The 245,621-nt window shown below is 42.5% G+C and overlaps 1 protein-coding gene across 1 annotated transcript; it reads right to left on the bottom strand.

Moving 5' to 3' along the window:
- Nucleotides 1–85,149: 85,149 nt before the first annotated feature.
- Nucleotides 85,150–245,303, bottom strand: LOC126339739 (inter-alpha-trypsin inhibitor heavy chain H6-like). The gene is made up of 17 exons (XM_050001658.1): nt 245,110–245,303; nt 216,312–216,478; nt 196,050–196,160; nt 193,623–193,761; nt 182,315–182,429; nt 176,615–176,775; nt 166,485–166,688; nt 161,236–161,383; nt 158,422–158,813; nt 147,418–147,696; nt 140,816–140,921; nt 132,676–132,783; nt 121,397–121,426; nt 108,271–108,312; nt 99,099–99,211; nt 91,783–91,922; nt 85,150–85,511 (listed from the first exon to the last, which is right to left on the bottom strand). The coding sequence occupies exons 1-17, from the start codon at nt 245,209–245,211 to the stop codon at nt 85,460–85,462; spliced, it is 2,409 nt and encodes an 802-aa protein (XP_049857615.1). The 5' UTR covers nt 245,212–245,303; the 3' UTR covers nt 85,150–85,459.
- Between the last annotated feature and the right edge of the window lie 318 nt (nt 245,304–245,621).

The following is a 245,621-nucleotide window of genomic DNA, read 5'->3' as shown; positions in this document are numbered from 1 at the left end:
ATAAGGCTTTGGCCTTTTTTAACATGGTTTTGGAAAGCAGTGCACACACGGAACCACTACGGGTAAGTTTGATGAATGCGTAACATGACCACTATCACATATTGACGTAAAACCAAATGTTGCTTGTTGTTTAAGAAATTTCCCTCTGATACTCATTTGCAATAGGAAATCCACTGAAGGTGGTCAAACTCGGTGTGCCATATTTAAGAAGCCGAAAATTACACAGGGTGAAAAGTATTTAAACCTACAAACCTTGGGAGGTTGTAGGGGACATCAAAACAAATATTTTTCCCTAATGTCATTTTTTCTATGAGGAGTATTTAAACCGGTAGAGGAAGATTTCTCTGGCGGCAAATTAGGTAAACCAACGAACACTTTTCCATTTTTTTATGACCAAGAGACAACACATTAATACAACCCAGTTTCAATTACAGTAGATTTTCAAAAACACTTCCATCGACTTGTGAACAAAGGTTACACCGTTCGGTCTGACACGGGCGAAAACCCCAGGAGTATCCTGAATTGTTCCTCCTGCTACTACTATCCGGGCAACCAGATCCCCTTCTTATGCAACAGGAGTTGCTTAAGCAAGGTGGTGCATCTCTCCCCAGACAAAAAAGTCCAGAGGGGACATATCTGGCGATCGAGCAGGCTGTGGTACAGGACCACCTCTGCTAACCCGCGTTTCTGGGAACCGTCGGTCGAGGAATCGACGCACATGACGACTGAAATGTGCCGGCGCCCTGTCATGTTGGAACCACATGCGTTTTCTTGTAGGGAACGGGACGTCTTCGAGCAATTCTGGCAAATGCTCTGGCCAGAAAATTGTAATAGAGTCTGACATTTAATTGCCTAGGTAGCAGATACGACCCAATTAAACAGTCCCCAACAACACCGACCCACATATTGACAATGAACCGCACTTGATGAGCGCTAGTACCTGTGGCATGTGGGTTATCCTCTCTCCCAACAAGCGAATTGTGCATGTTGAAGACTCCATCACGTTGCTTCATCGGTAAACAACAGAGAGGATGGAAATGTAGGATGCATTTCACACTGTTCCAGGTACCACTGTGAAAACTGTGCTCTGGGTGGATAATCAATTGGTTACAGGTTGGCCGGCCGCGGTGGTCTCGCGGTTCTAGGCGCGCAGTCCGGAACCGTGGGACTGCTACGGTCGCAGGTTCGAATCCTGCCTCGGGCATGGATGTGTGTGATGTCCTTAGGTTAGTTAGGTTTAAGTAGTTCTAAGTTCTAGGGGACTGATGACCACAGCAGTTGAGTCCCATAGTGCTCAGAGCCATTTGAACCATTTTGGTTACAGGTTGTGTACGCGATGTAAGTGAAATGGACGTAACAATTGCTCTGGAAGGATTGTTCTTACATTCGTCTGATTCGTCCCTATGTTACTTGCAATTGCACGAGTGTTGATTGAAGGAACCCGATCCACATGCTGCAAGGCAGCTTCCTCAAACTGCAGCGTTCTTACCGTGGGACCCTGTCCAGGTAATCTGCTAAATGACCCGCTCTCACGCAGACGTTGGTATACAGCAGTAAAGGTCGTATGATGCGGCATACGGAGATTAGGGTATTGTTGTTGATAAACCCTCTGTGCAGCTCGTCCGTTGCGGTGCGCTACGTAGTACGCACCAACCATATCAGTATACTCACTCCAGGTGTATCGCTCCATTAGTAAACAGAGACGATGCAGTACTACACTGGTTGACAGCAGTTACCTATAACTGAAGAGCTTAATACGCCCCCTAACAGCTGAAGATCGTAATAGGGCCTCTAACAAGTGAAGAGCGTAATACGGCCTCCACCGGTTTAAATAATCCTCATAGGAAAAAATGACATTAGGGAAAGGTATTTGTTCTGATGCCCCCTAAAACCTCCCAGAGTTTGTCGATTTAAATAATTTTCACTCTGTAGATTTGACTTCCTAGTCATAAAGCGAATATTGGTTACCATCTCTCTTATCAGTCAGTTCTCTTATCTTAGTAAAATCTACGAGTTACAGCTTCTGTAGTGTTATGAATATTCCATGAACCTTAGGGATTGCGCCGCGATGACATCGACTTTTTGCCACAATATTTTGGCTGAGTGCTTTTCAGCCATCTTCATGTGAGTGTTTGACACTGGAGATAGCTGGTGAACCTGTATAAAAAAATTAACGCGGTGGCACATAAGTTATCGTCTCATGAGTGCTCTATATTGAACATAGCGCCCTCTTCGAATGTTGCTCCGTATGTAGTACGTAGGAGCATCCCTGTCGAAATGCGAGTCTACGAATTCATATGACAAATTAATACAATAAAATATTTTCTTCCTGGAAACATTAGCGATGTCATCGTGTCCCACGCTTTATCCAACTGAAAGCAGCCGCCGCGATAAATAAGAACCTCCGCCGAACGTAGTTCTACATATTCCTTAAATAATATAATCCTAGAAGGATGTAGTCGGGACCAGGACTTACTTGGTAGAACAAGCAAATTACCGTCTTGCGGATACAAAATGCTCGACTGTGGCTGACTTACTAGGCTGTGAAAAGAGAATATGGAGATCAAGTTCAACTCATATTTCACGTACTGCGTGTGTGGTCTGACCAATGTAGGCTTTGCCACACTGTAATGCTATCCTCACCTCGTCCTTCTGTTACCCCAGATCATCCTTTACCGAACCTAGAAGAGCTCTGTCTTCGCTGGTGGACAAATGATTCCCTAGGGTTCTGGCTAACGAAATGTAGCCGTTATATCTGAGGAAAGTTCTGGACTTAAACAGCTCCTTTTCCTCTTGATTTTGTGAATGGTCTTGTTTCTGCTTTCATAAAGCTGTGCTGATCTGTTACGGAAAATATCCACTATCCTTGAGCAACATTTTAGATGTTCCATTTCCTTTCAAAGGCCGTGTCTGTCGAACACACCAATTATGCGATGCACCAACGTTCGAAAGACATCCAAAATGTGTGTATATAGACGCGTGCAAGTACAGCTCCTTGTGTATGAGCTTATGGTAAACGTAATTGTCTAATGAAGCATCCTAATTCTGACTCATCATGACGTCCAGAAACATCAGACATCCGTTCTTCTGCACTTCCGTTGTAAACTGCATATTCTTGTGAACTGTCCTGAGATACTACAAAAATCATCTACATATCACCAGAACACTTTTGGTTTATGTTTCGTAGAACTCAGTGCTCTCTCCTCAGAGTCTTCGATAAAACTGTTTACTGTCAGACGAGAGAGAGGACTATCCGTGAGAACACTTCATTTGTTCAGAGAACTCACTGTTAAATAAAAGGCAAGTTGAGAGAAGGGCAGGATGAAATAGCGTTGTTCTATCAGGTTTGAAGTAACAGCCGATGAGTGACAAGCAGTACATAAGAGAGACTCCAGTGACGAGTTAGAGGACCCCGAAACTTACTAACAAGACCGATTCACTGAGTCGTAGTGATCTCAGTCTATTACTAAAATTCGAAGAGTTGTCAATGTGATGAGATCATTCCTCCACAAACTGTCACAGTAACGAAGCATAAGATCTAGCTAAGTAACACGTCGATGTGCCGAGAGTCTGTGGTCAGAGATAATGGATATTCTCCACTTCAGATGAGCACAGCTCTAAAGAGGAAGATACACGACCACTCATTCGATGAAGAGGAGAAGGTGCTGTTCATGTCCAAGGCTTTCCTTCCTTATGACGGCCATATTTCGGCGAAGTTAGTAAGACCCCCGAGAAAATACTATGTTAATGCAATGTTCTGGCCCCCTGCAATGCCCTCCGATCTTCCCGGTTCGGTAAAGGATCGTTATCCCAGTGAGGCAAATCGTAAATTGGTTACACCACAGACACAATACGCGAAAGGTGTGTTGAACATGATAGCTACAATCGCTTTTTACAGACCAGCCATAGCCAAGCAATGTATCTCCACAGGACATTGATTGGATTACTCTGCCACAGAAATCCTAGTCCCCACGATTTGCTTCTAGAGCTATATAACTTAAGGATTCAGTAGAAATACCCTCAGCAGAAGTTCTTATCAAGACATGGGACCCAATAATTTCTTTATCATCTTCAGGAAGAAAACATTGTAAGCCTAGTGAGATGTCTAGCGACACTTAATTTTATTAATTTGAAATGTGAATCTGAGATCTGTGCATTTTCGTGCATACAGCACCGCCATTACGTAGCACCCGCGCGCCGTAGATGGAGCAACATTCAGAGTGGGCGCTGAATGCGACAGAGGGCGCTCATGCGACGATTACCCATGCGACACCGCGCCAGTTGTTTACATAAACTTAGCGAAGTGCACCAGCAACCTCCGCTGCCAAACAATTTCCTGTGTATAGCTGGATAGTTGTCACCCAAAATATCTTGGCGAATGAGTGAACTCTTATTGGCTAGAAAGCGGTGTAAATTTGAGCTCAATATTCATATTTCTCTGTACGACTACACTTCACAAGTCAAACTTACAGACGTTGTGAGGACAAATCAATGTATTGCCGTGCTATAGACGTTTAAAACAGTTGTGAATGGCGAAAAACACGTTGGCAAACACCAGATTTATTTTTAATCTTTATGCTGAGAACAAAACTGAAGATTTAACATCGGAGAAAAAAGAAAACAGTACGCATTCACAAAGGTGCTACTATTGAAATTTGTGGTATAAATGACAGTATCTTTTCAATGCAGACTCAGAAGCTTCAATGTTGTACTCCACGAAGGGACCGTCCAGTTTACTACATGACATATTATTGTTTTTCGCAGATGACGCACATACAGCGCCAGGAAGGATAGCAAATAGCAAAATATTACTTATAATGCATATGCAATACAATAGGAGGCATAGAAGATTAAATTTGTAGGTGAACTGGAGATACGCAGAGTGTGAAATTTAGTAAACAAAGCTGCCACCTATAGCAGCAAAAAAGGTCTTTTACACGGTTAGGCACCGAGTCCAACTAAATTTAGATGACACATACGAATATATCATTCCATCCTGCTTCAATTGTTATCAGACTTCATCAATAGTAGAGGCAGGAGAGTGGAGGAGTGCCAGTCTTTCGACAACGCATGACCAGCTGTTTGAAACAGGCGAGAAACGTGCAAAAGTCGAACACCCTTTGTCACGAGGTAGCTGCAGACAGCACGGGCAAGATGCGATCACGCGTCATCCTGTCAAAAGATAACGTCACAGAGATCGCTAAGAAAGAGCACAGCCACCGACCTTAACACGTCAGAAAACGGCTGCAGTCTATGTTATGAGCTACGTGAAGCAGATCCGAAGGTTCTGCATATTACCACGCAACGTACTACAGCACGTCTGACGGTGACGAGCACAATATGCAAACGGTAGTTCTTCTCGGAGTCTTCGGATACAGATAGATACATGGTAATGATGTTGAGCGCAGAACCGGTGCGAGTCTGAGAAGACGTTGTGGTGTCACTTGTGTATCTAGTATTGTCACTATGTGCACCACCGTCGGTGATCTCTCCCTGCTAACGTGTCAAGAGAAGTCAGAAGATTTATCTCCTTGGAAACATCCCATGGAGCTCCAAAAGTCATCGCACTCTCCGTGTGGAGTATTTTCTTGCTGCAAACAAGTCCACACACTGACTCGATGTACGTAATGCCGCTGTACGAACGAGCGAACAAGTCTATCCTGTCGGGCCGGGGGCTTCTGATGTCTTGCACGGCCCTTCTGTACCAGTCGACTCCATCATCACGGTAGTGGGATCGCGACCGAGGCGACAGGCAAGATCACGGTCCCACAAACTGTAGTCTCGACATGCTGGACCATTTTGCTGTCTAATTCCGACACTTTCTGCTAGGCGTTTTCTTTCGTACAGGAAGAAAAGGGAATCTGCTCAAGACAAATAACATTTAAATGCGATCTCTGTAAGAGAAAGCCGAGCGGTTCTAGGCTCTTCAGTCCGGAACCGCGCTTCTGCTACGGTTGCAGGTTCGATCCTGCCTCGGGCATATGGATGTCTGTGATGTACTTAGGTTAGTTAGGTTTAAGTAGTTCTAAATCTAGGGGACTGATGACCTCATATGTTAAGTCCCATAGTGCTTATAGCCATTTGAACCATTTGTAAGAGAAATCCGCTGCAGAATCCTTCCTTATCTACAGCGTGACTCTTACCTACTTCGTGCAGTTGTGATTAAATGGTAATCATCTGCGTATGGAAGCATGTAGTTCACTTGATATCGACTTGAAGTTTCTTTCTCGCCTCCTTCGTGGTGCTGCAATGTTAACGGATAGCAGTGTACAATATAGTAACAGTTAATCCATCCAGTTAATAAAACACATCTTCATCTTACGCGAGAGTGGAGACAAGACTGGTGCTGCGACCAATCAGCACATAAGGCAACTCAGACAGTCAGTCATTTATTATGGGAGTAGACAAGAGACATTGTGGTATCGATAGCTACGATGTCACGGCATAGGTGCAAGTTCTTAAGTTGGCACTACGACAGACACCGACGAAAGTGCCCTCTAGCCGTCGCTGTTGAGATCTACGAGCTCCGCTGCAGATTCAGCCCATTTGATCAAGAGCAGACGCCCGGGGCACTTCGCTTGCTATTGAGACTAAGTACTACTTACGACGGGTCTAAGGCTTCGCACCTCAGTACAAATTTATGTTTACAGTTAATATTGTGATATAGTAAAATCATTTCCAAGAGCAGTACCGAGAGATTTTCACCTTTTCCTGCTGCTACTCACTTCCTACATTGGGCCTACCCTTTACGTTACTGGAGCAGACCCCCGCGCCGCCTTCCAGGTGGGATATAAAGACACATTTCGAAATGTATCTATAAGTCTTTCTGTATGCAAGATGGCTGACGGACTTCGACTATTGATTATACACTGTAAAATTAAGAACGCTCTCAGCTGTCTATATTTTGAATGTAATTTATTAATGCGAGCAGTTTCAGTATTTCACTATGTCATCTTCAGGCCCCCTGGCCAAAGTGTAGTAGCTAATCCAACCTCGTGCGCAGTCGAAAAGAACAGATCGCGTTGCTGAGACGAGAAGCCCAAGGAGACTGGCCCCTATTTCTCGTTGAAATGAGGTTGGATTAGCTACTGCACGTAGTCAGGGAGCCTGGGGGCGGTTAAAAAAATGGTTCAAATGGCTCTGAGCACTATGGGACTTAACATCTTAGGTCATCAGTCCCCTAGAACTCAGAACTACTTAAACCTGACTAACCTAAGAACATCACACAACACCCAGCCATCACGAGGCAGAGAAAATCCCTGAACCCGCCGGGAATCGAACCCGGGAACCCGGGCGTGGGAAGCGAGAACGCTACCGCACGACCACGAGGATGCGGGCTGCCTGGGGACGGCACATAGTGAAACGTGGTAACTGGTCGCACAAATAAGTTAAATTATTTATTTATTATTTATTTATTTCCAAATTATAGACAAGTTACCTGATATTTTAAAACATGTCGTACATCTTACAAATTTCGTATTGCATCTTTTTACAGTTTTCTTTTCTTCTGTTTTATCTACAAAATTTACAAAGAATGATACTTCTCAAAATAACAATAATTTAATGTTGAAATATAAATAAATTTCGTTGTTTTTTAAGAAGAATATAAAAAGATGATAGAATTGAAGAGAGGTTTGTCAGTACGTTCACCGAATGTGACTGACGGTGACCGAGCGAGGTGGCGCAGTGGTTAGACACTGGACTCGTATTCGGGAGGACGACGGTTCAATCCCGCGTCCGGCCATCCTGATTTAGGTTTTCCGTGACTTCCCTAAATCACGCCAGGCGGATGCCGGGATGGTTTCTCAGAAAGGGCACGGCCGCCCTCCTTCCCCATCCTTCCCTAATCCGATGAGACCGATGACCTCGCTGTGTGGTCTGCTTCCCCAAAAACAACAACTGGCGGTGAATACCTCGGAATGGTTTCTTCGTGTCGTTGACCGCCAGTCACACACACACACGTGATTATTAGTGGAGAAATAGTATTGCTTATCCTAGTTATGACCAATCCCATGTATTAACTTTAGGTGCCCATCCGTGCACAGCACATGGTGATTTCTTGGCTAGATCGTCAGCACGTTATGCTTATTTACTGTCACATCTCGGCTTCCTCCTCTTGTTCCTTCTCATTGTCACTGTTTTCGCTGTCTCTGTGGATACCGCTGTCCGCCCTCTCGAGATTGTTGTTACTTTGAACATAGGCATGTCTGTTATGTCGCGTCAGCATATACTCTTCATGTGTTGTTTTTGAAATACTGTTTGTCAGTACGTTTAATAGTGCTCATTGTGTATATATCTATGTCTGCATCTGTTTGGTGTATGTGTATTGTTCGCATGTTGCCCGCAGAAAAAGACAGTGTGTTCTGGGGAAGCTTCTTCCCCGCATGTGCATGTAGGTGTCTGCCTCAGACCACGTGGTTTAAGTGCATTACATTCAATATACAGGCATCTGAAGATGTTCTTAATTTTACACTGTATATCTGGCAGGCGTCGTTAGCTCTCATTTGGTGGCGAATAGCAGCTGCCTCACCGACGTCGTGTACACGTTGAGGTACAGGCAGTCCTCGGCACCGGACACGCCCTCCGGCATCACCTGCAGGCAGTCGCTGCCTTCCTCCAGGGCGTCCCTCTCGCCCTCCCAGCCGGGGTGCGGTTGCGGCGGCTGCAAGCAAACACAACTCAGTAACAGGTGGAGATTTTAATCTAGCATCCATTCACTGGGAAAATTACACGTTTATCACAGGGGGCAGAAGCAAAGATTCGTGTGAAGTTATTCTAGGAGCGCTCTCAACATGCAACCTTGAGCAATTGGATAGAAAACCAACTCGAGATGGGAAACATATTAGATATCTTGCCGACAAACAGGCCTGATCTTTTTGAGAAAGTTAATCTAGAAGAAGGTGGTAGCGACCATAATGTCGTTGTGGCTTCTATGTCACAGGAAGTTGAAAAAAAAACAGCGTACTGTTTTCTTGTTTAGGAAAGCAAATAAAAGTGTCATTAATGAATATCTTCATAGCCAGCTCTAAGCATTCACCGCGAGACACAAAGATATTGAGCATCTTTGGTCGGAATTTAAAGGTATTGTGCACCATGTGCTAGAGAAGTGTGTGCACAGCAAAAGTATAGGGGAGGGAAAGGATCCACCTTGGTACAACAAACATATTAGGAGGTTGCTGAGAAACCAGAGAATTTCGCACAGTCGATTTAAAGTAGTTACTGTCCCGCTGACAATCAGAAATTATGTGAAATGAAAGCAGCTGTCAGAAAGACAATGTGAGACTCTTTTAACGAATTTGAAAGCAATATTTTATCTCCAGGTTCTAAAAATAACCCCAAAAATAGTTTGGTCGTACGTAAAATGTACGAGCGCTACAAATAATTCAATAACTTCTCTTGCTGACAGTATGGGTAATGTAACAGATGATGATAAACAGAAGGCCGACATTCTAAACCTAGCTTTCAAAAACTCGTTTACGATAGAGCACTGCAGCACCATTCCCCCTTTCAGTTATCGAACAAACGAAAGGATGGCTGACATAATGTTTAGCGTATTTGGTATTGTAAAACAGTTAAGATCCTGAGACGCCAGAAAGACATCTGGCCCAGACGGTATCCCCGTAAGATTTTATGGCGACTATGCTACAAATGTAGCTCCATTCTTATCCGTCATCTATCAGAAATCATTGAAACGGCGGAAAATTCCACGGGACTGGAAGAAGGCCCAGGTAATAGCAATCTATAAAAAGGGTAGAAAATAGGATGCACATAATTACCGGCAAATTTCACTGACATCGATTTGTCTAGAATCATGGAATATGTATTGTGTTCAGACATAATGACCTTTCTAGACTCTGAGAAGCTCATCTGCAGAAACCAGCACGGTTTTAGGAAACTGCGGTCATGCGAGACACAGCTGGTCATCTTTGTGCGTGATATAAAACAGGCTCTAGATACAGGCTCCCAGGTTGATGCCATATTTCTCGACTATCGAAAGGCTGAGTTCTTCACTGTCGCTTGCTCCAAAAAGTGCGCGCTTAGGGTCTATGCGATGACATATGCGGTTGGATAGAAAGTTTTCTAACAGACAGGGAGCAGTATGTTGTCCTGAACGGGGTAACTTCAACAGAAACAAGAGTAACTTCAGGCCTGCCCCAGGGCAGCGTAATAGGTCCTCTGCTTTTTTCGATTTACATAAACGGTCTGGTTTATGGTATTGACAGCGGCCTTAGACTGTTTGCCGATGATGCTGTAGTCTATAGGAAAGTATTATCACACGGAAGTTATGAACAAATCAACGAGGATTTGCAGAAAATCAATGCGTGGTATAATGGCTGACAGATATCTCTCAATATTAGTAAGTGTAACCTGCTGCGTATCACAAGGCGAAAATCCCCATTAATGTATGAGTGCAAAATAAATGATCAGTCTTTGGAAGCGGTATCATCCGTCAAGTATCTTGGTGTGACTATTCGAAATGATCTCAAATGGAATGATCAAATTACACAAGTAACGGGTAAGACGAACTCTAAATTGCGGTTTATTGATAGAATCCTGAAGCGATGCAGTCCTTCAACAAAGGAAGTAGCTTACAATACGTTAGTTCGTACAGTCTTAGAGTATTGTTCGTCTGAAAGGGACCCTTACCAGTTGGGTGACCGCCCCCGGTAGCTGAGTGTTCAGCGCGACAGATTGTCAATCCTAAGAACCCGGGTTCGATCCCCGGCTGGGTCTGAGATTTTCTCCGCTCAGGGACTGGCTGTTGTATAGTCCTAAACATCATGATTTTATCCCCATCGACGTGCAAGTCGCCGAAGTGGTGTCAAATCGAAAGACTTGCACCAGGCGAGCGGTCTGCCCGACGGGAGGCCCTCGTCACACGCCACTATTATACCAGTTAGGTCTGATGCAAGATATTATAAGGTTCAAAGAAGAGCGGCAAGATTCGGGACTGGTACATTTAGCCATCGCAAGAGCGTTACAAATCTCTTAGAAAGTTTGAAGTGGGACACACTTGCAGAGTGATCATCATTCAAAGATAAGGGGAATAAGACCTCGTACTGAGGCGTTCAGACAGTCGTTTTCCTCGCGCGATCCGCGAGTGAAACAAAAAGGGGGGGGGGGGGGGGATATTACTTAGGCGCGAATTTTGCCTTCCGCCACACACCGTTGGTGTAGATATGTAGGTGTAGATATTGTATGTCCATCCTTTTGACAGGAGTTCTTTGGGACGACAGCCGTTTACTATTGTGACAAAAAGGAGTAAAACACCTACAGCTGTCCTTATGATTTTATTTTATTTTATTGCAATCAGTTTCAACTCTTCAATGCGCCATCTTCAGGCCCATATGCGTAAAACAATAACGATAGCATTATCAACTTATCAATCAAGTTAGATAGAAACAGATTAAAAACAGAATGTGAAACAATGGCTAGACATTATTGTATTCAACCAAGAACATTTATTTGAACCATTATTATTCTAGGAATATTGGAGCAATTTATACCAAACATTTGATAGAACGAACAGATACATCCATTGTCACTTATCTAAAATATACCATAACGAATTTCCACCCAATACATAGTACAATTACACTATCTATTAAAGACTTTTTAAAAAAAATCTATTCATGATTTTTATTGGCCAGTTGGATATACATTATCTGCAAAAGCTTGATATAATCTACTGTAAGACACAATAACTGTAGAAGTTGTTACATGGAAGGAAACAATACCTTACAAACAAGTAAATAGAAGGAACATGACCTATGTGTCATGTTAAAGTATAAAATGCTTAGTTGTACGCAGATGAGGGGCATATGCTATGTCATATCCATAAAATGAATGTCCATGGCGTGTTATAAAACCGAATGTAAGACCCATCTTAGATCATAGCATCTGTAGAACGTATGAAAGATGCCCACAACAGTTTCCTAGGGGGCCTCTTTCATGAGTTTTACTTAAGTTATGTTTCAGTGGAACAGTGGTAGCTTAAAGTTCCTGATCACCAGTCATTTCGCCAATGTCCTCGATCACATTCCTAACGTCTTTGGAGATATTTCATGTTATGAGGGCATGTGAGTCTGTCGACAGTGATCCGTGCGTCTGATGGGGACGCCAAACTTTGCGGCCCCCTTGGAGATACTCGAGAGGAGAGGGCTATGTTCCAGCACCAGGGTTCATCTTCTACCACCTCCCCCCCCCCCCTCCCTGTTCTTCTTCACCGTAACAACCAAACACTACCACTCACAACACTCATCGACCCGACACATGTGCACACTTGACATTACGTAGCATATGAGGAAGGCAACGCCAAACCACCTCCACTAAGCCCTTGCATAAGGCGACACTGCAGTATCCCTGTATCTTCTCTCCATTACGTTCATCCGCTAAAGGACTTTATATCTGCGTAAATGAAGCAGTGTACAGCAGGCACGGCAACAAAGTAATACGTTGTTAAGAGAGGCATTTTTGATAGATAGTAACGGCTACTAGGCTCAGTGAACTGTGAATACCTCTACGTCTATCTCAATTTTTTTAGAGTACTCTCAATGTCAACTCTCAAAAGAATACCTTAAAACTGTATTGGAAGAGAATTTGAGTTGAGATGTGGCCTATACCACCTGTGTGACGCTGCTGATATCAATTTTTTGCACTCGCGAACTTGAAGCAAACTGCCTGACTGGAATATCGAGTATGGTATTGCAGCCAAATGCAATTATTATAAGTGAAATACCTCCTTTTACACGTGCGAACGCACAGTAAATTGAAACATGTCACGTGCTTGAGTAGTGCTGTACATCTTGTTTAGGTAAACCAATGGTGAAATCTGAGCCTAATTTCTTAACTGTAAACTTATTGAAAAGTTTTCATTTAAAATGCATTTACACTACCTGTGACGATATTTCACGATGAAATCAGTACAGACTCGTAACGAAATACTGATTGTCAGCTCGTAAATGGCTCGTATGCGGGCCGGTGGAGAATGAAACGTTTTGGTTCTATTACTGTGTACATCCAGTTTTCGCTACTACATGGTCCAGTAACATTAATCTGACCATCACATTTGCTCGTCTTTAACAAGCAATAAACGCTCACAAACGAAATGCGGCATCACTATCACAGGAGGATACATAAAGCAAGTCCGGGGGGACACGGAGAACAGTGCAGGCACTGTCGTAATGCGGAAATGGAGCGATTAATCTGGCATTCAACAGGGCTTGAATATTGGCTTTCGGGCCAAGGGGAGAAGCGTTTCCTAAACGAGTATTTACGTAAACTGTTTGCGTTTCATTGTGGTTAATATATACCGTGCATGGAAGAATGGCGCTATTCAAAACCATCGCCGAGGCAACTGTGGTGCATTGTGGGCCGTAGATGACAGGGACGAACAATAACTGTAGAGATATATACTGGCGAATAGACGTGCTACTGTTGAGCAACTGACCGACCAGGTGAATCAAGGATCTGCCAATAGTGTCTCCTCAATCATCGTTCAGCGAACGTTGCTGCGTGTGAGCCTCTATCATGCACCCATGCTGACTGCTAGTCATCGGAGAGGAAGGTTGGAATTTGCACGCCAATTCTGCGACTAAACATTCCATTGCGTGGCGACCGGTGGCCTTTTCAGATGGGTCTCGTTTTATGCGCCATAAGACAAACGGCTGCTTGGCGTGTACGGCGTGAAAACTATAAAAACAAAGGGGTCCAGGCCGGAGGAGGGAGCATAGTGGTTTGGCGAATGTACCCGTAGTATTTCCTCATAATCTCGTCATTATAGAAGGCCCAGTGGATTAACACAAGTGTGCACTTATCCTTGATGACCATGTTCACCCCGACACGCAGTTTTGTTTTTCAGTGGCACGATGGAACTTATCAGCAGTATAATGAAACGTGTCACGCAACTTTTCAATTTACGTGCCCAAGTCTAAGAGCTTAAGAGTTAGACTATTGACCCTTAAAATTGCTGCACCACGAAGATGACGTGCTACAGACGTGAAATTTAACCGACAGGTAGATGATCCTGTCATATGCAAATGGTTAGCTTTTCAGAGCATTCACACAAGGCTGGCGCCGGTTGCGATATCTACAACGTGCTGACATGAGGGAGTTTCCAACCGATTTCTCATACACAAACAGCAGTTGACAGGCTGTTAGCAGAATATGTAATCGGTGGGTTCAGGAAGGTAATACGGAACACCGTGCTAAATCCCATCGGCCTCGTATCACTAGCAGTCGACATGACAGGCATCTTATCCGCATGGCTGTAACGGATCGTGCAGCCACGTCTGGATCCCTGAGTCAACAGATGGGGACGTTTGCGAGACAACAACCTTCAGCACGAACAGTTCGATGACGTTTGCAGCAGCATGGACTATGAGCTCGGAGACCATGGCTGTGGTTACCCTTGACGCTACATCACAGACAGGAGGGCCTGCGATGGTGTACTCAACGACGAACCTGGGTGCACGAATGGCAAAACGTCATTTTTTCGGATGATTCCAGGTTGTGTTTACAGCATCATGATGGTCGTATCCGTGTTTCGGGAAATCGCGCTGAACACACATTGGAAGCGTGTATTCGTCATCGTCATACTGGCGTTACACCCGGCGTGGTGGTATGGAGTGCCATTGGTTACACATCTCGGTCACCGCTTGTTCGCATTGACGGCACTTTGAACAGTGGACGTTACATTTCAGATGCGTTACGACCCGTGGCTCTACCCTTCATTCGATCGCTGCGAAACCCTACATTTTAGCAGGATAATGTACGACCGCATGTTGCGGGTCCTGTACGTGCCTTTCTGGATACAGAAAATGTTCGACTGCTGCCCTAGCCAGCACATTCTCCAGATCTCTCACCAATTGAAAACGTCTGGTCAATGGTGGCCGAGCAACTGGCTCGTCACAATACGCCAGTCACTACTCTTGATTGACTGTGATATCCATGGGCAGCTGTACCTGTACGCGCCATGCAAGCTCTATTTGACTAAATGCCCAGGCGTATCAAGGCCATTATTACGGTCAGAGGTGGTTGTTCTGGGTACTAATTTCTCAGCATCTATGCAATAAAGTCGCGTTAAAATGTAATCACATAACAGTTCTAGTGTAATATATTTCTCCAATGAATACCCGTTTATCATCTGCATTTCTTCTTTGTGTATCAGTTTTAATAGCCAGTAGTGTAGTTTACCGTACTCCCCTAGCTACCAACCGAGTCTCCCTCGGGCATGGATGAGTGTACGTTGTCCTTAGCGTAAGTTAGTTTAACCTTTGGCAACTGTCCATGATGGTGGAGTGAGCATGTCTCTATCCCTGTCTGCACCTTCGAGAGCCACACTGAATTTCTTCCTGAGCATCTCGCGCTCTAACTGGTGGTTATTTGGGCTTTTGACACTGGCTGGAGCTTATAATTATGATATAAGCAGTATAAACACAAAAAGAAACTGAAATATACTTTATTTTCCTGTTCATCAGTTTGAAGTACACAGATACGCGGCAGTACACGCAGCACACTGTGTGTTCGTAGCGTTCTTACCTTGAAACGCAGCTCACCGAGCGGAGGCGCTGCGAAAGGAACACCCGAGAAGCGGTAGTAAGCTGTGCCGTTCACTGTAGTGGCGGCCACTCCCCGGAGCGTGCCGTCGTTGGTCTCCACTGTGACGTACTGACCCGCCTGCAAAGAGACACACAAAAAAAAAACAACTGCCCCCCAAGTGATGTCACCGCCTTTAACATTGTTAATGACCTCGATTCTGCAAGGAAGAGTCTCTGCGAATTTCTTCTGGTATGCCATCTACGGCTGAAACCACTCATAACGAATAATTCCGTAGAACAGGGGTTACCAAAAGCTTGTTTTTGTGAGGGAGTACTCGCGCCTGATGCTTTATGAATGGTTACAATGTCTGTCTCTGTACAGTGCCTGAATCTTCAAGTTACAAAGTACAACGTAATGTAACACTGTATAAACACATACACTGTAACCTTACATGATGCACCGACGACTCGACGGATTGAAACGAGATAAAATATTTGTCTCACCCAGCGCAGGAGTCGGTAATGCGCTAGCGTAATGATTATAAACACACGGTAGGTTGGATCGGTCCTGGAGGCGTACCCGGATAGCAGAAGTGGTTAAGGCGAACGCTCTCGATGAGCTGGAAATGTGGGTTCGAATCGAAGGGTGGCACAAATTTTCTTGTGTCGCAAACGGCTGACGAGATTGGAGATTCCTGAAATGTGAATCCATTTCGTAATGCGAACGTGAAAGGATTCGTAAACGTAAAATGTCGACGATCTGATCGTGTACAACTGGTTTTAATGCATAAAAGAAAGCTCAAAGATTAGGGACAAGAAGACAAAAAAATCAAGTGAATCTTCTGGTCGGACGAGTTACAAAACTACAGCTGTTTTAGTGAGGTCCTTGTGACATTTTGACGGATGATTCCGTAACCATACATGGAAAACGTAGTCAGCAAGATACAGCTGACGGCTTTCACGGTTAGCTCGCGACCCTCTGTAAAGACCTTGATGCATTATATTCAGCGCTGAATGGAAGGATATAGGAATAAACTAGAAGAGAAGTTGGAAGCAGGGAGAAACACAGGGAAAGAAGATAATGTGGAAACTAAATGGGAGTCGTTGAAAACTGCCATTAGCGTAGCTGCAGAAGAGACACTGGGGAGAGAACAACGCAAAAGGGTGGTTAAGTGGTTCGATGAGGAATGCTTAACGGTAATACACGAGAGAAATGAATCGAGGCGGAGAATGTTGCAAAGGAACACGAGGTTAGTGGCAGAAGAATACAAAGAAAAGAGGAAAAGAGCGGATAAGCTTTGTAGGGTAAAGAAAAGGCAGCATGAAAGGGGAAGGCTAGAGCAGCTGGACGAAATGGGAGACAATAAAGAAATCAGAAGGTTCTATGAAAGAACAAGAGATTTGAAGAAAGGGTTCCAACCTCGAGCAGTTTTTTTATGAGGATAAGGACGCAAATCTAATTGGAGATAAAAGCAAAGTCGTAGAAATGCGGCAAAAGTATTTTACCGAACTGCTTGACCTCCCGCAGAAGGAGGGGATAAAGAAGAAGTAACCGTGATTGAGAATGAAAGGGAACAGGATTCAGAGTTGGAATCAGAATTGGATGTAGAGGATCGGGAAGAGGAAGTAGTACCAGAGCTAGAGGAAGTGAAGAATGCTATCAAGAGCCTAAAAAATAATTAAGCAGCAGGAGAAGACGGCATAGAGGCCAAATTATTAAAATATGGGGGAAAGAAAATAGAGGAGGTAATCCATGAATTGATAAAGGAAATATGGATAAAGGCGGTGATTCCTAAGGATTTTAACATGGGAATGTGCCCGTTACATAAAAAAGGTAACAAGTGATAATGTAGTAACTATCGTGGAATCACTCCCTTGGACGTAACATATAAGATATTGAGTAAAATTTTAGCCTCCAGACTTGTAGATAGAAGGGACATTGGGGAACTATCAGGCTGGATTTAGGAGGAACAGATCCACGATGAATCAGATACTTTTATTAAGACAAGTCTTAGAGAAGTTTTATGAGTATGACAAGCAACTACATCAGTCGTACATTGATTTTAAGCAAGCGTACAACAGCCCACATAGGAAGAAAATTATACAGATCATGAAAGAATTTAGAATCCCACTACAACTGGTCAATTTAACGGAAATGACAATGAAAGCAACAGTGTGTAAAGTAAGGCTGGAGCAAGAACTGTCTGGTGAATTCCAAGTACAGAGACGGCTACGCCAAGGAGATTTGATCTCTACAATGTTATTTAATTTAGTTTTAGAAATGATGGTGCGGCAAATGCCGATAAACCCAGGAGGAACAATACTTAATCCGCAAGTTCAAGTGGTAAAATATGCGGATGACGTAGCATTAATGGCAAAGACTGTAAGGGAACTGTAGGGGAACTACGATACGTTAGAGGAAGCAGCAAGAGAAGTAGGTTTAGAAGTAAACATAAACAAAACAGAAAATATGGTGATGGAGAGCCCAATATAAACGGTCAAAAGAATTTAATAGTAATGAACGGAAAAGAATATGAAAGAATGTAAACATTTAAATATTTAGGTTCTGTAACAAATGAGGACAATAAAAAATCAGTAGAAATTCAAGAAAGGATAGCGAGTGGAAATCGTTGCTATTTTGCCGTGCAGAGCCTATTTAATTCCAGGAATGTTAGTAGGAATACAAAAATGAAAATATACACGACCGTATTAAGACCTATTGCAATATATGGATCAAATGGCTGAATATTGACACTAAAGGAGGAGAACTGGATATTGAGATGGAAAGAAAACCACTGAGAAGAATTTTTGGAGCAGTGGGAGAGGAAGATGGCTGGAGAGTAAGAACAAACGTCGAACTTCAAACACTTTTTGGACAGATTAATATTGTTTTTAAAATCAAGCAGGGAAGAATAAGATGGGCAGGGCATGTACAGATAATGCCAGAAACTCAGAGTGTCAGGAAAGTTTTTATGGAAAACCTGACGGGAGAAGGAGAAGAGGTAGACCCAGGAAGAGGTGGCTGGGTGACGTGGAAGAAGATCTAAAGGCGATGGGAATAAGAAATTGGAGAAGGAAGGCGATGGACAGAGATGAATGGAGGCACGTGATAGAGGATACCAAGGTTCTTCAAGGACTGTAGAGCCAACCAAGAAGAAGAAGGTGATGGAAGTGTGGATGTTACGGTCACTTTTGCCAAAGGCATAAAAAGTGTTTTTCCGTCTCCTAGACTTAGAAACAGTGAAGAATGCCGCACCTGGGTGTGACAATATTAGTAGCGTTCAAGAAACATAGAAAATACACTTTTGTAGTGAAATTTTTATTTTCTGAGTCTACAGACTGAGTGCCAGTCACGGTCGTAAATAAATCAGGATCTATGTGGCAGATGGATGAGAAAAGAATACCCAATGAAATCAGTCGTCTTCTCTGCAAGTTTCACAAGGAACATCTATGATTAAAGAATGTTTATCTGAAAAATGTAGTGAGTACTGTTGTTTGTTTGAGTGGTCGTACAAAAATGCCACCAAATCGTCACCAGTTTGAAAGCTTTCTTAAAGACAGTCATTACGGAAGACTGCCTGTTTACATCATCACAAGGCATTTGACCGAGTCATTACAGTTCCTTGATACAGGTGATCGAAGCGACCGCTCTCAACGATGATGCGTGTCAGGTACTATCCAGTCCTTTTACTTGTTCTCAGGCATTATCGTGGTGAAAGGACAACATAGTCCCCATATTACAATCCTACGGGCCTTACAACAGGGGAGCCCCTTCTCCATTTTACTTTTTGCCTTGTTACTAGAACCTCTCTTTCTCTGCATTGCTGTTCAATATGCGGCCGGAAGATACTGGAAGAAAAGTTTTCAGTGCGAGCAAACGCGGATGATGTTTCTGTTTTGCTACGGTACGTCGATGACACATTGTCGCTCAAGGACAGTTGGATTTCTTTTATTCTCTCTCTGTGCCCGCATTAATGAACGGAAATGCACCCTATTACCATTTAGGGGTTTTCATCAAGCTGTCATTCTATGAGCAACGGAGATTTCTCGCCACATATCGTTGAGGATTACCATGGGTCACTGCCCTATGAAAATGGCTGCCCTTAGTTGGCGAGAGATTACAAATCGAAGAAGCACTTTGCGAACACGAACGCCGCTCCCTTAACCTTCTTCACAAATTACGAATCTTAGACTCCTACATTTTCACTGAACTGTATTAACTGTGTTATGTTATTATTGTGGTGGGGCTTCCTGACAGCGTAGTACAGTGTTCGGACTTCGATAGCTAAGTAAGGCTTCAGTATTGTTTATACGGCGTAAGGTCTTCACGTGTTCTCGAGCAACTCATTCCATTATATCTCGCTTATTTACGTGCCTTAGATCGGCCAGTCTGCCTTCCCTGAAGATGTTTTCCCAATCAACTCTAAATTGTAGAACATACGTGAATTTTGTGCTATAATAAGTTTTCTACAAGCCAACATTTTAACAGTGACATGGCTGATCATCAGATCTTTGATTTCCTCTTGGGAAGTAAAATCATCTCCCACCCAGTTGAAACTGCGCCATTGATATGCTGGAAAACAGTGTGGTTTCACGTTAGTTTTCCTGTCCCCCGATGAAAGTCACCTCATCATGATACATGTCATCAACCGGATACAGTACAACACAGTGTTGTCTTTCTGACGAGAATACTGACACTGGATTCGCCGACGACTGGCTTTCCTTACCTTATCAACTGAAGCTGGTTCCTCTATTGAACCTTTTCTCTCCACGAAGTTTTACGTTGTCCCTCGGATTAAGAATAGTATGATCGTATCGCTCCTCAGACACCACTCCCACTATACGGTCGGGTGACAACAATCCTGACTCCAGTGTTATTCACCGATAGATGGTGGACACGCACTGACAGAGGCTTCCAAGTTATCGTGCTTTATTTGCGAGTACTTTGCACCTTGTCTGTAATCGTCAAGGTATTGGGTAGATTGGGTAGTTTTTGTTTCCTCGCCCCCTTGCTCTGAAGTCTTCGCTCATTGCCTTCTTCCTAAAGAAAAAATTTGTTTTCTTTGCTTCTCGGAATTTTTTATTTTTGTATATCAAGTTTTATTCAAAAATTAAAAGACCAGGCCAGTACCATGTGACGAACAGTGATGATGGGTGAGGCCAGGTCTCCGAGTTCGACCCCTGCGCATATTGTCTTCTCCCAGACTGAAGTTGACTATGACCGTTCTTTCCTGACGGTGCAAGCATTTTATGTTATAGAGAAAAAGCAATAAAACGTGTGTGTGGAAACTGAAACGTCAGGTAATCGAATCCCACTCCGAAAGCGAGGTTTTTAGTTTTTGTTTTTCATAGCATTGAGAAAACCGTTAAGGGACATTTGAAAGGAGCTGAAGGTTGTGGTTTCGAATCTGATTTGATGATATGAAATTTTTATTTGTAGTTCGTTATCAAAGTAATTTCGATAAAGACTTACAAACGAAAAATATCAAAGCTCCTAACAAAATTCCAATCCACAACCTGCTGCACATGATCAGTATGGCTTTTCCAATACAGTACCCTAGAAAACTATGGAGTAGTATTATGTTTAAGGAAATAGCATATTACGGCATATTCCGATAGTTTCAAAACGGTACCTCATCCCTGGTTACTCCTCCTTGCTAGCCAACAGCCATAAACGGGGAAAAATATTGATAATGACTGGGCAATAAATATATCTGTTTCTCAAGTCGTTCATGTAAGAACAAAATAATCAAGAACAAAAAGCAACGATAATTATTCATAGTAGCAGCTCGAAGTGACGTCTATCAACCTGAAGGCACGCATAGCAACACTGCGATGTAGTCTGCAAATTTTCCGAAATCAAAAGTTTTCATGATTTCAGTAAAAGCTTACCCTCTCAAGAAATTCTTTGACGGAGTCTACTTGAGCCACGCAGACAATTTTCTGCACATACCGCCACAACGAATAACTAGAGTAAGGTCTGACGAACGAGCTGGCCAGGGAACTGCACCACCTCGGCCAATCCACCTCCTAGGATACAGAGCATCTGAATGATCCCATTCCGGAAGTTCGTCGGTGCACCATCATATTGGTTCGATATTACCTGACGGATGCTAGAGGATCGTCTTGTAAATACAACGAAATGGAGTTTACATGGAACGGTAAATACGTTCACCAGTTTTAACAGGAAGGAAGTGGGACGATACCCAACAAACAGTCGCCTACGATACCTGCCCGGACATTCACGCCAAAATTATCCTAAAAACATCACATTCGTGTCACGTGTATTTTCGTCGTTCCAAAATGAGCCGTTTTACATCCTGTTTTTACTGTACTACCACATCGTTAAGTTAATTTCAGTTGCTTGTGTCACTTAGTTGCCGCCTTGCCTTCCCGTGAGCGGCAGCAGCCGCGCTTATTGATATAAGCCCTGGCGTATTATTTTTGCTGACTGCTATCACTTCCCGGTTGTCATGTATTCGGGGTTAGTTCGGATCTGCCAGTGAGTTGAGAGGCGGCAGAAGTTCAGTCAGCGCGCGGCAGCAGCGAGGTCCAGACCGCTATGACTCGCCCGACGGTTGCCGACACACATAATTGGAGTGGGGAAGACTCTGGTTGGTCGTCGGTCCGTCGTCGTGCCGGTCGACGTGTATTTGGCGGCGATCGCTTATGGGTCGGCTGTGTGTGATTCGTCCCTGTTATTGTATAGCCACCGCCGTTAGCGTTGTCTCGTTCTTTGTGCATGTGTTCGTGAAACTGTGTGTACTTTGTGTGGTTTTGACTGACAAATTACTTTAAATGTTGTCGGCGTACTGGCTCTGAGGAGTCGATCGGTTGGTGTGGATCAACCATGGAATCTCCACGCGGCACCGTGGGCTGGACCCGCTGGCGGTCTCTACGCAGTGTCGGAGTGTGTGGGAGCTGTTTCGATTGCTACGAGGTTAGTGGCTCACCGACCCAGGACACCGAAGTTGAGTGGTGATAATTACCGAAGCCAGCCTGGTCAGACTGTGCCGTTGGTTTTGATGGTTGGCTGTTGGGGGTATTCCCGTGAGCAACAGCGAGTGTTCGAGTTGGCGAAAGTTTGGAAATCATCCGGTGGAGTCCAACTGCACCAGCGGAAGTTTCTGCATTGTGGCCATTAACGTTCCGGTTACCTGCTCTGGCCTCTGACGTAAAATAAAGGCAGTGTGCTTTCCTAGCCGTGTTATCGCTGTCCAACACGTGTGTGTAGTTTTGACAGCTTATGCATACTTGGCTGTGGGCGGCTACGCCTTTTATGTTTTGGCTTTCGAGTTCCTTGTGTCCTGGTCGGATGGAAAGCAAGTCGTCTTGTCGGTGGGTCCGTTTACTGTCTCTTGGTTGGGTTGCCAGCGGATCGGATATAGTTGTGCCGACTACCGGTCTCCCCTAAGCAAACGTTGATATTTCAAGTACAGACCGACCGACAGCTGGAGGCTTCTGAGCGGCACTGGCTGTATTGACTTTTCTTATTGTTGTTTGATTGTGTGTTTTAATTACTCATAGCCGATGGTTTGAATATGTATGCTTTTAGTTCAGGTTTAAATAATGGGCCTTCAGCTGTTTCAAAATTGAAAGTTTCTTACATGTCAAGTCTTGCATTGTTTTGGCCTTCAGCCTCATTTAAAATATTTTTTTGTGGATAAAGATTTGGGCCTTCTGCCTTTTGAAAATTCATTATAGTTGTGTTTTTCAATCAGGGGCTTTCAGCCATATTGAAATTAAAATTCCTTACTTGTTAAGTCTTAGATTGTTTGCGGCCTTCAGCCTCATTTAAAACATTTTTGCATATAGCTTTCGAAAATTTATTGTAGTTGTGCTTTTCAATCATGGGCTTTCAGCTGTTTTAAAAGTAAAATTCCTTATTGTTAACTCTTAGACTGTCTGGGTCTTCAGCCTCCTTTTTTTTAAAAAAAAAAACAATTATTTAAGGATAAAGCTTTTGGCCTTCTGCCTTTGAAATTTATTGTAGTTGTCTTTTTAAATCATGGACCTTCAGCAGTTTTAAAATTAAAATTCCTTACTTGACAAATCTTAGATTTTTTGGGCCTACAGCCTCATTTGAAATGTTATTTAAGGATAAAACCTTGCGCTTCCTGCCTTTTGAAAATTTATTGGAGTTGTGTTTTAAATCATGGGCTTCCCGCCGTTTTAAAAATTAAAGTGGTTGTTCCCCTTAAGCCATAAGATTGTGTGACATATTCAGTCGATAGTTAAGCTCGGAAATTTGCGCTGTAATGTTTGGGCAATTAAATAAAGTTACGAGTATATGTGTTCGAGTGTTACTGATAACCGCTCATTTTTGGACCCTTTCCACAATTCCAACTACCAGTTCTGTCCTGCGGATTTAACCAGGCGTTTCACGAAAGTGGCTGTTTCAAGAGCTGATTGACCCTTTTCTGGTGAAACATCCCTCGTCTATCAACAGTACCAGCGTTTCGATGCAATGATCCGAGTACCACAGGGAATACTGATTCCGAGAACGGTTGTTCTCCTCCCAAATCTTACACTTTCTGTAAGTAGTACTGAAACAGGTTTTCGTCTTTCGAACCCTGTAGCGACAAACGAACGGATATATTTTACCATTTTTAGTTTTCACGAATAATTTCAGTACATTCGAATAACTGTAACTAGTTCCGACGAATTACCTGTGGCGCCCTTGAAATGTTAGTACAATTTGCAGGAACCATGTAAATAACGTTTTATTCGAAATCATCAGTCGCACATAACATTGTCGTCCAGTGTCTACTTTGTTTATAACAAAATTTCCCGTCTCCATTAATTGTCTATCAACCGCTACAAGCGTATTCGCACATAGAATAAAGCAGTTCGGAAATCAAGTGTCGTAAACTGTGCGGATCTTCAGTACGTTTGGACCCGTAGGGCCGTACGCTGAATGCATATCGGTGTATAATTTATAAGTCACTTAGTCGCTGAGTGCATCCACTTTCCGAATGGAAGGTGTATTCGCCGAAGGAATATCGATGACGCCTATCTCCATTGTTGACCAAATCTATCCTCTTTCCCGGTACATTCGTAGTTAACGGGACACTTCCGACAATGATCGACAGCATCAATGTAATTTACGAAGATGATCGATTGACTAGCGGATAAAAGTCTAATACACAAGTTGAAAGCAATAATATCATTTGCTCTCGTAGTGTACATGGCAGCGGACGAAGCTCTTCAGTAGTTGCCTCGGGTTCGATTCCTATTATCGTCAGTTGTTCCATTTTTGTATTGATCTTTTGTTAGTTTTGAGGAGGCCAAACGAAGAGCACATTTGGCAATACGGCCTCTGGCACATCGCTTGAATTTGCGCGTGCAACGATCCGACTGGCTAACTTCAGTACGAGATAACTCGGAAACTGCGCAATGTAGCACAACCTTCTTTGCACCACCCTTACAAGCTTTTCAAACGTTTCTAGCCAAGCTGTATTTTCTTATTCCATTTTGAAAGTATAGCATTAAAATTATGTGTACTACAGTATTTTTCTGAAATTACGAACACCACCTTGGAAAAGTAGGGTTTTTCCAACTGTTAAAAAAATGTTCCAAGTTACAATGTGGAAATGTACCTATGAACAAATATTCTAATTAAATTTAAATGGAGAAGATCTTTTCAAAACTGTACTCAGTAGTCTATGTGTTACCCTATTAATCTACTACACACGATTAATCACCAAGTGAAATCAAATTAAGAAGACGTGTTATAAAAAACCAGCAACAATTTAAAAATATTTTAAAGTAGAAACTATTGCCTACCAACGTAAAAACTCGTTTTTCAAGACAGATACGAAAGGAGTTCAGTTCATTTGCAGATGCACAAGGTTGAAACGTAGGACATAAGCAACAGGGAAACATGATAATTAATTCCTAGAGATCCGCTTCAGTTGTACTAATATGTATTTAAACCACGATCAGTTTAGAGATTTTAAAATCCCTTCTTAAGGTGAACGTAATTACAGTATTTGGTAACACGCAACATGCGGTGGGGCCAGTCAGTGCAGAATTTCCAATCACTGAATGTTGGCGGAAACTGTCCGCCGCTAGCCAGCGGCACGCTACGAACGCCAACCACTACAAAACCTCGAAAGTGGTCCTGGTTTAAATAAATATTAATACAGCTGAAGCGAATTTCTCTAAATTAATTACCACGCGTTTCATTGTAAAGAGACCTTCCGTTTCGAGGTACAAAATGGTACGCGGATGATGAAGTATAGCTTAAACGTTCACAGATTAAGTAACTAGATTTAAAAACATACTGAATTTTACTCATCATAAAACCCTGAAACTGAAGAGTTAACAAATCATCAAAATAGGTTTAATATATTACGCAGCACTTAAATATACAGCACTCGCAATATTTACTGACGCTGCACAAATCTCAGTCTCGTGTCGCACAACAACGAAAAGAGTAGAAATTGCAGGTAACTGCTTATGCCAGATATCTGCTAGTTAGTGACATGGGTCACTTAGGAAATGTGCATACGGTGTACTCACCACGTAGGCCGTGAGGCTGGCCAACAACAAAGCCAGAAGTGCCATGTCCTCTAAAGGTAGGTGAATTGAAGCTCAGTAGGGGACCGCTGCTCTTTACAAATAAATACTTGCCACTATCTCAGAGGGGTACTTCAGTCTATTTGCAGTGGTGATGGCTCACCGATAACTGAAGAAGTAGAAGTAACACTGAATAAACTGACAAGTGTTAGATACGACAGGGGAATACCTATAATGTCTGGCGCTTCCGAAAACCCACTCAGCTGTTTATCGTCCCTGCATTACGATAAAACGTGAGATGAGTCTCGAATGCGCACACTTTTGCACCTCTTGACAATTTATGATATGCTGTGTTTAAGTGTGTCTGTGGAACCTCTCGCCCTGTAGAATAAACGGCATAAAGTGGAGCACTAAATAGGATCCAGAAATGAATAGTCCCTCTCTTCGATCTTAATAGCAGACTGTTTGCTGTCAACTGCCGACTTAGTTTAAGGAAGCACCTGATTGGTATACCAGACACAGATGTGACTCTACTAAACGATTAACAGCATATCACTGATTTAAATGTAACTTTTTCATTTCTGCTTCTTTGTGACGCCATGTTAACTGTTGTAGTAACATTTCATTTGTCTTCTATTTTTTCATATCATTGTGTTGACTATTAGAATCTTTGTAGAGTGATTTGGATTATTTTTATTCGTCAGTCGTAACACCAAGAGATTTGAAGTTGCCAATGTATCGGTTAAAAACCAAAATACCGAATTATCTTTTTATACGGAGATGTAAAATGTGCGCATTTGATAATGGTCTCACGTTTTATCGTAATGGAGGTACGATAAACAGCGCAGTGGGTTTTCGCAAGAGCCAGAAATTATAGGCATTCCCCTATCATATCCACCACTTGTCGTTGTATCCAGTGTTACTACTACTACTACAACTGATACTACTTCTCCTTCTTCAGATCCTATTCTGCATTAAAAACTATATTCGTCAAGGTTTTTAATGCGAATCTCAAAATTAACCGTTTACAAAATATTTACACTGAAGCTCCAAAGAAACTGATATAGCCACGCATATTAAAGAACAGAGGGATGTAAACAGACAAAGTACGGCACTGCAATAGGCAACGCCAAGTGTTTGGCGCAGTTGTTAGTTTGGTTCCTGCCGCTACAATGGCAGGTTATCAAGATTTAAGAGAATTTGAACGTGGTGTTTTAGTCGGCGCACGACCGATGGGACACAGCATCTCCGAGGTAGTGATGAAGTGAGAATTTTCCCGTACCTCCATTTCACGAGTGCACCGTGAATATCAGGAATCCGGTAAAACATCAGATCTCCGCCATCGGTGCGCCTGGAAAAAGATCCTGCAAGAACAGGACCAACGATGACTGAAGAGAATGTTTCAACGTGATAGAAGTGCAACCCTTCCGAAAATTTCTGCAAATTTCAATGCTGGGCCATTCACAAGTGTCAGTGTGCAAACCATTCAACGAAACATCATCAAGGGCTTTCGGAGCTGAAGGTCCACCCATGTATCCTAGATGACTGCACGACACAAAGCTTTACACTTCACCTGTGTCCATTAATACCGACACTGGACTGTTGATGACTGGAAACATGTCGCCTGGTAGGATAAGTCTCGTTTCAAATTGTATCGAGCGGATGGACGTGTACGAGTATGGAGACAACCTCATGATTCCATGGATCCTGCATGTCAACAGATGACTCTTGATGGTGGAGGTTCTGTAATAGTGTTGGACCCTGGTATGTCCAGATACGCCTCTGACAGGTGACACATAATTAAGCACCCTGTCTGATCATCTGCATCCATTCATGTCCATTGTACATTCCGACGGACTGGAGCAATTCCAAAAGGATAATGCGACACCCCATATGTTCAGAACTTCTACGGAGTGTCTCCAGGAATACTCGTCTGAGTTTAAATACTTCCGTTGGCCACCAAACTCACCAGACCTGAACATTATTGAGTATCTCTGAGATGCCTTGTAACGTCTTCAGAAGAGACCTCCATCCCCTCGTTCTCTTACGCATTTATGGACAGCCCTGCAGGATTCCTGGTGTCATTTCCCTTCAGTACTACTTCAGACATTTCCACGTCGTGTTGCGACACTTGGCGTTCTCGCGGGGCCCTACACGATATTAGGCACATATAACAGTTTCTTTGGTTCTTCAGTGTATAAGACCAGTGCCTTCATATGCCCCAGAAACTTGGCCATTATCAAAAGATACTAGAAAGCCTTTAACAGAAAGGGATTCCGATAATCATTGACCCAACCTGTGAATGAGAAATATGGAGGAGATGTATAATAATTAACAGTCCACTATACACACCAGTGCTCAAAACGTAACGGGGAAAGTAACTTTCCACTGCGAAATAAGACAGATCGACGAAGCTTGGGCCATACTTAGAAAAAAACTGTCAAATAAGATATCTCAAAGAGATATTCATTGAAACAAGGAGAAGTGACGCTTTTATTGAAAGACAGTAAGTACTCCGAAGTCACGCCTCATAATCCTGGCCATAAGAATCAAAAGGTATTCGAATGGTAGATCTCATAAAGAGAAAAGTACTTTGAAGAATCATTATCACAACTTGCGAAGGACGAAGATGGAGTAGGAGGATGGTAAAAAAGTAAACAGTGTACGAGACACACTGTGCGAACAAAAATATGGAAACATCAAAAACACAACACAATACAAGCCTAATGCTGTGTATGAAAACCGTTTACATTCAAAAGAGCTTCCACTTCTCTCGGAATGGTTTTCAAGGGAAACGTTTACCGTTATTCCTGGAAAATAGTTCCGAGTTCATATAACGACGACGGATGTGGATAACGGTCACTCACCCTTCCCTCAAAAGTAGACCACAGAATGTTAATTTCATACGGTGACCGTGGTGGCCAGGGGATATGCGATAATTCTGGCTCGAGCTCACAAAACTGGCTCTCGACAATGCGAACTGTGAGAACAGTGTCCCTGTCATCCTAGAACACAGCTTCAGAATTGGGGAACAAATACTGTGCAACGCGCTGGACCTCGTCAGCCAAAGCGGGCACATAATCCTTGGCAGTAACGCCACCTCGCAGATTATCCATGGAGCCCATGGAGTCCCACAACTTGGCTGTCCAGACCATTACCGAATCCCCGCAATGTTTCACTCTTGGGATGCAAACTCAGCCAGAAGTTAGAAACAGCGTGAAACAAAATTCATTCTACCAAATGACTTTCTTCCAATGCTCGAAAGTATAAGTTTTATGGATTCTGCACCACTTTTACCAGTTACGGGAATTTGCATCTTTGATGCGTGGTTTCAGAATTGTAATTTTCCCTGATATTCCCTGCTTGCGAAGCTCCCTTCATGTTTCGGTACTGAGTAGGTTTGCGAGGCGAGTGCGACATTCAGTTCTACAGTGACTTGTGCGGCTGTTGTTCTCATATTTTTCATCACAATCCTCTTTACTGACCGACAGTCGTCGCCACTCGGCACACAGAGTCGTCCGCGTCGTGACTTACCAGTTGATGTTTTACCGCTTTGCCGGATTAGGGTATATTATCTGATAATTTTCGGAATTTTACACCTGTCATGTATTACGTATTTTCTCATAATCCCAAAGACTGTGCGTTCCACAAAAGTTGTTAGCAGTATTTTCTTCGTTTATCATGATCTCTAACGCAGATTCCTCCGAAATTAAAGTAAAATTTTCACCATATGAAATTTTCACGCTACAGCTGATTGTGCGCTGATATGAAACTTCCTGGCAGATTAAAATTGTGTACCTTATCGAGACTTGGACTCGGGACCTTTGCCTTTCACTGGGACATGCTGTACCAACTGAACTACCCAAGCACGACACACGTCCTCCGCCAGTACCTCGTGTCCTACCTTCACAGAAGCTCTCCTGCGACCCTTGCAGGACTAGCACTCCTGGAAGAAAGGATATTGCGGAGACATAGCTACCCTCTGTAATAAAAAACTGAGTAAACGGATCAACGAACGACCTGAACGAATGTCGTCGGACGTCCGCCACGAACAAATTCAATGAACAATTTAGAACAAAATAATATATAAAAAAGAAAGTTAGTAGAGCTCGTGCCCGCGAAAGGTAAAGGTCCCGAGTTCGAGTCTCGGTACGGCACAAAGTTTTAATGTGCCAGGAAGTTTAAAAATTTCCTCCGTTTCCCACTCATTTACAGGTATCCGAAAATTTACGACCGTGACAAAGACAATATATATTCTTTGCATTTGTCGTCAGTTTGTACGTTTTTTTTTTTTTAAATTTGTAACTCGGATATGTAATGAATGTAACATCAGCAATCCAACGTTCAAGTAGCCTCACGGAATGAATGAATTTTATTTCAGGTTTTTATCTCGTGAGAACACAAAGTTACCTTTATTGTTCATAACTTCAGCTCTTAAGACGAACTTGTCGTCTACATGTAAAAGAAGTTAAAAGGAAATGACCATCCTTAGGTTTTATTCTTAAAAAATAGTTGCCTCAAGTAGAATGGAGTGTTGTGCCTGAAGAACAGTGTACTTACGAACACAAGATGTTTGCTTGTTGGCGTTTCAGTCTAGCGATTGATTTTAGAATCACGTGGAGTAGTCTCTCGCATTTCTTACTTCTTTGGGAGACATGAGGCTGTGTTTTGCGGTGTGTTCGTAAATCTTAAGAGTTATACTTATTTAAATGTTGCATAATCTATTAAAGGGATTTGTTACAGAGTTCTACTGTGAGAAAAATTATGTATATTTTTCGAACTAGTAACATAACTTGTGGATGGTTCAATCATATTTCGTCGATCGTGCACTATTCTGTACTTGAAACAGAAGGCCTTTTACCATGCAACATGTGATACTTGCAAATGAACTAAGTTTATTAGCCGGCCGGAGTGGCCGTGCGGTTCTAGGCGCTACAGTCTGGAGCCGAGCAACCGCTACTTGCCTTGGGCATGGATGTGTGTGATGTCCTTAGGTTAGTTAGGTTTAATTAGTTCTAAGTTCTAGGCGACTGATGACCTCAGAAGTTAAGTCGCATAGTGAACCATTTGAACTAAGATTATGCAGTGTGTTAACAATTTCCCCTGTCTTGAAATGGATATAAGGATTTCTGGCTGATAGGTTCTATTTCAAGATTTTATAACTTTTATCTGGTTTTTGACAATACTGCTTCATAATTTCACTTACTGATTATTATTGCATACTAGATCTGATAATGAAACACACAGACAATTAAATATGATATTGCCAAGATTTTCTCGATTACAATAGCTTTCTTCGGATAGAAAATTTGTTCTAGATACAGGACCATGTTGCACCTTGGAACGGTTTACGTCGTTTGGTAAAACCTTACTTTTCCTGAGTGAATTTTGTATTCGTAATTTTCAGAAAAATACTGCATCACCAATGAAGTGAATGCTGCTGTTTCAAAATGAAGTAAGAAAATACGTTAAACATCTTTTGTAGGGCTGGTAATAGGCAAAATTTTGTCACTACTATCCTCTCCCGAGGATGCCATCTCCTCTCCAGGAAACTTTTACCATTCGTTATTAGACCCGTCCCCAAATCAAAAAGTCTAAGGTTGTGTCTCCCACTGAAACTTAGGCTCAGTTAATGAAATATCCTCCACCTGTTGGGGAATCCTACTGCGTTCCTTGTCGGTGAGAGGGGGTGGGAGGGGATGGGAAGGGAGGATGAAAGCAATGGGGGAGGAAGAAAACGCAAAAAATAGCAGGGGTAGGGTCTGTTAACTGTCGGCAGTTCGAACGTACCCCCCTGAGGGAAAGGGGTAAGGATCGTCACCGTGTACTTTCAGTATTTAGGCCGTGAAATATAATTCGACATGATGGAGAGACTGTTCTGGCAGCTATTGATGGAGCATGGCTCAAGCAGTTGCTCACGTTGCAATAAATGTGTACCTGCCATCGAAGGTCTGAGGTCACACTTCGACCATTCAAGATATTGGCAGAAAAGTTTGAGAACACCGAACCTGCTCACGGTATATCAACGAAGCATTTTTGCAGCATTGTTGCCAGAAGCGTTTGTACCCTCTTGGTTCTAAGTCGAGTGGAAGGTTTGGCCCGAAATATGAAATTCTATTACAAGCTAGGTGGCGACTTCCTAGAATTGCGCCATTGGGCTGATAACTGTAGTGTCCTCCTAAATGTAGGGTTGCCATATGTTCTGCATAACAGGGATTATTCCGGATGTGGGTGGTGTAAATAATGTCCCATCTGGTTGAGTAGAAGTCTCGCATATTTAAAAAATGATACGTTCACAGAGATATTAAGGAAATGCAATTTAAACTCCTGCCCGATCTCTCCAAACTTCTATTAATTTGAAAGGTCGAGACTCAAAAATTATCGATTACTGTTGGTCTAAATTCTAAACGTTCATCTCCAGAAGTAGAAGTACCTTGATGGAACAGTCATCACAGATATAACATTGGCATTTCACATTAAAAGCTTTACACATTAAAACTATGCCAAATATGTCTGTGTTACTTACTTCGACAGCGTACCATATTTAATTGCTAATGTTCATTTGTCCCAGTCTTGTGGAAAAGAAATGTGGTATCCATACCTAAATGGCTCATAGGTACATTATGTATTAAAGGGTGCTACACAGGCGGCTATGTTTGCGGTGCATACAAGCGCTTTTATTTTATCATTTTTTATCCGACAGTCTATTGAGTACAGATAATGATTTCCTTCCTTACGCCTTCCCAGATCGAACATGTGATTCGTATGTAGCGATCTCGTCATCGACAGAAACTCAACCCCAGTTTCTCTAGTGGTGCTAATAAAGGTTTCTTTGAAACGCAGTCAGATGCTTTCTAAAAGCATCTGGCCCCATATGAAACTATTATTTAGACTTATATCTTGGTTCTGTAATTTCATTCACTGGTTGCAAATAGTCAATTGTGTTAGGTTAACTTCTAAGACTAATTTTTTTCTGTCTTCGCTGAAAAGTTTATCTTTTCTTTGCGGTTGGTTACAATTTTAGTGAATGCTTGTACATCATGAAGAAGGTGCTGATAGTTCCACAATTATCTGTCTCTCGTCTTGCCATGAGTAAAGCGTTCAATGAATTACAAACAAAATTCTTTATACTGGCTTGACAGAAAATCCTAAGAAGTTTTGGTCTTGTGTTAAATCATTGAAGCTATCTACCCAGACGCTCTGTGACCATAATTGCAGTGGAACGGACTACACATAAAAGGCCGAAATACTAAACGTCTTATTCCAAACCTGTTTCACAGAGGTAGTTCGCGTTTTAGTGCGTCTTTTAATTCTTCACACGAACAACAAAATGGCTGATATCGAAACAAGTGACCATGAGAGAGAAACACTAATGAATCCGCTGAACAGAGGGAAGGCCACTGCACCTGACGGAATCACAATACGATTCTAGGCAATGCAAAGGAACTTCTCTCTCCGCTTACAAGTTATGTCTTTTCTTTGCGGTTGGTGATAATTTTAGTGAAAGGTTGTACATCATGAAGAGGGTACTGATAGGTCCATAATTTTCTGTCTCTTGTCTTGCCATGAGAAAAGAGTCGCTGGAATTCCAAACTGAAATTATTTCTACTGACTTGATAGATAACAGTAAGAAGTTTTGGCCTTGACAACTGCCGGCCGTGGTGGCTGTGCGGTTCTTGGCGCTACAGTCTGAAACCGCGTGACCGCTACGGTCGCAGGTTCGAATCCTGCCTCGAGCATGGATGTGTGTGATGTCCTTAGTTTAGATAGGTTTACGTAGTTCTAAGTTCTAGGGGACTGATGACCGTAGACGTTAAGTCCCATAGTGCTCAGAGCCATTTCAACTATTTTGAACCTTGACAACTCCACCTATTTCCCAAAAGGATTTCTATTATTGCAATGTGTAAAAGGTGATGGGTAGGAATTACTAACTCACATCTGTGTATCTTTTCTTTTTCTTTGTGTAGAAAAAGAAAAAAATTAGAAAAGTTCAGAATGTAAACTAATTTGCTAAGTGAATGCGTAATGACTCGTTCCACATCATTACGATCTATCATGCAAAATGATCCATGGAACATGTTGCTACCTAACTAACTAACTTGCCCCTTTTATAGCAGCGTTGTACCGTAGGTATTTCGAGGAGCGAAGTGTTCCTGATGATAGGAATAAGGCACAGGTCATTCCCGTTTTCAAGAAGGCTCATCGAACACATGCACAACAGTGCAAACCTATTTCTCTCGCTTTGGTCACTTACAGAATTTTGGAACATGCTTTATGCTCGTGTATTGTGACATTTCTGAAGACCTAAAACCTCCTCTGTAGGAACAAATACGAGTTCTGAAAAAGGTCTTGTGAAACCCAACTCGCTCTGTTCGCCCACGAGACACAGATTCAGGCGCCCAGGTAGATGCGATGTTCCTTGCCTGCCGGAAGGCATTCATAAAGTTCCGCACTGTTGTCTAATGAACAAAATACCAGAGCACGGACTACCAGACCAACTGCGTGATTAGATGGAAGAGTTTCTAGCAAGCAGAACACAGCACATCATTCTGAATGGAGAGAAGCCTTCAGACGTAAAAGTAACTTCGGGCGTGTATCCAGAGCACTATTATTTTTCACAGTACATGTAAACGACCTAGTACATAACGTAGAAAAATTGCATGAGGCTTTTCGCGCCTGGTACTGCTGTGTTTGGAGATGTCGGAACGCTAGAAAATTGTCGCGAAGTGCAGCAAGACATGCGGAGAATTAATGCTTGGTGCGGAGCGTGGTAATCGACCATCAACATAAGTTCAACGTATGGAGGATACATAGAAAGAAATACCCGGCATGGTATGATTACACAATTGTAGAACACTCAACTTTAGCTTTTATTTCCAAAAATATTTGGGAGGTTGCCTAAGGAACGATTTGAAATGGAAAGATCGCGTAAAAATGATCACGAGTAACGCAGATGCCAGACTGAGGTTCACTGGAGGAATCCTCGGGAATATATAGGACGTTAACAAAGGAAGGTGCCTACAGAACATTCGTTCCGTCAATACTTGAATATTGCTCGTCAGTACGGGGTCCGCACTAGATATGAGTGATGGAGGAAACAGAAAAAAATCCAAAGAAAATCAATGCGCTTCGTTACAGGTTTATTTGGTAAGCAGGTAAGTCCACGAAGGTAAAATTAGAGTTTTGAGCCCAAACGGAGGCTCAACGGCAATCCTTCTTCCCGCGGAGTATTCCCGACTGGAGCGGGGAAGTAGAGAAGCGATAGTGGTAGGCAAAGTACCCTCCTGCACACACCTCAAGGTTTTTGCGAAGTATAGATGTAGATGTAGACGTTTCTTCTTTCCAGCAAAGTAGAGTAATAATAGCAAACTGGAGTTTCGGAAGAATTCATTCCCGTACAGACATTCCGTAAATAGTGTTACAAGTTTCTTTTGAATCAGACCTTCGGCGAATTTGTTGACTTTTAATGAAACACCGCATTTTGCTGCTCCCCTTCGTTTCATCACACCTTGAATGGCTTCGTACACCACAGTGTCGCTACCTCCGCAGTGCTATTTGCTTCAGTGCTTGCCATTTGTGTTCCTGAATCTTCTCTTGAACTGCAGAAACATTTGAAGATGTCTTGGAATGCTTGTACAACTTTCTCGTTAATCCTAGTTCTTTCACCGGTTGCTATCTTTACTGGTGAAGACTGGTGTCTATCTAGCAATTTCTACTTTTTCTATCCTCTTGTAGCTTCTAATTGTCCCCGTTATCATATTTTCACTTTCCAAATAGTGAAATGTGGCTACTGAACCGTTTCAAATACACTCCTGGAAATTGAAATAAGAACACCGTGAATTCATTGTCCCAGGAAGGGGAAACTTTATTGACACATTCCTGAGGTCAGATACATCACATTATCACACTGACAGAACCACAGGCACATAGACACAGGCAACAGAGCATCCACAATGTCGGCACTAGTACAGTGTATATACATCTTTCGCAGCAATGCAGGCTGCTATTCTCCCATGGAGACGATCGTAGAGATGCTGGATGTAGTCCTGTGGAACGGCTTGCCATGCCATTTCCACCTGGCGCCTCAGTTGGACCAGCGTTCGTGCTGGACGTGCAGACCGCGTGAGACGACGCTTCATCCAGTCCCAAACATGCTCAATGGGGGACAGATCCAGAGATCTTGCTGGCCAGGGTAGTTGACTTACACCTTCTAGAGCACGTTGGGTGGTACGGGATACATGCGGACGTGCATTGTCCTGTTGGAACAGCAAGTTCCCTTGCCGGTATAGGAATGGTAGAACGATGGGTTCGATGACGGTTTGGATATACCGTGCATATTCAGTGTCCCCTCAACGATCACCAGAGGTGTACGGCCAGTGTAGGAGATCGCTCCCCACACCACGATGCCGGGTGTTGGCCCTGTGTGCCTCGGTAGTATGCAGTCCTGATTGTGGCGCTCACCTCCACGGCGCCAAACACGCATACGACCATCATTGGCACCAAGGCAGAAGCGACTCTCATCGCTGAAGACGACACGTCTCCATTCGTCCCTCCATTCACGCCTGTCGCGACACCACTGGAGGCGGGCTGCACGATGTTGGGGCGTGAGCGGAAGACGGCCTAACGGTGTGAGGGACCGTAGCCCAGCTTCATGGAGACGGTTGCGAATGGTCCTCGCCGATACCCCAGGATCAACAGTGTCCCTAATTTGCTGGGAAGTGGCGGTGCGGTCTCTTACGGCACTGCGTAGGATCCTACGGTCTTGGCGTGCATACGTGCGTCGCTGCGGTCTGGTCCCAGGTCGACGGGCACGTGCATCTTCCGCCGACCACTGTCGACAACATCGATGTACTGTGGAGACCTCACGCCCCACGTGTTGAGCAATTTGGCGGTACGTCCACCCGGCCTCCCGCATGCCCACTATACGCCCTCGCTCAAAGTCCGTCAGCTGCACATACGGTTCACGTCCACGCTGTCGCGGCATGCTACCAGTGTTAAAGACTGCGATGGAGCTCTGTATGCCACGGCAAACTGGCTGACACTGACGGCGGCGGTGCACAAATGCTGCGCAGCTAGCGCCATTCGACGGCCAACACCTTTGGTTCCTGGTGTGTCCGCTGTGCCGTGCGTGTGATCATTGCTTGTACAGCCCTCTCGCAGTGTCCAGAGCAAGTATGGTGGGTCTGACACACCGGTGTCAATGTGTTCTTTTTTCCATTTCCATTAGTGTAGATTGACCAAATGTATCGTCTGCTCGTCATACAGCCTGTCATGCTAAATTCTTGCCTTGGCTAGACTGCGATAAAGTCTCCTGGAAGAAAGATGGCACACGTTAGATCTTCCTTTAGTCATTACTCTAAATGGCAGAATTGGTGGGAGCATCGTTCTTTCAAATGTTAATGAAACCTTCTCCAAATCCCTAAAGAGAACGTCACTTTATGCGTAACAAAGTGGTGCATTATGTGAGTGAGATGACAAAACGCTGAACACAGAACGTGAGAATTATTGGTGTGTTCAAATTTTAAGGAAGACTTCTCCGCAACACATGAAAGAGACTGTTACTTTGGAAGTGAGAAAGAAGTGCTTGCGTGAGGGAGACACCAAAACGGGCAACTGCAAACGAGAGAACCATAGACGTGTTCAAATTTTATCCAAAACATCTCTCCACCACTTGATAAAGACAGTCAGTTTTCGACGCACGACGGAAAAGGGCAGAAAAACGTGTAACCTCAAATGGCCCATGACTGGAGTGTTCTTCATCCAATGGAACTCACCCCTCTCTGCCTATGACAGACTGCCAGTTTGAAAGTAACGAAGACGGCCAACGGGCGAGAGACAGAGGGACGAAGTCGTAAGACACGGTATCGTTGGATGTTTTTAAAATCCGATTAGCTTTTAGCCTCTCAGCTTGGATGTGAGACCAGTATTCGAGAGTAGGTGCGCAGACGATACATTCAAGCGTACAAACAGTTTCAGAGAAAGAAGGAAAATTACGACATGGGGAAAAGAGTGTGATTGGTTACCTTCGAATTCGTTACATTTTTATTTTCCCTACTCATAAGGACCGCAGAATGACAATTGCTCTTGTGCTTTCGGGGCGGTGACAGATGGTGAGAAGTGAACACTGGGCAGTGCCTGATTGCTGGCGGTAAGTGTGCCGTCGCGATTGTGCGAAATCTCCTGCTGTTCTTGGGAGGATCAAATTTACGCCATGTTCTCTTATGGTATCTCGACTCAGTCAAGTCAGATAAACGCTTGGGGTCACCAATATGTGTCGTAATAACTTTGGAGTCAACAAAAGTATCACTGGTTTTCTGATGTTCTGCAGTTCATAATGTTTTCTCACTCTGTCCCCACTGTTCGAAACAGTGCACAGTAGATACCTGAGAAGCATGTTTTTGGGTGCGTCTGATAGGTATATGAGAGAATAATATTTTTCCCATTTTATAGGTAACGATTTTCTGTTTCCCCTTCCTTCGAATGTATTTCTGATCTCTTTATATAGTCATTGTGTTAGGGGACTATTCTATCCCGTATAACGTTTTTGATAATCATTGTTTGTGATCTCAAAGCAGCCACAAGTCGCATGTAACTTTATTCTGTATTTTTACATATTCCCTCAACCGATACGAGCATCTTCAGGAATTACGTAGCCGCGGGCCACATGTCACGAATATCGAGCTGTTTGTAGCGCCGTTGTAATACATAAAATGCAGTCTCCGTTTTATATATCATGACGGCGCTATGCCCTGCCCGATATTTGTAACGTGTGGCCCTCGGATGCATAATTTCTGAAGACAGTCATACTGGTAAAATGAAACATGTAAAAGTAAAGGAAAGAGTTACATGCGATTTGTGTGTGCTCTACAATTTTAATTTCCAACGGTAGCTGTTCCCGTGCAGGTAAATGCTTATACTCGGTAAGTTTGTGATCCTATCTTGATATTGTTATTGAGCGCTCCACTAGTTGATCGTGTCTTCAGAAATAAATATCATTTGTAATTCAAGCAAATCTCCCTTCAATAATTCTGAGGCAAAACGCCAATCTGCTCCAAGCCACCTCCCACTACCTGCTTGTTAGGTCACATTTCCATTGTACCACGTTCAATATATGGACTGATGTTTCACAGCTCATCCTGATTCCTAAGGTGGCAGGCAACGAACAATACTGGTGAATGCAGAAGCACAACATATCATTTAGCCTACCCACTAGAAACTACTTCAGACATGGAAGGTATTTGACAGGCATACTTTCAGTTATTTCTCCCTACCTGGATGTGTAGTAATTAAATAGAGTTAAGCCTTCAACAGTTAAGTTTAATTCAGTATATTCTATCACGTTGCTGTCTTTCGCTGAAACTCTCGCTTTCTTTTTAATGCTTGCCTCTAAAATAGACAGAATGATATACTTTTCGTTTCATAGATGCATACTGAGGCGATTGTCAAATATGTAGAACCCGTCATAAAACATATACATGCTTACAAAAAATGTAGTGTAATCTTCGTTTCACTAATAATATGTGAAATGGCCCTCAGATACCTACTCCATCTAAGATCTCGTCTATTCTAGGAAGAGGATACACATTATTAATTGAGATCTCTTTCAGGTGCCTATAATCGGCTACAATTCGCCATTTCTGTTTCCCACTATCATCCATTTTCTTAGGAGTCATCAATAATGGGAAATTCTATGCACCATTTGCTTGGAACTATAATATCGCCCTTCAAAATTTTATCACGTTCCTCTTGCAAGACCTATTTTTGCGCCTGCGGTACTCTGTAGGGTCTTCAACATACTATTCGCATTTCTGCTTCCAGTATTAATTTAATTTCATGTTTTTTAAAGCCTGTATACGTTAATTTATCTCCTGGCAAGTTGAAAATATCATTATTCTCGTGCATAATTCTAAAATGGCATTCCTTTCTTCGCTATTTAAATGTTCAACCCTCAGGTATTCCTTTAACTTACTAGCCCATGACATCGCTTCAGGCTTTTCTCTCTTCACTTTCCATACCTTATACACCTCTTCAGGTGGCACTTTCTCTGTCACTAATACCGGACACTTCATAGATATCCTCTCATCCGTTGTGTTTAGAACACTTCTTACACAAGTGCCCTCCTGAACTCGTACCAGCGCTTCTGGTACATAAACTCCAGGATTTATTTCCTATTTAGGAATAATCACCTCTGATTTATTCCTTGCATTGACTTCGATTGTAAGACCTCTCTTCTCTAGAACCCATTACTATTCTTTGCCCCTTTTGTTTCGCTCTTGCGATTTTCTGTCATTACTGTGCCACGGCACCAACTGTAACCGTATTTTCGCACTGATTCGCAGTTTTTCTGCCATCGAACCGGCACCACCAACGTTCGACCTACCTTTTTCTTCTCTCGCGGCTCCAACCGCATCTGAGCTGTTGACTCTCCATTTCGCAGATTCTGCTGCCATCGAACTGGCCCCAACAACATTCGACGTGTCTACTGCGGCTCCAACCGCTATCGAACCAGCTCCAACTGCGTTCTTTACATGTTTATTTTGTTTCTCAGTACCAACGGCAAACGAACATTTACACTTTTGCTTGGCGGCTCCAACCGCCTTCTCACTACAATGGCTACGGCTCCGACCGTGTTTTCTCGGTTTCGTAGCTCTGACCGCAACCGAACAAGTACATCCCTCTTCCGCGGCTCCTACCGCACCACCATTATAACTGTTTCTACAGGCTTCCCTCCCAGCAGACTGATGTTCCCATGCCGTTCTTAACTCATTTCGCCTCCCACGAATCCACACACAATTTGCTCCACAATTTATCACAGAATTCTGTCTTGTTAGGAAATCTCTCCCTAGCAGACCTTCAAACAGCAGATCTACCTCTGTCCCTGTAACATGAACTGTATGTTTTACTAGCAGATCCCTTGCAATCTGCAATTCCAACTCTATTGAACCTTCAGTCTTTGCTACGGTATTAGCGATACCGTCTCTTGGGTTACATTTCCCAATGTTCATAAACTTCTCTTTTTTACCAAACTTATTTGTGCCCCACTATCTATTAAAAACTTCATTGGATTTCTTTTTCCTTTGGTGCACCCTATCTCTATAAAATCGTTTCTATTTGTGCAGTCTACTATAAACACCTTAGTGGATGTGGCGCAGTGCGACTGCCTTATTGCGCTTCCTCCTAGTTTATCGGCGCCTTTTTTTTTCCTTTCATCAACCATGGGCATTTGTTTCACTGTCTTGCGCAATGGCTGCTGTGGTTGCATGTAAAACATATTACATCACTTGAATCTGTACATGGTGCTTTGTGCCCTGACAAATTACACTCAATTCACCTGTGTTGGACACTCTATTTCTGTACAATGTCCCTTAAGTTCTCTTCTTATCTCCGCTAGCCTGTCCGTCCTTTCCTGTTCCTAGTTCGCTGGTCTGTCTGTATTTTTTCTCTCTTCCCGACGCTTTCTATCCAAGTCTTTTTGAAAACTCGTACACGTCTGTGTGCACGACAGTCTTTCGCCACGTGCCCTGGCTTTACACAATTACAACACGACATTTAGCATTGTCCATCCTTGTTGTTCTAACCATACTTTTAGTGTTCGGTTTCTCTTTAGCCATTGCTATCTCGCAGCAACGTCAACGGCTTCAGAGAGTGTTACGGACTCTCCTCTACCCTCACTACTGTTTTGAATCTGTCGTCATAGAGTCCCTGTATGAACACTGCTCATCCCAATTTCAGCACTAGCGCAATACTCCCAGCCAATTCAGCATCTATCATCACACCTCGGATGGATTCTCTAAAATGATGTTGTAAAACGTCAGTAGGTGAACCCCACTGTGCAATGCTTTCACTTCTTTCCTGACGACTTGCAAACAGTTTACAAGCATATTTATCCAACGTGCGTTTACAAGCGTAATTTTCAACAAGTATAGCACGTACATCGGACCAAGTGGTTGTCAAATCTCTAAATAATAACTTGCTTCTTGCACCCACTATGTGCTCCTTGACAAACATCAGTAACACACCGTGCTGTTTAGGGGCCACTAACTCAAACGCACTATCACAGTTGTCTAGAAAATCGTTCAGCTGAAATTTATTACCATCGAAAGGCTGAGGCAACAACTTTAACGCATTACTCAAGCTAATGAGTTAACTGACTGGTAATAATTGCGTAACATTATTATTGGTTGATTCTGCCTGCCCTGACTACGGCATTTTCTACAAACAAGATTTGTCTTACCTTATTACGTGTCTAATGTGGTCTGAGCTGATTCGTGCACTATTTCTTGTCGCTCTCGTCGGCTCGCAGTCATGCCTTCTTTGCTGCCTACCTTGCTCGGCAGCCACGCGCCTCGTTATCTGCTTCCAGCAGCTGACGGGTCTCTGCAGCCCTCCCAAAGACCGATAACACACCCTCCCTCTCTGAAGCGGCGTACTGTTTACGCCTCGCCGTCGTCCGCTTCCCGCATACCGAATCCACGCCGTGGCGGACCTTCCTAGCCTGTCAAAGTCTTCTTCTTCATTCTTCTTTCTTCGCCTCAGTACGCCTGGAAAGGCGTGCTGTTTACGCCTGCCGGCCGGAGTGGCCGAGCGGTTCTAGGTGCTGCAGTCTGGAACCGCGAGACCGCTACGGTCGCAGGTTCGAATCCTGCCTCGGGATTGGATGTGTGTGTTGTTCTTAGGTTATTTAGGTTTAAGTAGTTCTAAGTTCTAGGGGACTGATGACCTCAGAAGTTAAGTCCCATAGTGCTAAGAGCCATTTGAACCATCTGTTTATGCCTATTCGTCAAATCCGTGGCCTGGCTAATCCTGGTACTGTGTGAAAGAACAGTAAGGCTAAGGCTTCCACAAAAAGCCAACACCTGTTAGAAGGGATGCCTGATTTGTGCCAACCCCACACCTGGCACCAAAGGAAGTGGATCATCATCTGTCGCGTCTGTAGTTTCTTGAAGCGGATCAGGATGGAAGCTAGACGCTAAATCCAATGATGAGGTGGCTCGTCCAACTCTAAGTCCTGGTGCTGGAAAACAAGCTGGAAATTCTTTCCAGATATGGGAACTCGGTGGGATTAGGAACGTATACTACTGATGAAATAACTGAGATGAAACACGAGGCAGGATAGGAACACCGTCGAGCCCTAAGAGGCACCAACACATTGAATGTAAGTTGGGAAGTCCTGCGTGTACCAAGTGCAGCTAAGTGCTACAAGAAACTAAGTCCCGTCCCAACGGCAGAGTAACTCAGCTCCAGCGTCTGAGGCAACTGTCGAAGGAATCTCTAGCAGCACCAGTGGCCCTGCTCGTCTGATGCAATCTCCCGCGATCATGCACGTCTCCCGTGTCCTGTCGTCGTTCAAGAACATTTTGTCGTTGCTGGTCATGTAGCTCCAGCGTCCCTTGTCACAAAAACGCCATCTCTTCTGCTTCCCAGCACCCTGACTGACGTTAGGTTGCGTTCCTACATATTCATATTATGCAATCTTCTGCATTTCTACTCACATCTGCGACCCATTTGCGACACAGCTTCGTATGTGCGATTGCTACGACTATTGCGTTGCCTCGAGTTGAAACTTCTCGTTTCCTGAAGCGCCGTAACAAGACGAGAAAACATCCGTTGGGAAGGTGGGTTCTTCTCAAGATATTGCTCTCTGTACAGTTCCGCTGCCTGCGTAGCATTTCGCCTACCTTCAACAACAACAGCAACAATAAAAGAAACGTTATGTCGATGCAGTTCGTACGAAGGACAGCCTTTACTGTATACCTAATCTGCACAACAGTATTTAAAAAGACTAAATTGCTGTACTAAAATTTACCCATACATTTCCCGTGGATGAGTAGCATTTCTACCTACTATTCGTTGGTGTACGTTATGCTTACACAACTCTGCAACTGACGATGGTAGAAGGAATGTCGGGGGGTGTGAATTCTACTTCTGTTTACATGTGTCTTCTCTCAACGTCAGCACGTGGATGTGTTCCGTTATCCCAAGTACCTGCACTAAGCACTGAGAGCGTCAACGTCAATAATGTCTTATGTAATTAATAACTTTGTATTTCAGTGAATGGTACACACTGATACATTTTTGAATAGGTCTTTAGGAGAGGAAAAGAACTACCGAATAAAATATACGGGGTTCCACTTCAAAAAGTCATACCGCTGTTCATATCCTTGTAAAAAACAAAGTTAATCATGCTGATTGGTGGCTCCCTGACGGCTAAAAAACATTTGCTTGAAACATTTTGTAATTTGCATCTGGACAAAGTTATTTAGGGTGGCAAGATAAATGGGGACCCTGTATACTACTGAAATTTTTGGGATATGTATTTAAAATAATTATTGAATCTGTTGTAAGACTTCACTGAAAACAATAAATACTTTTTCAGAATTTTAATATAAACGTAAACTGAATAGAGTACAATATGTTCAAGAGCTGGGCATAAAGTACCCCTGCCCTACTTGGTACTGCGAGGGATAAGGAATCAATACACTCCTTGCGATAAGAACTGCAACACCGCGAAGGTTATTAACTATACATGTTGACTATATAACTTAGATATCAAACATATTTTATTTATTGTGCATGTACAGTATATTAGGAACAATACAAAATTAAGTTTGTAATTGATTTAGGGGCGTAAAGGATGGAAAATTTAGTACACACAGCTACCATATCTTGCAGTAAAAATGGATGTAACTAGGCTGGGCATCAAGTCGAACTGAGCTTGGATAGGAAATACAGGTGCGTCATACCAAGCTGCTTCACCTCTATGCCATAGTTTGTCATATTGTATGGCGAGAAGTGGTGTGTCAGTCTTTCGTCAATCTATGACTATGTTCAGTAGGTGAGACATCTGGAGAATGTGCTGACAGGACCAACAGTCGCACACGCTGTGTATTTAGGTACGGCAGGCATCGGGGGCAACATGTGATCTTGCGTAACGATGTTAACAGATAACGTCCCAGGGTCTTCGAATAGAATCAACAATCACTGACTTTAACACCGTTGTCACGTCCTTTGAACCGGAACTGTGCCGAGTGGCAGCCCATACCATCATTTCTGGTGCTGGGCCTGTATGCCGATGACGAGTGCGGCGTGGCAAAGTTGTTGGAGCCCAACACACAGATACGTCATCCTTACGCTGTGCATAACACCGACTCGTGTCTAAGAAAACGTCGTGGTGCCTCCCCTGTGTCCAGTGTTAACTAGAGCTCACCACTGCCGAAGCTCCTCTCTTCGGCCGCGCAAAGAGAGTGTGCAACAACTTTCGCCATGATGAAAGCTAGTGGTCCCCCAGAGCTGAGCTCACAGTCCATGGGCGCACTTGTCTTGCTGCAACGCCACTTCCTGATTCGCGGTGTATGACGTGACTCTACGAACCCGCTCGGGCGGGCAAACAATATCTCTCCTCACCTGTGCTAGTCGCGTGAAGCAAATGATAGCCTGCATAGACTTTTGTGTGCCATTCGTGAACCCCTCGGTTCAATATTCAAATTTCAGTAGTGGGATCCCGGCCAACGATAGCAGCAGCATCGCGGGTGATAAACACCATTCTCGATAAGTCGTGATCCTGCCGATAACGGAATGAGACACGTTCTTCTTAAATCTCCTTCTTCTTACACCTCCTTCAAAAGTCCGTCTCTTGAATAACTCAAGGATTATTTTAAAAAATCTTTAAACTCTAAAACTGGAAATGGAAAAAAGAACACATTGACACCGGTGTGTCAGACCCACCATACTTGCTCCGGACACTGCGAGAGGGCTGTACAAGCAATGATCACACGCACGGCACAGCGGACACACCAGGAACCGCGGTGTTGGCCGTCGAATGGCGCTAGCTGCGCAGCATTTGTGCACCGCCGCCGTCAGTGTCAGCCAGTTTGCCGTGGCATACGGAGCTCCATCGCAGTCTTTAACACTGGTAGCATGCCGCGACAGCGTGGACGTGAGCCGTATGTGCAGTTGACGGACTTTGAGCGAGGGCGTATAGTGGACATGCGGGAGGCCGGGTGGACGTACCGCCGAATTGCTCAACACGTGGGGCGTGAGGTCTCCACAGTACATCGATGTTGTCGACAGTGGTCGGCGGAAGGTGCAAGTGCCCGTCGATCTGGGACCGGACCGCAGCGACGCACGGATGCACGCCAAGACCGTAGGATCCTACGCAGTGCCGTAGGGGACCGCACAGCCACTTCCCAGCAAATTAGGGACACTGTTGATCCTGGGGTATCGGCAAGGACCATTCGCAACCGTCTCCATGAAGCTGGGCTACGGTCCCGCACACCGTTAGGCCGTCTTCCGCTCACGCCCCAACATCGTGCAGCCCGCCTCCAGTGGTGTCGCGACAGGCGTGAATGGAGGGACGAATGGAGACGTGTCGTCTTCAGCGAAAAGAGTCGCTCCTGCCTTGGCGCCAATGATGGTCGTATGCGTGTTTGGCGCCGTGCATGTGAGCGCCACAATCAGGACTGCATACGACCGAGGCACACAGGGCCAACACCCGGCATCATAGTGTGGGGACCGATCTCCTACACTGGCCGCACACCTCTGGTGATCGTTGAGGGGACACTGAATATGCACGGTATATCCAAACCGTCATCGAACCCATCGTTCTACCATTCCTAGACCGGTAAGGGAACTTGCTGTTCTAACAGGACAATGCACGTCCGCATGTATCCCGTGCCACCCAACGTGCTCTAGAAGGTGTAAGTCAACTACCGTGGCCAGCAAGATCTCCGGATCTGTCCCCCATTGAGCATGTTTGGGACTGGATGAAGCGTCGTCTCACGCGGTCTGCACGTCAAGCACGAACGCTGGTCCAACTGAGGCGCCAGGTGGAAATGGCATGGCAAGCCGTTCCACGGGACTACATCCAGCATCTCTACGATCGTCTCCATGGGAGAATAACAGCCTGCATTGCTGCGAAAGGTGCATATACACTGTACTAGTGCCGACATTGTGCATGCTCTGTTGCCTGTGTCTATGTGCCTGTGATTCTGTCAGTGTGATCATGTGATGTATCTGACCCCAGGAATGTGTCAATAAAGTTTCCCCTTCCTGGAACAATGAATTCACGGTGTTCTTATTTCAATTTCCAGGAGTATATATATATATATATATATATATATATATATATATATATATATATATATATATATATATATATATATATACTGTGCAGAAAAATAAGCTAACAATTACGTCACACAGTTAAAAGACACATTTTATTATGGATGCTAGTTTACAAATAATGTTCAAGCAATATTCAAGCCTATAACAAAATTAAATTCCGATCAATCTTGGTTACAGGAGAACGGGTGCAAGCAGGACCCACACGAACATAATAGCAACAGCGGCAACCCTCAAGCACGTAACATAATGTACACTTTAAAACCATCAGCTTTTCTGATGAGGAGACAGCTTGTAACACCATAGTACAAAGCCCTTAAATAAAACCTATCCTATTCTCGAGCCAGCGTTATTAATCAAAACAAGTTACTAATAGATAAAACCATTAAGAGAGAGATCTGAAAGTAATAAAAAGAGTGTAATTAAAATGATACAAGAAAGATACCAGCAGTATTGTTTAAACGTTTACAGGAATGCCCGTGCAACAGCAACCAGCTTACGCACGATCACAAAATGTTTGAACATGATCTAAGTCGTGAGAATCTATTTCTCCAGCTAGATATTAAAAAGGAAAGCAGACATTTAATGAAAGAGCTGTAAACGGAGAAAAACCTCTAAACAAAATTAATCACGCTAAACTTAATACAGTTGGTTGTACTATATAAAAAACTGCCACAAGATGCGCCGCTAAAATGTTCCTGGAAAGGGAAAAAGTCACACTTTTAATTCTATAAGACTACAGTTGTAGATGCTCTCTGTGAATCATCGAACCACGAAAAATAGGTTAAATGACGCCAGCAAACTGGTTACCCACCCATCACGAAGGCATGGCGAAACCGAAACATATGACTAACCTCCTGTGCACCGTGTCTGTCTTCAGGCTGACTCTAGTACAGAATAGCACGGAGAGAAAGCAGAACTAACTAGGCGCAATTCAATGTTTGCTTGCGACAGCGCCACAAGCTCTAAGCCGGCAGGCGAACATCAGCTATGTAAACCACATCACAAGATGTCAACGCAAGTGCACCAGCAGAACAGATAACAAACAGCACCCGAATGCGGCTTCTGCGTGTCAATGCTTCTACGTAATCTTTCCTTATATTCTCAATATATAAGGTTTAATCTCCTACCTGATTTTTGTGGTTGCACTCAAATACTGACCGTTGGCATATTCAAGCAAGTTGCACGATTGATGCCAGTTTGAACGGACGAGGTGTCGCAGTAACTTGCAAACAGAACTCACATTCGGGATGCCGGCGGTTCAAATCCGCCTCCGACATTCTGCATTTAAATTTTCAGTGATTACTCTAAATCACTTCAAGCAAATACCGGGATTGCTCCTGTGAAAGGTCGCATCTGATTTCCTTCCACATTCTTAATAAAAGCTGTCCGATCTTGTGCTGGATCTCGTATGACATACACGCCTGGAAATTGAAATAAGAACACCGTGAATTCATTGTCCCAGGAAGGGGAAACTTTATTGACACATTCCTGGGGTCAGATACATCACATGATCACATGATCACACGGACAGAACCGCAGGCACATAGACACAGGCAACAGAGCATGCACAATGTCGACACTAGTACAGTGTATATCCACCTTTCGCAGCAATGCAGGCTGCTATTCTCCCATAGAGACGATCGTAGAGATGCTGGATGTAGGTCCTGTGGAACGGCTTGCCATGCCATTTCCACCTGGCGCCTCAGTTGGACCAGCGTTCGTGCTGGACGTGCAGACCGCGTGAGACGACGCTTCATCCAGTCCCAAACATGCTCAATGGGGGACAGATCCGGAGATCTTGCTGGTCAGGGTAGTTGACTTACACCTTCTAGAGCACGTTGGGTGGCACGGGATACATGCGGACGTGCATTGTCCTGTTGGAACAGCAAGTTCCCTTGCCGGTCTAGGAATGGTAGAACGATGGGTTCGATGACGGTTTGGATGTACCGTGCACTATTCAGTGTCCCCTCGACGATCACCAGAGGTGTACGGCCAGTGTGGGAGATCGCTCCCCACACCATGATGCCGGGTGTTGGCCCTGTGTGCCTCAGTCGTATGCAGTCCTGATTGTGGCGCTCACATGCACGGCGCCAAACACGCATACGACCATCATTGGCGCCAAGGCAGAAGCGACTCTCATCGCTGAAGACGACACGTCTCCATTCGTCCCTCCATTCACGCCTGTCGCGACACCACTGGAGGCGGGCTGCACGATGTTGGGGCGTGAGCGGAAGACGGCCTAACGGTGTGAGGGACCGTAGCCCAGCTTCATGGAGACGGTTGCGAATGGTCCTTGCCGATACCCCAGGATCAACAGTGTCCCTAATTTGCTGGGAAGTGGCTGTGCGGTCCCCTACGGCACTGCGTAGGATCCTACGGTCTTGGCGTGCATCCGTGCGTCGCTGCGGTCCGGTCCCAGATCGACGGGCACTTGCACCTTCCGCCGACCACTGGCGACAACATCGATGTACTGTGGAGACCTCACGCCCCACGTGTTGAGCAATTCGGCGGTACGTCCACCCGGCCTCCCGCATGTCCACTATACGCCCTCGCTCAAAGTCCGTCAACTGCACATACGGTTCACGTCCACGCTGTCGCGGCATGCTACCAGTGTTAAAGACTGCGATGGAGCTCCGTATGCCACGGCAAACTGGCTGACACTGACGGCGGCGGTGCACAAATGCTGCGCAGCTAGCGCCATTCGACGGCCAACACCGCGGTTCCTGGTGTGTCCGCTGTGCCGTGCGTGTGATCATTGCTTGTACAGCCCTCTCGCAGTGTCCGGAGCAAGTATGGTGGGTCTGACACACCGGTGTCAATGTGTTCTTTTTTCCATTTCCAAGAGTGTAGTTGTCGACAGAAAACTTAACCTTCCTTCCTTCATACTATTCTGTCTTTTGTTGCACTCAGTTTTCATGGTATTGCATGTTTTAATGGTCACTGATGTTTCTTGGTAATCAACAGTTGGTGCCTGATGGCTCTCGATCTTCTACCATAACGTAGTCCATCAACATGAGGTAGCAAATATGAGGTAGCCAAGGAGGTGAAACATTACTTCTACTATGCCAAGACTGCTTGGTAGCTACAACAGGAAAAAACAATTAATTAGCAGGAGTACAAAATAGGACAGTATTTATTATTTGACTGTGCTGTAGTCCATGATCTGTTGGTTGACCATTATAGAAGACGCGACTTGACTAAGTATCTGTAGAATGACATAATTTACAAGTCACAAATCTTGCGGTGACGAATTAACTTCTTGTAATGTTGAATGTCGAATCTGGTGAATTTGAAGACTGACTTGGAACGGAGCTACAAAGACTTGATGGAAGCAATGACTGAGCTGCAGACGATGACAAACTTCAGCGCTGGCTGACTACTGAGCGAGGCTATGAACTGTAGACTGGCAGAAATGCACTATTCTCCTGCTGCACATGAAGTGTCCTAGCGGCGCCTCACGGCGAGCATAAGTACTGCGACCGGCTGTGTACTCTTTGGCTAACACAGCCGATCTTCTGTTCCGTTTACCGAGAGAATAGCATCTGGCGGATCGGTCTCTCAGGCGGTGGTGTGGTCGTATTACTAACGACACACTTCTTTCTACAATGCTGAGAGGGATGATCTTGTATTCACCGTACAAACAATTCGTATTACGATATTTTGGACTCTGAAAACCTTAGCACGGTTTGATAGGTTACCCTCAAAAATGGCCCTATTTGGCATTATGGAATGAAAGTAAGCGAAGGATCTCATATTTTTTATTGTTATGTCTCCTGTATCTTAAAATATCTATATTGCGTATAAAGATTAGTTTGGGTGACTCAGGAGTTTCGTGGTTAATCCCACCAATTGAACTTATCAAGTTGTAATCTCAAGAATTTAACAGTGTCCGCTTTTTTTATGTACTTGGAATCATATATTTTACAAATTCTCGGAGGAAATCAGGCACAAGTTGAGAAATTCATATACTGTACCTTTTCAAAGTTTAATGATTAAGAATTTTCTAGGAACCTTTCACTAAAGCCCATGAAATTTTATATACCCTCTCTCTAAAACTAAATTTATTACTTATTACAATATTTCTGTCATCTGCAAACAACACAAATTGAGCATCTGATTATCATATTGAGGAACGTTTATTGATATACATAAGAAGAAGTCGTCCATCTCTTTAGCTGCGTGGTCAGCGAAGCGGATGGCTAAGCGAAGGGTCCATTTTCGATTCGCAGCCGGGTCGGAGATTTTCTCCGCTTGGGAGCTGGGTGTAAGGTCATAAATGGAATTACACTGTTGAGATGGCTGAATCGGTTCATCTCGAAAGCCACCAAAATGAAATAAAAAGGCCTTATAATGACGTTAGAAAAGTTTGGGGTAGCGATATCCACATATATAGCTGGCGGTAGTATCGCACACACGTGGTATAAAAGGGCAGTGCATTGGTGGAGCTGTCATATGCACTTAGGTGATTCACGTGCAATGATTTCCGACGTGATTATGACTGCACGGAAATTAATAGACTGAGCGGGGAAGCTGGGAGAATGGCACAACCCATTTTGTAAATCGTTAGGGAATTCAATATTCCGAGAACGACTCTGTCAAGAGTATGCCGAGAATACCACATTTCAATCACTACCACTCACGCAGTGGCCGACAGCTATCCATTAAAGACCGAAAGCAGCGACGTGTTCGTAGAGTTGTTAAAGGAGCAGATAGGCAAGTACAGACAGACATCACTGCACGAAATAACTGGAGATATCAGTGTGGGACGTACGATGAACGTATTCGTCAGGACAGTGTGACGAAATTTGGTATAATGGGGTATAGCAGAAAGCAACCGATGCGAATGCCTTGGATAACAGCACAACACCGAATGCAGCGCCTCTCCTGGGCTCGTGACCATCTCGTCAATCGCTAGACGACTGGAAAACCGTAGCCTGGTCAGATGAATCTCGATTTCAGATGGTAAGTGCTGATAGTATAGCTCGAGAGTGGCGCAGATCTCTCAAAATCAAGGCCCAAAGTTGTCAACAAGGAAGTGTGGAAGCTGGTGGTGGCTACATAATGTTGTGCGCTGTGTTCAAATGAAATGGATTGGGTCCTCTGGATGTTCAGCTACTTGGAGACCATTTGCATCCATTAATGGATTTCATGTTCCAAAACAATGGCCTGCCGTTGTGGCCGAGCGGTTCTAGGCGCTTCAGTCCGGAACCGCGCTGCTGCTAAGGTCGGAGGTTCGAATCCTGCCTCGGGCATGGATGTGTATGATGTCCTTAGGTTAGGCTTAAGTAGTTCTAAGTTTAGGGGACTGAAGACCTCAGATGTTAAGTCCCATAGTGCTCAGAGCCATTTAAGCCATTTGAACCAAAGCAATGATGGAATGTTTATGTATGAAAATGCGCTATGTCACTGGCCCACAATTGTTTGTCATTGGCTTGAAGACAATCTGAACAATTCGAATAAATGGTTCAGCCACCCAGATAGTCCGACATGAATCCCATCTCACATTTCTGGGACACAATCGAGAAATTAGTTCGAGCACAAAATCGTACATCGACAACACTTTTGCAGTTATTGACAGCTACAGAGGCTACATGGCTCAATATTTCTGTAGGAAATTTCCACCAACTTGTTGGGTCCACTCCACGTCACGTGGAAAAAGGAGGTCCGACATTATATTAGGAGGTATCTAACTGCTTTAGTCACCTCAGTGCACCTGCCGGGTTCCCCATAGCTTTCCGTGAAAGCAGATCTGTGCTTACAGCAGTTTTATCCCTGACTGCATCTGAATCCTAGAGATTAGGATATACACTGCCATTTCGCATGTTGATCTTCTTCCTGCGCAGTCAGTGTTGTCATTTGACACTCAGTTTCACTTTCTTCCATTGGTTGATATGACAGGAGACACTTCGACGCACTGTAATATATGCTGAGGGGTTTGTTATGCTATCCATCATTACTTCTCCCCCATCCAGGGACATAGTTATTTTACAGGTACTAAGAGATGCATGACATGAAAGTTTGTAGGATATTGGTACCAACCTTGAATATTTTCCTTTGTCATAGTTATTGTTTTCACTCCAAAGGCTAGTAGTTTGATGCAGGCCTAAGGCTCTTGACGCCTGTGTAGCACGGCTACATCCACTTGAACCTGCTCACTGTAGTCAAGAAATGATTTCCATCTGTAAATTTTAACCCCCACACTGGCCACCATAACAAAGTTAACCTTGATGCCTCAGGATACATCCAATAATCGATCCCTCATTTTAGTCAAGTTGTGCCTTGATTCTCTATTCTATTCGATTCGATCCAGTAGTTCCACATTAGTCGCTACACCTGCGCGTCTATTCGTCAGCGTTCTTCTGTGGCAACACATATCAAAAGCTTCTGTTCACTTCCCGCCTGAGCTTTTACTCAAGGCTACACCCCAGTCAAATACATTCGGGAAAGCGTTCCAAACACAAACATTTATGTTAAACGTTACCAGATTCTTCATTTTCGGTAGCGTGAGAGGTTGGGTTGTTTTGGGGAGGACACCAAACAGCGAGGTCATCGGTCTCATCAGATTAGGGAAGGAAGTCAGCCGTGCCCTTGTCGAAGGAACCATCCTGGCATTTGCCTGAAGCGATTTAGGAAAATTATGGAAAAGTTAAATCAGGATGGCCGGACGCGGGATTGAATCGTCGTCCTCCCGAATGCGGGTCCAGTGTGCTAACCACTGCGCCACCTCACTCGGTTCGCCTGTAGAATACTGTGTTGTCAGTCTGGCTCCAAATGGGCGTGACAAGTTGTTAATTAGCTTTCGCATACAAAGCCTGTGTAGGTGATGCGCATAATGTTTGCTGTGGATATTGGTCGCTAGATAACGTGGTTGGAATGCCTGTTAGGGAAAATCACAGAGAGAACTGGAAACGTACACAGAATGATAAGAGCACAGAGTAACTTTTGTATCTCGATTTTACATAAAATCAATAGAAATTTTCCCGTTCAGTACCGTAAAAGTCTCAGAGTGACTCAAGAGCCCTTCTACAGCAAACAGTACTTTCCGATTCTGGTATCATGAGAACGTTTGTAAGGTAATATAATGATACCAATTTTTATATCCTATCTCTGTCACGGTCATTATCTACCTCAAGAAATAGGAGTGTTCTTAATGAATGTCACCTTCGAGGTATTTCATTATATTTTCTTGATAAAAACTACTCAACGAACTAGTTGTTTCCCGAATGCATGTTCTCAAGAGTAGGCACTGATCTCAAACAATTCCAGCCATCAGATCTTTATCTTTTAATGTGCGAATATTTCATTCACAGTGAACATGTCATAGGTTTCAAGTGTTCCTGAAAGTGATTTAAAAGTGGTACCAGATAGAACCAATAGAGATTCCTGCTGTAGATTTTATCTCAATTATTTATCTTGCCAACGCAGTAACATTTTTTAGATGATCGATCTTTCGGGTGTTTCCATGTTGAATTTCCATTTTTCCTCCAGTCTTCCAACCTTTCTATATCTAGTCACCACTGCAGCCAAATTGGTCTATAATTTGTCGTCTTTGACCCTACTATTTTTCCTCTCTCGTGCTCCTGCCAGTTCCAAGCTAACTATTCCTTGATGCTGCAGCAGACTGTCCCACTATCCCATACCTTCTCCTGCTTAGAGTCTTCTTCCCTCACTTGTTCTTTCCACTACTTCTTCATTTCGTACCTACTCATTTTTATATTTCTTGGCTAGCACAACATTGATATTGTTTCAGGTATCTTCCTTAGATTTTCTATGGTACATGTATCACACGTCTAATATAGTGCTCCAGATGTACACTTTTAAGCACGCGTTCCCCATGTGATGCTAGCAGAGCTCTTTTATTGAGTAAAATGTTTATAGTTTGGACCAGTCATTTCTAAGGTATTCCCCTTTTCGGCTATCTTTTGTAATTCTTCTTCATACATAGAATCATTTCAGATCTTCCACTATTATGTCGTTTATAATTATAATGTTAAGAAAGTCGTCCCATAGTTTGCGCTAGAACGCTGTCTGTTACTTTCAACAGCTTTTGTAAGCCGTCCTTCCACACAACCTGTAGGGCTACGTCGTCTGCCAACTCTGGCATTGGTATATCTTCCTCTTGCACTTTTATTCTTTTTCAAAACTTTTCTTTGATTGCGAGCAAGTCCAAAGTATTTACTTTGACCTTTGGACGTTGTTCATGTAAGGTAAATTAAGACACTGGTTCACACACTTAAGAGTGCTGCGCTGCACACAGATTTTTTCAGCACTGCAGTTAGCGTCTCGTATCACCTACACCAATCTCACACCATTCGCTGATGGCTAATCCTTTCTTTGTTAAGCTTCTACAGGTTCTTAATACATTGTGAAGCATCACTGACTCAAGATCCACGCCGTAACGTTGTGTTCGACACCAGTGTCTTAAAACACCGAAATATTCTATGTTTTGCTTAACTAATTCATGGTTCTATTACACAAAGAAACTAATCTGGAATGTTCACGTTGTATTAAAACTGCATAGGCGGCCGAGAAACGGACACAGACTGGTGCCATCCAAGAACAAAGACATTACAATTTTGGTTCAAATGGCTCTAAGCAGTATGGGACTTAACATCTGAGGTCATCAGTCCCCTAGAACTTAGAACTGCTTAAACCTAACTAACCTAAGGACATCACACACATCCATGCCCGAGGCAGGATTCGAACCTCCAGCCGTAGCGGTCGCGCGGTTTCAAACTGAAGCGCCTAGAACCGCTCGGCCACCCCGGCCGGCATTAGTATTTTCTTTACTTATTTGACCAGTTACAAAAGTCAGAAACTATAACTGTCGATTATCTATGTCTCTATGGGTACTCTGCACTTCATAGCTAAGTGTTTGGCAGAGGGTTTATCGAACCACCTTCAGACTGTTTCCCCGTCTCTCCACTCTGGAACAGTGAGTGGGAAACACAAACGTTAAAGTCTTACCGTGACAGCACTGATTTCTCTTATTTTATGACAACGATTATTTAGTCCTATGTAGGTGAGCTTCAACAAAATATTTTTCCTTTCGAAAGCAAAAGATGGTGATGGAAATTTCATGAAAAGATCTAGCCGCAAGTAGAAAAAACCTTTATTTTACACATTGCTGCCCCAACTCGCGCATCGTACCCGTAACATTCTCACACCTTTTTCGTGGTAGTACAAAACGAGTAGCTCTTCTCTGAACTTTTTCGATGGCTTTCGTCCTGTCCCGCAAAATGCAGCAATACTCCAGAAAAGGATAGACACTACATCACTTGCGCAGTCTTTCTGCCAATAAGGAGCGCAGTCTTTGGTTCTGTTTCTCCATGAACTTTCCATGTGATCCGATTTAAGTTTTTCGTAATTGTAATGCCTTGGTATTTAGTGGAATCGACAGATTTTAGACTTATGTCATTTATACATGAAACCATCAGCTGTATAATGGAATGACAACGAAAATTTGTGCCGTATCGGGTCTCGAATCCGGATTTCCCGCTTATCGCGAGCTGTCGCCTTACCATTAGGCTATCCGAGCCCGATTCACCGCTCTCCAACTTCCCTATGTCGGCAAACATCTGCCTACAACCCGCTCTCGTATATTCAAAGCCTCCAGTAAGTCCGACAATGTGGAGTCAATTTGAGATACCCCGTCGTTAACTCTCATTACTTCGTGTGACTAAAGAGCTAGGTGTGTTTCACAAGAATGACATTTTATGGGTCCGTACTAATTTTGTGTCAATAGATAGAGGCAATTCACAAAGTTCCAACACAGTATATGTTCCAGAATATTGCAGCAAATCGACGTTAGCAATACTGGCGGATTACTTCTGTTTCCATTCTTGTCTACTGGTATGACCCATGCAACTTCCGATCTTTACCCCATGCAAATACTTTCAGAACGACTTCCTGACACTTAAATCTATACTCGATGTTAACAAATTTCTCTTCTTCAGAATTGCTTTCCTTGCCATTGCCAGTCTACATTTTACATCCACTCTACTTCGACCATCATCAGTTATTTTGCTCCCCAAATAGCAAAACTCCTTTACCACTTTTAAGTGTCTCATGTCCTAATCTAATTCCCTCAGCATCACCCGACTTAATTAGACTACATTCCATTATCCTCGTTTTGCTTTTGTTGATGTTCATCTTATATCCTTCTTTCAAGACACTGTCCATTCCGTTCAACTGCTCTTCCAAGTCCTTTGCTGTCTCTGACAGGATTACAATGTCATTGGCGAACCTCAAAGCTTTTATTTCTTCTCAATGGATTTTAATACCTACTCCGAATTTTTCTATTGTTTCCGTTACTGATATCTCAATATACAGATTGAATAACATCGTTGTTAAGCTACAGCCCTGTCTCACTCCATTCCCAACCGCTGCTTCCCTTTCAAGCCCCTCGAATCTTATAACTGCCGTCTGCTTTCTGTACAAATTGCAAATAACCTTTCGCTCCCTGTATTTTACCCCTGCCACCTTCAGAATTTGATAGAGAGTATTCCAGTCAACATTGTCAAAAGTTTCTCTAAGTCTACAAATACTAGAAACGTAAGTTTGCCATTCCTTAATCTATTTTCTAAGATAAGTCGTAGGGTCAGTATTCCATCACATGTTCCAACATTTCTACGGAATCCAAACTGATCTTCCCCAACGTCGCCTTCTACCAGTTTTTCCATTCGTCTGTAAAGAATTCGCGTTAGTATTTTGCAGCTATGACTTATAAAACTGTTAGTTCGGTAATTTTCACATCCGTCAACACCTGCTTTCTTTGGAATTGGAATTATTATATTCTTCTTGAAGTCTGAGGGTAGAGTTTTGCCATGACTGGCTCTCCCAAGGCTATCAGTAGTTCCAATGGAAAGTTGTCTACTCCAGGGGCCTTGTTTCGACTCAGGTCTTTCAGTGCTCTGTCAAACTCTTCACGTAGTATCGTATCTCCCATTTCATCTTCATCTACATCCTGTTCCATTTCCATAATATCGTCCTCGCGTACATCTCCATCGTATGGACCCTCTATATACTAATTCCACCTTTCGGCTTTCCCTTATTTGCTTATAAATGGGTTTCTATCTGAGCTTTTGATATTCATACAAGTGGCACCCTTTTCTCCAAAGGTATCTCTATTTTCCTGTAGGCAGTATCTATCTTACCCCTAGTGAGATAAGCTTCTACATCCTTACATTTGTCCTCTAGCCGTCCCTGCTTAGCCATTTTGCACTTCCTGTCGATCTCATTTTTGAGACGTTTGTATTCCTTTTTGCCTGCTTCATTTACTGCGTTTTTATATTTTCTCCTTTCATCAGTTAAATTCAATATTTCTTCTGTTACCCAAGGATTTCTACTAGCCGTCGTCTTTTTACCTACATTATTCTCTGCTACCTTCACTACTTCATCCCTCAGAGCTACCCATTCTTTTCTACTGTACTTCTTTCCCCCAAAATGGTTCAAATGGCTCTGAGCACTTTGGGGCTTAACTTCTAAGGTCATCCGTCCCCTAGAACGTAGAACTACTGAAACCTAACTAACCTAAGGACATCACACACATCCATGCCGAGGTAGGATTCGATCCTGCGACCCTAGCGGTCGTGCGGTTCCAGACTGTAGCGCCTAGAACCGCTCGGCCACTCCGACAGGCTTCTTTCCCCCATTCCTGTCAATTGTTCCTTATGCTCTCCCTGAAACTCTGTACAACCTCTGGTTCTTTCAGTTTATCCAGGTCCCATCTCCTTAAATTCCCACCTTTTTGCATTTTCTTCAGTTTTAATCTACAGTTCGTAACCAATAGATTGTGGTCAGAGTCTACATCTGCCTCTGGAAATGTCTTACTATTTAAAACCTGTTTCCTAAATCTCTGTCTTACCATTATATAATCTATCTGATACCGTCTTGTATCTCCAGGATTCTTCCATGTATACAACCTTCTTTTATGATTGTTGAACCAGTTGTTAGCTATGATTAAGTTATGCTCTGTGCAAAATTCTACAAGATAACTTCCTCTTTCATTTCTCACCCCCAATCCTTATTCACCCACTATGTTTCCTTCTCTCCTTTTTCCTACTCTCGAATTCCAGTCACCCATGACTATTAAATTTTCGTCTCCCTTCTCTACCTGAATAACTTCTTTTATCTCATCATACATTTTATCAATTTCTTCATCATCTGCAGAGCAAGTTTGAATCTAAACCTGTACTACTGTAGAAGGCGTGGGCTTCGTGTCTATCTTGGCCACAATAAAGCGTTCACTATGCTGTTTGTAGTAGCTTACCCTGACTCCTATTTTTTATTCATTATAAAACCTACTCCTGCATTATCCCTATTTGATTTTGTATTTATAACCCTGTATTCACCAGACCAAAAGTCTTGTTTCTCGTGCCACCGAACTTCACTAATTCCCACTATATCTAACTTTAACCTATCCATTTCCCTTTTTAAATTTTCTAACCTACCTGCTCGATTAAGGGATCAGACTCTCCGCCTGGAGATCCGAATGGGGCACTATTTTACCTTCGGAATATTTTACCCAAGAGGATGCCATCATCACGTAACCATACAGTAAAGCTGCATGCCCTCGGGAAAAATTACGGCTTTAGTTTCCCCTTGCTTTCAGCCGTTCGCAGTACCTGCGCAGCAAGGCCGTTTGGTTCGTGTTACAAGGCCAGATCAGTGAATGATCCAGAATGTTACCTCTGCAACTACTGAAAAGGCTGCTGCCCCTCTTCAGGAACCACACGTTTGTGTGGCCTCTCAACAGATACCCCTCCGTTGTGGTTGCACCTACGGTGCGGCTATCTGTATCACTGAGGCACGCAAGCCTCTCCACCAACGGAAAGATCCATGGTTCGTGGAGGGGGGTAGGGCAGAAAATAATCTATGGTAATATCCTATAGGTACAAAGTGACTTTGCCATTAATAATAATACTAGACCCGTGCCGCATAACTGTGAAGACTGTTGTAAAATACCTGCGAATCTTCATTGGTCGAAATTAACCTGGAATGTGTGCATAAAACGTGTTGTTCACGATTCGTAGGCACATATCAGTACAGAGACAGCTATGACGAGAGTGAACTTCCAGATAGCTCAAATAATTATCAGTGACTCTCATTCGTTAGTCACTGAAAATCTGGACAAAATCAACAAATGTCACTAGAAAACAGGAAAATTGTGAAGTGTGCATGTGATCCTGGCTATTACGGACTTGTTAACTTCTTACTTTCATTCTTTGAAATGCACGTTTCTGAGCTTCTATATGTCGATAAAATTCGTTCTGATCTGGGAAAGCAATTCAGACCGCCCTAACGCGGAATTTGATCCCTTCGTGACAATACAACTCGACTGCAATTTGTTGTTTGTTCAAAACTGCAGATTCCTCAACATCTCCACATACTGCGCGTGAAAGGGTTCGAATCCTGGCCTGGCACTAAAGCTTTCATTATGTATTATGAAGCTCTCGCATGAGAACACCTATCTACTGATGGGTAATAATTTAGATTTTTAATGTATTTTCATTCGTTGTCAACACTAACAGTATCTGACGTTTTTGAGTCCCAGCGAGATACAGAACTGTTTGCGAAATCATTGTAAATTCAAGGATGTTATTCCGAGCTGCTGGTGGAGAAAAATTCGGTAGCTGACGTCTATTTGTGTGCAGTCAACAACGATATGTGTGGGGCTCGATTCCCAGTCAGCACTGAACTCTTCGTCATTATTTCTAGTTCAAACATGCTCACATGTCCTTGCTGGTGCAACAAACCCATTTTTAACGTTCGTTTCCTCTAGAATATAACAGCGATAGGTGCCACGTTGGAGTCCTGGGAAAGAAAAAAATTAATGTTTCGTCTCGTCATTTCAGACAAAACATCTAGCTACTGCCGAGAAAATCCGATATGTCACAGTTGATTGTGCTTCGATGACAATCCAATTAGATTCTGGATTCGAATCCCTGTCCAACACAGAGCTTTACGTCACGGCATTTCAATTAAGTTACTTGTGAAGAAGCAATATTTAACATCTCTCGTAGTTCGTTGACAAGGACAATAGATGCTGGGTAGGAATTCGCGTCCGTTAACAACGTTTACGTTATGTAATTTAAAGTTGATATTTGCTAACTGATACTGTCTAAAACCGAGGTATATCACTCTCTGTATGCCTGGTCAGGAATGACTGTTAATTTCCGTCAGTCACGAAGTCTTTGCTTAGTCTGCAAGGCCTGGGTTTGAATGCATATGCAGAACGAGACGGTTCGTCGTGTCATTTGAAGTTCATACATATTCTCAACTAACTGCTCGTGAATAATTTAAATTTTCAATGTCATTTTGTGTTAAATAATAAGTACGGTATGTTATTTTGAAGAGGAAATCATGAATACGACGAACTTACTACGTGCATTACCTACCTGACGTAATAATGAGAGTGGTAACATTTCATGTATGTCATTTATTGTAATAAATGTGAGCTTACAAGCCTGAAGAACCGTCTTACCTGTGATAAAATGTTCCCTGATATCTGTAGTACCTTGGTATTACTTTACATCTTGAGTTATTGCGATACAGACTAGTGTTTTCTAGCGGTGACTTGTTGGAACCATTTTCAACAGTCAAACGACTGTACCGAGGGGCGATTAGAGGACCTGCTAGACAGCTGCGCTATGTGGGTTGCATTCGAATCAGGAGAAATGCAATTCAGGTTGTTCGGATACTTTTGAGCACGACTGTACATCTCCGCATCCGCAAAGAACGTCGTCATCGTTAGTCAGCAGTCTCTACTTGCACAGATTAGTTTTGCATCTGGGTACACCAGCCCTCAGCGTATTTAGTGTTCTCCACACTGTATAAGGAAGTTTGTTTCCAGGTGCCATTTGCTCTTTTGGTATTATCTGCAGTGCGGTTTGTTCATTCTCCCATTTACGGACTCTATTATCTTCCTGTGAACCGTCAAGGACGTTGGTTCTTGCAATAAAGCTATTTCTAGACTTAAACCTCCGAGCCTGAGTGACGTGCCCATTGAGTGGGTGTCGAGAATCTGTTTATTTCTTTGTTCTCTCAGCGTCTGCTGCCACCTGCCTTCTGATCTTGGATGGGGCAATTCCAGCAAGTAGGTACAAATTACCCGTTGGTGTGGGTCTGAGACAGCCTGTAACAATTCGCATTGTCTCATTTACGCTTACATCAACCTGTTTAGCATGTGAAGATGATTCCCATACTGGCGCTGCATAGTCTGCTGCAGAAACACACAGAGCAAGTGCTGATGTTCTCAGTACTAATGTTTGAGCTCGCCATTCATAGTTTGTCAGCCTGCGGATGATGTTATTCCTGGAGCAGACTTTAGCCTTGTGTTTTGGCAATGCTGCTTGAAGGAAAGTGTTCTGTCAAGTACAACCCCAAGGTATTTAGTTGTTGGACAGTGCTTTAGCTTCTTACCCTGCCATGTAACGTCGAGCTCAACTCCAGCATTTATATTGCGCAGATGGAAAGCACATACTTGGGATTTGTCAGGGTTTGGCTTGAGGTGATTGGCGTCGTAGTATTGATCCAGTGCTTCAAGCGATCTAGAGAGATTTCCAGATGTTCCATCAAAATTGGACCCCTGGACCACCACATCTGTGTCATAAGCGTACACGAACAGTGTTGCATCTTGAGATATAGGTTGTTCATTAGTGTACACATTATAAAGCATGGGGGAAAGTACACTTCCTTGTGGTAAGCCATTCCTCTGTAGTCGTCATCTACTGTTCTTACCATGTAGGGAGACATAAAATCTTCGATTCTGCAGAAGACTACCAATAACCATCGTCAACCTACAGTCCCCTGTGAGGTGATATTATTTGCGCAATAGCTTTCTGTGGTTTACCGTGTCGTATGTAGCAGTAAGATCTATGAAAGCTGCTCCAGTTATTAATTTTTTTTCAAACTAATCTTCTGTATGTTGCGTCAGATTAATTATTTGCCCACAACAAGATCTTCCTGGTCTGAAACCGGCTTGTCCCTTTATGAGCTGCCCATCTATCGTTTCTGCCGCCCGGTTGAGAATCATCTGCTCCAGTATCTTACAGAGATGGCATAGAAGTGACACTGTTCTTTAACTTTTGTGGTCATTTAACTCCTTACGAGGTTTTAGTAAAGCCACCACTCTCGCCTGCCGCCATAGTTTTGGAATATTCAGCTCTTTAATACAGGTGTTCATCATTTGTAGTAACCAGTTTCGAGCTTTGGGTCCAAACTGTTTTATCTGCTCCGTTCTAAGGTCATCAGTTCCAGCGGCGTTATCGAGTTTCATACTCTGAATGGTGTCTTCCAGTTCGGTTGCTGTAAATGAAGGATTGAGGAGTCCGTAATCTTTTTGTTCTTGGGGTATAACTCTTTCCCTTTCTCTTTTACCTTTGGTTTTCCCATTCTTCAGAAGTTGGCTAGCAATCTGATTTGCTGTTACCCGGTTGTTCTTCTGCTGGTGGTCAGTTGGGTCCCCACTTAAGTTTTTCAATAATTTCCATGCACGTCTGCTGTTTTGTTTCATGTCAAGATTATCGATTAGTTTGCACCACTGTGATCTTTTAACAACCCTACCACAACAAAGGTCAGAATTTAACGGTTGTGGTGTTGCTCACGCTGCTAAATACTGCATTTTCGGGCAACAACTAAGTTAGTATGTGGCAGGTGTTGTTAGAGCACAGTTAATAGTCATTTCATATAATAATGAAAAAAACTAGGCACTCATCTTTTTGTGTTTCCCACGCTGGTCTCGTCGTAAAATCATGGCTCAATCGTTGAACATCTAGGTGGTTATGATTCCAAGCTCGGATGCAAAAAGGCCTAGGTTTTATTCTGATATATTCAAAAGTTATGTAGATGCGCTTCACAAACCATCGTTGAAGATTACACTTCTGCTGAACAATGGTGATGTAAAAAAATAATCAGCACTCCGAAATTAAGTTACACTTCCTTTTAATTGCTTTTATAGCAATATCACGTAAACATAAAACATCACTTCACAATACAAAACATACTTGAAAACATCTTCCTCACAGTCACTGTTAAAGTTCACATTTTATAAGCGGACTAGAATACGCGTCTTTCCAACATGACGTCCAAGACTTGACCTTCTCAAGGTCCGACTCTCTAACAAGTCAACAACTATCTAATAATCGCCTAAGCGCCCAAAAATCAGAGTTACAAGTACGTCAAAGATCATAGTGACGAAAGAAAGAATATACATAAGAATAATATCATTGCAATATAAACATATCGATGTATCACAAATAAAACAAAATCTGAATGTTGTCTCAGAAATATGTTAACTACTTTACAGAAACACAGTAGAATATTACTGGTATCGAGAGGTTCAGATGAGGTGCCGTAATGGTTACGTAATTCAAGTACCATTACAATCTCTTATCCTCACCAATAGCCTGTATTAGTTCCTCCCCAGCCTCCATCGTATCTTCGCTGAAGGGGTCCTGAGTGAACAGCTTTTGGTACCTGACAAGTAAGACCTTGCTGCTGCCAGTCAGACCCTGAATGTACTGGGTACTGCAACCCCTTGGGACGTTTTTCCTTGAGATCCCTCTCACAAGATCGATAAATCTACCATACTCATCTGGTCGAGGAGGGATTTTCTCAATCTCTTCGTCCAATTGCTCTTTAAATTTCTGCCAGTCTGCCTTTTTGAAATTAAACTGTCTTCGGAAAGGCACCTCCTCTGGTTTATCCATGGAATTCACAACACAAATGACAGGTCTGTCTTGTGTACTTGGGATAGGTTCTTCAACAAGCTTCATGCACTGTGGTGCCAACTTCCTACTCACAAAGATGTTGTCTGGATTATATCCCCTTCTCCTTTTTCTGCACTTGAACGATGCTGCTGGCTGTTTTGGGTCATGAATGAGTTGTAGGTCATAAGTGTCAGCCCAGGATTCAAGGTGTACACCATTCTCATCAGTTTCATGATGTCCCCTTGCTTCACCATGGCAGTTGAAATCGCCCATGACAAAATTAATATGGTCATATGTAAAATTGTTTGGCTCATGGAAAACAAATTCCCTATCTGGTGGTTTGTACACAGACGTTACAAAGAATTTTCGGGTGCGAATGGTAAGTACTTCAATGTTTTTCCTCCTATTTTAGGTCTGTGGCTGGTGGCTCCCCGGTGTGTTTCCTGCACAACAATACGTCGCATTTATGCTTATAGCACATGTCTGCTAATAAAACACTCTTATGACTAGAGAATCTGAGCTCCCGAAGCACGACTCACGCCCGGTACTCACAGCTTTACTTCTGCCAGTATCTCGTCTCCTACCTTCCAAACTTTACAGACGCTCTCCTGCGAAACTTGCAGAACTAGCACTCCTGAAAGAAAGGATATTGCGGAGACATGGCTTAGCCACAGCCTGGGGGATGTTTCCAGAATGAGATTTTCACTCTGCAGCGGAGTGTGCGCTGATATGAAACTTCCTGGCAGATTAAAACTGTGTGCGCGACCGAGACTAAAACTCAGAACCTTTGCCTTCCGCGGGCAAGTGCTCTACCGTCTGAGCTACCTTTTTTCCGATTTATTAGTCATAACATTCCACAGTAGTACATAATTTTCAACTAACATTTAAAAGTAATAAAACAAACTAAAATTAATTACAGGTTCTTTGGCATTTTGGGAAAAACCAGATAGTGATATTCGTCACTTGATCGTATTTATTTTTCAAAGATCAAATTGTCTCTCGTTTCTTCATGTTCTGAATCGTATCATCGAAAATGGAGTTCACATGACTGTTCTTCTGAGGAAGTTGGCGTATGTATCACAATAATTATTCATGCGTAGTAGCTTGTGATGCTGGTCGGAAATGTACGTCCAAAAATCTCCTTCGCTCCTTTCTTTACTGGACAGCAGGTAAAATACCGCGTATCCCTTCAACCAGTTGACGGCATTTTTCTTCCAGGTGGGGCATAGCTCTTCTTTCGGGTATAAAAGCCACGCTTGCGTTATCAATTACGGTGGTTTTCTCTGCATAGTTGCTAATTTTTTTCTGATTGACAACCATATATTATTCGTATTTCCACAGACAAATTGATGTTCATATGTATCAATCAGGTTGCAACTGGTACACAAAGGGGAATCAGCCAGGTGAATGGAATATAGTCTGGAGTTCGTTGGAAATTTCCTATTCACAAAATAGTAGCACAATGACCGCACTGTTGTTGGTAAATACGGGTGGTGTATGTTCCTCCAGATATCCTGCCAAGAGTGACCGACGTATTTTTGTTCTATGATGTTCTTAGTCTGAAAGTTCATTACGTTTTGGTATATTTTCTTGACTTTGATGACATCTTTCTCGGGTGTTCCCAGTCTAATGTAGCTACATTCTACGAAGAAATGTTTTAGGTGGTAGAGTTCATTTGGGATGTGGTGAACGTCTATTGGGGCGTCCTGGCTGGCCGGCGCTATTTCATTTAAGAAGAATGCGGCGACACTGTTGACTGACCGCTTCCACAGTTTGTATGTTTTACAGACGTACAATGCTTGTGCTTTATTGTACACGTCTGTGAGATTCAATCCACCGTTCGCAGTCGGTAGAGTCAAAGTTTGGTACTTGACTTTAAAGATGTGTCCGCGGCTGACGAAGTGGCCAAAGGCAGCCAAAATCCTGTTCGCCACTTCCCTCGGCATTGGCAGGGCTTGCGCCACGTAATTTAATTTATAGGAAAAATAGATGTTGACGCGATCCACTCTTTGTATCTCATCAAGAGTACGGAGATTGTGCTGACGTATAATGGCACGGATGGTGTTGAGGATTCTTCTGTAATTAACTGCGATGTTCTGCCGAATATTCCTTGTATACTCCACCCCAAGACATGTCATGGTGACAATTTCCTTTATTGGCCCATGAATGGGAACTCCTAATCCGCTTCCAATATTCATTATGCCGGACTTATTTCTATTCACTTTCGTACCAGATACTTGTTCATATTTGTTTATTATGTCGAGTGCTTTCTCTATCTCGTCGTTGTCTTTGACAATAAATGCAACGTCATCGGCATATGCCCTGCTGACAATCCTACGGCCGCGTGTAGTGAATCCTTGTAGGTTGTGGCTCAGGCGATTGCTATTGCAAAGAGTGATATAGACATCGGGCACCCTTGCCGCACCGAACTTTTCATTACAATGGGCCTACTGGACTGACCGTTTACCATAACTGTCGATGTTGACTTCTGCAGAAGATTTGTAATAATGTTGATAAAACGTTGCGGAAAGTTCCTGGCACGCATGGTGTGAAAAAGGTAAGCATGATCGACTCTATCGAACGCTTTCTCAAAGTCCAATGATACTATGGCGCATTTTATTTTACAGGCTGCAGCAATGGAAATAATATCTCTGTAGTCGCACATTGTTTGGTAAATTGATCTGTCTTTTCATACGCTCGATTGATATGATCCAGTCAATGTGTTCAATACTGATTTTAATCTTTCGTTTATGGTGCGGGCAAATATTTTATAGTCCGAATTTAGGAGAGTGATAGGCCTAAAATTTGTTACAGATTTTCCTGCGGGATGTTTCGGGATTAGAACAATGGTTCCTTCTAGGAAGTCGTGTGGGGCGCCATTGGCGGGATTCATTAATTCGTTACAGATACACGCTAATTTGGGAATCAACTGCCTTCTGAACATTTGATAAAACTCCGCCGGGATTCCGTCAGGCCCAGGAGACTTATTTACCTGGCTTCGTATTATAGCGCCTGCGACTTCTTCTTCTGTAATTTCAGTTAACAAGTTGTTTGCTTCTACCGGGTCGAGCCTGAGTGTGAATCCCGTCATGAAGTCATTGTCGACGGGGATATCCATTGTCGTTTTGCCTAATAACTCTGTGAAGTACTTTTGAATTTCGTTCTTGATGTGACTTTGCTGCGTCAGTAATCTGCCATCAGAAGATCTTAGTTCGGTTATTATTTTCCTGCGTTGCCCCTTCCTCTAATTAATCACATGATATATAGATGTTTTTTCTCCTTTTACAGCATCGTGAAGTCCTGCTCTTACTTGATGACCTTCTAGCTGTTTCCGCTTCAGTCCTAGAAGTTTAGCCTGAATCCGTTTTATTTCCACGTAGTTGGCGATTGCGGACGCATCAGATTGGTATAGGTCACGAAGGACTTGGAAGTAATATTCTATCGTCCGTTTTTGCCAAACACTTTTCTCGAGGGAGTAATTCATCAGCGATTTTCTTATCGCGGGTTCCACACATTTCATCCACCATGCCAGTGCCGAGGTATATTTGTTCTCGCACGCGTTCCATACGTTATTGAATATTTCGTGATATTCAGGGTCTTTTAGATGTTCCACGTTCAACTTCCACAAGCCTCGTCCCCTGCACGTTTCTTGCCGTTTTAAGTTCATGGTACATATGTATGCAGCGTGATCCGAAAAGATAGTGGGCCATAACTCTGTCTGGAGAACGTGCGTTTCCAGGTCGACTGTTAGATAGATCCTGTCGATGCGACTAGGGGGCAGCTAGCTTTTTATGCTTTTTGGGAAGAGATCCGGATTTCTGTCGCTCTTCAGTCTCGGAAGCCGTGCTGGGATCTTGTGCAGCATCCTCGTTCTCGTCTCTCTGTACATCTTGCTCAATAGTTCCGTCATTTTTGGAAAGACACCCACATCAATATTAGCGGCGTAGAGCATGTCTTTCAAGTTCTTAAGGTTTAATTCGCTACGGATCTTGTTTAGATTCAAAGTCCCAATTCTATAAGCTTGTAATGAATTGATGATTAATTAAGTAAGTATACAAGTCGTTATGGCCCACTGTCGACAAAGCCTAAGGTTTTCCATGTAATGGCCGAGACGATGTCTCGTCCCTCATTTGCTTGTCTTTCTGCACTGGAATCTTTCCTCCTGGTAGGTGTGACACTTTCTTCATTTCCTCATCTGCGGGAAATTCTTCAATGTCACCAGCCCAAATTTTCGTATCACTGCGTTGAGACAGTTCTATCTCTGGCCCACGTTGAGATGCAGTCCTCTTCTTTGTTTCTTTACTTGTGGACCGTTTAGTTTCGCCATCCTGTTGCGTCTGCGTTTTCACTTTTCGAAACTCGTATTTTCCCGCTGTATGCGGGGTCTGTGGGTCTACGTCAAAATTGACAGTTGTCATACCACTGATTTTGCGACCGATTTGTTGTGCCTTTTCACGCACTGATTGTACCTTTTGAGGAGCGTCTGGTGGAGCTATCCTCCGTTTTTTATGCTTTTTGGGAAGAGATCCGGATTTCTGTCGCTCTTCACTCTCGGAAGCCGTGCTGGGATCTTGTGCAGCATCCTCGTTCTCGTCTCTCTGTACATCTTGCTCAATAGTTCCGTCATTTTCGGAAAGACGTTGTTCCGTGATGGGCGCCGCTTTAGGCGACGGAACGACAGTCGTTACTTGAGTAGAGCCAGTGGTCACTGACAAGCTTTGGTCGTCGTCTTTTCTGTCGCCACTGCTCTGCAAAGCGAAACTCGGTGTCGTAGCAGTGTGGCCACGGGTGGCCGTAGCATACGTCACTGGTAAGGTCGTCATCGTCATGGGAGGGACTACTTCCCCCGCCGGTACCTGTGTCACTCTCCTCTGTTTACATTCGGAACGCACGTGTCCAGTCTGTCCACAGCCGGAGCAAGTACGCGGCTGTTCATCACAATAGCTCTATAACCGCATACGTAAACATACGAGGGAATATGCTGCTGAAGATCTATTTTTATTTGCCTGACACCATTTAAAACTGGAAACGTTTGAAAGGTGGTCCACTTTTCAGCAACATTACTAATGACCTTCTCATATGCTTTGAGGGCGCAATTAATTTGTTCCGTAGTTATTTCAAAGGGAAGTTGAAAAATACGGACTGTTCTTATCCCGAAACCTGCATGATCTACTTTGACATCACCGACGTTTCCATCACAGTGATTAAATTTAAAAGATCCTCCACATCCTTCAATAATCCTATCACAGCATTTAGCATTCACCATCTTTACATATACTGTGCTACTCACAATCGATAAGTGGATCCCAGTTGTATCAGTGGAACTGAGCTTTACTACATCGCGCAAGAACTGTTCTACTTCGAATGCTTTAGGTCGTGCAAAGCGTTCATCGAACGTGAACTTCAAAGTATCTTCGCGAAGCGGTTGCGTCATATTCATGTTCGATTCATTTTCAATTATACAACTGACGTGTAAGCCGCAAGAGCGCCCACTTACTTGTCAACACGCGGCCGGCCGCAGCGAGCACGTAAACAAGGCCCGTCCACACACCTCGCCCAGCGAAGCACGACTTGGCGCTGCTGGGGGATGAGTTTACACCGCAAAAACACGCGGAAACACTAAATTGTGAGCGAACACACACTAAATTATCTACATTTTTCAATATTTCTCGAGAACCACACGAAAACTGATGGTTGTTGACGTTGCTAACCAGAGATATGTACCGAAACGCGACTCATGGGCGGTACTTACAGCTTTACTTCTGCCAGTAGTGGAGTTGTCACTCTGTGTTATAAAATTAACTGCCTTGCCAAGATTAGGTTGAAGCATTTAGCTCATGGAACGCTCACAAGAGAACCTACCTCTCGACCCCAGCAAATACATTTTGTGAAAGAAAAAAACAGAGATCAGTTTGGTTAGGTTAATCCTTCGTGTAAAGTAAATTGTTTCTAAAACCAGTCGTTTTGTATAAAGTCAATATTGGTCACGCTCTTGAAAGTGATATTCTGAAGTAATTCTTTACGTCAAAATTGTTGTAGAAATTTTTTCTTGTCGAACATTAGTACCCAAAATTATTCCCATCCTAGAAATTCTATGTTGCCCACCTCTGCATTGCCTGTGGTGGTACATACGCTTTTGAATATCATTTTTAGCTTACCGTTTTAACTTAGCTTTGTTGAGACGCTGCTTATTGTGCTCTACTTTCGAGAGGAAATTTTTACTGTAACGAGATAAATGCAAGAGTAGTTCAGAGGCATAGTCATACACTTACACTATACATAGAGAACAACGTCATTGCAGCCACGGGGGGAAGCGACGCAGTCGGAAGTGCCTTGTCACGGTCAACGCGGCTCATCCCGTCGGATGTTCGAGTCCTCTCTCGTGCATGGGTGTACGTGTTGTCGTTAGCGTAAGTTAGTTTAATTTAGATTAAGTAGTGCGTAAGCTTAGGTGCCGATGACCTCAGCAGTTTGGTCCCACAAGACCTTACCATCACAATGCCATTGCACAATTAATCAGTTTACATTCAGTGTGGAATTTGTTTTCTTGTTATGCAAAGTACATTTCAGTGAACAATGTGATACATCTGTGTGTAACGTTTTCCGCCTTCTGAGTATTATTTCGCAAGTTAGCTACGTAAATCATCAGTGAGTCTTATTAAAGAATTTGGATAATTTATGCAGACAATAATTAGTAGTTGATCTGTCGTGAAATGTTTATTGATTTGATTTTGGCGTATTTTTGAGATGTTGAAAACTGTCCACTAACTGTCCACTCTGACGACAGGCAACACACCGGTGCTCACTCCACTGCGCAGTACAGGGCTAAACTAATCGCACTTTTCAGTATTTAGTTTCGTACACGTACGCTCTACACTACACTACACACGCACACATACACACACACACACACATACACACACGAGAGAGAGAGAGAGAGAGAGAGAGAGAGAGAGAGGGAGAGAGAGAGAGAGAGAGAAAGAGAGAGGGAGGGACTTATAAAGGAGAAAAATTACGATATGAAATAAGTCGCGTTTCAGTCCAAGATCTGTTGGTTGAAGCCTCTAACTCATCTATGGAGGCTATCTTTTTTTTTTTGTCATCAGTCTACTGACTGGTTTGATGCGGCCCACCACGAATTCCTTTCCTGTGGTAACCTCTTCATCTCAAAGTAGCACTTGCAACCCACGCCCTCAATTATTTGCTTGACGTATTCCAATCTCTGTCTTCTTCTACAGTTTTTGCCCTCTAAAGCTCCCTCTAGTGCGATGGAAGTCATTCCCTCATGTCTTAGCAGATGTCCTATCATCCTGTCCCTTCTCCTTATCAGTGTTTTCCACATATTCCTTTCCTCTCCGATTCTTCGTAGAACCTCCTCATTCCTTACCTTATCAGTCCACCTAATTTTCAACATTCGTCTATAGCACCACATCTCAAATGCTTCGATTCTCTTCTGTTCCGGTTTTCTCACAGTCCATGTTTCACTACCATACGATGCTGTACTCCAGACGTACATCCTCAGAAATTTCTTCCTCAAATTAAGGCCGGTATTTGATATTAGTAGACTTCTCTTGGCCAGAAATGCCTTTTTTGCCGTAGCGAGTCTGCTTTTGATGTCCTCCTTGCTCCGTCCGTCATTGGTTATTTTACTGCCTAGGTAGCAGAATTCCTTAACTTCATTGACTTCGTGACCATCAATCCTGATGTTAAGTTTCTCGCTGTTCTCATTTCTACTACTTCTCATTACCTTCGTCTTTCCCCGATTTACTCTCAAACCATACTGTGCACTCATTAGACTGTTCATTCCGTTCAGCAGATCATTTAATTCTTCTTCACTTTCACTCAGGATAGCAATGTCATCAGCGAATCGTATCATTGATATCCTTTCACCTTGTATTTTAATTCCACTCCTGAACCTTTCTTTTATTTCCATCATTGCATCCTCGATGTACAGATTGAAGAGTAGGGGCGAGAGGCTACAGCCTTGTCTTACTCCTTTCTTAATGCGAGCACTTCGTTCTTGATCGCCCACTCTTATTATTCCCTCTTGGTTGTTGTACATATTGTATATGACCCATCTCTCCCTATAGCTTACCCCTACTTTTTTCAGAATCTTCAACAGCTTGTACCATTTTATATTGCCGAACGCTTTTTCCAGGTCGACAAATCCTATGAACGTGTCCTGATTTTTCTTCCATTATTAGCCGTAACGTCAGAATTGCCTCTCTCGTGCCTTTACTTTTCCTAAAGCCAAACTGATCGTCACCTAGCGCATTCTCAATTTTCTTTTCCATTCTTCTGTATATTATTCTTGTAAGCAGCTTCGATGCATGAGCTGTTAAGCTGATTGTGCGATAATTCTCGCACTTGTCAGCCCTTCCCGTCTTCGGAATTGTGTGGATGATGCTTTTAAGAAAGTCAGATGGTATGTCGCCAGACTCATAGATTCTACACACCAACGTGAATAGTCGTTTTGTTGCCGCTTCCCCTAATGAGTTTAGAAATTCTGATGGAATGTTATCTATCCCTTATGCCTTATTTGACCGTAAGTCCTCCAAAGCTCTTTTAAATTCCGATTCTAATACTAGATCCCCTATCTCTTCTAAATCGACTCCTGTTTCTTCTTCTATCACATCAGACAAATCTTCACCCTCATAGAGGCTTTCAATGTATTCTTTCCACATTATTCCTTATTGCTGCTCCCTCCTCTGCATTTAACAGTGGAATCCCCGTTGCACTCTTAATGTTACCACCGTTGCTTTTAATGTCACCAAAGATTGTTTTGACTTTCCTGTATGCTGAGTCTGTCCTTCCGACAGTCATCTCTTTTTCGATGTCTTCACATTTTTTCTGCAGCCATTTCGTCTTAGCTTCCCTGCACTTCCTACTTATTTCACTCCTCAGCGACTTGTATTTCTGTATTCCTTATTTTCCCGGAACATATTTGTACTTCCTCCTTTCGTCAATCAACTCAAGTATTTCTTCTGTTACCCAAGGTTTCTTCGCAGCTACCTTCTTTGTACCTATGTTTTCCTTCCCAACTTCTATGATGGCCCTTTTTAGAGACATCCATTCCTCTTCAACTGTGTTGCCTACTGCGCTATTCCTTATTGCTGTATCTATAGCGTTAGAGAACTTCAAACGTATCTCGTCATTCCTTAGAACTTCCGTATCCCACTTCTTTGCGTATTGATTCTTCCTGACTAATGTCTTGAACTTCAGCCTACTCTTCATCACTACTATATTGTGATCTGAGTCTATATCTGCTCCTGGGTACGCCTTACAATCCAATATCTGATTTCAGAATCTCTGTCTGACCATGATGTAATCTAATTGAAATCTTCCCGTATCTCCCGGCTATCTTACATGTGTCAACTTTCGTTTAAAATCAGCGCTAATAAACTGCATAAAGGAATTAATAGCACTTTCCAACTAATAGAAATGAACGTATATGCAAGGACGTGAAGTACGACTTTAAGTAAATAGGTTTATCATATAGTTCCTAGAAAATGACCCTAGATGTAGATGGTAACTGTAATTTTATTCGTGTTGTTCTTTTGAATGTTCATTGTTAAAAAACAGGAAACATCCAAAAGCAACCACTATGCACTCTTTACAAAAAACTTATTGAAATTTCCATCCGAGGGTAGCAAGATGACCGCGGATGTAGTGACTAGACTATAAACACTACTTTTAATCTGCGTATGATCACAATTTCATAAGGGACTCTAGCACCAGTGAGATGGCAAACCCTGCTGCATATGCGATCTCTAAACTGCTAGTATGCGAAACTCATAGTGAAACTGCCAATTATGAAATAGCTGACCCTCTAACCAATGAAACTGTTGGATCAAGAAACTTCAAGTAGACTTAAAAACGAAAACTGTGTTATAAACGTGTGTTTTGTGGATGCATGACGTAATGTGACAATGAGATTGTGAGCACACATTAATATACAATATCAATAACTATGCAATAGGTTACCAGACTTTCTTCAGCCTATGAAATGATGGAAACGTTCTCTTTTCGTTGTAGTACGTATTGAAATTATCTGATTGTTTTCGAAACTATTCTGTAAGTTTCAAAAATGATTTAGAATGTTCTCGGATCCAAGGATGTAGGGAAAGAGGGGGAGGGTAGGGGGGGGTCCAGACCTCCGCGACCATCTTAGTGAAATTACGCGCGATCTAGCTGCTCTGTAGTAAAATTGAAATATTTTTTGTTTTCAGTCATACGATGAAAAAGTTATGCACACAATCGATAGTTTTAAACTATCGATGTAATGACAGAATTATTGGCTATCACCCATACCTACTTTAGCTAAGACCAACTACTATACTTTGTTGGCCTTTCTTGAGCTCAGTTATTGTTTTGTTAATCATTGAAGTTCTTACTTGTAGATGAATTTAATTTTATTACTTTTTGTGCTGAGCGCTGCTGTGATAGTTTCTACTTATGGATAAGTTTGTAACAAGAAAGAAGAGAAAACTGATTTTGATTCGTCAACTAGCGTTATGGTAACTTAAAACGCAAATGCACGGCTGTGTGTGTGTGTGTGTGTGTGTGTGTGTGAGTGTGTGTGTGTGTGTGTGTGTGTGTGTCCCACATCTTCTCTTAAATCACTGGACCGATTTCGACCAAACTTGGTACACATATCCATCACTGTCAGGCAACGAACGCTATTGGGGTAAGAACCACTTGCTTATCATCGTTGAAGAGATGTGACGTCATAAACAATGAGACGCATGAAAAAATGCCGAATCATGCATGACGTTTAAATTTACTGCTTCTTCACTACTAACCGTGTTCGCAACATATTTCGCAGACAGTATCCACATATGCCGCTAACTGTACTCACAAATACATCACAGTACGACACATAGTTCGAGAGATATGATGTCATAAATACTGGGATGCATGATAAACGTCGCGGCATACATGGAGTTTTCATACAGTTATTCTTCACTACTAAGACACTCTCTCTTGGTCGAGTCAAGTTAAGGAAATTCCTAACACTTGGCAGGGCTTTCACAGTTTTCAACTGTGAAGGGCGAACGGAGGTAGGCGAAAACGACAGCCACCTATAGAGCTATGAAGTGGCGATCCCATAGAGATTTGGGCACCGCCAGGTTTGTCAGCAAGGCAGAGCAGTGGCAAACATGATTACAAATGAAATTAAATTGAAATGAGTGCATAGAAATACACTTGGATTTGCCTGTATCGCCCAAGTGTCTTGTTGATAGGTAAAAATATCAACCAAATGGGGATGGCTCTATTTTCTCAAAAAAATTACTCAAACTCCTATTATCAGAAGCCCAAATGGCAGAATGTCGCCCAGTCTGGTCAGCCTGATGATGATAGTTGCAATTGTAGATTACGTAAGGCAATAGAAGAATTTTAATTAAATGAAATATATTTTAATTAAATTCGAGATTGGACTGAGGAACGTGGGATGCTTTGATGTGCTGAACGAATTCTGACTTGATATCTGATAAGCCCTAAATTTAAATACAGGACTGTAGTGGGAGAAATATAGCAATTGTCTAAATACATTTGAAATAGTTTATTTGAAATAAGTTATTGAACCTAAGCTTAAGATTTTCTGTTCTGTGATAGTGAACATTTTATTAGAAGACTGAACTGTGATTTGTTAGCAAAGAGAATATTGGAATTTTAATTTGTTTGGTAAAGTTATCATATTGCCAAATAAAGAAATATTTATTTTTGCATTTTGGTATTTCATAGATACCACACATATATATTCTTGGGTATATATGTAATATTTATTTTAAGAAAAGCTTTCCTTGTTTAATTTATAAACCAAATGCTATTTGTATGAATGTTACCCGAAACAAAATCATGTACACAAAATTAAAAAGTGCTCTCAGATCAAATGAAAACATTAATCTTTTTGATATCCTTTCTAACAAATTCATCGGACACTCCGTGCCCTTGATTCCCTTCGACAAAATTCTGGTTAAGTCTTTTTTGAATGTTATAGCAATGCCAGTAATGTTCCTAAATTTTCTAAAACTTAGAAATATTTTTAAACAGTCAAGAATTTTCTGCAAATTTCTGCAGTGATTTCGAACGTTCTGGAATCGGAGGTGAGATGTTACAGGAAGATGTGAAAAGTGCTTGAGTATTGTGGACTGGAAAGCCCGAAAGAGATGTTGTAAAATTTACTGTCACACTCAAAAGGCATAGTTCTGCTCAATTATGATAGACTCAAATAACACGACAAAAAGTGATAAATTAAGCTCGGGGAATACTACCGGCCGCAAGGAGTAATGTAACAGAAGAACAAATCGAAAACCTACTTTTCAGGACGTGGAAATTTTCGAGATAGAGGACGAGTCAAGATCCAAGGTGACTCTTGTCAGCTAAATCTTATTAGCCTACGGCAGGGCAGGGAGCGAGCAGAGCGCTCTATGGTGTCATCATGCGAGCTTACGCTGCAGTGCCCCGGAGCAGCAGTTCGTCCAGCGGTGTGTGGTATCGTTCTGGAGTCAAACAACAGGTCCGGTTATAGAGGAGGGGGGGGGGGGGGGGGGAGGAGAAGAAACCGGGATATCAGCTCCTCAGCTCCTGGCCGGGGGGGGGGGGGGCAAAATTCATATTCTTGAAGAAAGAAACCTTGTTTCACAAGACACCTAGCATTATACGCACGTTTGTTTATCGATTATTCATATGATTTTGAAACGCATCATTGTTGGTTTTTGAACATTCATGATTCGTTAGAACATTTTTTGAAAGTTGATTTCTGAACTAGTCATATATTGATTTTTGAGTGCGTGCATAGTGCAAGTGATGTCTTTGTCAGGGGAATCCCCGTCGCATCAAGAAAAAAAAAAACTTCTCCGCAAACAAAACAGTATGGGGCTATATGAGATAAGCCGAACAAACCCGAATAGGTGAATACCAATAGCGGTTTTGTGTTGATTGTGTGTGCAAACGATAAGCTCAGTTATAATTATTAGCGAAACTGATAGATTAAGACACCCAGGGTGGAAATAAACGACTAAAAGGAATAAAAGGCTAGAAAAATTACATATTATATTCTCGGTGTATCAAAGAATATGAAATTTTGACAGAAACTTTGTGCCGTATCGCTACACCACTAAGGGTTAGTTGTACCCGCTTAAATTCTATTCTCGGAATAACGTGGAAAACACGTTGTACGAATATGTAATGATCCCTAACCGGAGATTAAACGAGGGATAACCGAACCGGTGATTCTGGCAGCTTTACTAAAGTTAAAAATAGAATAAGTTTTGAAAATGGCAGGAATGGTTACAAAGTTAGTGATGACGAGATTCATTATTAGAAAGAGAAAGAATAAGAAACTGGGACATCACACAAGTTATACAGAGGAATAAGACGATTCCAGATGGATATAAAAAATTTTGTACTGCCAATACTTTTCGATCTGATGCTTGAGAAACTCGACCGTTTGAATGGAACGTGGAATTATTACCTATTATAATTTTTTTTACTTGTAGTAGGTTTAATAAGCATTTTATATTGGTACTTCGTGAATCATATTTTGTCGTGTTATTTATGTAAATGAAGTAGATGAAAATGACTATTTGTGAAAGAACAGTCTCGCTTATTTGGCGTGTGTTCAAAAATGGCTCTGAGCACTATGGGACTTAACAGCTGAGGTCATCAGTCCCCTAGAACTTAGAACTACTTAAACGTAGCTTGCCTAAGGATATCATATACATCCATGCCCGAGGCAGGATTCGAACCCGCGACCAGACTGAAGCGCCTAGAACCGCTCGGCTATTCTGCTAGCAAGTTCAAATACTGGTTCTTTATTACCTTCTCAGCAGCCTTCTTCGAAATGAGTGTCTTCTTCCCTATAGGGATTCCCTCCTCAGTTCCCGAAGCACATCCGTAACACCTGCTTGCTGGTCGAACCTACCGGTAATAAATCTAGCAGTTCGCCTCCCAACTGCTTCGACGTCTTCTTTCAAGCTGACATGGGGCGGATCCCACACACTCCAGCAGTAGCGTTAACTTACATTTTTCTTGATTTAGAACTAGCTCTCATCCATCACACTAACTAGAAATTTTGTCTAAGTCATCTTGTACCATCATACAGTAACTGATCATCAACACCTTCCTGTACACCACAGCATCGTCAGCAAACGACTGCAGATTGCTGTCCACCCTATTAGCCAGATCATTTATACATACAGAAAATTGTCCCTTGGACACCCAGTATGTTCCCCCTGACTCCGATGAACTCTGACCATCGAGGACAAAGTACTAGGTCCTATTACTTAAGATGTCTTCTACTCAACCACCTATCTGGGAGCCTATTTCGCGTGTCCGTACCTTCGTTAACAGCCTGCAGTGGCATACCGTGTAGAATGATTTTCGGTAATGTAGAAGTATGACTTTTGGCAATGAAATAAGGAATTTACTGGATGAGTGAAATCTTATGATTGGCGTGTGTTGCTCTGCGTAACCGGACCGTTTCGCCGATAGATGCTTTGAGAAATGTGAAAATTTCACTTACCTGAGTGTATTCTTGGGAACACTTGATTGCCTGTGGTCAAATGAGTAGAGGAGGGATGTGCTTGGAAAGACTGGCGAGGAATCCCAGACGCACATGAAAAGATGGAAACACATTGGACACCAATCGGTAACACTGACTAACTGTTTACCGCTCCCGTGTGAGTGATGTTTGCAACTATGCATATTTAACTGTAGAAACGGAGTGAAGAGTAAGCGACACCACTACAAGCATACAAATATTATGAACGAATTTAAGATAAAATAAAAGTTTAATATGGACACGCACTGAGCCTATTGTAAATATTCTAATTCTATATGGCCAACTAAACACTCGTTGTCGTTCTGATATTCATTGATAAGAAACTTTCTAAAAATTCCATTGCAATGAAATCAAGAGACATTATGAAATTTGACCATTAAAACCCAAGCCCCGTAATCAAAATTTCAGAGGATTTATGGAAATTACCTACTTCCATATTTAAAACGTTTGTTTCAGCACAATCATTACGAGTTGTTCAAAGACGTCACTGATCCTGATGTACAACTGTTTCATAAAACCGAGTCATTGCGGAACATCCGGTGCCTATATGAGTGACGACCTGGTTGATTCGTGACACCCTGTGTTGGACAACCAGAAACTGGATCCACTCCTTCTGACTGGTACTGTCCCCGTCAGCTCTACAATCTCCTGTCACCTGTCGTCCGTAGCTTTGTTTTAAGGAATAAAAAGATAATGTTGAAAATGGACCAAGGACAATATTTCGTGTTTCGGTTTGTGATAAGGGGGCATTTAAGCTTAAGTCTGATTATCTTGTAACATGAAAGTTCACTCCTCGTTTACATATAATACAATAATAAAACATTTCAGAGAAATATTGGCAGCTTCCCAACATGATCAAATGTATGTGCGGCTTAAAATTTTCTAAGACAACTTGGCACCTGCATTTTGTGTAGAGAACAAATGCTGGAGATGCAGCATCTGCTACTGTTCTCTTGTTTCTTGGGGCTGCTCCTGATAGCACATACGGTGCAAAGTGATTTCATTCTTTGTGTATAATTTATGATAATCGTAAATTAAATGAGATAAAACTGCTAACTATTTAATGCTTTAAGCATTTCCTTGCCCTAATTTGTTTCCTGCGTACTTTTACAACAGAAGTTGTTAGAGAGTGTGAATCAAGTCGGCTATCTTAATATGATGATGCCACTGATCAGCCGCCATTGTAGCGGCTTTAATTGCACATCACATCATCAGTGCTTGAACCTGCCTTCACATTGGATTTTGATTACTTTTATGAGTAAAGCCAATACTAACGATGAAATTCTTAGTTTTCTTCCCACATCCGGCCATCACTTTATTAACAACGGACCGGCTACGGTTACTAATATTTTCGCCGATTTTCCACCCTCCCCCCTTCTCCCAGTGACTCAATTGTAATCTATCATTTCTCAGTTTCAATACTTTCAGCATTTCGCGGCCCTGTAAGCAACTGTATAAATATTAAATTCAAAATTAACAGCCTCAGTTGCGGAGGTACCTAGATTTACCTAGGTTTCAATTGGGATAACCCAACCTTCTTCAGAATTACACTTACTAATGTTTGTCCATAATGGACATTGTCAAACTAAAAATACAAATACACCAAGTGTCGTCATATTTTAAAAACTTAACTGAAGCTGCCTCAGCCCCACTTCTCGACCGCGATAAGGCAGCCACGAGTGTTGTACTGGTACTTTTAGTTTGACAATGTCCATTATGGACAAACATTAGTAAGTGTAATTCTGAAGAAGGTTGGGTTATCCCAATTGAAACCTAGGTAAATCTAGGTAACTCCGCAACTGAGGCTGTTAATTTTGAATTTAATTTTTCAGTTTCTTTTCTTTACTTATTCCCAACAGCAATCAGAACTGTTTAACAGAGAGGGTAGGTTGCAACATCCAGTAGCTGTCTGCTACCGCAGTTTCGTCTACTCCACAAGGTTTGCCAATAGCTATAGAGGAAGTAGAAAGGCAGGAAGACCTAGCCTGGTCATCGGGAATGGTACAGTAGCACATTTTTCGTCACCCCCCCCCCCCCCCCCCCGCAGCTCACACGCCCATCGACCCCCCCCCCCCCCTCCCGCCTCTGCCAATCACCACAGGGAAACCAGAGGCGGTTAGGTAGGGTGCTAAAAGGCTGCTGACTGTTTCGCTCGAGCTTCATGAATAGGGACTGATCTGTGGATAAACCACTGATGGCGGAATTTGAATATTTTCTCTCATTTCATTGCAGTTTCTTTTGGAGTCAGAGTTAATCGTTTTAGTTAACGGGATGATAAATTTCATGTGGGGGTATTAATATAAACTTTTTGACTTTTGGTAAGCGTACTGTGTGCGTGAATGAGCTGGATTCCATGTGTGAGACAGAACAAAAGATACTTGGTTTCCAGACCGGTTTGGTTGTGGATTCACTCTGTAAATATAGACCACATTGATTAAACAGTATTGCTATAGCCGTGAGTTTATATTTTGATTCGTTTATGCGTTTTATGATTCCAATTCCAAAGAACGCAGGTTTGTCCTGGTGTGAAAGTTACTAAATCACCGAACTAACAGTTTAAAAAATCCCCTGCTGCAAAATATTAACACGACTTATTTTGCACACGTATGGAAAAGCCGACGAATGAAAGCCGACGTCGGGGAAGATCAGGTTGGATTCCGTAGAAATGCAGGGACAAAAAAAAAGTGGCTCTGAGCACTATGGGACTTAACATCTGAGGTCATCAGTCCTCTAGAATTTAAAACTACTTAAATCCAACCAACCTAAGCATATCACACACATCCATGCCCGATTCAGGATTCGAACTAGCGACCGTAGCAGTCGCGCGGTTCCGGACTGAAGCGCCTAGAACCGCTCGGCCATTGCGGCCGGCAGATGCAGGAACACGCGAGTCGATGCTGACAGTACGAATTACGTTAGAAGATAGGTTAAAGAGAAGCAGTTGTTGAGGAGGGAATGAGACAGTATTATAGCTCATCCTAATGTTATTCGGTCCTTGTACTGAGCAAGCAGTAAGCTAAACAAAAGAAAAATTTAGTTTAGAAAAAAAAATCCAGAGAGAAGAAATAAAAATCTTGATGTTTGCGATGACATTGTAATATCGTCTAGACAGAAAATGAATTGGAGGAGCAGCTGATGCTGAGGGAATTAGAAAAAGAGACGATTTTAGTAGTAGATAAGTGCTGCTATTCGGGCAGCAAAGTAATTGATGATGGTCGAAGGAGAAAGGATATAAAATGTAGACTGGCGATGACAAGGAAAGTGTTTCTGAAGAAGAGATATACATTAACATCCAGTGTAGATGTAAGTGTCGGAGAACCTTTTCTGAAAGTATTTGAGGGGAGTGTAGCCCTGGATGGAAGTGGAACATGGACGATAAACAGTTTAGACGATAAGAGAATAGAAGGGTATGAAATGTGGTGCTACAGAAGAATGCTGAAGATGATATAGGTATATCATGCAACTAATGAGGAGATACCGAATAGAATTGGGGAGAAGAGGAATTTGTGGCACGACGTAATCATAAGGGATCGGTTAGTAGGAAACATTGTGATGCATCAAGGGATCACCAGTTTAGCTTTGGAGGAAAGCGTTGAGGGCAAAAATCGAAGAGGGAGACCAAAAGATGAATATACGCAGATTCAGAAGGCTGTAGGTTGCAGCAGTTACTCGGAGATGAACAGACTTGCACAGGATAGAGTAGCATGGGGAGCTGCTTCAAACGAGTCTTTGGACTGAAGACGACAACAATAAATAACACAGGTGTTTTGGTAAATATACTTGTGTGCGAACGAACTAGATTCCACGTGTGAGGTGGAACAAAAGAGACTTGGTTTCCCAGATCCGGTATGGTAATGGATTCGTTCTAAATATATAGAATAAATATATTAAAAATAAATATATTAAACGGAATTGCGAGAGCCGAAAGTATAAATTTCAATTTGTCCTTGAGTTTGCATCTTGAAAGTCGGTAGCTTCGTGTAGCCACAATGTCACATGGTTGTTGGCGTCATATAAACCCATTATTTGGTAAGTTACAGTAAATGTATGCACCTTCAGTGTGTGAGTAATGTGTGAATGCGTTTTAAATCATATTGTAAATCTATGCCATTTCGTAATGGGATGCAGAGTTTCAACCACGTGAGAACAGGATAAAAGTATACCGCTTCATGTAATTAATGCGTAGTATGAAATGTATTTACTTAGCTGAATTAAATGGTGTTTCAGCAATTGACCGTTTAAAGAAGATTCGCGATTTCTGGCACTTGATCACATTTAAATCATTGACGCAGGGAATTTTCGGTAAAATGCTGACGCCTTCAGCGTTCGTGGTGCATTTGCGTGCATGACATTGTTTCCCCAATTTTGATGAAACTATAACGAAGGTTTTCTTTGTATGCCTTATGTTTCCACGTATTTGTCAATCCTCAGTGTTTCTCCTAGACATAGTCCAGGTACACTCTACTGCATAGACCTTATGTTTTATGACAGACCTAGCAGCAATAGTAGTAGATATTTATTCGGGCTGTTGTGGAATGAGCGTGTGTGTAGGAATGTTAGATTCATCTTCCTAATTTCTGCTTTCCTTGATCCATCCTATTCACCCCATTACAATGTTTAGATTCGATGCATTAGGATAATTCGTTAAACGCTCATGTAGAGGATCACATCTATTTATTAGCCGGCCGCTGTGGCCGAGCGGTTCTAGGCGCTTCAGTCTGGAACCGCGCGACCGCTACGGCCGCAGGTTCGAATCCTACCTCGGGCTTGGATGTGTGTGATGTCCTTACGTTAGTTAGGTTTAAGTAATTCTAAGTTCTAGGAGACTGATGACAGATGTTAAGTCCCATAGTGCTCAGAGCCATTTGAACCAATCTATTTATTAATATCTGAATACTGCTGTTTTGCCTGCACTTGGTCCATAAATAACCAAATAGCTAAATAAGCTTTGTGGCTCAAATGTTCAAATATTTCATGGTCTTAACATCGCAATTCACCATGCTTAATGCACTTGTGGATGAGTAAGCTGAAAGATTAATTGATTTAGTCCTCTTGAATCGTGTACTCCATGTCTGTCTTTATTAGATAACACGAATGAGTCGCAAAATTTACATTTGCTATCGAGAGTAATGAAATAATGCTGTATACATTAATTAATATGCTCTGCAGTGTTATGATGTTGTTCTACAGAAGAGTCCGTCGCGGTAAACTGGCAAAGAGTTATGTTCCGAACGGGGACATCGTTTAAAGAAACGCTCTAATTCTACATCTTTGCATTAGTAATAGACAGGTTTAATTTAAAATTTCAGTATACTTCACGTTAATGTTTTCATTGTCGCTGCCTAGTGCAAAGCCAATGTTTCCCATTTTATTTTAAAGGAAACAGTATTCATTATCTTTTGATGGGCTTGTATGCTGAAGACTGGTTAACAAGATAAATAAACTACTATAGGATAATTGCAATTAATATTATGAATACTCATAAATAATATGTTCTAGTGGGACGACAAACCGGAAATTAATTTTTTTGCAAACAAATATACAGAAGTCATTCTGGCATTAGTAACGAACGAGGGCTTTCACTGGAAACAAAACCGCTGTGCAAATGAAGGTTGTATGAATAGGCGTATAAGCTACAGAGGTAGTATGAACAATTTTAGAGGAGGCATAACGAATAAAAGACGGTCTGTATAGAAAATTAAGTTTTATCAACAGTAAAAACAACAATAAGTTTACATGGTAACTAAACGCTACATTGAGTGTATTTCATTTTCCCGCCGTGCTCAGTACAGCGCATATAAGTAATGCACTTTGGCTTGTGTGTGCTCAGCACTATCTTCATATTGTGGTCACCTGTGACTTTTGTTGTTTTTGAAAGAGCTTAGAAACCTTCCATCGCTGTTCTGCACTGCAGCTATGCGGTTACTGCAGACTTCCTACGGAGGTCTGCTACCTTCCGTATGAGCGGCTGTCTTCTTGTTTCGCAGGGCCGCTAATTCTTATGCTGCTGATGTAACTGAGGTGTTGTCGGGACAACACGCGCCAAGAAAACTGGAAAAAAGTAAATGGTAATTTAGACAGTTGTAGAGATGCATGTCAACAAATGACTAAGGTTACAGATCGAAACACCGGAAATTTAATACGTAGGCAAGGCCATTTTCCTGGCCTATTGTGTTCGGTATTTTTCACTTCGGATCGCACAAACATTAAAAAGAATTAAATAGTGTCAGGGGTAACAGATTTCCGCTTCGGTAAGTGGTTCGTGTTGGAAAAAAAAACAAGAACAAAAAAACAGAGAGAGCGAGGTAACTAGAGGAAAGAAGTAGTAATGTATACCGTAGACAGTGTTATCAATTAACATGGAAATAACAATTACAGCATTATAGAGCGATTTAAACTAGGTCATTTTACGGCTTTCATGCTGCGCAGGATCCTCGTCAATAAAAAATTGGTAGCCTAGCATTAACAGCTCCGACTGGGTTGCCACTTTCGTTGTACAAAGCATTGTGCCTGCCAAAACGCAGTGAGCCGTTGCAGTAGGAGATTCGTTTAACGCAGGGGTGCTCAAATTGCCGATCGCGATCTACGAGTCGATCGCTATCGTTTTAAGAGTCGATCTTATAAAACCTTTCAATAAAATCTGTTTAAATGAGCTGTTTTTGTAAAATATGATTTTGTTGATAATGAATCTTCGCACGGTATTTGTAGGCGGTAAATCTGACAACACAGGCTTCGCGCCTCTGTCGTCTTCATTTGCTTTTTACCGCCTTTAACGCTCGTGCCAAGCAACAGTCTTTCCACTTGCACAGTTACAGAAATTAAATGTGAATCACTTTCGTCAAATACAACCAGAGCTGTTGGATCAACAAACAACATTGGATCAAGAAACACTAAGACAGACTTTGAAAACCGCTTTTCAAATTTCAAGGCCATGGAATCTGTTCTACCTTTCATACCTCAAACTTTTAAAAACGGGTCTGAAATATATTATAAGCTGAATGAATACTCTTTTTCTCTTTTAGTGAGATTGATCTTGAAGAGTGAATAATTGATTTCAAAGTGACATTTCCTTCAGGAATTAATACAATGGAGATAGCTTTTGTAAACTAGCGAGTGTAAAAACCTGCTCTAACGTTGTAAAAGTTACTTTGTTCGTATATTTCATCGCTTTTTGGATCAACTTATCTATGTGAGACAGGATTTTCAACAATGAACGCAGTGAAGTGTGTGTGTAGTATTAAGATGACTGATCGTCGTCTTTTTGAATGTGTAAGGGTACCTCTCATAAATTATTCACCAGAAGAAAAAACCAAGTATAGCACTAATATTTTCATCATTTATAAAAATGTATAATTGAAGTTTTCACACGTAAGTTCTTGGAAAATTGAGTGGTAGGCCTACGACGTTTAACGGTGAGAAAATTAATATTTATGTATTTTGTGTGATTAAAATGGTTTATTTTCGCTATGGTGTTGTTTTGTGCTTAAACCGTCATGAATGTTTAGTCAGTAGGTCTCTGCATGGGCCTGAATTCATCCGAAAAAATGATGTTTTGCCATTCGAGGACCCAGGTTCGTCGTTGAGTACACCATCGCAGACGCTCCTGTCTGTGATGCAGCGTCAAGGGTATCCGCATCCATCGTCTCCGTGCTGATAGTCCATGCTGCTGCAAACGTTGCCGAACTGTTCGTGCAGATGGTCGTTGTCTTGCAAACGTCCCCATCTGTTGACTCACGGATCGAGACGTGGCTGCACGATCCGCTACAGCCATGCGGATAAGATGCCTGTCATCTTCTGCAAGGGATACGAGGCCGTTGGAATCCAGCACAGCGTTCCGTATTACACTCCTGAACCCACCGATTCCATATTCTGCTGTCATTGGATCTCGACCAACGCGAGCAACAATGTCGCGATACTATAAACCGCAATGGCGATAGGCAGCCCTCATCTCGTGGTCGTGCGGTAGCGTTCTCGCTTCCCACGCCCGGGTTCCCGGGTTCGATTCCCGGCAGGGTCAGGGATTTTCTCTGCCTCGTGATGGCTGGGTGTTGTGTGACGTCTTTAGGTTAGTTAGGTTTAAATAGTTCTAAGTTCTAGGGGGCTGATGACCATACATGTTAAGTCCCACAGTGCTCAGAGCCATTTGAACCATTTTTTTTTTTCGCGATAGGCTACAATCCCACCTTCATCAAAGTCGGAAAGGTGATGGTACGCGTTTCTCCTCCTTACACGACGCATCACAACAACGTTTCACCAGGCAACGCTGGACAACTGCTGTTTGTGTATGAGAAATCGATTGGAAACTTTCCTCATGTCAGCACGCTGTAGGTGTCGCCACTGGCGCCAACCTTGTGTGAATGCTCTGAAAAGCTAATCATTTGCATATCACAGCATCTTCTTCCTGTCGGTTAAATTTCGCGTCTGTAGCACATCATCTACGTGGCGTAGCAATTTTAATGGCCAGTAGTGTATGTTAGGTATTAATTTCTAGGACATTCATTTATGTGAAGTCGAAAATCTTTAGATATTGTGGAAACATTAGGAGAAACAGGAAATAGCTCAAACGATTCTGTGAATTGTGTTTTGAATTTTGATTGACGTGGTAATTTTTTGGGAATTTGTGGTAAGGTCTTGTGGGACCAAACTGCTGAGGTTATCGGTCCCTAAGCTTACGCACTATTTAATCTAACTTAAACTAACTTACGCTAACGACAAAACACACATCGATGCCCGAGGGAAGACTCGGGCCTCCGCGCTGACCTTGAGAAGACGCCATTGATCACGCAGCAACGTGCTCATTAAAGTCCAGAGCAGAAAGATAGTACGGTATCTTCCAAGTCCAAAGAAAGCATTTACAGTAAGAACTTCCAGAGAGAAAGTAAATCATGGATGGATAAAACGCTTAAACTTACGCAGTGTGCAAAGCGGGTTTTGTTTCGTTAAGTCTGAACATCAGCTGTATAAATGGAGGAAAGGTTTATTACGAGCGGTTTTAAGACATGTTAAACTAGAGATTCAATAAGAATACGGCATAACCGAAAAACATTGCTTCAACGATAACCGTTCTCCATACCATTGTTTCGCGCCAGCCGATCTGCCAAAATGGAGAGACAGTTGTTTTAGAAGGTGGTTGTTTGAGTTTGGATGATATCACTTCCGCGAATGGCATTTAGCTGAGATAGGCACACAGACCTTCATAATGACCTGGAAACGCTGTAAATATTCCTCAGGTAGGTACGACGGATTCTGGCGGGCGACTTTAAAGCTATGCAACTGTGGCAATGGTTGAGACATGGATGCCGTTCTTAAATCCAGAAACGAAGAGCTAGTCAGCTCAGTGAAAACACACAGATTCGTCATCACCAAACGGGCCCGTGATGAAAATATGGTGATGGTCTTGTTGTGGGACAGCACTGGCATAACCCGCACTCTTAGTATTTCAGAGGACACTACGGTGACATGTGCGAACTAGCAAGATGTTTTGTAGAACAAGCTTCTACTAGCACTGCGAGAAAAAACATCTGAGAAAGGCTGCGTGTGCGCTCTTTCATCAAGAAAATGGGCCAGTACATTGGACTAAAGTGACGAAGGAGAACTTTGAAGTTGTTTCTAATGTTACTCAGATGACCGGACTCCAAGTGACTTCACGGCCTATTGCAACTATGAAAGGCAATCCAGTCATATTGGTACTGCAGCAACTTTTTTCTCGGAGTCAAAACATGCTCCTGGAGAAGCGTCCGCAGCGGTCATGAAATCTTGTCGTCGACGTTCTGGAATGTTTGTAGCATTGAAGGGGAGATTACTTTGGGAAATAATGGAAGTTTTCTGCATGACTATTTTGTCAAAAAAAAAATAGGATGCCTTAGAACTTGAACATACCTATGTCTTCACACGGGCCTAACAGAGCAGGGACTCTATTAGCCATTTCGTACCTCAGACTCCAGTCAGTTCGATCTGAAGCTTGACACTGTTTCAAGTTTATCTAAATATTACTCGCTTAACCCACCAAAGTTAGAAATGGATGCCCTAAATATCATTCCGCTGAATACTTGAGAAGATCATAAACACCAACGCTTTAAACTCTTGGTGCATCGCTCCCATTATTGAATTTCAAAGGCCGGCTGGTGTGACCGACTGGTTCCAGGCGCTTCAGTCTGGTACCGCTCGACGGCTACGGTCGCAGGTTCGAACCCTACCTCGGGCATGGATGTGTGTGATGTCCTTAGGTTAGTGAGTTTTAAGTAGTTCTAAGTTCTAGGGGACTGATGACCTCAGATATTAAGTTCCATAGTGCTCAGAGCCAGTTGAACGATTTTTTTGCATGCGCCTAGAACAGCTCGGCCACATCGGCCGGCGAACGCATGCACACAGAATTGTTCATAACTGCAGCCCCTACGGTGGGGGCTCAGAGACTTCTTCTAAAAAGGTCAGTCTAAAGGGCAACGAGACATATCTGCAATACTGCAAAGTAACTTACGAGTCTTACTCGTCGGAAACTGTTCAGAGGAGATTCAGGTACCTGCTTTTTGCCAATAGGGCGTCCAGGAAAACAGAAGGCTAGCCAAGATATAGCCATTTCGTTGTCTTCATGCAAGAAGCTGAGTGAAAGTCACTGTTAAAAAATTTTCGTCTCCTACTTGAGGGGAAGGTTTGGCGACATTATGACACGACTCCAAGTGAACCGCAATTTTCTGTCTGTCACAGAGCGGGCAGGCAGCTCACTGGTTAATGTTAAAGTAATTAGCTACCTGGAGTTTCATGTGAGGGGAGGGAGATAATTGGGCAACTAAAAAGACATCTACCAGGTGGGTTGTTGGAGTGCAGTGAAGAAACATTTTATTGGTTAATCATTGGCTGAGCCATTGCCATTAGGGGAAGTCCATTTTCGTAAATTTTGTGCGTAGCAGAGTGGAAGTGCAGTATTTTTAGGAGTCTGGAGACGGATACAAGGAAAAACACTCTGGCCTGAGGCACGGAGATTCGGGGTAGAGATAGGAAGATAGTGGAATAGCCTGGGAGTTGTGGCGCCAGCCACAGCTTGCTATCTTGAGAATCAGCTTATCAGACAATCATTAAAGAGTTGCTGCCACCAGCGGGCCGCAACAGATGTCTTGTCTCCTTGAGTCGTTAAATCTGGTGAGAGTAGCTTGCGTTGTTGATTATCACGGAAGAATCATGATAACGTGCTTTCGATTCGCTTTGCACTAAATGTGGTTAGGCAGCGTGGTTCAATGTAGCCTCATGGTTGAGGGCACAGCCATGACCGAGCGGATCTAGGTACTTGCACATCGACTCTACATCTCTTTTCTGTTTCTACGACACCAATCTCAGTGAACCCATCTGTTGTTACCATTGCTAGAGAACGACCTGTGGGGTTGATTGGTCACTTGCACCCACACTTCTCTCTTATGGCCCACACCACGCCGATCTAACATTACGTTAAACCGTGCCCGTGTACAATATTTCATATGCTTTCTGTTTGTTGTGTACTCTTGCTATTCTGATTTACGTGGAGTCTTTCCCTTTTTCTATGTGTGTGCTGGTGAAGAGCGATCCATGTGTAAGTTGATGGGAGCAGTCTTTCTCTCAGTCTGTCGAGTCAGGAGAGATAATTAAATCGTCGGATAGGCTGTAGTCGGTGCCTTTCAGAGATGTTAGTTTATGGACATGTGTGTTCCCGAAATAGTCTGCTCTGCATTACTACGAATTTAGTCTGGCATCTGTTTGTTTGAATGGACGCCGGTGACCATCTTGCTCGTTTACAATTACTGCTCTGGCGCACCTTATTTACACTCCTTCTACTAATTTTTGAGTTCAAACTAGTGTTGTCTTTGTAATATATTATCGTGAAGATCAATATGTTATATCGAATTCAACATAGAATGGGCACGGCTGTTCAGTATCTGCAGTAGCAGTCATTTGTCAGTCTCATTGGCGATAATTCTGCAGATGGTAGAAATATGTAACAGTGCGTATCCTACTCTTCTATGAAATGAAAACACGGATTAGAGTAAACTAGTCAGATTTCAATGGACTTGTGACCAACGTAAATAGTGGACCAAAAATTCTGTTTGTGTTTGGCGATGAAGAGATTTATATGTACAAAGATAAAAATAGTCAACTGTGGCCAGTAGTTTTCGTGACTTGAGAAAATTAATAGTTACATAAAACAAGGCACAACATGATAGTGGATAAATCAGTGAAATAAAATTTCCTGACACGTCATTTCGGAAATTATATGAAAGTGAAATTATATACCTATAAAAAGAACAGATAAGAGATCCCTTAACTGAAGACAACAGGTATATAAAGGCTGTCTCACCTGCCCTCCACGACGCACAGCCAACCGGAGAGAAATACGTCCAGCCTCTCCTTGAACTCGGGGAGAACACAGGCGGCCAGGTGTCTGCAAACGCCTGATCCGCCGGATGGCGTGGTGCAGTTCTGGAAGCTGCCCTCAGTCTGGAAAACACAGCAGAGGCTGCAGTCAGCTGACACATCTTGCACTTTATAGTATCGTAAAGATATACAGAACGTCCCGGAAAAATGTACACACTTTGATAGTCAATGTTAATGGAACAAAATGACATACCATTACAATTCTTGAACGGGGAGAAGTTTTTTTATGTTATAGATCTTATAATGAAAGTTCTCACTGAGACATTTAAGTCTCATCTTCATATGCGATAATGAAAGACATTAAAATTGATGCCATGGTCGGACTCCAATCCGGCTCTTCTTGCTTACTAGGCAGAAATGCTAATCATTACACCAACGCAGCTGCATTGTACGAGTAAATATTGCTACACGAACTACATAAGTCGAGTACCTTCCCCAACACGAACTTAATATCTTCAGCTTAGTTTTCCCGGACGCTGGGGTCTCCTGTATTGGACTAGCACACCTAGTGACCAAGATGACGTTGGTTCGAGTCCCGGACGGGGCACAAATTTTAATTTCTTTCTTCTGCTTCCATCATTATCGCAGATAAAGATGAGACAAATGTCTCAGGGAAAACTTCAATTATAAGATATATAACATCACCTGTGGCACAGGACTTTCCCATTCCGTCCGGTGCTGGAGTGTCGTTCCAATGCTGGAAAGCCCTAGCAATAGTGACAATGTACGGGGAAAGTAAACTGTTGAAGTTTGTGTTGGGGAGGGCACTTGACTTGCGTAGTTCGTGCAGAAATGTTCACCATAGTGCTGCGGTGTTGTAATGGTTAGCAATTCTGCCTCGTAAACAAGAAAGTCCGGTTGCGAGTCGCTGCTGTGGCAAATATTTCAATTTCTTTCTTGTGTTTCCATCATTATCGCAGCTATTTTATGAGTTCAAAGTGACCCCCTTAGCAGGCAAACAACATCGATTCCTCTAAACTGTTGACCGAACTACGGCTGTTGGTGTTGTTAATATGCCAGCCGCACAGGACGCCTCGATGTTTTCCCGTAACTCTTTCAGAGTAGCTGGCTTCTGTTAATAAATTTCAATTTTCAAGGTCTCCCATAGGTGGACCTCTAGAGATGTAAGGTCTGGAGATCGTGGTAGGGTACTCAACAGCTACCATTGGAGCTATTCATCGTCCAGGTAGATTTTCATCCAAGTAGCCTCTGAAGCCTCTATGTTAGTTAGGCGAAGCGCCATCTTGTTGTCGGTAAACTGTTTCATTTCCAAACATCTCTCGGTTAGCAGGTGAAATCGATATTTGCAGCAAAAAAAATGGCTCTGAGAACTATGGGACTTAACATCTTAGGTCATCAGTCCCCTAGAACTTAGAACTACTTAAACCTAACTAACCTAAGGACATCACACAACACCCAGCCATCACGAGGCAGAGAAAATCCCTTACCCCGCCGGGAATCGAACCCGGGAACCCGGGCGTGGGAAGCGAGAACGCTACCGCACGACCACGAGATGCGGGCTATTTGCAGCATATGAAGGTACACCTCACCAGGTACGCCACCTTCAAACAAGTGTGGACCAATCAAACTGCGTGATGGCAGTCCACCCCACACATAAACACCCTGAAAATTAACATGTTGAGGATTTTCAGCCCAGTACGCGCAGTTGAGACGGTTTATAGTACCGTTCAGATTGAATTGCATTTCGTCAGACCAGATAACCATTCCTGCAAACTGTTCATCCTCGAGAGTCATGCCTTTAAACTACTCGCAGTACTCCACCGTTCGATTTGGGTTATACCCATTCGTAGCGTGCGGCGATCTTGGAATGTACGCTTTCCACTTTGACGTACCGTTGATCGGCTTAATCTGCCTTCACGTCCAACCTGTTTCACAGGTTTTTTAGGTGACCTAGCAAAATGTTGCAGCATAACAGCGCTGGAAGCTGGGCTTGTTAATGTTTCTGGTTAGCCAGACCTTTCCTTAGGCATATCCTGAACGCTACCGTCGCCTTCAAATTTATCGCGAATTCGATAAATTGTTGGTGGCTGAGTTCTGTTGGACCTCTGTCATGTTTTCGTAGTATTACTTCAATATGGTATTTCATTGCTCAAATGACGGTCTTACTTCATTCATTGCTATATGGTCACCTTCTAGAAAACGCGCAGCGAGATCAGTTAAGAATATAATGGGTTACACTACTACGCAAAATTGCAACGATATCTCATTTTGTTCCAAAGATATTAACTGTCAAAGATCGTCTACTTTTTTCTGACTGGATCCCTATGTTAAGGCTACCTTTTAGTGTGATCAGAGACATTGACTGATAGAAAAGTTAAGCATCTGGATGGAATGGATCAATGTTGACACAGTTTAGCACAGGTACATATCGACAGAAAGTGAGCAAATGATTAGAGTTGCTATGATCTGTGATGGTCACAGCCGCAACCTAAGTAATTTAGTGTCGTCGTCATGTGACCATGTTACCAGGCACTAAAAAATGTACACCGCTCTCCATGAAAATTTGCAACACCATGAAGGAGACATGCAACGAACGTCAAACTGTCGTGAAGTGTACTACTTGCTTGCCGCGCAGAGTGTCCCCGCGGTGAAAGGCGTCTTGTCACGGATTGCGCGGCCTCTTCCGTCGGAGGTTCGAGTCATCCCTCGGGCGTGGGTGTATGTGTTGTTCTTATCATATGTTAGCTTGAGTAATATGTAAGTCTAGTCAGTTTGGTCCCTTAGGATTTCAAACACATCTAAACATTTTTTACGCAAATGATTAGGATAACTGCGCAACTGCACAATGTAGATAGGAATAACACCATCTTTATTCTGTAAATAAGGAAAGATTAGATAGCGTGTTTCTCATACAGAAATCTCATTTTTAGTGTTGCTTTCTTGTGAAAAGATCGATTTATGCTTCAACGTAGAGAGATTTCTATTAGCGCATGTCGGTAGTCGACCGTCGGAGGTTCACCCTCTATCGAAGCTGTGGTTCCCACGACTGTCTGTGAATATGGAATCGATCAATAGCGGAGGGCGAGACACAACACTATGAAGGATCCCAGTTGCCGCCTGTGATTAGTGCCCGGTAGGAGAAACATAACGTTCGCTTATCTGTGTAGGGTAGTACAGTCACGTCTAGTGCCTGAGTCAGAAAGTAAACTTGCAAGAAAAGTATCCACGCAAGAAGAACGACGTCCTCTGGACCACTATTGAATATCTGGTTGGCCACCAAAGGACGGTTACCCGTGACACGGGAGAAGTGTAGGACGAGTTCCAGTTCTGTGTACATCATCACAATGGACGCACCCTTGTATGGAGTCTCCGAGCAGGAGGTTGAATTTTGACACATTTCATGGAACGGCGTAGGAGCTCCAGTGGGTACACAACACAATCACCTCTGGTTCGCCTAAGTTGTTTATGACGTGGTAAAACTATTGGTTGTTTCCAATGTTCGAGCACTCCAGACGTTATTCTTCAAAAAGACAATGCAAGACCATAAGTTCTACATATCTATCAACCATTACTGTGGCTTAGAGTTAAGAAGATTGTAATGACGTACTGGTATGTGTCATCAAAGCTCAGTTCTGCCTAAGGTTCAGTCAGTTTGTAACCATTGTTGTTGCAAAATGTGGCTGCCCAGTGTATTAATTTTAGCACCATGTACGCCACCCAGTCATCTGCCCCGCAATGTTAGTGAGAAACGTGAACGACAACGGAGAATACCAAGTGATGGTATGAGAAAACATCAGCAGCACATTACGGAGTTTCAAAGGGTGATTACTGTTGGCCAGTATGGGGCAGTATTATCAGTTCGTGCATTTCGCGCGGTCTACGGCGTCATGTCACGGATTGCGCATCCCCTTTCATCGGAGGTTCGAGTCATCCATCGGGCGTGGGTGTATGTATTGTTCTTAGCATTAGTTAGCTTAAGTAATGTGTATGTCTAGTCAGTTTCCTCCCTTAGGAATTCACACACATGGCATAGAATAATTTTGAACCAAAAATCTCGGCTCTGCACTACCTGGAATGATTATTATCAGAGTTTATGAAGTCCTCGAAGGGACATAGACCAATTCTACCAATGTCCTGGAGTGAGAGGCCGCTATTAACGAAAGTGTTATTGTGTGGCGGCCCATCGGGTGCGACTTCAGGTCACTTCTGGTAGGCAGGCCGAAGTGGCCCAGCGGTTATAGGCGCTTCAGTCTGGAACCGAACGACCGCTAAAGTCGCAGGTTCGAATCCTGCCTCGGGCATGGACTGTGTGATGTCCTTATGTTAGTTAGGTTTAAGTAGTTCTAAGTTCTAGGGGACTGATGACCTCAGATGTTAAGTCCCATAGTGCTCAGAGCCAATCGAAACATTTTTGAACTTCTGGTAGTCCCGGTGACCCCTGGCGGCACAGAGATGGCTCACAGACCCTCTGCGTTCTCAGATGTTTCCTACCATTAAACCGTATTTCGGTACCATCTTTCAACAGGACAATACTCATCCACACATTGCACGTTATTGTGTTAAATGGTTGGATGATGTTGAAATAGCCAGCAAGACCTCCCAATTAATCCCATGTGTGGGACCAAGGATGTCAAATCTATACCGGAATCAACATCGGGGCTATGGAGGGCCAGGGTCAGTAGTTACACAATAATGTATTGTGAATACATAGAAAGAAGGATCCTTTATTGCGTGATTATATGATAGCGGAACTAACACTGGTACAATTACTACTGGAAAATATCTGGGAGTATGCGTGCGGAACGATTTGAAGTGGAGTGATCATATAAAATTAATTGTTGGTAAGGCGGGTGCCAGGTTGAGATTCATTGGGAGAGTCCTTAGAAAATGTAGTCCATCAACAAAGGAGGTGCCTTACAAAACACTCGTTCGACCTATGCTTGAGTATTGCTCATCAGTGTGAGATCCGTACCAGGTCGGGTTGACAGAGGAGGTAGAGAAGATTCAAAGAAGAGTGGCGCGTTTCGTCACAGGGTTATTTGGTAAGCGTGATAGCGTTACGGAGATGTTTAGCAAACTCAAGTGGCAGACTCTGCAAGAGAGGCGCTCTGCATCACGGTATAGGTTGCTGTCCAGGTTTCGAGAGGGTGCGTTTCTGGATGAGGTGTCGAATATATTGCTTCCCCATACTTATACCTCCCGAGGAGATCACGAGTGTAAACTTAGAGAGATTAGAGGCCCCACGGAGGCTTTCCGGCAGTCGTTATGCCGGCGAACCATACGCGACTGGAACAGGAAAGGGAGGTAATAACACTTAAAGTGCCCTCCGCCACACACCGTTGGCTGGCTTGCGGAGTATAAATGTAGATGTAGATACGACTGTACTACACCTTTACCATCCGAATCAAAGTATGCATCTACACCCAACGGGTTAGAAGATCTATAAAAGGGACCATCAGCGTTATTGTATTGCCAATTTCACCGTACGTTTCACATTATTCACAAAAATAAAGCTAGATAATATCCCAGTGCATCAGGTTTCTCTCAAAAGCACTCAAAACAAGGAGTACAGTGATATATAGAGCTTTTCACGAACTTTAGAACAATGTTAAATGAGATGAACAGTTACGTTTTACAGACCATACTTGCTTTGCTATCTCTATTGAAACGAGAGTTAGAAATACTGACCACGCAACAAAATTACGTGCTTATCTGTGTATTATCATTTGCCGCAAATCTCGTTTTTATATCTTGAGCCGTTCTTGAAATAGAAAGGTGTTACGTCTTACGCTATTTACCTGCATAAGCGGTGGTTTGAGTGAATAGTGAGACAGAATGCAGTAGCAGGCTGTTTGGATAATGGCCGAGGAACATGACTTGTCAGTTTGTGACTTGCGTAGTTACGTGCATCACTATGGAAAGGTGCCCACAAAGCGTGCATTTAGTACCTATTTAAGCGTTCAATAAAGTGGGCACCACAAGACGTACCAAAGGAAATGGGAAGAACTTCTGTTTAGACGCCAACAAGGCACATATCAATATTGTATACGCAAGTCAAGGTTTTATAAAGGCTAGAGCTAAAAACAAATCGGCACTTAATAGTTTATGTACAGCCACTGCAGTATATATCATGGCAGATTCTATGCAAAATGAAGAAATTGATCATTATGATTGCTAAAATGGATGAGAAAACTGGAGGAAAATGGAAACTGCACATTTCTGCAATGTGAACGTATTGTAAAAAACGGATATTCATATATACATTATTTGAAAATGAATTAGGACAATTCATGATTTTTACCAGAGACTGCGCAATAGAAATTAACGAAACAGAGTACCGTGATTATAAAATTCATTGCACATAGCAGGAATTATTTGTTACCTGAAGATCCCTTGCTACCCCTTTTTGGATACGTCAAGATCATTTCCAGTGTCAACTTTGTTTGAGTCTCTAACGGAAAAGCTTTCTTGGCAGTTTTCAGTCGGTTTTTCTACTTGATTGCAGTTTACGTGGCAGACTTCGTTTACTGCTTGCTTCTCTTCTGACAGCACTGATTGGAACTCTCATTTAAGTTTTGAACCAAGTTAATATATTTTTCCTTCTTTTCCATCGAAAATACTTCGTCAGGTGCCGACAGCGTTCCCTCAGCTTTCAAGTTGAAAGAAAACACGTCAGTGAAAGCTTGCATTCGTGTATTATCGGATGCGAGTTCAAGCACCAATATATATTCGCACTCATTTCCATACAACATGCATAAGCAGGGTGGAGTTAGTAAGTTTAGACTGCACAGTAACGCAGCCTCTGTTCTGAGGTAAAGGGAAATGTAGTTAGGTTTCCCACAATATGTTATTACAAGTGTCCATTTCCTCTATAGGAGCAGGATATTTCTATACGTGCTGTCAACATAAAAATGTTTTTCACTTTAGTCACATGAACACCCAGATTACAAAAGAAAAAGGAAGCAATCAGTGGTATTTTGTAGGATTAGAAGGGAATTGCTATTAATCAAGATCAGTGAACCTTTCCCCATGTGGAACTACATTGTGTTCCATACCGTCTCTTGCGTATTTCCATACTACGACGATGTCAAGAAAAACCTCAAACGTTAGTAACAATAGCTGTAGCAGCAGTGCAGGTACGGAGCCTGTCACAGATCTGTTCCCTCGAAAACTGAGCACAGTATTTACAGCAGGGGACTGGTTCGCTGCAGAGGTACTACTCATCTGTGCCAGCGGTAACACTCTTGCTAAGACAACGCCCAGCTAGTGAGGACTTACCTGGTTCTCAGAGAGCTGGAAGTGTTGGTCGGTGCCGTTAATATTCAGTGTGACCTGGGATCCGTTCCGAAGTGGACCCAGCCACGTGACGTCCCCCAGCGTTGGCACGAACTCTGCAAAAGGCCACAACGCGAATGCCAGAATATGTGATACTTCAAGCATACTTCCTTATTATTGTATTTCTTAAGTACTATGTTGTTTCATTTTTGGTGATGACCGTTGTTGTTGTTGTTGTTGTCTTCAGTCCTGAGACTGGTTTGATGCAGCTCTCCAAGCTAATCTATCCTGTGCAAGCCTCTTCATCTCCCTGTACCTACTGCAACCTACATCCTTCTGAATCTGCTTGGTGTACTCATCTCTGGGTCTCCCTCTACGATTTTTACCCGCCACGCTGCCCTCCAATACCAAATTAGTGATCCCTTGATGCCTGAGAACATGTCCTACCAACCGATCCCTTCTTCTGGTCAAGTTGTGCCACAAATTTCTCTTCTCCCCAATCCTATTCAATACCTCCTCATTATTTATGCGATCTACCCATCTAATCTTCAGCATTCTTCTGTAGCACCACATTTCGAAAGCTTCTATTCTCTTCTTGTCCAAACTATTTATCGTCCATGTTTCACTTCCATACGTTGCTACACTCGATACAAATACTTTCAGAAACAACTTCCTGACACTTAAATCTATACTGGATGTTAACAAATTTCTCTTCTTCAGAAACGTTTTCCTTGCCATTGCCAGTCTACATTTTATATCCTCTCTACTTCGACCATCATCAGTTATTTTGCTCCCCAAATAGCAAAACTCCTTTACTACTTTAAAAGTGTCTGGTTTCCTAATATAATTCCCTCAGCATCAGCCGACTTAATTTTACTACATTCCATTATCCTCGTTTTGCTTTCCTTGATGTTCATCTTATATACTCCTCTCAAGACACTGTCCATTCCGTTCAACTGCTCCTCCAAGTCCTTTGCTGTCTCTGACAGAATTACAATGTCATCGGCGAACCTCAAAGTTTTTATTTCTTTTCCATGAATTTTAATACCTAGTCCGAATTTTTCTTTTATTTCCTTTACTGCTTGCTCAATATAAAGATTGAATAACATCGGTGAGAGGCTACAACCCTGTCTTACTCCCTTCCCAACCACTGCTTCCCTTTCATGTCCCTCGACTCTTATAACTGCCATCTGGTTTCTGTACAAATTGTAAATAGTCAACGCTCCCTGTATTTTACCCCTGCCACCTTTAGAATTTGAAAGAGAGTATACCAATCAACATTGTCAAAAGCTTTCTCTAAGTCCACAAATTCTCCTAAGATAAGCCGTAAGGTCAGTATTGCCTCACGTGTTCCAGTATTTCTAATGAATCCAAACTGATCTTCCCGGAGGTCGGCTTCTACTAGTTTTTCCATTCGTCTGTAAAGTATTCGTGTTAGTATTTTGCAGCTGTGGCTTATTAAACTGATAGTTCGGCAATTTTCACATCTGTCAAAACCTGATTTCTTTGCGATTGGAATTATTATATTCTTCTTGACGTCTGAGGGTATTTCGCCTGTCTCATACATCTTGCTCACCAGATGGTAGAGTTTTGTCAGGACTGGCTCTCCCAAGGCCGTCAGTAGTTTTAATGGAATGTTGTCTATTCCGGGGGCCTCGTTTCGACTCAGGTCTTTCAGTGCTGTGTCAAACTCTTCGCGCAGTATCGTATCTCCCATTTCATCTTCATCTACATCCTCTTCCATTTCCATAATATTGTCCTCAAATACATCGCCCTTGTATAGACTCTCTATATACTCCTTCCACCTTTCTGCTTTCCCTTCTTTGCTTAGTCTGACCAAGATACTTTATTTCTTTTACTGTTGGTCCAACACGTCGCACCACAGAGGTAAGGGGCGTGTTTTCAGCGGCATAACCAACATACTTTCAAGCAAAGTGCCTTGAAAAAGCAGTGTATTTCGAAGAGATTGATTCAGATTCACAAGAAAATAACTTCTAAATAAATGAAGACAGAAACTTGAGACAAATTTAAATTTGCACATCGAAACTAAATGATTATCTAAGAACCGATTCATGTGTATGTATCTCCGACGCAGCTGCTAGAACGCGCCGAAAATTTCAGTTTTCGAGCGGCCGTTGCTTGTGAGGGCATTTCTTAGCAATAACAATAATTCAGAGTAGCTTGGTGGTTGATTGCAAGTATTTCAAGTGGACACCACTTCGGCGACGTCAGTGTCCCTAATCTATCGCTGGATATCTTGGGGAGGGAAACCTACACTTTAACGTGAAACCCGAACCACGTGTCATTGCTGGCGATTACTCACATCGTTAAACGGTGAAGGCTAGGTTAAAGACTGAAAATTTCCCTGGTTTGATAGGAATTCGATCCGCTTAGCTCTCGGTCCCCGCTAGACCGTAAGAATCGATAATTCTTAACAATAACCTGCCTAAATGTAGAACCACCCGTGCCGGTACACGGATATCTCATTGCATCACTGGCCTTCTAGGTCACATGATCTCACGCTGTCTTTCTTTTTCGTGCCGTTTTGTAAAACACTCTGTTTACGTTCTTCCGTTTTCAACAACTTTGGGGGAACTGTGACACAGCATAGCCGCGTCAGTTAAGGAAAACTATGGAAGTTTTGCTTTCGTCTACAAGGAATGATGTAGACACATAACTGAGTCTCCATAACTGAGTCTGGAAGGTAGGAGACGAGGTACTGGCAGAAGTAAAGCTGTGAGGAGGGGGCGTGAGTCGTGCTTGGGTAGCTCAGTTGGCAGAGCACTTGCCCGCGAAAGGCAAAGGTCCCGAGTTCGGGTCTCGGTCCGGCACACGGTTTTAATCTGCCAGGAAGTTTCACATAACAGAATGTCTGTACACTGGTCATAAAAATATCTCAACCGGCAAGGAAATTTTTGTCTCATTCAAATCCGATAATAGTAACTGATTTTAAATACATGTTCATGTCAATTAGTTTCCGAGGAAACATTGCGATGGGAACTGGATGCAAAGGGCATCAGAAGCAGATTGCTTCGCAAAAGGCCTTTGTTTATAGTGACACATAAGACTGCCCTAAACTACACAAAATACGGCCAAATGTTGATTTTAAACGCGTAGTGTGGTCCGAAGAGTTGTGATCTTGCCTCGTGGTATGCACCAACGGGTCACTGTAGCGTTTAACCATCAGATGTGGAGGTGGTTGTGTGAAAATTCGGAGGTATTTCTACTACTACCATTTGGGCCCACTTCTTCAGGTTGCCGTGAAAATGAGGCAGAATGTTTATTTCAGTCTTACTGGTGACAAGGCGTTGATCTGAGTTTGCTGTGCACTCTTCCAAGATGACAACAGTTATAATCACAGAGGTGGAAGGGTGTTTTCGTGGTCTGACGAACACCCAGGCACTCTACCCCATCTCGACTGGCTTTCTTAGTCCTTCATGTGGCAGTGGTAAATATACATTGAGATGATAAATTCAAGTTGTTAGCGATATGCACAAATACTGATGGCGGTAATATCACGTACACAAGGTATAAAAGGGCAACGCACTGGCGGAGCTGTCTTTTGTACTTATAAGGAAACCTCCCCATCGCACCCCCCTCAGATTTGGCACAGTGGATAGGCCTTAAAAAACCGAACGCAGACCGATCGAGAAAACAGGAAGAAGTTGTGTGGAACTATGAAAAATAAGCAAAATATAAGAATTGAGTAGTCCATGCCCCAGATAGGCAACGTCAAGGATAATGAAAGTTCAGGATCGCCGTGGCCCCATGGTTAGCGTGAGCAGCTGCGGAACGAGAGGTCCTTGGTTCAACCCTTGCCTCGAGTGAAAAGCTTAATTTTTTATTGTCAGACAATTATCAAAGTTCAGGCACTCATACATAATCTGCTTCGCTTTAAAAAATTCGAGGACATGTTCAGATTTGCTTGGACATTTGCAGGATTTAGAGTTCTACATTCGGAAAAATTTGGAAACGTTAAAAACATATGTTTTGGCAGAGCACAGGGAAAACTGTGCGACTGTGAAATTGTTGCATTCATTTGTTGCAGTTTATGTGACAATCTCTTATGTTTTCATCACTTTTTGGGTGTGTTTATCACATCCACAAGAAAACCTAAATCAGGCAAGGTAGAAGAATGTTTTTACCCATTCGCTAAGTGTACAGGTTAGGTGGGTCGACAACATATTCCTGTCATGTGACGCACATGCCGTCACCGATGCGTATAGAATTTATCAGACGTGTTTTCCTGTGGAGGAATCGGTTGACCTATGACCTTGCGATCAAATGTTTTCGGTTCCCATGGAAGAGGCACGTCCTTTCGTCCACTAATCGCACGGTTTTGCGGTGCGGTCGCAAAACACAGACACTAAACTTATTGCAGTAAACATAGACGTCAATGAACGAACGGACATATCATAACTTTGCGAAAATAAAGAAAATAAACTCGAGAGCATACATGAACCTAGGACCTCTCGTTCCGCAGCTGCTCACGCTAACCACGTGACCACGGCGCTCCTGAACTCATGCTTTCCTTGATGTTGACTATGTTGCACGTGGACTACTCAGTTTGCATATTTTGCTTATTTTTTTCATGGTTCCACACAACTTATTCCTGTTATCTCAATTGATCTATGTTCAGTTTTTCAAGACCTATCCACTGTGCCAACTTATAACTAAATCTGAGGGGGGTGCGCTGGGAAGGTTCCCTTGTTAGGTGATTCATATGAAAAGGTTCCCGAGGTGACTGTGGCCGGAGGACGGGAATTAACAGACTTTGAACACAGATAGGTATTTGGAGTTAGACATGCAGAAAATTTTATTTCGGAAATCGGTACGTAATTCAATATTGCGAGGTCTACAGTGTCAATAGAGTGGCCAGAATAACAAATTTCTGCTATTACCTCTCATCATGGACAACACATTGGCCGCAGGTTTTCACTAAACGACCGTGAGCAGCGGCTTTTGCTTAGAGTTGAAATCGGTAGGTAATTCAATATTGCGAGTTCTACAGTGTCAATAGAGTGGCCAGAATACCAAATTTCTGCTATTACCTCTCATCATGGACAACACATTGGCCGCAGGTTTTCACTAAACGACCGTGAACAGCGGCTTTTGCTTAGAGTTGTCAGCGCTTACAGACAAGGAACAGTGCATTAAATAGCCACAGAAATAAATGAGTGGAAAAACTTGGCCGTGTCAGAGGGGTCCCGACTTCAGTTGTTAAGAGCTGATGGTAGGGTTCGCGTATGGTGCAGACCTCAAGGAACCATGGAACCAAGTAGTCAACAAGGCACCGTGCAACTGGTGGTGGTGTATGCTTTTTCTCACTGGGTCCTCTGGCCCAGCGGAACCGCTCATTGACTGGAAATGGTTATGTTCGCCTACTTGGAGACCATATGCGCTTACGGACTTCATGTTCTCAAATAACGATTTCACCGGGCCATAGTTGTTCGTGTGTGGCTTAAGGAAGTTTCTGGGCAGTTACCGCGAATGATATGGTCACCCATATAGCCCGACATGAATCCCTTGTTCGTGTACAAAATCATGCACCAGCAACACTTTTGCAATTATGGGCATCTATGAAGGCAACATGGCTCAATATTTCTTCATGGGACTTCCAACGACTTATTGAGTCCATGCCACGTCACGATTCCGCTCTACGCCGGACGATAGGAGGTCTGACACTATATTAGGAGGTATTTGATGAGTTTTGCCCCCTCAGTGTATATATTACTGGGTTACATGCTGTGTGTTACTTTATTTAGTAAAGACGATTGATCTTATTGGTATTAATATTACCACAACAGTCTCTATAATAAATATGAGTACCATTCTTATGTGCCTAAGTTATAAGGCGTGAGTTATCAGTGAACAAGTCAGAAATGATAAGAATGGCTCGTTTACATTTCTGGTTTCCGTCCGATAGTATTTGTCACATGTGGATTTTTGTATCTTAAGTTCAGTTTACAGTAACATTTAGTACATTATAAAGTTTAAATTCTAAAGGTGGCCGGGGCAAAATACAATTTGTACAGAAACCAGATGGCAGTTATAAGAGTCGAGGGACATGAAAGGGAAGCAGTGGTTGGGAAGGGAGTAAGACAGGGTTGTAGCCTCTCCCCGATGTTATTCAATCTGTATATTGAGCAAGAAGTAAAGGAAACAAAAAAAAATTTGGAGTAGGTATTAAAATTCATGGAGAAGAAATAAAAACATTGAGGTTCGCCGATGACATTGTAATTCTGTCAGAGACAGCAAAGGACTTGGAAGAGCAGTTGAATGGAATGGACAGTGCTTGAAAGGAGGATATAAGATGAACATCAACAAAAGCAAAACGAGGATAATGGAATGTAGTAAAATTAAGTCGGGCGATGCTGAGGGAATTAGATTAGGAAACCAGACACTTTTAAAGTAGTAAAGGAGTTTTGCAATTTGGGGAGCAAAATAACTGATGATGGTTTAAGTAGAGAGGATATAAAATGTAGACTGGCAATGGCAAGGAAAGCGTTTCTGAAGAAGAGAAATTTGTTGTCATCGAGTATAGAATTAAGTGTCAGGAAGTCTTTTCTGAAAGTATTTGTATGGAGTGTAGCCATGTATGGAAGTGAAACATGGACGATAAATAGTTTGGACAAGAAGAGAATAGAAGCTTTCGAAATGTGGTGCTGCAGAAGAATGCTGAAGATTAGATGGGTAGATCACATAACTAATGAGGAGGTATTGAATAGGATTGAGGAGAAGAGAAGTTTGTGGCACAACCTGACCAGAAGAAGGGATCGGTTAGTAGGACATGTTCTGAGGCATCAAGGGATCACCAATTTAGCATTGGAAGGCAGTGTGGAGGTTAAAAATCGTAGAGGGCGACCAAGAGATGAATACACTAAGCAGATTCAGAAGGATGTAGGTTGCAGTAGGTACTGGGAGATGAAGAAGCTTGTACAGGATAGAGTAGCATGGAGAGCTGCATCAAACCAGTCTCAGGACTGAAGACCACAACAACAACAACAAAGTTTAAAAACAGTATGGGAGATATTTGTAATCATACTTACAACTAGTTTTGTTTTGCATCGTACATGTCAGCAAACAAATTGTCGTGAATTCAGTTCTCAGTTACATCCTACTTTACTGGTTATAAGCTGTGAAATGCTTCTTCAAATGTAGAAAGAAATATTTTCGGAAACATGAGAGATAATATAAAATATTTTTGCTGACAGTGAACATATGTTATGATTACTATGCACACTCTTGAATGTAACTGTTATTTTATTTACTTTTTTTGTTTGGTGTTTAGAGATAGAAGGATCTTATTGGCATTCGTGAATATTTCTTTTGTCTATAGAATGATGTCAAGACATGGAGTAGTTGCGTGGCAGATAAAGTTCTGCCTTTTGCTGGGAGAGGAAGAGTAAATTATTGTTTAACGTCCCGTCGACAGCGAGGTCATTAGAGGCGGTCCACAAGCTCAGATTAGGGCAGGATGGGAGGGAAATCGGCAGTGTCCTTTCAAAGGAACCATCGTTGTATCTGCCTGAAACGACTTAGGGGAATCATGGAAAACCTATGATGCAGAAGGTTTAGCAACTCACATTTCCAAAATTTCAAACACTTCTACAATAACTGACGGTAGTCTGAATAACAAAGTGCAAAGTCGACCAGTGGGTCCTACGATTGGTACACAGGCACCAGGTTGGATTGGCTGTTGGCCTGTGCTGTAAGAAGCTTTTAAAACAAGTCGCGAAACGCACTCTGATAACGGCGTGGCTGAAAATGTGGATTTGTATGCATGGTCTAAAGTTGAACAGCAATCTTTTGCGGACTATCATCCTTCTGTGGACATAAGTGTACTAGCAGAAGCCGAAATTCTTTTCGAAATTACCAGTAAAATTACTATGTACAATTAGTAGCTCCTGATTGCTTTGTATTAATATTCACCACCCTATAATTCATGATTGTCGTAGAAGTACACTACTGGCCATTAAAACTGCTACAACTTGAAGCTGGCGTGCTACAGACGCGAAATTTAACCGACAGGAAGAAGATGCTGTGATATGCAAATGTTTAGCTTTTCAGAGCATTCACACAAGGTTGGCGCCGGTGGCGACACCTACAGCGTGCTGACATGAGGAAAGTTTCCAACCGATTTCTCATACACAAACAGCAGTTGACCGGCGTTGCCTGGTGAAACGTTGTTGTGATGCCTCGTGTAAGAAAGAGAAATGCGTACCATCACGTTTCCTACTTTGATAAAGGTCGGATTGTAACCTATCGCGATTGCGGTTTATCGTATGGCGACATTGCTGCTTGCGTTGGTGGAGATCCAACGACTGTTAGCAGAATATGGAATCGGTGGGTTCAGGAGGGTAATACGGAACGCCGTGCTGGATCCCAACGGCCTCGTATCACTAGCAGTCGAGATGACAGACATCTTATCCGCATGGCTCTAACGGATCGTGCAGCCACGTCTCAATCCCTGAGTCAACAGATAGGGTGCCATGGGTTAAAAGTCTCGGTCACCTCTTGTAGGCATTGACGGCACTTTGAACAGTGGACGTTACATTTCAGATGTGTTACGACCCGTGGCTCTACCCTTAATTCGATCCCCACGAAACCCTACATTTCAGCAGGATAGTGCACGACCGCATGTTGCAGGTCTTGTACGGGCCTTTCTGGATACAGAAAATGTTCGACTGCTACCCTTGTCAGCACATTCTCCAGATCTATGATCAATTGAAAACGTCTGGTCAGTAGTGACCGAGCAACTGTGGTACCGTGTTGAAGCTACATGGGCAGGTGTACCAGTACACGCCATCCCAGGCGTATCAAGGCCGTTATTACGGCCAGAGGTGGTTGTGCTGGGTACTGATTTCTCAGGATCTATGTACCCAAATTGCATGAAAATGTAATCACATCTCAGTTATAGTATAATATATTTGTCCAATGAATGCCCGTTTATCGTCTGCATTTCTTCTTGGTGTAGCAATTTTAATGGCCAGTAGTGTAGATAATAAATTGGGCCGTTCTATTTAATACTACTCTTTGGAATACATTCTGACATGTACCCTCTGACTGTTATGTTGGATGAAAATTTTTTCACTTTAAGGGTTAATACTACAGAAAATATTTAGTGTTATTTAGAGAAGCGGGTGCACAAACTGGTCTTTTCTGAAACCCTTACCTGTTGTGGGCACTATGGTGACATCGAAATCTAGGCTGGGCGCTGAAACAAATGGAATTGACATTAGAATCAGATCGAGAGTAGTTTATTCTATAAGATGTATCAAAAAGTTTCCGTTTGAGGGCGTTGGAGCAGCTTATACGCAACCCAGTGGGACTCCGATGTGGGTGTGTAAGCACCGACATGCAGATAAGTAATTAGTGTGGCCTTCGAACGAGAACTTTTTGATCGTCCCTTCTAATACACATCGTGAACTAAAATAAAAGTTTTGCTTTTCTCTATTATAGCTTACATCTTTGAAAATTTTCAGATCGCAGACTTTAATTTCTATCTCATTGACTAGCTTTCTTACTTCTTCTGTTTTTAATAATGGGTGCATAGAAAGGTACCAGAATATAAGATTGAGAGTAGGGTAGGCAGAATAGGGGACATTTAATCGAGCAACATAATCGTAGGTCGAAAATGCACCCTTGTGGAGCTACGCCTATAAAACGTCAGCCAATCTACAAAGAGAGAGAGAACATGTGCACATTTAACACAACCTAATTTTCCCCAGATGATCCTCGTAATCTTAAAGAACACCATGAATAGTTAAATTAACTCAAGGTAACTGTTGAATTAAACTGTCAAAGCTAGGCTAACATTAAATTTCTACCCTAGTGTAGTTTCATTACACACGATTCTTTGTTATTTTTGCTGTAGGAACCTGGATTATTAACTCAGTCACTACAGATGTATCGTAACTCCATTAATTTGTCAAGATAAACAGCTGCACTTCAGAAATTGGACTGCAGCAAGGTAATGATATTTCTATTGTATGGGGCAGTGCTTTTAATCATTACATCAATAGAGTATATGCTTTAAATTTTGCTAACTAACGGAGAACATGAACGGACTTCTATTCCGTAAAATAAATCAATAACTATAAACTAGGCATCAACAAAAAGGAAAGGAAACATGTCAAAGACTCTTATTTTCTCATATTACATTTTTACAGCAAACCATTTATAATGGATCAACTCAGTCTAATTCTGCATCCAACATTGCTATAAAGTTGAAAATATTTTGCGACGAGCTCTTCTGGGGTGTTGACTTCCATGCACTCTTCGCTGCTAGGTAGCCATTCTGTGGCCGTAGCTCACTGGGAAACATCTATACTGTTCGTCGAAATCTTTCTCTTCTGTGGCAGTGCTGCCATTTTTTTTTCGACCTCTATGTGTCAAGTGCCCGAGGCCAATGTACAGCAGTTGTTTCTCGTCCTATGGGCTGGAGGCACAAACTGCCCAATTACACGGATTTCAGTCTGCTATAAAAGGTTTAAATCACACAACTACTGTCTGCTCACGCAAAAACTTCCCACATAATGTCAGAGTGTCACATAATAATTACTTTCCAGCATTTATTGATCTGGTTCATCTTTCTCATCATATATTATGTAGTTAATTAAATTTTACTTTTCCTCACATTTCTTTGTTAATTTGAAGATTAATCAGTGGACTGATAGTGACTTAAATTTTTCTGTTCTAAGACTTGACCTGTCCTAGTTGAGTTACTACTTCACCACAGGAATAGCTCACCGACGCACTAAAACTTATCAACAATCTCACTTGGTCCTGAAGGTGTCTTCAATAAGGAAATTTTCCGCATTGAAGTAAACTTAGGACATCGAGCAATTGTCTAGTGAAGGATGATAGTTTCTATTCTTCTTCGCTATGTGTACGGTGTGGGTACCTCATTACTAGAACATTTCCTAACCCATGTTTTTATTGGCATGCAACTGAACTTATATTTGTATCCCTCTAAGCTCTTTTGGTGGGTGACAGTATTATTTTCAACTGACACTGAGTCTCGCTGTAGACATGCCTCGATATGCCTTTAGGCAGTCTAAATGCATTTGTCAATAGCATAAAAGTCAAAAGGAAGTCCGCACTAAATTCAAAAGGAAGGAAGAGGCAATCAGGATTTGCATTTAATAGTTCCAAAGAATGACGACGACAGCGGCTTACTGTCGTGGTAAACACCGGCAGCCAAGGCTACCACCAAAGACGTCTTCTTCGCAAATTGTTCAAATGGCTCTGAGCGCTATGGGACTTAACATCTGAGTTAATCAGTCCCCTAGACTTAGAACTACTTAAACCTAAGTAACCTAAGGACATCACACACATCCACGCTTGAGGCAGGATTAGAACCTGCGACCGTAGCAGTCGCGTCCGCTTCTCAAATAGGCCCTTTCCACATTGCCATTAGGGGGCACGCCTGTTGCGGCCCTGCTTGTATCTGCGATGTTTCCCTGCCCCAAGCAGCCCGAGCTATATCCTTCCTCCACGACTGTATTTAGGATTCAGTATGGGCGGAACCAAGCCAGCTAAAGCTGACGCACTGTCGTGGACACCATCACTTTCGGAGCCCACATATTGCACCAGCAGTCCACCGCGAGCAACGGTCGTCAGCGTTAGGATTTGGTATCCAGTGAGCTCAGACCTTTTCTGTGAATGTAATCTGAGAAATACCGATTCATCGAAGAAGTTATGCAGTGTCTCTATGACGAAATTATCGTCTGCCCTTGTGGTTTCATGAGAAAAGTCTCTTTTACGTTATTGCTAATAGCGTGTTTATTGTTATTTGCCTACCTAGGACATTGTCCCTGCTAAATGAGCCCTTTTCAGGCAACTTCAGTCATTGTCGACGAGATTTTTGGTGAATTTCTCTCTAAATTTTCACAGTTCACGTATTAGATGGTGTTCTTCAGACAATTTTTCCCACGTGTGGTGTACTAACATAGACTTCTCATTTCAGTATGTTCGCTGTCAACACAGACGTAACCACCTAAGTGCTCATACGCTGACAGTCTTCACAAGAACCTTTGTTTCAAACGATTGCCCCTATCACCACGACGCCATAGGTCTGCCATTGCCTTTCTCCACACCGACTGATGCGGCACCGCCATTCCAATTTTCCGCATTTGACAACAAAGCACAACTGTTGGTACCTGTATACTTCACCTGCAACAGCTTTTCATTGATGTTGGAATTTCAGGTGACAGGCATTAACGAGATTTTTATAGTCTTACCGAGGTGATGAAGTGTATTGCCTTATTCAACACCCGAATGCTGAAGTCGAACTACATTATTTGTCTTATGATCAGGTTAAAATTATATTAATGGTACTGGTTGACTCTGAAATAGAAGATAGTAGCAACCAGCCACATTTTACAATGCTATACATTTATTTAGATATCTCCGATACCGGTTTCGAACCGACAGATTCATTTTCAGACGGCTAGTTCACGTTTTACATTAGCTTTCGCCTTTTTCTTCGCCAACTGACGAAATTTCCTTGGATGGTGGTGCCCTACAACCATAACAAGACGTGTTACAACGTCTTTTTAACCGTAATTGTGCTTCACAACGATTTTAAGTGAAATAACGAATTATTAAACAAAAGATGTTTCGGTTACTTACGGTGAGAAATCCACACCATTATGTTCCATTGCAGACTGCTTATGATCTAACAGCAGCGAAAACAGTATCATGTACTTTTTGTGTATATGTATGTACATAATGTAAAGCACCACTTACACACTCAGAAGTTTCATCACATGGAGGTATGTATACAAAGATGGCAATATTACAACCATAACGATGCCAAAGACATACACTCTCACAGATATTTCGTTATATACATGTATGTGACAGTAGAAATTTGCAAATTGCTAATGTTACGTTACTTACTATTTATATTGAAAGAAAAGCGATTAAAATTAAGATAAATATATAAAGCAGTCAGTTATAAAGTGTTACTGCAGTGATATTCCGTAAATATTATGGTATACATTGGAATCAAAGTAAATGATAAGGGCCAGATTTACATAAATAAATATTACAACTATTGACATATTATGTAAATATTATGGCATAACTGAAACGACGGTAAATGGTTTGGGACGGATGTGTAAATATAAATATTACAACAATGGATATTTCATTATTTTTTATTATTATTACTTTAAATTGGAAACCAGGCGAATGAAATTTTGAAGAAAGGCTGCATTGGCTAACTCAGTTTGTTCACTGAAAACATTTAATCGTGATATACTTTTATGTATATATATTTAAATCTCTTCAGAGCAAGTTCATAAGACTATCTTTCTTCAGAGCAAGTTCATAAGACTATCTTCCTCAGAATGGTACAATACTTGTACATGGTCTTCAATTCTCTTTATTCCATGACTGTTAGCAGTTGTGTGCATGGAATATGTAGATTTTGAAATGTTGTTCAAATGTATGGGATCTACATGCTCTTTGAACCGAGTCTCAATGCTTCTTTGAGTTTGTCCTGTATAGGAAGTGGAGCAACTTTGACAGCTGAGTTTGTATATCCCAGATTTTTGTATGGGAGGTTGTTATTCTTTAAGTTGTGAACTGCTAACTGCTGGAGTTTGTTGTTTGTGTAGAAGCTTCTTTTAATGTTTGTGTTATTAAATAGATTTCTTACTTCACAGGATATGCTCCCTAAGAAAGGTAGTGCAATATATTTTTGTTGTTTTTTACTGTCTCCTACGTAAGTTTTATGTTTGTCTGTTGTGCAGCTTTGTTGGCTGATGGTTTTGGATTTTTTGTGATACTTTGTCTATATCAGAGGGCTGTATCCATTGTTTGAAGCTATGGTTTTAATGATACTGATTTCTCTTTCTTTTTGAACTGGGTCAAGTGGAATTTTACGATTCAGTGTGGATCTAAAATAACCCATCTTATGCTGGTTTGGATGAAAAGATGAGCTGTTTATACATACATCAGTAGATGTTAGATTTCTGTAAGTCTCAAAATCACGTTCATGGTTTTTTTGGCGATTTTTTACATATAAGAAATTGATGCTGTTGTTGGTCTCGTGTTTAACGGTGAATTTAATGTTTTTGTGCTTGCTACTCATATTTGTTGCTAATGTGTCTATTTCCTCATTGGTACCATGTGTGTCATCAACATATCTTTTGCAGTGGATGATTTTGCTGTTGATGTGATTGTTAACTTCAAAAAATATGTACTCTCAGTGATTTATGCAAATTTCTGCTAAAATCCCAGCTAGGCTGCTACCAGTTGCCAACCCATCTTTCTGCCTCTATATTTTGTTATTACAACTGGAGTAATTGTATGACAGTACCAAGGTGAGCACACAGCCACGGGCTCAAAATAGCAGTATATTAATGGAGCTATTAGATTCCCAAGTTCATGTGACACTAGCTCACAACAAATTCTTCAGTTCCCTCACAAGGAATTGCTAAACGCACTGGGAATGGATAGTACAATCATTCTTCCAGACGGTTGTTTTCAGTGCATAAATTCATGGTGTAAGCAATCGTATGCTGATTCATTGGTGCCATATATGATATTAACCCATGCACCCAATGAGACTCTGCAAACCTCCTCAACTCAGTAACCCTCTTGTAGGCGTGTCTTCCACTCACATCAGACTTTGAACAAACAGTGCGCTCCTGAGTGACCTCGGGGGATAATTACCAGGAAGTTGCAGTTTTGTAGTAATTCATGTGTTGCAAGGGGCGCTCGCAAGGGGAAAAGTAGGGGGAGGGTGGAGGAGGGAGTGCAACGGCAGTGGGAGTAGCAGCCCCTAATTAGAAATCATCCAGTACATGCCAGTATATGGATACAAATACAAAAAATGATTCAAATGGCTCTGGGCACTGTGGGACTTCTGAGGTCATCAGTCTTCTAGATGTTAGAACTACTTAAACCTAACTAACCTAAGGACAACAGACACATCCATGCCCGAGGCTGGATGCGAACCTGCGAGAGCAGCGGTCGTGCGGTTCCAGACTGTAGCGCCTAGAACCGCTCGGCCACCCCAGCTGGCGGATACAAATACAAAAAAGACCCTGCTGGAGTAGGGACCTAATTTTTATCACGTAAAATATTCGAAAAACTGTCACTCAAATGGCCTGCAAATATTTATATAATGAAGCGCAAATGATACAAAACATGTTTAAAGTAACCAGAGAAATGAAAAAAAGTTGATAGAATGTTGCAAATGAAATGACAGAAAGGATGATTATATTAAAATCTCTTTGTTTTTCCTTAAGAAATCTCATTCTTTGATGATGTTAGAAAAGTTTTCTACACCGAAGAGCCACCTGCGAAATATCATTTAGGACCCCCGCGAGCACCCAGAAGTGCCGAAACACGACCTACTACAGACTCGAATAATGTCTGAAGTAGTGCTCGAGGAAACTGACACCATGAATTCTGCAAGGCTATCCAAAAATCCGTACAGCACATTGCAAGGCGTCCCAGATATGTTCATTAATGTTCATGTCTGGGAGTTTGGTGGCTAGGGGAACTGTTTAAACTCAGAAGAGTGTTACTAAAGCCACTCTGTTACAATTATGGACGCGTGGGATGTTGCATGGTCCTCTACAGTTGCCCAAGTCCGTCAGACTGCACAATGGATATAAATGATGCATACGTAAACGTCACCTGTCAGAGTCGTATTTAGACGTATAAGTGATACCATATCACTAAAACTGCACACGCCCCAAACCATTACAGAGCATCCAGTAGCTTCAACAGTCCCATGCTGACATGCAGGGTCCATGGATTCATACCTGTACACGACCATTCTCTCGATACACTTTGAAACGAGACTCGTAGGACCAGGCAACTTGTTTCTAGAGATCAACAGTCCAAAGTCGGTGTTGACGGGGCCAGGCGACTCTTAAAGCTTTATGTCGTGCAGTCATCAAGGGTACACGAGTGATCCTTTGGCTCCGGAAGCCTGTATCGATGATGTTTCGTGGAATGGTTCGCATGCTGACACTTTTTTATGGCCCCCACAGGACAGTGATCAATGTCTGACTGTCATAGAGGTTTCAGAAGGGATTTTAACAGATTTAGAATCAGGATAAGTGCTCTATAACGCCCCCCCCCCACAGATTATATCTGTGTGCCAGACTGAGACTCGAACTTGCGTCCTTGGTAGTGGGTTTAGATTTTGAGTCTCAGTCCGACACATAATTTTAATCTGCCAAAACGTTTCATATCACCACTCACTCAAAGTGCTTTATAGTTCCAATACCTAGTGGAGTCCCAACAAGCGCTGCTCTATAATTGTGAAAATCAACGGCCTTTTGCCATGTTGAGCGTATATTGAGCTATTATCAATTTCTCGTCATTTCTGAACTTAGAAGAAGTGAATTTGGGAATTTTTCCGACATTTAAGGATAGTAAAAGTGAGCTGTTGGCTCTTGGATTTTAAATTAAATGTAGCTCTCGAGGGTTTAATTGTTTAAAATGTGAGGTCAAATTAGAGAAGGGGTATTGCTTAAAATGTTAATGTCAGAGAAATATTGCTTAAACATAGCATTAGTGGACATAGAACAGGTTAGTACACATATAGATATATAGTTTTAATGTAAGCACCAAAACAACTAGTTTGAACTACAAGATCACAAGGGCTGTTGTGTAAACTTACGGGGAAAGGTAGGTTTACAATATTGGTGCTGAGAAAGCAGGAAGCGTTACGACACATGAGTTGACAATTTTTGTCTGGCAACCATAAACTTGACGCAACAACTGTTTAAATGGTAACATGAAAGTGGAAATTTTGGAATTCTATAAATGACCTGACAGCTACAAAGAGAGACACACATCATAGTGAATAATACGTTGAGGGAAGTAAGTTAAGTAGATCAGCATCTTGGTTGCTGCTGTATAGTGTCACAGAGACTGTTCCAGTATCCCAGGTCTGCCATCTTAGATTCTGTACTTAGCAAAAGTGACCCATCTTTAATTCTACATTTAGCACTAGTGGTCGTCGTCCACAAACATGGCAATGCTCCATTTTGGATTTTCGAATTTTCCTCAAATTTATACTTAGCTCAACAACAATATTTCGACAACGACGCCCCACCATTTTACACACAGGGCAAGTGACCTATGTCAGAGGGGTGGGGAAATCTGGTAACTGCAGATGATGCCAGAGGGGAGGAGGGTCGGTTGAGGAAATTCAAAAACTTATCATCGATATCTTCAGTAAAATACTTTGCATGAAAATCCGCACTGTCTATGTGCTAGTGTCGTTGAGGATTTTTGAGATTCAATATTTTCCAGAAACAAAAGGGCTCGCAGACACACTACACTGCTGGCTTCAGTTCTCTCAGCTCTGTATCGAGAGACCTTTAACCCGCGAGCTCTCTCCTCTCTCAGTACCAGCCTCTATCGCTATACGACTCACAATAATGTGTGGGCAATGGTTTCTTCATGAGTCCCAGCACACATCACCCACCTTATGGTACGGTATAGTGGAGGTTCAGCTGCGGAATCAATCACAGTCCCACAAACATATAGTTAGCTGCGACATCGGGGAATCTGAATGTTTCACTGTTGCAGACATCCCAAATTCAACATTTGGACTCGGCTAATAACTGCAGCAGGAGCAGCAGTGCTTGCGAAATGGGAGCCAGCCGGTCAGCACGACACTGATACTAGTATCCATAATGGGGCCTACTCTGCAGCCGACGTCCCCATGGCCATGGTCGTCGACAGCAAGGATTAAGGCACTTCTCTTCCAGCAACTGTCGACGATGACTCCCCTTGACTCCACGGCGGTCAACCATCTCTCCTGGTGAACTAGTAGTCCACCTGCCTAATGCCCTGGATATGCATGACCGAAGAATCACGGTATAGCTGTCATGGTATCGTCAGATAGAAACGAACAGTCATAGCAATATGCGGTACCCCCAGTAAGATCAGAGGCACCCATTTTGAGAACAAGAGTGCCCACATCGACTTTAGCAGGTGCAGCTATCACGACCCTACCTGCATCCACGACGTCACGTGGTCACAAATACACCATTCCATATCATTCTGCCACGTATATCTTAGAATATCGCAAAGCCACAGCCAAGCAAATTGAAACCGACGAACCATCCTGGACACCATCGCTATGGAACGAGCCGCCAGAAGTCTATCACTGACTGTGTAGTAATTCGTCACGCACACGATCGCTTGCATACATAAAACTGTTATCATTACCGTTTTAGGAAATATTTAAAACTCTGAACGTGCTTAATTCAGAGAAAGTTTCGTATAGATAAAACAGACTTTGAACATCATTAATTCATTTAACAGTTCTACTAATGTCTTTTACCATGTGATGATATGATGTACATTTATTGAAATACTAAACGATTTTATATTTGTTTTACCTGTACGAAACTTTTTGTGGATCAAGCACATCTGAAGATGGTGAATCATTGTCGAAACCGGTAATGTGAATATTTTTTATACATCTAAGTGACTGTTGACGTAATGAATTATTATACAAACATTACCAACGTCGCCTACTTCTAGTTGACAATATGTCAAGTTTAAAAAACGTTCAGTAAAATTGTCCTCTGGTATTTAGTGGTCTTAGATTTCTTCTGTGGCTGTGAATTCTGTACAGCCGTCCAAACAGTGGTCCAGCTGGACATTGTTAGTTCACAGAATTAACGTTCCGTTACAGGTCTGTAAATTTTTTACTTACTAGTCGTAATAAAGGTATCCAACAATTTGACACTTTTCTGGTGAGCCAAGAGGTTTTGTTCTGTCTCTGTGACTAACCTGACTACAGCCATTGTGGTTTAGTGAGAAGTGTCCCGTTTTGTTATCAAATTAGTTATTGTTATTTGTTTAGTGGAGCCTTGTCAGGTCACTTCATGTATTAAATGCCTTTGTGAAACCACAGCAATCCAAACTGGAGGTCGAACAGAGATTTAAATACCACTCATCCAGTATGCATGCCCATAATCTTAATCACTGCACTGCCTCGTTCCATATCAGTCTCTTGACCTAGGCAGAAAACAAGAAGAGCTTAAGGTTTTGAATCTGGGGCTCCTGGGGTGGAAGAGAACGAGTGTTAAAGCAGAGAAAAAGTAGAAACTGTAGCATTCTCTGGATTAATGCCTCCGAGAGCGTTTGTGCGGTAAGTAATGCCTTTGAGTCATTCAGAGTTACAAGTTTATATGTTCTGTGACGTTTATAAGAATTTGTAAATACAGGGGGAATAGACTGAGAGGAATATCCGAACATCTCCGCCCTATGCTTCGCTTCATGAAGCTGCAAGAGGCCAAGTGTTAAAGATGAGTGTTGCACGTCGAAGAAATAGTTGCTAACATGTTAACTGTTTGTAGATAATATTTAAACAATGTATAAGTTTGCCTTCCGCATCTAATTAGTCAGGGATTGTGTTACCCGAAAGATCTGGGATCGATTCCAGATATTATCAAGAAGTTCCCATAGTGATAGGAATCGAACAGGACACAGCCTAGTATAGACATTAAAAGAACTATTTAAGGAAGAAGTAATGGTTGTTGTTGAAAAAAATTAGAGATTCGTCACCCACACGGCGGAATGCAGTGGACGCCCATCTTCAGTCCGCAGAGACAGGAGAAGGAGTTATGATTCTTATTGTATAAGGTATGTGGGAATTCGTGGACACGAAGCACCCGATACCACAGCTACGAAGGCACGTACCCTACTTAACGGGATGCAAATTACCATCCCCCTGGCTGTCGCATTGTCATTGCTCTGAACTCCCGTAATGCGTCTATTGGAGGAACGATGGCTGGGCAAGGTGGATAACGGGTTTCAAATGAGTCTGTAAAACCGTGGCGCAACTTCTTCCATCCAGTTACAGGAAATCATGTCTGCTTAACGTGTCTTCGGACAGGGGACAGCCCCTCAGTCTTTCGCATCTTTTCAGATGTAAAGACCAACTACCTAGAGACGCTTGTGGGGTATAGATTAAGAGTTCCCCATTCTTTGACTGAATGTAGCTTTTGTTATTACAAGATGGCTGAAACGAGTTGATTAGCGTGATCATGAAATGAATGTGGTAAGTGTTTTGTGGTCTTTGACCTTATCCCTAAACTCTTTCGCAAGAGATTTTAGCAGAGAAAAGGCAGTCTCATCCTCGTATTGTCTAAGTGATCACGTAAGTACCATCTCCGGATTCGTTGATTTGAGCTTTTTCTGTTTTTGTATTCGTGTTTCAATGATCACAGCCTGTGTTAAGTTTTGCATTCTCAGAGTATTTGTGCGTTATGTGGTAGAGGGTGAGGGAGAGCAAATATAATTTTATATAGCTTTTAGCATGCCGTGCGTCCGGTGAAAGACAAATTTAACATTTGCGGAACTTAAATGAAAGCTCTGATGTTAAACGTAACTATAAACAGTAGCACAAGTTTGTATGTGAAGCATGTAAAAGATATACCCTCCTGAAAATGAAAGCTATAGAGTATTAGAAGTTAGAATCTTCTCGCGTATACTAAGATGGTATCTGTTCTTTCGGACCATGGAGCTCGTTAGAATCAAAGTACAATGAAACGAACACCCTTAGCTGCTTACAGGCGTTGACATTACTATAACCTAACCGAATTTCACAACTAATTCTTAAACTTATAATGAAATGAACACCCTTAGCTGCTTACAGGCGTTGACATACGCCAACGAGGACTGATGAAAATGTGTGGCCCGACGGGGACTCGAACCCGGGATCTCCTGCTTACATGGCAGACGCTCCGTCCATCTGAGCCACAGAGGACATAGAGGATAGCGCGACTGCAGAGGTTTATCTCTGGCACGCGTTCCACGAAACCCACATTCTCACTGGTAGGAATGTAGCCACTGAACAAGACTGCCGGTAGCGGTGGTCACGAGAACGTACGGTCGCAAGAAAACAGGGCGTTGGACGGCCACATGGTACCAGCGGAAGGGTAGACCATAGTGTTTGGCGTAAGGCTTTGGCTCACCGTACAGTATGTGCATCAACAATCTGAGCAGCAGTTGACGCCACAGAGACATAACAGACTGTTACAAGTCGTTTACTTCAAGGAAAGCAACGAGCCAGAACCCTGTAGTATGCGTTCCACTGACCCCAAATCGCCGCTACTCACGCCTTCAGTGGTGTCAAGCGAGATCTCATTGGAGGGCAGGGCCGAGTTATGGTCTGTTTTCTGATGAAAGCTGGTTCTGTCTCGGTGTCAGTGATGGCTGTGTGTTGTTTAGAAGGAGGCCTGTTAAGGGCCTGCAACCAACCTCTATGCTTGCTAGACAGACTGATGCTACACCTGGATTTATGGTCTGGGGTATGATTTCATACGACAGCATCACCACTCTCGTGGTTGTCCGACGCACCCTGACTGGAAATCTGTACGTCAATCTGGTGATTGAACCTGTTGTGCTGCCATTCACTAATAGCACTACAGGGGAAGCTTTCCAAAGGGATAAAGCTCGCTCAAAAACGCTGCTGTAACCCATAGTGTCTGCAAACAATTCGTTTACGACTAGGTACTGATAGCAGATGACAATGCGCCAGTTGAAAGACTCACATGTACATGAGCAACTCTTGTTTCTACAGTATCGTCAAATTTGGCAGGTAAATGAATCACGTTTCGATATCTCCTGTTATTAATGGCCAGATTGTTGTTTTTAAGAGCTTAAAATATCGTTGTCAACTCTTAACTGAAACCGTAGTGATTCCTTGGAACCATTTATTACTTACCGATATTCTGAAGTAAATTACTTCCACAATACTGACATAGAAATAGTCGTAACATGCAGAGTCAATATTGTATAATGTATAATTATTAAAAATAAAGTAGTAACAGTGTCGATATCTTCAGACCCTTCTTCGCGGGCCGAGGCAGAGAGGCGGGGACCAACCGTCCGTAACGCCAGTGCTGACGTGGTTTCGGGACTGAAGTGACGCCAAACAGGCGACCAATCCTATCCCCCCAAACAAACCGGCAGACGTTTACCCGTAGTAGAACTGGGATGCTGTTCGTTCTCTCTCTCTTTCTGGCTAAGACTCGCAGTGGGCCATTACTAAACCCTGATATCCAAGGGACTGAAGTTTCCCTTTATGCCGTCGACTACGTAGAGCCCATGTACTCTCCTCTGAATAAACCAGCTGTGTGTTTAGTAAGAATCCTTACTGGCCCTATCTTTATTATTCCTATCCGGGGCGTCAACTGTCTAATTTGGCCATTGTGTGCGATCCAAATTTTGTGCATGCATTCATCTACAACATCATTTATACAACGTATCTGGATTATTAAACCTGTTGCTGTACTCACCTGCAAAGTCAACCGATGGAAATGAGCGATCTGAAACAGATTACCGAGCATTCATTAATATTTTGCTCATTATTGCTTGTAATGACAAATTACACAATTGCATTCTATAATACGTACAGAAAGCTCAATTGAATGTATTACGCGTGAGACAAGGGTAATCCCTTAAACCTGTCGAGGGAAAAAGCTTGTGTTCTTAGAAACTATAGAATAACTCGACACACTGTTGTTGACTGCCACAAGCAAGGTAGCATCACCCTACATCAGTTTTATAGTCTCATCATTTCTTCTTAACAATGTACATCATTTCATTCGATAGATATACGTCAAGTGTATTTGAGTTTCGAAAATCCTAGCTTTATAGCTAACAACTGTATCTGGAGACAATAAGTCGTTTATAGTGATTTAGTTTCTAAAACAACAATACAAAGTGGATTAACTACATAGTCTATTAAATAACTAATTACTGAAATAGACCTGATTGAAAAGGAATAGAGATCAGGTCATGTAAAAGTGCTAATTTATTAAAATTCTATAAACTTATAATTAGAGAAGATAGCAAAAGAAATAAATGCTTTTGGTTTCAGTAAGCTATGAAACAAGTTCTCCTGCATCTGCTGGCATCCAGAATGATATCTCTAACAAAGCTGCAGAGAACACATACACATAGCTACCCTTATAAAACAAATGATAAACTTCATACTGCAATTATAGAACACTGTTATTACTATTGAAAGTCAAATTGTGTAATCTTCTTAATAAGAAACGATTACTATTTAACGCTTAAAATGATTTTAAGCAAAAACAGACAACTGAAATATTTGCTTTTTTTACACAATCGAGTGTAGTAAAATGCCACAGAAGACAAACAGTGCCTTCTTTCATATAGGAGACAATTATATGACCCACCAAGCTCTATAGTAGGCGATTCATTATATTACATTTTTGTAAATGATACCCAGAACAGTTTATTAGTAATGATTACCAATGTTTGTCGTATTCCATGCTTGGTCACATGGGTAGATAAGAGTTTCTTTCAGTTTGTAACAATAAATATCGCAGACAATTAATACAATGATGTATAATGTATGCGAACACCATGCTTATCACAAAAAATAATAAGATTAATAATTTTTCTATTAACCTTTTCCCAATACGTCAGTCATTATAACGCCATTGGTTTCCATTTAATTTTGTATTTTTCGTTTAATTTTCAGTACCTAGTACTTTCATATTTTACATTAAATTTTTATCTCCACACTTCAGTCATCCTACAGCTCCCAATAAACTTTTCATATCATTTTCTTTTCAGTACACTTGTCGTCAATGTAAACTACGCTACAGTGTGTACATATGGGACACCACAGAACACAAGTCTTTCATCTCTATGTTCTTCTAAAGTAAGATTATTTTAGATGACATCTTGAAATATCTTGTCCTCATTTCCAAGTATATCTACTTTGTGATAGCTTGGTATGTCTAATTAAAGCGCTTCACACAGAGTTGACGTTAGCTCATTCTTTCATAGGTTTTAACAAATATTTTTATTTATCCTGAGCTCATCCCCTGCTCTCATTTTGACATTTTATATTATATATCTACCGAATTCTCATTTTCTTTGATGCGTTATTCGGAGTTTGGCATCTCAGCTATTGTTTTTATGTTTCATCATGATATTGTGGAATGTAGTACTACACTGGTCCCATTTCTTTATTCGGCTATGCTTTATGAATCACAGTTAGAACTTAGTGACTATGAAACTTTCTTCTCTTTGTAGCAATTCTAGTTCAACTTACAGCATTTAAAATGGGTGTAGCTTCAATATACTCGTGACATCTTTTCTTAAAGTACTTAGGACAGTGCAGGAATATTTATAAACATAAAAAGCTAGATTTTTCACTATTTTAACCTTTATCACGTGATTTTCTCCCAGAAGAGAGATGCTGTTTATTGACTTACTTCATTTTCTGTCATTTCAGCTAACTCATCTTTATAGGTCTTGTATGACTGCAAATAGCTTACTGTTATTAATGCTGAAGGATAGAACCCGGATTCCCTTGAGAGTTACTGAAGATAATAACCAAACTCAGAAAGAAATATTCCTCAAGTGTGAAAAAGACATCAACAACGCAAGAAAGCCCCGACACACTACATGATTGGATTTTATGAGGTCCATTTTTAATTGTGCAGCTCTAACAGCTGTATAAATGTAAAACAGGTGGAAATTCGAGTCTCATATTTTTAAAGGCCACCTTCCCTCATTCACTATCATACAATATTGCTCATTTTATTCATTGTTCCTGTCGCTATTATGATAAAGGAAGTTCCAAACATGGAACAGAGTAATTTATATCTTCATAGTATCTCTGAGTCTTTTTTTATTAACTTTTAATAACTTATTTTTAAAATTTGTATTATATCTTCTTTTGTGGAAGCCTTCTCTTACACATAGTCTTTTATGGATACCATTGAGCTGTCATTGGCATTTCACCCTTCGATAAATTATAAAGCAAGGTACTTTTAATGGTTTGGCTTTTTATTAAATACAGCTCAAAAATGTGTTTATATTCCTGACAGCCTGTAACTACAATTCCTATAATATCTAAATGTCGTCTATAACATCTTTTAGAAATTTATCATTAGTTTCTGTTTCTCACAGTCTTCTTGAAGTTACAATATTATATAGTTAGCTTCAAGAAGGTCACCTTTCTTACTACCTCATCTGTGAAGAGAGTGTACATGCATGTATCAAGCATATTACAAGGCATTCCCTTGTATGGGGTCCAAGGGCACAGCATAAATGCCAAAAGAATACGTAAGCTCTCCACCAGTACATTATGTGTTTCAAATTTTACAAAGTTAATAGCGTGAGAAGTCAAATGGAACGTTTCATGGACACCCGCATAGCCTTCACTAAAGCCAGATTCGATATCCTATCACTACTTTGAATTTTGTGCTGTATTGAATGCTTCCGTTGTGACCTGAATATTATCTAAATTTACACTTTTGCTGCATGTATCTGTTTTATCAAACTGGAGTACCAGTCAGCACCTCAGTACCTGAGGAAGCTTCCCACAACAGTTCCATAATATGATAAGATTTTAAAACCAACAAAGTCTGCCAAATCGTTGTCACTGAGCAGTGAGTATGGTGCTGTTTACTGGCATAGAAATGATGGAGCCGTAGAAGGAGGCATACTGCATGGAGGTGATATGCACATGTACTGCTCGCGATAGTATTGCGTACAAAAGGTACAAAACGGCTGTGCATTGGCGGAGCTATCATTTGTATTCCTGCGAAAAGTTTCCCCACATGATTATGGCCGCACGACGGATATTAACAGACTTTGAACGTGGAATGATAGTTGGAGCTGAACTCAGGGAACATTCGATTTCTGAAAGCGGTAGACAGATTCACAGCGTTATTAGTAAGCTGAAAATACCAAATTTCAGGCATTAAGTCCCACCATGGACAACGCAGTAGCCGACGGCGTTCACTTAACGACCGAGAGCAGCGGCGTTTATGTAGAGTTGTCAGTGCTAAAAGACAAGACACACTGCATGAAACAACCACAGGAATAAACGTGGGACGTACGAAGAACCTATCTACTTTGGCAGTCTGGCGAAATTTGGTGTTAATGGGTTATGGTAGCAGACGACAGACTTGAGTGCCTTTGTTAACAGCACGACATCGCCTGCAACGCCTTTCCTAGGCTCGTGACCCCTTCAGGTGGACCCTAGAGGACTGGAAAAACCGTGGTCTGGTCAGATGAGTCCTGACATCAGTTGGTGCGAGCCGACGTTAGTGTTCGAATGTGACGCCGGCACCACGAAGCCATGGGTTCAAGTTGTCAACAAGGCTCTGTGCGAGCCGGTGGTGGCTCCATAGTGGTGTGGGATGCGTTTATATGGAGTGAACTGCGTCCTCTAGCCCAACTGAACTGATCATTAACTGAAAATGGTTATATTTGTAGACCATTTGTAACGATTCAAAGATGGATTTTGTATGGTTGACAGTGCGCCATGTAACCGGGCCACAGTTGTTCACAATTGATTTCAAGAACATTCTGGACAGTTCAAGAGGATGATTTGGTCATCCACATCGCCCGACGTGAATCCCATCGAACATTTATAGGACATTATCGCGTAATCAGTTCGTGCACAAAATCCTCCACCTGCACTACTTTCATTATTATGGAGAACTGTAGAGGCAGCATGGCTCAACATTTCTGCAAACGACTTCCAACGACCCTTTGAATCCATACCACATCGCTGCACTTTGCCGGGAAAAAGGAAGTCCGGCAGCTAAGTGTATAGAGACATTATCTATCACAGCTGACACTGGTTGGAGCGTCATATGTTGTAAGTCGCTATCACCTTAACGTTCCTTGCCAATAGTATTTTTAATTACACACTATATATAGTTTTAAGCCATGCTCTTAACAGCAGTTCTAGCGTTTCCCATCGAGACCTGCCATGCACAAAAATTGTCTTGTGTTCCACCTACATCTCGCGTCTATGGATGTCATTTGCTTCCATCAACAATGATTCGTCAGACGGCTTGTACGGACACACGCAGCAAAGTGCGCGCCAGTTGAGCCAATCAGTAGGTCAGATTTCACTAGGCATGGACAGCGTGTCAGTAGGTATGGTATGTGGAGGCTAGCAAAGCTTACAGTTGACAGTGTAGTGGGTGGTGGTGGGGTCACTCTTGGAAAAATTCTTAAAGTAGTTGGTGCTAGAGGTGCACCTTTTTTAGATTGAAGTCACCTGATAGGTATACCTGCTTAAACGAAGACCCTCTAACTAAGGAATCACCTTCAGAGGACATTATGTTTCCAAGTAGAGATAGAATTAGAACATTTCCTCAAAATATAAGAGGTATTAGAGATAAAGTTAGTGAACTGCTTATAGATGTTGACTCTGACGTTGGTATAACGGAGCACCACTTAAATAATTTGACAATTCGCAGGCTTCCTTTACCACGATACAGACTGGCTGGCTGTTTTTCAAGCAGTTCCTTGCGGGGTGTCGGAGTGGCCATCACATTCGATTTCAGATCATAGACGTATCATGGCACTGCACTGAACACATATTTGGATGTTGCGCAGGGACAATTGAATTTAACGAAATTAAACTTCTAATTGTTGTTGTTCATAGGTCGCCTAACTCTGATTTCAGAGGCTTCTTGTTTCACTTTATAGGAAGTACCAGGAATTAGTTATATGTTATGACTTATTTTGTGTATCATGGTGAAAGAAAAAGGGTTTTTATAGATCTCCTAAATTCATATAATCTGATTTAGGCTGTGGTTTTTCCAACTAGGTTGCAGGGGAACAGTATTTTCATTCAATCTTCAGTATTAGATGGGCATTCTGTTAGTAAAAGGGTGAATGGCCTTTCAGACCATGATGGACAAATTTTAACAATTAAAGGCTTTTGTACTCAAATAAATATCACATACAAATACAAAGTATGAACGAAATTTAATACAACAGCAATAGAGAGTTTTTTAAACCTTCTCAAGGAACAAGAGTGGCAGGATGTTCATCGTGCCGGTAACAGAAGATAAGTATAATGCTTTCCTCAACATATTTTTCATGCTGTTTGAGAGTTGCTTTCCATTACAACGTTCTAAACGGGGTACAAGCAGTAATAGGCAGCCCGAGTGGCTGACTAGTGGGATAAGGATATCAAGCAGAACAAAGAGGGAATTATATCAAAATGTTAGAAGTAGCCACATTCAAGCTACAGTAGCCCATTACAAACAATTTTGTAAGGTGCTTAAAATGTTATTAGTAAGGCAAAGACTGTGTGGTATGCAAATAGAATAAATAATTCACAGAATAAAATTATAATCATTTGGTCAGTTGTGAAGGAAGTGTTTGGTTAGGAGCACAAAATCTACAATATAAAGTCAGTTCGTAGTAAAAATATTTCAGCGACTGATAAATCAGATATATGTACAGTATTTAACATTCATTTTCTGAGCATTTCTGGTGAACTAAATAAAAATTTAGTTTCTAGAGGGAATCGTATAGCCCTCTTGGCAAATTCCTTTCCGACATTGATGTCTGAAACATTCCTCTCTGATACAGACAGGGGGAGATTGTGTCAATAATTAAATCACTGAAGACTGAGGACTCTCTTGAATGCGATGGAGGGCCTAGCAGAATATCAAAGTACTGTGTTGCACATGTTACCCCTGTATTTAGCACTTTTTGTTATATTTCCTTTAGGAATAGTCAGTTTCCTGAACGATTAAAATACTCAGTAGTAAAGCCGCTTAATAATGTAGACAATTTTAGATCTATGCCATTTGTGTTTGCTAACGTTATTGAAAAGGTTGTGTCTTTAAGGATAATTGATCGTTTTATATCACATAATTTGCTACCAAATGTACAGTTCGGCTTTAGAAATCGTTAACAACTGCAAATGCTATATTCTTTTTTCTCTGTGAGGTACTGGATGGGTAAAACAAAAGGTTTCGAACGCTAGGCATTTTTTTTTATTTAACTAAGGCTTGTAATTGTGTTGAGCACAAAATATTGCTCCAGAAGTTGGACCATTTTAGAATACGGGGAGCAGCTCACAAATGGTTCACCTCTTACTTTAACAGCAGACAGCAAAACGTCATTAGTCACAGTGTTGAGAATGGGGGACTGAGTGGGGTACGGTCAAATGGGGCGTGCACCAGAAATCAATGCTGAGGCCACTCCTGTTCCTTATATAAATGATATACCTTCTAGTATTACAGGTAACTCTAAAATATTTCTGTTGGCTGATGCCATTAGCTTTGTAGTAGAGGATGTTGTGTGCAACATTTGTTCGGTTTCAAATAGTGCAGTTCATGACATGCGTTCATGGCTTGCAGGAAATACGCTAACGCTAAATCACAGTAACACTCAGTTTTTACAGTTTCTAACACACGATTCAACAAAACCTGGGTTTTAATTTCACAGAATGGGCGTGTGATTAATGAAACTGAACAGTTCAAATTCCTAGATCTTTAGATAGATGGTAAACTGTCGTGGAAACCCACGTTCAGGATCTTGTTCAAAGAGTTAATGCTGCCATTTTTGCTATTCGAACGATATCTGAAGTGAGTGATCGTTCGACACGAAAATTAGTCTACTTTACTTGTTTTCATTAGCTTGGGGGTCGTATGGTATTATATTTTGGAGTAACTCTTCCCATTCTAAAACGATATTTCTGTCTCAGAAATGAGCTGTTCGAGCAATAAGTGGTGTAAGGTCACGAACCTCTTGTAGACCCCTGCTCACGAGTCTGTTCCATGTCGTTGTTCCTGGGTAACGCTTAAAAGTAGGATACAGTACATTTTGTACAAAAATAGTTTTATTTGGCGTAATGAGAAAATTGGTGGACATTTTGTATCGATTTAATGCGTCCTCAGATCATTCTAAATAAGAGTTCTTCCCAAATTTTACTTTTTTCTCGATTTCAGTGCCATTTGTCAATGGTTTAAAAAATGTCTCTGACTTTTTTAAGGAGAATTCGAATCTGTAATTAAAATGTGGGTTTCTATTTAAGATTTAAAAGTTTCCCCATGCCCCACCCAAGGTGGTGGGGGCTGGAGGTCACGTGCAGTATCATTTGATGTCCCCCTTTGAGCTTAAGAACTTGTCTTACCAACTGTTTTTATCCGATGTATAGTTTCCGAGATAATCGCATCCGAAACTTCAAATAAACCACCCTGTATATATTCATTACTGTCATTTCATGTTAACAATATTTGCTTATTCCGAAGAATAAGCAGCTTTTACTCAGTTAATACTCGGCAGAAATCAAACCAACACTTGGATCGGATTTCCTTACATCTTGTGAAGAAAGGTGTGCAGTATACTGCTTCATCCATTTTCAATAATCTGCCACTAGCACTAAAAATCTTAGCAGTAATCTACGTGCTTTCGAATCGAAACTGAAGAGTTTCCTCACGGGTCACTCCTTTTGTTTTGTCAAGGAGTTCCTTGAAAAATTAAGCTGATTCTTGTCGTATTATTGATTGCGTTTACTTAAACTTACTGCTTGACTTTTTTCGGGTTCATAAACGTTTTATTTTTATCCGTTATTTCTTGTATGTTTTAGTTTCATGTACTTGCACGTTGCATGACCTTGGAGATTTGCTCCTCGATTTGGTCCTACGGAACTTGTCATGCAAATTAAAAAGAAAAGAGCTGACGCATTATTCTGGCGCATAATGCGCAGGCAGAAACCCTTTGTCACAGTGGTGTGGGTGGAAGACCGGGACTAGAGTCATGATCGGCGCTAGTTTGAGGCCGCCTGACCCGTGTGGTACAAAGCACCGTGCCTGAGCCGCCTTGCCGAAACCATCGCTTCGCCGCCTGGCGGATCGCTTACTCGACACTCAAGTTCAAATGGCTGCAATGGCTCTGAGCACTATGAGAGTTAACATCTGACGTCATCAGTCCCTTAGAACTCAGAACTACTTAAACCTAACTAACCTAATGACATCACACAACCCTGCAGGCAGGCAGGATTCGAACCTGTGACCGTGGCGGTGGCGCGGTTCCAGACTGCTGCGCCTAGAGCCGCTAGGCCACCCCGGCCGGCGACACCCAAGTCTGTCGCCTCTGCTTTGTTAAAGTCTGCGATCGTCAGCCAAGCCATGTAGTTGTTATTTGGATTAAGTATCCGCGGACAGGTTGTCCCCCGCTCTAACCAACAGCTGAGCTTACAGGTTACACAGTGTTGGCTGTATATACATTTATTTTTACTTCCAGCCAGTAACAGTATACACATTTGTATTTTGTTATGATCTGAAGAGTGCATGTGCCAGCACTAACAGTTACAGAATAGCTTTCTGTGGGATAAAGTCTTAAATTTCAAGCAGCGGCAATCAAGCCTACGTTGAAGGAATTAAAATCTTGTACACTTATAGGATTGAATCGCTGATAACAGTGGTCAGCAACTGATGTATTATCTCGAATGTATTTTTGGTTATAGGGTGGTTGGCTCTGAGCACTATGGGACTTAAAATCTCAGGTCATCAGTCCCCTAGAACTTAGAACTACTTAAACCTAACTAACCTAAGGACATCACACACATCCATGCCCGAGGCAGGATTCGAACCTGAGACCGTAGCGGTCTCGCGGTTCCAGACTGAAGCGCCTAGAACCGTTCGGCTACCAGCGTCCGGCTAATAGGATCGAAATGAACAACTGGAAATGTGATGTCATGTAAGGATTTCGGGATATTTAACTTGTTGTATCAGTTAATTTTGCTGTTATCTGTTCTTATGGTCCAACTTCACCCAAAAAGGCATATAGAGCGCTCGCTGTTTACGCACTTTATGAAAAGCATAATATCATGTATCCCAATGTCTCTTCAACAAATAAATCCGTGTCTCATGGTGAAGGCTTACCTGTTTTTGTTGCTACCTTGAAATCATGCCTATTAGAGTTAGCTGACGGAAGTGAATCAGACGCTCTACCAAAGGAGTAATCCGAAGCTGACACGTAAAACTCTTTGCCTCCCTCAATACTCTCGACAGAAGTAAATAATTTAGAATGCGACACGAAATTATCAAAATAACTAGTCGAAAATCCGTGTTCTCGATTACTGCAATAAAACCCTTTAACTCAAGGAACAAAATTTTTATGGGTAACAAGTCGGAAAAATGGTTTTTCTTCATACTTTGAAAATCAAAGCGGCATGCGTAATGCATAGATGTGTACCGTTTGATGTAAGATTTGTTTGTTCAATATAACTCTTAATGCTGGTGACTGTTTACTGTTGCCTCTGGAAATAGCTTAAAAGGCTGTTATTGCATAATGGCTTAAGCTTACCGCGATACCGTTGGCTCATTCACTGGATAAGAAGGAAATATGAATTCATGGTCCACTGAAGCCATAAGATATAGATGAATGGTTGATCTGCTGCCACTTAAAAGTTTCAGCATTACTTATAGGCTTATTGCACGTCTTAGCTAAATATCATTATTTCCGGTTTTTGTGGAAGAACCGAGGCACTGTTCCTCCAGTTTTGCGATAATACAGAATGCGCTACCCTTCTTTGTGCTTTTTCGATGTCATCCGTCAGTCCTACCTCATGCGGATCCCACATCGCACAGCAGTACTCCAGAACAGGGAGGACAGGTGTGGTGCAAGCAGTCTCTTTAGTAGACCTGTTGCACCTTCTATGTGTTATGTGATCGTTCCAATTTTGGTTATCCGTAATTGTAATCCCTAAGTATTTAGCTAAATTTACAGCCTTCAGATTCGTGTGACATATCGCGTAATCGAAAGTTAGGGGATTTCTTTTAGTAATCATGTGAATAACTTCACACTTTTCTTTATTCAGGGTCAATTGCCACATTTCGCACCATATAGATATCTTATCTAAATCATTTTGCAAGTCGTTTTGATAATCTGAGGACTTTATAACACGGTTAACGACAGCATCATCTGCAAACAATCTAAGACGGCTACTGAGATTATCTCCTACGTCGTTAATATAAATAAGGAACAATAGAGGGCCTGTAACACTTTCTTTGGGAACGCCGGATATCACTTCTGTTTTACTCGATGACTTTCCGTCTATTACTACGATCTGTGACCTTTCTGACAGGAAATCACGAATCCAGTCTCACAACTGAGGCGATATTCCATCGGCTCGCAGTTTGGTTAGAAGACGCGATGTCGAAAGCCTCCTGGAAATCTAAAAATATGGAATCAATTTGACATCCCCTGCCGACGGCACTCATTACTTCTTGAGTGCAAGGAACTAGTTGCATTTCACAAGAACAATATTTTCTGAATCTGTGTTGACTAAGTATCAATAAATCGTTTCCTTCTAGGTACTTTATAATGTTCGAAAACAGTATATGTTCTAAAACCCTACTGCAAATCGACGTTAGTGATATGGGCCTGTAATTCAACTGATTACTCCTATTTCCCTTCTGGGTATACGTGTGACTTGAGCAATTTTCCAGTCTTTAGGTATGGGTCTTTCTGTGAGCGAGTGGTTGTATATAATTGCTAAATATTGAACTATTGTATCAGAATATGAATAGGAAATGTTACAGGCCCTCTATTGTTCCTGATCTATATTAACGACATAGGAGACAATCTGAGTAGCCGTCTTAGATTGTTTGCAGATGATGCTGTCGTTAACCATCTTGTAAAGTCATCAGATTATCAAAACGACTTGCAAGTATCCTTTTGACAAGCAGGAATATCAATACATCGTTATATCTAGTATCTTATAGCGCATGGTAAGTGGTAACCCTTGTTCAGTACTCACATGAATGCTGCCATGAGTGTTGCGCCCGGGTACGTGGTAACGCCTGCATTGCGTGAACGCCAGGAGGCCCCGGTAGTCCAGGTTGGAAGAAAGCCAGAGGAATTGATGCTGCAACACAACACATGTTCCACTGTAACAAGTGCTGATATCTTACAGCCTACTCATGAGATCTTATTACAACGTGGGCAATAAGACCTATCACTAGTTCTGTTGAAGAACAGATGAAAAAGTCTTGAATCTCTAGTTTACGTTTCAGAAGATCATGGAATGTGCCCATAAGATTGTAAGCATTTATTAACGACTTGTGAAATTGGCTTCTTTAATTTGAACGATGGCGTAACTGTGTTACTTTGTGTGTACTAAATCTAAATTATCTAGCGACTTTTCAGTAGTTTATAGCGATCAGAATCGCACGATGCTTGATTCCAGCGACGTCCTGACTGCCAAATTCCCTGGGTATTTTACGTACTTGTCTTATAAGTCATCGAGCATCAGCTCCAATGTAACGAACAAGCTCATAGTTTTCAAAGGTCTACGTAGCCTACGTATAAGTATCTGACGCCATTTATTACGTACTGAGAACGTGTGCGAAAGATATGTCTTTTGCAACACGTCAGTCAGAGTTGGTGCATTACGTCTTGAAAATTAAACGCTTGTGAAATACGAGCGTGGCTCAATGGTGATATGCAGTCCGACATATTACTTCTTTCAAATCAAACAGAGCGTCTACTTTCTTCAGTTTTTACTGCTTTTATAGTATTTGATGACTTTTTATTCCAATAACCAAAAAGTATTTAAACTAATCGAGAAGCTGAGTCGTCGTACAACAAAAGAACGGAGAGGAAATTAATATCACGTTGTAACTGTACTGTGCTTTACGCTAGTTTAAAAATTTCGGAAATGGTACTGCAGTTATTCAATGTGTGTAATGAGTGTGATGTGTGCTAATACCAATGGATATTAATGCAGACGACCCAAACGTGCAACGTATTTCAATTTTCTGTTCATTTTTCGATTAGAACCAATAATCTGTTATAAGAGTGATTCAAATGTATGTACCATAGTATAAATTTTGCGTTAGTGGCGATAGCGAAGACGGCAAAGAGAGAAAAGTCCCACCATCGCCACACCGCAGAAAGGATTATTCACGTGCAGTGCGTAGTAACACAAGGCTGGTTACCCTGATTGATCCATATTTTTAACGATACACTTACTACTGCACACTACACGCATCATCTTGATTAAACGGTACTACTGACGAAACGGCGTACATCCACACTTCGGACGAAACGTCAATCAAGTCGCGGATGGGGTTATTCCAAGTGTTCGATTGGTAGAGAGGGTGCGCTGGAATGGCTGCACAGTTCGACAGACCTGTTGCCACTGTACTTCATCCTTCAGCGGCCCTCAAGGCTAGAGTGCACACCAACAAACGAAGAACATTAATTGATCTTCAGAAGAGTATTACCTGAGCCTGTTCGGGAATACCAACACTGACTTTACAATCAGTGTTCAATAGTGTCCATGGCCGCGTTCAGATGTGTCGCCTGCAGGATGGTAGTCAGTTTGAGCACCCTCTGCATTAGAAATACGTGCAAACATCTGGCTAAGTATGGCGGTTTCATTGTTCTGTTAAGTTTCAGGTCGTCATTGACCGATGATGTAATACTTTATTTGTTCGATTAAAGCACTTTCGTAATATACGTTCGTCTTCAACATGTTCACTAATTACAGTTCGGTATTATAGGCCAAGACTATTGAGTCACCATTGCAAATTATGTTCTGTGGGATATTGCTTTTGAATGACCTTGTATAAAAATGTATATTTGAATGTATGTATGGATATGTATGTGTGTATATTCCGGGATATCCTGGAGAAATGTCTGCCGAACTTGGTGTACAAGCTACATAGTACCAGCAGATAGATTAGATTAGATTAGATTAGATTAGTTTTCGTTCCATAGATCCGTGTTGAGGAGATCCTCGTGGATGTGGAACATGTCACCTTTTCTTATTTTTTATTTTTTTTAAGCTGAAATAACAATACTAATAGTATAAATATATACAACACATCATTTGTTTCTATTAAAAAAATTCGTCAATGGAGTAGAAGGAGTTGGCCACTAGCAAGTCTTTTAGGCCCCTTTTAAACTGATCTCTATTTGTAACTAAATTTTTTATGTTGGCTAGCAAATTATTGAAGATGAGTGTTCCTGAGTAGTGGCCCCTTTTTTTAACTAAAGTAAGTGCTTTTAAGTCCTTGTGCAGATCATTTTTGTTCCTGGTATTGTATCTATGAACTGAGCTGTTTGTTGGAAAAAGAGATATATTATTTAGGACAAATTTCATTAAGGAGTAAATATACTGTGAGGCAGTAGTTAGTATACCCAGTTCTTTGAAGAGGTTTCTACAAGACGACCGTGAGTTTACTCCACAAATAATACGTATTACACTTTTTTGGACTCTGAAAACTTTTGACTTGAAGAGTTACCCCAAAATATTATACCATATGACATTATGGAATGAAAGTAGGCAAAGTATGCAAGCTTTTTCACTTTTATGTCGCCTATGTCTGCTAACACTCGAATTGCAAATACAGATTTGTTAAGGAGTTTCTGCAGTTCTGTGGTGTGCTCCTCCCAACTGAATTTATTATCAAGTTGTAATCCCAGGAATTTAAGACTGTCAACCTCTTCTATCTGCTCTTCTTCGTACTTTATGCATATGCTGGGTAGAAAGCTCTTACAGGTTCTGAATTGCATATAGTGAGTCTTTTCGAAGTTTAATGTCAGTGAGTTGGCTTTAAATCATTTATTAATATCCATGAAAATATCATTAGCAGACAACTAACATGAAGATAAGAGGTCTATAGTGCTCTCATTTATGGAGACGAGAAACGAATCTCATGTAAGTATGGTTTTGGAATGCCTGCAGTAATTGCAGCGACATTTGGTGCGAGTAGAATTCACACCGTCGTAAAAAATACTATGTGACTCGGACACCTCTAGCACTTCTGGCGATAAGGTAGTATTAGTAGACCATAGGGGGCGACGTATAATGTCTAGGATGAGTGTAGAAATTTCTACCAAACGTAGAGCACATATAGAGTAGTATCCAGGAAAGATGTAGTGTGTCCGGGAGGGGGGGGGGTGCAAGACAGCGCTGTGACACCTGTTTATGGGGTCGCGGACGACTTGCTACTTGGGAGATTGAGTGAGAGTTTAAATGCATAAACAGTGTGTAGTAAGAGAGTATTTGGGGCGTGAAAACTGACGAAAAGATATCCTTCAGTCCTCTAGAAACACAATTTTAATCTTTACGTTAGCACTGCGATTCAGGTGCTCGTAATATGTCAAAAAACGGGTAAAATTATGAAAACTGCACCTAGCATAAATCTGCAAAACTCAACAGGAATTATTAACTAAAAATTGTACATATGCTAGTGTGAGCTAAGCACAAACTCCAGACCATACCACGTGTTGTTTCAGATGGAATAATAAGTGGAAACAAACAAAACGAAAAGAAAATTAATTTACGGAAGTCGATTGGAGTGGCTATATGGATCGACATAAATGGTGCAACTTTTATAAGTGGAAACACTGATACGCATGTATTTCTCCCGTGCTCGTGATCCTCATCACTGCCATGTCAACACGTATGTAAGCTAATCATTTACGTCGCTAATACAGACAGATCCAGTTTAAGAATACCCAGAATTTTGTCCTAGCGCTACACACGGATGTCAATAATTTCCATTCAATATTGGTAAAAAAGTTCGCTTAAAGCTTTGGAAAGATAAGCGCCAAGGGAACTTCTCTTATTGGCGACAAGTGTCACACCTCAGATGTAGCTATTTTTATTATAGGCAAAGATAGGAATAGACACTCTTTTTTCTAAGATCTGCACTTGATTTCATCATATTCCCGAGTCCATGTTTCCATAAATTACGCTACGGTGTAAGCTCTAAATTTCTTCTGTTTTTGCTTTCTGATACCATATGTTTAAACTTCGTTGGAAAAACATGAACATTAATTGTGTGTGCTCATTCTGCACGCCAGTTTGAAAGTTGCCTGTAACGTGTGCCAGCTTTTGGTTCCTGATATTTTATGCATATAACTCGCAAGCACTTTTGGTAAGACAATCTGTTACCACTAATCGATGACTGTGGCGAAGACAGTCTTTGCCCACTCGAGATTGTGAGTCTAAAAGACGCTCTTTGGAAAGCTGAATGTCTCGCCCAATAGGAAGTCAGCTGTTGTGTGCCTCGGACGAAGTGTTCCGTATTTTGATGTGTTTTGTCTGGTGCTTAGCTGTGGCTGATCCGACGTATGTAGACAGAGAGGTTGGGTGGTTGTTCCAGCTTGGATTTATATATGTAAACTTAAGAATGCCATTTGCCTCCTGCATTTTTTCGCTCCGAGTTACGAGTTATAAGGTAACACACTGCAAACCGTAGCTAGGCCTGATATTTTACTACAGACTAAACACGTGTGTACTATTCCACATGTTTTGTACTGTGAGGTAAGCGGTCTCGATCCATGTGGGTCACAGTTGGTGTATATTGTGCATTTGGCTCGTAGGCGAACTAAATGAGTCCCTTTGTCGTTTATCTATGGATTGTTTATCTTCGTCGGTTTCATGAACATGTCGTGAGTGTAGTCTTTGTTAGGCAGTGGCACAAAATCCCGTGTGATTCACGTGACTCTGTGCTCTTCCATGAACTATGATCTACGTTTTGAGTTGAAATTTACACACCATCGCCTTCAATTTATTTACGCCCTCCTGTCTTTATTAAATTGATGCGATACATTTCATGATTCTATTTGAGTAAGCCTTGTGCTCATGGACTTTATAAATAAAACGATATTAGGAATTCTACCCTGGTCATTAGCCTTCAGCATACTTTTTACTCTGAGAGTTGCTTGCACAGTCAGCAGTCATAAATTCAGCTCAAAATTGCTAATAATGTTTTCCTATCAATCTTTCAGGCTGCAGAAAGAAAGTTTTTTCGATACCTACGAAGCAGCTAACAATTTCGCACAAGCATTCCATAGTTCATTCTGTTATTCAGGAGCTTCAGTCTGCATGGAAAAACATTTTATCTAAAATTGTGAGACACGTATGCACATTGCACTTGATTCATCTATGAGACAGAGCGTTTATAAATTTCGTAGGTCAAGTGGTAATTTCATTGATAGGAATCCGGATACTTAGGCGCATTTAAAATTCATTTAAGCACACTGGTTACTCATTTGGCAAAGTTATGAGGCCCTGTATTGACTAAACGTTAGAACAAAATTTTCTTGAGTCAATATTCACAGTTTATAAATGGGTATTTCTAAGCAGAAGAATTTTTTGTATACATTCTTACATGAATTCAGAATTTAAAAACAACCAGTGTACTTACATTTTGTCGACCAATCTGCTAGGATCTTTTCACATGCCATTTCTGATTAACTGCTGTATCCTGTTCATGTAAGCCAAACCTTACTAGTTTTCTATTACAATTATTTTAAAATAAGCACAATAGTTTGGAGACCAAAATTATCCTTATGTGCACGTCAACATTCCTCCAAATGGGGACATATTCAACGGACTGAATTGCAGCAGTTTCCACACTATCGAATTTACCTATCAATATGTCTGAAAATTATATACCCATTCAGTTACATAGATCAGCCTTGCGATACTTAGGCTTTGCTATACTATTTCTCGATATTTTCCAACTCATAAAGCGCCTCTTAGTAGAACGATAATTATAAGAAGTACTGTTTGTTACTCATTTATGAAAAGTAACTGAGCCACCATTTTGATGTATTACAATTTGTATTCGTAGCTGCAACAAGTATTCAAATCACCTGTTTTACTAATAGATAAGTGTTTTAAAAACAATCTTAGCGCTACGTGTAAACAAATAGCATTCAACTCATTTGATAGTTCCGGTTTAATGTTGTCAACATGCGAAATACATATGCTATGCTCGCTACATCGATGTTCGCACTCTATGATTAATACCCTATGTATTAAAACAGTATCACCATTGCTTCACTATGGTTTTTGTGAAACAGGCGGTGGACAGTGTGAGAAATTTACAGGGTGGTCCAAAAGTTCGGAAACACCCGGATAAAATCCAAATGGAGTAGCAAACAAGGAAACAGAGTCCCTACACACGAGGAACGGGAAGGAGGAAACTTTATAGGCTATGCCACCAACATGGCGGCCATCGTGAATGCCGCCATCTTGGATTCAACTCCAAAATTTCAAATGGGAATGTGGTCATGTGACATATCAAACAGATAGAGAATTTCACCAGAAAAACAATGCCGTTGTTATTTTAAACATAGCTTTATTCATTCAAGAGTTATAGCCAATTACTTGCGGCAGCAGTGGGACGCTCGGCAGCGTGAGTATTGCGTACTGAGAAGTCATAAAATGGAGTCCGAAACAGTGCAAAGTGACTATCCCATGACTGATATGTTACATGTGTTTAACTGTTAGGTATCATTTACTCATTCTAACGTTTTAATCATTGTTTCCTTATTTACAGATTACAAAATGTCCTTAACACATGAAATCATCTGATATCAGGAGAAAGAAGCACACGGGTCATCGCTGAGGATTTCAACAGTCGTCACCCAATCAAACAGCCCATCACTCACAGCGCATTTGCCAAGCTTTTGGCCAAATTCGGAGCAACGGGCTCTGTCGCAGGTAAACCTATGGCTGAAAGACCAAAATCCGCCACCGATGAAGTAACAACAGTGAACGTGTTGGCATCATTTAGCAAGAGTCCGCAACGGAGTACTCGTCGCCTGTCACAAGAATTTGTGGTTAGCCGTACCTCCATACTGCGAATTTTATCGCAGCACAAGTGGCACCCGTACAAAATTCAGCTGTGCCAACACCTGAACGAGGGTGACCTAGACCGTCGGTTACAATTCGCAGAATGGATGACACAGTAGCTGCAGATAAACACACGTTTCCTCTATCACGTGCTGTTCAGTGATGAAGCCAATTTCTTTATCAAAGGTGAAGTGAACAAGCAGAATCACAGACGTGGTCCGACAGAATTCGCACTGGATTGATGCTTTTAAAACGGTCGATTCACAAAAAGTGATGGTCTTTTGTGGTGTGTGGGGTACCAAAGTCGTTGGTCCTTTTTTTTAATTGATGGTACGTTAACGGCCAACGGTTATCTGAGGTTATTGGATGAAGAGGTGTTTCCCTCGTTATTAACGGAGGACAGGACATTTCCGGAATTCTTCCAGCATGATGGAGTCCCAACACATTATGGGCACAATGTGCGAGCATACCTGGATGTGCAGTTCCCTCAAAAGTGGACGGGTCGTATGGGTGCTGTGTAGTGGCCACCACGTTCACCAGATTTGACTCCTTTGGATTTTTATCTTTGGGGTCATGTCAAAGCACTGGTTTATTCTGTGAAAATACGGGATTTGCATCATCTAAAGCAGCGCATTATTGATGCGTATGGTCAAATTTAGCCAGATGTGTTGGTCAAAGTTCATCAGGACTGGGTTCGGAGGATAGCATCAACAATCCAACACAGTGGACAACATATCGGGCCATTCCTATGACTGTTGGTGGTCTCTCGGGACTGTGGAATGTCTCTTCGGCACATAACACACATGCTGCCGAGTGTCCCACCACTGCCACATGTAACTGGCTGTAACCTGAGAATGAATAAAGCTTTGTTTCAAATAACAACGGCATTGTTTTCCTGGTGAAATTCTCTATCTGTTTGATATGTCACATGACCACAATCCTATTTGAAATTTTGGAGTTGAATCCAAGATGGCGGCTTTCAAGATGGCCGCCATGTTGGTGGCATAGCCTATAAACTTTCCCCCTTCCTGTTCCTCATGTGTAGGGACCTAGATTCCTTGTTTGCTATTCCATTTGAATTTTATGAGGATGTTTCCGGACTTTTAGACCGCCCTGTACATATGCGCTTCATGTAAGAATTGTAGATAACGCTGAACTTTTAACGCTAATTAAATAAGTCATAGAATGAAGTAATGATCTAGTGGTGATGGTATTTGGATATAGGAGTAAAGGAGAATTATATTTTATTTGGAAACAGTCGAATCGGCTTTATGTCACTTATCTGGATGATCATTACCTGCAGCACCTGGTGCGCCAGGCGCGTCGGGTTCGTCGAGGTTGACTGCTGATGTTGCGTTCGGCTTGACTACCACCAGTGACGTAACAGATGTCACGAACGAGTACTGTAAGAAAGAAAAGAAGAATTTAGACGTTTACCAATTTACCAAGATAGTAGATCAGACGTCTAGCTGGAAGAATGAGAAGCAGGGTATGATATAAAGAAGATAATTATACTTGCCTTTTCATTTGTAGGAAATTGAATGTTGTGGCTTACATTTGTAGGCAGTCATCTTTATCCATCTGTAGAGCCGTGTCGCGCGTATGATTGTGATACGAGCTTGGAAGGTGCTTTTGTATTGGTGTTGCTAAGGGTCAATATGTAAATGAAAAGAAGGGACATAACTCGCTTCCCTATAATTATCTAATATCGCTACGGACTACTGCCATCTTCAAGTCACCTCTCCGCAGTTAAATCGTTATAAGGAATGTCACCTGCCCACAATTCCAGAGACATTGACTGAAATAATACCGACGCTTAATACGGCAATCAGAAGACTTAGGTGCCTTCTCCGCTCCGTCTGGTGATTGAAAATTTTCGACATGGATGTCTTTAACAATCAAGGTGCGAACCGGCGAGTTCCTCATCAGGCGCCACCGTACTGTCGACCTTTAGCGACATTAGCTACGAAGATCTGTGCGCACTTACTAACAGATTTCAAAACATCGTACTGAGAAAAACCAATAATTTTTTCTACTAGCTTAAAATTTTCGACTGTATTTTCGGACGATAAGCCAGTGCTTGGCACAATTTGAGACACCATAACTCACACTGATTCCATATAGCAACACGGTCCAGAGTAACTGACGTCTCCCTGATATAGAATCTTAGAGAATACTCTGAGCTCAAAGTTATGAACCATCTCGAATGGAATGATCTTATACATGACAAGCAGCATGAATTCCGAAAACATCGATCAAGCCTAACCCAACTCGTGTTTTTCTCACATAACATCCTGATAACAAAACTGTCAAGTAGATTCATTTTTTCTTTGTTTCCAAAAGCCGTTTGACTCAGTACCACTCCTAAGCTTATTAATGAAACTACGATCATATGGGCCATCAAACGAAATTTGGGAAAGAACTGAGGATTTCTTGGTAAGGAAGAAGCAGCGTGTTATCTTGGATGTAGAGTTAACTTAAGGCGAACGTTGCACAATCACTGTTCGTGTTGTATGTTCATGGCCTGGCACACAAGATTAGAAGTAACCTCAGACTTTTTACAGGTGATACATTTGTCAATCATGAAGCATAACGTAACAAAAGTTGCACAAGCACACCGTCGGACATTGCCGGGATTTCAAATTGGTACAAATACTGACAGCTTGGTTTTTATGTTCAGGAATAGAAAAATGTGCATGCCACAAAACGAAAATACATAGTATCCTATAAATAAACGTCGGGTGACTGGGGCCTCCCCTCGGGTAGACCATTCAACGGGTGCAAGTCTTTCGATTTGACGCCACTTCGGCCACTTGGTTTGTCGATGGGGATGATTAGGACAACACAGCAGCCAGTTAGTGAGCGGAGAAAATCTCCGACCCAGCCGGGAATCGAACCCGGGCTTTTAGAATTGATATTCTGTAGCGCTGACCACTCAGATACCAGAGTATGGCATATAGCATCCTATAGCTACATCACCAATGACTCACTGCTGGAATCAGTGAACTCATACAACTGAGTGAGTGTAATAATTTGTGTGAATTTGAAGTGCAGTGAAGACGTAGATGGAGTTGTAAATACATCGGGTGACAGACAGCGGTTCACTGATACTATAAAAATGCAACCAGTCTACAAAGGAGATTTGTTACAGAAGACTGGTGCGTCCCAGCCATTAAAATATTGCTCACATGGGTGGGATCTACACTACATAGGACTGATATACTGAATATAATCAACGTTGCTTATAATTAACCATAACCAACTACGAACTCACCTCAAAACAGATCGTGCCCGCCGCCTCCAATGTTCAAGAAACAGTTCATAAAAAAATTAAAAAAAATTGAGGATAAATAATTTCGATATGACCTTGCAAAAAATGGTTCAAATGGCTCTGATCACTATGGGACTTAACATCTGAGGTCCTCAGTCAGTCCCCTAGAATTAGCACTACTTATACCTAACTAACCTAAGGACATCACACACATCCATGCCCGAGGCAGGATTCGAACCTGCGACCGTAGCAGTCACACGGTTCCGGACTGAAGCGCCTAGAACCGCTCGGCCCCCGCGGCCGGCATGACCTGGCAAGGACTGAGAAATAGTATTATAAGCGTACAATTCATCAATCGCAAATACTTAAGCACAAGTAAGGTAAATTCATTAAATAACAGCCAGTGAAACGAACCGACAAAAAGAAGCCACATAAGCGTCGAAATTGCAAGTGTACTCGTTAGCAAAAGAAACACAAGCATGTAGTATAATTAGCAGAGGTGTAGATATTCTCGTTCCAGCCTCTTTGTCTCTATCTCCACTGAAAAATGGTTAAAACAGCACAGCCTGTCGCAACGGAGATGGAAGAGGGCATGTGTACTGAGGAGCAATGGTTAAAGCGTGCCAACTCCGGCTTCCGCAAGCACGCTGCTCCTGACGCCAGTTTGAGCCATTAGACCAACGTGAATACAGAATAGCCAGGCATATGTCTGCGGAGATAGTTTTTCTGGAGCTAACTGATCATAAAGGATGAAGCAGCAATATTACAAACCTAAACTTGAAGGAGACAGCGGAGATTAATGAACTGTGGAATATGTAGGCTATAAGTCACGACAGAGTCCAAGTCAGAGAGAGAAAAATTTTTCGTGTGTTTATGAGGCAGCTTCAAATAAATCAGAAGCTTTCTAGAAATGCGAACTATCTAAGAAGTTACTTAATACTCTTTCAGAAACCTCGAGTATGTTACATGTTTGTAAATTTCGCCAAGAGTTTACTAATTCCACAAAATTTTTTAAAGAGGACAAAGTGTGTGCAAATATGTTCTAAGGAGCGGAGACCGTTTTGCAATGTATAGGCTTCAAAACGTAGGGCAAACGTTGGACGAAACAGGGAAAAAAACGTGGCTGAGTGGATATTAAAACCACATTCTGGTGGTATGCAACGTAGTGCGAGGAAAGATTGGTATATACTTTTCAGAATAATTAATATGAAAAATGAACTTCACGTTTACTACAATCCAATTGAGGCGTTTAGAATGAATTATTTTGGGCACTCAGAATGAATTCGGAGAACTCACAATACGCATCCCGGAAAAGTAATTAAAATTTGTATAGCTATGGTTATATTTGGCTGAAACAGACTAAGGATACAGAAACTAGACTTTTAAACCTTTAATTTAGTTGTCGTTACACTATAATAGTCTTCCTAGAGATCGTTCCGCTTGCTACAGAAAGCATTTTGTAGGTGATCTGATGATGATTGGAAATGAGAATAGCCAATACATGTCGGCAGAGGGCGTAGTTGCAGAGAAAGCCGTTCATATCCAGTAATCCCCAAATACGACGGAAAGGAAAAAAAGGACCAATAAAATCCACCGTTTCCTGGCCTACAATGAAACAAAATAATTATGTATTTCACTGAACCTCGGTATGTGATACTCGTGTAATAAGACTTTTCATCAACTTCCGAACCCAACGAACAATGCTACAATGAAAACTTACAGAGATACCAGCTGCGCACCACAGAGGGAAGACGGGTAGGCAAGCAGGATTGCTTTAGCGTGCTTGGATAAAAAGAGCAGAAAAAAGAACAATTGAGGTAAAAATTCTAACCTGAAAATGATAAATTTATTCTCAACATCTGACCCATCTACCTCGGCTTGGATAGGTGCAAATCAGCCTGCCCGTTCCGCTGATGATGTGGGGCAGCTTGCCCCCCCCCCCCCCCCCCCACCCACCCCCACCCGAAATCCCCCTCCTCACCGTGGCACGTTAAAAGCGGAATTTGTTCATCTGTGATAATTATCTGTTCTGAATTCAAACCAAAATTTTAGACAAAGCGTCTAACGAACTACAATGACTGATTACGAAAAAGCTGGTCTTCAAGCCGTCCAACTCGCCTTTTATTACTGAATGATGACCGAATTTAGTTAAATAATTTTCAGAATATACTATGAGGAAACATCGTTGACAAAGCTGATAACTTAATACGTTATACTAGGTGAAACTAGACAAAATGAACCATAGCTGGAACTGGCTTGATCATTTAAGTACAGCCACGTCCCAGTTCAGTGCACTGCTACGTCACTACTTCATACTGGAGTCACGGAAAGTGATGGCAGGAAATGCCCCAACGACAGTCACGAAGGCTTGCCGTTGACGTCAGTAGGTCTGCCGACGATGACAAGAACAGCTTACAGAAAGGTGACAGAAAGTGCGAACAGAGTTTTAAATATGAGCAAGTCGATGGTTTGAAAATTACTGAATGAGGGACACGACATGTCATCCCCAAAGACAAAGTAGAGAAATACACATCATAAATATCCCAATGACGACACGTATGAAGGTGTTATTAGGCAGCAGTTTCTGAAGCATTATAAAGAATGAACATAAATAGCAGCTTTGCGATAATATCACAGCTTCTTTTCACGTGGACCTAGACTTCAAGGCCATCAATAAGACTTTAGTACTCTGTAGGATTTGTTTTTAAATTGTACTAGATGACAAGAAGTATCATGTGTTAGCGATACAACATGTTTTTCAAAGTAAGTTTACTACACTAGATTTCACATAAAGTGTAGCTTAAGAAATATAGCGGCCAGATCATAAGGAACCTGGCTTGATACTCATAGCACTGAGAATAAATGTTATCACAGTGATAAGCACAAAAAGAATACTTTACACGTTAATGTACTGCAATAAATCAACAATTTAACATTGACTGGTTCTATTGTTTTACAGTATTCATTTTGTACTTATCACTGTGATGAAATTTATTCACAGTGCTACGTACAAGATGAACACTGTAAAACAATAGAACCAGTCAATGTTAAATTGTTGATTTGTTGGAGTACATTAGCGTGTAAAAATGTAGGTTATGACAGCTTTCAAGTTATAAGAATAATGAAGTTTGTACCATTACTTCCTCCCCTGCGTATTTTGCACGTGTAAACACACGGATGTTTTATAAAGTCAAAATGTATAGTAGGGCACACATATTTATCCCGCTGCAGTAACAGTCGGTAAAGAGAACAGAGAAGACTTACACTTTTATTAATTTCTTTAAGGAATGAGATATGATTTTTCGCTTTCCTCTCGTATTTTTCATTTCAGCCGAAAGCGATTGCTGCCGAGCAAAGTTCATCCCGTGTAAATTAAAGACGAGTCTCGGAGATACTGATTATGTAAATGTTCGCTGCGAGTCTGTGACAGCAGGAGGTTCGATTTTGTCCAACTCCGTAATCAGATGACATTATTATTTTATTGTCACGGAAACAAAACGAAAGAATTGATTCTTATTCAGTTACAGTCACATGTGGAATCAGGTTTCAGTTGCTGAACTATTGTACTTGAGATTATAGTACGCTGACCGGGAGATTCTTTTTTGCCTGGTGGGATTGAGGGCACCTGATGTGATAGATTAAGTATGTGATCGGAGCAGAGACCAAAGGGGAATTGTTATAATGACGATACGACCCGAAAATGAGGGAGATACTCTCGCAAAGGACAGATCGTTATGGCACTGCGCATGTCAACCACCATCCGTTGGGGTGCTACTGTCGTGAGTATCTGAGGAAAGCGGGTGAAAATGGTAAAACCCTGAGGAGGCAATAAGGTCTTGACGTCCAGGCCTCGTCGCACAAGCTGGAAGTCGGAGGCGTGCCTACACTGTAAAGAAGGATAGGCGGCGACGTGTGGCAGACGCGACGACAAGAAACAATACTGTTGCAGACACGAGCGATTCTGAGATCACCGTTCAGCTCTCATTCTTGGACAAGGAGCACAGCCGCCTACTTGTTGCCATATTGACCTGCGATTACAGTCGGCACGGGAGCATCGAGATTGGACTGTGAATAGATGGGAAAGTGTTGCCTGCCCGGATAAACCACTTTTCTTGTTACTCAGTGTTTATGGTTGGGTTCGATACCCCATCATCCAGGCGAACGTTTGTTGGAAACGTACGCAGCACGGTCGCGCGCTGGTAAGGCCGTATTATGCTACGGGGAACATTCTACGGGTACTCTGTTATAGTACCACTCTTGAAGTCTTTACGTTATATAATGATAACTTTTGCTGAGCGACACCAGGGCAGTAGCGACATTTGTTCAAATTTTCCACTGCAGATTTTTAAGAACTAACGTACAGAAAATGTGTTTTTGTTTTCTTGACTGTTAGATTGCCGCAGGAGGTCGCAAGTAATTGTGCATACTCACTGACGGTGGTGGATTCATTTCCCATCGAGGGGAATCAGTTTGATAAATGCGTAGTGTCCGTTCTTTCGGACACGTCACCAAGAACGATCGTGTAACGCAGCAATTAACACCCCGTTCGGGTATTCACCTCTCTTTGTTGGATCACTGGATAGTGCCAGTCGAGTGAGTAAACATTGTATTGTTGATCGGTATGTTACCCTGAGAGCGATGTCCTTGGCCCTGGTGCGGACAGTCTCGTTGGGCGAAGCGGCGTCCTGGTCCAGCAACTGCCGCACCGTCAGGTAGGCCCACAGCCGCTCTGCTGACGTCACGTTGACCACGGCTGGCGCCGGTACGGCGTCTGCCGCGTTGCCGTCCCTGCTCCTCACGGCACACCACGGCTCTCTGGTCCCGGAGGACAGCCGGCCCGCCACCACCAGCTCCCCGCCGCCGAACAGCGTCGGGAACCTCGACGTGGTCAGGGAGTCCTCGTCCACCTGTTGAGAAATCCACTGTTTTTAGCAGTTTTAAATGCAGATCTTCACTATGTGATCAAAAATATCCGGACACCCCTAAAAACATACGTTTTTCATATTATGTGCATTGTGCTGCCACCTACTGCCAGGTACTCCATATCAGGGACCGCAGTAATCTTTAGGCATCGTAAGACAGCAGAGTGGAGCGCTCTGCGGATCTCACGGACATCGAGCATGGTTAGGTGATTGGTTGTCATTTACGTCATACGTCTGTACCCGAGATTTCGACACTCCTAAACACCCCTAGGTCCACTAGGTGGAAACGAGAAGGGACACGTACAGCACAAAAGCGTACTGGCCGACCTCGTCTGTTGACTGACAGAGACCGCCGAAATTTGAAGAGGGTCGTAATGTGTAATAGGCAGACATCTATCCAGACCACCACACAGGAATTCCAAACTGCATCAGGATACACTGCAAGTACTATGACAGTTAGGTGGATGCTGAGAAAACTTGCATTTCATGGTCGAGTGGCTGCTCATAAGCCACACTTCACGCCGGGAAATGCCAAACGCGCTTCGCTAGTTTGTAAGGAGCGTAAACATTGGGCGATTGAACATTGGAAAAAGTTTGTGCGGAGTGACGAATCGCGTTACACAGTGTGGCTATCAGATGGCAAGGTGTGGGTATGGCGAATGCCCGGTGAAAGTCATCTGCCAGCGGAGGCAGTGGTGTTATGGTGCGGTCGTGTTTTTCAAGGAGGCTTCTTGCACCCCTTGTGTTTTGCGTGGCGCTCTCACAGCACAGGCCTACTTTGATGTTTTCAAAAATATGGTTCAAATGTCTCTGAGCACTATGGGACTTAACTTCTGAGGTCATCAGTCCCCTAGAACTTAGAACTGCTCAAACCTAACTAACCTAACGACATCACACACATCCATACCGGGAGCAGGAATCGTAGCTGTCGCGCAGTTCCAGACTGTAGCGCCTAGAACCGCACGGCCACTCCGGCCGGCCTTTGATGTTTTAAGCACCTTTCTGCTTTCCAATGTTGAAAAGCAATTCGGAAATGGTGATTGCATCTTTCAGCACGATCGAGCACCTGTTCATAATGCACGGCAAGTGGCGGAGTGGTTACACGATTATAACATCCCTGTAATGGACTGGCCTGCACAGAGTTCTGACCTGAATCCTATAGAACACCGTTGGGATGATTTTGAACGCCGACTTCGTGCCAGGCCTCACCGACCGACATCAATACCTCTCCTCAGTGCAGCACTCCATGAAGAGCTGGCTTCCTCCAAGAAACCTTCCAGCGCCTGATTGAGCGTATGCCTGCAATAATGGAAGCTGTCATCAAGGCTAAGGGTGAGGCAACACCATATTGAATTCCAGTATTACCGATGGAGGGCGCCACGAACTTGTAAGTCATTTTCAGCCCGATGTCCGGATACTTTTGATTACATAGTGTACGTAATTCCCCGATATTTTCATCTATTGAAATGCCCTTTTAGTTGGCTCTTTTATTGACTCAGTAACTGTTTTCCTTTTTCAAGATCCATAATATTTATTTTACAACTATGTCTGAGATGTTAACTTAACCAGCTTCAGTATGTATCGATTTAGCTACTTTCGTTAACTCTGTGACCAACCACCTTATCGGAAACATAGTCACTGCTGAGCGATCGACCATCAGCTAGGATAGTATAGGTTCCCAGGTGATAGCTTATTCGAAAGGAAGTTGTATTCCATTTCCGGATGTGATTCTAGCTGCGTTACTGTCGTCAGAGAGCTGCTATGACGTACGTGCTATCGGAGGTTTATTTTCATAAAACTTGCTGTTCTGATGAAATCACTTCTGCGTGGCTGAGATCCATGGTTTTTAATAGTTTTTACAGCGTGAAAGATTACCAGTAAGCTCATTGTTGTTTATTTACTGTGTTGAATCATGTTCTACAGTTTGAGGTGAGTTAGGGTGTTGTTTTGTATTATACAGGAAGCGTATTTTCATACAGTATTGTAGGGTTAAATAGATAGTAAGTATTTGTAAACTGACAACTGAATCATTTTCAAGCTCATTTAATTCAATTTTGACTACTATTGTCCTATATGAAAATTGATTTGGAGTTCATGGTTTGTTTTTTAGCCTGTATCGGATTACGTTTGCGACTACAGGACATGAAATACGAATAGGACTCTTCCGATGAAATTGTAATTTGTGTTTGATATATGAAGAATAATACAACTGATTATTAACAATAAGAGTTACATAGTTTATTTCAAAGACATATCCCTCTCCGTACACATGCTTTACGAAAATGTCCTGAAAGAGAGGGCAACTGTTTTGTTGATGAGAGGCCAGACAAACTATTGGCTGAGGTAAAAGTCATTCCGATGATCTAGTTTGCATATCGTGTGGCATGCATGGGAGCAGATGCTAGAATTCAGCAAAAATCTGGGCATACTAGTTAATTAGTTGTTACTGAGTAAGATAAGTCGACGTCCACTATCTTTTTGTGGTCACTGCTGCTTACGTGTGTCGCTGAAATACTGTTATTTTATTTACAAGACATGCTGGAGTTCTATTGAATGGTTTTCCGAATAGTTAATTATTATATTCACTGTAAATTAAGGAGACATGCTTAGGTAAATAGCTTCTGTGCACTGCGTGTCTCTGTAAGCGAGATGCCAACAGTTGTTAGTGCTACTTGTTGCTTTCACGAAGTTAGTTGCTTATGTACTTGTGTTATTCTTGAGATATGGAGGCTCCTATAATTACGTTGCGGACATTTATATGAAAATGTTTGCTGTTTGACTAGGGCTATTTCCTCGAGTCAGATAGCATTAAAACTTTTTCGTAAGCATTATATTCGCCGTTGCTAACCACTGCCGGACGGTGGGGCCGAGCGGACCTAGGCGCTTCAGTCTGGAACCGCGCGACCGCTACGGTCGCAGGTTCGAATCCTGCCTCGGGCATGGATGTGTGTGATGTCCTTAGGTTAGTTAGGTTTAAGCAGTTCTAAGTTCTAGGGGACTGATGGCCTCAGATGTTAAGTCCCATAGTGCTCAGAGACATTTGAACCCTTTTAGCTAATCACTATCCGCGCGGCTTTGCAGCGCGGTTAGAGGCGCCGTGTCACTGACTGCGCGGCCCTCCCACCGGAGTTTCGAGTCCTCCCTAGGGGATGGGCGTGTGTGTTGCTCTTAGCATAAGTTACTTTAAGTTAGTTTAAGTAGTGTGTAAGTCTATGGACCGATGACCTCAGCTATTTGGTCCCTTAGAAATTCACACACAATGTTCATTGCTAATCACTAGGTATATCAGGACTTCCTCGCCACTTCCTATGAGAGTGGCTTAAGGTTTTTCAAGCAAAAAGTCTCCGTTTCATTAGTGGGCTGTGCCGTTTTGTTTTGGTTCATCTGGTTGCATCTACGGTTCTGCGTAGCAGGAATTTCGATATGCACACATGCAGTGCCAAAAACAAAATATATTACGTAATTACATTTTTTGGTATGGCAGTTGTAAAAGTATATTTCATTCCATTTTAGACCAAGTTACTTCGTTCGATAAATTTTTCAAACCTGAATGGCTGATACAGCGCTGTTGACTGTCCACCATCCAACAAAATTCACAAAACTGAGTCATTCACATTGCTAGACACAGAGATTGTACAGTCCACCTGACTCGAAACCAGGCCCTGTTTGCCCGTGTCATCCGGTGCATGCGTACCGGGGTGAGCGAAAGCTAACGTGCAGGTACTGAAGCCCCTAGGGCGTTGCTAAGTCATCATACTACACCCGGCCTAGTGGCAGCAACGTGGCTTGACCACATGGCTCACGCATACATAAAACGCTTGCAGTAAATCCAGCTTGAGAATAGCCTATACTGGCTACACCAGTCTGTGTGCAAGCTGACTGGCATTCGCCGGCGTCAGTAGCCCATTGGGCATTGTTTGAACTTCTTGCTCCAAAGCAACGAAACCTTAAACTACGTCATTTATAAGTTCGCCAACGTCGCAAGAGCCTATTGTCTATAAATGTTAAACACCATTTCCTCGTTTCTGTATCTTTTTACCTTGTTCTACTTTGTAACCTTACATCACATTTAACTAATTTCTCTTATTACTGGCAGGAATCGGAAAATATTTAGGTGGTGGGTGAATATCTCAGATATAAGTAAACAATAGAAATTTAAAAATCGTGACTGTCTATTTATTAGCAAACCCATTCCTTTATTTTGATGTTTTAAAACGGTTCAGTGAAATCAACTCTAAGAAATTTCGGCTCTCTCTCACAAACTTGTCGTTCCTTTACAATCCTGTGGTTAGTGCTCTTGGAACATTAGACATGAAAATTGCTAATGCTTATATCGGACATCGTCTCACATCTGTTTACAATGCCTTTCATGATTAAGGATTTTTTTATGTTGAGTCGAAACACCTTCAGGCATCCAAGTTTCCAGCTATTATTTTATTTTTCAGCAGTACGTTACGTTATTTTCAGGCTCCCTGACCGACAGGTAGGAAGACTCCCACCTCTGATCCAGTCAAAATGGGAGCCAACATTTAGTGACTAGAGTCCGCAGTCACTTCTTTCATCACTTTTCGGTTCAGTCAGCAATTTTGTCAACACGGGTCTAGCAAATTTTGTAATTCCGTTATCAGGTTTAATAGAGATTAAAAACTCTTGAAAACTGTTATTTGAATGAACTGTAATGATGAAAAATATTAAACATAACGAATTCAGTGTATCTTTGTAAATTACAAATTGTATAAAGCTTCTTAAACAATTGAAAACGAAATGTATATCTTATTGTTTATGGCATCTACTGAACATTGACCCATATGAGCACGACAGACTGCCACAGTGAAACTAACTGTTCAGTGAGATTTGATACACGAACTATATGGATTAGGCGTTTCTCACAGTGATACTTTAGCATTCGTTAGAGATTCATTCACACTAATATAACAAAAACTAGCTAATGCATATGTAAAGCGTGCCTCCAGTCACCAGCTATCTGAACAATGCACCCGACGACCAACAAGAGCGGGCATAGGTTTCTTTACACATGGATTCAACTTGGATGAACGACGTACAGCTTTCTATAGACAAAAGGAGTAACAACTTCCATAATATTATTAATAAGTCATATATGCATTATTCTCGAATTCATTTTTATGTACACAGATGATCACAGCAAACGGAATTTGTGAGCACCAAAACTACTACCAAGAAGGGCAAGTAATTTAATATCCTCTCCAAATCTTTTGCTAGCGGGTTCCTCTACTGTCACATCTCACTCCAGTCATCAGTCAACAAAATCTGCAGAAATAGAAAGTCTTCTGGAGAACAGCATATTTGCTTCCGCATCCACTCATCTGCTCCTACAATACCACAGCAAAATAGCAGCAAGAACTCTGTTGCTGAACATGAATGGACTGTGCAGGCAGCAGCTGGCTAAACGAAGTGTACTGTTGGCACATAGATAATGGTCCAGACATAACATTTCTTCGGTGGTGACCGTTTCAAAAAATTGATTCAAATGGCTCTGAGCTCTATGGGACTTAACGTCTGAGGTCATCAGTCCCCTACAACTTAGAACTACTTAAACCTAACTAACCTAAGGACATCACATACATCCATGCCCGAGGCAGGCTGCGAACCTGCGACCGTAGCGGTCGCGCGGTTCCAGCCTATAGCGCCTAGAACCGCTCGGCCACAAGGCCGGCGGTGACGGTTTCTTTGCGATTATAAGAGTACGGTCTCTGGCATTCAACCTGTGAACTGGCTTCTAGCCTGTCTGCAAGTAGTGTGCAGCTTTTCGTAGGACACAACACTAGAAGATGGAGAGTGGAAAATCAATCGCACTTTCATCCCAGGCTGCGAGGATCTGCTGCCTAACTCAGAACTGAACCAGGACCTCCAGGGCAGATTATTGATCTACCCCCTACAGAACCAAGGCCCCTGTCTAATAATATTACTTGAACGAAATGACACTGTAGGAATGACTATGTGACCAAAGCATCAGAGTAAAGAGAAAGGATTCTTCTCGTGTTGTTGTCGTTGTTGTTGTGGTCTTCAGTCCTGAGACTGGTTTGATGCAGTTCTCCATGCTACTCTATCCTGTGCAAGCTTCTTCATCTCCCAGTACTTACTGCAACCTACATCCTTCTGAATCTGCTTAGTGTATTCATCTCTTGGTCTCCCTCTACGATTTTTACCCTCCACGCTGCCCTCCAAGGCTAAATTTATGATCCCTTGGTGCCTCAGAACATGCGCTACCAACCGGTCCCTTCTTCTTGTCTAGTTGTGCCACAAACTCCTCTTCTTCCCAATTCTATTCAATACCTCCTCACTAGTTATGTGATTTACTCATCTAATCTTCAGCATTCTTCTGTAGCACCACATTTCGAAAGCTTCTACTCTCTTCTTGTCTAAACAAGTTATCGTCCATATTTCACTTCCATACATGGCTACACTCCATTCAAATACGTTCAGAAATGATTTTCCGACAGTTAAATCTACACTCAATATTACATATTTCTCTCCTTCAGAAACATTTTCCTTGCCGATGCCAGTCTACATTTTATATCCTCTCTACTTCGACCATCATCAGTTATTTTGCTCCCCAAATAGCAAAACTCCTTAACTACTTTAAGTGTCTCATTTCCTAATCTAATTCCCTCAGCATCACCAGACTTAATTCGACTACATTCCATTATTCTTGTTTTGCTTTTGTTGATGTTCATCTTATATCCTCCTTTCAAGACACTGTCCATTCCGTTCAACTGCTCTTCCAAGTCCTTTGCTGTCTCTGACAGAATTACAATGTCATCGGCGAACCTCAAAGTTTTTATTTCTTCTCCATGGATTTTAATACCTACTCCGAATTTTTCTTTTGTTTCCTTTACTTCTTGCTCAATATACAGATTGAATAACATCGGGGAGAGGCTACAACCCTGTCTCACTCCCTTCCCAACCGCTGCTTCCTGTTCATGCCCTTCGACTCTTATAACTGTCATCTGGTTTCTGTACAAATTATAAAAAGCCTTTCGCTGCCTGTATTTTACCCCTGCCACCTTGAGAATTTGAAAGAGAGTATTCCAGTCAACATTGTCAAAAGCTTTCTCTAAGTCTACAAATGCAAGATAAGTAGGTTTGCCTTTCTCGTAGGGAGCATATTAGCACACATGGGGGAGGGAGGTATGGAGCCTTGCGCAGCTCTTGTGGTTAGTTGTAAAACCGGCCCTTCTTTCTGGTTAAGTTTTTCGGTCAGTCATTACGTCCACCGTGTTCCTCTGTCCTTGGCAGAAATCTGTCTTGCCAATGTTCTGGAATGGTCCTTGTCTTTAGTTAGGGAATAACTCTTCCTTTATTGTAAAATTGCGAAACTGTGATCATAATAGTAATCCCTATGTACATGAAATATCAGCAAATGTTGGTAGCATCACTTCGTGTCTAAAGCACAGTCAAACGAAAACGTGACAGATGGAAAAAATCAAATAAATTGCTTATTATTTCAAAAGTAATCATCATCATTGTTAAAAGGCACTGAAGTGCCAAAGAAACTGGTATGTGCATGCGTATTCAAATACAGAAATACACTCATGGAAATGGAAAAAAGAACACATTGACACCCGTGTGTCAGACCCACCATACTTGCTCCGGACACTACGAGAGGGCTGTACAAGCAATGATCACACGCACGGCACAGCGGACACACCCGGAACCGCGGTGTTGGCCGTCGAATGGCGCTAGCTGCGCAGCATTTGTGCACCGCCGCCGTCAGTGTCAGCCAGTTTGCCGTGGCATACGGAGCTCCATCGCAGTCTTTAACACTGGTAGCATGCCGCGACAGCGTGGACGTGACCGCAGGATCCTACGCAGTGCCGTAGGGGACCGCACCGCCACTTCCCACCAAATTAGGGACACTGTTGCTCCTGGGGTATCGGCGAGGACCATTCGCAACCGTCTCCATGAAGCTGGGCTACGGTCCCGCACACCTTTAGGCCGTCTTCCGCTCACGCCCCAACATCGTGCAGCCCGCATCCAGTGGGTGTCGCGACAGGCGTGAATGGAGGGACTAATGGAGACGTGTCGTCTTCAGCGATGAGAGTCGCTTCTGCCTTGATGCCAATGATGGTCGTATGCGTGTTAGGTGCCGTGCAGGTGAGCGCCACAATCAGGACTGCATACGACCGAGGCACACAGGGCCAACACCCGGCATCATGGTGTGGGGAGCGATCTCCTACACTGGCCGTACACCTCTGGTGATCGTCGAGGGGACACTGAATAGTGCACGGTACCGTCATCGAACCCATCGTTCTACCATTCCTAGACCGGCAAGGGAACTTTCTGTTCCAACAGGACAATGCACGTCCTCATGTATCCCGTGCCACCTAACGTGCTCTAGAAGGTGTAAGTCAACTACCCTGGCCAGCAAGATCTCCGGATCTGTCCCCCATTGAGCATGTTTGGGACTGGATGAAGCGTCGTCTCACGCGGTCTGCACGTCCAGCACGAACGCTGGTCCAACTGAGGGTCCAGGTGGAAATGGCAGGGCAAGCCGTTCCACAGGACTACATCCAGCATCTCTACGATCGTCTCCATGGGAGAATAGCAGCCTGCATTGCTGCGAAAGGTGGATATACACTGTACTAGTGCCGACATTGTGCATGCTGTGTTGCCTGTGTCTATGTGCCTGTGGTTCTGTCAGTGTGATCATGTGATGTATCTGACCCCAGGAATGTGTCAATAAAGGTCCCCCTTCCTGGGACAATGAATTGACGGTGTTCTTATTTCAATTTCCAGGAGTTCATGTAAACGGGCAGAATACTTTGCTGCGGTCGGCAACACCTATGTAAGACGACAAGTGTCTGTCGCAGTTGTTAGATCGGTTACTGCTCCTGCAATGGCAGGTTATCAGTATTTAAGTGAGTTTGGACGTGGTGTTATAGTCGGCGCACGAGCGATAGGACACAGCATCGCCGAGGTAGCGATGAAGTGTTGATTTTCCCCTACGACCATTTCACGAGTGTTCCATGAATATCAGGAATCCGTTAACACATCAAATCTCCGACATCGCTGTGGCCCGAAAAGATCCTCCAAGAAGGGGTCCAACGACGACTGATGAGAATCGTTCAACGTGAAATAAGTGCAACCCTTCCGCAAACTGCTGCATACTGCATTGCTCGGCCATTAACAAATGTCAACCAAACGTCATCGATATGGGCTTTCGGAGCCGAGGGCCCACTTCTGTGCCTTAATGACTGGACGATACAAAGCTTTACTCTCGCCTGGGCCTGTCAACTCCGACATGGAACTGTTGATGATTGGAAACATGTTGCCTGGTCCGAAGACTCTATTTTCAAATTATATCGGGCGGACGGACGTGTACAGGCACGGAGACAACCCCATGAATCCATTGACCATGCAAGTAAGCAGGGGACTGTTAAAGTTGGTGGGGGCTCTGTAAAACTGTGGAGAGTGTTCAGTTGGTGTGATATGTGCCCCTTGATATGTCTAGATACGACTGTGACAGGTCACACGTACGTAAGCATCCTGCCTGATCACCTGCATCCATTCATGTTCATTGTGCATTCCCACGGACTTGGGCAATTCCGATAGGACAATACGACACCCCACACGTCCAGAATTGCTACAGAGTGGCTCCAGGAACACTCTTCTGAGTTTAAGCCATTCTGATGGCCACCAGACTCCCCAGACCTGAACATTATTGAGCATATCTTGGATGCCTTGCAACATGTTGTTGAAAAGAGACCTCCACCCCGTCGTACTCTTATAGGTTTATGGATAGCCCTGCAGGATTCATAGTATCAATTCCATGCAGCACTATTTCAGACATTAGTTGAGTCTGTTCTGCGACGTGTTGCGGCACATTTACACGATACTAGGCAAGTGTACCAGTTTCTTTGGCTCTTCAGTGCATATATCCTACTGTGAGACAAGACGGTCAACTCACTCATATAAAAACATCTACTGTTGTCTATGGAACCATGAATGCAAGACATGCATTCTTTTGTCTGCAGCATATCGACAGCCACAAATGTCTTTCTTTAAGACTCCAAAAATATGGGACTTGCAGTGAAGATACAGAGACTTTACGTAAAAGGACTCCCCAGCGAAACTTCTATAGCGTAGTCCAAACGGCCTGGAATGTTTACAGATGGCGTCATTTTGTTGCAGAATAATTCATGGTCACATGTTCCCGAAGTTGTTTAGACTATGCTGCATAATATCTCTCAGGAAGTCATTACACGTTCTCCATATAGACCTGATCTTTGCCCATGGGATTACCATATTTTTGGAGCTCTGAAGAAAGACAATGGTGTCTGGCGCTTTGCTTCAGACGAAGGACTGCACGCCTTGATACAGTCACGGTTCCATGGGCAAAGCATTGACCATCGTGTCTCGCAGTGGGATAAAATTGTTAACAGATGTGACGATTACTTTCGAAATGATAAACAGTTTACGTGCTTATTTCCACCTGTCTCGTTTTCATTTCGGTGCCTCTTACACAACGATTAATTTCCAAACTGAGGAACTATCACTAAGTTAGAAGTTTGTATGACACGAAATTATAGAAGAGCCGTATCCTAATTTTATTCATGGCCAAATTATAAGGAAAATTGCGGGTTATATTCGATCCAGCGCGTGGTACTGGAAGCCACTAAACGAAGTTTTGTTGGCGACAGGTTTACACTGAGCGTTGCCCAAACCTACCTGCTGGCCGTCGTAGTTGAACGTGACGTCGGCGAGCAGCGGCGAGGCGATCTGGCGGTAGAAGTTGCGCAGCTGCAGGTGCGCGTCTGCGGCCTCGTAGATCCTGCGGCCGACGCCGCTGTTGCGCAGCGCGAGGCGGCGCAGGAAGCCGTAGTCGGCGCCGGTGCCGAAGGCCAGCGTGAAGATGGCCGCGCCCGACTCCGCGTTGCGCGCGGTGATGCGGCGCACGATCTCGTCAGTGTCGCTGACCTGGCCGTTGGGTTCGCCGTCCGTCAGCAGCACCAGCATGGGCGCGTGCCGACGCCGCCCCGGCGCCGAGCCGCCGCCCCCGCTGTGCACTCCGGCATCCGACACGCGCAGTGCCGTATTCAGTGCACTGAACATGTACGTGGCTACGCAGCGCGCACATGCGTGAAGTTGTTAGCGATTGGCTTCCAAATCACTTACTACATTTTGTTGACAAATTGATTAACTGAATGAGATTTTCACTCTGCAGCGGAGTGTGCGCTGACATGAAACTTCCTGGAAGAATAAAACAGTGTACCGGACCGAGACTCGGAACCTTTGCCTTTCGCGGGCTAGTGCTCTACCATCTGAGCCACCCAAGCACGGCTCACGCCCCGTCCTCACAGCTTCAATTGTGCCAGTACCTCGTCTCCTACCTTCCAAACTTCACAGAAGCTCTTCTGCGAACCTTACAGAACTAGCACTCTTGGATATTGCGGAGACATGGCTTAGCCACAGCCTGGGTAGAGTATTTCCCGGCGAAAGGCAAAGGTCTCGAGTTCGAGCCTCGGTCCAGCACACAGTTTTAATCTGCCAGGAAGTTTCAAATTGATTGACTATTTTACAAGGCTATAGTTATACTGTTCTAAGGCCATGGGTGAGAAGTATTAGGACCAACGCTTCAGTACAGTAATCAGGTTCAAATGGATGTAAGGTACAGTAGTTATACAGATAAGAAAAGCACAAAATAGACTAGCGTGGAGAATGGCTTCAGGCCAGTTTTCAGACTGGGGAGAACAACGCTAAAAGACAGAACATAACTGGAAACCTATTGTGACGTAAAGCTTATCGGTAGAATATCATTAAACCAGACGATGGGCAATGTATCATCTCCAGCCACAGACTGGATATCCTTTTGGATTGTGGATGCTGAGGCTTATTTGTAGTATGTAGGGAAGGGGGCTTGGTCCAACCAGAAGAAGATCAGTTATTCTTTCCATACTCCTCCTGAATGGGTTGTAGTTGGAGCCTAATATTCTGGCTTAAAGGAGACTGATTCTCACTTCATAGCAGGTGGATTCCAGCACTTGTAGGAAATAAACTCTTTAAAAGTGTTTTTAACACGAGCAAGAAGTGGTCAGTGAAGCTTCCTGGCAGATTAAAACTGTGTGCCGGATCGAGACTCGAACTCGGGACCTTTGCCTTTCGCGGGCAAGTGATCTACCATCTGAGCTACCCAAGCACGGCTCACGCCCCGTCCTCAAAGCTTTCCTCACAGCTTTTCTTCTGCCAGTACTTCGTCTCCTACTTTCCAAACTTTACAGAAGCTCTCCTACGAGTCTTGCAGAACTAGCACTGGTTGAGCACTTGTCTTCGAAAGGCAGAGGTACCGAGTTTGAGTCTCGGTCCGGCACACAGTTTTAATCTGCCAGGAAGTTTCATATCAGCCCACACTCCGCTGTAGAGTGAAAATCTCATTCTGGAAACATCCCTCAGGCTGTGGCTAAGCCATGTCTCCGCAATATCCTTTCTTTCAGGAATGCTAGTTCTGCAAGGTTCACAGGAGAGCTTCTGCGAAGTTTGGAAGGTAGGAGACGAGGTACTGGCGGAATTAAAAGCTGTGAGGACGAGTCGTGAGACGTGCTTGGGTAGCTCAGTTGGTAGAGCACTTGCCCGCGCAAGGCAAAGGTCCCGAGTTTGTGTCTCGGTCCGGCACACAGTTTTAATCTTCCATCAAGTTTCATATCAGCGCACACTCCGATGCAGAGCAATAATCTCATTCTGTTCAGTTGTGCTTTTGAATCTGATTGGCTGAAATGCCTTGATATATGACTATTTTTTGTGGAGCTCGTTAAACTCATGAAGTCGAGGGGTTAATTGGTACTCCTTGTGGTGAATGGGCCTATGGGGTTGATATGATAATTTAAGGGTTATGTATATGTAGTCGGGAGTGAAACTTAGTGATAGATAAAGTTCCTCTGTTGGTACAGAAGCCTATGGAAGTTTTAAATTGTTTTCCCTATTCCATACATGGAAATTTTATTTAGTGAGCGACCACATTCTTAATAGGTAGAAGTATCACAAGAGAATCTAAGTATTGGTTAACTGGAAATGGAGGTTAATACTTGGTATGATCTAATTGAATCGATGAATTTATATTATTCCCATGGAAACCCTGAGTTTAGTGTTCTTTGTACGACTTATTGTCTTTTTACTTTGACTGGCATCTGTTTCAGTCTACTAGGCGGATCAGATTGTCTTCCTGATAACAACTGGATTGCTACAAGGCATTTACTAGTGGCTAAGGAGACGTGACACTTTTATCTCCATCTTGTGGGTCAAAAATATATTAGTGAACCTTTTGTTAGACTGATTTAACATTTTATTGGCACAGAGGATTTATCTGGTCCCACCAATACATATTTCCAGTTATGTCTGCAGCACGATCAACTGTATAATTTGTCTCTCACACCACGCTTTCTTGTATACGATAATATACGTTAAGAATCATTTCCTAGCGAAAACACAGAAATAGCAATTTTTTCTAATTACTGTATACTTGAAGTCCTGGATGAGACTACAACATACCTCCGTTCGCTTCAAAGGAGTTAATGCTGTCTTTGGCCTTGACGATGTTCTCAGGTGTGGCTTCGACGATGGCACTGGAGTTGAACTCGGGGTTGAGGTTCCCATCCCACACAGACTCAAACGTGAGAGGCACGTCTGGGTGCCAAACCTGCAGCCAAGCATCACCATCTGAGTCTCACTCCCGTTGGCATGCTACTGAATTCATCCACGAAACCAAAAACACTCTCCATATAAACACACCAAAGCATATGGGTGATCAGTAGGACAGAGTATACAGGGTGATTATAATGAAATTTAAACTTCCAAAACACTGTAGAAGTAACGTCACTGGTCAGAATAACGTCAAACTGCAATGGAATATTATCGGAGAAGGGGGAAAACGTAAGGCATAGGAAAGAACTTAGTGTGAAAATTGATAAATATATGGCACTGCATGTGTCAGTGTGTCAGAATACGTAAATGAAAAAACCTATCGTGCGCACGACCCATTGAAGTTGATATAAACACGCCAGGTATACGGCTTTTCCTACTTTCGCGTCTGCGAAGTTCACCATGACTGTCTCAATGCAGGATGGCGCTCTGCTTATAAAGCTGTGTCACAAGAATGGTGACTGTGCACGTGTCGCTTTGCAGAGGTTCCGGGCACTGAAGGGTTTGAAAAAATGGCGTTGGTCCGATGATTGTCATGGGTCTGGAGAAAATGATTCGGAAATTCAAAAAGACGGGTTGTTGTGGTGTGCAACCTATTAGAGGGAGGAAACGAATTGATTCGACGTCAGCGGGGGCAGTGGTCATAGAAATGCAGGAGGAGACCAGTGGTGGGGTGCAAACGTGTAGTGCACGGAGAATTGCTCGAACACTGGAGCACAGAGCGTAAAACATCGTTCGTTTCTATCCATTCAAAGTTAACCATGTGAACGAGTTGCTTCCTGTTGACCTCCAAGCAAGAGAGACCTTAGCTATAGAATTTCTTGCTCGCGTGGAAGTGGACAATGATTGGCCGTGGAAGATTTTGTGGACAGACGAAGCCCAATTCCATCTGAGAGGATATGTCAATACACAGAATTGTCGAATATGGGCAACGGAAAATCCACACGCAAATAAACCAGTGCCACTTCATCTTGAGAAGGTCACTGTGTTGTGCGGGTTTACGGGCATCATTTACCACAGGGCCATATTTTTTTTCGAAGAGACAGGTGCTTCCGGTCCTGTTACCTGTACCATCACTGGTAAGAGCTATGAGTGTCTTTTGCGCAACCAAGTCATTCCAGCTCTCCAACAGCGTGAATGTGTGGATGGGGTCATTTTTATGCAAGATGGCGCACCTCCGCACTTTACAAAATCCAGTTAAGCAGCTGCTAAAACGTCATTCCGGAAATGATAGAATTATCAGCCGCCTTTTACGTACAGCCTGGCCGCCCCGATCACCTGTTCTTAATCAGCTTGACTTCTGGTTGTGGGGCTATCTGAAAGATGTGTTCAGTGTTGCAATTGCAAACTTAGCTGCGCTGAAGGTACGCATTGCGCAACACATTCTGAACGTGACCCCGGAAACACGTCGGTCAGTTGTGGATCGTTCTGGTTCTCGATGTCAACTTGTTGCAGAAAACGGTGGACAGCATATTGAACGTGTTTTGCGCCAGTCACACGGAAATTAATAATCCGATTTGATTTGGATTGGTGATTTTTATGCAGTTTTTGGCCTCAGGACAATTAAAAATCGCTGTGAGTGTTGCTTCTAATGCGGTTATTGGCCTCAGGATAGTTAAAAACTGACGTTTCCCATCTGAAGCGGTATGACCTTGTCATGGTGGATGGGCTTACGTAACTAACACTATCACTCCTGTACACCCACGCACACTGAGTAGTACAGTTTCTTTAACCTCAAACTACATCTTACGCATTGTTGTATGATTCATTTGTCATTTGTAGTCCACCACTATTAAATTATGCTACATTTTGTAACTTTTTATTTTTATTCTGCTATCGCTTTTCCCCCTTCTCCGATAATATTCCGTTGTAATTTGACGTCATTCTAAACGTTGGTGTTATTTCTACAGCGGTTTGAAAGTTTAATTTTAATTGTAAGATGTACATCAACAGAAGTAAAAGAAGCAGAACAAGAAAGTCATGCGACACTGAAAAAGTAGATTACAAAATGAGACACTGTAAGTTGTGAGAGACTTGTACTATCTGCGCCGCCAACTCCCCCTCCCTGATGATGCCCTCATCCACTCCATCTATCCCTCCTACCAACTTTGAACCTACCTTTCCAGCCCCTGTGTTTTTCGCAAGGGCACCCTCTCTCCCTTCTCTCTTTATCCCTCCCTCCTCTCCACCCCGGTATTCCCCTACCCCCCTACCTTCTTTCCTCCCCCTCCTGCTCCTCTGCCACTGGCATCTACACCCTCCTCTCTCCCTCCTCATCCACCTTTTCCCCTTTCGCAGGTCCCTGGACTTGTACACATACAGAGAACATTCGCGCCGGAGATCATCGCCGTCGGTTTTTTGTGTGTCATCGTGTAAGTGCCTCAGTGTTCCAGCATCCGTGCAACATCGTTCACGTGTGTCGCTTCTGTCGTCTATTTCCATGTACCTGTGCTGACCGTTTTTAATTTCGCGATGCCTGTGAACGGCTCCATGTATTTTACTTTGTGTGTCTACTGTTTTTTGTCCATCTTTTTATTTTTATTTTCTTTCTATGTCTCTCTGTGTACTGATTGTAATATCTGTGGCCGAAGAGAGGCCTAGTTTTGCCGCTGCTGGCCTACCTTGTATAAGGCATTAAAGTGACAATAAAGAGAAAAAGAAATACTATCTGGGCAGCCTACCTTGTATAAGGTATTAAAATGACAATAAAGAGAAAACTAAATACTATCTGGGCACCAAAATAACTGACCATAGGAAAAGAAAAGGGATGTAAGTGCAGACTGATTGTTGTTGTTGTGGTCTTCAGTCCTGAGACTGGTTTAATGCAGCTCTCCATGCTACTCTATCCTGTGCAAGCTTCTTCATCTCCCAGTACTTACTGCAACCTACTTCCTTCTGAATCTGCTTAGTGTATTCATCTCTTGGTCTCCCTCTACGATTTTTACCCTGCACGCTGCCCTCCAATGCTAAATTTGTGATCCCTTGATGCCTCAGAACATGTCCTACCAACCGGTGCCTTCTTATTGTCAAATTGTGCCACAAACTCCTCTCCAATTCTGTTCAATACCTCCTCATTAGTTATGTGATCTACCCATCTAATCTTCAGCACTGTTCTGTAGCACCACATTTCGAAAGTTTCTATTCTCTTCTTGTCCAAACTATTTATCGTCCATGTTTCACTTCCATACATGGCTACACTCCGTACAAATACTTTCAGAAACGACTTCCTGACGAATCTATACTCGATGTTAACAAATTTCTCTTCTTCAGAAACGCTTTCCTTCTCATTGCCAGTCTACATTTTATATCTTCTCTACTTCGACCATCATCAGTTATTTTGCTCCCCAAATAGCAAAACTCTTTTACTACTTTAAGTGTCTCGTTTCCTAATCTAATTCCCTCAGCATCACCCGATTTAATTTGACTACATTCCATTATCCTCGTTTTGCTTTTGTTGATGTTCATCTTATATCCTCCTTTCAAGACACTGTCCATTCCGTTCAACTGCTCTTCCAAGTCCTTTGCTGTCTCTGACAGAATTACAATGTCATCGGCGAACCTCAAAGTTTTTATTTCTTCTCCATGGATTTTAATGCCTTCTCTGAATTTTTCTTTTGTTTCCTTTATTGCTTGCTCAATATACAGATTGAATAACATTGGGGAGAGGCTACAACCCTGTCTCACTCCCTTCCCAACCACTGCTTCCCTTTCATGTCCCTCGACTCTTATAACTGCCATCTGGTTTCTGTACAAATGGTAAATAGACTTTCGCTCCCTGTATTTTACCCCTGCCACCTTGAGAATTTGAAAGAGAGTATTCCATTCAAGCAGACTGATTACGGCAAGAAATTCGTGCCTGAAAAACAGACACGTGTTAGGGAAACATATTATGTGAGCTCGACGTATGTAGTAAACGTAATAAAATGAAAATGAGGTGCATGGCAAAATGAAATGACCTAAAAAGAATGAACAAAGTCCAATATCAGTTAATACACAAAGTAGTGGTATTAAGCTAGTGTTATTCATCATAATGAACATTTGTCGAAAGCGTGTAACTGTGTTATAATTTAAATACCAAAACACTGCTTAGCACGACGTGTTTCAGGACTTTATTGCCATGTTGAAGTGTTACTATTTACATTTATATTCAGATCCTCTGCTTCCCTTTGTTCTGGTTGCACAACAGATCGTTCCACTAACAGGTTTCTGCCCCCACGTTGTTAACCAGTCCTCGTCGACCTCATGTCTGCTGCAGATACTAAAGTTAGTGTTGTTTCTGATATCTGCATGTGTGTGTTGTTATGAATCTCCTCTCTTGCAGTCATCTTTTATTATTTAAATAACTGAACACTGTGCCAGGTACGTATTTTCATGGATACCATAGCACATTTCAAGAGCGAAAATATGACTCCATGACAATAGAAGCAGAACAATACAAATACACAAAAATCACATAGCCCACTCCAGTAAATGACAGCACTTGTAAACTTTGTGGTACGCATGAAAAAAGGTTTTTTGTGCAGTGTGTTATTACTCTTACTGAAATAATAGCAGCGTCGAGTACTGCTTGCTTCCACCTGAAATGTGAATGTGAATGATTATGGTAGAGCTTAGAAGATATATTAATGGGGGATAAAACTACATTCGAACAGGCCTTGAAGGCCCAAGAGTACTGATCGTCCGCCGTGTCATCTTCAGCCCAAAGCCGTCGCTGGATGAGGATATGGAGAGTCATGTGGTCAGCACACCGCTCTCTCGGTCGCTGTCAGTTTTCGTGGCGCGAGTCGCCACTTCTTACTCGAGTAGCTCCTCACAAGGGCTGAGCGCACCGCGCTTGCCATCACAGCTCGGCAGACCGAACGGTCACCCATCCAAGCGCGACATCGCTTAACTTCGGTGATCTGACGGGAACCGGTGTTACCACTGCGGCAAGACCGATGACATTAATGGGGGATTCCATTTTTAAAATAATATATCCCAATTCTTCTTAAACGATTTGAATTAGAGTATTTAAAACCGTACTAAAACAAAATTCCAGGCGTGCGTCATTGAGGGACAACATAATTTTGTACCGTCAGAGACCCATAAATGACCCTTACCTGCACTTCAGACGAGAACGGTATCAAGGAGAAGACGTCGCCGGCGTTGAGCTCGTCCAGGATGGTGTGCATGGCCGTCTTGAGCTGCTCGATCTTGCGGCCGTGCATGGAGCCGCTGACGTCGAGCACGAAGACGACGTGCTTAGGCAGCGGCGGCAGGCCGGGAGGCGCGTAGAAGTGCACAAAGTAGCCGTCCTCGCTCACCTGCACACGGGGACACCACTACTAAAGGAAGACGCAAGCGGAAAACAACAGGACAGTGGCAACGTATTTTGCGTCTACGTACCTCTATTTTAACTTGGTGTTACATTAATAGCAGAGGAACCACTGCTACAGAGAGATCATCTTATGTCTTATCTGGAAGCGTGGCAGTCCGATTATTTGTATCAGTTGAACTAATATTGGATCTTTGCGCTCACTTGATCTTAATTTTAAATCGGTGTATGTGTTTCTCCATGCATCTACATGAAAATCGTTGCTTTTCTGATTTAGAAAATGTACGAGGGAGAGTCAAATGATAACCTTAAATATTTTTTAAATATTATTTATTGTGCAGAAGTGGTACACCTGTATCACTTCTCAACATAATCTCCCCCACGCTCAATGAAAGTCCTCCGGCGCGTACAAAGTGCATAAATTCCATTAGAAAAACATTTTTTTGGTAGTCCACACAACCACTCATACACTGCGTGCCGTACCTCTTCATCAGAAGGGAACTTCTTTCCTCCCACTGCGTCTTTGAGTGGTACAAACATATGGAAATCACTTGGGGCACGGTCTGCTGAGTATGGTGGATGAGGGAGACACTCAAAATGCAGCTCTGTGATTGTTGCAACTGTTGTACGGGCAGTGTGGGGCCTTGCATTGTCATGTTGCAGAAGAACATCTGCTGACATTAATCCACGTCGCTTTGATTTGATTGCAGGACGCAGATGATTTTTTAGGAGATCTGTGATGAACTTAAATAGTGGCAACTATTTAGTCACAACCGATGCAAAAGAGTTACATGTTTTCACCTGTTAGCGTCCTTCAAAGTAGTCACCAGTGTTGTGTAGAACCCGTTGCTAGCGATGAGGAAGGCGTAGTATACCTTTAGCAGAGCCTGTTGTGTTGATGGTGCGGTCTAAAGTTGTGGTGATTCTCGTGTACGACTGTAATGCAGTTATCCTAGCGCATTACGTTCCTCCACGGCAGACCGTCAGTGCACAGTATTATTGTTCGTTTTTGGAGCATCACCTGCGACCAGCTTTGCTAAAGAAGCGGCGACACTTTCTGCGCAACCCACCCATCATTTTGTACGACATTGTGCGGGCGCATACAGCGCAAGCTGTGGCTGGGAAGTACTGTACCATCCATATTACTGCCCGGACGTAGGCCCTTGTGACTTTGATTTTATTCCGAAGATGAAGGAACCACTTCGTGGCATTCGCTTCAGAACTGTTCCAGAGATTCGACAGGCAGTAGACCGCTCCATTCGCACCATCAACAGAACAGGCTCTGCTAACGGTATACTACGCCTTCCACATCGCTTACAACGGGTTTTACACGACGCTGGTGACTACTCTGAAGGACACTAACGGGTGAAAACATGTAACTCTTTTGTATCGCTAACAAATAAATAGTTGCCACCATTTAAGTTCCAAACCTCTTATATATCATACCCGTGGCACGCCATTGGAGCCTGCCTGCCTGTTGCTGAATCGTGCTATGGATTGCCACACAATTTATTCCTGTGCTGATAACGATTTTGCGAGGACTTACTACGTTCTGGCAACATTCTTACACCATCAAGTTCGGTTGCTCATGTCACCCGAATTCATTTACATTTCTGTGAACAGTAATTGATTCTAGAATAATATTTTGATTCTGCAGCGGGGTTTACGCTGATATGGAACTTCTTGGCAGATTAAAATTATCTGCCGCACTGAAACTCGAATTCGTGACCTTTGTCTTTCGCGTTCTTGGACCAGCACACAGTTTTAATCTGCCAGGAAGTTTCATATCAGCCTACATTCTGCTGCAAATTGGAAATCTCGTTCTGGAAGCATCCGCCCAGTCTGTGGCTATCCCAAGTCTCTGCAGTATCCTCCCTTCTAGGAGTGCGAATCTTTCGAATTCCGCAGGAGACCTTCTGTGAAGTTTGTAAGGTAGGAAATGAGGTATTGGCGGAAGTAAAGCTGTGAGTATGGATTGTGAGAATTGCTTTGGTAGCTCAATTGGTAGAACACTATCCCATGAAACGTAAACATAAAAGTCGAGTACTTTATGCTGTTTTCTTATCTGTCTATCATGGATCTGCTCTTTTCCCTCTTCACTTCTTTATAATTAACGGACACGGTCATCAGATATGTTCAGATATCAGCTTCTTGAGAGCTGCTGTATGCTGATGATGTTCTACTGCCGCTGAAGTCTCAAACAAGTTTCAACAAAAGCTCCAAGTATAGAATAACAGCCTTGAATAGTCTGGACTAAACCTCAATGTAAAGAAGATCGAATATTGGTCAGCAGGTGCAAATAATAACACCATCAAGAGCGACGGTACAGATCAGCCAAAGACACACATCTTAGAGTATCTTGTCTCAAAAATAGCTGTCGATAACTCACTCGTTTCCGAAGTCACAAATCGTCTTAGCAATTCATGATTTAAATGGCGTACAGTGAATGGTGTGATTTGTGATAGCTAAGAAGCACCCGGATCAACGCAAGTCAAAAACGTTGCTCGGATACCATCATAGCGAGATTATGAGTCGCCAAGGTGAACATTCTTGACATAAGTGACTTCGAGAAAGGGCAGACTGTCGTGGTCCAGCGCCTACGAACGAACGAATATCTTTGAAGCAGCGAGGTTGGAAGGTCGTCCGGATGCTACTGTGGTGAGTGCTTGTGGAAAATGTTTGAGGGATGGAGGAAGCTCCAGTAGGGGAAACGGTACTGGACGCCCATGCATCATTGCAGAACGTGGAGATCGGAGGCTTACTCTCTCTATAAACCATGATAGGCGGATAGCTATGCCAATTCCGACAGCAGGCTTCAATGATGGTGCAGGAACAAGTGATCCTGAGTGCACTGTCCAGGGCACATATTGAACATAGGCTGTTCAGCAGTCTACAACTGCATCTCCAATGTTGGCCTACGACATCGTCAGTTAGGATTGTAGTAGCACAGGATCTTTGAGATTGGATGGCGGATCAATGGAAATCTGTCGCCTGGAGAGATGAACCAAGTTTCACCAGATCGATGGTCGTGTCTGGAGAGGCTGCCACATAGGCGAACGGCTCAACATGCAACCACTCTACGGATGCAAGCTAGTGGGGGCTAGTACTATTCTGTGGAAGAAAATCACCTGGGCTTCAGTGGGTTCTGTCATAGTAATGGAAGGCTTCCTGAGAACTGTGGACTGCGTGGAAATTATTACAGGACATCACCATTCGTTCACATTTGATGTCTTCCCTGACGACAAAAACCTCTTCCATCAAGGTAAATGACAATGCCAGAATCGTGCTACAGTGTTCCGATGAGCGTGACACTGAACTCACATTGATGTCGCGGACGCTGAATCACCCGATCTGAACCCAACAGGAGATACGTAAAATACTATTAGATGCCACATCCGCGCCCGAAAACGTAATTTACGGGAACTACGTCACCTATGCGTAGATCTATGGTGTGTGCTGTAGGGGCTGTTACTGAATGGACGCAATATTATAAAAATTTAATCTTTTATATTTCAATTAATGTCCGCCAGTGCCTTCTGCGTGGCGGCTAGTTTCCGCTCGTAAGTCACGTTGCATTAAAACTGCACAGAAAGACTTCGGAACTCGAGCGTTGAGCCATCAGCAGCAAAACTCACGTGTTGCTGACGAGGTAGCTCTACCGAACCGCGCGTCTACAATTTACCTGTCCAATAGGGAGTTTTGGAAGTGGTCACGTGGGGGTGGAGCCACTGCCAGCCGGCGGGCGCGGACACGCCTTCCGTTCTCTTCTGCTGGCGGCTTCCGACCCGACTAGACTCTCTCCTCTCCTACTCTCTTGGGCAGCAGCCCGCTCAGTTTCGGCTGCTTCTCTAGGCCTGCCTTCAACCACTTTTTACTGAATTAAACCATCATGCCTCTTATAAAATGTTTAACTTCATCTCCTCAAAGGGTGCCTACTGTTTTCCCTTCCTCGCCAATCCTGACACATTAACAGGTGACACGTAGTTAGGGAAAATTACCAACGACTTGCCAAATCCATGTCATGTGTAATCATTGCCGTATTACGGTGAATCAGATGCTGTGAAAGAGACAGTCATTATGTTTCGGACTATCATTGTATCCTGACGGTGTAAGTAACGCTGGAAAAAGTCATACAAGCTCAGATCATTTCTTTGTTTTGTTCATTTTGGCATCTGCTTTGTTTCACTATCTAAACAACTTGATAATGATTACTTAAAGCCAAAATTGCAATTGCGTGATGCATTATAAGAAAAAAATCCGACGCTCTACAAAGGAATTATCTGAAGGAAACGGAAATCGGTAGATGTCATGTACATATACAGAAAAGCAAATGATTAGAATTTCAGAAACATTCAATGATTCACTCAAGAGAACAATTTCAGAAACATTCAATGTTTCACTCAAGAGAAAGAGCTCCACAAATTAAGAAATTCACTAACACGTTGGTCCACCTCTGTCCCATAATTTACTTGGGTTGCCATTGATTGACCGAGTTGTTGGATGTCCTCTACGGGGCTTTCATGCCCAATTCTGTCCAATTGGCGCGTTAGAACGTCAAAATCTCGAAATAGTTGGAAGGCCTTGTCCGTGATGCTACAAAAGTTCTCAGTTTGGGAGAGATTTGGCGACCCCGTTGGCCAAGGCAGGATTTGCCAAGCACGAAGACAAGTAGTAGAAACGCTCGTAGTATGTGGGCGGGCATTGTCTTGTTGAAATGAAAGCCCAGGATGGCTTGCCAAGGAGAATATCAAAACGAGACATAAAATATCGTCACCGTACCACCGTGCTGTAAGGGTGCCGCGGATGGCGGCCAAAGAGGTCCTGCAATGAACTGAAATGACACCCCAACCACTACTCCTGGTTCTCTTGCAGTATGTTGATTGGTATCCCACGACTGTCTGTAGGCACATATTAGGGCCAGAATTGTCTCCATTGATGTCGCCCGCTTAGAAATGAGCCCGATGACCAGTGAAGAAGTCTTAGAACTAAAAATGATAACCTGGCGCGTCAATTCTTTTCACAGGACCCCTTTGGTAGTCGTCCATGACGTCTCACAGCACACCACAGCGGTCGTCGATTATATTCTTTGTCTCGTTTTGTTGCTCCTCACGGCAGGCCGTCCTGGCCTTAATGTCAGCAAGTTAATGCCGGCCCGCACTCAGCGAGAGTTCCTAACGGTTATCTCCGTGCTTGCCAAACCCTACCTTGCCCAACCAGGTCACCAAATATCTCCCAGTTCAGAACGCTTGGAGCATTGTGGGCAGCGCCCTCCAACCATTCGGGATTTTGACGATATTACGTGCTAGCTGCACAGAATTTGGCATGATAATTGTCTGGAGGGCATCCAAATGAAATGAAATGATCGTATGGCATTTCAGGTGTGCCGCAGGGGAGTGTCATAGGACCGTTGCTATTCACAATATACATAAATGACCTTGTGGATGACATCGGAAGTTTACTTAGGCTTTTTGCAGATGATGCTGTGATGCATCGAGAGGTTGTAACAATGGAAAATTGTACTGAAATGCAGGAGGATCTGCAGCTAATATACGCATGGTGCAGGGAATGGAAATTGAATCTCAATGTAGACAAGTGTAATGTGCTGCGAATACATAGAAAGATAGGTCCCTTATCATTTAGCTACAAAATAGCAGGTCAGCAACTGGAAGCAGTTAATCCCATAAATTATCTGGGAGTACGCATTAGGAGTGATTTAAAATGGAATGATCATATAAAGTTGATCGTTGGTAAAGCAGATGCCAGACTGAAATTCATTGGAAGAATCCTAAGGAAATGCAATCCGAAAACAAAGGAAGTAGGTTACAGTACGCTTGTTCGGCCACTGCTTGAATCTGCTCAGCAATGTGGGATCCGTACCAGATAGGGTTGATAGAAGAGATAGAGAAGATCCAATGGAGAGAAGCGCGCATCATTACAGGATCATTTAGTAATCGCGAAAGCGTTACGGAGATGATAGATAAACTCCAGTGGAAGACTCTCAGTACCACGGTACGGGCTTTTGTTAAAGTTTCGAGAACAAACCTTCACCGAAGAGTCAAGCAGTATATTGCTCCCTCCTACGTATATCTCGCGAAGAGACCATGAGGATAAAATCAGAGAGATTACAGCCCACACAGAAGCATACCGACAATCCTTCTTTCCACGAACAATACGAGACTGGAATAGAAGGGAGACCCGATAGAGGCACTCAAGGTACCCTCCGCCACACACCGTCAGGTGGCTTGCGGCGTATGGATGTAGATGTAGATGTAGATATTGGCCGGGAAATCCCCTTCGGGGTTCGGCCGCCGTATTGCAAGTCTCTTTTTTTAGTTGACTTCACTTCGGCGACTAGCGTGTCAATCACTATGAAAATGATGATGAAGGACACACAACACCCAGTCCTCTGCCGTGAATCGAACCCGGCCCCTCAAGTAGTAAGCGGTAATGGTACCGCTGCGCTACGGAATCCAGCAAGTCTGTCAGTCTACGCCATGCCGAATAATAGCTTGCATACGGGTCGGAGGGGGACCAACGATTATTGATTTGCTCTATTTGTGAATCTCTTTCTCTTGAATAAACGATACAATTTTTCTGAAATTGTAACTATTTGTTTTTTACGTGTTTATCACACCCAGTTCGGATAATTCCTTGGTGGTGTGTCTTTCGTTTTGTCTTGGACTGTATCAGGGGTGGGGGGTGGGGGGGAATGTTTCCGTTCGAGGGTGTTGCTGCAGCGTGTGTGCAGCGTAGTGTGACCCCGATGTGGGTTATAAGCACCGATATGTAGGCAAGGAATAAGTGTGGTATTCGTATCTTTCCGACCTGCTTACGATAAATGGGGAAACGTGAACCATGACGACGTTATTACCAAATGCGCCCAAACAGGAACAACGTGCTCTTTTCCTTTTCTTGGCTGCCAGAGGACGAACACCGGTAGACATCTTTTGGTGAATGAAGAATGTACATGAAACACGCTCGTCCCCATATCGCCAACTCAAGTGGAAACACTCGAGCAACGACCCTATAGTCTCTGATCTCTCTCTCTTTATCTGATTGTTAGATCTTCAGTCCCTTAAAACAGGCCTTAGAGTGTCGAACATTCCTAATGGACGTGTGTGTACAGCAGGCAGTTGCAAACTTCTTCGCGCAGCAGACGGCGGTGTATTACCAGACGCGTATCCTGAACCTGTTGCGTAGGTTACATGATTTTCCTCAAAGCTCCGGGTGATTTTGCCTGAATGCCATAACGATTCTGGACTGCATTGACTACGAACGGAGACTTCTTGATCGCCCCTTATGCATGCGATGGTGAAATAGTTGTTAAAAAAATTCAGCGAGGCGTCTAACCATAGGCAGAGTACAATTATATTACTGTGTCTCTTATATTGTTTATTGGCGCTTGGAAATAATGGCTAGGGTAGTATGAGGGTGTTCCAACCACAGCTAAGTTGGAGTACAAACAGCGAGCATCGACATCTCCCCGTGATACCTGAAGAAGACAATTGGTAAATTACTGAAGTATAGTGGAACGTAAAACGACAACATGAACTTGACTGCAACTCAGATACTTGAAAATCACTAGTTCCGTACTGGATTCGTTTCTTTTATTTAGAAACCGGTTTTCGGTTGCCACTGCCGTTGATGTGTCATATACTCGTATCTTGAGACAGTAGTAAATAAAAATCGCATATATTAAGAAGAAAAAAGCAAAAATTCGATAGCTGCGCATCAGGGAGGCTAGTGAGCCATGCGTTGCTTATGTTCCCGCCATCATGTACTTTACACCCTTTTTTTAACGTACTTCCACCTCTCCACGTTAATTTAAATTATCGGTGTCACTGAGTTGCTGCTTTGCCTAGCTAGCAGCGCATATCAATATATCCCCTCTCGTAGTTTCTTTGATCGACTGCTATTACTTCCCGGTCGTTGTCTGTAGTAAGCCAGTTTGGGTCGCGAGTTCTGGCTGCCAGCCAGTTGGAACGCGTCTGGAGTGCAGTCCAGACGTGCCAGTCAGGGAGTTGCAATGTGGCGCTAGTGCAGTCGGGTTGGAGCAGTGAGGGCTACGTCGACATAGCTCGCCCGACCACTGCCGCCATGCAACGCTTGAGCTGGGCCATGATCTTGCTGGATCGTCGGTCGGTCGTCCTACTGGACTACGCTTTTGGTTCGCCGATCGTTCATGTGTCCGCTACGTGTGTGTGCATCGACTCCCGATTGTCTTCGTGCATGCTTAGTTACTGATGGGTATCGTTCAGGTCTTCTCGCAAGTTTTTGTCAGGTTGAGTGCATAGTTGGCGTTATTTCTGCTGGCGGTCCCTGTGCAGTGTTGGAGCGTGTCTGGAGCTATACAATCGCTACGAGCTTCGTCGCTCACCGACCCAGGACGTCAAAATTGAATCGTGAGTTAAGTACCCAAGCCACGTCCGTTCATGTTGTCTCGTTCGTTTCGGTGGTTCGCTGTTGGTGAGCTTTTCTTGTGAGCAACTCCGAGTGTTTGTAGTGGTGAAACAGAGCCGCCGTGCGGTGGAATTAACTATATCGGTTCACTACAATTCACGTGCACCAGCGGAAATTTCTGCCTTGTGGCCTTAATGGTCTGGTTACCTGCGATGACCACTTCCGTAAATTCAGGCAGTGTTTCTTTTTGGTGAAGTTAACTATTTTACCGTACTTCAAATTCAAGAGTACCAGTGGAGTTTTCTGCCTTGTGGCCGTTAGTGTTCCTTACCTGCCCTGGCCACTAACGGAATTTCGGGCAGTGTCCTTTCCTCACCTGTTGTCGCTGTCCAACACGGTTTGTAGTTTTGACAGCTTAATACATTTACATATTTGATTGTGAATAATTACGTCCGTAATATTTTGTGTTTGGCTTCTCATGTACCGATTGCTGGCAAGCAAATCGTTTTGTCGGTCGGCCCGTGGCTGTCCCTTGGCTGGGTTCTGACGGATCAAGTATAGTTGGGCTCACCACCTGTCGCACCTAAGTGGACGAGGGCAGACCGACCTCCCTGGAGGCTTATGAGTGCCGTTGTCTTTACTATCTTTCTCACCGTTGTTTAATTGTCTGTTCATAATCTGTCATAGCCAACGATTTAAAAAATTCTTGGTTTTACGGTGTTTTATGTAAATTAAAGGTCTTCACCCGCGTATAAGTAAGTTTGAATTCCGGCAAGTGGATATTTGCTGAAAGGGTATTGCCGTCGTGTTGTCCTTTCTTTTAGTGCGGTTTCAGCTACTTAAAACTTAAGGCTTATGGTTATATATATATATTTTTTAATTTTAGAAAATTAACTGTGGGCCGTCTGCCCTTAAGGGTTTATGATATTTTGAGATTTGGAAAATCAATTGGAGGCCTTCAGCCGCTTAAAACCTTATTCTTGAAATTACCCTAAGCAAAAGCATTGCGGCCTTCTGCCTTTGAAAGGTTATGATAATTTATTTTAAAATCTTTAAAATTTTATTGTAGGCCTTCAGCCGCTTGTATTGCATCTTGTTTATGTTTTTCTCTCCACTTTTGCCTAGAGGCTTTCAGCCTAGCTGTGATTTTATATATATATATATATAAACTTTATTTGTAACTTTAACTGCATGTCTTCGTTTACTTGAAATTTATTTTGTTACTTTTAAGATTCTTGTTTGGAGGCCTTCAGCCGTGAAAGAATTTGAGTTTGAAACCCGTAGTTGTAAAAGTTCGGCTTTGTGCCGCTTTTGTTAAAAGGTATTATTAAATTACAATAAATTTTGAAGTGAAACTGACCGAGACCTTATTTTGGCCCTTTCCACAATCCTAATCTCCTGTTCTGCCCAGCGGGTTTAGCGGGCGCCTCAGTTAGTATGCTCTTTTCCGCCTGAAATAGATTTGTTTAGGAAATACAGTGATTAATGTGATCAGCGGGAAGTGCGGAGACTCACGAGTATCTGGCTGGGGCTGGCGTCGCGGTCCACGTCGTAGCGCACCACCAGCTGGCCGGAGACGCCCTCCGCGCCCCGCTGCCGCTGCTCTTCCTCGGTGGGCGACCAGCGCACGATGGCAGACGACAGCGTGGGCCGCTCGATGCGAGCCAGGGGGTCCGCTGCAACAGGTTAACACTCAGCACTCTCAGTCTACGACTTTCCTGATTAGTGTTGCTTGTACTCTGAGGGAGCTGTAATCCTGAATCGTCTAACTAGAGCCGTGAACGATGCAGGTGTTCCGAAGCCTGGCCCCTAAGGTACACATGAAAGCCCGGCTGGCTCACCGACCGGTTGAAACAACTTGTCAGTCCGTCAAACAGCTTTCGAGTTAGCGATGTCACTCAGTGAGACTGTCACCAAGCACGTTGCGGATGGATTCACGACAAACTTTGCTTTGTTAACTTGCAGTCGTGTCCCTGCCCATGTCCCTGGGTGGGGCTCGCCAAATGCCTTCCTCGTCGGGACGTAAGTCGAAATATAAGAGAAAGGCGTATGCTTCGACTGCATGAGTGCAACGTTCGACAAAGGCGAAGAGCCCGGAAGAAAAACCTGCACCAGATGCAGACGGCTTCACACAGATCTTTGTACCACGCCGAAAAGCTGAAAAGCTCACAAACGAAGCAAAACCGCTGCAGTCGTCTTCTAATTTGCCAGAGATAATTACGGCATAGGCAGTGGGACCTTCACCGTTAAGCCCGCGGAGAATGCTTCCCAGTAAGGTTGCACTGAAACTGGCTGAAAACTTCAGGACTGTGACTACAGATTTCGGAGAGTGGCAGCTGCTGTCTTAGTGCAATTTTTTGCTTTAGGTGAACAATCTATTCAAAATGTTTTTTTATGCTCTGCTGCACAAATTCGTTTTGGAGCATATACCTGCCAGAGGACATCGGCCATTGGTGTGACATTCACTCTGTGACACGCGTACCTTCACCGAAAAAGCGCAAAAAGTCGCCATTGGCGCTGGTTGTAGTGAGATTTATAGCCTAAAACCGTGACATCTAGCACGTCATGCACCTCGTAGCGATCCGGAAACTCATACAGCAGGAGAGCAGACAACCATTCTACAACTGTCAGGTCGTTATCCACGTCGCAGGTCGCTGTCCTTGCTGTCGCGATGCATGAATTACGCTGGAGAACACATCAAACAAAAAAGGAACAGTCATCCCTCTGCACACGCTGCGACCAGGAAAACGTCACCAGCTATCGTGAATTGGTTCAAATGGCTCTGAGCACTATAGGACTTAACATCTGAGGTCATCACTCCCCTAGACTTAAACCTAAGTACATCGCACACATCCAATCCCGAGGCAGGATTCGAACCTTAGACCGTATCAGCAGCGCGATTGCGGACTGAAGCACCTAGAACCGCTCGGCCACAGCGCCAGGCTCGCTATCGTGATTGCGTCTGCTTTAAGCGTATCGCCACCTGAAGACGCGTTTTGCGTTCTGTAGCCGCAAACTCATCGACCATAAGCCCACGACCCAGTTTTGCTGCCACCAGCAAGGCCACCGCACCCATCAACGGGAAAGGGAAGTAACCTTGCCGAAGGGCCACGGCAGGTGCTCCCAAGCACGCATCTGAGAAGACTAACCCTCACCCAGCTGACTATCCTGTCAATGCTGTTTCATCTAAAAGTCTGTTAAGGCTGAACATAACACGGCAACATAGCTGAAACCGAAGTGGATGACAGTGGAACAGGCAAGAAAGTTGGCTGTAGCGAGTGCTGTTGCTGCATCATCTGTCACACCGTCGAAGCGGCGGAAACCGCGTTAGCAGCTTGCGTAAGAACAGGGATACGACAGGTCTGCCTCTCGTCGCTGCAGCTTCCTCTTACAGTGTGAGAATGCATTCAAATACGCCAGCAGGTGTACACAGCCTACTGCCGAGAAGCGATTCTGTATTCTTAAGGTCTGCCCAGCCAGAAAGCAGCCTGGTGGCGCAGCGTGTCTTCTTGAGCCTTGACGACGAGGCCGCATTTCTTTGCTAGTTTTTGTATCGTATCGATCACACACAGTGTGATTTTGGCGCTGCGGGCACCACACTGCCATTGCGTCTGAGCGTAACCTGCCCCAGAATACACAATCGCCGCCGGCTGTGGCGTTTGAGTGCACCTGCCGGCGCATTTGTTGGCCATGTCCTAACAATAGCAACTGAGGCAGCAGCGGCGGGAAGCAAATCTGTCAAATCGCGCTAAACATGTAAACTGCTAATGAGGTTTCAGTCGGTTTCACGCTGCGACAGCTCACACACCAAAGGCACTCGGTGAGTCATCCGCTCTTTAATGGTATGGCATCAATTGCTGCTGGACACCAAAGCCATCGCCGCGAGCTGAGTCACACCGATTTGTCTGGCCAGGTCTTATGAGAAGTTGGCGTCGGCGCAGGATGGTGGCTACCACCCCTGTCTGACAGGCATGATGCAATAACGAGCATTTCTGCAGCTCAAGGGTACAAGCAGCGCCATCAGGCAGGTCTTAACGGAAGAGAGCGTCAGGCCTGTGCCACTGATAGTGGTATGCATCAACAGGATCTAACAACAACTAAGGAAGAAGAATTTCAGGACAAAGTCACTGCAGCATCTCCAAAAGACAGATTCTCAGACGTCATAGTCAAGACACCTCTGACTTCTATGGAACAACTGCTGCAGATCATTCTACAGCAAGGCACGGCTGCAAACGAGGAGGTCTATCACCACATTACAGTTATAACATCTCTACGGCCCAATCTAAGAGGCTTAAATCTTTTTATGTGATACGCTAATAGCCCCCCCCCCCCACACACACACACAGGATACGGAATTTCCTTAATTCTTGCATGAAAAGGCTCTAATGTGTCTGTGGTGAGGGGGGCCTACTTGAAGTGCATGGGTTTGCAGTCAGTTACTTTTGCTACCAGACGGACAGCTCAACGGCTGTTGGAGGAATTTCAGTCAACAGGCATACATCTCTCGCCCATCGTCAGAAACATCTTACTTCAAAGCAATACATGGAGGATACTAGTGTCATCAATAGCTCATCTCATAGACATATCACGTTCGTGGCAGCATATCATCCACCAAGACGCCTAATGGATCCAACTAGTCTCACTAATGGCAATGGAAGACTACTGCTCCAGTGGAAGGCCACAGCCTAGTCATTATGGGCCCTCACGGCCTACGATGTATCTTATGGCTGGCAACCAACCAGAATTCCTTGATGCAGTCATTCACAAGAGACTAATCCATATTATCTACGTTAGCATACAGATTACCCTGAGCTCCGGTCACGTGCCCATCACTTCCGATCGCAATGTCAGTAGGAGACCAGCACCACAACAGGGTCTGGACAACTTTCTCATAGATTGGAGGGGAGTACAATGCGCAGCTCTTTTAGTGCTCAGAGCCATTTGAACCACACCAAGACTCGAACTTGCGACTTTTGTCATTGGAAGATACGAGATGAGGTACTCCCAGAAGTAAAAGCTTGAGAACGGGTCTTCAATCGTACTTGGATAGCTCAGTTCATAAAAAACGTGCCCTCAAAAGACAAAGGCATGTAGTCCCAGTCTCGGTCCGGCACAGTTATAGCAATAATAGTTGAAATAAAACTATGTATCTGTGTCAGTCACTTTTTATTTCCTCCCACAACTGGTTTCGAGAGTTTATACTCCATCTTCAGGTGGAGAACAGCGATATCTTGTCACATGTGTACCAGGTGGATGCAGCTAACGCACATTTTTGTGAAACGATACCAAAGTAGGGAAGGCATATTGTCCTGGTGTCTGTCTATTTGTTGTTCTTATTTACGTTTCTGTCTGTTCCTTTTTTAATCTGTTCCTTTCTTAACTTTCTTAGATATTTTCTCTGTGAGTGTAGGTTGAAAACCATTTGCGGCTGCTATCTGTTTGATGACATCAGTTTCATATTGGAGTGTTTCCGTACTTAATCGCATTTTGTGTGCTCTGTGCAACATGGATGTATAGGTTGCTGATTCGCGTGTGTGTGGGTGGCATGAAGAAGTATGCATATTTACATCTGTAGTTGTCGGTTTTCTGTAAATACTAAGCACGTGTTCATTGCTTTTTTTAGTCATAGTGAGGTCCAGAAAGTTTATTGAGATCTGATTTTCATATTCATAAGTGAACTGAATGTTCTTGTGCAATACACCTATGAAAATGAATTTGCATGCACAATATACGGCTATTTTCCACCCGAAGATGAGAGCAGAAACTCTCGAAACGCGTCCTAGGAGGAAATAAAAACTGACACAGATAACTTGTTTTACTTCAGCATTTATTGTCAAAATAGTCACAGTTTCCATAAAAAATTGTCAACATGGACGATATAACCTTACAGTTTTAACATCCAGGAAGTTTGTAGAATATTGCCTTCATGAGCATATTATATCGAATCTACAACTGCTAATGGTTATCAAATGTTCTCGGCGCATTTGAAGCGTTAATTCTCTATGAAAATGAGACCATTCATTAGTGTCCAATGTTGGTTTCGTCCGAAAGAGCAACAGTCTATCGAAGAAGTTACAAAATGGTACAGACGTAACTGACGCTCTAGTGTCCATTGAGATTTGCGTTTACATCAGCACCAAGAATCAAGTCACTTTCAGCTTCGATTACTCGATAAATAGTACAATTCTCAAGGCTGTCAATTCAACTAAGTACCTGGGTGTTAAAATTACGAACAACTTCAGTTGGAAAGACTACATAGATAATATTGTGGGGAAGGCGAGCCAAAGGTTGCGTTTCATTGGCAGGACACTTAGAATATGCAACAAGTCCACTAAAGAGACAGCTTACACTACACTCGTTCGTCCTCTGTTAGAATACTGCTGCGCGGTGTGGGATCCTTACCAGGTAGGATTGACGGAGGACATCGAAAGGGTGCAGAAAAGGGCAGTTCGTTTTGTATTATCACGTAATAGGGGAGAGAGTTTGGCAGATATGATACACGAATTGGGATGGAAGTCATTACAGCAAAGAAGTTTTTGTCGAGGAGAGATCTTTCCACGAAATTTCAGTCACCAACTTTCTCTTCCGAATGCGAAAATATTTTGTTGAGCCTAACCAACATAGATAGGAATGATCATCAAAATAAAATAAGAGAAATCAGAGCTCGAACAGAAAGGTTTAGGTGTTCGTTTTTCCCGTGCGCTGTTCGGGAGTGGAATGGTAGAGAGATAGTATGATTGTGGTTCGATGAACCCTCTGTAAATTGGAGAGTAGTCATGTAGATGCAGATGTAATACACGGTATAATCTTAACAGTCTCTCGGTATCAAGTGCCCGCTTCCACGTATGTTGAGTATCATACCAGTATTATGATTGATGTTTTTTCTTCCACAATCTCTCTGATGACTGTGCCCCCGTAGTTTGAAGAGTCCATTTAAAATTCGTGTATGCTCAAAGATGATGTCGTATTTATTTGTAAGGCAACAGCAGGCTCTTGTGAAGTCCTGCATGTGATTTACCACTGTCGTTTGGTGCTGTGCTGAGTAATCACTCAGGCTCTGAGACTAAGATTATCTTTCTGGTGTTAATTCCAGTAAGAGATAGCTAGTATGAAATTGCTACGCAACAAGGTATATCAATCTAAAATAGTTTTTCAGTATCCCTTAACATCTCATACAAGCTGAAACTCACGTTTACCTTATTTTTGAAGACTTACTGTCATTGTCCGGCGACTCTAGCACTTCGTTGCTCTCCTGCAACCTGGGCACCTCCACCAGCCGCAGGGGTGCCTGCTCCTCTATGCGCACCTCCACCGCCAGATCATCTACGAGCTGCAACAACAAAATGTTGGCAGTCATTGTTTAGTCCTGCTGTAACAAAATTTCTTTACTATCAGAGTTTGACATTATAATATTATTATTGCTCGCCATATTCCTATTAGGCCTACCACTCGCCCTGCGGCTCTAGAAATAAGGGAATGGAAAATTGTGCATTCAACTAATCACTTAAAAGCGGCGAAACAATTCTCGTGAAGTATTGCAATAATTGTGACAGTTCGTGTCATGAGGAATCCAACAATTTGCTGTGCTATTATTGACTTTGAGGGTTAGGAATATATTTTCCATTGTGGAATATGTTTTTCACTATAACTGATTTGTCATCATAGCTATTGTGATCTGTCGTGTCACCATATGCCTGAATCTGATGCGTGACGGAGACAACAGAGTCTTCAGTATAGTATCTATTTATTTTCAAACTATCTATTTGATCTTATTTATCAGTAAGTGCTAGTACTCTCTCCTCTCTCTCACGACTTCTAACCTTCTTCCTACACAACGTTTAGGAACCTGGACTCACATATGGAACGAATTACGAATTGGATCCTAATCCCGATACAGCCGCAGTGTGTCTGTGTGTGTGTGTGTGTGTGTGTGTGTGTGTGTGTGTGTGTGTGTGTGTGTGTGTGTGTGTGTGTGTGTGTGTGCACGCTCGTGAGGACTAATTTTTTATCATTTATTTTGTCACTTAGTCAATTAAACCTTCTTATTCACAGAACCAATTGTCAATAAGAATCGTCAGTGACGTGGTAGAAGTCCAGTATCAATATACACGTTCCTTTCCTATGTTAGACATCAACGTGAAGATGACAGCACTGGCAGTGGAGTGTATATAAAGCGTTTGGAGGACGCAGAAAACTGCGCAGACGTTGTCAAAATGCGGAAACAGAGCGATTTATCTGATGTCCAAAAGGGCTTGACCGTTGGCTTTAAGGACCAAAACGCTTAAGTTTGTGAACTCTCCACATGCTCTGGTTACAATATACCGTGTATGGAATAGTGACGCTGTACAAATCTGGTGTCGAGGGAACTGTGATGCACCATGGACCATGACGACAGGGTGAACGACGTGTGTAAAGATGTGTATGGGTGAATGGATTAGATCAGACATTACATGTACTTTTCGTTCCAGTTGCTGCAGAGTGATTCCCTCTGGGATATGGAACATGTCAGAAAGTAGGACTGCAAAAACATATTTACAAAATGAGAACAGGTATGCCAACGCATCTTCTACAGGTCGCAAATGAAAGTGTCCTTGTGCACGTAGAATCGGTAGAAAAAATCTTTAGCGTTTTTCACTTAAAAAGAATGTAAAACTTGTCACCAAATATTAAATGTTCACTACACTTAGGTGCATGTCAAATTTTATTCTCAGCCTATCGCAGCCACACACCATCAATTATGTTGTTGTTGTTGTGGTCTTCAGTCCTGAGACTGGTTTGATGCAGCTCTCTATGCTAATCTATCCTGTGCAAGCCTCTTCATCTCCCAGTACGTACTGCAGCCTACATCCTTCTGAACTTGTTTAGTTTATTCATCTCTTGGTCTCCCCCTACGACTTTTACCATCCACTCTGTCCTCCAATACTGAATTGCTGATCCCTTGATGCGTCAGAAACCATCAATTATTAAAAAAAAAAGAAATAAAAATACTATCGAACCATGGCACAAAATTTGTAGAGAAGTCAGGTTGCACGAAATATTTACATTATGTGGTATTATTAATACCATACATACACCAGTCGGTTCTGCTAAGAAATTCATCAGTGTAGTTTATTATCAGTTAAGCTTTATATGGTTACTGTCATGTTACTGTAATTGCATACTGCTGAATAGTGGATATCTTCCTGAACCAAAGTAAAGGACTTTGAATCTTTGTGAACGTTATTCTTATTTCTAGTATTGATTCCATGAGTGAGCTATTGGTTTGAATATAAATTTAGTTAAGGAATGTATATATTGGAGAGCAGTAGTTAGTATCCCTCATTCATTAAACAGCCTTCTGCAGGACGTTCTTTAGTTCGTATCACAAATAATTCATATTGCACGTTTTTGGGCTCGGAAAATTGTAGCTTGGCTTGATGAGTTACCCCATAAAGCAATCACATAAGACATTGTTGAACGAAAGTAAGCATAGTACGCTGCTTTTTTTTCTTTTTATGTCACCTGTGCCTGACAACATTCGTATCAAGCTGTAATAAGAAGAAATTAACAGTATCAACGTCTTCCGTTTATAAAAGACACCATATATAAGCCACTGACTGTAACACTTTCTTTGTTTCACGATTATCAAGTGAAGATGTTATGGCTATTAGGCCATGTCAACCTAAAATGTGTCAGTTCATTTTAGGTTGGCATGGCCTAATAGCCATAACATCTTCACTTGATAATGGCCTAAGGCCGAAGTTGCAATCGTGAAATAAAGGAAGTCTTACAGTCACTGGCGTGAATATGATGACTTTTATAAAGTTCTACATGACTTTAGATCACCGGTATATGAAGTTAATTCATTTTCTTCCTTTTACTTGTCGTCATATTTGGGCATATACAGGTTGGAAACGTTTTACAAGTCCTGAACTGCATTTAGTATGCTATTTTTCAAGGTTTAGTGACAGAGAATTGGCTAGGAACCATTTATTAATGTCCATAAAAATTTGATTAACCAACTTTCCTAAGGCTGCACTTGATTTATTGTTTACTGTAATGTTCGTATCATCTGCAAACAAAACAAACTTGGCATGGAAGGTCATTGATATACACGAGAAAAGTGCGGACCTTAAGATGGAACCTTAAACGACACCACACGTTATTGCTATCGCTGGGTGATCCCTTATAGCTTAATATGCGTCTCTTTCCTATTGACATCCTTTGTTTTCTGTCAGGGATACAGTATTTGAACCATTTTGCAGCATTTCCAGTTACATCACAGTATTCTAATTTACATAAAAGTATATTGTGATTTACACAGTCAAATGCCTTTGACAGATCGCAAAATATACCAGCAGCCGTTAATTTATAGTCCGCTTTATGTTTAGATAGCAGTCTCGGAACACTTTAGAAGCTCGAATTGGCGCTTGTATAATATTTTCTTTGTGATAAGATGGTTAGGAAGACGCCTACAATTTAGAGAATGCGGGCAAAAGTGCCATTGAATGGAAGTATGAGGGTACTTCTTTATCTCATTTCTTACATAAAGACTTAAATTCAGCACATTTCAACTATTCAGGATATGTTCACTGTTAAAAGACTGGTTACACAAATAACTTAAAATACACTCCTGGAAATTGAAATAAGAACACCGTGAATTCATTGTCCCAGGAAGGGGAAACTTTATTGACACATTCCTGGGGTCAGATACATCACATGATCACACTGACAGAACCACAGGTACATAGACACAGGCAACAGAGCATGCACAATGTCGGCACTTGTACAGTGTATATCCACCTTTCGCAGCAATGCAGGCTGCTATTCTCCCATGGAGACGATCGTAGAGATGCTGGATGTAGTCCTGTGGAACGGCTTGCTATGCCGTTTCCACCTGGCGCCTCAGTTGGACCAGCGTTCGTGCTGGACGTGCAGACCGCGTGAGACGACGCTTCATCCAGTCCCAAACATGCTCAATGGGGGACAGATCCGGAGATCTTGCTGGCCAGGGTAGTTGACTTACACCTTCTAGAGCACGTTGGGTGGCACGGGATAGATGCGGACGTGCATTGTCCTGTTGGAACAGCAAGTTCCCTTGCCGGTCTAGGAATGGTAGAACGATGGGTTCGATGACGGTTTGGATGTACCGCGCACTATTCAGAGTCTCCTCGACGATCACCAGAGGTGTACGGCCAGTGTAGGAGATCGCTCCCCACACCATGATGCCGGGTGTTGGCCCTGTGTGCCTCGGTCGTATGCAGTCCTGATTGTGGCGCTCACCTGCACGGCGCCAAACACGCATACGAACATCATTGGCACCAAGGCAGAAGCGACTCTCATCGCTGAAGACGACACGTCTCCATTCGTCCCTCCATTCACGCCTGTCGCGACACCACTGGAGGCGGGCTGCACGATGTTGGGGCGTCAGCGGAAGACGGCCTAACGGTGTGCGGGACCGTAGCCCAGCTTCATGGAGACGGTTGCGAATGGTCCTCGCCGATACCTCAGGAGCAACAGTGTCCCTAATTTGCTGGGAAGTGGCGTCTTGGCGTGCATCCGTGTGTCGCTGCGGTCCGGTCCCATGTCGACGGGCACGTGCACCTTCCGCCGACCACTGGCGACAACATCGATGTACTGTGGAGACCTCACGCCCCACGTGTTGAGCAATTCGGCGGTACGTCCACCCGGCCTCCCGCATGCCCACTATACGCCCTCGCTCAAAGTCCGTCAACTGCACATACGGTTCACGTCCAGGCTACTAGTGTTAAAGACTGCGATGGAGCTCCGTATGCCACGGCAAACTGGCTGACACTGACGGCGGCGGTGCACAAATGCTGCGCAGCTAGCGCCATTCGATGGCCAACACCGCGGTTCCTGGTGTGTTCGCTGTGCCGTGCGTGTGATCATTGCTTGTACAGCCCTCTCGCAGTGTCCGGAGCAAGTATGGTGGGTCTGACACACCGGTGTCAATGTGTTCTTTTTGCCATTTCCAGGAGTGTATCATTAAACTCAGAGGCTCAATGTTAAGTCAACTGTGTTGATATAGTGTCAAGGTCACTAGAATTTTTGGATTGCACAGAGTTTATGGTGGACATTACTTTCGCTGATATTGTGAGGTCATACTCATATTATTGTAGTTATTTCTAGTGACTGGTCTGAAATATTCTAGAATGTGCCCGCACATTGAACAGCGCGTGTCACGTTGAGAGATTCCAGACAAAGACTTGTCATTATTAGTAAGACCCACGAGAATCAGAGACAGATACAACTTCACTATGACAACCCATGACGGTATACCTCAACGAAAACAAATCAGGTAACGGGCAAATGGCAGTGGTGTGTAGTCCTCTATTCCTTACAGATCCTAGATTTCGTACCCTACAAACTCGGTTTTTCCCAATAAAGTGTAGTGTTCAGGGGCAACGTTTTGCTGATACTCTAAAGATGGAAGTGGCTGTGAAGCAAAGAGAAAATAGTGCCGACCTGATGAATCTCAAAGAGGTGTTAACAGCTGTATCCTGCGATGGCGGAAATGCACAACTTTGCTATTGACGGAGATTACGTTGAGTAGCAACTTTGTATGAAGGAAAAGCCACTTCAGCTGCATTAGTTAATACAGTAATGATGACCATCTTTGCATTACTTTCCTTACGGCCATTGAATGACCTCCTTGGCGTGGCGGTTTAGTTTCCGATACCTTCAAATGCTATGTTTCGGAAATGGGAACGTTCTTCTCTTTCGAGCCTTTCAAATACTGTGGACCCAGTTTTCATACTACCACTCCTGTCTGTACCGCTCATCTTACTGTGCAATTGGCACTTACCGTGCGTCGCAAAAAAGAGAAACAAACGTGCCACAACGGAAGTCACGTACCATAATCAAGCAGCTAAATCAATGTACTAATTCCACTCTTATCACTGTAGTTAATTTCCTCTGTGTAGGAATATTACTCATAGCAAATGATGATATTTGGTGATGGTCGTTCCTCCTCCTCCCCCCCCCCCCCCCCCTCCTCCAACCGCAACAACCAACCACCCATCTTTGATGACTTAGAATATTTTATTTCTCTTTTATGAAATTTAACTATGTTTTACTATATCCCAAAGAAAGCAGGTGTTGACAGATGTGAAAATTACCGAGCTATCAGTTTAATAAGCCACGGCTGCAAAGTACTAACACGAATTCTTTACAGACGAGTGGAAAAACTGGTAGAAGCCGACCTCGGGGAAGATCAGTTTGGATTCCGTAAAGGTTGGAACACGTGAGGCAATACTGGCCCTACGACTTATTTTAGAAAATAGATTAAGGAAAGGCAAACCTACATTTCTAGCATTTGTAGACTTAGAGAAAGCTTTTGACAATGTTGAGTGGAATACTGTCTTTCAAATTCTGAATGAGGCAGGGGTAAAACACAGGCAGCGAAAGGCTATTTGCAATTTGTACAGAAACCAGATGGCAGTTATAAGAGTCGAGGGGCATGAAAGGGAAGCAGTGGTTGAGAAGGGAGTGAGACAGGGTTGTAGCCTATCCCCGATGTTATTCAATATGTATATCGAGCAAGAAGTGAAGGAAACAAAAAAGAAAATTTTGGAGTAGGAATTAAAATCCATTGGGAAGAGATAAAAAATTTAAGGTTCACCGATGACATTGTAAGTCTGTCAGAGATAGCAAAGGACTTGGAAGAGCAGCTGAACGGAATGGTCAGTGTCTTGAAAGGAGGATATAACTTGAATATCAACAAAAGCAAAACGAGGATAATGGAATGGAGTCGAATTAAATCGGGTGATGCTGAGGGAATTAGAGTAGGAAATGAGGCACTTAAGGTGTAAAGGAGTTTTGCTGTTTGAGGAGCAAAATATCTGGTGATGGTCAAAGTAGATAGGATAGGAAATGTAGACTTGCAGTGGTAAGGAAAGCGTTTCTGGAGAAGAGAAATTTGTTAACATCGAGTATAGATTTAAGTGTCAGGAAGTCGTTTCTGAAAGAATTTGTATGGAGAGTAGCCATGTAGGAAAGTGAAACGTGGACGATAAATAGTTTAGACAAGAAGAGAATAGGAGCTTTCGAAATGTGGTGCTACAGAAGAAAGCTGAATATTAGATGGGTAGATCACATAACTAATGAGGGGAGGTATTGAATAGAATTGGAGAGAAGAGAAATTTGTGGCGCATCTTGACTACAAGTAGGGATCGGTTGGTAGATTCTGAGGCATCAAGGGATCACCAATTTAGTATTGGAGGGCGGCGTGGAATGTTCAAATCGTAGAGGGAGACCAAGAGATGAATACACTAAGCAGATTCAGAAGGATGTAGGTCGCAGTAAGTACTGAGAGATGAAGAATCTTGCACAGGATAGAGTAGCATGGAGAACTCCATCACATCAGTCTCTAGACTGAATACAAAAACCAAAACATTTACTATATTTATGCTGATACAAGGATCTCTGATTAATTGAGTATACAGACATTTCAACTTCTTTCTGATCCTCAATCTATTGCTTTGTTAAGTGATCCATATAAAACCACGTGTTATATGCAGAACTACTGTACGAACTATGATGTGAGAACGATATCGATAATAACATTCCAAGACAGATAATCAGCGTGTGTGAAATGTGTGTAGATGTTCAAGTATGTTTTGTTACGTATTAGTACTGCGCCGGATGGAAGAACATGCTACATAGACGGCTGACATCTCATGTTTCGCTCATGGTTCGAACTTGACGTTACACCGGCTGTATACTGCGAGCTTCATTGTGCTATAAAGAGCATTGATAATTCCCTCGTGAGTTGAAGGTGACTGTTTTTATTAGAATGAAATTGTTTGCATATAATTGAATACCGCAAACTGATGTGCTTTAAAAGATTATTACTCTGTTTGCAACTTAACGAACTGCAGTGTGTGTTGAAAAACTGTCGCTGTAGAATTATTTAAACTGTTTCCTACACGTGTGACTGGTTCATCAAAATTATAGATTTGGGGTCGAGATAAGCATCCTACAAGCGGACAGATTGTACCTTGGCCATCGGAAAGTTAAACTGAATTTTACACTGTTTCAAAACAGTGTACAGAACGTTAAAAGGAGCGCTGTGTGTGCAGAAGACGTTACAGCCACGTACATAGGAACTTGGGTCTATATGGCAACAATTACCCTTGACTAGTCTGTCACCGAAGGAATGCCACGGAGGACAATATTACCACCTGGGGAATCATATACTAAGTAAGAGGATTCCAACACACGACTGATCGAGCCACTATAATTATTCCGCGGCCATCGCCGACGTTGCAGTTCAGTGACCACATTAACACACACAGGTACGAGGGCTGTTCGGAAAGTATGTTCCGATCTGTCGCGCATTGGAAACCACTGTGAAAGTCGAATGAAGCTTTGCACAGATGTGTTGGGTAGTGTCTCTAGTACGCCCGTCGATCGCGTCACATCCCTTTTTCAGTTCTGAGCCCACAATGAGTATCTAAAGATCCGGAAAATAGCGTCTCCCGCCAAGTACGAGGGTCTGATGAGAAAGTTCGTTCGAAGGAATGGAGCTCACAGAACGTAACTGTCATGCTCTTCCTTCTTCAAGACAATGCCGCAGGGCATTGAAGATGTTCCTGCAGTGTTTTCGTTGGGAAGTGGTTGATCACTTAAAATACAGCCCGTGAGTTTCCACTCTGTTCACATGCACAGCTGGCTACGAAGACAACATTTAGGCACAGAGAACGAGCCGTAAACAAGCGCAGAGAATTGGCGGAAAAAATGGTTCAAATGGCTCTGAGCACTATGGGACTTAACTTCTGAGGTCATCAGTCCCCTAGAACGTACAACTACCTAAACCTAACTAACGTAAGGACATCACACACATCCATGCCCGAGGCAGGATTCGAACCTGCAACAGTAGCGGTCGCGCGGTTGCAGACTGTAACGCTTAAAACACGGCCACTCAGGCCGGCAATTGGCGGAAAGCGCAGGTGGCTGCCTTCTATGACAAGGGCATAGTGAAGTTCGTACAACGGTACGACTAATGTCTAAGTCGAATCGTCGACTATTTAGATAAGTAACTCTAAGTTGTAGCTAACTGTTGCAAATAAAAGATTTTTCATTTTCACAGTGGTTTCCATTTGGAACTTATTTTCCGTATACCCATTGCAAACTGCAACTCAAAGCACTCCGTTCCTCTAAATAGGCTCAATATTCATTCAACAGTTCACATTGTAATTTTATTTTCTTTGTTATGAAATTTTAACCAGTTTTTTTGACATTGTTGATCCAACTATTGGCTGTAGCTTTAGATATTTACCACATCCATCCCTCTCTTTCATTTTATTGTAATGGTTATTGTATGTGTTTTACGTATTTTTCGGAAGAGTGCATTATTACCTATGTATGCTGTACTTATACAGAGAGAGTTTACGTGTTCTGCTTGGTTTGTGGTAACTGCATAATCTGTGACATCTGAAATTAGATTCTAGCTCCGACCCATAGAAGCAAGGCTACTCCCATGTGATTGGTGCAACGAACAATACCGGTGGAAATTTAAAATTTGACAGATGTCCTACTACAAGGACTATGTTTGCGTTCCGTACATCGTCATACTACAGCAAATTCAGGAGCAAATGCGAGATTGTTTTTCGTAATTAACAATTGGGCAGTATTACAGCCTGCTCCTTTATTATTTACAACGTACTACATACACTTTTGAGCTAGCTGATCAATTTCTGACCCAGTTCATATCACTGACTTCCGTAGTCAGACGGGTACTTTAAAGTTTAAAAAATATTTAAAATTAATACGCTTCGTTTCCAAGTTAAATGTTCAGATAAATTCACAGTCAAAATTTCTTAAAGTGGTTCACTTAAAACTAATTTCCTTGGTTTCAGTAACGAAACAAATAGTGAATCAGTGATGACAAAGTGGTTCATTTCGTCACACGTATCATGTGACAGTGAGTTGAAGTTAGCCATTGGTGAGTGTGCTAATAATGACATAATACAGCGTTTTCGTTGCTGTGAAACAAATTTTATTGCACCAATACTACCACTAAAATACTGCTGTCCTAAAACCACACTGCATTCGCATTTCTCCGATAGCTCTTATTTTGGTCAGTTATGCATCAGATAGTCAGAGAATTTCTCACGTTCGTCATAATCAACGAGCCAGTAACATTTTGGGCATAAAATAGGCGACAACCGGGTCAGGAGCACTGACATTGCTACCTGAAGCGACGACCTATGGGAAATAGTGAGCTGAGGATATAAAGGAAAGAAGGGAAAGGTAGAGAAGCGGGAAGAAGTGCGCTTTTGAAACATGCCGTGGGCAAGGCTTGTGGCATAAGACGTACCCCTGGGCCTCTCCCGCTCATCTCTCCATTACCCTCCTCCCCGACCGGAACCAGGAGAGGATATCGTAAAAAAGCAAAAAGTCATTCAGCGTATAACGGGTGAAAAGGACGAAAAACACAAGGGAGGTTCTCCAGTACAGTGGGGAAACAATGTCTGGACGGGGCAGAATACCCTAATCGGGTAAAACAAGCTATAGGTGGCGTCCACTTCACAAATCCATCAGATAAGTAGAGTAATAAAAGAAGTGTTGGAAACTCCTCGCGGGGAGAATGAAACGAGGGCTGTTGTCGTTGCCTCGTCAAACATCATTTGTGGAAATGGCTGGTCGGGTTCTGACCTACGCCGTGTGTTACTTGAGTCTGGACACGTTTGAAGTGTGTGGCGGTGTATCAGGGTCGTTCCGTAGTTGCACAGGCGATGTTACTCTTGCCGTAGTATGTAGCCGTGTGTGTGTGTGTGTGTGTGTGTGTGTGTGTGTGTGTGTGTGTGTGTGTGCGTGCGAGAGAGAGAGAGAGAGAGAGAGAGAGAGAGAGAGATTTGTAAGCGATACGGATGCGAAGTGAGCTTCCAGCTTTTCTTCTATTAGGGAGAAGTGACGTTCTCCATTTTTTGGGGGAGCCTTTTATTGTCTCCAGATATTCGAATCAGATTTTGGTTATCAACTGTTCTTCCCCGCTTTTGTTGAATATGGAGTCTTAGGTGCTTGCGTAAGTCAACTTCTGGGATTTGTATTTCAAACGGGTCAGCTGTAGAGGCTTACTGAGGTAACGTGTCAGCCTGATCATTGCCCGGAATACCGGCGTGGTCTGGTTTCCAGAGGGATACCACGGAGTTTCCCGTATTACAGGGTTCATATTTTCCTTGCACAACTGAGAAAGACCCTGCACAGGAGAACATATCTGGCAGGTTATTGTTTTATATATGAGATAGCTCTGTGTTTTGTTACTGATTCCGCAGCGTAGATACTGCCTTCAGTGATACGGAACAGTTCGTAAAAATATTTTGCTGATAAATGCGTAGACGACTTTTCCATTGTCATTGGAGCTGCTGGTATATATACAACTTAAGGTTTCTTACAGGTGTAGAACTGAATGGAACCTGATTCTTGGCTTCACATCGGCGTTCGGATGAGCAATATGGGACAGAACCGACCGGCTGCCCCGGTGCACGAATTACGCTCTGTTTCCCTGTAGTGGACGTACCTGCCTGGGGTTGATGTTGATGCGCAGATTGTAGGCGCCTATTTCCCTCTGCAACAGCTCCTCGTACGTCAGGTTGAAGGTTACTTTTTTCTGCGCCTCTACGTTCACCGAAACGTGTACCACGTTGGAATCCCGTGCGCTGCAACATTAAATAATAACGTTTCCCAGTAAAGAGGTATACAGTAGTACCATAAAAAATATGTAATGCAGTGAACGACACTCACTTATTCAAAGAATGCATGTAGAAACAAAGGGAAAAAGCAACTAATTACTCTGACTCAAATAAGAAATAGAGATGTGTTTCTGGACTATCTGATTCTACATACAATATTGTTATAGATATGATTAATGCAGTGTTACTAAACAAACAATAAATATTGGTAACCAAAATTTTACATTTCGCCTACAATATTTATTTTCAGCCGAAATCCAATTTTTATTCTAGATCAGTACCTTAAGCTGTGTGTGTAGTATAATGTTGGCAATCATAGCAGGACCACATTGTACTATCCGTCGCAGGCTAAGAGTACGGATGAAGAGCATTGATAAGACTTCAGATGAAAATAAGTAGCACAGTCAACATGCACAATTACACTCTCCAGAACATTCTCGGAAAAGAGGAAAGGTTGAGCTAACAATCTGCGTAACACTGGTTTCTTAGAATACTTGATCAAGGTTTCGATACTTATAAAATTATTTTCTTCGGAAGCAGTTTTTTTACGCCTAAAAATTGCGCATTGGCTACAAAAGGTTCAAGTAAAACAGAAAGGGCAAAGTGCGGGATAAACTACCAAAATCCAAGATTACACACATACATATTATGTTGCAAAGGTATATTAAAATAAAGCCGTTTGGACCTTATCAGCCGCGCGGGATTAGCCGAGTGGTCTAGGGCCCTGCAGTAATGGATTGTGCGCCTGGTCCTGGCGGAGGTTCGAGTCCTCCCTCGGGTATGGGTTGTGTTTTTGTCTTTAGGATCATTTAGGTTAAGTAGTGTGTAAGCTTAGGGACTGATGACTTTAGCAGTTAAGTCCCATAAAATTTCATAAACATTTGAACACTTTTGTACCTTATCAAATGAAATTTCACCTAAAAACAATAAAACACAAACATGTGGTCATTATCTTTTCCAAAACTATCGCTTATAGCTTTAGAGATGCCGATTACGGCTATGTGCGAGACGTTCTTTTAATTTGAAGTCACTGTAATTTATTCTATGTCTTTCCCCTACTATTTGTCCAACCATTACGTTCTTATCGTCTCATGTGTTTACCTCGCTGCGGATTTTGAACACGTTTATTACTCGTTGAATACAATTGTAAATAGAATGGTATTCGTTATTCCAACACTTTCCTAATTAATTACAAAGTATGCCTTAGGCTATATGGTGAATAAAAATACACAAAAGGTGCAAAGTCAGTATTCTTGCCATGCTTTAACGACTGACTATTGGAAATATGGTATTTACTGTATAATATAGATTACCAGGAATGATCTGCTCAATAGTACTTTCCACATGTTTTATTTAATATGGTTCGCAAGTATCGGCGACGAACTTCTAGGCAAGATTGATCATTGGAGTCAATGGAAGGCGCTGTAAATGCTGTTATGGAAGGTCATATGGGTTCTTTCAGGGCTGCTCGACAGTTCAATTTGCCACAGAAATACGTGTTTCAGCGTCGGGGTGCCCACGACACTTGTTCAGCGACAGAAAGTGGCGACGATGAGGCTGTCCACACTTGTGTAGTATATGAAAGTAAGAGGCCTAAATAAAACGTAATACCTGATTCTACAATTCGATGAACCATGTTTCGAAACCTTATCTTCACATGATTTCGTTATTCCAGTCCTTATTGAAGCTTTAGAGATGAATTAATGCTAGTTCCCCATCTTACCCCGCATATGGGGCAATATGGGGAAATGGTAGTTTATGTTTCAAATTGAGATATTTCTAACTAAATGTAACAAGTTGCAGGTTTCTTTGCATGCTATTGTAATTCGATGGTAAATAAACAAATGACAATCAAACCTACTTGAATTTGTTTGTTTTGACCCTTTTGTAAGGGTTTAAAGTTAGCTTCCCCATCTTGCCCCGCCTTCCCCTACGACAAAAGAGAGGAGCCAGCTTAAGCAGCTTCTCCGCCTTACGACTCGTTGCGAAAAAAAAAAGAATAGACGACAAACTGAGAGGTATCTGACTTCATGTAGTGGCAAAATGGTTCCCGATCCTATCGCGAATGATGTGATATTAAAAAATAAATTTAAAGAAAGGATACACACATACTTACCAGAAGGACCTAGGTTGCTTTGATGTGTACTGCAACTTCTGCGACTGATTATTAGACGCGAATTGTGTTGCACTTGCCTGACTGTGGGCATGTGTCAGCCCCTGCCCCTACGACGTTACCAGCAGTGTTGTGTACCCACCTGACAGCGACGTGTGCTGCGCCGCGCCCTTCTGCCACCGCGGCATCGTACTGCTGGCGGGCCTCCTGTTTGCCTCGTACGTACGCCTCGTACGCGACGTCGTCCATCTCTCTGCAACAACAGTCACTACGTCACTTGCTTCCTCTTAGGAAGAATCATACAATGATCAGATGAGACGTCCCCATCACGGATTGTGTAATGACGTAGTAAATTCTCATTAATGGTAAGGTGAAGTCTATGGCGCACGCCCTTGACCGGACTGTCGGTCTCCTGCAACTAAATGGCAGTCTTTCCATCCGCTGTGGCGTTAGGACGACGAGGGATGGCGGGTTCCTCGCCCCGACCACCTTTTACCCCACGGGGAAAGATCTCCGGTAATCATTTTGACAGCAAGGTGAATATTCTAGTGGCCGTCCTGTTGGTACTGGCACGAGGAAAAAATCCTTGTCCCTGCCTGGGAGTGAACCTGGGACCTCTTGTTCCAGAGTCTAGTGCCACTAAACCACCATGGTCGCCATTACTGGCACAGAAATTAATTTTCTTTCTTTCTAAATAACTATGCCGTCATCAGTGCAAACAATTTTCTATATTTTCCGTGTTATGTAACAATGAAAATCAGCCTGGTTTATTTAATATTTGAGTGTAACAGAAGCAAAAGAAAGTTTGGAATGAACCGAAAAACAATTTGCTGAATTGTTGTAAATATTTCAAATAGTCGCACTAAATTGGTAGATATTTCAAAGTATAGTTTAGTTGTTGCATACTGGCAAGGGCAGAGAGGCGGTCCATTTGGGAGTCAGAGCCTGTGGATGGCAGTGGACAGTGGCAAATACAGGGTGCACTGGATTCAGGACGATGAAATAGTGTGGTGGCTAGGATTTCTGTCCTCTCAAGTGTATGGGTCGAGCCACTTGTTTTTTAAATAACGTTTCATTCGTCGCCTGTATGGGCAGAGCTAGAGATAGCACTCAAAAATCTATAGGATTGGCTCTTACTGCTCGAGAGGAGAGAAAGGTCTGTTTATGGTTTTTGATAAATAATTCTGGTCTTTTGGATAATTTTGAGCACAGCCCTGACGGGCCTACATTGTGATTAGCTCTTTCATTTTAATGGTGCTAGAATACTAAGCTATAACACTGTGCAACAATGAAAATGTAAATCGAATGAAAATAGCCAATTCCTATCAGTTCTAATGCGCTGATCGCGAATACCACAAAGACAATTCAAAATTAGCTCTAGCTTTCATTTTACACTGTTTCATTACAGTTAGAAAATTACGAGGGTTGGAACTTTGATAGTGGCAACTATTTATTTACAACTCGTACAAAATAGATAAGTATTTCAAAGTTTTACTGATATTCAAACCCGTTGCCAGCGATGTGGGAGTCGTAGGACACTCTTAGCAGTGCCAGTTGTGTTGACGGTTTGAGCGGCGCGATCTGTTGCCCGACGAATTTGTAGCAGTTTAGAAATCGAGTTGAACTTACGAGGGCTTAAGTCAGGGGAGTGCAGTAGGTCGTATAGCACTTAGCAGCCCCATCAGTCAAACAAATCAGTAACAGCTTGAACCGTACGTGCTTCAGCATTGTCCTGCAAAATGATGGTCAGGACCTGCAGAAAGTGTCATCACTTCTGTCTCTACGTTATTCATTTTTGGAACATGATGTACGACCAGCCTAGAGACAGAAGTGATGACACTTCTCTGGCCATCATTTTGCAGGACAATGTTCAAGCATACACAGTGCAAGCTGTTACTGATTTGTTTGCCTGATGGGCCTGCTAAGTGCTATACCACGTACTGCAGTTCCCTGACGTAAGCCCTCGGAAGCTAAAGGAAGCACTTCACGGCATTCGATTCATAACTGCTACAAATTCATCGGTAAATAGAACGCGCCGCTCGAACTGTCAACACAACTGGCACTTCTAACAGTATCCTACGATTTCTACATCGCTGGCCACGGGTTATACACAATGATGGCGACTATTTTGAAGGTCAGTAAAACTTTGAAACACGTATCTATTTTGTACGAGCTGTAAATAAATAGTTGCATCTATTAAAGTTCCAACCCTTGTATATACGGATTTTTATGTTACGTTTAATATCAAATATTATAATTGTTTGTCAAAGTCACAATAATTAGTAACAATGGATTATATTACTGTCCCTGGTCTTACTTGTGTGCAAAAAAATGGCTCTGAGGACTATGGGACTTGAGACTTAACATCTGTGGTCATCAGTACCCTAGAACTTAGAGCTACTTAAACCTAACTAACCTAAGGACATCACACACATCCATGCCCGAGGCAGGATTCGAACCTACGACCGTAGCAGTCACGCGGTTCCGGACTGAGCGCCTTAACTGCGAGACCACCGCGGCCGGCATTTGTGTGCTTCTCATTACACTAAACATGAATGGCCCATCAGTAAATTTCTTCAACCGGGTAGAAAGTGTGAACCTCTGGTAGAACCTCAAAAGATTCTGCTCCCGCCCTTGCACATCAAGTTGGGTCTCATGAAAAACTTTGTTGAGGGAATAAACACAGATGGTGACGCGTTTAAATACTTAAGGTGAAACTTACCTTACATAAGTAATGCCAAAATAAAGGAAGCCATCTGTGTAAGCCCAAAGATTAGAGAGTTTGTGGAGACCAAACTTTTGATGGAATCATACAAGGTGATGAGAAACTTGCATGAGAATGTTTTAAGACAGTCTGTTTACAGTTCTTAGGGATCAAACGAGCAATACATTATTACTGGAGTAGAGGGAAGTAGAGTTGATACAGTATGCAGTATATAAAGGCCAGATAACTGTTTTACTTTAGTTGCACTTTTAATATAAAGTCGTATCAGATCATTACAAGTCGGCTGCGTTGGCCGAGTGATTCTAGGAGCTTCAGTCTGGAACCGCGCGATCGAATCCTGCCTCGGGCATGGATGTGTGTGATGTCCTTAGGTTAGTTAGGTTTAAGTAGTTCTAAGTTCTAGGGGATTGATGACCTCAGATGTTAAGACCCATAGTGCTCAGAGCCATTTGAACCATTTTTTAGATCATTACAGATTTGTTAAAATTAGGTTCTGTTTAGTCGAAGATTAGCTTACTAGCTTAAGTTGGACAAAAGTTTGTGGGCTAAATAATGAAAAGTGTGAGGTGATCCACATGAGTTCCAAAAGAAATCCGTTGGAATTCGATTACTCGATAAATAGTACAATTCTCAGGGCTGTCAATTCAACTAAGTATCTGGGTGTAAAAAATACGAACAACTTCAGTTGGAAAGACCACATAGACAATATTGTGGGGAAGGCGAGCCAAAGGCTGCGTTTCATTGGCAGAACACTTAGAAGTTGTAACAAGTCCACTAAAGAGACAGCTTACACTACACTCGTTCGTCCTCTATTTGAATATTGCTGCTCGGTGTGGGATCCTTACCAGGTGGGATTGACGGAGGACATCGAAATGGTGAAGAAAAGGGCAGCTCGTTTTGTATTATCACGTAATAGGGGAGAGAGTGTGGCAGATATGATACGCGAGTAGGGATGAAAGTCATTAAAGCAAAGACGTTTTTCGTCGCGGCGAGATCTATTTACGAAATTTCAGTCATCAACTTTCTCTTCCGAATGCGAAAATATTTTGTTGAGCCCAACCTACAAAGGTAGGAATGATCATCAAAATAATATAAATCAGAGCTCGAACAGAAAGGTTTAGGTGTTCGTTTTTCCCGCGCGCTGTTCGGGAGTGGAATGGTAGGGAGATGATTGTGGTTCGATGAACCCTCTGCCAAGCACTTAAATTTGAATTACAGAGTAATCATGTAGCTGTAGATGTAGGTCGCCTGCTTAGCTAGGTGGTAACGTGCTCGCCTCACATGCAAGTGGGCCCGGGTTCGATTTCCGGCCGGGTTAGAGATTTTTCTCCTCACGGGGACTGAGTATTGTGTTCTTCTCATCATTATTTCATCATCATCAGCGGCGCGCAAGTTGCCCAGTGAGGCGTCGCCTGAAATAAGACTTGTCCTTGGCAGCCGAATTTCTTCGGAGGGGGTTCAAATGGCTCTGAGCACTATGGGACTTAACATCTGAGGTCATCAGTCTGCCAAAGATGCCAAATGGTTATTTTATTTTTGTGGGTACATAGTTTTGGTAATATTTAGACTTTTACAGAGTTGGAGACAGGCGAAAATATGGTTGGGAGGTTACTCTTTGAACGTGAAACCATCTTCTTGCACCATTTTAACACAATGCTGATCCTTGACTATCAAACGAAGAAGCGGAACTTGGTGCCATTTTTATGTGTTTTTTTAATATTATGCTCTGACTTGTTGATTCATTGAAAATAGAGTATGGCATAGAGCAAGTGAACTAGTTCCCCCTACTGGCTGTTTCATTTTCAGTACTTCGCTGTGACTGGAAAGAGGGGGAATGAGGCTTTTAAATTTTCCAGCGTTGGCTGTTTCTTTTGTAATAATGCACTGTGATTGGGTGGCGGTAGGAGAGGTGAGGTTTAATTTCTGACAAAGAGAACTGGGTTATTTCCATCATCTTGGATGTTTTTGCTTGGTTATTTCGTTTCAGTATTGGATTGTGAGTGGTTGGGGATAGGGAGCGGAGAGTAAAGGGCGACAAGGTTTTTATTTTCCCATTAACACAGCTTAAATTTTTTGATTGGCCTTTCTTTCTTATACTGTTCTGTGCTTCATTGCCGGTAGAGCGAGGGGAGAAGAGAGGAAGCAGAGGGGTTTTTCATTTCCAATTACTGTATGATTGGTTTTATTGATTGGTGGGTTTTATTTAGTGTCAAGATCAGCGACAGATATCATTGACCCTGGTCCTGGATGTAGGCAACATCAATTCAGTCTAAGTGTGCCTGATATATACCTTTACTATTGTTGTGTAGTCACTTCGGGTACTTCAATGAAGAAATACACTATGTTTACAAATAACGAATAATTAATTCAGATAGTATAATACGCTGAAACTTCCTGACAGATTAAAACTGTGTGCCGGATCGATATTCGCATTCGGGAGCTTTGCCTTTCGCGGGCTAGTGCTCCACTAACTGAGATATCCATTCACGACTCACGCCCCCTCCTCACAGCTTTACGTCTCCCAGTATCTCGTCTCCTACCTACTGGCCGAAGTAGAGCTTTGAGGACGTGGCGCGAGTCGTGCTTGGGTAGCTCAGATGGAGGTGCCACGGTAACTTAGCGTGTTCGGTCAAAGGGTTAGCTGCCCTCTGTAATAAAGCAACTGAGTGAATGGGTCAACGAGATGACTTAACGCGTGTCACTGGCCATCCACCCCGAACCAATACAACGATCCATAACGAAAAAACGAGATCAGTTTGCCTGCGATAGGCAAAGGTCTCGAGTTCGAATCTCGGTCCGGCCACAGTTCTAATCTGCCAGGAAATTTCGTACCAGCGCACACCCCGCTGCAGAGTGAAAATCTCATTCGATAATGCGCTGCTCGCTTCCACACTGAATTCTGATGCATTTTATAGACACAACTTTTTCCGTTGTATTCTCATTGACAGATACGTAACTAATTTAAGGATAGCCTTGTTCCTGAAGCTGTGTTTGTTCATATGTACACGGTCAATAAGAACAGCGTGGAGACATGTTTGAAGTAACGCTCGCGGATTCAAACGTTTTTCCATCCGACCAAGCGTAAGATATCGGTCATCCTTTTTCATTATTATCAGGTTGTTTAATTTTGAAGTTAAATTTATTTCAGAATATGGAGTTGTCTGTAGAAAAATGGAAGTGGCCATCATCGTGTTGTTATGGAAGTGGTGAAAACTATTACATTGCCCTTCTGCTGTTTAAGTCTCCATTCAAACTGATTAAAAATCTGTGTCTTTACTTCGCGATATTGATGATGTGTCTCTTTGTTTACACTTCATTTCTGAAACAAGTTGTGTTATTTTTTAGAGTACCTACTGTGTACTTACGCCCTCGTGACCTCATTTGCTGCCGGCTATGAGCTTTGCTCTACACTCGTTTCTTCTAAGAAATAATAACAGAGAACTAATAAGAATACAAAACTCGAACGAAAGTTGTCATTATTACAAAAAACATGCGGAGGGAGCAACGACAGTACAAAAACTTTCAGTGATCTAAGGTAATCTCAGTTTCCTTTTCCCTCTATATTTGGAAACCACATGGATCCGGAGGTGTCTTCCATTTCTCCACCTCCCTGTGAAATTCGACCTCGGATGAAAAGACAAAGACAGGCAGTTGAAGTGACCGGTGCCTGTCACGAAACTAAGTGAAGGTGACGGTTGCTAGGCCCGTTTTCCTTCATTCCCATATTGGTATCTAGCCGTTCCCTTCCCACACGGCACTTCACGTCCACCTTTTGTTCAGCTTGCTCTCTATCCGCTGTTGTGAGAATAGTGAAGCCATTTTGGTTAGGAAGCCAAATTTATCCCCATTTCGCAATGCTTCGCACTGAAGCTACTGCCTCTCGTTTATAATAAAGGATTCGTAAAGTGCACATTCCATTATGACAGATGTAGCAATGGCTCCAAAATCGCAGCTGAGTTACTCTTTTTCTCTGAAATCTATACAAATGTTCCGAGCATTGACTGCATCCTGTCAGTGCACAGGACTAGCTGTCGGATCAGCGTGAACCATACGGAGTCGCTCCCTTGGGAAGAAGCAATACCTCCACTTTCCAGTAAAGATCCACTACTGATCTGCCAGTCTCTTTATGTGTTTCACTTAAACCGTGCATTTAAGGTAAAAAAATCAGTTAATCTTTTAGTGACCACAGAAGTCACACAAAAATCATCTTGAAAAACGAAGAGACATGAAATGACTTTTCTGGTTTTTGTATGTTGGATGATTTTCCATCTTGTTTTATGTGGTAACCGTGAAAGTCAAATCGTTTCTGAGAAAATTTTCAGCGGAAGAGAAATAACATATCAAAAAGTATAAAATATTCTCTCGTCACGAGGCTCTTAACAAGAAGCACATCACAAACACAAACTGCAATTTGCAATCTTTAAGCACTTCAACAGCCACGGGATATCTTAATATGGATGGCCGTACAATGGTTGTAACCGCCGTCCTCCTAGTTACGACCCACTGACTTGCGGTTGCGTCAACTCACACAGTGCTCGTACATTCCTCTGCTGGGAGAGCGCGTCTCCATGTTGTTACAGGAATAACAGGAGATTAGAATGGTTGACATACAATTATACAGCACTAATCAGTGTTTGTTTCCTCTGGACCTTAGCTCCATAGGGTTTAAAACACAGGCTTGCGGAGAAATGCTTCTGTTTTCTTTGCAATTGTGATGGTTGAATAACTGAAGTAAAAATTCCCAAACGGTACAGCAGAAAGTATTCAGTCTCACTTAATACGTCCGAGAGGCCAGTCATGCCAAAACTCATAGGACCGTCACAGAAAAGTATGGTAAAGGTGTAGCTAATAAGACCGCCATCAAGCGACTGTTAGCTAAATTCAAGAAGAAAGTAAATGCGGCAGGTGCACCAAAAAGGTGTAGACCGAATGGGTTAACACCAGAAAGGAAGAAAGAAGTGGAAGCTGCGTGTTTATCGAGTCCCATGAAGTCTGCGTGTTTTCTATCCAGCCAGCCTCGCCTCTCTGTTGACAATTGACACATGGCAATGCGCAAGCCCCTGAAGAAGCACGCTGCTAATGGGTTGTCACCAAAATACGATGGAAAATGTGTAGTTTCTCGTCATTGGTTGATTTCATCAATTGCACCTTGTGATTAGGAAGTAGCTGATTCGTTGTCATCTGCCGATGCATTGTTTCACCTTCATGGATATGTCATTCTATAAAATTAATGCATTTGGGCTACTGAAAATCCACAGAACTGAATAGGCTCGCTGTGTAAGCACAAAAAGTAGTTGTTTAGTGTGCAGTGTCACGTAGCTGAATCTTCACCACATTCTTTCATGAAGCAGTGGTCAGTTGCTCACGGTCTTATGACTAGCGCTACTGCCTCTCGATCACGGGGCATCGGATTCGATTCCCGGCCCGGTCGACAATTTTCTCTGCTACGGTGTGTGTGTGTGTGTGTGTGTGTGTGTGTGTGTGTGTGTGTGTGTGTGTGTGTGTGTGTGTGTCTGTGTGTGTGAGTGTGTGTGTGTGATGTTCCCATCATCGAAGCCCAAGTCGCCGAAAATTACTGAAAATAAACTGAAAAGCACCAAGTGGCCGGACATCCAATATGGAATTTCTCTGCAAAGAAAGCCATAAACACAATTAATTTCGTGTCGTAGTTAACAGTGTGCGCTACACACAGATCGTGCTATAGTTCGTCAATGCTATTCATGAATACGAACCACAGTACATGGATTCAACAGGGCAATCCTACGGCTCATATTGCCAAAACGCAATGGGTCTCTTGGATGAGCGATCCCAGTGATTTCGATGAGGTTGTCACATCCTCCGTCTCCTGATTTATCCCCATCCGTCTTTACTTCGCAGGTATACCTTAATGATGCTGCTTGTAAGACTGACCGTCATTCGATTCCTTAGACACAGCTTGAAACATTGCTGCTGCAATTCATCAAACGTTACAACATTTGCTTAAGAATATGCAAAATCACATTATGTGAATCACGTTATGGAAGTCGCTTTTCAAGAACATCTGTAACTTAGTCATTTTCCAATAAGACCAAGTTACTTTTTGAATAACCTGTGTATGCCGTGGTTATGGTGGACGCTGCACTCATCATCTTCTATTCCCAACACCGTGGCAGAAATTGATACCACCACTTAATCCATTGCCTCCAGTTACGTCTACCATTGTTTTTTTGAGTCAGTCTTCTGAGGAGCACTTGCAACTTACGTCCTCAATTATTTGCTGACTGTATTCCTCTACAGTTTTTGACCTCCACCGCTCCCTCTAGTACCAACTGATGTCTTAACAGATGTTTTATCATGCTGTCCCTTCTCCTCGTCAGTATTTTTCACACATTCCTTTCCCCTCCGATTCTGCGCAGAACCTTTCCATTCCTTACCCTATCAACCCACCTAATATTCAGCATTCGTGTGTTGCATCACATCTCATGTGCTTCGATTTTCTTCTGTACCGGTTTTCCCTCAGTCCACGTTTCACTACCATACAATGCTGTGCTCTAAACGTATATTCTCAGAAATTTCATTCTCAAGATGAGGCCTGTGTTTGATACTATTAGACTTGTCTTGGCCCGGAATCTCTTTCTTGCCTGCTTTTTATATCGTCCTTGCTCCGTCCGTTATAGGTTATTTTGCTGCCTAGGTAGCAGAAATCCCTAAGTTTACCTACTTCGTGACCAACAATCCCGATGTTAAGTTCCTCTCTGGTCTCATTTCCACAACTTCTCATTACCTTTGTCTTTCTTCGATTTACTCTCAATCCATACTCTGTACTCATTAGACTTTTCATTGTGTTAAGCAGATCATGTGATTCTTCTTCACTTTCCCTCAGGATAGCAGTGTCATCAGCTAATCATATCATTAATGTCCTTTCACCTTGAACTTTAATTCCACTTCTCAATCTCTCTTTTATTTCCATCATCGCTTCCTCGATGTACAGATTGAACAGTAGGGCCGAAAGACTACATCTTTGTCTTACACCCTTTTTCATAAGAGCACTTCGTTCTTGGTCCTTCACTCTTATTATTCCCTCTAGGCTGTTGTACATATTGTATGTGACATTGTAAGTAGGATGTTTAGTTTTTTTTATTGGTAACGCCGCCGCCACGTAGCGCTCTGTATGAAAAACCACTGGCTGTGCTGTGCGCAGTCTGTGGCTAGTCTGCATTGTTGTCTGCCATTGTAGTGTTGGGCAGCGGCAGCTGGATGCTAACAGCGCGTAGCGTTGCGCAGTTGGAGGTGAGCCGCCAGCAGTGGTGGACGTGGGGAGAGAGATGGCGGAGTTTTGAAATTTGTAAGAATTGGTGTCATGAACTGATATATATATTGTGACTATAAAGGTAAATACATTGTTTGTTCTCTATTAAAATCTTTCATTTGCTAACTGTGCCTATCATTAGTTAGTGACTTCCGTAGTTTGAAGCTTTTAGTTAGCTGGCAGTAGTGGCGCTCGCTGTATTGCAGTAGTTCGAGTAACGAAGATTTTTGTGAGGTAAGTGATTTGTGAAACGTATAGGTTATTGTTAGTCAGGGCCATTCTTTTGTAGGGATTTTTGAAAGTCAGATTGCGCTAAAAACTATTGTGTGTCAGTGTAAGCACAGTCTTGTATAATTTTTCTAAGGGGATGTTTCAACATGTCTGTCCCTATAGCTTAGCCCTACCTTTTTCAGAATTTCGAACCTCTTGCACCATTTTACTTTGTCAAAGGTTTTTTCCAAGTCGACAAATCCTATGAACTTGTCTTGATATTTCTTTCGTCTTGCTTCCATTGTTAACCGCAACATCAGAATTGCCTCTCTCGTGCCTTTACCTTTCCTAAAGCCAAATTCACTGTCCTCTAGCGCATTCTCTATTTTCTTTTCCATTCTTCTGTATGTTATTCTTGTAAGCAACTTGGATGCATGAGCTGTTAAGTTAATTGTGCGGTAATTCTCGCACTTGTCAGCTCTTGCCGTCTTCGGAAATGTTTGGGTGATGCTTTTTCGAAAGTCAGATGGTATGTCGCCAGACTCATACATTCTACATATCAGTAGTCACTTTGTTGCCATTTCCCCCAATGATTTTCGAAATTATGATGGAATGTTATCTATCCCTTCTGCCTTATTTGATATTAAGTCCTCCAACGCTCTTTTAAATTCTGATTCTAATACTGGATCCCCTTTCTCATCTAAATCGACTCCTGTTTCTTCTTCTATCACATCAGACAAATCTTCCCCATCCTAGAGGCTTTCAGTGTATTATCTCCATCTATCCGCTCTCTCCTCTGCATTTAACTCTGAAATGTTGTCACCCTTGTTTTTAATGTCTCCATAGGTTGTTTTGACTTTCCTGTACGCTGAGTCTGTCCTTCCGACAATCATTTCTTTTTCGATGTCTTCACATTTTTCCTGCAGCCATTTCGTCTTAGCTTCCCAGTTTTTCCTGTTTACTTCATTCCTCAGCGACTTGTATTTCTCTACTCCTGAGTCTCCCGGAACATTTTTGTACTTCCTCCTTTCATCGATCACTTGAAGTATTTCTTCTGTTATCCATGGTTTCTTCGCAGTTACCTTCTTTGTACCTATGTTTTCGTTCCCAAATTCTGTGATGGCCTTTTTAGAGATGTCCAACCCTCGTAAACTGTACTGCCTACTGAGCTATTCCGTATTGCTGTATCTATATGGTTCAAATGGCTCTGAGCACTATGGGACTAACCGTCTGAGGTCATCTGCCACTAGATTTAGAACTACCTAAACCTAACTAACCTAAGGACATCACACACATCCAATCCGTAGGCAGGGTTGGAACCTGCGACCGTAGTAGTAACGCGGTTCCCGACTCAAGCGCCTAGAACCGCTCTGACACAGTGGCCGCCGTTGTATCTATAGCCTTAGAGAACCGTATCTCGTCATTCCTTAGTACTTCCGTATTCCACTTCTTTCCGTATTGATTCTTCCTGACTAATGTCTTAAACTTCAGCCTACTCTTCATCACTACTAAATTGTGATCTGAGTCTATGTCTGTACCTGGGTATGCCTTGCAATCCTGTATCTGATTTCAGAATCTCTGTCGGACCATGATGTATTGTAACTGAAATCTTCCCGTATCACCCGGCCTTTTCCAAGTATACCTGCTCCTCTTTTGCTTCTTGAGCAGAGTATTTGCTATTACTAACTGAAATTTTTTGCAGAATCCAGTTAGACTTTCCCCTCTCTCATTCCTTATCCAAAGCCCATATTCTCCTATAACCTTTTCTTCTACTCCTTCCTCTACAATTGGCCAGAAGTTATCGGCCGCCAGTGCTGATAATTAATGAATATTTAAGAGGTGGCGGGTGGACCGAGGACATTTTGATTACCTAAGCACAGTCTTCAAACTTTCTATCACTACACAATCGAAAAAAGAAAATATAAAATTATGTTTGAAAAGAAGCATGGCCTGCGGCACCCTCATTTGCTGCCCGTTTTCCAGAAAATGGTTCCCGCTGGTCTCAACAGAGACTCTGAGTTCGACAGTGTTTAAGTGGCTTTTTCTTTGATGCAACACTACAGCAGTAGGCAGTGCACTTGCCTTCGAAAGGCAAAGGTACTGAGTTCGAGTCTCGGTCCGGCGCACAGTTTTAGTCTGTCAGGAAGTTTCAAATGTGCAGCTGTAGAAATGTATACCTTCGTCATCTGGAAGTAGGTGCGGAACGAGTTGGTGTAATCGTAAGGTTCTGAACTCGCATTCGCGAATGTGGGAGTTCTAATCCCTTGTCGGCCATCCAGATTCCGGTTTTTCGTGATTTCCCTAAGCTGCTCCCTGCATACTTCAGAAAGGCCGATATCCTTCCCAGTTCCGAGCTTGTGTTTCATCTCTAAAGACACTGCCATCGACGGGACAGTAATCGCACTCTTCTTTCCCTGGAAGCCAGTGGTCTAGCATCGCCACTCTCCTTTAACATCTGGCATCAGAACTGAGACGTTATAGATCCGTCAAATCCAGTTTTTTTTAATCATCGTTGAAATTCTCTTCATTGTGTTCAGTCATACCTCTTCGATATCTGCAGTCTTTTTTACTAGACGGTTAAAACGGTGCAAGGTACCAGTTGCAGGTTGTCTATTTAACGGCTTCTGGGGGCATCAAAAATATGATTTTCAATATTTCATATAAATATTTATTGACAGAATTTAAAAATAAAAATGCTGTAATAATCCACTCATTAAGAGGTATAATCTTACTGTAAATGTTTACAACTACAAGCCAAATATATTTATTAAGAACTGGGTACATATATCGAGACGGCGTAATTCACTGCTCGCAATTTATCTAAATTATGTACACCCAGTACTTGAGAATAAGAGCACTCAGTGATTTCCAACGAACTTTACACATATTTAGAAATCATTTCCAAACTTTTTTCTCTCTGAAACCTATATCCGCCCCCTCCCCCCAAACATTTACACATAAAATAATACAATTTCGCTGTTCTTGCATTAAAGTTTCAGCATCATGTACGATGTTTTGTGTATCGAAAAGTCAGCAACCAATTGCATAAAAAAGGTTTATTTCCTTAAACGATTTCACACAATTAGTGCCCTTCTTCAGAGGGCTGTACCGAAAGATATACTACGAATAATAGATGTTGAATAAGAATATTAAAATTAAGGAAAAAAGTATTAAAAAATTGTAGATAACTGTCATATTAATTGCGAGTGTCAATAATAAGATGTAAACGTCATATTGGTATGATTCTAGAAAAATACAAGCGCAATAGGTATTCCAATATGGATCCATTAATACAAAAAGCGCTCCTTTGAGGCTGATCTCAGAGTAGGGGTGAAAGGAGGATAAAATAATAAAACAAAATTTTACACTACTGCAGTAGTCAAAATGTATGTGCTCATAAACAGTGTAATGAATAACACGTAAAAACCTAATGTTAAAAAAGTAAGTTGATAACAACGAAAAGTGGTGTTATGGGTATGGAAATTCGTGAACTAATATCCAAATGCCTGTAGTGAGATCAGTAGCATGCCAGCAAGAATCCTGTCTGCAAAAAAAAAAAAGTGGTAAGCGCATCATAGGGTACGACCCTGTAACTGGAGTATGTGGGAGACAATTCTAGGAAAAGAAGGGTGAGCACAAAATCTGTTATACTGAAACAACTATTACTGGCATGTATGCAGATCGCAAATACGTTTCGTGAAAAAATGTTCCTAGCGGTATTTATACCAACAGTATGGTACTGACGTTTTAGAGTGCATCGCTAATTTGGTGTAGAGGTGTCAATAGCGTGATAGGAGGAAATACGGCCCCGCAAACAGTGCGCGGGATGCACCAACGTGCTAGAAGTAATAACTGCAGTAATGGGAGAAACAATGCCCAGTAAGCAGCTAACACAAAGAGACAAAAATAACTACAGCAGAAAGGAAATGTGGGCATCATTGTATACTTTTGTTACAGTGAAATTACTAGTTCAGAAATATATGCAAAGCCCTAAATACGCTTCATGAAGTAAATACAACTAGCGACATTCACATAAGTTGTATGAAATACGTATAATAGATTAGACCACCTGATGATGAATGGCTAAAGATGCTTATTAATAGTAAACACTGCGTGAAACTATAAAGTAGAGCTCCAGTAACTTTAAGAATAGAATGTCTATAGGTCATTGTTTACACTGCTGGCATTTAAAATTGCTACACCACGAAGATGACGTGCTACAGACACGAAATTTAACCGACAGGAAGAAAATGCTGTGATATGCAAATGATTAGCTTTTCAGAGCATTCACACAAGGTTGACGCCGGTGGTGACACTTACAACGTGCTGACATGAGGAAAGTTTCTAACCGATTTCTCATACACAAACAGCAGTTGACCGGCGTTGCCTGGTGAAACGTTGTTGTGATGCCTCGTGTTAGGAGGAGAAATGCGTACCATCACGTTTCCGACTTTGATAAAGGTCGGATTGTAGCCTATCGCGATTGCGGTTTATCGTATCGCGACATTGCTGCTCGCGTTGGTCGAGATCCTATGACTGTAAGCAGAATATGGAATCGGTTGGTTGAGGAGGGTAATACGGAACGCCGTGCTGGATCACAACGGCCTCGTATCAATAGCAGTCGAGATGACAGGCGTCTTATCCACATGGATGTAACGGATCGTGCAGACACGTCTCGATCCCTGAGTGAACAGATGGGGACTTTTGCAAGACAACAACCATTTGCACGAACAGTTCGACGAAGTTTGTAGCAGCATGGACTATCAGTTCGGAGACCATGGCTGCGGTTACCCTTGACGCTGCATCACAGACAGGAGCGCCTGCGATGGTGTACTCAACGAAGAACCTGGGTGTACGAATGGCAAAACGTCGTTTTTTCGGACGAATCCAGGTTCCGTTTACAGCGTCATAATGGTCACATCAGTGTTTGGCCACATCGCGGTGAACGCACATTTGAAGCGTGTATTCGTCATCACCATACTGGTGTATCACCCGGCGTGATGGTATGGGGTGCCATTGGTTACACGTCTCGGTCACCTCTTGTTCGCATTGACGGCACTTTGAACAGTGGACGTTACATTTCAGATGTGTTACGACCCGTGGCTCTACCCTTCATTCGGTCCCTGAGAAACTCTACATTTCAGCAGGATAATGCACGACCGCATATTGCAGGTCCTGTATGGGCCCTTCTGAATACAGGAAATGTTCGACTGCTGCCCTGGCCAGCACATTCTCCAGATCTCTCACCAATTGAAAACGACTGGTCAATGGTGGCCGTGCAACTGGCTCGTCACAATACCCCAGTCACTACTCTTGATGAACTGTGGTATCGTGTTGAAGCTGCATGGGCAGCTGTACCTGTACACGCCATCTAAGCTCTGTTTGACTCAATGCCCAGGCGTATCAAGGCCGTTATTGCGGCCAGAAGTGCTTGTTCTGGGTACTGATTTCTCACGATCTATGCACACACATTGCGTGAAAATGTAATCAAATACAGTTCTAGTATAATATATTTGTCCAATGAATATCCTTTTATCATCTGCATTTTATCTTAGTGTAGCAATTTTAATGGGCAGTAGTGTACATATACCTAACCACCTGTAGCAAAAATACAGTAGTAGATGGTTTAGTATCCGCAATAATTAGCGGTTAACTACATAGTAATGTAACTGGCTAAACACTTAGAACCGGTAATACTGCCCTACTTGAAACAGTAGATGTCTAATAACCTGTCTCTACAGATGATCAACTAAAGAAAGTTATAAAAGTACCACTTTGTAACAAATGTACCAACAGTAACAGGCTGTCTAATTGTAGCTGTGAGCAGCTGTTTAAATGTCACTGTCTGTAGGTAACTAACAGCAACTAAATGAAACAATGTATGGCCAAGCTCCCATGTGTCATATAGCACTAAAATTTTACAGGCCATACATAGCAAATCAGTCACGATCTCGGTGCAACCCATGCATCTTTCTTGAGCATGTTGAAAATCGATTTTTGTATAAATTTCGACACCAATTCAGTCTTGTGGTTGCTCTAGCACCTGAATGTTACCCAACCCCTTCATCACTGTTAGGTGGAGTTTCCCTATCTTCACATGCTAGAGCAGCTGCGAACCTGATTTGGTGTCACAGTTTCAGGTAGGTACATTTTAATAGTGCACAACAAAAGTGGAAAAGTGTTTCAGAGGTTGTTGTCGAACTGGGTCGTCTTACAGGGATACTTTGTCATTTTATTCACTCACGTTCTAATGCCGATCCCTCCCGTGATCACATCACAAGAGGACGCAAAAAATGAGTGATGAAAAGGTATTAAACCATCTCCCTGTTTCAGATCTCGATCGAATAGTTTGAATGGATTTGAATAGCTCCTAGTTCTTCCACCATGTATGGCACAGGAAAAATTCCTCAGACGCTAAACTCGAAACGGATGACATGGATGACATTACGTTAGATGGTTTTAACCCACGATGTCCTTGGGTTGAAACGCCCATGGAGTGGCAGCAATGGCCAAATTTGTCAAAGACGACTTTTCGTTGCCCATCGCAGCTGTGAACTGTCGTTCTCGACCGTAAAATGTGAGGGAGTCAACGACCTATGGAACCGTGTGGTTTCATTGACGCCCTTTATGTCAGTCCCTGTGGTCTTTTCAAATCGATTCTCAGCGCCGATGAGTCTGAAATGTTTTCTTCGACTGTTAATAAGAAAACAGCGTGGTGTCGTGGTTTGAACCTCCGTCGCAGAGGCGTCAAAAGAAAGGGTGAAGTATGGATAAGAGTAGGTGTGACGACCTTCCCATACTAAGACACGTCCGTGGTTGCGTTGAGAGGAGCTGTGGTCAATTTTGGTGCCAATGTGACATCGTTAACCTACCTCACAGCTCACATGAACGTCTGAACTGTGGCCTTTTTTTCGCCTTTGTCGTCACCTTGCTGTTTGAAACGTCGCCGAGCCGGAGGGTGCGGTCGCAGGGAGTGACGCTTTCACACTTTCACAGAGGAATTCTGCAGTCTCCTTTGAGCCAAATTTCGAACTTAAGCTGTGCAATGGGAGACAAGTACGAGCTTTCAAAAAACGATTCTTTTATTTAGTTGTGCATTGTGGTTGTTATGGGCTCGCACAGAAATAAATAGAATCTAAGCGGTTTGTGATATATTGTTACACAGGAGCACAGACTGTTGAGATGAAAATCAGCTGGGTCTCCGTAGAAAGGTCGAGGAAAGTAATATGCGAAAAAATCTAAGTTGAAGAATTAGAGTACGTTGGAATATTTACTAAGACGCGAATAAGTTCCTTCGTACTAAAGGAAAACAGATATTCTAATACACATAAGAAATAATTAGGAGGTTAAGTGTGAACACTACTCTGAGACGAAGAGATTGATGAAAGAGCAGGAATCCTGGTGAACTACATTAAATGAGTCGTCAGACTGGCTACACGCTCTGCAACTACACCCTCTGCACCCAAAAGAAAGAGCTCCCCGTTTACGTTCTGTATGCATACATGATTCGTACTCCGAGCACAATGACCCACGTAAGTATCATGTTTTTGTGCCAAGTCTTTATCGGTGTTTATATTTTATATCCCACTGGTACATTTAAAGTAAGTCGTTGCTAGTGATTCAGTTGCAGCGGGTATTGTTGAAGCATTCTGCTCACAAATAAACCTTAGATTTTGTTGAAGCCGTTTCCCACAACATTCTTTCTGGCATTTGCAAAAAAATAATATTCAGTAACCTCCGCCCCTCACCCCCATGTCAGCTGAAAGAACCTTAGAGACCTTTTGGTAGACTAAAACTTTGACGAGAACCTTGTACTGTGATCAGATAGTTAATTCTGTAGAACGATACCTGCAAAATGGAACTTTATATATTTGCTAATGTGCAGTTTCAATCACTCTGAAATTTTGTGAGTTATCTTTGTCACTTCAGCAGTACATTAATACTCAGATATGAGAGATTGTTTCTCGCTCTTATGGAGCACCCTAACTTCCCCCACAAATGTGTTTGTTATTCAACATAGGTGGAGAGAAAATTATTTGAGCAGAACTCGAATGAAACACCGTAACGTGTCTCAACATTGATCTAATAAATATATGTACTCTATAAAGCCACATTACCACTATGACTAACAATTTTAATTTAAATAGTGTTAAGTGTAATACAAGAGATGTATTTCGGATAATTATTTCTTTTACATAACGGACCTGAAGATATTGGTATGAGAGTCGGCTTTGGCGAGTCATGTACTAATCGGGAAGTAGTGGGCGCATAAAGAGTATGGTAGATTTGTTGGATTCCTTTACCCATCGCAGCTATAGAGGTCAGTAGCTTTTTTCCCCAATATTTGTGATTTCTGTAATGTATGGAATAGTGGAGACTCCAACAGTAAGGTTTCAGCAGCCATCAATCGTCAACTATGTAAACCACAAAAGTTTAATGAATGATGCAACAATGGTGGAAAAGTTTCGAAAATGCCAAAAATGATTCACCTCTCACTTAGTGGTGACTGCATACGTTTGAGAGGAAACCGAAAACTACGAAAGAATGGTAGAAGATTAGGAATTAGAGGCTCGTTGACGGCGAGGTCATTAGAGATGAAACACAAACATTAATGTCGTAAGGATGAGAAAGAATATCTCATTTGTGCTTGTCAGAAGGTTTTTAGGAAAATCAGGGAAAAATTAGCATGGCGACTCAAACACGATACTCACGAACATCGTAGAAAATTTGGATGGAAACAATTTCAGCACATGCTAATAGATCGTAATTTGGCGTCATGTGATTTTTCAACTGTATTCTCTTATTGAAAGTTGCTGTGGTAAATGTAAATCATGAATTCAGTAAGTACGCTGTCATTACACGCAACACCTTCCTGTAGTGAAATGATCACATAACAACGCCGGCCGCGGTGGTCTCGCGGTTCTAGGCGTGCAGTCCGGAACCGTGGGACTGCTACGGTCGCAGGTTCGAATCCTGCCTCGGGCATGGATGTGTGTGATGTCCTTAGGATAGTTAGGTTTAAGTAGTTCTAAGTTCTAGGGGACTAATGACCACAGCAGTTGAGTCCCATAGTACTCAGAGCCATTTGAACATAACAACGGATTTAACAAGAAAAATATTGTGATGCAACATGAATTGCCCATGTGAAAAAAGATCACCGGGCGTATTATCTATGGAGTTTAGGCTGAATTTTGCTATTTCGTTTCTTCGACGTATTGACTGAGCCTTTCCGAGTAAATAATGCTCCTCACGTGTTCCATGGACACGAAGCCTCAGCGCATTATGTACCGTTACAGACAAATATTTTTAAGGTGAAACATTTCGATAAAGTGGTCTCAGGTTAGCCTAGTACGATGTTCGGTTTAGCATTGTATTCTACCAAAGTACATAAATGTGAAGAATAGCCATTCTGCCTTATTCTACTGACCAGCGCTTTTACATGGTGGTAGAACTGCTTCACCTTCCTGCACATGAGATTGGAAAGTCTGGCAAGAAGACCGTGAAACAATGGCTATCGATCTTTCATTGTTGTTGTTATCGACTGTATTAGACTCTGATCCAGACTAACTTATGCAGCCGCAGTACTAATACAGGCCGGTCCATATCACATCCACGATGATTTTCGTAGAATGGCTTGGTGTTTTAGTCCAATTAGCACTACTTGCCTCTTATCATGTACCAGACAGTGGGTTAGATACTGCCATACAGCAGGGCTGCCCAGTTACTGTTGGTTTACTGGATACTCCTGGTGTTTTGCTGTCCGTGTTAACATATACCGTTAAACTAAATATCGCATTTGACTAATTAGGGAGCGTTCTATCGCGTGGACACATTAACTTTCACTTGATAACTGACGTTTTCTGCCGGCAGTTGACATGCTATGAAATACACGTTGATCAATATGTTTTGGTTGATTCTGTGAAGTGCGAAAACGAAAATGCGACTTTCTGCTGAAACGCTGGACGAGCCTGACTACTCTTAAAGGAGACACCTGATTTGTTGAACACATGGTTGAATATTATCTAAGAAAGTGAAACAATTATTCTGTGCTTCGTTTTTATATGACTAACCTTAGTGCATATCTCATAATCGTTTATTGGTCTGAAAGTAGAGTACGTTATGTGGCAGAAAAGCATGCAGCACTCAGTCGCTAATGCTTTCCCAGGTCTCTGCGTACTCACATGACGAAGCGGGAGATGAAGGCTTTCTCAGGCAACACAGCGTCAAAAAATATTTCCTGCGCTTGACGCGCAGGGTTGCCGACCTTGCTAGTTATCAGCGTCTTAGCATACCGGTTGCGGACCTCGGACAAAACATGCAGTCTGTGCACCTTTGGTTGTTCAAGTCCCTGGAAAAGAAAACTGAGTCAGTGAGAGTTAACTGTGACTAAGCGCAATCTGGCCCATTCCCACACCCTTCAGTGCACACACACACACACACACACACACACACACACACACACACACATTAATGAGCAACTGAATAATTGAAGAAACAGCTAAGCTCCCTATTTGAGAAAAGAAGTGAGGCACACTCAAGGGAAACTTCTCATTTTTAAAGGATATGTTACGTTATTTCAGTGATTATAATAACGAATCAATTTTACAAAGAACTTGGCAGTATTAGCCCAGTTACAATACTACGTAGCACCTCTCTCTGGCCTGGATGCATCCACTGATTTGGCAAGTATAGGTGTTGTAAGGGTGTCGTGCTATGGTGAGGTGACACACAGCTGTTGTAACTGGTTGTTGATGTTACGGCTAAAGGCAGTTGGATGGAGCTGACATAATAAATACCACACAAGTTCCATCGGGAACAGCTCTGGAGATCTTACTGAACACAGGAGTAACACACCATCACACGCATTCATAGACACACGTGCCATTTGTGGACGAGCATTGTCTTATTGAAAAATCGCAACACTGTACTGTCACATGAGACGTAACAAATGAGGGGGCGTAAAGTCTGTGACACACCATCGTGCCATCAAAGGTTCCTGAATCACTAACAGTTGCTATCTAAAATCATACTCGAGGCGCCAATGAATTTGTCTAGGAATGAGCCCTTTCCAGAGGTCGCAGTCATACATGCTAATGGTGATCATCTGGGGCATCCGGAGTAATGCCGAATGCGGTTCATCACTGAACGTAATGTGAAACCATTCATCAACAGTCTGTGCTTCCCGGTCACAGCATCACTCAAAACGCAGCTGTTTATTTTGTGGTGTCAACGGTAGCCTACACAAGCTACGGTAATTCCCTACTCTGGCTGCATCTAGTCTCAGACCAATAGCGAGGGATGATAAAAATGTGAATTGCTGTCACGCTTTTGTATAAATCAGCTGCACAACGATTGGAATTCACGATGTACAGTTTTATGGCGCTCTATAAAAGTTAGTTGATTTGAAGAAAAGCGTATGGTGCCTGAAGATGGCAAATGCAACTGCCTAAACTGGTTGCTTTCAGAATAAAATAAAATATCTTAAAGTGTACGGCTGTTGGTAGAGTTTATTGAATTGAAATATATAAAATGTTTTCGTCCGGCCATTACTTGTCCTCGGATGTGTAGGGATACGACGTTGAGAAAAAAGACTCCCCATAAGTTCCCATACAGTCCATCACTGAGCCACTGAGACACCTGAAACCCTCACAATTCTGGATGTTACACAACTCAAGCACTCAGCCAAACAGAGACCCCCCCCCCCCCCCCCCCCCCCCAATGAGGCCACTGTCAAACTCTGGCGCTGATAATTACGTCTCATACAAGGCGTCTCCTGCTCAGTGATCACTCAACTTTTCACACTGTTCACACAGTGTCGTGGCTGTTCTACCTGTTATAGAGAATTACAGTTCTAATAATGTACATGCCTGCCCATGTTGTGTACACATATAGGTTTATACTGACGTACTACCATCACTTCTGTATGCTTAATTTTTTTTTCCATCAGGCATTGTACTGTGATGAGATTGTCTGTCAGATCCATTTCATATAGCTTTCTATTATTGCTTGACTCTGTTGTTTTGATCTACCACTCGCAACCTTTTTGCGAAGGAAGGAAGTGAGTCATTTTATTCGCTTTATTATCATCTCGCGGGGACACGAGGGTCAACGGCTGCCGAATGAGCGTGAAGACCGTTACACATTGTGGTGTGAAATCGGTTGGGCGTTTCGCTGACATGGGCAGCTTGGAGATACAGGTTCTGTGACTTCTCTGGGAACAAAATTTGAAGGGAAGCAGTGAAGCTGTGGAACCCGCTCCCTCGTATTGTGTACCTGATATCGAGTAATTCGTCACCGACGCACTCAGAGATTTTAAACTTTATCATCATGGTGAGACTTTCCTAGTCGAGCCTTAAGACGATGTGGAAGAGTTCAGTTGGCCTAGTTAAATGATGGCCGTTATTTGAAAATTTTCTCAAAAGTTCCACTAGTGCTTTGTGTCTCTTGTAATCAAATGATTGTCCATGTGTCAATAAAAGGCTCTGCCGAGTGTTTCTATGTTTCAGATTTATTGGAACGTCTTTGTGATTCGCGCACAAACTTTTTATTGTACCAGCGCCTTGGCGGGGAGTGGAATGTCTTCCGAGATCTAGGCCTGGCAGTGTTTAAGAACCTGACCACTACCAGAGTTGGTCACATATCGCCTCGCAAAGTTTAGTATTTATCTTCCTTCCGTCAAGGCCGGTTAAGCCGGTAGTTACATATAGTGTATGTAAGCTGTTTGTATATGAACTTGTTTTCTTAAATATTAGGGACTGGCAACTGGCTAAACTTTAAACTGCATAGCATCTGCTGCGTTCCTTGTACAGCTTTTTCTAGTAATTTTTTTATCAACACGTCTGAGCACGTTAACATTTATTTTTTAAACATCAGTGTTTCTGTGTTAGTGTTTCAAGTGGTTCTATCATGTTATGTAATGGACTCTTAGCTTGGCACTAGTGTTCAAGTATTAAGTCACCCTTTACCTGTAATTGTACTCATTATATCTATTTTGAGATAAGTCCTATATGGGAGTTTGAAGTTCTCAAGTTAGTCAGTAACTGTTCTCTTAATTTGGAATTGTCTGTTCGGTTTCCATCTGTATTTGCAAAGTTTTATCTAGTGGCTCGTCCACAATTTGTATTTGTCAATTTTATTAAAAGGAGTAATGTCAATAAACTGTTTTAACTATAAATTGTGACTACCAGCCGTGATTCCATCCCGCTTTCTCTTTTATGGTATTTAAGATATGGTTTGTAAGTGTGGTACGATTAAGGAATCACGTATCAACCAGCATCTGTTGTCTGCTACTTTTTGTCTTGCCAACTGTTGTAGCTCAGTTGAAGAGGTAAAGACGTGTAGCCTCGACATTACGGAATATGTATTTCAGATTGACAGAGTTAGATTGACAAATCACTGCCTTAGGCACCTTTGGAGTGTACTCCTCACTACAGGATTAGAGAAAGCGGTTAGTGTGCGGTTTGTACTAGAGGCACTTTGCTGTAATAACTGTGTGATAATAGACGTGAAACTCGACAGTCTGCGCATGGAGGTATTTTATTTAGTGCGTAGTATTTAACCATTTTTATTTCAGCCTCTTGGATATTAAATGTGAATTGTGGGAGTAATTTCGTGAGTGGATTTATCATTTTCATGTTCTTGTTAGGGAATGCTTTGTGCCTGTGTTAGTTGGGTTCTATGAGAAGTTCAGCATAAAGAAGTCTAAAACCACTGATGTAATAATCAGTAACCAGTCATGCCACCCCATCACATACAGACACGTATTTTCAACTCTGCGCGGAATAGAGTTCTAAGATTGCCATTTGTCAAATAGTAAACAAAGAACTAATTATCCTAAAATACATTGAAACCAAAAATGTTTACAACCCTGAATTAGTACAGAAATTATATTTCAAAAAAAGTCAAAGCTAAAGAGAAGTTAGGCAGATAAGAAATCACTTGGGGAAAGATAAAAGATAGGCCAAATTTGAGATATACTAACACTCCAGACTGTGGAAAAGTATCTCATAAAATCAATTATTTATTTCAAAAAAAGCACTGTAATTTCATTTCAAACTGAAGATAATTTAGGGCAAAAATTACACTGCAATGTTCATAGTGAATCAATCTACAACCAGTCAGGTGTGTACAAAATTAACTGTCTGCTAAGTGAAAAAATGTATATTGGCCAGACTGGAAGGAAATTAAGAATTAGGTTTAATAAGTATTCGTATCCAAGTAGTACCTCTGCATTAAGTACACACGTAAGATCACACAATCATACATTAGATATAATTGCTGACCAGGTGGAAATATTGCATAGAGCTGAAAAAGGTGTGATGATCTTTCTAGTAAAAACAGAGATTTTTGAAACTAATATTATTCATTCACAAAAACTTCTCAATGAGCAGCTGCAACTCAACAACAAAAGTACAAAAGTTCCTTACATAATTTCATTGACGGTTTCTATTTCAGTGGACCTTCTTAAACTACAATTCTGCTCAGTTATGCCCGCCTTTGTTTATTTCATCTGTGCACTCGCTCCCCAACTCGCCTCCCCTTAACATTACCAACTTTCCGGTTTATTAGCATACAGGGCTCTTTTATATGTATATTTTACGTTGAGTTTTTATTTTACCATATCTCTTTATTAATTTTTGGCTGTATGATAAATGAAAAACCAACTACATTTTGTGATTATGTAGACATTCGATGTCATATTCTGCTAACTCATAAGTGGAATTTCACTTACGTCTTGTGATTTTGTAGACATCGGATGACATATTCTTCCAACTCATGTGTAACAAAAAAAATGGTTCAAATGGCTCTGAGCACTATGGTACTTAACATCTTAGGTCATCAGTCCCCTAGAACTTAGAACTACTTAAACGTAACTAACCTAAGGACATCACACACATCTATGCCCGAGGCAGGACCCCGCCGGGAATCGAACCCGGGAACCCGGGGGTGGGAAGCGAGAACGCATGTGTAACATTTTAGATGAATTTTAAACATATGTTTTGTCTGACTTTTGAATTTTTATCTGTCTGATAAATGGAATTTCAATTACATTTCGTTACTGTATAGAGATTAGATGGCGTATTCGTATAACAAATATGTAACAGGCTAGACACAAACAATGTTTCTTCAAAAAAAATGAGGTGATTTATATCTACATTTATACTTTCCTTTACTTGGTACTGAAATCTTGCTAGGATTTTCCATTTATATTTTTTGATTTGTCACATTGTTCACTTTGTAATAAATGTTGCGCAGCTCCATATGAAGATGGTTTAAGACCGAAACCGGTCATTATCACAGACACCACAATGTAATGCATTTTGTAAAATTCGTACATGTTTTTGACTAGTGTCTAAACAAGATGATTTGTATAAAATCGTTAATGTTAGCGCCCAGCTGTCTTTATGGCTGTTGTGTTTGAAGGGGATCACCACAAACATGAAGATGTCAAGCGACGAACAGGGATGTCTTGCAAAGTCGATAACGTTCATATCCAACTATTGTGTGGGCTGTATGTTGATTTACATATTGTAGCTTGGAATTTGCACCTATGTACAGCGTTCTACTCGTCAAATGATTGTTGACATGACTGAATTTCGCTAAGTATTATTGTTTTTCACTTGACGTCTTTATATAATAAGTCACTAAAACAAGGAAGTATGTTTCGTCTGAGCCGTACTGACAGGACGACTCAGGAAAGACATACTTTAACCTCTCGGTCGTTCTTCTACATCTACATCTACATTTATACTCCGCAAGCCACCCAACGGTGTGTGGCGGAGGGCACTTAACGTGCCACTGTCGTTACCTCTCTTTCCTGTTCCAGTCACGTATGGTTCGCGGGAAGAAATACTGTCTGGAAGCCTCCGTGCGCGCTCTAATCTCTCTAATTTTACATTCGTGATCTCCTCGGGAGGTATAAGTAGGGGGAAGCAATAGCGTTGGTTCAGTGAATGGTTGTATTGGTAGTGATTTCAGAGCATTTTATTATGAGTGCCCCATTGTTTGTATGTAACAAGGACTAAATGAGGAGGGTGATTCATTTTTTGTGTTCTGAAGGGGCTAAGGCTGCCCAGACTATCAACAGGAAATAGTGGTAGCTTGGTTATAGATGTTTTCTGAATGAAAAATTTACGGGTGAATAAAGCAATTTAAAAGTGAACATAAATACTGAGGTGAGAAGTCATGGAATATCTCCTAATATCGGGTCGGACCTCATTTTGCCCGTCGTAGTGCAGCAATTCGATGAAACAAGGACTGAACAAGTCGTTGCAGCCCCCTAAAGATGTATTGAACCCTGCTGCCTCTATAGCCGTCCATAATTGCGAAAGTGTAGCCATTGCAGGATTTTGTGCACGAACTGACTTCTTGATTACGTCTTACAAACGTTCGATAGGTGGCCAAATGATTCGCTGGAACTGTCGAGAATATTGTTCAAACGAACAACTGTGACCCGGTGACATGGCGATTACTAATGGCTGTAAATGGTTTCCAAGTAGTCGAGCATAACCATTTCCAGTAAATGATAGGCTCAGTAGGACCAGAGGAGCCAGTCCATTCCACGCAAATACAGCCCACACCATTATGGAACCACCATCAGCTTGACAACTTCAAGGAATCTGCGACAACTCGAACCCTAGCATCAGGTCTTATCAACTGAAATCGGTACTCATCTGACCAGGCTACCTTTTCCCAGTCGTCTACGGTTCAACCGGTTGGGACACGAGCCCAGTTGAAACGCAGCAGGCGTTGCCGTGCTATTAACAAACGGATTCGTCAGATCCGTAGCCCATTAACGCCAGATTTCGCCGCACTGTCCTAAGAGATACTTTCGTAGTACGTCCCACATTGATTCCTGCGGTTTTTTCACTCAGCGTTTCTTGTCTGTTATCACTGACAGCTCCACGCTAACGCTGTTGCTCCTAAGTGAAGGCCGGCGTCCACTGCGAATATTGATTTCCCTAATGATTTCCGAAATGGAATTTCCCATGTATCTAGCTGCAAATACCATTGCGCATTCAAAGTCTGTTAATTCCCGTCATGTGGCAATGATTACACAGCACATATTTTCCCACGAATCACCTGCCCTTTTATACATTATGTACGCGATATTATCGCCATCTGTATATGTGTATATCGCATGACATTTGTCACCTCAGTGCCTGTGTATGCGATGAAGGATGTTCGGTAGGGTAGAGCAGCAAAATCAAGACGTGAGGCGAATGATTCGTGATGTTTGTCGTGTCAGAACTGATGGCATTGCGCATAAGCTGAACACTATTCACGGTTCAGCATTTGCAGTTGCCCACAAATCTCTAAACTATAGGAAAGTGTGTGCTCGCTGGGTAGCACGTGAACTGACAGACCGTCATAAAGGGGAACGTTTGCAAATATTGAAACTACATTTAATTCGTGTTGAACAGAAAGGAGAAGACTTTCTCAGTCGTTCAGCAAACGTTGATTAGACGCCGTTCCATCAATCGGTGCACAGAATAGGCGGCTGAGTATCGTCTGCAAACATCCGTCCATCTTACCCAACAATAAAAAAGTTCAAATGGAAAGTCTCTGCGAGAGAGTGAATGACGACACCGTCTTGGGAAATGAAAGTTCCACTGTTGATTCGTTACACTCCCAGAGGAAAACAATGGGTAGTGTTAAGAACTTTGCGATACTGCGAGATATGGAACCTAAAACCAAAACGAAAATGAGAGAGCTACTTTCGAAAGGCTTCCCTCAAACCTCTGGGAAAACAATACTATCCATTAAAAAACTTTGTTTAGAGCTGCTGGAGTACCCAGTTTATAGCCCTCAAATAGTTCTAAGTGATTTTCACCTTCCTGCTCTCATGAAGGAACATCTGCATAAGTAAAAGGTATCACCAGACAACGAACTTGTGGGGACGATGCAAGAGTGTATGCGGATTACACCACAGAACTTTATCCAGGACAAAATAAGAAAGTTCGTCGAGGGGTGGACGAAGAGCGTAGACGCTGAGGAAGATCATGTAGATTAATGATAGAAAGAAGGTAGGGATTTCTGGTCAAATTGGTGTAGGGTAATAACAACAGCAGCAGAACATGGTAAAACGGGGGTAGGCTTCATTATGAATAGGAAGGTATGGTAGAGAATGTGTTACTGTGAGTAGTTCCGTGACTGTTTGTTCTTGTCAGAATCGACAGCAAACCAAAGCCAACAACGATAGTTCAGATATACATGCCGACGTCGTAAGCTAAACATGAAGATATAGAGAAAGTATATGAGGGTATTGAAAGGGTAATACAGAATGTAATGCGGGATGAAAATCTAATATACGAGGCGGACTGGAATACAGTTGTAGAGGAAGGAGTAAAAGAAAAGGCTACAGTAGATTATGGAATTGTGACAGGAATCAGAGAGGAGAAGGACTAAATGGGAGTTCTGTAATAAGTTTCAGCTAGTAATAGTGAACAGTGAATAGTGAAAGCTCAAGAGGAGGAGGTGTACTTGGAAAAGGTCGGGTAATACGGATAGATTTCAGTTAGATTACAACACGGTCAGACAGTTATCGGATATTGAAATGTAAGGCGTACGCAGGAGCGGATACAGATTCAGATCACAATGTAATAGTGATGTACAGTAGGCTGAAATTTAAGTGATTAGTCAGGAAGAATAAACATGCAAAGTAGTTCCATACGGGCAACTAAGGAATGACGAGATTTACTTGACGGTCTCTAAGGCTGTAGATAAAGCAATAAAGAATAGTGCAGTAGGTAGTACAGTTGAAGAGTGAACATCTGTAAAAGGGGCAGTCACAGAAGATGGATAGAAAACATGGGTACAGAGAAGGTAGCTGCGAAGAAACCATGGGTAACGCAAGAAGTTGATCTATGAATGAATGAAGTACAAAAATGTTTAGGGAAATTCAGTAAGACAGAAATACAAGTCACTGAGGAATTCCAGCTCGCTCTACAATGCCGTGCTTATGGAGCGCCTTTCGTGTTATTTTGGTGCTGACAAGGTTCTCGAGTCAGACCTACAGTTCGTGACTTTTGCGGTTGTCGTATTCTTATTTTTCATCACGATGTTCTTCAGTGACCGTTCGTCACGATCACTCAAACCACACTTTCGTCTGCGTTGTGACTAAGCGGATGATGCTGTACCGCATTCCCTTTACGAGGCGTAAATTTACGCTATCTAAGGCGAAATTGCTGCATGAAAAATTTGTAGAAATCGAAAAAGAAATTATTGTCGGAAGGACTGACTCACTATACAGAAACTCAAGACACTAAAAGCAAAGGTGGTAACATGAAGAGTACACTGGCAAAAAGGGTATTTCTGGCCAAGAGAAGGCTTTTAGTATCAAACGTATGCCTTAATTTAAGGAAGAATTTCTAAGAATGTTCGTCTGGAGCACAGCAATGTATGGCATTGAAAGATGGACTATGGGAAAACCGGTACAGCATAAAATCGATGCATCTGCGATATAATGCTACAAACGAATGATGAAAATTAGGTGGACTGATAAGGTAAGGATCAAGGAGGTTCTGCACAGAATCGGAGGGGAAATGAATATGTGGAAAACACTAATAATGAGATAGGATGATAGGGCATCCGCTAAGACTTGAGGAAATGAATACCAAGGTACTAGAGGGAACTGTAGAGGGTAAAAGCTGAAGAGGAAGACAGATACTGGAATACATTGAGCAAAACGTTAAGGATGTAGGTTGCATGTGCTACTCTGAGGTAAGAGGTTGGCACAGGAGAGAAGTTCTTGGCGGGCCGCATCAAAGGAATCAAAAGATTGATGACTCAAAAAAAAAGTTACTTACAATGTTGTCTTCTCGATAAAAAGTTTCCCACTTAAAAAATCCTTTGAATTTTAGCTTCCCCTCATGTATCTAAATTGAAAGCGTAGTCCGCATACAGAACTTCACCACGTCTTTGCAGACTATCATTTGATGAAAATTATGTTCGATATCTTGAGTTGGCCGGCTGGGGTGGCCGAGCGGTTCTAGGCGCTACAGTCTGGAACCGCGCGACCGCTGCGGTCGCAGGTTCGAATCGTGCCTCTGGCATGGGTATGTGTGATGCCCTTCGGTTAGTTAGGTTTAAGTAGTTCTAAGTTTTAGGGGACTGATGACCTCAGAAGTTAAGTCCCATAGTGCTCACAGCCACTTGAACCATTTTTTTTTTTTTTATCTTGAGTTGTAGGCTACGTAAAATGCTTGGAGTGTTTAAGTTTCGAGATATACCCTGCACATAAGCTTCGTCAGTTTTTAAGCTAGTTTGTTGGCGTGGGAAGACTCCAGTAACAGCACCGTTTGACTCCTATAGTTTACTTTCTTGCCTACTGTAGAATTCAGAGATCAAAATATTATACAAGTCCCAGTGGAACTCAATCTTCCATATCACATATGAGCACAAATTTGTATCACAGCCTAAATTCAGCGTTCCTGCACAATTGTTCTGGTTGTGCTCCTCAGCCCGAAGAGTGGTTCAAAAAAATGGCTCTGAGCACTATGGGACTTAACATCTGTGGTCATCAGTCCCCTAGAACTTAGAACTACTTAAACCTAACTAACCTAAGGACATCACACACATCCATGCCCGAGGCAGGATTCGAACCTGCGTCTGTAGCAGTCGCGCGGTTCCGGACTGAGCGCCTGAACCGCTAGACCACCGCGGCCGGCGAAGAATGGTTTGTTGCAGTTTTCCACGACAGTCCATCGCGGGCAGGTTTCTTCATTTCTGCATAATGACTGTAGCCTACAGCCGTTTGAGCAGCTCATTACAAGCAAGCCGTGGTCTTCGTCTATAGTTTCTACCCTCTTCACCCTTCTTATACTTCATTCCATATTGAAGATTCTTTAACATCTCCGGATGTATCCTTTTCAAGGATCCCTTCTTTTAGTCTAGTTGGGCCATAAATATCTGTTATCACCAGTGCGATTCAGTACTTCCTCATTAGCTATTGTCTTCTTCTTCTGTTGCCGATCAGTACATTGCTCGGTAGCATTTCTCAGTTTTTCCCTGCCTTCTACAAATCTCTTCACTTCCGAGTATGTTGTCAGTTAGGTATCTTGTTTTATCTGCCTGGTGTACTTAATTGTCGAAATAACACCATTTAACGTCTTAAGCTGCTATTTCTCGTACGTCCTTTCGATTCCTTTTTTGCTCCTATTAGTATGAAAAGCAATACAAAATATCTGTATATGTGTCCAGCCGATCGGTTCCTCCATTGCTTGACGGTCCTCCTATAACGATCTTTTCCCTCGACTTCTTCTGCCGCAATGCCTCAGAAGTTTGTAGTCCTTTCTGTTCTTCTCCCCTGCTGTCCATATCTCTGAGTCATATAGAGCAACGCTCCACAAGAAAGATTTTACCTAATTTTTCTTGTTTCTCAATCTAATATATTTCGATGTTAGCAGCTTCTTATTATTATTGGATGTTGTTTTAGATTTGTAATTCTACAGTTAATCTTGTGGCATTTATATGATCTTATTTCAATACACAGGTATTTAACGTTGGTAATTTGCTTCAGATTCTCCCCAATCCTACGTAGGTCTGCTGCTACCGGAACATTATTACATATCAGCATTTAGGTTTTTCTACTCACTTATTTTCATATTATAACTTCTCGAGAATGCTTTGTTCATGCCTTCTATAGTCTTTTGGAAATTCGGCTAACAAAGATGTAGCACCTGCAAATCTAAGCATTTTTATGTATTTCCATTTATAGTTACTCCTTCAACATACTTGCATATATCTCTACATTCGCTTGTTGAATCTTTATTTCATGTATTGAACAGGACATATTTATTTCATCCAGAAAGTTTTGTGTCATTGCCTTTAATTTTTACAACTGCAGTCTGGCTCCTGTAACGCTGTTACATTATTGTCTTGCGTAAGTGACGTGACTCACTGCACATTAAAGTTTACAGCATTTTAGACCAGTGTTCTACGTCGAAAGTCTTTTCTGAGTATTTTTCGCGCGGTATTGTTAAAATAATTATTTCCTTTTTGGACTTTCTACCTTTCCTAAAGCCAAATAGATTTTCAGCCTGTTTTTGATTAATTTTGAATGATATACTATTCCTGCTCGTCGTTATCTCGCAGCCATCGATACTTGTTGTTGTTGTTGTGGTCTTCAGTCCTGAGACTGGTTTGATGCAGCTCTCCATGCTACTCTATCCCGTGGAAGCTTCTTCATCTCCCAGTACCTACTGCAACCTACATCCTTCTGAGTCTGTTTAGTGTATTCACCTCTTGGTCTCCCTCTACGATTTTTACCCTCCACGCTGCCCTCCAATACTAAATTGGTGATCCTTGATACCTCAGAACGTGCCCTACCAACCGATTCCTTCTTCTGGTCAAGTTGTGGCACAACCTTCTCTTCTCCCCAATTCTATTCAATACTTCCTCATTAGTTACGTGATCTACCCATCTAATCTTCAGCATTCTTCTGTAGCACCACATTTCGAAAGCTTCTATTCTCTTCTTGTCCAAACTATTTATCGTCCATGTTTCACTTCCATACATGGCTACTCTCCATAGAAATACTTTCAGAAATGAATTCCTGACACTTAAATCTATACTCGATGTTAACAAATTTCTCTTCTTCAGAAACGCTTTCCTTGTCATTGCCAGTCTACATTTTATATCCTCTCTACTTCGACCATCATCAGTTATTTTGCTCCCCAAATAGCAAAACTCCTTTACTACTTTAAGAGTCTCATTTCCTAATCTAATTCCCTCAGCATCACCAGACTTAATTCGACTACATTCCATTATTCTCGTTTTGCTTTTGTTGATGTTCATCTTATATCCTCCTTTCAAGACACTGTCCATTCCGTTCAACTGCTCTTCCAAGTCCTTTGCTGTCTCTGACAGAATTACAATGTCATCGGCGAACCTCAAAGTTTTTATTTCTTCTCCATGGATTTTAATACCTACTCCAAATTTTTCTTTTGTTTCCTTTACTGCTTGCTCAATATACAGATTGAATAAGATCGGGGAGAGGCTGCAACCCTGTCTTACTCCCTTCCCAGCAATTCCTTCCCTTTCATACCCCTCGACTCTTATAACTGCCATCTGGTTTCTGTACAAATTGTAAATAACCTTTCGCTCCCTGTATTTTACCCCTGCCACCTTCAGAATTTGAGAGAGAGTATTCCAGTCAACATTGTCAAAAGCTTTCTCTAAGTCTACAAATGCTAGAAACGTAGGTTTGCCTTTCCTTAATCTTTCTTCTAGGATAATTCGTAAGGTCAGTATTGCCTCACGTGTTCCAGTAATTCTACGGAATCCAAACTGATCTTCCCAGAGGTCGGCTTCTACCAGTTTTTCCATTCGTCTGTAAAGAATTCGTGTTAGCATTTTGCAGCTGTGGCTTATTAAACTGACAGTTCGGTAATTTTCACATCTGTCAACACCTGCTTTCTTTGGGAATGGAATTACTATATTCTTCTTGAAGTCTGAGGGTATTTCGCCTGTTTCATACATCTTGCTCACCAAATGGTACAGTTCCGTCAGGACTGGCTCTCCCAAGGCCGTCAGTAGTTCCAATGGAATGTTGTCCACTCCGGGGGCCTTGTTTCGACTCAGGTCTTTCAGTGCTCTGTCAAACTCTTCACGCAGTATCGTATCTCCCTTTTGATCTTCATCTACATCCTCTTCCACTTCCATAATATTATCCTGAAGTACATCGCCCTTGTATAGACCCTTTATAACCTCCTTCCACCTTTCTGCTTTCCCTTCTTTGCTTAGAACTGGGTTTCCATCTGAGCTCTTGATATTCATACAACTGGTCCTCTTTTCTCCAAAGGTCTCTTTAATTTTCCTGTAGGCAGTACCTATCTTACCCCTAGTGAGATAAGCCTCTACATCCTTACATTTGTCCTCTAGCCATCCCTGCTTAGCCATTTTGCACTTCCTGTCCACCTCATTTTTGAGACGTCTGTATTCCTTTTTGCCTGCTTCATTTACTGCATTTTTATATTTTCTCCTTTCATCAATTAAATTCAATATTTCTTCTGTTACCCAAGGATTTCTACTAGCCCTCGTCTTTTTACCTACTTGATCCTCTGCTGCCTTCACTACTTCATCCCTCAAAGCTACCCATTCTTCTTCTACTGTATTTCTTTCCCCCATTCCTGTCAATTTTTCCCTTATGCTCTTTTTGAAACTCTGTACAACCTCTGGTTCTTTCAGTTTATCCAGGTCCCATCTCCTTAAATTCCCACCTTTTTGCAGTTTCTTCAGTTTTAATCTACAGTTCATAACCAATAGATTGTGGTCAGGGTCCACATCTGTCCCTGGAAATGTCTTACAATTTAAAACCTGGTTCCTAAATCTCTGTCTTACCATTATATAATCTATCTGATACCTTTTAGTATCTCCAGGGTTCTTCCATGTATACAACCTCCTTTCATGATTCTGAAACCAAGTGTTAGCTATGATTAAGTTGTGCTCTGTGCAAAATTCTACCAGGCGGCTTCCTCTTTCATTTCTTAGCCCCAATCCACATTCACCTACTACGTTTCCTTCTCTCCCTTTTCCTACACTAGATTTCCAGTCACCCATGACTATTACATTTTCGTCACCCTTCGCTTTCTGAATAATTTCTTTTATTTGATCATACATTTCTTCAATTTCTTCATCATCTGCAGAGCTAGTTGGCATATAAACTTGTACTACTGTAGTAGGTGTGGGCCTCAATAATGCGTTCACTATGCTGTTTGTAGTAGCTTACCCGCATTCCTATTTTCCTATTCATTATTAAACCTACTCCTGCACTACCCCTATTTGATACTTAGTGCACGATATTCACACCCATTTGACGTTGTTTTCTTAAACATTGGTACAAGAACTGATCTTTGGAAATATCTAGGGAGATCTCCTTTTTCATGCATCTCATTGCTGATCTCATAAAAAAAAAACTTTTTTGTTTTCTCATCTAGAGCCTGGCGTATTTCTCCTGTTATTGAATTATGGTCCCTCTTTTGCTTTTTATCCTTTAACTACCTTATCGAATTATCTCTAAGTATTTTACGTCCATGTTCATCCAGTGAAATCTCTGTTGCCTTTTCCAAAAACTTATCCTTTGACCCAGGTCCGTCACATAGGTTCGCTATTTATTTCTCCTATTGACCTCATAAATCATGAAGCTCCTTGATATACATTACATCTTTGCTTTTGATCGCACCTCCATGGGTCTTAGCTCTAAACATTGTGCCTTGCCGAGTTGGTGGTACTCTCTCCCTTCTCTTTCTCTTTCTCTCTCTCTCTCTCTCTCTCTCTCTCTCTCTCTCTCTCTCTCTCTATCTTACTCTCTTCATACTTTCTTCCAATTTTATTCTTCCACACTCCAGACTTCATATGCTAAACTTCAGCATTCTTCTGTAGCTCCAAATTCCAAAAGCTTTTCTGGAAAGCTAATCGTCCTAGTTCCACTTTGGTACAAGTCTCCACACCAGACAAATGCCTTCACAAAAGATTGTATTCGATGTTAACAAATTTCTCGTTTTCAGAAACGCTTTTTTTATGTTTCCAGTCTGCGCTTAACATCTTCTCTTCACACTTGTATCATATGAAATAAAAGTAATTAATTAATCTACATAAATGATAAATTACAGTAAACGGTGTCTCTATTCCGCTATGAAGATAATAGTCCCTCATATAATTGGCGGCATCATTTACATTTGCCGACATGTAAGAGGTTCTTAATGCAGAGCGAAGGCCTACGCTTACAGCGCTAAGTCATTTTTATTACAGGGTAAAGGACACCTTAGTACATCTTCGCCATATCCTTTCGTAAATGTCATATAGATGCAGGCGTTGCGGACAGAGTATCACGCGATCGAGGCTGATCCAACGCTGCATTGCTCATCTCCAAGCGGGGATTCCCATCGTTCTGATAACCTTGAGTATCTCGAATAGTTGACGAAATAGCGTATTTGGGAAACTTTACGCTACTTTTGCTTACGCTGTGGACGGAAAATGTGGCTGTTTGCCAGAAGGCCTCGGCACGTTCCAGTATTGCGTACAGCGCCCTTTTCTAACGGATGGTTTCAATATTTTTAGGAGTATCCTTAGAGCTACAGCTGCACTACAGTTAACAGTCCAATGAAACGAGTAGTACATTATATAACAAAAGTATCCGGACAGCGTGTAACACAGAACATTAGATGTAGCGACAGGCGGATTCTAGTACAAAAAGAGGCGGGGCGTATTGAGTTGTCAGTGCAGAAGCAGTAACGGCTGAATAGGCCAGTCGGGACAAGTCAGTGACTTCGAACGCAGGCTAGTCACTGGATGTGACGTGCGTAACATATCAATAAAGGCCATTTAAACTCGTCTAAAGCTGTCCAAGGCAACTGTTGGTGACGTGATTGTGAAGTGGAAACGAGAAGCAACAACCATAGCTATAGCCAAAAACAGACATCTTGTATTATCGGACAGAGGTTGTAGAGCATTGCAGAGGGTTGTTGTCAGAAAAAGCATGAAAACAGCAGAAGGAATCACTCACCAGTTCCAGTTTACTACCAGCAGTCCGGCAAGTACAATGACTGTGCGTAGAGCATTAAAAATAATGAGGTACAATGCTAGTGCAGCCTCTCATAAGCCACATTTTTCTGTATTCAGCAATAAGTGGTGCTTGAGGTGGCGTAAAGAGGTACGACACTGGACAGTGGATGTCTGCAAACGAATGATATGAAGTGATGAAATACGCGTTATCAGTGATTTGCTTTTAAGGAATGCCTGAAGAACGTTACCTGGCATGATGTGTAATAGGAGGTGTTGCTGCAGTATGGAAGTGTTTATCGTGGTTAGGGAGTGGTCGCCTTATTGCGCTGAAGAAAACCCTGAATGCGGAAGGATATAAGCACATTTTACAACATTGTGTGTTGCGTACGTTGCAGGAACAGTTTGGAGACTGTAACAGCATGACAGTGCACCCTGTCATAAAGCAGCTTCCGTGAGGCAATGGTTTGTGGGCGACAGCATTTCTGAAATGAACTGGTCTGTCCAGATTCTCGACAAGAGCCTATTAGAAACCACTGGAATGAGTCAGAGTGTCGACATGGAACCTCACCGGAGTGTCCAACGTCATTTCCTTCTCTGGTTTCGGGTCTCGAGGAAGAATCGGCTGTCATTCCTGCACCGACTTTCAGATATCTCATTCGAAGTGTTGCCAACAGTGTTCAAGCATTCATAAAGGCGAAGTGTGGTCACACACCGTATACAAGGTGAGTCACTAACTATTTCCACCAAGAATAGCTCCGAATGATAGGAGCTAAAAAGTTTGTAGGACAAATGCTGCATGAGACAACCGGAGCCATAATATGACGTTCGTGTTTTGTTGCTAGGTGGGGTCACTTCAGAGGTCAATTTTTTTTATTGCGATGCTATATTTTGGTACGTGTTTTCTTATAACGGCTGTCGCTGCGAATCCAGTGATGTGTAACACAAAGGTCTTTGAAGGCCAACGAAGGTCACAAAGGTGGCATGAACCTCCATTTCAGAAGGTGTTCGTAGTGATGACCATTAGTATCAATGCAGTGTAGCAATCTTTTTATCATGGTTTGAGTCGTATACCTTATCAATCGTCACTTATCGAAGCACATGCTCTGACAATTCTCTCTCGCATATCTTCAGGTGTAGTTAGAACGTCTTTATAAACAATGTCCTTTACGAACGCACACAAGAAAAAGCGAACGACCCAGCTACGACACATCTCCTCCGCGTCCAATCTAATGATCTTTGAATTGTCTCTGCAACTCATTTCTAGCCATCAGAGGAAAATTTGCCGGACATCCATCGTGCTGATACCGCATTCTGTTTTGTTGCTAAAGGTATTTCTTCCAATAACACACCTAATGTTTCTTGCAGGAATGTCGTGTACTTCCTACCATTAAGATTTCCTTCGATGAAATAGGGGACTATAATTCTGTCTTTCAGAATCCCACACCATACATTCACGGACCACAGTTTTTGCTGTACAGCTTGCCGCAGCCAACGTGAATTTTCAGTTGTCCAATACTGCATATTATGCAAATGAACATTTCCGTGGTTCGGGAATGTAGCCTCGTCAGTAAGTAAAATGAAATTAATACATGCATCATCCCTCTGAGTCTGAAGTTGAGCCCATCAGCAGAATTCAATGTGACGCATACAATCCGTACCAGTCAATTCTCGGTGGAGACTGATATGGTAAGGATCATATTTATGGCGATGCAGAACACGAACAACAATACCCTGGCTTATGCCAGATTCCCTTACAATTTGACGCGAACTAACACAAGAATCTGGAACCATAGTAGCAAGAGTACCAATTTCCGTTTCCTCGTTACTAACTTTCCTTTCAGCATATAAGTCTCTAGCTCTCACTGAATGTCGTCGGCGTTCTCCATAAATGAGAAGCATATCGACTTGTTCTGCGAAGGAAAACATCATTCACATTCACTTGATTCGACTGTACTATTCTTACCGTTCCTATTAGAGTTGAGTTGCGAAACCGTCGAATGGTGTTTACATATCAATGGCAAGTTACATGGATACGCCGTATTTGACGAACATTTATTAGTTGCACGATATACGAGAGAGAATTGTCAGATCATGTGCTTCGATAAGTGCCCAAGTGGTAAGGAATATCACTCAGTCCATGATAAGAAGATTGCAGTACTGTGCCGGCCGCGGTGGCCGAGCGGTTGTAGGCGCTCAGACCGGAACTGCGCAACTGCTACGGTCGCAGGTTCGAATCCTGCCTCGGGCATGGATGTGTGTGATGTCCTTAGGTTAGTTAGGTGTAAGTAGCTGTTAAGTTCATGGGGACTGATGACCACAGATGTTAAGTCTCATAGTGCTCACAGCCATTTGAATCATTATACAGTACTTCATTGATACCAATGGTCATCACTTCGAACAACACCTATAAGTTGACTTTCTTGTCTCTAATGCGACCCCACCTAGCAACGAAAAACCCACTTCATATTATGGCCCCGTTGTCCCATGCAACAACTGTCCCACACATTTTTCAGGTACTATCATACTTTAGGAGTTATTCTAGGTGGCAGTAGTTAGTGACTCACCCTGTATATGTCCAATAATAGGTTTCCGGACTCTTGTGATCGGATACTATGTCGCTGGCTCACCCTCCACAACACAGCAACGTTTAGTGATGCTCCCTGTCAAGGCCTACTCCCTTGTTTTGTCTCTCTGACTTCCTTCTTTGAGATCCGTGGCTACTGCCGAACGAGATGATAGCAAGCGGATCACAAGTCGACTGATAACTTGCTCCGGTGACCTCTGCTATAACGAGACGACGAATTACGAAAACCTGTTCTGAATGAAGAAAGATTTCGTTGCCATTAAGAGTTAATTTCAGAGCGATTCGTGACTCAGATATAACTTACTAATGTTCAGTACAGTTTGGAGACGATGACTGTATCAGCAATTGATTGTTACATCAACAACGATTAATTCATCACTTTCAGTGAAAGTTGCCTGGGCATTTCCCAGTTAACACGTGAAGCAGTTGTCATCAAATATCCATTGTCGGTTCGACCGTTTCTTACTTGATCACCATCGTTAAGAATGTGGACATGCTGTGTATGAAATAGGTACAAGTTTTCCGCATGTAACGTTCGCCGTTCGTGAGTTTATGGGATACTGGTACGTGCAGAAATCGTCGTGTACTGTCAGTAGGGCTACGCTGATTCGTTTCAACAATGTATTGCTGTTCCTGCACAGGTTGTCGATTTACATGTTCAGAAGAAAAATGGGCTCTTGAAAGAATACATATTTCTGTGATGTTTCTCTCTGATACGCCCTCAGTCCCTCGCACCACTTCACTCCGAACACACCATGCACAACTGCGCTTTCGACAAAGCTATTTTAATGAAGAAAGACAGACTTTTCGAGCAATGAATGGTAACCATTTCGAATAGGGCATATATCCGTATGCGGTTTTTTTTTTTTTTTTTTGCTTTAAATGAGCGTTTGTGTCACATCCTTGAATACTGAGATTCGTCTTGGTACACCCTGTATAAGCGATCTAGAAAATTATATTAATGGGCAACAAGCAAATCCCTGTAAAGTAAACAAACATTTAAACAAGAAAGGCTACATTATGCATTGTACACCCTGTATAAGCGATCTAGAAAATTATATTAATGGGCAACAAGCAAATCCCTGTAAAGTAACCAAACATTTAAACAAGAAAGGCTACATTAAGCATTAACACAATCAACTAAAAACAATAGGAAGAAAAATATAAAAAGTTGTGGGCTGGCCAAAATATAACGGAACAAGCATAAATGTACGAAGAGGAAAATAGGATGGTTATACTAGCATTAGCAGAAGTGGGAAGAAGCTTTAAAAACAATTAAAACAGAAATGTAGCTGGTATAGATGGCATTACCGGCGAGTTGTTAAAAATTCAACGGAATTCTTCTTAAATCAATGTTTAATGTGGGGAGAAAATGTGATTCCGGCAATCTGGTCAAATGCTGTTGGTCTATCATATTTTAAGAAAGGAGTTAAAAAATCGTAATAATTATATGGAAATAACTGTTTTGTTAGCTGCATAGAATGTAAGCAAAAAATCGTAATAATTATATAGGAATAACAGTTTTATCAGATGAATATAGGCCAACAGACGAAAAAATTTTAACTGAAGAGTGGATTCATATCTGCATGATCATCAATCTATGTACAATATATTCATGCAATTTTATCATTTATAAACATGGTTTGAGGCTATGGCCGTTACACAAAATAAATTCTTGTTGGTGTACAGCTACCAGCCACTGACTGGTTTTAGGCTACTTTATTCGAAAAATACTGTTGCCGGTTTCCAATTTTTTACAGTTCATCATCAGACGGTTTTTTCATGATTTCATTAATACAGATTATACGTAGGCTTTTCCGAAAGTAGAGAACGGTAGGTCGCGAAATGGAAACCATGATGGAAATCAAAACTGTTTTATTTGCAACCGTTAGCTACACCTTCCAGCTATTTGTCTACACAATCGTCGCTCAGACATCTATCGTAGCGTTCTACCAACTTTCCAGTTCCCTCGTTATAGAAGACAGTCGCCAGTGCTTTTTGACAATTTACTACTCTGGACTGCAGTTCTTCGTCTGTGTCAAAATACTATCCCCATAGCCAGTGGTTCATTTGAGCAGAGATGTCTTTCAGGAGTAGCTAATTATGGGCTGTATTTGGGTCATCAAACACTTCCCATCGAAAACGCTGCAGGACCATCTTCGTTGCCCCTGCAGAGTGCGACCAAGAATTGTTGTGTAGAACACAGCGCATGACAGTTATGTTACGTGGATTGCATAGCTTCAGGCGAAATCTTTTGCCAGGCCCTCATACTTGGCGAGAGACGCTAATTTCTAGCCATCTTTACGTTCTCACTGTGAGCTCAGAACTGAAAAGAGCGACATGATGCGATCGACGGGTGTACTAGACACAGTGCCCAATGAATCTGTGCAAAGCTTCATCAGATTTTCACTCTATCTTCCATTTCGCGACGGGTCGTTCCTTACTTTCCGAATAACCCTCATACACTGGCTTCTTTTGAGTTGTCCTAAGATAAACAATAATTTACAAATTTCAAACGTGTAACCAAAATAGTTGCTCCACATACTTGTGTTGAAATACAACTTACATGAAATATCTTTCTCGCGCATTTGTTTTAGCAGTTTTCTTGCAATGAAATATGACTACATTCTCAAGGATGTTTGTGACCTTGAAAATACAAACATCCTTGACAATGGATTTCATTGCGACTATGAAAATTCATACAACCTTGAGAATGAATTTCATCGCAAGAAAAACTATTGATACAAATGCGCCAAATGGTCATTTCATGTAAGCTGCATTCGAACACAAATATATAGCGCAACCACTTTGCTAACACGTTTGTGATCTGTAAATTATTATTTAGCCTAGGGCAACGCACAGGCACTTTTTGAGTCAAGTATCCTAAAACCGATTCATGGCTGCTTGTTGTACACCATCAACAATTTGTATTATAGGATGAAATATTCATTTTGAAATTATTTATATGAAAATGAATACAATTTAATAATGATGCACACATCGCTTTTGTGGACTAGGCAGTGTCAAGATCTTTGACGGATTAAACAGGACGACGCTCTGGCCAATATTACAAGAAAACTGAGACCCACTGCACTTGATACGAGCAATAAAAAAAGCTCATATAATGAAACTAAATTTTTGATAGAACGTGGGACGAAGTACGAAAAAATGGCATTACAGCTAGCAAAGGACTTAAACAAGGCAGCAGTCTATCTCCACTATCATTCAGTTTATGAATAAATGTCGTGGTTAAAATATGGAATGAGGAAACAAAAAATAACAAAGGAATAAAACTAGTTAAGGACCTTTATATAGGAACATTCATATATACTGAGAATCAGACTATAATAACCTCTTGACAAGGAGAGTTACAAAGATACTTTTTTAAATTAAAGGAGCTTGAACAAAATTGTAATTTCATAATATCTACAGAAAAGACAAAGGGAATGGCATTCCGAGGCAAACGACAGGTATGATGAAAAGTAGTAACAGGACTGAGCATGTATGTCATTTTAACTATACGGGCTGTGACATTTCTTTTGAGTATGATAACGATATAGATAATAAAATAGCAAAATTTCAGGGTGTTTGTAGAACAATAATAAGAATATTCAACAGCAAAACAACTAAAGAAATCCAACTGAAATTCTACAAAACACCACTTATTCCATTGCCAATTTACAAATCGGAGGCTTGGATAGCAAACAAGGCAAACATAAATCGAATAGCGATGTCAGAAATGAAATTTCCCAGATCAATAAAGTATGTAAACTAGACGACAGAGTAAGGAATAAAGATTTATAAATGAGCTTAAAATATCTGCAATAACAAGAAGAAATCGTCAAATTTTATAAATGGAAAGAACATTGAAGAGAAATCAGTAAGACAGACATACCACAGTTTCTTAGCAATATATACTCAAAGAGATAAGGGATGTGGGTCGGCGAAGAAACATATAGAGCTAAGAAGCTGAAGCCGGAACTAGTTTGTAAGACCAAATCCATAGATATAGATGATGGTGATTACGATCTGCTGCTTCAGTTGCTGGAAGATATCCCCCTGGACAAAAAGTTGCCCGTGTATTACGAACAAGACTGCTACCTTGCCCATAACACAATAATAATTACGGACCTTAACAGAAAATTGGAAGTCAATTGGATTGGTCAATCTGAAAACATAAATCTGTTTCCGTGTTCAACAGACTAAGCATCTCTACAATTTTATCTTCGGAAAAAAAACCGCATCTGTGCAATAACATGACCAGACGAGATCTGCCAGGCTTTCTCGGTGCGATTGATTAATAATGTACACCTGTGTGTTCTGCCGAGTTGTTCCCATTTTATGCATAAAATGAAAACAACTCGACAGAATACCCGGGTGAACACTATTATGTCAGACCAAATTCAGTGGATATTACTGTATGTTTGGAATCGCTTTCTATCATGTATCAGCGCTCCAGGTCAACATTTTGAGCACTTGCTATGTCACTCACAATGATAACCTCATGAACCGTGCCTGAGTTAAGAGTTTTATCACATCTGACACAGTACGGTAGACGTTTGCGAAACATCTACTGCTGACGGCTGAACTATGTTAGCGTTGCTGTTACCTTGTTATTATTTGATCAAGCTCCACATGTGTTATGCTGTTAATGTTCTCTTCGATAGTTCCTTCCAGTTACACAGGAAAAATATACAGTTACATTTTAAAAAAGTATCGGCGTCTTGATTCGACAGCTACAAATGTTAAAAATTACCCGTGTAGGTCAGATAATACACTACGTTATCCCCTACAATTTAGTGAAAACCGCTCCTCCGTATATTTAAACACTGTGGAAATATTTGAGGTGACAGTCATATCTGCGTCACCATGCATAGAGTAAGGCGTTGAGCGTTAGATTAGCACCAACAGGTGAGCCAAAAATGCACCGAATCAGCATTCCGAGATGACGACCTCAGGTTTGGTATCTTGAGCGATCTGGGTATGATTTTTACATGGTTTCAAAACTGAACTCAAAGGATGTTATAACAGGAGATCGCAATGAATCTAGCATCACTGGTTTCTAGACTAATGACATGCACGTGTTTCGCCCTTTTCGATCCCAGATGTGCATTTAGCTTAGGAAACAAGTTGCAGATCAACAAACAGCAAAGGTTCATGACTTGTGGACTTCGCACAGAACGCAATATACGTTTGTGGAAATGTAAACTCTAAGCTAAATTGTCTTAACATCCTTTATCGGACGGCGTGATACAGTGTGAGATTATCGAGGTACAACCTGAACGTGTAACTGATGTGAAGTCATCTTACAACTGTCATTCAAGGAATATTGAGGACTTTCAGCCCAGTTGTCAATCGTGTGATTATTGCCAGAATATGTTTCAGGACAACATTCTCCCATTTTCAAGTATTAAAAACAAGGAAAGCAGATAAAACTCTCTTCCTTATTTCGTCAAACATATAAGGATTACGGGCGTCCTGAGTTCTAACTTACCTTAAGAAAATGCCATTAGGCCTCCTCACAACTTAAAAAAAAAAGTTGCACCCGTGCATTCTCAAATCATAAAACATGAAACATTACAAGCCGTTGCATCCACCATTCCCGAGTTACAGTTGCAAACTGAAAGCCTCTGCCATCGCCTACCAACGATGATATTTACTTAAAACCTAAATCTCATCAACAGCGATACTACTGTCTGTCGTAAAATCTTAGAGAAATGCCTGTCTGGACCTAGTCCATTCTAACTTAACACTACACCTACGCTGAAATCTGAACGGAAACTGCATGCGGAAATCCTATGTCACCAGGTAAAATATCTTGATGATAGCTTCTTAAGAAAGACATCGCAAAACGTTTGCCCGGAAATATCCTTTAGACACTTCCAATCCCTCATTTAAAATGCCGACGCACTTCTCTTTCAACGTCGATAAATTTCTATCTTCACTAAATCTGATAGAAACCACCCTGTTTCTTCAACGACCTCACGTTTTCTGCTGTACACTACGGGCCATTAAAATTGCTGCTCTAAGAAGAAATGCAGATGATAAACGGGTGTTCATTGGACAAATATATTATACTAGAACTGACATGTGATTACATTTTCACGCAATTTGGGTGCACAGATCCTGAGACATCAGTACCCAGAACAACAACCTCTGGCCGGAATAACGACCTTGATACGCCTGGGCATTGAGTCAAACAAAGCTTGACTGTCGTGTACAGGTACAGCTGCCAATGCAGCATCAACACAATACCACAGTTCATCCAGAGTAGTGACTGGCGTATTGTGACGAGCAAGTTGTTCGGGCACCATTGACCAGACGTTTTCAGTTGGTGAGAGATCTGGAGAATGTGCTGGCCAGGGCAGGAGTCAAACATTTTCTTTATCCAGAAATGCCCCTACAGGACCTACAACATGCGGTCGTGCAGTATCCTGCTAAAATGTAGGGTTTCGCAGGGATCGAATAAAGGGTAGAGCCACGGGCCGTAACGTATCTGAAATGTAACGTCCACTGTTCAAAGTGCCGTCAGTGCGAACAAGAGGTGGCCAATACGTGTAACCAATGGTATCCCATACCATCACGCCGGGCGATGACGAATACACGCTTCAAATGTGCGTTCACGGCGATGTCGCCAAACACGGATGCCACCATCAGATGGTTCAAATGGCTCTGAGCAGTATGGAACTACTGAGGTCATCAGTCCCGTAGAACATAGAACTACGTAAACCTACCTAAACTTAGGACTTCACACACATCCAAGCCCCAGGCAGGATTCGAACCTGCGACCGTAGCGGTAGCGCAGTTCCAGACTGTAGTGCCTAGAACCGCTCGGCCACCAAGGCCGGCGATGCGACCATCATGATGCTGTAAACAAAACCTGGATTCATCCGAAAAAATGACGTGTTGCCATTCGTGCACCCAGGTTCGTCGTTGAGTATACCATCGCAGGCGCTTCTGTCTGTGATGCAGCGTCAAGGGTAACCGCAGCCATGGTCTCCGAGCTGATAGTCCATGCTGCTGCAAACGTCGTCGAACTGTTCGTGCAGATGGTTATTCTCTTGCAGACGTCCCCATCTGGTGACTCAGGGATCGAGACGTAGCTGCACGATCCCTTACAGCCATGAGGATAAGATGCCTGTCATCGCGACTGCTAGTGATACGAGGCCGTTGGGATCCAGCACGGCATTCTGTATTACCCATCTGAACCCACCGATTCTATATTCTGCCAACAGTGATTGGATCTCGAGCTACGCGAGCAGCAATGTCGCGATACGATAAACCGCAATCGCAATAGGCTACAATCCGACCTTTATCAAAGTTGGAAACGTGATGGTTCACATTTCTCCTCCTTACACGAGGCATCACAACTGTGGTGTCACCGCCAGACACCACACTTGCTGGGTGGTAGCCTTTAAATCTGCCGCGGTCCGGTAGTATACGTCGGATCCGCGTGTCGCCACTATCAGTGATTGCAGACCGAGCGCCGCCACACGGCAGGTCTAGAGAGACTTCCCAGCAGCCGCCCCAGTTGTACAGCCGACTTTGCTAGCTATGGTTCACTGACAAAATACGCTCTCATTTGCCGAGACGATAGTTAGCATAGCCTTCAGCTACTTTATTTGCTACGACCTAGCAAGACACCATTATCAGTTACTATTTATTTGTGAATCATGTACCGTCAAGACCGACATTCGTTATTAATGGATTAAAGTTACGTATTCCACCAGCTACGTCCGTTTTTCTGAAGTCTCATTTCCTTGTCCTGTTCCAGACCTCACGCCAGCCTGCGTGAGCTAAAACGCGTGCTTTCGGCCTCCTCTAGTAACGCGGTGTTGGCTCTCCTGCCAACCTCAACAACAACAACGTTTCACCAGGCAACGTCGGTCAACGGCCGTTTGTGTATGAGAAATCGGTTGGAAACTTTCCTCATGTCAGCAAGTTGTAGGTGTCGCCACCGGCGCCAACCTTGTATGAATACTCTGAAAAGCTAAAGATTTGGATATCACAGCATCTTCTTCCTGTCAGTTAAATTTCACGTCTGCAGCACGTGATCTTCGTAGTGTAGCAATTGTAATGGCCATTAGTGTATCTCCCAACGAGTGCTGCTCATTGTTGAGATGCTTTTGCTACAGCTGACGAGCCGTTCTCTTTCTTATTATGCTCATTAAATGCAACTGTAAAATTCCGTCCCGTCTGCCCCACATATCTCGCTTCGCAATCCTGACATTTTACTTCATACACTCCCGATTTGCTTATCCAGTTCTCATCTGTGTCGTTCCTATGCCTGGCAGTCAGTTTCTCAGCAGTCGCAGCTCCACTCGCCCGTACACATCTCCGCAGCCACCGTTCACATTACCGCCCGTTGTGCATCACACTTGCTTCAGCGCCGGTTTTGGAGAGAGCCATTTTGCCACGCTCGGTATACTTTAAGCACTGCAAGTGAGCAGTTTACAAACTTCGCTGTATCGAAAATGTTTCTACCCTTAGATCGAAAGCTACTGATAATGCCGTCTGGGACGTCAGATAAAACGTTGCGTTTCCGCATGCACAAAGTCTGCACTGTTTTCCACGTCCCCGTCCAGCTCCCCCCCCCCTTCTTCCCCCCTCCTCCCCCCCCCCACTCACCTACCGCCCCCCACAAGCTACCCACTCGAGAAACCTTACGTACCAGCCAGTGCTAGCACTGCCGGCTGCCGTCTGTGCGTAATTATTGCACTTTGATGTCGAACATAGGCTGTGGTCATCTTAATGTGAATGGGCCGTTTATAAGCTTTCAGCAGAATATGCTTGCCAAGAAGATTTAAGCAAACTCGAATCACAAATGGTTCAAATGGCTCTGATCACTATGGGCCCCCTAGAACTTAGAACTACTTAAACCTAACTGCCCTAAGAACATCACACACTTCCATGCCCGAGGCAGGATTCGAACCTGCGACCGTAGCAGTCGCGCGGTTCCAGACTGTAGCGCCTAGAACTGCTCGGCCACTCCGGCCGGCATTTCCAGATGCTTAAAGGCTAGAAAATCGTAGCCACATTCAAGAAAACAGGGAGAGGGTTGTCGGTTTGAGCAAAGATTACCATGTGGCCCTAAACATAAACTGATTTAATGGGATGCGCACAAATAGGTGGAAAGATCATTTCATGTTTGATTTTACAACAGCCAAATGATTACTGGAAACCGTCACACACATGAAATATCTGGGAATGTGCATTCGGAGAGATTTAAAGTGGAACAACCACATAAGACTAAGCACAGGACGACAGATGCCACACAGATTCATTGGAAGAGTCCGTAGAAAGTATAGACGACAAACTAAGGAGGTACCCTCCAGAACTCTCACTGAGCGACACGTTTCCTACTTAAGATAACTACAGGAAACTTACTAGGAGATTTAAAGGAGTGAGGAGTGAATCGTCACGGTTTCGCTTAGCTAGCGCGAAAGCGTCTCGGAGCTGATCGTCCAACTCCAGTGAAACACGCTACAAGAGGTGGCGCTGTGTATCGCATTATGGTGTACTGTAAAAATTGCCATACCGTGTCTCCCTAGAAGAATCAACCTACGAAACGCTTCCTCCTGCGTATATCGTGCGAAAAGACCGTGAAGGTGAAATTAGATTCGAGCTCACACGGAAGTTTACTGCCAGTTCTTCTTTCGGTGCATCATTCGCGACTGTAACAGGTAAGGAAGGAGTGAGAGTGGTACGCGAAGTACTCTCCACCACGCACTTCACCGTAGCTTGCAGAGTACAAATATGGATATAGATGTACATAACTACAAAACAATTTCCTCGAATAATTCTTTTAAGATGAAGATTCAGTATTTGAAAATAACTGCAGCTGCAACTGAATCTAGGTTACGAATGGAGTGACTGATAAGCGAGATAACCTGAGCAGAGACGGCGACCAGCAGCACCGCCGCCGACACCACGACCGCCCTGAAGTCCATCGCCAGCTGCAACTGCGGCTGCAGGCCGCGCAGCCGACACATCGCCAGCCAGCCGCCCAAACCCTGTGACGTCAGCAGGCGACCTTTGACCCGCCGCGCTTGTCGCCGCCTCCGCGACTGGCAGCCTGCTCCCTTTACTCGATACCGCCCGCCACTTTCCATTAGTGCAAACAACGCTAGCCTGACTCACTATTGATAATATCGACTTCGCTGCGACAACTCACTCTACTCACCTACCAACTTTCGCAAAGTTCTTTTTGTTTTCAGTAATATCGGTTATTCCAATCCAAAGCTGTTAACCTACTCTCATCCACTGCTCGGTCAATACGAATTTGCATTAGAGGATTTGCCATCCAAATTCAGTTCTACCTTCTTAGCCTATCTTACACTACTCAATTCTTTAACATGCCCAAACAACTAAATTATATTCTCCAGCCTGCTCGTTATGGACT

This window comes from Schistocerca gregaria, chromosome 1 (assembly GCF_023897955.1).
Source record: "Schistocerca gregaria isolate iqSchGreg1 chromosome 1, iqSchGreg1.2, whole genome shotgun sequence".
Taxonomy (NCBI): domain Eukaryota; kingdom Metazoa; phylum Arthropoda; class Insecta; order Orthoptera; family Acrididae; genus Schistocerca; species Schistocerca gregaria.
This window is presented reverse-complemented; position numbering and strand designations above follow the sequence as displayed.

Excerpts from the sequence above, each read along its gene's own strand:
- LOC126339739 (XM_050001658.1), bottom strand. The coding sequence starts at position 245,211 with ATGTGTCGGCTGCGCGGCCTGCAGCCGCAGTTGCAGCTGGCGATGGAC. Across the intron at positions 166,689-176,614 it reads CCAGCCCCAGCCAGATACTC|GTGAGCGAGGACGGCTACTT; the intron begins GTGAGTCTCCGC and ends CCCCGTGTGCAG. Across the intron at positions 99,212-108,270 it reads CACCATAGTGCCCACAACAG|AGTTCGTGCCAACGCTGGGG; the intron begins GTAAGGGTTTCA and ends GGCCTTTTGCAG.